We start from the raw sequence: 288,358 nt of genomic DNA on the forward strand, positions 1-288,358 counted from the left end.
TAAGCCATTCCCCCATCTCTCCCCCTCCCAGAATTTCCCTCCCTGGGCTATTCTGAGAGATACTGATTCACCCTCTTAAATCACCATACAGAGAAGCATCTCCCTTCCCTCTCACAAAGAGGCAAACAGATTCAAGGAAAACAGAGAGAGATTCTATCTCTCCCTCCTCCCATCTCCCCCACCAGTCCTGGTGAGTTATCTCAATCCCCTGGGATAAAACAAGGGAAACAAGAAAAAAATCAATCAGGTTCTCTAAAAAGAAATCTTTTAATAAAAGAAAGAAAAAGTTAAGAATTATCTCTGTAACTTCAAGATGTAAATATACAGGGTCCTATAGCTTACAGACACCAGAAAGAGACTTTCCCCCCACTACCAATACAAATCAAAATATTTCCAGCAACTACACATATAAAAGTTATCCAGCGAGATCCACAATTGCAAATAGAGTAAAACAATTAAAAAGCCTAAACCGCCTGGTTTTTACCTTCTATTTGAAAAGAAACTTAGAGAGCCTGTAGTAATGTCTGGTCTCTCTCAGACCCGCCGAGAGAAGAACAAAGAACAAAGAAGTCACACCCAAACTTCCCTCCACCCGAATTTAAAAGTATCTTGTCTTCTGATTGGTCTTCTGGTCAGGTGTCCAGTTTCCTGCTTGTAACCCTTTACAGGTATAAGAGACATTAACCCTTAACACTCTGTTTATGACAAGGGGTCCCTGCCGCAGGTTTCCGGGGCACTTTGGCTGCGGTTCCCAGAACGGAAGGGCCCCCTCACCACCAAATTACTGCCAAAAACTCGGCAGCTGGTCCCGCTTTGGCAGTAATTTGCCAAGGGGCGGTCCTTCCGCCCTCTCCCCCAGCCGGCGAAGACTGGGAGTGGAGGAAGCTCCAGTCCTGGACCCCGCAAGAGTTTTCCAGGGACCCCGGAGCGAGTGAAGGACCTGGCCTTAGGGGCCCCGAAAAACTCTCATGGGGGCCCCTGCGGGGCCCGGGGCCTGGGGCAAATTGCCCCTCTTGACCCCCCCGGGCGGCGCTGGCAGGCCATTCCACCACTCGTATCTGGGACTGCAACCGGGTCCCTTTGGACAAGCTCCCGAGTTTTCGCACTTGCTGTCTGGTTACGCTAGCTCAGAGATTCTTAAACTTCATTGCACTGCGACCGCCTTCTGACAACAAAAATGACTACACAATCTCAGGAGGGGGGACTGAAGCCTGAGCTCATCTGAGCTCCGCCCCCTGGGTGGGGCGTTGCAAAGCCAAAGCCCGAGCCCCACTGCCCCAGGTGAGAAGGCCAAAGCTGAAGCCCAAGGGCTTCAGCCCCAGGCGCCAGGGGCTGGGGGAGGAGATGAGGGAAAGTCTGTAACCTGAGGCCTCCCTCTCTGGCTTTGGCTTCAGCCCAGGATGGTTGGGCTCAGGCTTTGGCTCCAGCCCTGGATCCCAGCAAGTCTAACGCCAGCCCTGGTGACCCTATTAAAATGGGGTCCTGACCCACTTTGGGTTCCCCACCCACAGTTTGAGAACCAATGCCCTACTGCTCTGGGCAGAGGTGCAGGATAATGTGCCTTTTCAGCAGGGGCTCCTCCTCCAGATCTGCCATAGCATCCTCTTCAGTTGTTCCCCCACGTCCTGGCCTTTATCGGCCTCCCACCAGAGGACAAGGCTGGTGGGGATGAGGCTGGTGGGGATGCATCACCTCAGGCTCTGTCCTGGAACCTGTGTAGAGCATCCAGTGCAGCTCCTTGAAGAATGGGCATGTTGGAGAACCATCCTGGAGCAACTGTTACAGTCTTTTGTCCTTTGGTATCAGAGCCTCGGGTGCCTTGTCTGATCCCAGCACTGGGCCAGAGAGCGGTGAATGCCCGCCTGCACCAGCCACTCCGAAACTTCCTGGTCCAGAGATAAGTTCCTGGAGCTGCAGGAGAAGTCACGGAGGACGGCAAACTCTGACCACACATAGGACCGGAGTGGGCTCGGCTGACCAGGTGGCTGCTCTCACAGCATGTTCCATGTTCATGTCTACTGGTGAGCAGAGTGCAGCCAGGGCTGGCTCCAGGCACCAGCACAGCAAGCTGGTGCTTGGGGCGGCCCATGGAAGGGGGTGGTGCTCCGGGTCTTCGGTGGCAATTCAGCAGCGGGACTGGCCACTGAAGAATGAAGCGGCACGGGAGAGCAGCCCCCGAAGTGCCACCGATCGCGGCTTTTTTTTCTTCTCTTCGCCGCTTCGGGCGGCAAAAAAGCTGGAGCCGGCCCTTGGTGCGGCAGCAAACTGTGGTGAAGTGGTGAGTGCTGCTCACTCCGACGAGTGAAAACGCACAGGCAGGAAAGGGTTCGGGGCATTGTGGAATGGGGCTGGAGGGCTATTGAACTATGGACATGGTACACATGCCTTAACCCTGTCTACACTACAAACTCACATGGGGCCATGCCGGCCTGAGGCGAGATCATACCCACAGCCTTCAGGCATGCTAGCATTCTTGTCCCATACACTCCTTGAAACCCATGTTCCTGGGGTTTAGATGCAGAGAGTAGGGTAGTTCTGGCACAACCATGCATTTGGGCCTGTATCCAGTTGCAGTGAAGACGTGGCCTGAAATGTGGAATCTGTGCTGGGGAAGAGGGGTCAGCCCAAGGTCCATGCACTACCTAAGTCCCACTTCTGTCCTATTTTGAGGGCATAAGGTGTAGATTCCAAACAAGGAAGAATCTGAGAAACAGAATGGGAGACTGGCAGGATTCCACATCCCAAAGCCTCTCACACAGTCCTCCGCCAGCTAAAAGACATTGACGAGTCAAGGTGACGGAATGGACACAAGCTTTTCATAACCCCCCCACTTCCCCCCAATGAATAATGCAAAATGCATGAAGATGAGATGAAGGGAGAGTTAATTTTGTTGCAAGAATGAAAAGTAGGCACAGCTTTCCTTGTAATAACATTCCCCAGGTGCTTGCTGCATGATAGGAGAGAATTAATGATTAATCAGATTCTCATTTAAATGAAGTTTTTCCACAGTCATTTATCTGAGCACCTCAAACTGTGGCCTGGTGAGTGTGGAATTTTGTAATTTGATTCTTTTTTTTTTTCCTGGAAAAGGCACATTTTATAATTAAATAGAATAAAAAATGGCTCCCTTGGAAAGATCATATCCCACGTCCTCTTTGGTGATTACAAATTAAACTGATCTCCCCTTATGAGTTATTAATACTAACACCTAGCTCTTCCGATGTGCTTGTCATCAGAAGATCTCAGAGTGCTTTAGAAAGTGTTTTTTACAGATGGGGAAACTGAGGCACAGAGAGGGAAAGTGACTTGTCCAAGGTCACCCAGCAGGCCCATGGCAGAGCTGGGAATAAAACCAAGTCTCCCAAGGCCATGCATTGCTCTAGCCACTAGATCACATTGACCATTAGAAGTGGCTGGTTGTGCAGTTAACCCCAGGGATGGTAATTTCCTTCACATTTAAAATAAAGGTCTCGTATTTGACAGGTGACTTCACTTTCACAATAATGTAGGCATTTAACTGATCCATTATTCCTCAGCCAGGTACAGTTTCACTTGTTTGTATTAATTCTTTAAAATCCCATTCACCCGCTCACTTCAAGCAAGTACGGTAACTCTTCTTTGAATGGCTGAGTGAGATATTGTTATTTTTCCCCCAACTATGGCTGCCCGTGGAAATTTCCACTACATGCATCCGACGAAGTGGGTATTCACCCACGAAAGCTCATGCTCCAAAACGTCTGTTAGTCTATAAGGAGCCACAGGATTCTTCGCTGCTTTTACAGATCCAAACTAACATGGCTACCCCTCTGATACCCAACTGTAGTTGTTACCATGGTAAGAGATTGATTTGTTTATTTTTTAACATCTGGCTTGGTAAATTGTTCATGCTTCATAGGATTGATTTATTTATAGGATGGAGGTGACCAATGTGTGCTCAGAATGGTACAAGCAAGCGGGATGATGCCATGGGGCAGCAACTCAGCTTATATAAATGGTTGTTGCTCAGTTGACTTCAATGGCCATTACATTAACTGGCTCATGGTATCAGGTTTATAAAGGGCTGTGATCTTGGCCAACGCACTGGGGCGTTGAACCAGGGAACTCCAGTGCTAAAAGGCACTATACAAGGGGCACAGAAGGGGGACTTGTAACGCCCACTCCTCAGTGGTTCACACATGTATTATAAAAAATAGCTGGATTGATTCTCCTTTCACTGACACCAGTTTTATGTATGCATCATTCCAGGGATTTCAACAAAGTTACTCCGGGTCTACATGAGTGTGAACCAGGTGAGAAGCTACCTTACCAAGAGCATTGTCATCAGTAATAGTGGTATAGTAGTTATCAGTGGTTCACAATCAAGCTGGAAGGGCCAGGATTGGCCTTAGGGGAGGGCAACATGAGTGATCGCCCAGGGCACTGTGGTCGAGGGGGTGCCACAGTGTTTAATTTGTAATGAAAGTGGTGGAATTAAGCAGTGGCAGGGTGGCTGAAGAATGGTGGCTGCTGACTGGGAGCCCAGCTCTAAACGCAGCGTGGAAGCAGAAGGAAGCATGGAATGATGTGGTATTATCACCCTTCTGTGCTGCTGCTGGTGGCAGTGCTGCCTTCAGAGCTGGGTGGCTGGAGAACGGCGGATGCTGGCCGGGAGCCCAGAAGTGCCAGGGCTTCACAAATTAAGTACTGGGGCACCGTGGTCAAGAGGCAAGGACCGGGGACAGGTCTGGAGACTGAAGCTGCAGAAGGGAGCTTGGGGAAATGGCAAGAGGAGGCAGCGTTGACCAGGTGGGATGGGTGGAGAGGTGGCAGGGACTGGGAAGAGTGGGTGGGGAGCCCAGGGAGGCAGTGGGGGTCAGAAGTGATGGTTGAGGAGGCAGCAGGGTCAGGGGAACCAAAATACAAATTCCTTTTCCTTAAGGCTGGCCCTGGAAGGGCATATCAAGTGGGGTCCTGCAAGGATCATCCTGCATCCGGTTCTGTTCAATATCTTCATCAATGATTTAGAAAATGGCATAGAGAGGACATTTATAAAGTTTGTGGATGATACCAAGATGAGAGGAGTAGCAAATGCTTTGGAGGATAGGGCTAAAATTCAAAATGATCTGGACAAACTGGAGAAATGGTCTGAAGAAAATCGGATGAAATTCAATATGGACAAATGCAAAGTACTCCACTTTGGAAGGAACAATCAGTTGCACACATACAAAATGGGAAATGACTGCCTAGGAAGGAGTCCTGCAGAAAGGGCTCTGGGGGTCATAGAGGATCACAAGCTAAATATGAGTCAACAGTGTAACACTGTTGCAGAAAAAGCAAACATCATTCTGGGCTGTATTAGCAGGAGTGTTGTAAGCAAGATATGAGAAGTAATTCTTCTGCTCTACCCTGTGCTGATAAGACCTCAACCGGAGTGTTGTGTCCTGGTCTGGGCCCCACGTTTCAGAAAAGATGTGGACAAATTGGAGAAAGTCCAGAGAAGAGCAACAGAAATGTTTAAAGGTCTAGAAAACATGACCTATGAAGAAAGATTGAAAGAATTGGGTTTATTTAGTCTGGAGAAGAGAAGACTGAGGGGGGACATGATAGAAGTTTTCAAGTTTAAAAGATTGTTACAAGGAGGAAGGTGAAAAATTGTTCTCATTAACCTCTGAGAATAGGACAAGAAGTAATGGGCTTAAATTGCAGCAAGGGCAGTTTAGGTTAGGTCCTAACTGTCAGGGTAGTTAAGCAGTGGAATTAATTGCCTAGGGAGGTTGTGGGATCTCCATCACTGGCAGTTTTTAAGAACCGGTTAGACGGTGATCTAGTTATTACTTAGTCCTGCCTTGAGTGCAGGGGACTGGACTCAATGACCCTCCAGTCCTACTCATCTATGATTCTGTGACTGTAGGTCAGATCCTCTCCAGGGGAGCGCCACTGAAATCATTGGATATGGAGGCCTGGAGCATATAGCCACACAGAAAAAGCTATACCTGGGCTAGCTTGACTCCACCTAGCACAAGTAACAGTGTAAATCTGCCTTGGGCACATACACAGTTTGTCAGCCCGTGTGGCATTGCCGTAACTACTATTGTTACCCGCATGCTAACCTGTGTGCAGCTTTGGCTATATAGACATACCCAGAGTCTCTTCGCACTTACGCTGATGTAAATCGGGAGGTACCTGTGTGGATTGGGCCCATTCTGTTTTCTAGCAATAAAACAAGATGCAATTCAGCCCCTTTGCAAAGGGCTCAACACAAGGGTCTGAAGAGGTGCAGGGGAGGGGATGCTTTCTGTGGTTAAGGTGTTAGGCGGGGACTTGGGAGAGGTGAGTTCAATTCTCAGCTATGCTCTCTGCCCCTTTGGGCACATTGCTTAGGCCTGAATGCCCAAAAGGAGGTAGGTGTTGTGATGCTTTCAGGCCCCTGGGAACACCCTTGTGATACACAAAGCTCGAGTCGCGTGCCGAGGCTCCTGTACAGTGCATAGGGGGAGAGAGAGCGGGGCCTTAGGCTGCAGGCCACAAAGGTCAGTGTGCCCGAGGGAGCTGCACGAGCTAGCCAAGGGGAGGGGCTTACTGGAGGGGTGCTAAGCCCCACCCCTCCCAGGCTGATCAATGCCTGTATCTACTTGGCAATCACAGCCAGGAGCCTTCTCTGGAGTGAGGTGCCTGGTGGAGCTGTAGCGAGCAGGCGAGAGGCTCTGTAGCTGGGTGCTTAGAGCACTCCCCCGGTTATTGAGTTACCGAGCCGCAGTGCACCCATTTCCATAGGAGAGACTGAGGGCTTCCCTGCATCAGAATATCCTCTAGCCCAAAAGTGTGAGCACTCAGCTGAGAGGTGGCACATCCCAGTTCAAATCCCTTCTTGCCCTCAGGTGGAGGAGAGGACTTGAACTAAGGGTCTCTGACATCCCCACTGAGCACCCTAACCACAGGGCTAAAAGTTATGAGCGAGATCTACCCTCCCCACCTCTTGTGTGATATTTCAGGAGGGGCCCAATTCCATGGGCGGTCTCTGAGCACACCTACCAGATCCAGTCCCTCAGGCAAGCGAGGTGACCAAATGCCCATTGTTTGTGAATCACTCTGCGGCTCGGGCGGAAGACAGGCAGCCAGACACACACTATCTGGCTGCTCAGAGGCAGCATGGGGAACTTTTACTGCGAAAATGTAGGTGCTGAATGAGGTTTGGCGCCTACAGGGTTCCAGTAGGAGTTTTGGTCATCACTGTGTTCCCAAAACTGGGATTGAGGCACCTAAAACAGGGACTTCAGCCCCTTTTGTGCAACCAGGCCTTGGTTTCACAAGAGCACCGTCCTCCCTTGCAGGGCCGTGGCAACGCTAACACATTAAAGATTGTGGGGTGTTCAGGTAGTTTGGTAATCAGAGCCATCTAAGTAACTTATCCCTCTTGCCCCATTAGGAACACAGCTTGGGAGGGAGCTGACCTTGAGGGAGTATTGTAGGCTGCCAAGTCAAGGGACGGAGGCTACTGTGGTCTTTCCTACCCCTCTTCCCTGTCACTTCCCTCTCCACCACAGCAACTGGCTCCTCTACCTCTCTGCACTGCTAGCCCTGCTGGTGTCTTCAGCTGGAGCTGATGTTGCTGGGCCTCATCTCTCAGATAGCGCTGGGAATACGCACCAACTCCGTTGCTGCTCCAGGGCTGGAGCACCCACAGGGAAAAATTAGTGAGTGCTGAGCACCCACTGGCAGCCAAGCTCCTCTCACCTCCTGCCCCTTTCCCTCCTCCTCCTTCCCCCTGCCCTGAGCACACTGCATCCCCGCTCCTCCGCCTAGATCTCAGCGCTTCCCCCCAGCCGCCGCCAAACAGCTGTTTGGCAGCATGCTGGGAGGGAGGGGGAGGAGTGGGAACATGGCATGCTCAGGGGAGGAAGCGGGGAAGAAGCGGGGCTAGGGCAGGTGGGGATGTGGGGAAGGGGTTGGAATAGGGGCAGGGAGGGGGCAGAGTTGAGGCAGAGACTTTGGGGAAGGGGTTGGAATGGGGATGGGGCAAGGGCGGGAAGAGGTGGGACAAGGGCAGGGCCACATGGAAGGGTGGGTGGGGGCGGGGATGGGTGCAGAGAGGGGGGTTGAGCATCCAAAGGAAAGAGGAGAAGTCAGCGCCTATGGCGCAGGGCTTGGAGAAAGGATGTCCCAGTGGTTAGTGCACCAGCTGGGGGCTTCCTGTGGTCCATTTCATACCCATCCACCTTGGGCAAGTCTTTAGGGTTCATCTACACTGCAGTCAGGAGGTGTGAATGCAGTGTCTGGCGGTAGCCTTGAGTTAGCTGGCTAAAAATAGCCATGAAGCTGCAGTGGCCAGGGGCTCCAAGCCCACCCAAGACCCTCAGTACATACTTGGGGGGCTAGTTCTTGCTGACACAGCTTTCCTGCTATTTGGAGCTGGCTAGGTCAAAGCTAGCTGGGGTGTGCCTATCTGTGCAATCTCCTGGTTGTAGTTCCCCAGATGTTCTGTGGGGATAACAGCACTGCCCTGTCTCCGAGGAGAAATACATCAGAGATTGTGGGGCGCTCAGCTATAATGGGGTAGAACATAATATGGGGCTAGGGGCTTATCTTGGGGGTGGGGAAGAACCCTGGGTGGGAATAAAGGTTTATTTCAGAGAAAACGCTGCACATCAAGGCTCCTGGGTCTGGCACAGGCTGAAGTGCATGGAGATAAAGAACTTCCGTTTTATTTTACAGTCAAGGCTGCAGGATAAATATCCTGCCTCGGCCATCTGCGTATGCTGAGTCATCTTCAGTTATGGGCCAAATGGGCACTCGAGGGCACCCAAAATGTAAAGCTACCATCGGTCCTCCTGGAATGTGACTGCTCTGCTGAGTCGGCAGATTCCGCTGACTTCTGCTAGAGGTGAGATCCGCAGAATTAGTTACTTTCCAAGCCGAAGTCTCTACGTCCAGTGCCTCAAAAAAACTACTGTATGAACCTGGAGCTGTTACAGCTCTGGCACCTACCGTCCTCTATCCAGGTCTGATCCCAAGCCCATTGCAATCAACAGGAGACTTTCCAGGTATAACACCGACAGATAAGGTGGGACTGAACCTGGGACCTCAGGATCTTAGCTCATGAGCCTCTACCAAATGAGCTAAAAGCCAATTGGCTGCTAGCTAAGGCTGTAGAGTAAACTCATTAATCTCTCTCTCTGTGATCTCAGTGCCACTAGAGGGGACAGCACACCACACCCAGGAGGTGTGTGGGTTACACACTGACATCGGGGGGCTGTGGATCAGGCTCTTTATCCACACCCCTACCCTGCTCTGCCAACATTCATCAGCTTGAACGCAGAGAGAGCCCATGAGCTCTCTGCCAGGAGAGCTGCCAACATCGGTGCCAGTGTGTCATGTGGATGCCTATGGTCTTACTGTACGTAACCCACCAAATGACGTGTACACTGGGGCTTCGCCGATCAAGGCCAAATTCAAGCCAGCGTCCTGGAGGTGAATAATATTTGTATCCTTTCGGGCCATCAGGTCTCTCACTTATTACTACTTGTGTCACAGGGGCACTAAGATGGCCCAGCTTAGATCAGGGCCCCATGGTGCCAGGGGCTGTATGAGCACACGGTAGGAGACAGTCTGTCCCTGTCCTGAACAATCCCAGCATCCCATCTTCCACCAGGCCGAAATGGAGAAGTGGGGGATGGGGATAAAAACATCTTTCCCTAGTGCCTATTCAGGGATCAGCCTAGGTGAGGATCACAAAAATCCACCTATCTCCAGGCTGGATGGAGGAGATGAACATTCTCCCATGGTGCCCCATCCTTCCCTCCTGTCTCTCATCCTCAGGTGTGCATGTGTGTACAGATACCCTGGCCATGCACACGCCACTTCCCCATCGGCCTGGGAATGTGTATGGGGTGTGGGGGGTGAAGATCCCAGTGTCCCATCCACAGTCAGGCCTGGAAGGGGTGGGGTGAGGGGGGCTTATGTACATGTGCACCTGTCACTATCATAAGGAAGCAAGACAAGCCAATGATTTGCCCTTTGCAGGCTCTCTGGACCATCCTGTTTCTCTTACAAGCCTCTCTTCAGTCAATCTGCAGTGCAGAAACTCCAAAGTCACTTCCAGTGGGAATTAGATATCCTAACTGCCCTTTGTACCTTTGAATGGGATTTATTTGTGCATGGCAGGACGTCTGAAAGAAAAGAGACATTAAGTGAAACTATTTGCAAAATAGAGTGAAGATAAATACATATATATATACATACACATGCACATTTATGCAAAGGGCTGTTTATAAAACTCTTTGGCCATGTAAGGTGTTAGATAAATCCTAAGAATTATTCTGATGCTGCCACACTTTGCTCCGAGGGGACCAACTCTTGGGATCTAGTTGAACGGCTGGATAAATGACAAGTCCCATTGGTCTCAGCCAAGCTAATGAGGTAGATGAAGGATTGTAGGGGTTGTGACATGCATACATTAGTGTATACTGTTTACCAGGAAAGAGGAAATGAATAATTCCCGAACATATAACTTAATCAGGTATGTTTGTTAAAGGAAAATGTCCATCTAATTGTGTTTGATTCAAAGGCTAATGCAATCAAATGCTAATGTGTTTGTCACCTGCTGTAAACTGGTTACCTGATCGGAATCCAAAAAAGCCTTTCACACTACATGGTGACTTTTCTATCTGACAAGGCCTTTTCCTGGGAATGTGTCTCCTGATGGGGAGAAACCTGATTTGTTTAAGACAAATTAATCTTTCACTTCTCAGTAATGCTACAATGTAGAGGTAGTCTAAAGAGACTGGGTCTGATTCTGATCTGAGTCTCACTGGTGTCAATCAGGGGTAACGCTACTGAAGACTATGGAAATGACACGGGCCTTAAATGAGTGGCAGTTCAGAATGGGGTTTGCAGATCATCATCTTTCTTTAGGTCAACAGTCCTTCTTTGAGGCTGCCTGTTGCCAGGCCCTTGCTAGATGGCAATACTTTTTTCTCTCTCTCCTGTGATTTGCCAGAGAATGCCCCCTTTGTTTGAAACCAGTCAAGTTATTGGCATTGTGGAGGCCACTAACTGTCAGTGCTTTCACAGGAAATGGGTCTGACCATTAAGGTGACTGATTGGTGAGTCAGCAGCCCATAGCAGGCCAGGTCTCCTCCTGGAACGGTGCGCCAAGGACTCTAAGATCCCATCATGGGCACAAATGAGGGGTGAGATGTCCCAAGTGGGTACAAACTGCCAGTAGAAGTAACAGGAATATCAATTCTTGCTGCTGGAGGATGTTTATAGGATGATAGCACCAATGCCCCATTTTATGAAGCAGTGAACTTGTTCTTAAATAGATTAACAGTGAGACCAGTGTGACCCTAAGAACTCCTCAGTGCCAACTGGCAAAGGGGGTTGGCTACAGGGGTGTTCAGATCCTGGTATGAACATTCAGGTTCACCAGAGAATATTTTACCAGGTCATGAATGAAAGCCAGGGTCAGGCTGGTTATTAGTTTTGTTGGGAAATGTACGTACAGATCGGATGTACGGAGTTATATGTATATACTGAAAAAAAGGTTCCTAAAGTCTGTATCAAGGCAGAGTTGACAAACAGGTTTTCTGCCAGATAAAAGAGGTTTATCCATTCATCTTTCTCAGCCCGTATGCAAATGAAGCATTGGAAGCCAACATAATGGATGCCATATTTACATATGAAGCCAATGGGAGGAGTGGGGGCTGGATGGGAGTCAACAGATAGGCACATACCGGAGAATAAGCTACAGTGATCATCTTGGCTCTAGGGACAACCAATGAACTCTGGGGGTATAAGGAGAAGGCAAGGAAGATACCCCTGTATCGTGCACCTAGGACGTAAACCAACGGCATGTTTATGTTAACAACAGGATCTCAACCAGGATTAGTGGGAATGCTACGGGGGACATTTAGGGGGAAGTAAACTTGTTCAGGCCAGGTCTACATGACAGACCTAAATTGGTACAACTACGTTGCTCATAAGTGTGAAAAATCTACCCCCTGGAGTGACGTAGTGATACCGACCTAATCCCTGATGTAGACAGCGCTACGTCAGTCGGAGAGCTTCTCCTATCAACATAGCTACGGCCTCCCAGGGAGGTGGATTACCTATGCCACTGGGAGAATCTCTTCCCTCCATGTAGTAGTGTCTTCGCTAGCGTGCTATAGCTGTACCTGAAGACACACCCTTAGGCTCTCGGTTACCCTGGTAAGTTTAGTCTCTACAAAGCATGTTCTAGCTTTGTTTCCATTCTCCGCTCTCACTGTCTCTTACATCTGGATCACTGATAATAAACTTATGATTGTTTTCACTGTAAATATATCTCAGGTTGTGGTTTTAAGCTAGGTGCTGATCCTGAGTTGATTCAAACAAGGGGGTGTGTACACTGTTCCTCTGAGGACAGCAGACCTGGGATTTCTGTGACTGCTCAGTGGATAAGGGGCTGGACGCTACAAGGGAACGCTTCAAAGGGGCTCGGGGACTGGGGTGCACCTGTTGTTAACCTGCAAGGCAAAGACAGGGCTGGCATAGCCCAGAGGAGTGCCCACAGGCTGAAGGCATCAGGGAGCAGAATACAGTTAAGCACAAGCATCTCTCTCTCTCTCTCTGGAGGCAGGGGAACTTGCAATCCCAAGTACCCCAAGAAACATCACAACCAGAGGGCAAAATTATTGCTCAGAAAACAGGACACCTGTCTGTCACTCTGACTTTAACAAGCTCAGGCCTCACAATTGGTGAAATGGTCCTCTTCACAGAAAGCAATCTCAGCCCTTCTGTTTATCAGAGAAACATCAACCCAGACAATATTCCAGGGACATCCGGGGTCATTTTGCACAGCTTAATTAGAACTCAAATTGAAAGAGCAAAAGCTGAACACAACACCCCGTGTTTACTCTTCCCAAAAACAGGTCCACCTCCTTCTGATAAAGTTTGCATAAGGAAGGAGTGAGTCATCATAGCAAGTCAGTGCATTTCCCCAGGGCAGGTCCAACGGGCTAGAAGTTGTTTATTTTGGTTAGCAATTAGCATGAGAACAGGAGATTTCAAACTCTAGGGTTAGCTCCTTCGGCCTTTGATCCAGCTACCTTGTGCTATTTATACCACACAGACTTCTGAGTATGTGGCAGAGAAGGATTTCAACTGATGATAGCTCAGGAAATCAAAGCCAAGATTTTCCAAAGTCACTACTGAGGTTGGTTGCCCTTAAGGGGCTTGTTTTTCAGGAAGTGCTGAGCACCCACCTGCCCTTTGAGAATCAGACTCCGCCGAGGTATCTCAATCTAAGAAGCCAAAATTGACGCACCGAAAATCATTAGTCGCTTTGGGAGAGTTCAGTCTTTCACAAATGACACTGGTGTCCTCGTTGACTCTGGATGTATCCAATCATATCACTCCCTTTTTCCAAAGGTCACTCCCCTATCTAGTCACTGCTGAGCTCTGTCCTTGAGCCCTGCTCCCAAGGGCATGTCAAGGGAAGATCCAAGCATGCACAGCATGGAGTTCTCATACCGTGAGAAGCATTGGGGAAAAACAATTTCCCTGGTTGTTGGGGGTAGTGTTTATTTTTTTGTGCTACAGTTTGAGCTTTATAATCTTCTTTCAGAGTAGGAGAAATGTTCTTGGCATTCGGAGTCGTAATTTCATTTTTGCATCAATCCCCTACAAAATCTGCGCATTGTTTCTTTCATTCCTTTGCCGTCCATGTGATCCTTTTCTGAAGGAAAGTGCAGTTCTGTGCCCAGAGCCCATAGGAAATAAAACCAGAATTCAGCCATCGTACTGGCCTCTCAGTGTTCTAGTCACAGCGTGTAGAGAGGCGGTGGGAGGAACCACACTCTGCTCCTGGGTGGGCGGAGCCAGGTTGAGCTTGCCCCTCCCACCAGAACTTGGGGGTGGGACAAGAAGTACAAAAGATAGAGTCTCCAGCTCAGCTAGAGCTGAGCTGGGGAAGGAGACAGATGTTTCTTGCTCACTGCAGGCCTCTGACTTTGCTGCCGAACCTGGCAGTGTCCTGATTCCGGAGGAGACCAAGTCCATGGAGGAGCTGCTGGGACTGCCACTGGCTGTATCCCCTGGGGGTAGTAGGAAGTAGCTCAGGGACACTAGACGATAATCTGTTTGTGTCCTTGCCTGAGTCCAGGTCAGCTTGTTTCATCCCGATCCCTGCTGACCCAGTGGTAGAACACTCCACCACTATTAGGGCCCTGGGTTGGGACCCAGTGGAGTAGGGTGGGTCCAGGTCCCCCTACCCACTGCTGCCAACCCCACCCCTGGGGCGGCAGCCTCCTCACCATAGACCAAAAGGCCTTTGTTTGTCTGCCATCCACCAGAGCTAAGATGACAGGCTGTTTGGTGCTCTGCTCTGCCTGAGGGCCTGAGCCCATAGACTGTGCATTTGCTCTCCTCTACCTCTGGGTGTGAGCCTATAGGCTGCTCTGCACTGCCCGAGGACCTGAGCCTATAGACAGCTCATTAGCTCTGCCTGGCCCGAGGGCCTGAGCCCTATGTCTGGTGCTCCACCCCACCAAGAGGGTTGGGGCACTACACCTGCTTCACTAATTTCTGTGGCACTAGATAGTGATCCTGGTGAGGCAGCGTGGCCTCCCTCTGACCCAGAGGGGAAGGGACCACTGCCACCGCACTGCACAGCTGTTTATTTACCAGAGGTGCCTTTATATCTCAGAGATCAGTTTAGGAAGCATCTAGATCAATGCTCAGATTCCATAGTTCATGAACTCTAGTAGTTCGCCAAACAGCTTGGGAGCCAGAGTCCAATCCTGAGAAGTGCTGAGTACAGCTGTGTGAAAACCAGATTTTTTTTCAGTTTGCAGGCAATTCAGAAAAATCAGGGGGGAGAAAATGTTTCGGATGGAACCAAAAGTGAAACTTTTTGGTGAATTGAAAGTGAAAAAAACCCCAATTTGAACTGGGTCAAAGTAAACGTTCCCTTTGATCTGAAACACAATGTTTTGTTTTGATTTCATGCATTTTATTTTGTTTTCTAATTGTTTATTAATACAAAAAGAAGGAAAGTTCTAAAGAAAAAGTCATGTCCAAGCAACAAAGCAAAAAGCTTTGGTTTTGAAAATGTCAAAAGGAAACATTTTGATTTTTTCAGATTTTTTAAAAATTTTTTGGCTGAAACAATTCAGCGAAACTGCACACATTTGCAAAATGCACTGGTGTCACAGCACCTGTAGTTTTCACTCCAAAAGAATTTCAGCCAGAAAATTTCTCCCAGGTTTAGTGTTGAGCCCATGCTTTGAGATGGTGAGTGGCCCTACCTGGCAAGATTGAGCCCTTACAGAGTACATGGGCATGGGAATTACAATGCCCAAAGTGAAGTTGGTCCTGTGAAACTAACAAGATAAAATGCAGGTGCCAGAGCCTAAGCTCAAATCCAGAGCTGCACTGATTCACACCTGCTAAGGTTTTGGCCCAATACTTTAAAATAAATCCTTACTTATGTTATTTAGAATATGACATGAGATCATGACATCGGAACTAATGTTAAAAAAAATCTGATTTTCTTCTCACCACTTGTACTGCTTGCATATCACTCAGGGGGGATGATGGAAAAAAGAAAACATCATATTTCAGACACAATTAAGTCATTTTTGCACACAAATGTAATCGCACAATTCCTTGCATGTTTTTGTAGGCTTTCTTGCAAGAACTCCTCCATGTAACTGACCAGGTTTTTGGAACAGCCAAGACTCCAGCATTTACACGAGACATATTTAACGGTACAACAGGAGGGTTGGAGTTTTGGTTGACTCTAGCCGTCAGGCACAACTGGATAAATTCAATAAAGCTGTTAGTCTTTTACTTAATACTGAGTCTCATTGAAAGCTTTCAGTAACCTGGACACACGGCAACCAATGGCATCTTCAGTGGGTCAGTGGTATAATAAAATGCACTATTGGGCTGCAGCTCCACACACCTCAGTGACCTTCACATTCTTAACTCATTCATAAACAGGCTACGGATACACCTTCTTAACAACCAGTTGCCTTAGCTGAACCTCCTGTGGTTGTAGGTTTGAATTCCACTAGGAACAGCTCATCCTTTAAGGTAAGTTGCTCCTGTATGAAGAACTTCTGGACGGGATGTTAACAACGGAGGTCTGCTGTGCTCTGTACGGGCCATGTATCCCTGCCTATAAGCCCGGGGGCTTGTCAACATACCTTTGGGTAAAAAACCATTTTTTTCTTATTACAGCTGCACTAGAAGTCTCAGCTAGGATCAAGGCCCCATTGTGGTAGGTGCTGTACCAAACTGTTGATTTTCCTCATCTGTCTCATTCACGTAGATTGTGTCATTTGTGCTCTTTGTACAACCGGAGAACTGAGGCACAGAGAAATTAAGTGACTTGCTCAGAGTTACACAGGAAATCTGTGGCAGAAGCAAGAAGTGAATCCAGATCATCGAAGGTCAGTCCATCATCTTAACCTCAAGATCATCTCCCAGTCTTGCACAGTGTACAATGCATCAGCTGACATGGTCTACCAAAGAGGGGGCTGCATTTCACTGTTGGGTGTATTCAGTTTGTGGAGCACTTTAAAGTTATCCAGCTGAGTTTACCCCAGCAGCATGTCTCTCCATGACACTACCCTACTGATGACTGTATGCTGCAAAATCCCATATCCCGGGGGCTTGATTGACCCCCCAACACATGCCATATGTCCCAAATCTCAGTTGCACCCCTGATATGCAGTAAAGTGGTTTTTCCTGTTCCGAAGCTCAGTGTTATTTATAGAGGCCATAAAACAACAGCAGCAATAACAATACAGAATAAATACCCTCCAGTGTTACGATCTGACTCCATCAATGTAGTTACTTATCCTAGCTGACTGAAAACTTTTTCAGAGGTTGGAAGTGCATGACAGATGCCCGTAAGGTCTCCTAATGTATAAGCAAACTTCGCAGTCTCAGCTAGACATTGAGATGCCTTATAAAATGGGATTTTACCTGTCACTGGCCAGGTGACACTGAAGAAGAAGGATGGTCTAGTGGTTAAAGGCACTCGCCTAGGAGTTGGGATGGTCAGGTTCAATCTCTGCTCTGCTACAGACTTCATATCTGATCTGGGCATATTCAGTGGTATGTCTAAACTGTGGAGCCTGCCAGCCCCGGTAGACAGACTTTATTAGCTTCGCTTAAGCTAGCATGCTAAAAACAGCAGCAAGGATGTTGTAGCTCGGGATCGCAAGCTCAGTCAACCCCCTTGGCTTGAGAGCCCAAGCTGCAACCACCACTCTCCCGCTGCAGTGTAGATATACCCTTAACTCTTGGTGCCTCAGTTCCCCATCTGTATAATGGGTATTGTGAGGATAAACCCGGGCAAGCTTGTGAGGTGCTCGGATGTGATGGTGGCCATATAAAAGTACCTCACGTACATATAGAAAATATGTTGCTTTTCCTGTGTCTGTAGTCTACATTCTTTGGGCCAGATCCCCAGCTGGTGTAGACTGACATAGCTCAGTTGAAATCAACCTAGCAGTACTGATTCAAACCAGCTCCTGATCCATGGTCAACCCTATTTTACTGTTGCTGCAAAGTTTAATTTGTCTTGTGTGCCTGATCCTAAGAATTGCTGCCTGGCAGCAGTTCCCATTAACTGGTCCTCCTGCTGCATTACATTTAAAATCAGTGGTTTTCTCTGGCTTGCTTTTATTTCTTTTGTCCCCCTGCAGACTCGAGCGGAGAGGCAGGTGCCACTAAGACCAAACGCTAAGTGTAGGGCTCTGTAAGCAGCGGAAGTCCATTTCAAGCCACATCTGCATGACCCATTCCACCTGGCTTGCAACAATACAGGGTAGGGCTGTGGTGGGGAATGGACACATCTGAGCAGACGTGTTCTTGAGTAGCACGTTCCTGAGGTCCTTTTAGGCATACACTCCTTCCTTATCTGGCCAGTAGACCAGATCCTCAAAGCTATTTAGGAGCCCTGCTCCTATTGAAATCAATGGGTGATAGGCACCTAAATATCTTTGCGGGTGTGGGCCAAATAGCTTAGTGGTGTTAGACCCCCAAGTGGGGCCCCAGGGCCAGACTACGGGTGCTCCGGCCTCCACCCCCCAACGGATTTTTCCCCCAGCCCTCAGAACTGCCACTGGTCACGTAGCTGCTCTGAAAGCAGCCTTGTGGTCAGCCAGCCTGGAGAGACACAGTTCCCCTCGCGACGGTTGCTTCCTGGGTAGAGATGTTGGGGCCCGTCTGCCTCCCTTGTATGGGCATTTGCCACTCGCGACCCCCCAATTGGCTTATCACAAACTATGACGACAAATTTACTATATATTGCCGGTCCCCTCCCGGGGACGGGCGGAGAGACCCCGAATTCCTGTCGAAACCGTATCCAGGCCTGATCACCCTGAAGGCTCTCTCGGCTCACGCGTTTCCTGAAGCCTAACCGTTTGCCGGCCGTAATGAAACTTTTGTGGTTTGTATGTGTAAGTATAATTAGCTGTTAAGTATTCTGTACTGATAGATAAGAGGCAAAGACTGATTCCAGCCGCCCCGAGACTCCTGCTAGGGGAAACCCGGTGACCAGGAAATCTCGAAAGCAAGGGGGATCAGTTGAGCCTCACAATTTATTTAGGGAAATTAGTTGCTGCACTTATGATTACTAATAGCACCAATATCACTTCTACTAACCCCTGGAATGATCTAAATAACTATTGGGACTTAGAAAAATACCAGGGCCAGCTTTTATTTGTAATTGCAGTATTTGTATTATTTGCTTTGGTAGTGTGTTGTAAGCCCCAGATGTAACTGATCGTGTTCTCCCTTATCATTATCTGTGATTCATTTAATAAACCCTTATTCTCTTAAACACTAAGAGTGATTGCTTGCGTGCTCTCCGTCGCTACCCGTGGGCACTTGACACCCCCCCCAGGGCATCCAGTGATCGAACCTCCGCCCTACCCCAACGCTCATTACCCGGTAGATAACGGGCACCTGGTGGCCATATCGGTGGAGCAAGGGGCGAGAGTAATCAGTAATCAACATGGCGTCACGAACAGGATGCCTTCGGGAGGGTCAGTGCCCGTGGTGTAGTGGGGACCGTGAACAATCTGAGCTCGAGCAATTTCAACACTTACAATTTCACCAAGTGGCCAGCAGACAGTCTGCGAGGCCCACCCTAGATTGGGTTTGTACTATAGAGTCAGGGTCAGGGTCGAAAAGCTATACTACCTCATTAACCCTGCCTGCCGTAGGATGCCTCCTCCACTGCCATCCCACCTTTAAGTGTCAGCCGGCCGATGGTTCCCTGCAACCCCAGTGCACGGGGGTTGCGGAAACTAGTCGGACTGAGACACCGTCAGGCATGTGGAAGGAGTGTAGCCGTATCCTAAAGAAATCCGGGGCCACCGTTTCTAAACTCATACCCCCGCCCCGGGTACAGCCAGGTGATCCTGCCCACGGGTTGCTAGCCCAGTTACTGCAGGAATTAGAGCAGACCAGGCGGACAAAGAAACTTAGACCAGACGAGTTTAAGTCGGAGGACGTGCCCACGGTCTTGTTCAGTGCACTTAACAAAGCGCTGGACCTCTGTGCGGTCCTTCATGGAAGCACTATGTTTGCTGCTAAACAAGCCGCTGCAAGCGGTACCGACAGTGCAGAAAGTGAGATAAGTGGCAAGGAGCAGGAGGACGGGAGTCAGGCTGGTAAAAGCCCACCCCCCTATGAAGCTCCCGCTTCGATCTACCCTGCTCTCCCCCCTGCTCTCCCCTCAGCCCCACCTGCGCCTGAGCAGGAGAGGCAGATGGAGGCAATGCCCGTTGCTATCACCAAAAGTAAGGTGGATTCTAATACAGGCCAGACGGTTACGACCACCGAATGGCGAACCCACACTAAGGCAGAGTTGAAGGAATTCTTAGCAGATACAAAGCGAAAGGAGGGCGAGGCGCCCCTAGTGTGGCTGGGTCGTCTGGCCCTGGATCACGGGGCAGAGACGGTAGACAGGGACGAAGCCGCTGTTCTGGCTAAAACGTCCAGCTGGGCAGGCGGGTTCACGGGCCACCACCTCTTAAGAAATGGGGTCTGGCCGCTCACCACCCCGGCCGCGGCCGCCATGGCCATGAAAGGCACCCTTAAGGGATTGGTTGTGCCTCCCGGCAGCATAAATACACCCCACGAGATCATCTGGGCTATTGCCGGGGCATCTATCGTACTGTGGGATGCACAAGCGACCCCGTTGAACTTAACCCAGCAACAACAACAGGATCCTGTTCCATTCAATTATGTCGCGGACCCTACCCTGATCCCGGTCACTAGGGACGCAGTGGACTTAGTCATAGATAGCGCACCACCGATTGACACAGGGGGATCCCTATTATTACATGGTTGGGTCGGGGAGCCTCTAATTACCTTATATGAGGCCGTGTCCCGGCTCCGAATGCCACCGACCCCGAAGAATCCCATTTCAGCCCTTCCAGCTGAGAACCCTGTTAATAAGGGTCAGCCTAAACACCCTGAACGAACCAAGGCTGAAAGAGCACTTTTTGGGTTCCTATTACATAAGGGGATCCCCAAGGAGGCACTGCGGAAGATGTCTGATACCCAACAGCAAGATTTGGGAAAGCAGTTGGGATGGAAGGATTGGGATGACTATTTGAGGACAAAAAACGAGTAGAGGCCGGGTGCGCCCCGGCCTCCACAGAGACTTGGGATGACCGACCATACCACACCCTGTTAGTAGCTGGTCCCAAACCCCCTTACACCCCTGTATCCTTTCTGTTGGACACCGGAGCTCAAATCTCCGTTATAAAACCCGATGTGCCCCACGTACCCACAAGTTCTACTATGTTTGTTCAGGGTCTTAACAGTATTGAAGAAAAGCCTGTAGTCAGCTTTACTTTAATTCATAAGGGGTACAAGCGAAAGGTAAAGGCTTTGTTGGGAGGAACAAATTTGTTGGGGGTTGGGGATATAAAACGACTGCGATTACAAAAACAGGTCTGTCAGGCCCTGCCCGTCGCCCTGTCACCCGATGACCCCCCCCCCTTATAGCCCCGAGCTTGTTAACAACAGTTCATGGAAATTTTCCCCTATTCCCACGAAGCCTGAAGGCATCCCCCTCATTAAGCAGCTGCTCGACCAGTTGTTAAAGGAGGGACGGATAGTACAGGCGACCGCGTCCAACTATCTATCTCCCGGCTGGGGAATCCCCAAGCCCGGCAACCCCTCTGAATTTAGATTGGTCATTGATTATAGGCAGGCAAATAGCCGAGTCCGACACCTCCCATTCGCGGGCCCAGCCACCATTCCAGAAATACGGCAGCAGCTAAGTGATGCCGGTGGGAGGTGGGCCTGCACCCTGGATTTAAAGGATATGTTCTATCAAATCCCTTTGGAGGACAAACCCCAAATCTTGAATTTCGCTTTCCAGGGCGCGCAGTACCAGTGGAAGGTGTGCCCTCAGGGGTTCTGTAATTCCCCAGCCTTGGCAACGGCCGCTCTCGCGAAAACCTTAAAAGGGGTAGAAGCCACTGGGGGCACCACCATTTTAGCCTATGTGGACGACATAATCGTAATTGGGCCCAACGAACAAATAGTTCAGCACGTAACTAACGCCGTGGTAGCTGAACTAAAGGCCAATGGGTGGCGAATTAATGAGGCAAAAAGCCACCTTGTGCCCTCTCAAAGCTTTTCCTTCTTAGGCCAACATTATGACCCCTACGACTGTGGCCAACCCACCTCGGGGATTCTAGATCCTTGGGTAACAGACCCACCCGAGAATAAAAAGCAACTGCAAAGACTCTTAGGCCTAATTAATTATCACAGACACTTCATCCCAGATAAACACCTTGTAGACCTGGAGGTGATCCAGGAACCCCTCTCGTCCAAACGGAAACGGGAAATATGGAGTCCTGAAGCCCAAAAAAGCCTGGAACGAATAGCCACTTGGTTTGCCTCTAACCCACGGCTGGCCCGATACAAAAGGGACTCACCTTTTACCATCACCCTTTTCTTTACACAACATCACTATGGGTACTCGGTATCACAGGACGGGCAACCGGTCTATAACTGGGCCCGACGGCTCAAGGGCCCTCAGTATCGATATGGGCCCATAGGACTCATGTTACTAGCCGCAGGTGAGGCACGCATTTGGGCCCCGCTATCTAGTAAGGGAACCCTGATTGGCCCTGAGGTACACCTCATTCCATGGCTCACGCGGTTGCCACCTCCCAGTTTTCATGGAACCAGCCTAACGTGGCAACAGCTGTGTTATGTGGGGGAGATCACGTGGCGGGAATGGACGCTTAAATCGCTGCCAAACGATGTCCGATTCCCAATAGCCTCGGAGCCCCTGTGCATAGAAACAAAATATGACCCCTGGATTGTATCTGATGGGGGCACTTCCCCGACCCCCCGGGCAGGTGTCCTCTGTGCTAAATGCGACCACTTCCAGGTTGACCTCCTTCCCCCGGGTTCATCGGCCCAGCATAGCGAAGTTCATGGGGTCCTTCTCGCTGCCCAGCACGTTACCCGGGCCCATTCCGTTTCTGCTCAGGTCGTGCTAGGCATAGATTCACAATTTTGTCTCAGCATCCTCACGGGAGAGGCTAACCCCACAGCATTTACGCCCCTGTGGGAGACTATTTTTGACCTCATACGTAAGTTCCCACGGCCCTGGTTTGTAACCCATTGCCCGTCACATCGTCCTGACTCTAACCCCCTCCACTCCGAATTGGATCACAGAATGAGGGAAATTCAGGCACCACCCCAAGTGTGCCTGGGGCAGCAGCCCCAGCTTAACACCGACCCATTCCTCCAATGGCTTCATGAGGATTGGGGGCATTTGCCTAGCGGCCGCCTATACAATCAGTTAGCCCTAGGTGCTCAGGGAAAGCCTGAGGTGCGGCGGCAAGACTGCGAAAGAGTCGTGCAGGCCTGCCTTAAGTGTGCACAAATCAAGTCCCAAAACCGCCCGCGCTACGAGCGGTGGGCGTACGCTGCAGAGTACTTCCCTCCTGGCGCGGTGTGGCAAATAGATTTAATGGGACCCCTACCCGGAGCCCGTCGCCACCCTAAGGCTCTGGTAGTGGTAGATTTGGGCTCCCGTCAAACTCACTGCATTCCCCTGAATACCACCACGGCTGCGGCCGTGGCTGGGGCGCTGCAACAGGTAGCTGCAACATGGGGTGTGCCCTCCGAGGTTCAAGCAGATGGAGGACCCCCGTTTACCAGCAAACGTTTCGAGGCATTAGTGCTGGGATGGGGAGCTTCCCTCCATATTCACTTGAAGTATCACCCCGAAAGTAACGGTGTTGTAGAGCGGAAAATCGGGGTTCTGAAAACCATGATACGTTCAGTTAATCCCAACGATGACTATAAGGGCTGGAGTGCGCTATTACCCCAGGTTCTTATCTCCCTCAATGCAAACTATTCTCGTTGGCCGGAAATCAGCCCCAGACCTAGAGGTCCCTGGACTCCCGTATATCACCCTGACCAACTAGTCTGGGTGGCTGAGCCACAGGCCTCAGGTCGCCGGGAACCCTACGCCGCACAAATTGTAAGTGCAGGTAAATATCCCAATACCTATACGGTTGTGGATGCCCAGGGCACCCACACCTTGGTCCACCACAACTGGATAAGCAAACGTTCTGAGTCAGGAGCGAACTAACGGGGGCCAATAAGGCCGCCTTCTGTTCTGTCTTACAGTTTGCCATAGCGGCAGGGAGCCAGAACGACGATCGGAGGGGCCCACCTCTGCTGAACCTGAGACGGTATCCTGTGGGCGAAAATGCCCATCAGCTTCTGTTTGCAGCCTATTGGATCCAGGAAGCCCTGGGAGGAAACATCGACTTATCTTCGCTGACCTCTGATAATTGCCTTGCATGTTCTAACAAGCTGTCTGTAAATAGGCCTTTGTTTGATTTATTACCGTTAGTGTTTAATTTTAGTAGTATTAATGGTCCCCTTAATTGCTCTTCCCCCTCAGCTCAGTGGCTCCCTACCGTGCAGTGGATAGGTTGCACAAATGACCTTTTTAACCCCATTTCCCCTCTTGTTTTCCCTATTTTTAATAGAACTAGAGCACGCTGCAGGGACCCACTCCCCTTGTCACCTGCACAGAGACCCATGGCGTCCCATTGTTGGGCATTTTATGGCAGGGAGGGACATAAAAACCGGTCAGACTCACCTCATTGGGTCGGCACGTATCCGAATTGTTCCCAAACCCTTGTCTATGGCAACGTGTCTCACGGTGACGTTGTTATGGATCGGGACACCCTCTTGCCAATAATCAATGAAACTGTCGTGGAAATAGATGTCTGGGCCCCACCCTTTAGCACCTTTTTTAACCCTCTTAAGCACACCTATTTTTATTCTAATTGGGTTTTAAACAGATTACGACCCGGTCATTTCTGGCTATGTGGCGAGGTTGCCTTTGCGGCACTCCCCCCCAACCCCAAAGGCATATGTACTATTGGCTCTCTCCTGATAAAAGGGGGCGGTGTTTATGTTAAGACCTGGCAGCCCAGTTCAGCCGGGAGGGTTCGACGTTCTTGGGGATGGTGGGAGAGGGCGAAAGGGGCGTTGTCCTCTATGGTTTCTTCAGTAGTCTCGTTCAACCCCGTGGGGTACATGTTATTGCGTGAGCAAGTATTATTCCAATCACTGGCTATTGAAACGCTAGCTAATACTACTGCAAAAGGCTTTACTTTAGTTAATCAGCGGCTAGGTGAATTAGCAGATTATACTTTTCAGAATCGCTTAATGATACAATTTTTGTTACAATCACGGGATTTTTGTGAAACCCTTGTATCTATGTATCCCCAGTTTAAAGATAAGTGCTGTATCTCTCTTTCTTCTATTTCTGGAAACTTAACTGAAGTAATTGATGATCTTAAGGCCTTAGGAACCGCTGTGCGTGAGTCCAGAGAGACCTTCCGCTTCTGGTCATGGCTGGAGTGGTTGGGCCTTGGAGCCTATAAGGCTTATTTTCAATCCCTTTTTGTGTCGCTTGTGGTGGGCCTCTGCCTCCTCTGCCTTGGGTGCGCTTTTGTGAAGGCCTGTGTTCGGCGGATGGTGGGAAGTGCCCTTATTGCCTCGGCTACTGAGAAACGTCCGCTCGTAGGGGCGGATGCTGACTCAGACACTGAGGTTTAGGTACGTGGGGTGTTGTCGGCCGGAGCATGGGGGCATGTTAGACCCCCAAGTGGGGCCCCAGGGCCAGACTACGGGTGCTCCGGCCTCCACCCCCCAACGGATTTTTCCCCCAGCCCTCAGAACTGCCACTGGTCACGTAGCTGCTCTGAAAGCAGCCTTGTGGTCAGCCAGCCTGGAGAGACACAGTTCCCCTCGCGACGGTTGCTTCCTGGGTAGAGATGTTGGGGCCCGTCTGCCTCCCTTGTATGGGCATTTGCCACTCGCGACCCCCCAATTGGCTTATCACAAACTATGACGACAAATTTACTATATATTGCCGGTCCCCTCCCGGGGACGGGCGGAGAGACCCCGAATTCCTGTCGAAACCGTATCCAGGCCTGATCACCCTGAAGGCTCTCTCGGCTCACGCGTTTCCTGAAGCCTAACCGTTTGCCGGCCGTAATGAAACTTTTGTGGTTTGTATGTGTAAGTATAATTAGCTGTTAAGTATTCTGTACTGATAGATAAGAGGCAAAGACTGATTCCAGCCGCCCCGAGACTCCTGCTAGGGGAAACCCGGTGACCAGGAAATCTCGAAAGCAAGGGGGATCAGTTGAGCCTCACAATTTATTTAGGGAAATTAGTTGCTGCACTTATGATTACTAATAGCACCAATATCACTTCTACTAACCCCTGGAATGATCTAAATAACTATTGGGACTTAGAAAAATACCAGGGCCAGCTTTTATTTGTAATTGCAGTATTTGTATTATTTGCTTTGGTAGTGTGTTGTAAGCCCCAGATGTAACTGATCGTGTTCTCCCTTATCATTATCTGTGATTCATTTAATAAACCCTTATTCTCTTAAACACTAAGAGTGATTGCTTGCGTGCTCTCCGTCGCTACCCGTGGGCACTTGACACCCCCCCCAGGGCATCCAGTGATCGAACCTCCGCCCTACCCCAACGCTCATTACCCGGTAGATAACGGGCACCTGGTGGCCATATCGGTGGAGCAAGGGGCGAGAGTAATCAGTAATCAACAAGTGGCTGCTTAGTAGCTCTGTCATTAATGCGGGTCGATATTGCACTTATAGCCTGCAAACCTGCACTCTTGTGTCTTGTCACCTTCTAATACCTGCTTCTCTAGCAGATAACTGCCTAATACCGCTGCCTGCTAATGGATTTACCCTGTTAGCTCTGGTGGCAGGGATCTGGGTGCATTGCTGAAAGACTTGGATTCATGCCGTCAATTAATTTTATTTTGTAAACTGCAAAAATGTTTGCAAAGTGTGTGTTTGAGTGTGTATGTGTGAGTGAGAGTATGTGTGTATGAGTGTGAGAGAGAGAGTGAATGTGTGTGTGTGTCTGAGAGAGAGAGAGAAAGTGAATGTGTGTGAGAGAGTAAATGTGTGTGAGAGAGTAAATGTGTGTGTGTGTGAGAGAGAGAGAATGTGTGTGTGAGAGTATAAGAACATAAGAACGGCCATACCGGGTCAGACCAAAGGTCCATCTAGCCCAGTATCTGTCTACCGACAGTGGCCAATGCCAGGTGCCCCAGAGGGAGTGAAGCTAACAGGCAATGATCAAGTGATCTCTCTCCTGCCATCCATGTCCATCCTCTGATGAACACAGGCTAGGGACACCATTCTTTACCCTTCGTGGCTAATAGCCATTTATGGACTTAGCCACCATAAATTTATCCAGTTCCCTTTTAAACATTGTTATAGTCCCAGCCTTCACAACCTCCTCAGGTAAGGAGTTCCACAAGTTGACTGTGCGCTGTGTGAAGAAGAACTTCCTTGTATTTGTTTTAAACCTGCTACCTATTAATTTCATTTGGTGACCCCTAGTCCTTGTATTATGGGAATAAGTAAATAACTTTTCCTTATCCACTTTCTCCACATCACTCATGATTTTATATACCTCTATCATATCCCCCCTTAGTCTCCTCTTTTCTGGGCTGAAGAGGCCTCGCCTATTTAATCTTTCCTCATATGGGACCCTCTCCAAAACCCTTATCATTTTAATTGTCCTTTTCTGAACCTTTTCTAGTGCTAAAATATCTTTTTTGAGGTGAGGAGACCACATCTGTACACAGTATTCGAGATGTGAGCGTACCATGGATTTCTATAAGGGCAATAATATATTCTCAGTCTTTTTCTCTATCCCTTTTTTAATGATTCCTAACATCCTGTTTGCTTTTTTGACCACCTCTGCACACTGCGTGGACATCTTCAGAGAACTATCCACAATGACGCCAAGATCTTTTTCCGGACTCGTTGTAGCTAAATTAGCCCCCATCATATTGTATGTATGTGTGAGAGAGTGAATGTGTGTGTGTGAGAGAGTGAATGTGTGTGCTGGGGCAGCTGCAGGCATCAGCGCACCAAGTGCGTACCTGGGGCGGCAAGTCAGGGGAAGCGGCCTGCCGGTCACCCTGAGGGTGGTAGTCAGGCTGCCTTCGGTGGTGCACCTGTGGGAGGTCCGCCGGTCTCGTGGTTTTGGCAGCAATTCGGCGGTGGGTACGCTGAAGGTGCGGGACCAGCGGACTTCCTGCAGGCGCGTTGCCGAAAGCCACCTGCCTGCTGTGCTTGGGGCGACAAAATACAGAGAGCCGCCCCTGTGTGTGTGCGTGTTTGAGAGAGTGAATGTGTGTGTGAGAGTGTGTGTGTGAGAGAGTGAATGTGTGTGTGAGAGTGAATGTGTGTGTGAGAGAGTGTGTGTGTGAGTGTTTATGAGTGTGAATGTATGAGTGTGTACATGTGAATGTGTGTGTCTGAGAGAGAGCATGAATGAGTGTGAATGTGAGAGTGAATATGTGTGGGTGTGAGAGAGAGAATATATGTGTGTGTGAGAGAGAGAGAATGTGTGTTTGAGAGAGAATGTGTATGTGAGTGTGTGAAAGAGAGTGAATATGTGTGCGCGAGAGAGAGTGAATGTGTGTGTGTGAGAGAGAGTGAATGTGTGTGTGGCAAAATACCGTCCTCTCCTCAGCAGGCTCAGTCCTTTTTAGCCTTGGAGACACAGGCTTGGGCAAGGCAAATCCTTAATGGCAGCACAGGGTCCGGCTATTCCTTTCCCCAGTCCATCACCTTGTGCTTGTTTTCCTTCCCACCTGGGGGGGAGCACAGCCTGCCTTCCTGGGAGGGTTCAGGGTCTTGCTGCACCCAGCCTACTGGCAGCTTCCCTGCTTCTCTCACCCCCCCCCCTTCCATGCAGCAGAGGGTTTAAAAAGGTCACCAAGCAGATGGAGCCAGCTGAACCTAATTAGTTCCCTATAACCCCTGTTCCAGCTGTACCTTATTTCCCTGTGGTTATCCCTCGGCAGTGGATTAGGAGAGGCCTTTTAACCTCCTGAGACTAATTACTACCCCCTCTTTGTAGCTGTTTATCCTGAGTTTACCACAGTGTGTGAGTGTGTGTGAGAGGGAGAGAATGTGTGTGTGTGTGTGAGATAGAAAGTGAATGTGAGTGTGTGAGAGAGAGTAAGTGTGAATGCGTGTGTAAGTGTGAATGTATGAGTGTGTGTCTGAGAGAGCATGTATGAGTGTACATGTGAGAGAGAATGTGTGTGACAGAGTGAATGTGTGTGTGAGTGTGAATGTGTGTAAGTGTGAATGTATAAGTGTGAGTGTGTGTCAGAGCATGTATGAGTGTGCATGTGAGAGTGAATACGTATGTGTGTGTGAGTGAGTGAATGTCTGAGTGTGTGTATGTGTGTGAGAGAGAATGTGTATGAGAGAAAGTGTGAACGTGTCTGTGTGTGAGTGTGTGTGTGAATGTGTGTATGTGAATGTGTGCCTGAGAGAGAGCATGGATGAGTGTGCATGTAAGACTGAATATGTATGTGTGAGTGAGTGTATATGTGACAGTGAGTGCATGAGTCAAATTTTTCTTTTTCTTCAATATTTGCCAGCCAGCTTTATTCTGTTCATCGCCCCCTGCCCTAAACAGCTTCTTCATGATTCTAAGAATTCCCGTGGCCAGATCCTGGTACACACTGGTACGAATCTGTGCAGCTCCACTGACTTAGGTGGAAATAAATCAGTTTATGCCAGCTGGGGCTCCAGTCCCTAATTCCTAAAGCTAAAACTAGTTTCCAGTGATGCAAGAGCTGAACTATCAAAATGATTTGAAACAAACAGGTTCTCCTTCTGGCCTTCCTTCCTGTGGGAAATGCAATGTGGCTAAGTGCTGATAAGTTTCAGCTCTGTGAGGAGGAGGAAGGCAGGTTGAGGAGTTGCTGGCTGATCAACAAGCCCTTCTGCACTGCAGTTTCTCTACAACTAGGAGCTGATGCACCAGAGGCTCAGCAAGTGTAAACTGGAGACAGTAGAACTGCTTTGTCCTACAGCAGCTGAGGATCAAGTGCCAGATGAGATGCTGCTGGCCTACGGTGACCATATCTTGTTTTAAGGTGAGAACTTGATACACGCCCTGTTTGAAGATCACACAGTGCAATCTGAGCACTGGCTGAATGTCTCCTGCAGTCATCAGGCCTGAGCTGCTCTTCAGTTCAGCTAAGTGGGTCTTTAATCATACATTATTCTTGTCCTGGCCCTCTACATTGGGTGAACCCCACCTGGGGAAGTTTGAACCCAAGATGCAATGCATGAACCCTGTAGCCATTCTGAAAAGGAAATTGTCGGGAGTAAAAAGCTGGGGTGAGGTGCCGTGAGGAGGGGAGGATTGTGCTTCCTTCCTGGACTGCCTGCTTAGACCAGGCTACGGGCCAGATCCTGTGAATTGATGTTGCCCCACTGGCTTTGTTGGAGAAAGATTGACTTACAGCAGTTGAGGATCTGGGCCTAAGTCTTAGGCAGACCCTGGGCTTGGTTCTCCTCTCATGTCATACCAGTGTGAATCAGGAGTAGCTCCACTGCAGTCCACGGAATTACCCTGGGCTAAAGCTGGCAGGGGTGAGAGGCGAGCCAACTTCTCTTGTCAACGATATTACGGAGCAGAGATCTGGCTACGTCCTGCCCCCAGCAATGCCCCTTAGTGCTTCTCGGGGGGTGTGTGCACAGGAACCATAAAGCTCCTCTCAGTAGGCAGCTAAAGATTCTCCTGGCCTGGGGGACTCTCTGTGTGTTGCAGCATAGGGAACATGTCAGGAGCGATTAGAGTGTATGTGGGAGGAACATGACTGGACCTCTACTGCACTCCTGCAATCCCCAAGCCGTGTAACGGCCCCTTTGGGGGTCATTACTATCTGGAAGAAATTAGAACATCTCTCATGGCTTGGGCTTGCTCAAACAGCCCTCTGCAGCCCTGGGAGAACGCTCACAGGGAGATCACTGGAGATCCTAGAACCCTACCTGTCAATAAAGAATCTCCTCCACAGTCATTACAAACTCTTATAATGTGCCTAATAAACCAGCCCCTGGGGCCGAGGGAGCAGGCAAATCGTTAAACAAGGAAACAAGTGGCTGTTCTCGGGTTCTGTTGTGCGTTGTAGGCAACTGTGGGTTCTGCGGAGCTATTGCCAAGTCATATGCGTGTCGCTGGAATAAAAAGACTGTTACTACTCTAAGAAGTTGGAGTACGTCTGACTTACACTACAACATGTGGTGACTAGGTGGGGCTGAACTCGCCAGAATGGGAAAGAAAGAAAGAAAGAAGGCTGGGAAATCATGGGTGAGTAAGGCCTACACACCCGTACAAATATAGGGGGAATGGCTGCAAGACTTGGGACTATTTCACCATTTAATGTATAGCACCAAATTTGGGAAGAATACTGCCAAATATTATCTTATTTTTTTCATTGCTAATGGTATTGCAGATGCAGGTCAGCCGAAAGCTATCATGCTCAGCAGTGTAGCTGACAAGATTTACAGTTTACTGAGAAACCTGGTAACCCCTGAAAAGCCTAGAGATTAAACTTTTGATAAGCCAGTAAATCTTTTAAAAACCCATTTCAACTCACCACCCAGTGAAATAGCAGAATGATTTAAATTTAAGGAAATCCAGGGAGACTATAGAGGAATTTGGGCATAACTGACTCAGCTCTCTCAAGATCGTAATTACAGTGGGACTCGTGACACAAATGCTTAGAGACAGATTAGTTTGTGGCATTAACAATGACAAAATGCACAGGAGATGGCTGTCTGAACCACAATTAACATTTGCAATAGCTCTGAAATGGGCCCAGGCTGGGGAATCTGCAAATAAAAATGTACAGGAGTGACAAACACAGCCAACGGGAGCCCAGGGAGTTGGAAGCAGCATGCAGGAAACACAAGGTACTGCACACCCAATTGCAAGGCAGCCTTGGAATTAGCTAGCAGGGGGTGTTGTCAAATACATGGTCGGCAGATTTTAGAATGAAAAATGTCACATTTGCGGATTGACTGGGCACATTCAAAGAGTGTGTCGAACCAGAACCAGGAAAGCGGACACACACCCACGTGATTAAAAGCAACCTCATAGCCGTGGTACCTTTCATGTACTTGAGGAGGAAAATACTGAAGAAGAAGAGATGGAAGTAGCTTATAGCATAACAGAAACAAATATTCCTCAAGTAGGTCCCATTCATATTGGACTGACTGCACATGGAAAAAATGTACGATTTGAGCTCGACATGGGATGTAGCGTGACCGTTATGAGCCAAGAGGTGTACAAGACCCTGTGGAATGATAATGACCCACCTCCTTTGCAGAAACGTAGGATAAAATTAAAACTATGCACTGGACAAGAAATAAAGATACTGAGAGCCACTGATATGAAGGTTTGGCACTGGAGCCAAGCTGCTACCAGCTAAAGGTTCTGGCCCTAAATTGCTTGGTAGGGGGTGGTTGGCTTTCCCTGGACTGGAAAGGTCACCTGAAATCAGAAGGTGATCTAGTTCTGGAAACTCTTTTAAGTACATAGAAGGAAGTATTTAAAGATGATCTGGATCCTTTCAAAGCTGCTACTATTAACATGTATGTAAACCCAAATGTCACACCTTGTATTTTCAGACCCAGATCTGTATGCTGTGCCATGAAACAAAGAGAGGCAATTGAGTTAAAAAGACTACAGACAACTGGAATTATTGCACCTGTAAAGTTTTCTGAACGGGCTGCCCCAGTAGTACCAGTGTTGAAGTCAGATCGCTCCGCACGCATATGTGGGGACTACAAATGGACTGTAAATAGGGTTTCACAATTAGAACAGTGCCCAGTTCCAAAAACTGAGGATCTGTCTGCAGTTTTAGCAGGGAGCCAATTGTTCACAAAGTTAGACACGAGTTCTGCCCACCAACAAATCATCCAGGAAGAAGATTCCACGCCGTATGTAACCATAAACTCTCGCAAAGGACTGTTAAAATATAATTGGTTGCTGTGTGGTGTGTCCTCAGCACCTGCTGTTTTCCAAAGAACCATGGAGAGGGATTGATTCAGGGAATTCTTCGTGTGGCAGTATATCTGGATGCTGTAGTAATCACAGGTGCCACAGATAGAAGACATCTACAACATTTAGCAGAAGTGTGAAACAAGCCAAAGGAAGCAGGTCTGGGCCTAAAATGGGGTAAGTGTTCCTTCCTGGCTCATAAAGTGATATACTTGGGATATAAAGTGGATTCCCAGGGACTAAAATCAACGAGAGATAAAGTGAAAGCAATTCAGGATGCCCCGGCACCTAGGAAAGTTTCAGAGCTGAAGATTTACTTCAGCTTGCTGAATTCTACCGTAGGTTTTTACCAAATTTATCCACACTTCTACTGCCTCTGGATATGTTACTTAAAAGGGGGATTAAATAGTATCGGAAATCAGCTCAGGAACAGGCATTTCAGGAGTCTAAACTATTGATGCAGTCCTAGTCCAGTATCAAACTGACAAAGAACTGACCTTGACTTGTGATGCATTGCCTTATAGAACTGGAGCTGTTTTAGCTCACTGGATGGAGGATGGGTCAGGGAAAACAACTGGATTTGTATCCTAACCTCTGTCTTCTGCTGAACATAATTTTTCAGTTAGATCCAGAAGGATTAGCTGTTATCTCTGGCGTGCAGAAGTTTCACAGATATAGATATATTTGCATAGGTTTACAATTTGCACCAATCACAAACCCCGATCTCATGGTTTAATGAGATGAAGGCTTTGCCACAAAGGGAATCTCCCAGAATCCAGAGATGGGCAGTGACATTAAGACCCTATGAATATACCATTGTACACAAAGCGGGTAAGAAGCTGGGAAATGCAGATGCTAGATGCTTTAAGTTGTTTGCCTTTACTGGAGACATATGGAAGAGACAAAAGTGAAGATAGTGTATTGCTAATGGACTGTCTTGATACACCTCCAGTGACACCATTACAGGTAAAATCACAAACAGGTAACTTACAAAAGTTAGAAACTTTGTACTGAGGGGATGTTGATCAGGATCTTGCACCTCATTCTATACAACACCGGAAACTTGGTGTGCAAAATGGGTGTGTATTATGGGGAGTACGGGTAATCTTTTCAAAGCAAGGATAGGAAGTAATAATGGATGAACACCTGGAGTTACATGTGCTGGCCAAAGACGGATATGGATATTGAAAGTAAGGTACAATCCTATCCTATCTGCCAAGAGAGTCACAAATCTTGTACCGTGGCTCCACTTCATACTTGGGAGTGGCCAGAGAAACTCTGGAGGAGAGCAGGTACTGATCATGCTGGACCATTCCTGGAAAAATGTTTTTAGTGCTAATGGATGCCCGTTCCAAATGGGTAGAGGTCAATTCCAGGAATACATCCACTAACGAAGCCACCATAAATAAAATAAAGGACCAATTTTAGTAGCCCTGGCTTACCTGAAATGCTTGTGTCAGGTAATGGAAGTTCTTCTACTAGTATGGAATTCCAAAGATTTATGAAGAAAACCAGCAACATGTTACATCCACACCTTACCATTAATCATCAAATGGGTGAGCAGAACGGGCAATTCTGTCATTTAAAGAGGGTACTAAAGAATATCTGGAGGTACCATAGATACTTTCCTACCTTGTTACCTGCTTAATTGTTGGATAACACCACTGTCTACCACAGTCTTGTCCCCTTCATTAATAGGAAGGAAATTAAGGACAAGGTTAGACCTTATGCATCCAAACTTAATGGGAAAAATTCAGTAAGACCAGCAGAAGCAATAGCAATAACATGACAAACATGCAAAGGGACATAGTTTCATTGTTGGAGAAGCTGTTTATACTACACACTTTGGATGCAGCTACCTTACAAGATATGACAGGAGCAGTCTCCTGCATGGAAATTCTGGGAGATGACAGGGTAGTGCAGCGACATGGATCAGCAGAGAAAATGGATTGGCGTTAACACTGTGGAGATGTTAGTGCAGCAACGATGGAATTGTCACCTGAGAATGCCAATTAGAGTCAGCACCGGTTTCCGGAAGTCTGGAGGGGCAGCCGCTGGACACTACATCAACCGTTACCGAGGGACCTTGCGGACAGACTGTTCAAATTCCCACATGGCAGAATGACGGGTTTGAACCAATGGTCGGAATGACCTTTTGAGGTTTTCTATACAGCAAAAATGTCCATCTACATATTTAAAAGATTATAAAGTGTATCAGGGACCGAACGGCCATTTATTCATTATTTTTATGTGCAATTTGAAATGCATAACTAATCATTGTCGGGTTTGTAAGTTGTGTAGTAAATCCTTAAAAAGTGGGAACTGTTGTAATGTGTATAATAAACCAACCACCAGGGGGAGTAGGAGGGTAGTTAAATAAGGAACTGTGTAGCTGTTGTGCATTGTTGGCAGGTGTGAAAGGTGTGGGTCTGTGGCACTATCACAAATCATGAGTGTTACCTGCATAAAAAGACTGTTAATACTCTAAGAAGTTGGAGTACATCTGGTTCACCCTTCAACACAAAGGCCTCCTGTGTTTTCTTTAACACAAGCAAATTTGCAGGGGCTTGGGTGTCTCCTCTCCGCCACACCTGCATGTATAGTTTGACAGTTCACCCAATTATTCCACTCTTACCACTGCAATGAGCTCTCTCCGGCCATCTAGTGATGAACTGGAGAAAAAGACCTCATGAGCAGACCTTATTTGCATAGATACACCTACTTTGCCAAGTAGTGAATTTTGGCCATTTGGGGTTAAGATTCACCTAGGTCTAGGATTCAGAGGTAACGAGATGTTGTTATCTTTATTGTGTGACTAATGGACATCAGAACTGTACTTCATCATCATCATGATGTTCCTATTACGCCTCTGGCATTTAGGGCAGTGACGAAGCTCCTCCACTCCGGTCTGTTTCTGGCAAGTCTTTCAATTGTTCCCCAGCTGTGTCCTGGGTTTTTCAGCTCTTCACCGGGTTGTTTTTGGGTGGCCTCATTTTCGCTTATGTTCAGGTGTCCATCTTATTGCTACTCTGGTGATGGAATCAGTTTCCATCCGAATCACATGACCGATCCATCTCCAACGCCTCCTGGCAATGATGGTGCCCAGATCCTCTTGGCTGCACTGAGTCAATAGATCTTGGTTTGAGATTGTTCTGGGCCAAAAGATACCAAGGATTTTTCTGAGGCAGGTTGTATGGAATGGAGACAGGTTGGACATGTCCTACTTTCTCATTCCCCAGCATTCTGCATTATAAAGTAGTGTTGTAAGTCTGCAGCTTTGATAGATCTTGAGTTTGGTTTTGGTATTGTATTTTGATGATTTCCAGACTGTATTTAAGCTCCCGAAGGTGTTCCTGGCTTTATTGATTTTGTTCCGGATGTCCTGGCTTGTTCCACCATCCTGGCTGCTGCTGCTGCCCAGGTATGTGAATGTTTCCACATTGGTGACAACATAATCCTCTATCCGTGCTGGTGATGGTGGGGCAATATTAAAAGTCCTGATATCTGTTTTATTGTGGTTGATTTTCAGTCCAATTTGCTGGCTGAATGTGTTGAGTCGAGTTGTCCTAACTGAAGGGTCACCATAACTTAACTTACTTAGAAGGGGGCTGGGTACCAGTCCAAAAATGTGCCTTCTTGCTTGGGATTGAACTAGGATTTCCTGTGCTAAAAGCATGAGCTGCTGCAGTTTGAGCTAATGCACCTCAGCTTAGATTGTGACACATTCAGCTCTGCTGTGGATCAGGGACCTGTAATGCATACTGACCAGCGAAATACATAAACACCGCTATGCTGCCTGTTATTCATTTAAATGTAACGTGGAGGGAGGGGGCGCTCTCCCTGGATGTACGGGGGTGGAGACACTGCTCTACTCAAGGCTGATGCTTGCAGTCTCAGAGCCTTGAACGGTCCTCTCCAGGAAGGGAGACCCAGGCGCATCTTTACTGAAGACACTTGAAGGAATTCACTCAAGAAGCAGAAGTTTCAGGACAGCGGAATTACTGGTTTCTCTGGAGGATTTTTAAAACTGCTTCTCGAGAGGGATGTTGATAAACTGGAGAGGGTGCAGAGAAGAGCCATGGGAATGATTAAAAGAGTAGAAAACACGCCTTGTAGTGATAGATTCAGAGAGCTCAACTTACTTAGTTTAACAGAGAGGAGGTTAAGGGGTGACTTGATCACAATCTATTGTCTCTACATGGGGAACAAAAACGTACTGATGGGCTCTTCAGTCTAGCGGAGAAAGGTCTAACACCATCCAGTGGTTGGGAGTTAAAGCTGGACAAATTCAGACTGGAAATAAGGTGTAAATTTTTAATGGTGAAAGTAATTAGCCATTGGAATAATTTACCAAGGGCTGTGGGGATTCTGCATGAATGACAATTTTTAACTCAAGATTGGATGTTTTTTCTAAGAGATCTGCTCTACGAATTATTTTGGGGCAGTTCTCTGGCCTATGTTATACAGAAGACCAGACTCAATGATCACAATGGTCCCTTCTGGCCTTGGGATAGATGAAATCCTGTGTGCAGTAGGTTTTGTTAGATGGAGAAACTGAGGCACAGAGCACTGAGGTAACTTACCTCGAGTCATGCGATGAGTGGATGTCAGAGCAGGGACCAGACCCCAAGTACCTTTGAGCTGCTCAGCTGACAGGCAAGGTATGAAGCGTTGCCAGAGCCATAGCTTTTCAGAACAAGCACAGGTGGATTTCAGGGAAATTCCATCTCCTCCTGGGCTAGGAGGATTCTGGGAGGGGACAGAGCACCAGCAACTTAATTAACTGCAGTGTGAGCTGAGCTGCAGTGCTAAGGGCTTCTTCCTGATCAGTTTGGGGGCTGCTATTCTATCAGGTTTCAAGTGCCAGGGCTCCTTTATGCAGGATTTGCTGGGACAGATGCTTTCCTTGGGGTTGGTCTGTCAGCCCAGGGGGCTAGCAGAGAGGTGTTGGGGGGAATTCCAGAGCAGGAGAAGTGTAATAACAGAATAACTGGCTTTCACAATGATTGAGCCTCATGACTCTGCCAATGAGGCCCTAACACTAGAGAAGGCTCACAGAATATTTAAAGGGATACTACCCCAATTCCTATCCACTACTCAGAGTTGTGCCTATCAGATGCGGGGCCTGATTCTGGGATTAACTCCCCTGAAGCCAATGCTGGACTGGTGTAAGTCTCTGCAGAATGGGCCCCCCTTCACGCTCTACAAGCCCATTGGGTGCAGAGAACTGCCTGTGATCTGTAGCTCACTGTAACCTCTCTGCCCTCTGGGTCAATAATTTTTTCATGCTTGCTATCATTACCAGAGGTGGGAGCTGGCAATGGGAGATGCTGGAAGATGGGAATCATCCTGCTGCCTTTCAGAAGTGTCACAATGTGGGAATTTTCGGTAATATTTTTATGATACCTAGGCCTGCCTCAGTTTCCCTTTGTACATTGCAGTGCTATGGAATAGGTGCAAAAAGTCTAACATGGCCCCTGGAAGAGCACAGGAGGCATGCGTGTGTCACCTTGCTGTCTGGGGGATGAACACCGTCATTAAAGAGCTCAGACAAACCCAAATCAACAGAGCGTCCAGCAGGACAAAGAGATGCTCTGAAGATTGGACAATGAACACCAAACAGCAGGAAACCCTGGCGGGTGGGACTGGGAATGGAGCTGAAGAACAAGGTGTCAGATGACTGGAGAAAGGGGGTGTTTCTGGAGGAACTCAGGAGCCGCAACTGAGGGAGGCCAGAGAGAGAGAGGGAGCTGGAGCTGGAATCATGCACAAGTTGGTTGGGTCACCATGGCACTAGTTTGACCAGGATGGACTATGGCTGTGCTAACCTAAGGACTTCCAGATTGCATAGCCTGCTGATTAATAGATAGGTCCTTTGTTTGGAGAGGCAGCCTGGCGTTGCTATAAATACTGCCTGAGAGCGCTGAGCCCTGAAGGAGGACAGTACAACCTAGCTGCAGGACTCTGGCTGGGCTGGATTCGCAGCAGGGAGCCACGGAGAGAGACAGGGATAGGTGGTGCACGAGGCCCAGTCTAGGAGTCGCGTCATGGAGGCCACAGGCCTTTCCTTGTGGAACTGTGTGGGTCCTTGGGGTCCACTAAAGGGGTCAAGGGACTGGTGACAGGCTGGGGCCTAGACTGGACCCGGTGAGTCCATGACAGGATTGACAAGGGTGCTTTGTTCACTGTGGAATGATGGCAGATATAAGCTAATGAAAGGTCCCAAATGGGTAAACTCCTCATTGTTACAAGGGGTTAAGATCAGGGCCACTTCACTGAGATGGGGATTTTCAAAGGCATAAAGGCCAGTTAGGTGCCCAACTCTCACTGAAAAATGAATGTGATTTGGCCACCAGATCCTCAATGGTATTTAAACACCTAACTCCCCTAGGCATCCTAAACCCCTTTGTGGGCCTGGGCCTTAACTCCTATATGCAGGGGGTCAGGGCTTGGCTATCTTCAAAAAGATCTCACAAAACTAAGTGATTGGGCAACAAAATGGCAAATGAAATTTAATGTGGATAAATGTAAAGTAATACACATTGGGAAAAATAACCCCAATAAAGCCTCAGTCTGTTTGTCCCACTTCCCCATCCTAGGTGCTGAGAGGAGCAGGAACCTCAGCCACTGTTGAGGGCCTGGCATGTGGAGCAGGATGACTTACGAGGAGAGGTCGAGGGAATGGGGCTTATTTAGTCTGGAGAAGAGAAGAGGGGGGGATTTGATAGCTGCCTTCAACTACCTTGTCATAAACAGATAGCTAAGGGTTAATGTCTCTTTCACCTGGAAAGAAGTAACCTGAAACACCTGACCAGAGGACCAATCAGGAAACAAGACTTTTTTAAATCTGGCTGGAGGGAAGTTTGTGTGTAAGTCCTTTGTTCTGGTCTTGTGCCTGTCTCTCTCTCGGCTATGAGAGGATTTCTGTCTCTTGCTTTTCTTCTGTTTCCAAGTTGTAAGTTACTAGACTTTAGTAAGGCATTTGATACAGTCTCGCATGATATTCTTATAGATAAGCTAGGAAAGTACAATTTAAATGGGGCTACTATAAGGTGGGTGCATAACTGGCTGGATAACCGTACTCAGAGAGTAGTTGTTAATGGCTCCCAATCCTGCTGGAAAGGTATAACAAGTGGGGTTCCGCAGGGGTCTGTTTTGGGACCGGTTCTGTTCAATATCTTCATCAACGATTTAGATGTTGGCATAGAAAGTACGCTTATTAAGTTTGCGGACGATACCAAACTGGGAGGGATTGCAACTGCTTTGGAGGACAGGGTCAAAATTCAAAATGATCTGGACAAGTTGGAGAAATGGTCTGAGGTAAACAGGATGAAGTTCAATAAAGATAAATGCAAAGTGCTCCACCTAGGAAGGAATAATCAGTTTCACACATACAGAATGGGAAGAGACTGTCTAGGAAGGAGTATGGCAGAAAGAGATCTAGGGGTCATAGTGGACCACAAGCTTAATATGAGTCAACAGTGTGATACTGTTGCAAAAAAAGCAAATGTGATTCTGGGATGCATTAACAGGTGTGTTGTAAACAAGACACGAGAAGTCATGCTTCCGCTTTACTCTGCGCTGGTTAGGCCTCAACTGGAGTATTGTGTCCAGTTCTGGGCACCACATTTCAAGAAAGATGTGGAGAAATTGGAGAGGGTCCAGAGAAGAGCAACAAAAATGATTAAAGGTCTTGAGAACATGACCTATGAAGGAAGGCTGAAGGAATTGGGTTTGTTTAGTTTGGAAAAGAGAAGACTGAGAGGGGACATGATAACAGTTTTCAGGTATCTAAAAGGGTGTCATCAGGAGGAGGGAGAAAACTTGTTCACCTTAGCCTCCAATGATAGAACAATAAGCAATGGGCTTAAACTGCAGCAAGGGATATTTAGGTTGGACATTAGGAAAAAGTTCCTAACTGTCAGGGTAGTTAAACACTGGAATAGATTGCCTAGGGAAGTTGTGGAATCTCCATCTCTGGAGATATTTAAGAGTAGGTTAGATAAATGTCTATCAGGGATGGTCTAGACAGTATTTGGTCCTGCCATGAGGGCAGGGGACTGGACTCGATGACCTCTCGAGGTCCCTTCCAGTCCTAGAGTCTATGAGTCTATGAGTCTAAGTACAAATATAGTAAGGCAGTAAGGTTTATATTGTTTTCTTTTGTATTTACATGTGTGTAGTTGCTGGAGTGTTTTGAATTGTATTCTTTTTGAATAAGGCTGTTTATTCATATTTCTTTTAAGCAATTGACCCTGTATTTGTCACCTTAATACAGAGAGACCATTTTTAGGTATTTTTCTTTCTTTTTACATAAAGCTTTCTTTTTAAGACCTGTTGGAGTTTTTCTTTAGTGGGGAACTCCAGGGAACTGAGTCTGTGCTCACCAGGGAATTGGTGGGAGGAAGAAGTCAGGGGGAAATCTGTGTGTGTTAGATTTACTAGCCTGACTTTGCATTCCCTCTGGGTGAAGGAGGGGGGTGGGGGAGAGATTGGCTCTCTCTCCTTGTGTTTCCAGAGCTGGAAATAGAGAGGGTGGAGTCCCTCTGTTTAGATTCACGGAACTTGCTTCTGTGTATCTCTCCAGGAACCCAGGGAGGGAACACCTGGAAGGGAGAAGGGAAGGGAAATGGTTTATTCCCCTTTGTTGTGAGACTCAAGGAATTTGGGTCTTGGGGTCCCCAGGGAAGGTTTTTGGGGGAACCAGAGTGCCCCAAAACACTCTAATTTTTTGGGTGGTGGCAGCTTTACCAGGTCCAAGCTGGTAACTAAGCTTGGAGGTTTTCATGCTAACCCCCATATTTTGGACGCTAAGGTCCAAATCTGGGAATAGGTTATGACATACCTGAAGGGGGGTTCCAAAGAGGGTGGATCTAGACTGTTCTCAGTGGTGGCAGATGACAGAACAAGGAGTAATGGTCTCAAGTTGCAGTGTGGGAGGTCTAGGTTGGATATTAGGAAACACTATTTCACTGGGAGGGTGGTGAAGCACTGGAATGGGTTACCTAGGGGGGTGGTGGAATCTCCTTCCTTAGAGGTTTTTAAGGCCCAGCTTGACAAAGCCCTGGCTGGGATGATTTAGTTGGGGATTGGTCCTGCTTTGAGCAGGGGGTGGGACTAGATGACCTCCTGAGTTCCCTTCCAACCCTGATATTCTATGATTCTGTGAGTTCATTATTTGTCTTACATTAGTGTCTAAATGGATTGAGGCCTCACTGTGCTAGATGCTGTACCTACACATGACAACAGACTGTCTTTAACCCAACGAACCTGCAATCTAAACAGTCAGGACAGGCAAAGTATAGGAGGGGAAACTGAGGTACAGAGAAAGGGTGTGACTAATGTTCTGATGACTTACCTAAGATTGTACAGTTGGTTATAGGAATAGAACCTAGCTATCTTGAGTCCCAGTTCAGTATCTTATCCACTAGATCAGGGATGGCCAGACTTACTGACCCTCAGAACCCACATATGATAATCTTCAGAAGTTCGAGAGCTGCAAAACACTCACAACCTGCTCTGTGGGGCGGCGCCTGCCTGGGCTTGGGGCTTCATCCGCGAGGGTCAGCACCTGCCAGGGTTCGGGGGAAGCCTTCTGGAGGCGTATACCTGGCTGAAGCCCCGAGCCCTGGTACCTCCCTGCCCCCTGGGGGGCTAAAGCCCCAAGATCCCCATTCCTGCAGTGCAGAAGCCCCTAGCCTCCCCATCCTGTTGGAGGGCAGAAGCCCTGAGCTCCCTTCCCCAGTCTGGTAGACAGAGAATGGGGGCTGAGTTCAGGAGGCTCCGTGAGCTTCACTTTATAAAAGAGCCACTAGGAAAGTGGATCGACAGGAATAAACCCCCCAAAGCATTTGGCTGCAGCCTGACATCCCTATAAAGTTACCGGTGTATTATTCCAGTGGTGGAGTCCCTCTAATCCTATTACCAGCATGTAAATCACGCTTACAGCTGCATCGGCTTCATCTGCGGTGCCCAAGGGCAAAGGGCAGCCTGCTTGGCATTCGTGCCTCCCGTAACAGTCAAGCTCAGAGTTACAGAGGCACATTCAGCTCTCAGGCAAGGGATTCCCCAAGTAAAGAGCAATGGCTAAAAATACGCAGAGCGGTAACATGATTTCAACATGCTGCCCACGAGCAGGCTGGGGCCTTGTGCTGCTGTGAATAACTCAGCTTGGGAGAATTTGATGATTGGTTTGTTATGATTTTGACGTATGATATCGAGGATTATCCTTGAGCATATTTTTCTATTTAAATGTTCACAGTTATGGAAAATTACAGAGGGAGGTTATCAGGCAATGGAGGTGGATCAGACAGTGGCTATTTCATGCCAGTAAATGTTGATTTCAAAAAGCGAAAGCTTTCTTACTGTTAAACGCACATGGGCTGCCTCGCAGGTCAAACCAGACAAAGTAAACAGCCTTCAGTCCAACTCTAATCAGTTCTCAAGCAGCATTTCCTTTTCTTTGCCTAACTTAAATTTCAAGGATCATGAGGGAAATGTTTATTGGGCAGTCTGTGGGCGAATGGTGAAATTGACATTATCTGACATTTACCGATAGAAAGCGAATCCTTCCAACCCTACTAATAAATTACTCACCGGACTTGGATTGTTTGATCCCGGAGGGTGGATTTAGTTTTCTCGTGGGAAGTTATTGCTTCTTATACTCTCCCCGCTTTTGTACAGTGCTTCCTGCAGTGGCCAGTAACCACAACAGGGCAATTCATTAGTCTTCCGCTCAGATACCAGGGTGATGGGGAGCCCTCTAGATGTCTAGCTCGCTGGCTAGATAGGCTCCTCCAACTCCACCTTTATATTCATCTGGCATTTACTGACCCAAGGGGGTGACCCCTTTACACCACCATCCACCCCTTTTGGGGGAGCAGCCCTATAGCCCCCTCCTGATCCTCATCTGTGGGGCCTCAGAGATGGAACAGCCTGCCAAGCTCCCACCCTTCTTTCAGCAGCAGTGTGTGTGTGAGGGGGAGGCGGGGGGCGAGGAGTCTTCCTTCTCTGCTAATGCCTTCCTTGTACACGGCTGTGATCAAGAGCCCTGATGTGCCATTGAGCTGCACTTCGCTTCATTGCTTATAGCTGGGCATGGGGTTGGCCTTAGGGAAAATGGCACCCTGGGCAAATGGTGGGGAGGGGAGCTCCCTGTACAGAGGCCACTTCTCCGTAGCTTGGGAGCGATGGGGGCAGGATGTGGTGGGGGGGATGGAACATCCTGCAGCCGGGGGAGGTTCCCAGAGGAGGTCTCCCCCGGCCCCAGGAGTGGCCCCTGCAGGGGAAGAGGAAGCCCTGTCCCTTCCCAGCCCAGCCGGGACTAGCAGATGGAGCCTGGCATATGGCAGGTGCCCCTAGCACTGCCCCATCTCGGCTCCGGGCTCAGCGCTTAGGAGTTAAAGGGGCCTTGGGCTGTGTAGGGGGGAGAGGGGGTTGACCACAGTGCCCTGGGCAGTCGCCCATTCATGAGGCAAGCACCAAGTGGCTGTAAAACACTCCCTTGGTGCGACCGGACCACTCTGATCGGGTAGCATTTTGCAGTGGTGTGAATGACAGCACAAGGTGCCGGTTAGCCGGGGGCGGAGGGGCGTTAGGGGTGGGGGAATCAGGCCTGCTTTGTTCATGGGCTTTGCTGGCTGAACTCTCTTGAAATCAGCAAAGAATCCTGTGGCACCTTATAGACTAACAAACGTTTTGGAGCATGAGCTTTCGTGGGTGAATACCCACTTCCTCAGATGCATGTCCAGACTAACACGGCTACCCTCTGATACCTGTCTCTTGAAATCAATGGCCTGCACATGCCGGGGCCAGCGGCGCTACTGGGGCTTCTAGTCCCAACGTTTCCAAAAGCGGCTCCTGAATTGGCGCGTCTGACCTGAGACGCCTTCGGCCACAGAGCTGCTGCAAATGGGAATATGCGCCTGCGAGGCCATGGGCCTGACCAGCCATATCCCTCTAGTGCCGCCCTTTCCACTTGTGTCTGGTGAGTACATGGTGGCTTTAAAAGTCTTCCCCATCACTTGGTATGGGTTTTTGCACCCACTTTGCCAGTCTTTAAACCATGATTTGAGGGTTTCAGTCGCTCAGACATAGGTCAGGGGGTTGATACAGGAGTGGGTGGGTGAGATTCTGTGGCCTGTGTTGTGCAGGAGCTCAGACTAGACAATCATAATGGTCCCTCCTGACCTTAAAGTCTGTGATTCTGTGGTGAAAATCCATGACACAAGGTGCAGCACGATGAAGAATCAATCCCTGGGTGTGTACATCACTGTGTGTGATTGAGTGGCACGATGTGCGAGCCCGCGTGGGGGCCTGTGGGTCCGGCTCCGCACGTGGGGATCTGTGCGGAGCCGTGTGTTTCACACCACGTGTCCAGGTCAGCGTGTGCCTGGGTTTGCGGGATGCTAGCAGGGCGTGAGTGCGGCACAGAGTGCCTGAGTACCTGCACGTAGCTGTGCTGACCGAGCCCAGCGTCTCTTCGGCTCTGCTGGGACAGTTGGCTACACGTCCCTGAGCCACCGGGGAGGATTCAGTCTGGGAAACCACAGCTTGTAAAATAAACGTCTGCATTTTACAACACAGCCAGAGTCAACCGAGAAAACAAGTTTGGGGACTAGGGCGTGCAGAGCTTGTCCTTTGGGTTATTTTATTTCCTTGGGTTCCTGCAGAGAGGTGGGTTCTCCAGCCTCCGCTGCCTGTTTACAACACATAATTTGAATTCATCTGCTCTTCCCAAAGCCTCAAGCCTATCCTCAGCTTCAACCCTAACCAGCCGAAGGCCTGGGAGAGAAAGGAACTATTGAGAACGGAGACCTGCAAGAGGCATATGCGATCAATTTGGGTTTGTTTGGCCGAGCTGCAAACACATCACTGGCTTTCAATGGCACAGACACCCCCCCACCCCGATATCTAAGATAATGTGTGACAGCTGCAGAAAACCCTCAGCAGTGGCCCCTTATCCCCAGCAATTTGGGAGGAGGATGGAGAAAAGGGCTGCTGGGCTCAGGGAAGATAGGGATGCAAATTGTGAACCTCGGTTGGCTGGTTTTGTTACAATTGTTATGACTGCCAGGAAGATGCTGGCAGGATCTTATTGGATTTGACCGCACTGTCCCTTTAAGGCTGGTGTGGCGTGGGAGGAGTTAAAGTGGAGGCCGTTTTGCTTGCCCCATCTTCATGTGCAGATGCTGGGTGGTATCACTGAGAGCGAAGAGGAGGGACGGGGAAGCGTGGGAAGGACCTAGCAGCATTAGGAGCACTGCCTGGAAGGAACATAGAATTTGTCCTGTGTGGATTAGTCCATTGAATCTGGCACCATGCTTCCAGCAATAGCCCTCTCCATCATGCATGTGGCAATTCTGTACAGGACGCTGGCAAGTTTCTTCTAACTCTCAAGGCCGTCAAGCTAATATGATGGGCCACCATCTTGGCCAACACCAGAGACTGAGCTCCATCTGTTTCGTTTGCCCAAGGTCTGATTGTAACGATCTTGGGGCTCATTAAATATAAACTAGTGAGTGAGAAAGGAGCAAAGCTTTACTAAAACAAACTGGAGAGCGTCTCTAGTGACCTGCTGCACACAGCCAGGCAGTGTTCCCAACCCCCACCTCCAGGCCATCTCCAAATTCCCACCCTCACAACACAGTCCCTGATGTGGGAACATCTCCAAATCACAGTCTTTCATAAATACATCTCGACAATGATTACGAGGTGATTTGATCACAATCAGCAAGTACCGACACGAGGAGGAGATTTCGGATAGCAGGTGGCCCTATAGTCTAGCAGAAAAAGGCATGACCAGATCCAAAGATTGGAAGCTGAAGCTGAACACATTCGTACAGAACTAATGTGCATATTTTTAACAGTTAAAGTAACTAACTAGGGGAAAAGTGTACAGTACCTAGAAATGTGGTGGAGTCTCCATTGCTTGCAGATTTTAAAGCAAGATCCCAGAGGTATGTGGATTTATCCATTTTCCCTTGCCATGAAATATCCATGACTGACCAACTCCACACACTCTATGACAGTGGTCTCACGGGGGCAGGGTAACACGTTACACAATCTCTAGTACAATGAGGAGGGGACCGACTTGATCCCTGACTCAGATCTTTAGGTGCTATCACAGGGGTCGGCAACCTTTCAGAAGTGCTGTGCCAAGTCTTCATTTGTTCACTCTAATTTAAGGTTTCGCGTGCCAGTAATACATTGTAACGTTTTTAGAAGGTCTCTTTCTCTAAGTCTGTAATATCTAACTAAACTATTGTTGTATGTAAAGTAAATAAGGTTTTTAAAATGTTTAAGAAGCTTCATTTAAAATTAAATTAAAATGCAGAGCCCTCCGGACCGGTGGCCAGGACCAGGGCAGTGCGAGTGCCACTGAAAATCAGCTCGTGTGCCGCCTTCGGCACACGTGCCATACATTGCCTACCCCTGTGCTATCATAATAACAACAACAGACACCTTTGTCAGCAGCACCACCAGAGAAGCCAAAGTCTGAATAGGTCATGGAGACTAAACTCCTGTCTCATCCTTAGGGGTGCACCTCAGGTCAGGATTGTGCTCTAGCAGGTAGCAGCCTAGCCTACCTCCATGGCCTTGTGGCTATAGTCCTGGCTGTCTACCCAGGAGACCTGCATTCGAGTCTGAGCTTAGCTGCTGGATGAGCCTGGGCAATCCACTTCCATCTATAACGGCCAGAGAAAGGTACTGGCTTTGTTTGTAAAGAGCTTTGGGTTCGAAAGATGAGACGTGCTAGGTATTACTAAGTATCGGGGGTAGCCGTGTTAGTCTGTATCCACAAAAACAACGAGGAGTCCGGTGGCACCTTCAAGACTATCAGATTTATTTGGGCCTAAGCTTTCCTGGGTAGAAAACCCACTTCTTCAGATGCATCTAAGAGTACTAAGTGATCAAGTGGGGAAGTCCAAAGATGGCCCGGCCAAGCAACAAGGTCTCAAGGAATTACGGGCTCAGGAAACTTTGGATCCATCTATGCTAGGAAAGGGACCCCTTGCTGACAGACATTGTCAGCAATGTGGTCTCCTTTGCTCATCCTTGGTGGGTGTTGGAAAGGGTGTAGTTGTGACCATGGATACCACAAAACTATTTCCAGCCCCACTGAAGCACGGTAGAGCCCATATCTGTAATGGTGTAACAACGCCGCGTGATGGTGGCAAAAGACACAACTGTTATGCAGTTCTCTCATACACCACCCTCCTCCGAGGACCCAGGGCCCTTGCCCCTAACGCTGTCACGTGCTCCACTTGGTTTCCTTCCCCTGCTCAAACCAACAATTCCCCCTCATATCACTAATTCCTTCTCCACGCTCCTGGACTGTTTTCAAATAGGAGCACCAAAGATGTCCTCTAGAGTCCAGAGGCCGTCAGCTTTACAGAGAGGTAGATAACATGTTGCTTGCATGCAAAGGATAACAAGAACTTGTCTTTAACAATTAAACTCTCTTTGCTCAAATATCACATGACCCAGTGCCCAGAGTCTGCTGCAGTCTGCATTTCCCTGATCTACCTCTGCAATCCAGAGCCCCAACTACCTAAACGGAGGATGTTATGGGTCCCTGGAGACACACGCGGGTAGTATCCTGGAAGCACAGGTTGATGAAACCTTGGAAGTCCGAAGAGCGCTTGTTTGGTGTTGCCAGCCCCAAGGGTTCAAAAATCACAAGTCAGCCCTAACTGCCTAAAACTATGAGATTCAAATAATAATAATAATAATAATAATAATTAATAATAATAAATACATTTGGGGATCTTTATATTTCCCATCAGGTTTGATGTGGACACCACAAGCTGGGAGGAGCAACCCACCAACCAACCCCAATGGCGCCACATCCTCCATCAGGCAGTGGTCCGCTTCGAGGAGCAGCATCTTGCCCTCGAAGTGAAAAGAGAAAGAAAAGGAAGGAAAAAGAAAGAACTTTCTCCCAGCAGCAGCTGACCCATCAAGAAACGTCTGTACCTCCAGCAGGCGGCTCTGTGGTTCCTGCTTTGGACTTCTGAGTCATCTCAGGACCTATATGTAAATCTGTGGGAGAGATCATCCTCGAATCCAGAGCTCGCCGATGATGATTATGTAGGTCACTTTTTCCAGCTTTTCTCTGCAGCCCTGAGGGTTAGACATATACTATTGGTTTTTAATGACGGCTGGGATTTGCTCACAATCACAACATTGCAGGAATCGAGGTCTTGAGAAAAAAAGCCAGATATTGTGAGGCTCCCACGAAATGCGTGGGAGCTGGGAACACTGGGTGTTTAAGGACAGCAAGAGATACTCCAGGGGGCGCCCTCCAGTTAGATCTGCAACGCAAGAACATCGCTGCAGACCTAGTCCTGGGAGATGCAGCCAATTTAATGTTGATTTAGTTACTTTTTATTTATTCATTTGGGTGGGGGGGGTGAAGTTCTATCTCATGGCAGGAAGCCAGGCAATCCTAATCTGCATAGTTGGGAAAACATGTTTTCATTGCATTCTAAGTCTTTTCCCTTGACAAAAGAGTCCAGGATCTTTGGCAAAGAGGGCTCAGGTTTCTGCAAAAACTCCTCTACGCATCTGGAATGTTTCAAACAGGTTTATGAAAACAAAGCCTTCCCTGGGTCCCCCACCCCACTGGAGCAATGGTTGGAGGTTTCACCTTCCTTTGGATTTGGTTCAGATGCATCTGCATGCTCCTTTCCCCTCATCCTGAGTTTCGCTCTGAGGTGTTGGGTTCACATGAACCTCCACGGGTAGCAGAAGCCACCAAAATTCACCTGGACAGCCATGACTCATGCCAAGATCCCTTCAAGCTGGGCCCAAGTTTGCTCACACGTTGCTAGTGAACAAGACTGGCAATGGAGCATTGAGGTTTCTCTGGAATCCTCTCACCTATGGTCAGTGACATCCTATCCACGCTTGATTTACATTCTCTGGATTAGTGTAAAATAGCCCTGCCTGGGTAGCACTGACTAAACTCCCAGGGTCCTGTCCCAGGATGCACTGGGCTCAGTGTAAAACCAGTGTTTGGTTTCTTCCATCATTCCGGAGCCTGATTCTCTGTAGCTTGAGTAACAACTGGCTCCCCCATATGGGTCATTGGCAGGGTTTGAACCTGGGACCTTCAACAATGCAGCACAGATCAAGTGCGCTAAAAGAATGACCCCACTATTCCACAGCAGCAGTAGGTTGTTATCCCCTGGTGCCAGGGTGGCATGTTACACTGGCACATTGCACTGTCATGTACCCCTGTGCAAGTGGGTGTAAAGGGTGACCAGCTCAGAATGGCACCAACTGCTCCGCAGAAGTGTAGCAACAACACAGGACACAAGTCTGTGGAGGAGCAGGCCCTCAGGTAAGAATCTAGAGGGGAGTTTCCAGGACATCATAGTCTCACTCCTTGGGAAGCACAGGGGCTTTTCAGTGAGGATGCTGCTGACTAGAGCAGAACAGGAGGAAGACGCCAGACTGAGGGGGCCTCTAAGCTACCAATGATATTGATCTGGCCCCTGTCATCCCAGTTTCTGAACACTTCCCATCCTTATCCTCACTGAGGCTGGGCAGTGCTATGGTCCCCATGCTACGGGTGGGGATCTGAGACATGGAGGGGCTAAGGGACTAGCCCAGGGTCACACAGGATGTTGGTGGCAGAGCAGGAATGGAATCTGGGTCTCCCATAGTGCAGGCTAACGCTCTAACCACTGGGCCATCCTTCCTCTCAGCTGCAAGCCAGGAGATGGGTGGGCAGTGAACAGGGTCTTCCCCACTTTCTCACTTTGTAGCATTTAAGGGCTATTGCCAGATGCCAGCAAAGCTTTAAACGCTGTCACAGACAACTAGGATGTTCTTTCTCTGCCTTCTCCCTTCCCCCATGATGGCTAATGTCTATGACACACCCATACGAACCAGATCCTCAGCTAGTGTAAATGGGAGCAATTCCATTGAAACGGTGGAGCAGAACCCCTTTTACGCCAGCCGAAGATCTGTCCTAGCTCCTTAATAAATCAACTGTGTCCCCAGGCTTGATACACTTGGCTCTTTGGCTCCAGTGCCCCAGCTGGCATAAATCAGCTGCATCCATTGCACAGGCACTATGCTGATTTACACTGCTGAGGCTCTGGCCCCATTGCGTTTGATTTAAACGGTTGGTTGGCCGACCGAGCCTTACGTTAATAGATGACGCCTCATGTTCCCGATGACACATTTCTTAGGCTGAGTTATTCCATCCTGTGCCCCGCTGGGGTGTTCTCTCCCTTCTCTGATCTCAGCTCCATTGAGTAAACATTTCCAGGCCTCTTCTGGGCTGGAGATGTCCCGTGTGATGTAACGCCTGCTCTCCCTTATCTCCGTCCCCAGCTGCGCTTTCCACTACCCATTTTTTCCTTACTTCTTGCTGTGTTTATTGCCAAGTGGCTGCTGAAATGTCAGGAAAGGCTGGGTGGTGGCTTGGACTATGTGCCCATACGGGCCTCCCCATACACCTCCAAACTGGCTAACCCTACCTTGTGGTTGGACTATTTGATCTCCAGCAAGGAGGGAGGGCCTCTGAAGGAGTCCGCCCATTGATTCGTGATTGGTCAGTCCCTCAGGAGAGAGGAGGGGCCAGCTAAATATAAAGGGCGAGGGGTGGGGAAAGGTTGTTGGGTCCGGGTGCACAGGAGTAAGTGGAGTTACTTAATTACTTCCTCCCAGTACAGGTGGGCAGGGCATGGGCGGGGCCTTGGCTTCTCCTCCACTCATTGGACAAAGTGTCTGAGCCTGTCCAATGGGATACTGTTATTTGTGGCTGATATCGGCTAGTGGGAAATTACCCCCACCCTGTGGGAACCAGGAGGAAGTAGGAGAAGAAGTGTGTGTGAGTGAATGAGTCTCACAGCAGCTACCACCAACGCTTGTGCAGGGCAGTGTCTTACGACACAATGTAGCCCTCAGTCAACATGTTAATAGACCCTCTTGCATGACTAGTTTCCGTCTTTTCCTTACCTTAGGTAAAGCCAGTGGTCTACTTAGAAGGCCATCTTCCCAGCAGAGCATCTCACAACCTTATCCTCACAATGCCTAGCCAGGGAGTGAGTGTGGTTATGGCCATTTTCTAAATGGGCAAACTGAGGCATGGGGCAGGGAAGTGACAGTCTCACCACTAGTAAGTCAAAAGCTTTGTCTTCTGAAGCTCCGGCTTTCTGAAAACTAGCCTGCCAGTATTCTGCTGGCTTCCTGCCTTTTTCCATAGCTCAAAGAAGCACTTGTAAGTTTGTTACTAGACTCTTCAGAGCTGTTTGTTCTGTGATTTGCAGGAAAGAGATAGGCTGGACAAACAACCTGTCAGGGATGGTCAAGGTTTAATTCATCTTGCCTCCATGCAGCATGACTTCTCGAGGTCCCTTCCAGCCCAATATTTCTATGACATTCACCGTACCAAAAATGTAAGTGTTTCGGTAACTTTTTTGTAATTAGATGTTTACTTGCAGTACATTATTAAGCCACTAGGTGTCTCTGTGTAGTGTATGGAGCTCTGAGCCTGGCATGTTCCATGGTAAACAAGACAGAGGTGGTTGGCACACAAGCTGTGTGGAAACCCGTTTGTGGCTGCAGTTGCCGCCTGTGTAAAGAGGTCACTGTGATTCCATGTATCGTGTATCTAGATATCACAGGTACTTATATTGCTCCCATGCCCATATTACCTGAACACCTCAGAAGATTTAGTGTGTTTAGCCTCACAATCCTTCTGTGAGATAGGAAAGTACTATATCCCCATTTTGCAGAAGCACGCAGAGGCCAAGCCAGGTCTCCACAAGGAGCACTTTGCTGGTTTATTGTTCTGGCAAAGCACTCGCTGGGTTGTGTCAGTGTAGCTTTATTTCAGCACCCCTGAGTGAAATAAGCACTAGTGGTATAGCCATGCCTACACTAGGGCCTTTTGCCTTAATCACAGCCCGGACTGATGTAGCTTTATAGAGCAGACCTCAAGCATACAGGGCATCCGTCTCAAAAGAGGGAATTGACACATGTCCTAGCTGGCACCCTACCATGGGATCCACTCTTCTCCCATCGATAATACTTGCTTGCTGTCTGCCATTGGGTTGCATTTCATTGGTTAGCCTGGAGTAATGATTGGTTCTTTCCCAACTGCTGTGGATATCTCCTTCCAGACAATCTGTGAAATCCTGGCTGTCATTAGACTAGCCGGCCATACTCTGCCTTGCAAGCCAATATTTATTTGTTTTTGGCATGTAGCGAAGCGTTTATGAAACAATCCCTTCCTTGCTTTCTGCCTATCACTGTGTAAGCCAGTTTAGTTGAAGAAGTTGGTTGCAGTTGCACTAGGGAAGTTAGCCTTCATACTTTCTAAAATGATCCCTTAAGAGGAAGGATGATTCAGTGCGTGACGCTACACTCCATAATGCTTTATAGAAATATGCTTATGAGTGTAAATATGACATAAATGGAATATGTTTTATGCTAGATATGCCACATAACATATCTTTGCAAAGGTTATGATCTACTGAATATAGCCATCCTATTTGTGTGCATGTATCATTTTTTATATTTAAAGTTATGAATATTGGCTGTGTATTTGTATCTTAATGTGTTTAATTCTAAGTAGCACCAGGGAAGCGTTTGGCCAGCTTATTGTGAAGGGACTCCTCAGATTAAATGCCAAATCAAGAAAAGCTTAACTGACAGTGGACCTGGGGAGACTTCAATCTACATATGAGGAGCCTTCCTGGGAACGTCCAAGATTGCATGTGAGCAATGGTGCTCTACCTGTAAAAAGCGGAATCATTCATGGACATGTCACTTTCCCAGGTGGCTACCAGGGCCGGCTCCAGGCCCCAGCATGCCAAGCATGTGCTTGAGGCGGCATGCCACGAGGGGCGCTCTGCCGGTTGCTGGGAGGGTGGCAGGCGGCTCTGGTTGACCTCCCGCAGGTGTGCCTGCGGAGGGTCCACTGGTCCTTCGGCTCCGGAGGAGCATCCGCAGGCACACCTGCGGGAGGTCCACCGGGCTGCAGGACCGGCGAGCTGCAGAGAGCCCCACGCGGCGTGCCACCATGCTTGGGGCGGCGAAATGGCTAGAGCCGGCGCTGGTGGCTACAAACTCCATCTTGTTGCTGTGATTTTTGCACAGAAGAACAAGGGGGTTTCCACTCACAAGAGAGAAAATATAAAAGGCCCTGGAAACCCCTCCATTTTGTCTTCAGCTAGCTCAAGAGATGGCCTCTTCACCCCAAAGAGATGCCTGAAGAAACTGGAACAAAGGACAGTAACTACAGGAGTGTGAGTAGTTGCTGGACCCAGGCCATAAACTACAACGCTGATCTGAAAAGGATTGGGCCTCGACTAGGAAGGAGTCCAGTCTGTGAAAGAAGCTTACTGGACCATCTCTGAGGGTGAGATTTCATCTGTAATCAGTTTCTTAATGTATTAGGCTTAGACTTGTGTGTTTCATTTTATTTGGCTTGGTAACTTGCTTTGTTCTGTCTGTTATTACTTGGAACCACTTAAATCCTACTTTTTATACTTAATAACATCACTTTTGTTTATTAATTAACCCAGAGTAAGTAATTAATACCTGGGGGAGCAAACAGCTGTGCATATCTCTCTATCAGTGTTACAGAGGGTGGACAATTTATGAGTTTACCCTGTATAAGCTTTGGGGTTTAGGCTCCCAGAAAGACTGAATACTGGGTGCTGGGAAAGTCCGTGTTAACTAAGAAGCCCCTGGGCTAAGTGAATCTTAATTTCTGTGAACTGCCGGGGGGCGTGGCCCAACCGCTTGGTCTGTGCTGGAGCTGACTGGTGTGTCTAGCTCAGCAAGACAGGAGTGGAGGGAAGCCTTTTCTGGCAGGAGGGTTTGTTCTCAGTGGTATCCCAGCACATCTAGAGACAGTCCTGAGGGAGTTTCTATGACCCAGCCTGTCACACAGTGGTTGGGGCACTAGCGTAGAACTTCTGAGAACCGGGGTTGACTCTGCTCTGCTACAGGCTTCACGTGTGACCCAGGCACCTCACTTAAGGTATGTCTACACTTCAATAAAAGAACCCCCCTGTGATGCTGAGTCTCAGAGCCCAGCTTGGTTGACTGGGACTCGGGCTGTGGGGCTAAAAATTGCAGCGCAGACATTTGCGCTCAGGCAAGAGCCTGGGCTCTGAGGACGCCCCCACTCCACCCTCAAGGTTTTATAGTCCAGTTGTAAACATCTACGCTGTACGTTTTAGTCCTGTCGCCCGAGTCAGCTGACCCAGGCAAGCCATGGCCATGCTGTGGGTCTTTTATACACCCACTGAGGTCCAGATCCTCAAAGGAATACTCCTGTTGGAGTTAGGCACCTGAATGCCTTTGGGGATCTGGGCCTCACTTTCTCTGTGCCTCTGTTCCCCATATATAAACTAGGGGTGACAGCATTTCCCTATCTCATAAATACATTCCTGAGTGTAAGATGCTCAGACACAGTGGTGATGGGGCCCATATAAATGCCTAAAATAGATGTGTTGAATAGCATTATTGGCGGAGAATTACTGTCATGTTCCACTCCATAGGTAGCTGCATTTTAGAAGCTGATGAATGATCCATTACATGCCATTCGTAAAATAATTTGGGATACACCTGCTGCTTCAGATAAATAACCCATCATTGCTCCATCCAGGGCTTCTCCTACAAAGAATTTATATGGTAGTAGATATAAAAGACAGCTGTTTGCACTTGGCAAGCACAACCCCATCTACTTTTCCAAGGGATAGCGTTTCCAAACAGACATAGTTTGGGGTTTATTTTTTTTAATTTCACAAAGGTTGGCTGGCTACAGCCCAGCTCAATTTTCCACGACAGACGATGGTACTTTGGGAGCTAATGTTACGTGTTAATCTCTTTGGTGTCCAGGCAAACGGAGCGCATAGAAATGGAAAAACTCACCACAGAGCATTTTTACGGAGAGTGAAAACACAAATGTTCTGGAACCTTCAGTCACTAGGCAGGTGGTGAGCTGAGATCACTGTTTATTGTGCAAAAAAGAAAGGCTTGTTTTTACTGCTCCCCAATAACTTTCTTGCATGTCCATTTTGTGCACCTAGTGTGGTTTGACACAACCCAAGATTGTGAGCTCTGTGGCCCAGGGAGTGTCTTGTTAATCACCGTTCTGTAGAGCACTAACACAATAGGGCCCGATACTGGATTTAGGCCACTATAAACGATCCACCAAAAAAAAGTCATCAACAGGACAAAATGGGAGTCATGACTTCAAAGGAGTGTAAGGAATTGGCAAGTGTTTACATGTGCACTGCCCTCTATTGGATAGAATCAGAACTGTTCAATTGTGGGTCATAGGCCTATACTGCTAATAGCTGAAGGAGAGTCTCCTTGAACCCAAGTAATAGGTGCAGTTAGGGGAATGCTCTACAAGAGCGGTGTATATAGCATGTACACACACATGGTTAATATGACGTGTGCCACCTATTGTCATGTGTTTATGTAGCGTTGTTCCCAAGTTAGCAGGCTTAGTAGAGTTATTGTGATTCACAGTAACCGGCTTGCTGAGTCCAGCTCTTCTGCGAGGCCTGTGCATTTGGTGCAGGAGAACCTGGGTTCTAGCACTGCCCGTGTTTAAGGAGTGGGGTGGCTGCAGACCCAGAAAAAGGAATAAAATGAGCATAGAGCTAGGTTGCTGAGGGGCTGTCATAAACAGATAGCTAAGGGTTAATGTTCTTTTATCTGTAAAGGGTTAACACAGGGAACCAAACACCAGACCAGAGGACCAATCAGGAAACAAGACTTTTTCAAATCTGGGTGGAGGGAAGTTTTGGGTGTGAGTTCTTTGTTCTTTGTCTTGTGTCTGTGCCCTCTCGGCTCTGAGAGTGATTTTTCTATCTCCAGGCTTTCTAATCTTCTGTTTCCAAGTTGTAAGTACAAGGATAGTAAGACAATAGGTTTATATATTTTTTTGTATTTACATGTGTGTAGTTGCTGGAATGTGTTAAATTGTATTCTTTTTGGATAAGGCTGTTTATTCATTTTTTTTTCCTTTAAGCAATTGACCCTGTATATTGTCACCTTAATACAGAGATATTTTACATCCAGTGTTTAAACTCTGGAACAGATTGCCTAGGGAAGTTGTGGAATCTCCATCTCTGGAGATATTTAAGAGTAGGTTAGATAAATGTCTATTAGGGATGGTCTAGACAGTATTTGGTCCTGCGATGAGGGCAGGGGACTGGACTCGATGACCTCTCGAGGTCCCTTCCAGTCCTAGAGTCTATGAGTCTATGAGTCCTTTTTCTTTCTTTTTATATAAAGCTTTCTTTTTAAGACCTGTTGGAGTTTTTTCTTTAGTGGGGACTCCAGGGAACTGAGTCTGCAGCTCACCAGGGAATTGATGGAAGGAAGAAGTCAGGGGGAAAATCTCTTTGTGTTAGATTTACTAAGCCTGACTTTGCATACCCTCAGGGTGAGGGGGAAGAGAGATTAGCTCTCTCGGTACTTGTGTTTCCAGGACTGGAAGCAGGGAATCTCCTAGGGAGTGGAGCTTGGGAGGAAGTAACAAGGGAACAAGGGGGGGGGTTATTTCCCTTTGTTGTAAGACTCAAGGCATCTGAGTCTGGGGGTCCCCCAGGGAAGGTTTTGGGGAGACCACAGTGAGCTAGGCACTGTATAATTCCTAGCTGGTGGCAGCAATTACCAGGTCCAAGCTGGTAACTAAGCTTGGAGGTTTTCATGCTAACACCCATATTTTGGACGCTAAGGTCCAGATCTGGGAAAAAATGTTATGACAGGGGCCCACTTTAAGCAAATAGATTTCTAGATTCCAAGGCCAGATGGGACCAGTGTGAGCATATAATCTGATCTGCTGTGCAACACAGGCCAGAGAACTGCCCTGCAATAATTCCTAGGGCAGAGCTTTTAGAAAAACATCCACGCACGGTTTAAAAATTGTCAGTGATGGAGAATCCACTCCCCACCCTCAGCAACATCTTCCGATAGTTAATTACTCACCGTTAAAAATGTGTGCATTATTTCATCTGAATGTATCCAATTTAAAATTCCAGCCCTTGAACTGTTCCAGCTCCGTGTTACCAAAGCCACCCACCCCACATATACCCTTTCTTCAGACCACTTTGAGATCTACTGTGGTCATCGTGAAGGTCCAAGTGGCCGCAGTGAAGACAGAGGAGGCCACAGGCTTGCTGGAGCTGACCCTGGATGTGACAGAATGGGTTGCAAGTCTGGTACTATTTGGTGTTTTTCTTCAAGTCCCAGTTCCTGGAGTCATGCTGTTATGGAAGGATGAGTTCTCATTTAAAACAATATTAAGCCCTCACAGTTGCACAGACACAGCCCCCCCAAGGTGAGACGTGAGCGGCAAAGAAACCTATCTTGTTTTAAGACTGAGCTTGTTACATTTATGAGAAGACACCCTACAATGGCCTATGCAAATATTAGCCAATATCCCCAACGGCTGGTGATGGGACACTAGATGGGGAGGGCTCTGAGTAACTTCAGAGAATTCTTTCCCAGGGGTCTGGCGGGTGGGCCTTGCCCATGTGCTCAGGGTCTAACTGATCCCCAGGACGGAATTCTCCCCCATGTCCGATTGGCAGAGATCTCAGCGGGGGGGAGGGAGCAGGTTTCTCCTTCCTCTGCAGTACGGGGCACAGGGCACTTGCTGGTTTGATCTAGAGTAAATGGTGGAGTCTCTGTAACTTGAAGACTGTAAACAGTAGCTCAGCCAGAGATTATGGGTCTACTCCAGACTGGGTGAGTGAGGTTCTGTGGTCACATGATCAGGAGGACCCCCTTCTGCCATTAAATGTAGGCATCTCTCAGAAAAGCTTGAAAATGTGACCCCTATAGGCTCAAAAACTGGACGCCACAAAGCACCCAACAGTTCTTATTTTTTAAATCTCATGATTGCTCAGGGCCTGCCTCCTGGTGTTTGAACAACTGGGGCTGGCAATACGCAGCGGGGTTTGAACTTTGAGCTAGCTAGGCAGCCTGATCGAACCAGCCCATTTTTATTAAGCCACCTCTTGTTTCTAAAAGAGACAGTCTCTGCTGTAGCCTCTGACTGGGCCTGGAGTGGAGCCTTGGTGTTTGTTTAACCCCCTTGCACTCATCCTATCTGACTAAGCAGAGAGCCAGGTTCAGGTAGAATCAGTCTCCATCTCCCATTTTCTCAGGGGGTAGCACCACTTCCCTCCCTGTCCCAGAGTCCTCCCTGCCAGCTCCAAAACATACCAGCTCCCCTGCCCAGGAGAGGGTGCAGATTACCCTTTTTGATGCTGTCGTGCCTCAGTTTCCCTCTGAGTGGGCTGGGGTTTCTCCAGCCTGAGAGGCCAGGTTGGAAGCTTTGGTCCTCTGGCCAAGGGCAGAGTCTAACTAAACGGGTCTCCCAGCCATCTGTGCTCAGTCACCTCATCCTCAGTCCTGTAACCCTTCCCAGGCTGCTTCCATCATGAAACCTGGGCACAAGGTGCGCTTCGGCCCGTGCTGCTCTTAAAGGCCCGGCTCATTTTGTAACACTCCTGGACATACCAGCAAAGGGGTAATATGCCCTCTTCATGCCTGCTGCCCAGGCTCATCATTCAGGCGCTATAGGCTCTGTGCCCTTTCCAGTGTCCATTGCCTGCCCCTGCCTGTTCCCAGCCTGAGGTACAGGGAGTGGCCAGTTCCGGGCTTGCCACCTCCCAGATTCAAGGAAAAACCTGCCACTGCCCATCCCTAGCCTGACTCTCTTCTTTCAAGCATCCCCTCACCAGCATGACCACCCCCCATCCATAAGCCCCTAACCCATTCCCTCCCAAGAGCCTCAGTCCTGGATGGAGCCCCCGCCTGTCTCCCCCAGGAGTCCCTGCCTTCCCCATTCCCCGTTTCTGCTCCCTACATGTCCCCGTTGGAAAGCCTCCGTCTGTCTGTCCCACTTCCCTGTCCTAGGTGCTGAGAGGAGCAGGAACCTCAGCCACTGTTGAGGGCCTGGCATGTGGAGCGGGGTGACTTATAAGGAGAGGCTGAGGGCATGGGGCTTGTTTAGTCTGCAGAAGAGAAGAATGAGGGGGGATTTGATAGCTGCTTTCAACTACCTGAAGGGGGGTTCCAAAGAGGATGGATCTAGACTGTTCTCAGTGGTGGCTGATGACAGAACAAGAAGTAATGGTCTCAAGTTGCAGTGGGGGAGGTCTAGGTTGGATATTAGGAAACATTATTTCCCTAGGAGGGCAATGAAGCACTGGAATGAGTTACCTAGGGAGGTGGTGGAATCTCCTTCCTTAGAGATTTTTAAGGCCTGCTGGAATGATTTAGTTGGTGTTGGTCCTGCTTTGAGCAGGGGGTTGGATTAGATACCTCCTGAGGTCCCTTCCAACCCTGAGAGTCTCTGATTCTATGATGCTTCCAGCAGCCATGTGACTTGCCTGCCTCTTGCAAGTTGCTTGTAAGTTACAAGTGGAAAAAAAACAAAAAACCAACCTGGCACATTGCAACCAGTAACTGATAAGCCAGTAGAAAATCTGGCCAGGCGGCAACTTAGCCAAATGTTAAAGAGTTCAACAATTTAGAATTGGCCAGTAGTCTAATGATTAAAAAAAAGACATATCTGTGGGGCTGACTAGCAGGCCACCCTCCTTTGCCACCCCCGATGTGTTAGTGGAGGCTGAATTACTCCTCTATGCTGGGCATGGGTTGAGCATCTCCCGTTCCTGCACTCCATGTTTAGGGAGTAAGGGTTCTCATGTGGGTAACATGATAGGAACAGCAGGGTTTGAACAGGGAACCCCTAGAGGCAAATACATGCACTAGTACAGTTTATGCTAATACACTTGGGGTGTAGAGTGTTGTAACAGCCTCACAGCCTCTGTGGAGCAGGCACAGAGAGGCCCTGTAATTAGGGTGACCAGACAGCAAGTGTAAAAAAATCGAGACGGGGTGGCGGTTATATGAGCCTATATAAGAAAAAGCCCCCAAAATCGAGACTGTCCCTATAAAATTGGGACATCTGGTCACCCTACCTGTAATGCACACTGAACTGTGGGTTTCACTAGCTCCCCTCCGGGCTGGCACCTCGTACTGCACCTACTGTTTAAAGCCTTTTTTGCTGTTGTGGCCTTCAAGGCAGCTGCTGCTCCGGCCTCCTAGACAATAGGCGATGCTGTGCCGCAGGAAAGCAGCCGAGTTAAGTGGCCGGAGCGATGCATCAGGCTGGATTGTGGTGCAGGGTCAGATGCTTTAAAGGAACAGAGGTGAAAAAGACAAGGGGGAAAACGCTTACCCGCACCATTTGCTGTTGCCTATTGGCTGGCTGTTACCTAGCGCGCTCCCCGCTCAGAGATGTGGCAGGATCCGGAAGGTCTGCCCTATGCTTGTGCATAATCGCTAGAGCCTCACCTAACGCTCATGGACGCCAGTGGGAGTAAGAAGACACCTAAATCTCTTTGGGGCTCGGAGCCTAGGTGTGTCTGGCTGTGCTGGGTGTGGGGGGGCATGGTTGTTTTCCTTAAGGCTACAAGCTTGCCATGAAAAAAGGGGATATGCTTGGGGCCCAGCTATGCAAAGGCTGTGTTTGTGTCTGGGCTCAGCTTGGGGTACGCAAGGTGGAGCGAGCCACCTCCTCCAAATTCCCACGGCAGGGCCTCAGCAGAATGCAGTCCGTTCCCTTGGAACCAGCTGCAGGTTAGTGAGCCTTATGCAGCATTAGGACACCTGCGTGTGATTTCCACAGCACTCAACGAATGGTACCCATTGGGAGCCTGAGAGGCAGATCTTGGGTCATCTTCCTGTGCCCCATACCTCTCAGCATAACAAACCTGCGTAAGCAACCCTTTCAGACCCCTTTGGAGTCTAGGGCTGCCAACTTTGTAAGTGCTGGACCCTCCCCTTCCCTGCCCCTTCCTCCTGAGACCCCGTCTTGCCCCTCCTCTTCCCTGCAGGCCTCACCCCTACCCCACCTCTTCTCTCAAGGCCCTGCTCCTGCCCTTTCCCCCTGAGGCCCTGCCCCCATTTGCTCCTCTTTCCCCTTCCCCCCATGACTGGCTGCTCTTTCCCTCTCTCCCCCATCTCTGCCCAGGTTGGGAGGGGCTCACCTGATGAGCTGGGGCTGGGAGCTGCAGCCACCTGATGCAGGTAGGAGGCGGCCCCGGCTAAGTAAGGGCGGGTGCAGTTGATGACTCGGTGCCTCTCCACTTCCCCTGCTCACAGTAACCGGACTTCAGGTGCCTGGTCAGTAGATATGATCGGACACAGTCAGATCCCCTTTTCGACCGGACTTTATGGTAAAAAACCGGGCACTTGGCCACCCTATCCCGTTTGGAGGAGAGCCTCTGCTGGCTGATGCAGGAGCACAAGCCGGTGCAGAACGTCATTGCCACTGGCTTCCTCTAGTGCGATTTCATCTCAACTCAGTTCAGGGGTGGGGTGGGGGTGGTGGAAAGCCTCTTTATTTAGATTGTCAGGTCTCCGGGGTAGAGAGACTTTTACTGTGCACCTTGCACAATGGGGCCCTGATTTCAGCTGGGATCTCTGGGAATTTGCATAATACAAAGATGATCATTTGATGCCAGACTTGCATAACAGTTAACTCTAGATAAGCAGGAAGGAAGGCACAACATTTTGAGTCCCGAACGGATGCCTCTTGTCGATCAGGAATTCCAGCGAATTGGGACAAAGGCCTGCGAAGCAGGGCACCCCCCCATCAATTGGATGCTACTGTGTTTGCGTGTATTACTCATGTAGAAAAGCATTCTCTCATCTCGAGCTAGGTCTTTTACACTAAGCTTTTGGAGCATTCCAGAGAAGCCACTCTGCATTGTTCGCTCCCAGCTTACTGAAGGCCTGGCATAATTCTGAATGGAAAGAAAAGCCTATAGGATATTGAGAACATAAGAATATCAGCTGGTCTGAGTGCTTCTTTCAAAATAGCCACTGCAGCCACAATCAGGAGAATAATAGAAGCAAGAGGCAAGAAGGGAAGACAAGGCAGGATTTCCTTGTTTCAGCCTATTACTGCAACTTCACTTCTTCGCCTTGGTTTTGTTCATTTCCAACAACCATTTCCTTAGCCAGGGGGGATTCAGAGCCTGGATCCTGAGAGACGCTGGGCATCCCTCAGCTCCAACTATGTCAATGGGAATTGCTTGGGTCCAAATCCCCAAAGGCACTTACACTCCTAACTTCCATTCTGGACCCTGCAGCCCAGCCCCGGAGCAGGCTGTGAGGGTGAGTCATGGATTGTTCTGCTGCTCAGCATGCCGAGTTGGGTAGTGTTGTGGAGTCTTCCACTGAGCACTGTCAGGGTGGTTTTCTCATGGAAATACAGACAAGCTAGGTCTTCCAGTGGGACTCCAAAGGTCCTTGCAAGCATGGAAGCCTGCTGTCCAAAGGCAGGTCTTCTCTGCGGACCTCTGTATTATGTTATCTCATTCTTATATTGAAGTTGCCATATTGAATCAGACGACTGGTCTATATAGTATCCAGCCTTCTTTTGGCAAGGACCAGAACCCAGCACTTCAGAAAATTCATCCCTCATGCACCTCACCAACTGTGTGTGGGGGGGTCCTGTCTCTGCTTGGTGTAAACACTGGAAAGTCTGGGGAGCTTTGCATAGAAACAAGGATTTGTCCAAGTGTCCTTGGTCAAACCTGTCCCCATTCCCCACTGTTAGGAGCTGCAGGAACTAAGCAGTTTTGAAAATCAAGCCAACCACTCCGTGTATATCCAACTATATTCATTGCCTGATTTTCAGAAAAGCCAAGCACCCAGAGCTCCCAATGAGGTCAATGGCAGTTTAGCTTGACTAAAGACTTCTGGAGTTTTGTTGATATATTAGCATAGCAACTGCCAGCCTGAAAGCATCACTGAAATACAGCCACTTCTGGGGTGGAGCGTCACAGCCAACCAGCGCACACGGCACACTGTTAAACAGTGGCGTTAAGGGAACATTTTTGTCCAACAACACTTGTTCCTACACAAAAGTCAATGGTGCATCATATGGACTGTCCTGGCACATGCAGGGGCAGATTCTTAGCTGGTGTAAATGGCATTGCTGTGTTGAAGTCAACAGAGCTACACTGATTTGCACCAGCAGGAGAATCTGGACTGTAGTTTCTTGTTTTGCATGCACATTTAGGCAGATGGAATATGTAGCACTGGTCCAACCAACAGGGTTCAAAAAAGAACTAGATAAATTCATGGAAGATAGGGCCATCAGTGGCTATTAGCCAGGATGGGCAGGGATGGTGTCGCTAGCCTCTGTTTGCAGAAGCTGGGAATGTGCGACAGGGGATGGATCACTTGATGATTCCTTGTTCTGTTCATTCCCTCTGGGGCACTGGCACTGGCCACCTTCAGCAGACCAGGATACTGGGCTAGATGGAACCAGTGTGGCCGTTCTTATGTCTTATGGACTGGCAGGCTCGAAACTACAGTGTCTTCAGGGTTTATAGAGAGAGAGAGGCACACAAAGAAAGATCTTTAAACGTTCACAAAATCAATAAAGATTTCTTTTTATTTTAATTCCCTTTTTTTTTTTTACATACACCTGTGGTTTTTTTTCATTTTCCTTTCATTATTTTGGTCCATACAGAAAAGTAAAGGTGGAGGAATGTAAACCATATGCATTACTGAAGACATCACAATGCAGTGTCTCAATAGTACATAGAAATAAATCACAGTTTTGTCCTTTATATTTTTTTCCCCCCTCTGACATGAATGTGATCTAAAAAGCAACGCACAATGCAAGAGCTCCTTGATCAATGCCTGTCCCTTTCCCTCCTGCTCCAATCAGAGAAAGGTGCCAGCATTTGGAGAGCAGGACACTGAAGGCTTATGAGAGTCAGGATCCTCTCTAGTGTCCATATCAGGTCGCCGGTGGCTTAGCATGGAGTTGCTGAGAAGAAGCAATGGGTTTTAGCAGCAGGCAAATCACCTCCCGTCCATTTTGCCTCACTCACCAGAAAGACAAGCAAGTGACCTGGTGCTTCTGCAGGCTGAGGCCAGCGCAATCTGCCCCAGCATCTGCATTCCTTCTGTAACTTCTCATGTTCCTTCTGAACTTCTCATGTTGTGCACATGTAGATGGGCCCAAATCCTCAGCTGGAATAGACTGGCAAGCCCCTAGTCAGTAGGGCCAGGCTGATTTATACCAGTTGCAGATTTGGCCTATTGGTGCTATTCTTTCCTTTTATTAGGACCCTCACTGGGGGAACTAAGCCACCGAATGACTTGTATCTTACCAGTCCACACACCCCGGACCTGAAACACTGCTCGTTTAGTACGGATGGCACTGTTCTGCTTCATTCAGAGGAGGTGGCCCACTTCTACATGAGACCAATGGACAGGAACAAACCATTTATTCAACCCACCTTTCTTCCCAAACACTCTCCCATCTGGGTGGCCCCATATCCAGAATCACCTGTCTACTAACTGCCCTGATGGCCGCAGCTAGAGATCTGACCTCTCCGAAGCTTCTGTCTCTGAAACCCCATTTCAGACAACGACGCTATGCTACAGACATGACTCTGCTTTCTGGGCTACTTCAAAGCTTATGTTAATTATTATTCCAAAGCAGGGGAGCCTTATACCGCTGCAAAAACAAAAGTGTGACATCCTGCCTCATTGACGTCAGTGGGAGCTTCACCATTGAATTCAGTGAGGCCAGGAGTTCATTTGAAATTGACTTCAGTGGAACTATGCAAAGAGCCACCAATTGAGAATCTGTCCCTAAATCATTGACCGTCACACAGTCCCAGAGAGGTGGAGGGGTAAGTGGACACCAGAGCTCAGAGGGGGGTTAAATATGAGAACAACCACCCCTAATTCCTGGATTTCTCTCTTTGTGCTCAGACCTCTGCAAGGGACATCTTTCTTATCTGCACTGGAGGACAGAAGGGAAGGTTGAAAAAAGTGATCTCTGCCTGTGTGGGGGAAGGGAGAGAGAAAGCAGAACAGATATTGTCAAAGAAGCCGTTTGATCTCCCAGTGAGGCCTCTATTCAGAACAGAAGTCACTCATGTGCTAACATCCATCTCTATTCAGAACAGCATTTAAACATATGCTCAGAATTAGGCACTTGCAGAAGTGTTGTGTAGGGATGTTCCCCAGAACTGGTGCCAGAATTATATTTGATGCTTTTCATTGAAGTGGACTCTTATTTAAATTTTATTCGTTGCAGCATTTTCACTTGCTCATGTTTCCCCAAGCTAGAACCAGATTCGGAGCTGATGTCTAACCTCATGCAACCTCATTAAACAGGATTGCATGGTTAATTGGGGCTAAATTTGTTCTGCTATGTGCTTAGAAGCACTGGCTTTGGCTCCAATACAAATGCAAGAGCTTAATCTACAGAGGCCCGCACTGTTTTCTTCTTCTTAAAAAAAAAACCCACCCCAAACATCAGCTGATCCAGTTATCATAGAGCAAGGGTCCACCTATAGCTGTGGTAACTAGAGAATCTTAAAGCGGCTAGGCCAATCCCCTAGTATTTGCAGAGAATTTTCATAGGTAAGAATAGAGGCACTGGATTAGCAGCATGAAACAGAATTCTCTATGAGCATCCGGCAGAAGGCTTGACTCTGATCTCTTTTACATGGCATTTTACTGGTATAATTCAATGACGTCAGTGGAGTTACTCCTGGCGTACAGCAGTGGCTGGGAGATCAGAGTCAGGCCCTTTTTCTAACTGTCTGGCCCTGGCGACCAATTATGAATGGCCACTTGTCTCAATTTATTACTTCTATTCCATCCACTGTTGAGAACTCCCTTCTGCTCGAGAAAGCCAGGCATCATGCAGCAATCACAATAATAATGACACTGAAAATAACCCGGTGAAATAAATACATAATTACTTATCAGCCTGGCTCAGTTAAAATAAGAGTTTAATTACTATCTGTTCCTGAAAACAGTATTTGTCTAAAAAATCCACCCTTCCAAAAATGAGGGACCAATTTGGCACTGCACCGCTTCTGTTTTTCACTGATGTAACGCCACAGAGCTCATTGGGAAACTGGAATACTGCCGTGCTGAATTAAGCCCATTATGTCTCCTTTCAGATACTCTGAATTGGCTTTGTATTAAAGCTGGAGAACGGGCTACTGGCCAAAGCATGAATCTGAGTCCAGATAAACAAATATTACTGCATGAAAAACTAACCTCTCAAATTCTCAGCCAGATGAACCTCTAGCCAGAGAAGAGTTTTAGTTAGTTAGTGAAGATATTTAGCAGTATTTTCTAAACAGGCCACCTGATCAGGAGACCCCTTTGATATCACTGACTTTTAAAAGATAGTTGTAAAGTTAATTAATTTGGTGGGGGAGGGGTCAATTGCAACCCATTACCAGTGTCTGTGACTCAGACTTTTGTCTCGAGGTTGTTGTTTCTAATCAAATTGAGACAGAAATTCTATGAGTTGCTTTGAGCCCAGAAGTTGCTTCTGTGAAATGGAGTTGGGTGGGTCTTAGTCAAATTCTTAATGGACAAGTGTCTCCATCCAAACTAGCCTTTTTGGCATTTCCAAAGGAGACACCAAGGATCGATTGGGACATAAAGACCAGTCTTGCCTCTCAGAACATTTAGGCAAACGTCCATTAAGGGAAAAGATAAGGCAACCCTAAGCTACTTCTCTCTTGTCAATGAAGCCCAAGTCAAGCCAGGCTGTGTGTTCTTTCACCAGGATTTATGAATTGATGCAGATGAGCTACATCAGCCAAAGCTCTCTAGCCTGCTAACCAAATCTCTAGTTTTGATGTTGAGGGATGTCAGAAAATGGTTTGCATGGCATGATGATGGGCCAGTGAACTTTTATAAAGATGGCAGGAGTTGCTGTGTTGGAAACAGGATGTTCTTTTGGGCCAACCATATTTGCTGTCCAATAGGTCCAACCTTTTAATTTCACAACAGTACAAAAGCTGCCACACAATCCAGATCGCTGAATAGGGATGGACGTGTTCTTTCCTTTTATTCATGCAGTTTACGAACCATCGTGTTTTCCAGGTAAACCAAAACGCCATGGCCATTCCTACAGGACATTATTTAGAAGATCTTTTGCAGATTCAGTTCCTTGGCAATTTACTACATTTGTCATTTCAAGACACAGTAGAGGAATAGGCTACAAACCCCACTCTGTGTGGAGAGAGGTCATAAAGCTTTACAGGCTCAGTACTGGAAGGGATTTTGTGTATGTCCTTCACAAAATCGACAACATGGCGACCCCTCAGAAGTAACAGCAAAATTAAAAAGTCACATGGCAAGACAGTTTAAGCACAAGTCTCATCTAGGAATGTCTAGTCTCCAAGACACGCCATTGGGCGCAATACAGTCTCTCACCCAGCAGGTGCAGTTGGATAGAGCTGGCATGGTGAAGACCGAAGCCAACATCCTACTAAAATGTTTTATCCTACTGCAAGTTGCAGATGGCAGCAAGGTACCCCCGCTTACAGAGGATTAGAAATCCAAGAGACGGACACTGAAGCCTTCTGGCTCTCCATAGACTGGTTTAAATTGGAAGAGACTGCTCCGATTGTCTTTCACTTCCATCAGCGCTCAAATGGCCCAAGACTCAGAACGGGAGGTGGGGAAGAGATGGTTTTGGCTCTGTGTTCGCTTAGAGAATCAGCAGTTCAGTGAAGATAATCATTAATCATTTTAATTTTGCTTAATCCCTCTTGGCTTTATTCCCTCTGCTGAGGAGGACATCCCCCTCAGTTGTCAGAGTTATGTACTTCTGAGGCCTCATTCTCATTTACACTGAGCACTGGTATCAAAGATGACACAAAGTACAGGGCAATGGGGACTCAGGCACCAAATAATTTATGTACTCTGATCCTGGCATCTACTTTCAGTTCACTGGGCACCATCAGCCCACCCTGAAAGACTTGCCAAGTGAATGGAAACATGCTCTTCACATAATGCACTAAAGAAAGCAACTCGATGGAGGGAAAAACCTTCATTTATCCAGATGGACAAAAAGAGGTGGCACAGAGCTAAGTTCACTGCGCTGTGCAAGAACTGCCAGACTCCATGACCACAACATACATGAAACACCTAGATCATGAGCTAAACTGTAGTGTTGGGCATACACCTCACATGCCTTTGTTCCAAAGCATGGGCTTCTGCTCAACAAGCTACAGGCACAACCAGATGTGAACTCACGAACACTACAGCCAGTAGAGGGAAGAGCTGTGCACAGGATGGCTTCACATATTATTCCAACATACCCTCTAAGGGCTGACTCATACAATGCTTGTTCTGTTATCACACAGTGCTTTCTCAGGAGAAACTTCCATTGTTCCGAAGGGGAGTTTTGGCTGAGTAAGGGCCAGACTGACCCATTTACTCTCGTTGAGTAGTATTGGTTGAAGCCACTGACTGATTCTTGGTGTAACTGAATATGAGTAAAGGTATCAGAAGTTACAGCTAGTTAAAAGAAGCCACAAAGACATTTTTCCCCTTAATTTTTGAAATTTCCAAATTTTAAATTATTTCAGTCATCTCTCATCAAAAAACAAGAAAATGCATTTTTACAAACATTTCATCCCATTTTTTCCCAATATTTTTTTAAATCAAAAATTGTTGCTAAAATTTTGAAATTCTAATTTCCATCAGTGCTATCAAAAACTGCCCCAACAATGGACTGTGTGAGGATTACAAGATCTGGCTCTAAAAATGTAAGAACTCCAGAAGACGAGATGGGACAAAGTGGAGGAACAGTGAAAAAAGACACCATCTCTCAGGAACAAAGATGAAACAAGTTTATAGGGGGTCTACAAACACATGCACACAGATCAGAGACGATAGGGGATTACCCACATAGAACGCACCTTCTGCCTTTCAAGAATCACAAGGAAGGGAAGAGCAACATCTCTGTGTATTTCAGAGAGGAGGTAGATTAAACAGTGAAGAGCTCAGATTGCATGGCTGTTGATGGGAAGGAAGGGAGCAGGGAGCCAGCTGGAAACAAGAGCAAAACTTTTGGACATGAGATTGAAGAGAAACCTGAATGGTCTCAATGCTGCAGATCATTTTTCAACATGGCTAAGCCGACAAATAAGACATCACAGAACAAACATCAGGGAGGAGTGCAAGCTGGCACAGATAAAAAGGAGGACAACTGTCCTCCCTTGGGACCGTCCTAGAATTGAACTCTAGACAAGCTTATTTTGATTTTCATGGTTCTGAAGCCCTTAGGTATTTTCCCCCCTGGTATCCAGTATCTGACCCAAACTGGACATGGTGACAGAGCAAGGAAGGATAGTCTTGCAGTGCTAGCAGTGGCCACCAGAAATGCCAGAGAAGAACGAGCCTTTTCACCAGATTATTACTCCAATTTGTACAGGCTCAAATTCAGCCCCTTGTTGCAGTTGTGCACCAAAGATGAATTTGGCCCATAATCCAGCTGCGATATCTCCAAAATTGATCACAATGCTCAATTTTGGAGGCTCCTTCTCCTCTTCCCCTTTGCAAGATAACATAGGCTCAATCCAAAGCACACCTTCCACCGACTTCATTTGTTATTGTATCAGGCCCTACAGACTCCACCATCAGTTCTCTGCAACTCTTGCTTTCAGCACAGGTAGGATTTGAATAGGATTCAACAACAATACAGTATGATTCGCTTTAAAACCAGACAAATTCCATTTTTTATGTTCTTAATTCTTACATGCAATTCTGTTCATGCATATGAACACTCAAAGGAAAAAAAAATTACTTATCATTACATACTATTTGTGCTGGAAATGATCAAGAATAGATTTCCCTCCCCATCTCCATGTAATTTTTGGTCCCCATGTTTAGCAACTGACAGCAGGTACTGGTAATTAAATCCAGTGACAAATTTACATTTATTTATTGTATACCTTGTCTTTACAAATAAATTAATTTCATAGCTCTCACTAATTACTTGAACTTTGCTAAATGATTTCCAAACACGTTATTAACCTCGAGCTGTCTTCAGCAAACACGAGTAAATAATGAATCACCAGTAAGGAAACGTTGCTAAGTAATTTCTTTCTTTGAGAGATACAGTCACAAGAGTCGAGCATCCACTTGGTAGGTTTTACGCACAACACATGTCCATTGGGGATTGGAGGGGGGCAGATTGAAAGGGTCCATGCAAGGGTTGGAAAGCCAGAGCCAGCATACTTAATGCATCTCTCTCTTGAATTGGGATTACATATCGGCAGCTCGGCTGAATGGGATGCTAAATAACTCAAGTGTTTAGCTGACGGCTGACTGGCAATAACTTCCGCTTCCTCCAATTCCCTCCAGAGGCTATGCCAGCATCTATGGCTAAGATGCAAGCAGTGAGTGCTTCAGACTGACCCAGATTTCTGCAATGTTGGCTTGCTCTCAGCACCAGAATTTCACTCAATCCATCCGTTTTTCCTTGCAAGATTACTTAATTTCTGCATAGTATTTATTAAAAAAAAACAAACCCACAACCAAACTGATTCACCCTTTGGAGACCTGACATTTCAATAGCTGCCATTCGGTGGTAAATTGCTAAGAACATTTGGACTTATTCTAACCACACAAAACAAAAACAAACATCAAAAATAAATATTGTCACCTTCCAACATTTGCCTCATTTATACCTGAAATGGGGAGTACAGTTCCTTCAGAGCCCTGGGGTGGCGCCCTCTTGGTCACCACAGTCCCCATCCCAGGTTCTGATCTGAAGCCCAGCAAAGTCAATGGATCAGGCTTTGGATCAGGTGTTTACATGTGAGGTGGTGCAAAGACAAGTACAGGACACTTGAGGTGGAGTCAAGATACCAGCTGCTCTTCTCAGGGTCCCCCCACCAGGCTCCACCAGGCTAGGAGCTTTGGGAATGAAGATCTTAAGCCCTGAGAGGAGCAGCGGATTCAGTAGTCCATCTCTGGTGGCATGGATATGTCTCTGAAGTCAGCAGGCTTCACTAGCTCAGCTGTGAAAGAGCAGGACAGAGAATTGATTATCTGATAGGCGCATCCCTGAATCCCCACAGGATCATTGCACCTGGCCACACCACCTCTTTCTGACTATGTTTTGACTGCAGCCAGATGATTCCTATATGGGGCCAACATGATTCACGTACCGGAAGCAGTTCCAAAATGTACTATTATGGGCTGGATCGAGACTTGAGAAACCACAGCTCGCCTTGGGGCACTGGGAGCCCAAGAAGGAATTTAGCTTGCCTCAGCCAGATTTCCCTCTGAGAGGCTCTGAGGAATCTCACATTGGAATGGCAGCTCTGTCATTATCACCTCGTGGCTCTAAATCATGGCATCTACAGAGACACAAAGCAATACGCTCAGCTGGTGTGAAATGGCTTGAAGGCAGCTATGCCAATTTTCAGCAGCCAAAGGTCTAGCCCCTGGATTTTACCACTTGACTGCTGCTTAGCAGGCAAGTCAGATAAAAGTACCACGTGTGGTGGAACATCATCACCACGTACTTCCATGGTGACAGCAGGACATCAACAGAATCCACCAGGAAGAGAAATGATAGATTGTGAAAATATATCCCTGATCCCTTTTCCTGCCATTCACACAGACTCTATCTTACAGGTTTCCCTTTTTGGCCCATCACTGTGATGTCCGCATACTCGTTCTCAATAGGTTGTTTCCGTGACCTCAGTGGAGCTGCAACCATACAACTATTTCCACCAGCTGAGGATATGGCTCACCCTACGTGCGTGTGTGTGTTCTTGATAGTCAAACCACAAAAAGTTTGGCAAGTTTGACAGTGCACCCAGAAGTCTGGAATTCCGAAGTATCCAAATAGTAATGTAATAATTGGAGATATACCAATCTCCTAGAACTGGAAAGGACCTTGAAAGGTCATTGAGTCCAGCCCCCTGCCTTCACTAGCAGGACCAAGTACTGATTTTTGCCCCAGATCCCTAAGTGGCCCCCTCAAGGATTGAACTGACAACCCTGGGTTTAGCAGGCCAATGCTCAATGCCTCGGCTATGCAAAACTGGCCTGCACGTCTCATGAGAACAGGTTATCTCATCCAGCTCCTGCTCCTTCCTGCTCCCAGCTGAGATGGGAATACTGCAAAAACAGTCCCTCAGGATAGTTTGGCCTGCCCAGACCCAACAGGAAGCAGGAAATGCAGAAGTGAGAATGAAAAATAATTTAAAGATTTTTTTTTAAAAAAGTTAATTTTCCTGAAATTCCAAAAAGAAAAGAAAGAAAAGGTTTGAGTTGGCTTTATGGACGCACACACACACACACACACACACACACACACACACACACACACACACACACACACACACACACCCCCCAAGGCAGCTGCAAACTTTCCTTTCCATCTCGACCCACTTAGAAGCAGACAAAATGGGCTGCTTTCTAAGAGTGGACAAGTTAATGCATTACATTCCGATACTTGCATTTTAATCCTAGGATTGTACTGGCGTCTCTTGTCGCTTGGGCTCTGGGTAGGAGAACGGGAAGCCCATTCGGCACGCGCATCCAGTAGCTGGAGTCATTTATCACAAAAGCATGCTGCATCATCAAGGAATCAGAATTAAGGCCCCTCCGGCAGGGAACTTGCACACAATGACCCCAGGGGGTTGGGTTTTATAATGAAGGGGCAAAACCATGAAACACCAGAGCTGTCCGTGCTGTGTTCTTGAACTGGCAGACATGGCCAGTGGGACTCAGCCAGACTGGTGTGGGTGATTGTAGGGCGGCTAGGCTTCTTTAAAACGAAGGAGAAAACCAAACCCAACCAAGCAGTGATGGCAACACCCCGGGGCAGCTTGCACCACTGAAAGAAAATGCCGTGTCACATTCCTCACCAGACTGTCTCGTTTCGCTTGGTTGAATTCCCTGCATCTTTGTGCCATGGACACTCTCCGAGAGGTGAAACTACAGAGTATCATTTGTATGTCCCCTTGTAAACTCTGAATATCCCCGTTGTTCAACAGGTCACAAGGACCATGGGTCTGGAGAAGACTGCCTTCATTCACACCTTGGAGACTAGACCACTACATAAATGTGTGTGATCAACAGCTGGCCACATCTGTGGTCCACTTTTCCCAGATAACTTGACCTCTTGTTCCACAGAACAGAGAAACTGTATGAAAAGCCTTGGCATCTGATTTGTGGCCTGGCATTCTTTTGCCCACTAAATGCTCTCTGGGAAATATCTTCTTCTTCTTCTTTCTTTACATCACTGTCTCTCTTTCTTCTTCAACAAGTACCATGGGTCTGTCTCCGTCATAAAGTCCAGAGCCATTCAGGTACTCCTCTTCTTTGTTGTACTGCTCTGGCCCAGAAGAAGGCATGGAGTTTTCAGAAATTGAGCCATTTTTGACATAGCCTGGCAAATTTCGGTGCCCGTTGAGGGCACCCGGTACAAGTCTCGTATTGAGATGTAGGGCTAGGGCCCCTCTGGTGGTTACATTAGTGATGCTGGTATGGGAGACCATGGGTCCATAGCTATAGGTTGTGCTCCCACTTCGTGCTTTTCTTTTAAAGTCAAGGGCTAAAGTCCACCTGCTCCATGACTTCTTTATTTCGGCTTGAACCTGAAGAGATGGAGAGAAAAGAGAGGGAAGATCGTGAGTGAGGAATGAAGGGAAGAATGGTGCAGGATGACGCTGGTGACTGGGCTACAGAAGGAGGTAGTGTTGATAGAGATACCTGGCTGGGGGATTAATAGGAGTAAAGGGATTCAAATGGGGACAAAGGGAAAGTTATGCTGGATATCATGGACCACCCCTTAGTGGCAGGATAAATGAGAGTGTGGAATGGTCTGCTGAGGACAATGGCGGAAGTCCTACTGCTTGCACCATTTACCATTTGACTGGGCCAAATGGCAGCCTGGGATGGACTAGAAGGCCTGTTAGGTCTTTCTCATCTCTCAGCTGGTATAAATGGGCACAGCTACCCTGACTTCAATGGACTCTGGATTGACTTCAGTGGACACAGACTCACTTACACCACCTAAGGATCTGGCCCCATTATGTGTCCCTAACTGATTGGCGCTTTCTCTCCTTCACTTGATCTCTTTTTCCTTGTGGAAGACGCATGACCTTCCCCTCCAGATTTCCTTTCCCAGCTGCCTATTTGGAGTCCTCCCTGAGCCATAAGCGACCAAACCACTGCCTGCTAGGTAAAACTCTGAAAGGCTCGGTTCCAAAGGAAGACACCTTGCCTTACTGCAAACTCTTTAAAAAAGTATAGCAAACTTCTGGTGTATTGGGATCATTCAAACCGTTTGTTCTCCATATGCAGCCTGTCCCCCGCAAAAAACCCTGGCTAATCAACCAACCAGCCAACACCACCCAGCCCATAATTTAGAGCCAGTGTCGGTAACACACAGTGCAGTAATCAGTGGTCCTGTCTGACCTTAGAATTTCTTAATCTTGAGTGAATGTTTTTACCATGCCACAAGGCAATTGCTCTCAGGCCATGATGAATGTTTTTTCATTAGGTTTTCTTAGCTAGTCCGCTAGTTTTAGTCTTTGCCTCGTGTGCCATTGCAGCATTAGTATTTAAATCAAACACTTGGTCTGGACTAATATGGAGATTTAGGATGGCAGAAAGTCATTATTCAGATTGGAACGTGGCCAGGACGCCTGGGTTAATACCTCTACTCTCCAGAAAAAAATGCCCTTGGATTCTGAATGGCTACAAGTTGGCAAGGCCTGGGTTTTATACCCTCTCCAAAGAGCAGCAATGCCAACAGCAAAACTGGAGTGAAGATCTACAGGAAGAATGAGTGATCTGCAAAATATGCCTTATTGCGAGAGATTGCGGGAGCTCAGTCTATAGGTAGAGTATCAAAGAGAATGTGAAGAGGCAAGTTAATCATGGTCTGTTAAGTAGTGACAAAGGGAGAAGGTATTGAATAGCAGAAGGCTGTTTAATCTAGCAAAACAAGATCTAATGGCTGGAAGGTGAAGTCAGCAACGTTCAAACTGGAAACAATATGCCCATTTTTGACGCAGACAGTAATTAACCGTTGGAATAGCTCACCAAGGGAAGGGCTGGATTCTCATCATTTGGAGTTTTTCCATCGAGACTGGATGTCTTTCTAAATGATTGCACTCTATTTCCAACACAAACTACTGGGCTTGATGTAAGAATCACTGGGTAAAGTTCACTGGCCTGTGTTATGCTGCAGATGATCATAGTGGTTTGTTCTGGCCTTAATCCCTATGCATGTTACCAGAGGGTAGAATGGTAGCCTGGTGAATCAACTCCCCCGAGCTCTCCCTGCTGCTCCAAGAAGAACTACAAACAACAATCCCCCAGAATGTGCATTGCTGATGACGCAGGAAAAGAGTGTGAGTGACCAGAAGGTTTAGAGGCTGGTGAAGTAACTCAACATTAATAAGTAGTGAGCTACGTTTCACAGGCAAGATAATAATGGAACTTACATAGCCCTGTGTAGGGACGGAAAAGCTTCTCCCAGAAGAAGCTGTGGGAAGACTGGACCCAGGCAGACATCTCACCTTGTCCACGAAGGACAAGAAGCAATGGGTTTAAACTGCAGCAAGGGCGGTTTAGGTTGGACGTTAGGAAAAACTACCTGACTGTCAGGGTAGTTAAGCACTAGAACAAATTGCCTAGGGAGTTTGTGGAATCTTTGTCACTGCAGAGTTTTTAAAAACAGGTTAGACAAACGCCTGTCAGGGATGGTCTAGTTATTATGCAGTCCTGCCTTGAGTGCAGTGGACTGGACTAGAAGACCTCTCAAGGTCCCTTTCAGTCCTAAATGTCTATGATTCTAAGAGTGCCCTCTTCGCTCCAGCCATTCAGATGGACCCAACTGCTCATCCCAATGTACCACCCCACTGTGCTGAAAGAGTGGGGCCTTGTCCTCCCTGCCTCCAAGAATCCGCAAGCTGGGAGGAAGCGAGCAGATCTGGAGTTCCCCAGAGCACAGGAGTTGCTGCTGTGGGATGCTCTTCCATATGTGCTGCTAATGGTCTTCCCCTAAATGACTCAGATGGTATGGGCCTGATTCTCCATCATCTTGTCCCTCGTGCTCTCATTTACCCTGGTGGAGAGGGGGGTGCAAAACGTTACTGGACCCAATTTGAACCGATTCTCATTTGGTAGCATTTTAGATCCACGTCACCCAGGGGAAAACGACTAAGAAAGGGGCAAAGCAGTGGAGACATTTCTATACCAAGGGTCTAACTCTTTGCTTGCCTAACTCCAGTGACCTCAGTAGAGTTAACCCCAGTGAGACTAGCTGACTGTAGATATTTGGACTCTATTTATAATGAAAGAGGATCATTAGGAACCAAAGACACTCACCTCTCCATTGCAAAAACAGTATATGATGGCAACAAAAAATCCCTGGAAAGAAGATGAAACAATACATTAGCATTTATCCTGCTGCAGCTCAATGTCAATTCACTAAAACCATGGCCCAAATCCACATAGTTTCACTAATGGCAATGGAACAACACTGGTTTACCCCAGCTAAAAACCAGCGCCAACTAGGAAAACTGTTGTCTAGCAGCCTACAAGAAATGGGTGACACTGACTGTCCTCCAGGCTATTGGCTAACCAGTGTTTAAAGCATCCTGTGTGCACTGGCTGGCTGGCACATCTGTCCTGGGCTGCGGTAGAAAATGCACATTTGTTTCCTGTTGCAGATGTCCTGTAAAGGCTTTGGAAGAGCAGCTGCTTACTACTGTCTCAGGTCATTTTCCTGCCCTGGGAAAATTTTCAAGCTTTCAGAAATGTGCCCCTTTTGCATCCGGACAAACCCGAGACCTTTAGAACTTTTTGGCAGAAAACCCCAGAGCTCTCAGAAGATCCCATAGCTCATGTGATGAGGGCACTTAGCAGGCAGGTAGAAGTCCCACGTTCGAGCCCTTACTCTGGACGAGGCAGAGCAGGGACTTGCACCCCAGTCTGCTATGTTCCAGGTGAGTGGCCTAATTGCTGCATCTATGGAGTACTCTGGGGTGGGGCTTTCTCACACTCGTTTGTTGGCGATGTTCCACTTTGTATCAATAAATATTTGGGGGGAAGTGGAGAGAGACTGACTGTATAGCCCAGTGTCAGGGCAGTCATAGAAACATAGAATATCAGGGTTGGAAGGGACCTCAGGAGGTCATCTAGTCCAACCCCCTACTCAAAGCAGGACCAACACCAACTAAATCATCCCAGCGAGGGCTTTGTCAAGCCTGACCTTAAAAACCTCTAAGGAAGGCGATTCCACCACCTCCCTAGGGAACCCATTCCAGTGCTTCACCACCCTCCTAGTGAAAAAGTTTTTCCTAATATCCAACCTAAACCTCCCCCACTGCAACTTGAGACCATTGCTCCTTGTTCTGTCGTTTGCTACCACTGATAACAGTCTAGATCCATCCTCTTTGGAACCCCCTTTCAGGTAGTTGAAAGCAGCTATCAAATCCCCCCTCATTCTTCTCTTCTGCAGACTAAACAATCCCAGTTCCCTCAGCCTCTCCTCATAAGTCATGTGCTCCAGCCCCCTAATTATTTTTCTTGCCCTCTGCTAGACTCTTTCCAATTTTTCCACATCCTTCTTGTAGTGTGGGGCCCAAAACTGGACAGTCAGTTGGGACGTGGGAAATCCAGGATCAGATGAGATGAGAAGCCAGTTTTGGGACTGAATCATGCATTCCCTTTGCACCCAAATGGGAGTTCTAGGTGTGCAAAGAATGCAGGGCCAGGTCCTCCCATGTCAGCTCCAGTCTGAATCTGCACCTCCCCGCACTTTGGATCCAGAGTTTGTCTGAACTCGGCTCTAATTTCCCAGCTTCATGTCAGCCACGCCAGTCGGTCACTTAAGATTTTAAACCTTTGGTCAATAGGTTGTCCTGAAGGGAGGGCTGTGCAGTGTGCATGCAACACAATTTTCATCAGATGGCTGCACTCATTTTGGCTAAAAGATCCCAATCCTGCACTCAGATCTGCATTATACCCTTGCTTATCATCGACTTCAGTGGGGTGCTGTGGTTCATGTCAGCGGATCCGTTTATAGGACTAGGACAAGCTACTTGGAGGACAGCTGGCTTAAATCCATGCAGCTCTCTTGACTTATCCCCGCTGAGGATCTATCCTGGATCTCAAGGGATTTTGGTGGACAAATGGTCATAAAATGATTAAATTTTTTGCCTGACACATTGTCCCAAATACGGTTTGCAAATACAAATACATAATACAGCCAGCACCAAAGTACAGCCATTAAATCTTGGGAGTGTAACTTGGCACTGCTTAAAAATCCTTTCCCCCAAAGCAGAACACATTTGATGCCCACCTTCTGTCCCACCAAACACCACTACTTTGTCTTTAAAATGCCCAGAAAACTTAACAGGGTACAGTACCTGGAAAGAGTTGAACAGCATTTCATAGTGCATTTGAACTTGCCAAAGAATCCCTGATACCTCTGTATATGGCAAAGCCATGAAAACTATATAGTGAACTCCAAACAGAGGCATAAGGACAAGGGTAGATTTCAGCAGCTTCCTGTAGGAACAGGAGAAGGAGAGAAACACATGGAGAAAGTCATGAGTCTGAATTATCCTCTGGGTCTCCTTAGGGTCTGGATTGAGGCAAGGTGGTGAAATGGTGCTGGGGCTGTGGGGAGGGAGGAGGAGGGAAGCTTGCAGTGCTGCTGCCCAAGATGTGCCCGATTGCAGATATCTACTCTCCAGGCCCATCAAGCCAGTATCTTCCATCAGCAGTAAAAATCCCTGTAAACGAAGGATAGTGCTGCTCCATATCTCGGGCCAGCCTGCCTATGCTCAGACGGGACAAGGAGGGAGACTTCCAAGACCGTGCCACGCTTGCATCCCCTGGGCACTGGCATGCTTGGTGGGGGATGGAATGGAGGAGATCAGCAGAGCTGGAGGGATGCTGACCTGGCTGGGAGGCATCAGGGCTAGCTGGGGGCACTGGAGAGAGAATGCCAGGCTATCCTATGGGACGGGGCAGCTTGTCTGCTATCACCTTGTGTTTCCCTGGGGTGTAATGTGCGCTGGAGGTCCCCTAGATGGAGGTACAACTCCACCTCAGCAGAAGCCCTTGCACCTTAGCTACAACCCAGACCCTAACATTTGGCAGGGTTCATCCCTCGAATCCCTAAGGGAACAGACACTGCCTGGAAATGATGCCGATCCAGGGATCAAAACCCCTGCCAATGGTGACAGCAATTGCCAAATGCAGGCAATTAGCAAGGGGCAGCATTGCCAGGAGGCCCGGTGCTTTTGCTATCCGATGACTGACAATCTCTGCAGGGATTAAAAAATAAAAAGAGCTGAGCCCGTCCAAGCCATAATTAATAGCAAGCCTCTCCGAGCGAGAAATAAACAAACAGATCAGTCACGGCTGTGACATGGCAGCAAAACAAACCTTTGCATTTTGAAGCCAAATTCCAGCCCCTCTTCCAATGAAACATAGAATTGTAGGACTGGAAGGGACCTCGAGAGCTCATCAAGTCCAGTCCCCTGCACTCATGGTGGGACTAAGTATTATCTCACTTTTGGAGACTATTCTGGGAGCAAGCTGGTAGAGGCGACCTGGGAATCCTGCTTTTCAGTGATACCAAACTGAATTATTTTGCTCTCTCTCCTCTGGATGTTGTGTGCTGAATCATTTGAACTTGAGCCTACAAACACCCTGGGAGTTCTCTAGCTGCGGAGGTCTCTCAGCTATTTACTTTCACAGTCAAACTTTGACTACGTTGCAAATATGCTTCATTGTCAAGGGAAAAGGAACAAACCCAAACAGAATGAAGAAAACCCAAGACGAAACTCCAAACTTCCTGTGAATAGTTAGGAATCTTTCTTCACTTGAGCAATTGCAGGTCAAGGTTTCGAAAACAAGGGAGGGCAGAAGTAGAAAACGGAAGGATGGGATTTTACGGTACAGCCAGGGACCTTTGCTTTTTGCCATTGGTTCAAAGTCAACCTAGTGCAATAGTTATCGAAAATCATTAGTATTAATTATTTGGGTCCCGGTAAAGCATGGAGGCACTACGGTAGTGAGATTGGGACCCTATTCTGCTAGGCTCTGTACAAACACAACATAACAGACAGCCCCTGAAATCTAAATAGACAAGGCAGACAAAGAACGGAACCTCCCCAGCATCACACGCTAGAGCCAAGACCAGAGCTGGGGTTTCCTGAGTAGCAGCCCAAGGCCCTAGCCACTGAACCAGACACTCCTACTACCCAACAGCTGTTGGTGGTCTCCTCAAGAGATGGTGTACGTGGCCACCTCACAAATACCACTGTCATCGTTAGCCCTTGATGGCCATGCCAGCAGAGAGGCCATGAGCCAAACTGACCTTGGAGGCTGAACTCCCCTCAGCCTATCAGCTGGTCCCTCCAGGCTAGGATCTACCCTCCTTAAGAGAGCACTGAGAGGGGGCTTGCAATGCCCTGGTACGCCATGTGCTGCTGCTCCACCGGAACTCTGCTGGCTCGGTGGAAAGCATAGCAGTGACTGAGGCTGCACGTGCGTTGTCCCTGCTCTGCAGGTGATTAGGAGGCTTTGATCTCCCAGGCCGTCAAGCCCATCCTGTGTTTCTCACTGTCTCGTGCCAGAAGGGAAAGGGGACTCACCTGTACTGTTGTCTCGTATCGCACCTCCCTGCGTTTGTCTCCCGTAACTTGGTTGCTAGGACTCGGATAATATTGATAAAAAGAATAAAATTTACCTGGAAAAGAGAAAGATATTTTTTTAAATCACAAAACCAAAACCTGCAGCGCTACTGGATTGAGATGGCACCATTCCCCAGGGCCCTGTCCTCCCAGATGTTTCCAGAGAGCATCCTCAGCTCCTACTGGAGGAGGTGAAGGTATGCAGCTCCTTCACCAGGGCCGGCTCAAGGCCCCAGCGCGCCAAGTGCGTGCTTGGGGTGGCATGCCGCGGGGGGCACTCTGCTGGTTGCCCGGAGGGCAGCAGGCGGCTCTGGTGGAGCTCCCGCAGGCGTACCTGTGGAGGGTCCACTGGTCCCACGGCTCCGGTGAAGCATCCGCAGGCACTCCTGTGGGAGGTCCACGACAGCCGCGGGACCACCGGACCCCCCGCAGGGAAGCCTGCGGGAGGTCCACTGGAGCCACGGGACCAGTGAGTGGCAGAGCACCCCCCCGCAGCATGCCGCCGTGCTTGGGGCAGTGAAATTGCTAGAGCTGGCCCTGTCCTTCACAACCAGTTCAGCAATTTAGCAAGCTCAGGCCAACTGTGTCTAAGCTGAGTGCTCTCTGCTTGATCTTGAGTCACGGAGATAAGGATGGGCCACCCCTTTTATTCTGGTCCCCAGCAGACCTCATCACATTCAGCCTTGTTATTGTCTCATGGTGGTAACAGGCATATGTGACAAGATCTATCTAGGCACTTAAGGTAAAATTCACTCCGGAGCAAGGCACCCAAGCAACGGCCATGGCTCTATTTAAAAACCACATGACTAGCGGGAATTTTTCAATGGAAAATGCTGATTCGTCCAAACCAAAACTTTTCCTGGAAATGTATCGGTTTCAATGAAGGTTTCCCAGCTGCAGGATGGAACTTTTGGTCAAAACCAGGAAGAAAGCCAAAACCATATCCCAGAATAGCCAATAGCTAGCCCCTCCCTGGGAGATGGAAGACCTAGGTTCAAGCCCCTACTCCACACTGGGATGAGCATGGAGGCAAAACCCCATCCCACTCCAGTGTCCTGAGCATGATGCTATAGTGTCAATTACTCTCTTTGTCTTGGTGAACATGGGAGAACAGCTCCAACAGGAGAGATTGAAAGAAAGCCTGACTCCAGAGCCCAGCAGGGTAGGGCACTTGCCTGGGGTATGGAAGACCCACGTTTTGGAAGTTCTTTTCTTCACCCCAATGCGAAACGACAACAGATTTCAAAAGCTGGGAATTGTTCACAAAGTGGAATTTTTGTTTTCCGGCCAGCCCTACTTCAGTGAGATTTGATGGCGCATTGAAGTGAATTTTGTCTTTCCATCATGCTCATCACTAGGGCCCTACCAAATTCTTGGTCTACTTTGGTCAATTTCATGGTCAGAGGATTTTTGAAATCATAAATTTAATGATTTCAACTATTTAGATAGGAAATTTCATGGTGTTGTAATTGTAGGCGTCCTGACCCAAAAAGGAGTTGTGGGGGGGGAGGGGGGTGTCACAAGGTTATTGTAGGAGAGTTGCGGTACTGCTACCCTTACTTCTGCACTGCTGCTCGCGGTGGCGCTGCCTTCCAAGCTGGGCAGCTGGAGAGTAGCAGCTGCTGGCTGAGGGCCCAGCTCTGAAGGCAGAGCCAATGCCAGCAGCAGTGCAGAAGTAAGGACAGCAGGGTATGGTATCGCTACCCTTACTTCTGCACTGCTGCCTTCAGAGCTGGGCCCTCGGTCAGCAGCTGCCGCTCTCCAGCTGCTCAACTCTGAGGCAGCAGCGCAGAAGTCAGAGTGGCAATACTGTGACACCCATAAAATAACCTTGTGACCCCCCTGCAACTCCCTTTTGGGTCAGGACCCCCAATTTGAGAAACACTGGTCTCCCCCGTGAAATCTGCACTGTATCGGGTAAAAGCACCCAAAGACCAGATTTCACAGTGGGAGACCAGATTTCATGGTCCGTGACACATTTTTCATGGCCATGAATTTGGTAGGGCCCTACTCATCACTGAGCATCTGAGTGCCTCAAAATGGCTGAAAGAACGGAACCTTTCGAACAGGTGATTGAAATTCAGCTGGAAGTCTAAATGACTCTTCCCCTCCCCCCCGCACCAGTCAGGTGCCTCTAAATCAGGATCGAGGCCTGTTGGCAGGACAAAGTGGGATGGGGGCAGCTTGCACGGCCTCTGCCCTTGTTGGACAATATCTTCATGGGCTAGAGCTCTGTGCGAAACTGGTCTACATTTTTCTGCAGAGTTGATTACTTGGGCCTAGAGGCCTCAGCGGAGATCAGGGCCCCCTTGTGCTAGGGGCTGTACAAAGCACAGACTAAGAGGTGGTCTCTGCCCTGAAGAATGTGAAATCTAAAGAGACATGACAGACTACAGAGAGAGGAACGGGAGTCTTATTACTGCCATTTTAAAGATGGATACATGAGGCGCAAGGAGGTAACTGGCAAATCTTGGCCCCGTAGAAATCAATGAGAGTTTTGTCATTGACTTCAATGGAGCCAGGATTTCACTCTTAAGTGACGGACTCAAGGTCGCACAGAAAGTCTGGGCAGAGGCAGGAATTTCACTCAGATATTGTGACTCCTAGCTTTGCCACAAGGCCATCCTTTCTCTCCAGCTACCAATGGCCAAGCCATTAGACCGTCTACGACCTGTGTTTGCTTCTTTGCAGTCCTTCATCAGGCCTTGTATTTCATGATCGCTACTGTATTGCCATGATCCCAATCTGAAGGAAACAAGGAAGGAAATTCCTCTTGTTTTTCCTGAAACACCAGTAGAGCTTTGAAGGAAATGCAAACAACTGAATAACTTCTAAGTTACCAGTGCAGTGGAGGGACTTCAAGCTCTTTAGACCCATAACTGTCTGAGATCTCATCCAGAAAATGCAAAACTTTTTCCGGAAACAGATGACAAGCCAGTGCAGGGATTGAAAAAGCAGCCAAGTGTGCAATAGGAACCCACAGAGACTAAACGGAAACAACCCACAGAATATGTTTGCACAGTAAATAGTTGCATTTGTAAATAGCCCTGTAGAACCTCATGAAGAAGCATTCTCTTTACAAGGACAAACATCTATTCAGCTCTTTGTCGTCTACTAATTGGCCTTTAAATTAAATGCAATGGGGTTGCTGGCAATCAACCCCTTGAACTATCTGAACTGTCTTCCATCCTGCAGTTTTATTTCAAATGATCATTGTGTGGTCTTGGCACTTTGCTCTTTCCAATGCACAGAAGGAACCACCAGAGCCAGTTGGAGAATTTCTGTCAACACCAAATTTTAACAAGGGAAGAAAATAAAAAATAATTTCCCAGATCAGCTCTATTAATTACATGTATTAGCCCACTTACTTCAGAAGGTTCCAAATGCAGAAGGCCTGATTCTCCTCTCACTCAGACTGCTCTACCAAGTGATTCGTAAGTCAGAAGAATCAAGGCCATTCAGCTTTCTGAAGTCAGTGGAAAGACTCTTGAATTCAATATGCTGGAAACACCTTGATTCTTAGAGGACAGGTGCTCAGCACTGTCTGAAAATCAGGCCCCTTTACGATGTGTCAAGTCAGACCCCCCAAAGTTGAGCCCCCACCCCAAAATCACTGGTCACTTGTAAATCCTGACCTATGTGTTTATTTTATTTAAAAGTTTGGGATAACAGGCTGGGTTTCTTTCTTCCAGCAGCCTACTTTTGGCTCCTGTCCCCCTCACCACCCCAAATCAAATCTGGTACTCACCACAATAGCTACCAGGAGGGGCACCTGAAATATCCATTGTAAATTGCTGGCACTCAAGTCCCAACACCTAGGAAGAGATTGGCAACACATCAGTAAAACCTCATCTGCCCAGGCAAATAGCCCCAATGTCTGAAACGGGAACCCTTCAATGCCCTATGCATGTGCAGAACCAACCCAACCCCAACCCAAGCCATCACTTCCCCATCTCATCAGCAATGATCGGCATCAAAACATTTGCTTTTAAAAGCCAATTTTAAATGTATTTTAAATCTTAGGCCCAGATCCTCAAAGGTATTTAGTGCTTAAGATGCACTGAAAGCTGTGGAAATTGGGCATTACTCTTGGCAGATTCCAGGGACTTGTTCTTCTAGCATTTTCAGGCTTGTGTCCAATCCTCTTTGAACTGGAATTCTGCACCCCAGTCTGTAATGGCCAGGGTGCAGCAAGCCGTACTGGGATTCGCTTCATTAGGCCTGGCCAACACACAGAAGTTGCACCGAACTAACTAAAGGCGGGATTTTAAACCAGTACAAAGCCCTGTGTGGACATACTTAAACTGGTTTAAAACTGGTTCCATCAGTTTAGCTTGTGCTTTCAAATTTACCAACACTAGTCATTAATTACACAAGCTTAAATTAAAGTTAAGAGTGTCCACAGAGGTTGTTAACTCAACTGGTTTTAAAAATCATACCTATAGTTAATGGTTTGTGTGTAGACGAGGCTAAAGTGAATGCTGCAGTGGTAGAAGTTGTTGCCCTGGCTTACCCTGCAGGATGAAGCTCTCTGTTGAGAACAGCTGTGTGTATCTCCTCATTCTGTTCTGCCAACGAGTCTCAACCCTACTCTGCAGGAGGGTCAATCTCCTGGCCTAGCCCATCCTTGGCTTCTCTGCTTTGGCTGCCCATAAGGGGAGGGGGCATTGATTGAGGTGGTGGGTTTTCTGATGTGGTCACATCTCCGCTGGGAACTCGACAGAAGCCTCCAAAGATATTTTATATAGGCCCCTGAGTGAGCCCGTCCGATAGTAATCATCGCCGCTGCTGTGGACTGGATGTGCTCCAGCAATCAAGAAATGAAAGGGTCTGTAGCCCTCTGCTGGCACCACACCACAGCAGTGGTTTTCACGTCCGGGGCCAGCGTCTGTTCCGTGCGGATGTTTGAGGAGAGCAAATAAAAGGGGTGACGACAGGAGCGGAAGGTTTTTACACAGACAAGTGTTTGCAAATGCCCCGCGTCAAGGTGACGAGGGATATGTTGTCCTCTAATGAGCTGAGTCACATGTAGCAGGGCGTGCAGTTAGGTTAACCTTTGCTCTTAGGATAGGAACGTACTTGTAGCATGGTTTCAGATATGGATGTATATCGTGCATGCAAACTACGCTGCACAGCACGATATCAGGTTCGGTTCCATTTTAAAACCAGGAGCTACTGGGTGGAGGGGGGGATGGAGCTACAGCCACCCCCCACCCAGTGCCCGGAGAGGCTTTGACTGAAAAGGTGGAAAATTTCAGAAGTTAGCGTTAAGTATGTTCAGCTTATGCTGAAATTGGCAGTGGGTTTGGGGGTGAGCATAGAGTAGCTGCCTTGTGCTATTTCAATTGGCTAGCGTGTTAGACCAACACCTGTCTGGGATAATCTAGGTATGCCTAATCCCCACCAATGGGGGAATGGGTAAAATGACCTCTCAAGGTCCTTTTCAGCCCTACATTTCTATGTCTCTATGTGCAGTTCTGATCTCAAAAGGTTTCAATGTCTGTAGAGCAGTAGTGGGCAACCTACAGCCCGCAGGCCGTCAGGGTAATCCGCTGGCGAGCCGCCAGTTTGTTTACATTTGCATGGCTGCCCACAGCTCCCAGTGGTCACGGTTCACCATACCTGGCCAATCGGAGCTGCGGAAAGTGGCATGGGCCACAAGGATGTGCTGGCCGCCACTTCCCACAGCTCCCGTTGGCCGGAAACGGTGAATCATGGCCACTGGGAGCTGCGGGAAGCCATGCAAATGTAAACAAATTGGCAGCCCACCAGCGGATTATCCTGATGGCCTGCTGGTTGCCCACCGCTGCTGTAGAGGAAGGAGAAAAAGTACTAAATATGATGAAGAATGGTAAAGCAACTGGTGAAGATAAGGGCTGATATGTTCAATGAAGCTGGAGTTATTGGAATCAAGTGGCTTCACAGGTTACTATGTGTTTGCTGAGATCAACCTAGGTTATCCGATGAGTGGAGAACAAGATTGACTGTGCCTCTTCGGAGGGGTAAAGGTGACCCAAATACCTATCGGGGCATCACCCTGTTAAGACAGCCTCTTAAAGTCCTTGAGAGAGTTTTGGAGGTCAGGTTGAGGTGCAAGGTGGAGGAAAACATAGAAGAGGAGCAGCATGGCTTTGGGAAGGGAAGGAGTACTATAGACATAGTATTTGCATTGAGATGTAAGTTTGACAATGTGATCAATGAAGGGCATAACTGCTATGTAGCATTTATTGAGCATGAGAAAGCATCCAACAAACAAGAGGAAGTACTTTTTCACACTCTGCACAACTAATCTGTGGAACTCCTTGCTATGAGATGTTGTGAGGGCCAAAAATATAACTGGGTTCAAAAAAGAACTAGATAAATTCATAAAAGATAGGTCCATCAATGGCTATCAGTCAAGATGGCCAGGAACACAACCCCATGCTCAGAGTGACCCTAAACCTCTGATTACCAGAAGCTTGGAGGTGAAGGTGAGGTGGATCACTCCATAATTGCTCTGTTCTGTACACTTCCCCTGAAGCTCTGATATGGGCCACTGTAGGAGACAGGATATTGGGCAAGGTGGACCATGGTGTGACCTGATATGGCGTCTCTTATGACTCGGTTCTTCGGGGGTTGGTGTTTGGAGTATTGAGATGGGTGGGCAGGGGCGACTCCAGGCCCCAGCGCATGATTGGGGTGGCATGCCGCGGGGGGCACTCTCCCGGTCGCCGGGAGGGTGGTAGGCAAGCCGCCTTTAGTGGCATGCCTGCCGAGGGTCTGCTGGTCCCGCGGCTCCAGTGGACCTCCCGCAGGTGTGCCTGCGGAGGGTCCACTGGTCCCACGGCTTCAGTGGAGCCACGGGACCAGCGGACCCTCCGCAGATATGCCTGCGGGAGGTCCACCGGAGCCGCGGGACCGGCGACTGGCAGAGCGCCCCCTATGGCATGATGCCGTGCTTGGGGCGGTGAAATATCTAGAGCCACCCCTGTGGGTGGGAGGGGTACTTCAAGAAGTGGAGATGATAGAGGAACTGTACTGAGGGTCAAGAGCTAAGTGGGTAACAAATATGGAATTTCAGAGATTTTTGAGGTGACAGGGGGATTGAGACAAAGTAGTGTGCAGAGTCCACTTCTCTTCATCCTAATTATGGAGTTAATTAGTCAGAGAACCAAGCCTGTGGAGACACAGAGAAAACTAATGTACGCTGATCTGACCCATTTGGCTGACAGCAAAGAGGAAGTGGTAAATATGGTATCAGAATGGGTTGAAGCCCCACCCAAATCTGTGGTTGAAGACCACGGTTGAAGGTAAACACATAGAAAACGGAAGTTGTGCAAATAAGGAAAGTGGAAGAAGATCTGTTGATTTAAGTTCACGAAGAGCATCTTAATCAGAAGAAAGAAATTGTATGCTTGGGAAATACATATAGTGCTATTGGAGAGAGAAAGATCCAGGGAACTGAACAGAAGAGCTCAGTGTGCATGGGCGGCAGTGAAAAAGATGGCAGGAGTATTGTGGACTGGCAATTAAGTAACAAACTGAAAGGAAAAGCGTGTGCTGCCTGTGTTTGTCCCTGCCTGTTCTATGCTTTGGAAACTGTGAGTCTTATGAAGATGGAAGAAAGGAAGAGACAGGTGGTAGAAAGTAATATGCTGAAGAGAACAGCGAGCAAGCGGAGGGTAGAGAGTGTTCATGGAAGAAATTAGGGAGAAAGTATATTTGGGACTCTCAGTGAGATAGGCTGGAGAGCATACATTTGATGAGGGCTGGATGTCTGATAGGAAAGTGAGGCAAACAACTAGCAAAGAAAGCATGGGAGGAATGGGACAGTCCGAAAGGACCTGGAAGAACAAGGATATGATGGAAAGACTGTCAAGAGAAGTTTGAAAATGAAAAGATTGTAACTTCAAGACCTACGAACCCATGCCATGGACTGGAATGAGTGGTGAAGAATCATGGGTGCCTCCAACCACGTGTAAATGGAAAAAGCAAGTGAAGTGCAGTACTGACCTCTTCTGGATGGGATTGGAACTACTCAGATGTGTGTCATAAGCCCTGTAATGTACAAGTGAATGGGTGATTCTCTTTTAGCTCAAGTGGTAGAGGTGCCATTTGTGAAGTGCAATACCAACTGTTGGGGGGAGGAATCAAACCTGGGAACCTCTGGAGCTAAATGCATGAGCCTCAAGCCCCATGGCAATTAGCTAAGGCTGTAGCAAATATATTAATTTCTAAGTGGTCTTGGTGCCATTAGAAGGGACAGAACACCCAGGAGGTGTGTGGGTTACACAAGAATCACAGTTCTATCCCTGAGCTTAATGCAAACTTCCAAGTGGTCCCAATGTGTCAGCTGTGAAGTTGTAGGTAACCACAAATTGGTTAAATGATTTAAAACTAAAGATGAGCCAGGAGAATTACAACAGAACTACAGAATTTCATCCCCTGCTTGGTACATTTCCTGCCTTCATTTTAAGATTGCTTCAGATCTGCAGCCTTATCTAGCTTCCTCCCCCCGGGGTCTGTAATTCATCCACAAACCTCTCAGTTCCAAAAACACAGCAAAGACATAACACAACAACAGGAGAAAAACAACACAGAATCCAACCAAGACTTACTCTGTGTCTGCTAGATTGGCCCTCACACTGGCCCACACTGTGACAATTACAGCAGGGAGTCCTGAAAACAAGAAAGTACTCATCAGTAAATACAATGTATAGCAAACTCAGTCCATGGCAAGCCAACTGCAGAAAGCTAGAGCTGGCCGGAGGGAAACTATTTAGAAGAGTCCCCCATGGTTCCAGTATAGTTTGGAGCCTAAGGGCTCAATCCTGGTTTCACCGCCAATGTCAGGGAACCACAGGTCTGGAATCAGACATAGATCCATATTCCATGTCTTGGTTCTATCCAGAACACCAAATAGGATACCTCAGAGTTCTGGGGAAATTTGGATCCAGAAACACAAATGACTCAGGACTATTATTATTTATGTTACAATAGCAATGATCTTACTAGAGGTCTTAACTGAGTTGTGATTCCATTGTGCTGGGCACTGTACATACCTATATGAAGAAACTGCCCCTGCCCCAGAGAACTCACAAACTAACTTGGCAAGAAGGAGAAACGGCAGGAGACGAGTGACTTTGCCAAGGATCATACAGCAGGACAGAGATGGGACCAGAACTCTGGATTTTCAACCCACTGGACCACACTACCTCTCTGGATAGAAAGCATCCTAACCTTTACATATCCATCACACACATATCCAAGATGGTTGCTGGCAATCCCCTCAGACAGTGACAACCTCTCTACCTTCCACTGCTTCTGAGGCTCTGGAGACCTTCTCAAAAGTTTAGGAAGCCAGTAAGTTTCCAAGTAGGGCAGATCAGTTTGTATATTCATTTTTGTTTATAACCCTGTGGCACCAGAGTCAGATGGGAATGCAGCTTGGAGTTGGGGAGAGCACTTGTGCTGCCGTTTTGGGTTACAGGTCATCTGGAGGCACTAGGCTCTGTGTGGCTATACAGTTCACATAGCCCTCTCACTGTTGCCTGTTGAAACTGGATTCAGCAGAAATCCTATGGGAGAGACCATCTTTGTGATCGTTCCAGGCTGATCTCCAACCCCAGGAGAGATGTAGAGATAGCTGAAAAATTTCCACTGGAACATTTCAAGTTGGAACATGCTGATTTGACAAAAAATAAAATGTATTGCAGGAACATACTGAAGTGATCAAAACTTATTTCCACATTAGTGTTTTGACTTTTATATTCCTATAATACACAATCAAAATGATAAAGTCAAAACAAAATATTTTTGGAATATTTCATTTTGCAAAAGTGCTGAGATTTTTACTTTTTGTCCTGATTCAGAACAAATCTCAAAATCTCAGCATTTCCTGTGGGACAGAAATTCCCAATTTTGACTAGTTCTAGAGATAAGTATTAGCTATGGAAATTAGGAGGCTAGGAGATTTTGCTGGACAAGTCATTCAGATTGCCAGGGTTCCTTCCTCTAATTTGATGCATCTTGACATTTTCCCCATGGCAATTTGATCAAAGAAAGAGCTTTTTCTCAACTGGGATGGAGAAGAAGTTTCTTCCATCTGCCTCATGAATTAACGAAAGCTAAGACAACCCTGGGAAAATATGTTTAAAGCATAATGGCCAAATTCACCTCTGGTCTAACCATGCTTATTTCAGTGGATTTACACCTGGCATTACTTTTTCCCTGTAAGATCTAAGACAATACTGAATAGTGGAATATACTATTTTTTGAGTCCAATTCTAATTTCTTTATGCACTCAAATCCCCCATGAACTTCCCTGAAAACCCAGGATTGGGCCTATAAGAGTTTCCACAAATGGTAGTAAAAGAGCCCCTTTCATAGGGGATCAGGGTTGGAAGGGACCTCAGGAGGTCATCTAGTCCAACCCCCTGCTCAAAGCAGGACCAGGCCCTAGATCCCTAAGTGGCCCCCTCAAGAATTGAGCTCACAATCCTATGTTTAGTAAGGCAATGCGCAAACCACTGAGCTATCCCTCCCTGCGAAAACAATAAGGCTGGTTATTAATAATTATAAACTCTGTGTAGCGTTTATGCTCTGTGGGACCCAATTCAGGAAAGTCCTTATGTATGTGTGTAACTTTAAGCCCATTTCAGCTCCACTGAAATCTACAGGATGTTAAATATGTGCTTAAGTAAGTGCTAAGTACTTTCCTGAATGGGGTGTGGGGCAGAGATGACTCACTATGACCTTGTTTACATTTGCCTATGCTCGCGGCAGCATGTAGGGTCCATGTAGCTACAAGCTTCCGGGAAAGGCAGGCGGTGTCCACACGCACTGGGGTGTGTAGCTACAGGCAGTGGGGAAAGGCTCCGGCAGCGGGACACTACAGTGTTAGACCTAGCAATGCAGACATGGGAGGCAGTGCTTGGGTGTGTAGAGAGATGTGTAGGGTACTGGGGGTTCAGGCATGTAGGGCACCCTACTCTACTCAGCTGTTCATCACTGTCCATACTACTGCTTACACCAGTGCTAGATGGGTGTGTAGTGTTTGTACTCTACACGCTGCCCTATATGTATGTACAGAGCCTTATGCAATGGGGCCCCGATCTTGGTCGGTGCCTCTAAATGCTACTGTGATACAATCATACATAATAAAACACTGGGCCGCGTTCCACTCTGGTGGAACTCCTCTGGCTACAATGGCATTGCAAGAGGGATGCACTTAGACCATGCTCTACAGTTACATACGGTAGTTAACATTAAAAAAAAAAGAAATATTTAACTTATAGCCCTAATAATGTGTGACCCTATTGCATTCTACGTATAGGAAAGTTGGAGACTTTTTATAAGGTCAACTAAATACTTCCTTTTCAGGGTAAACCACTATCTATGGAAGATATGGGCAGGGAAACCTCAATTTTACAAACCATGGGCCATATCCTCAACTATTGTAAAGTGGTGTCACTCCATTGCGGTTATTGGAGCTATGCCTATTTACGGTGCTGGAAGTCTGGCCCCATTTTGAGTGTGTCTACCTGGCAGCTGGGAGTGAGCCTCTGAGATTGGGGAGACAGCCTCACGTTACCACACTAACAATAGCCATGTGGATGTTCTGGCAGAAATTCGGGTGCTCACCTGACCTCCTCGGCTTGAGAGACTGAGAATATCTCGCAACCCAAAGCAGAATGTTCCCCCCTTAGCTTTTGTGGCTCTGTCACCCAAGCCCTGACCCAGTGAAGTTGTAGGTGAGAATCTGCTGCTCAAGCTGCAACACCGACACAAATATTTTTAGTATATCAGCGTGAGCACTGCTAGAGTGGGTTTGTCTACCTGGACTGAGAAGCTCTCCCCTGCAGTCAGGGGCAGCTCTGGGCACCAGTGCACCAAGCATGTGCCTGGGGCAGCAAGCCGAGGAGGGCGGCCTGCCGGTCGCCGTGAGGGCGGCAGTTAGGCTGCCTTCGGCGGCATACCTGCGGGAGGTCCGCCAGTCCCGCGGTTTCAGTGGCAATTTGGCAATGGGTACGCTGAAGGCGCGGGACCGGCAGACCTCCTGCAGGCATGCTGCCAAATCCGCGTTACCAGCGGACCTCCTGCAGGTGTGCCACCAAATAGGCGTTACCAGCGGACTTCCCGCAGGCATGCCGCCGAATCCGCATTACCAGCGGACCTCCCGCAGGCGTGCCACCGAAGCCTGCCTCACTGCCATGCTTGGGGTGAGAAATACATAGAGCCGCCCCTGCCTGCAGTGTAGACACACCTTGTGAAACTTGATTCAAAACCCATTGAAGTCAATGGGTTCCCCAAACGTTAATGGGGTTTGGATCAGGCACACAGAGTTTTATAAATATGAATAAACAATATTAAGACCTAGCTCTTATATAGCTCTGTTCTGCAGTGGATCTCAAAACACTTTACAAATGAGGTAAATACCATTATCCCCATATTACAGATGGGGAAACCTGAGGCATGGAACAGGGAAATGACTTGACCAAGGCTATTCCACAGGCTAATGGCAGAGCCAAGAATAGACCCAAAGTCTCCTGAATTCTATCTCAATGCTTTATCCCTGAGGCCATACTAAATAAATACAGACACAGGCTCTGTGGGCCAAATTCTACTTTCAGCTGCCCCAGTGTAAGCTTGGAGTAACTCCGCTATCTTCAGTGAAGTTACTCTGGCTTTACTCTACAGCTGGTTGGCATTTTTCAAACACAATATTTTTAAACAATAGGATTTTAAATTACTTGTCCTTTTCTTCTCTTCTTCCCCATTCTTTGTCAATGGCAAAATGGAAAAAAGGAGGGGGGAGAGGAGAGAAAAATGGGGGGAAAAAGAAAATTGTGGGATTGGGGGGAAAGGAAAATGAAAAATTTAAAAAGCAAATAAGTTTGAAAACAAATATTTTCAAAATAGAAAAAAAATTGATACAAAATGGGACACAGTTTGAAAGGAGTCCCCTTTGAATGTGTAAAATGAAAATTACTTTAACAACATTTTGCATAATCCCCCCCCCCCCCTTTTTTGACCATCTCGATTTTACATCGGTGTAACAGAGACAGAATTTGGACTTGCAGGTTCTTCCCAAAGGCCATGGCTATTTGTTCAAATCATTTAAAAGAAAAAAAGAAACCTATGTTATAAATCGTAAGAACCTTGATCCTTTAACTCCACTTTCTGCTGGGTCTCAGTTGGCCTCTCCTACCAGCAGTTATTATGGTCATCACGTGGACGCCCAATCTGAGATCCCTGGGGACTGATTTTAAGTGGTGCCAAGCTCCCACAGCTTCCAGGAACATTGGTGGGAGCAGTGGGCGCTCAGCCTACTCTAAAAACCAGGCACAATGTCAGGATCCAGAATTAGAAGACACGCTCAAAAACTTGGCCGTATGTGTCAGCTGGCAGGTGGCACTGGCAGTGAAAGCCACAGAGGATGAACTGTTCTTGCAGCTGGCGAACCAGCCAAGAAGGGCAAACCTCACAAAAACAATTTGGTCTCCCTTGTGCACATGTCCACTCACACCCCAGCCCTGCATGTGTAGCCAGCATTCCACAGGTAGAGTCCCACAGGGTGGCGATGCTGTCATTGACATCTACAGTATCCACATTGTATGCGCTGTGCATGCCCAATCAATACACACAGTGTGTACAATGCAGGTTCTATAAAGTCAGGTGTCTCCCCTTGAGCTGGAAAAAGTGCAAACATCTCAGGCTAGGCAAAATCCTCCCCACCCAGCCCCATTCCAACAAAGAGACGCCCCTGGATGAACAAAATGACTCCACACACACACACACCCCTGAGTCCTGCATGATGAAGAGCTAAGGATCCTGACTCTACCTGCAGTTCAGAAAGAGAGATGGCATTGGAGTGCCAGGATGAAATGTATCTGTTCACAGGCCTAGAGAGGCATCTCTAGTCCATGCTATTGTGCTATCTTCTGAGTGATCTGTAACACCAAACCACTCATGGTCAGTAAAGGGCAGATTATACACCCATCACGCTTGTATAATGTCAACAGACCCAGGCTGTCTGCAGCCAGAATTGAACCTGCAACCTCAATGAATGAGCATCTACTGCTAGAGAGCAAACCCCTCTCTCTTGCTCTGTCCCCTGCCATGGGACAGAACACCACACCCAGGAGGTGTGTGGGTTACACTTGCTCATGCAAAGAGCCCGTTAGGAGGAAGTGCTCGTAAGGGTTGCCCTAAAGATCTTGTGTCTCTGCTAGTTGGAGTGTTAACCGTAGTGTTCTGGGCTATAATAGTAATAATTGCATTCAACGTATGGAGAAGAGCCTCTCTTCCCTGTCCTCTGGTCCAGTAGCAGGCGTAGCTATTCTTCATTTCCCCGCCTACAAGCAATTGAGTAACATCACTGGCATTGAAGAGATCCTCAAGGCTGCTCTAAGCTGGGCCAGACCTTTCTGCATTTCGCTTGCAATCACTTTGGGGGCAGGGATAGTCTCTCGCTGGGATTCTGGTCCTGGTTGGTGCCTCCCTGTGCTCCTCCAACAGCAATAACTCTCAGTCTATTTTAGGTTTTCCTATTGCACTCACCCTCATTGTGTCTAAGTGCCATGAGGTCCAGGTACCTGGGACAATTAAAACGTTGTGAATAAAATACAACCAAAATAGTCTGATTTTCTACAGTTATTGGTCATGCTCCTTGGACTTCCTTTAAATAGCAGCTGCAGAGAACCCAAAGCTTGTTGGTGAATTTATTGACACGAGTAAAATCTTTTTTTTCCCCTAGATGTCTGCAAGAAACAAGTTCCTTCCTTTGTATCCTCTTTACTACAAGAAGGGACAGATCTTTCTACTGACCAGAGCTCAGCGAAATTTTTCAGCAGAAATGTTTTTTTCAGTGAAAAATGGGGATTTGGGTTAACAAAACTTTTTGCATATTCATGTTGAATTCATCCGATTGTTTCGGACGAAAAAAAATGACAAACTCCTCCACAAATTTATCCATTTAAATATTTTTTTTTATTTGACACCACTTTCCGTTTTGAAATTTCCTTCAGTTGAATTTTAAAACAGCAAAAAATAAATTAAAAAAGGAAGCTTAAAATCAAAAGAAAACATCTGATTTCAGGCTGAATGAAACATTCTGTGTGACCCCCAAAATGAATTTTTTTTTAATTTTTTTAGTTTGCTGAAAATTTTCCAAAAAAAAATCTCATTTTTGGGTCAACCCCAAACAATTTTTTTTTTACTCGGTTTTTTATAACTGCTGCTGACCTGAAAACCCAACTATTCCAAGTCCACTATTGACAAAAACTTATGCCAGCTGAGGATCTGGACTGTAAAATCTCCTTCGGATAAGTCTTGGATCTAACATCAGACAGCAAATTGGTGTTTTGGTTCCTTCAGCATAAATTTATTTATGGTGAACAGTTTGGATTTTCCTAGAAATCTCCATGGTATTACAAATCCTCAGATGTTTGTTGTTATATAAGCAAAGGATCTCAGATCTTGGGGCAAACTTCTCCCTTATGTACCTATGTGAACATCGCAGTTATTTATCGCTGGTTCTACATTGCTCTTCACTGTGGTATGGGCAGGATCCAGTGCCTGCTGTATTGAATTGGAGTCTTTCCACTGACTTCAGAGGGCACTGGACTGGGGCCCCCTTCTGAATGCCCAAAAGTTATCAACGCCATGTGTATGTGTATTTTTTTTATCATGCTAATCCAAATAATGCAAAACCAAATGCAACTGGAGAAAATCATCTGTTCTCATTCCAGAGGAATTTAATTAAACAGCCACAAATGTTTGGAGTCAAATGGATAATTGGTGTTGTGATAGGTGTGCCTTTAGCATTGTGAGCTGCTCAATAAGTTGATTATACTTCTGCAGCGATCGGAAGTGTTAATGAAAGGATCCGATGCCCTTTGACTGGGTTTTTTTGGCTACTTTGGCATGATTAGCAATGTTGCTTTGTGCTAAACGTGTGGCATTATTTCTACTGAATCACCCCTATTGCTAGGATTTGCACTAGGAAATGATTTCGCAGGCCTGCTCTGTACCAAGCATTTCAGTTTAATAGTAAGCGGCAGCATAAATTTGGTTCAATTCCCTCAGAAGTAAAATAGACATAAGACTAAATTAGTAAGGTGCCTCTGCTACTCCAGTACTTTGAAGAGTTTTTAAATATGTGAATCCAAAGAATTCTCAGTTGAATAGCAGTTGGAAGAGGAATTGTCCTATAGAGGATGTTTGGAAATCCCACTAGCCAATGCATCATTTCTTCAACTTCCACGAGAGAAATCCAGGCTTTCATAGCCTTTGCAATGCTGACACCCCTTGAGACACCCCTGGATCTCAACACAAACCACTACAGCCTGGGCTCACAGGCCAAGCTCAGTAGCAAAGCTGTAGCAGGCTTATCAACTGCTGTGTGGCTTAGCCACCACTAGAGGGGGACAGAGTTCCACACCACGTGGGAGTGACATACACGTTACGCCTTGAATGTTGACTATCTGGCTGGTTGGAAGATCCAATGGTATAGAAACCACAGGTGGAAATGGCCAAGGGCATACAGTGTCCAGGCAAGACTGTGGCCTGCAGTATATTCTCCAGGGCTTAGTCCAGTGCATTTTTGTAAAACAAGGTCTCTGCTGTTTCGCGTGAGAAACTCGAATAGATATCATTCTCGAGAAGCTTTCCCTGCTGGATGTTTCTTTGCTCATGTACTGCACCCCATTATGTCTCGTTATACCTGTGAGCGCCGTCTTAAACATTTCCTCTTCTCCCTCGATGTTTCCACCCATCAGACGCTTGCAGGCAGTTATTGCACTGCTCTCAAATGATCTGCACCTCATTAGTCCCTGCCTGTCTCACCAAGCCAGCGGCAGTGCCAGAGGGGAACAAAAGCACATTCTCTTCTTAAACACTTGTGTGTAAACAGCCTTCCACTAATGGCTTGCCAGCACCTTTCCCCTCCCTCCCTGCTCCAAGAAAAGATCCAGGCATTAAAAAAAAAAAAAAAAAAAAAAAAAAAAAAAGCTTCCCCACAAATTGCAGGTTTCCATTTGCGTGCTCGGACACTCGAGAAATCCGGTGGCAGGAGAGTCTGAGGCCAGAGGAAGGAAATCAGAGTGTCGGACTCCCCCCATGAGCCAACATCCTGAGCCCTGGCTGCACGTTCCATTTATACAACCATTTCCCCAGATGCTGACAGTCTCAAGGGAATCTGGCCCAGCTGGTGTCACACCCATGCCAACTTACACTGGCTGAGAATCTGGCCCCTGTATCTCTAAGGGCAGAGAATTATTTAAGAGTGAAATCAGCTGTAACACTCCATTCCAGGAACACCCCTGGTCAGCTCTGCATGGGATCAATCTGTGATCGAAACATCCAATTAAATATTACATGCAGGGACTCGGTCCTGCCACATGCCTGGGATAGGATTTGGGGAACTCATGTAGGAGAAGTGCAACCTTTGTATGCTGCAGATTGCACTTTCGGGTGATTCCCTGTTCATTACTACACAGCGGGAATTCAGGGGACGGGGCAAGTCAGAGGACGGATTGGTGGATCAGCTAGTATATGGATCCAGCTGCCCTCATGTAGTGAGGCAGACTGGAGGATTGTCCATGGAGCATCTCCACTGCTCCTTTGTGTCCTGATGAGGACTCCAATGCATGTTGGGGAGATAGTTTGTGACAAGGGCAGATAATAAGGCTTTCAAGGCTGATGTTTCAATCAACACCTCCCAGCCCTTTAACTCCGTCTCCATTTGCTCTTCGACCTGCACAGACACACACCCACTAATACACAGTCAGCTTAGAAAACCCCGAGAGCAGCGGCGACTCACCCCAGCCAAACAGCGTGAAGCCCCAAAGATACTTCTTCTCAGAGAAAAAGGCCATGAAGATGAGGCTGTGGAGATAGAGCCCTTCCACCAGGATCCAGTAGTAATTGGTCGCCAGGAAGTACAGGAAGAAGGTGACGATGACCTTACAGCCCATCTGGAATGAGGGCAGAGGGAGAAAGGGAGATTAAAAATGCGGTGTGAACCTGAAGCAGTGATAGTTATGGGCTAGTGAGAGCTTGAAAACAAGCTGGAGAAGAAAAAAGTTGCCATGAAAGTTGGAGAAGGTTCTGCAGAGGGTGTTCTATAGGCAGTAGCTTGGGTTTGTTGTGGCTAGGACCCTGGACTGGGAGCAAGGGGTCTAGTCCCACCTCTACCACTCACTTTGCCTCCACCTTAGACAGTAAGCTCTTCAGTTGAGACACCAATGCTACCTGCTTGTACGGGACCTAGATCACGTGACTGCAGTTGAGACCTCTAGGCACTATTCCAATACAAAGAATAATAAGGAGGAATATCTTACAGGGCTTGATGCTCAGATGGTGTAACTGCATTAACCTGAGGGGAGCTATGCTGATTTACACCAGCCGAGGATCTGGCCCATAAGGTTTATTGTGGGAAGGAAGTCAGCTCATGAAATCTGATATCAGATGAACTCTCTATGGAAGAGCCAAGGGGTATTTGACATGGTTGGGTAGTTAGTCCCATTGGGTTGTCCTGAGCAAGGTCTCATTTTAAGATAGTGGGTTGGATCTGGCATCAATGGAGCTACTACAGATTCATCCCAGTGTAACGGGAGATCTGACCTAGTGTTCAGCTCCTGACTGTTCAGGAGAACATGGGTGAGAAGAGAAACACGTGCCCCCACTTCGGGCTGCAATGCACTTGCTGGAGGAGAGAGGTCCTGAAATCTACCCCATGGAATTTACCATTCACCTTTGCACCTCACCAAGAGGACACAAAGCCCTGGGTTAGGGCTACTCAGGATTTTCGAGTGTCAGCCCATTGCTTTTACAGACAATTCTTTCTTCTATGCCAGTGACACATCAAAATGGAAACTAGGTCAGATTACAAAGGATGAATATAGGCAAACAACACAGGAATGCAGGGGCAAGATTAGAAAGGCAAAGGCACAAAATGAGCTCAAACTAGCTATGGGAATAAAGGGAAACAAGAAGACTTTTTATCACTACATTAGAAGCAAGAGGAAGACCAAGGAAAGGGTAGGCCTATTGCTCAGTGAGGAGGGAGAAACAGTAACAGGAAACTTGGAAATGGCAGAGATGCTTAACGACTTCTTTGTTTCGGTCTTCACTGAGAAGTCTGAAGGAATGTAACATAGTGAATGCTTATGGGAAGGGGGTAGGTTTAGAAGATAAAATGAAAAAAGAGCAAGTTAAAAATCACTTAGAAAAGTTAGATGCCTGCAAGTCACCAGGGCCTGATGAAATGCATCCTAGAATACTCAAGGAGTTAATAGAGGAGGTATCTGAGCCTCTAGCTATTGTCTTTGGAAAATCATGGGAGATGGGAGAGATTCCAGAAGACTGGAAAAGAGCAAATATAGTGCCCATCTCTAAAAAAGGAAATAAAAACAACCCAGGAAACTAATGGATCAAGTAATTAAAGAAATCATCTGCAAACACTTGGAAGGTGGTAAGGTGATAGGGAATAGCCAGCATGGATTTGAAAAGAACAAATCGTGTCAATCCAATCTGATAGCTTTCTTTGATAGGATAACGAGTCTTGTGGATGAGGGAGAAGCGGTGGATGTGGTATACTTAGACTGTAGTAAGGCATTTGATAAGGTCTCACATGATATCCTTATCGATAAACTAGGCAAATACAATTTAGATGGGGCTACTGTAAGATGGGTGCATAAGTGGCTGGATAACCATACTCAGAGAGTAGTTATTAATGGCTCCCAATCCTGCTGGAAAGATATAACAAGTGGGGTTCTGCAGGGGTCTGTTTTGGGACCGGCTCTGTTCAATATCTTCATCAATGACTTAGATGTTGGCATAGAAAGTACGCTTATTACGTTTGCAGATGATACCAAACTGGGAGGAATTGCAACTGCTTTGGAGGACAGGGTCAAAATTCAAAATGATCTGGACAAATTGGAGAAATGGTCTGAGGTAAACCAGATGAAGTTCAATAAAGACAAATGCAAAGTGCTCCACTTAGGAAGGAACAATCACTTTCACACATATAGAATGGGAAGAGACTGTCTAGGAAGGAGTATGGCAGAAAGAGATCTAGGGGTCATGGTGGACCACAAGCTAAATATGAGTGAACAGTATGATATTGTTGCAAAAAAAGCAAATGTGATTCTGGGATGCATTAACAGGTGTGTTGTAAACAAGACACGAGAAGTCATTCTTCCACTCTACTCTGCACTGGTTAGGCCTCAACTGGAGTATTGCATCCAGTTCTGGGCACTGCATTTCAAGAAAGATGTGGAGAAATTGGACAGGGTCCAGAGAAGAAAAACAAGAATGATTAAAGGTCTTGAGAACATGACCTATGAAGGAAGGCTGAAAGAATTGGGTTTATTTAGTTTGGAAAAGAGAAGACTGAGAGGGGACATGATAGCAGTTTTCAGGTATCTAAAAGGATGTCATCAGGAGGAGGGAGAAAACTTGTTCACCTTAGCCTCTAATGATAGAACAAGAAGCAATGGGCTTAAACTGCAGCAAGGGAGATTTAGGTTGGACATTAGGAAAAAGTTCCTAACTGTCAGGGTAGTTAAACACTGGAATAAATTACCTAGGGAGGTTGTGGAATCCCCATCTCTGGAGATATTTAAGAGTAGGTTAGATAAATGTCTATCAGGGATGGTCTAGACAGTATTTGGTCCTGCCATGAGGGCAGGGGACTGGACTCGATGACCTCTCGAGGTCCCTTCCAGTCCTGGAGTCTATGAATCTATGAACTCACAACCCTGAGTTTAGCAGGCCAATCCTCAAACCACTGAGCTATCCCTCCCCTTTGCACATTATGGGTTCTACCAGAAACATATCAATACTTAATAGTAATAAACTACAATGGGGACAGCCAATTATGGTGAAAGTCAACATGTAGAGGTGACAATGGAATCTGTCTCCAAGTCTCTGCCACAGGAGTGTGAGATGGCCTAGAAATGGCCGCTGAGTGATGTCTGCATTGTTTATTTTGAGACGAGTTGCCGAGCGGAAAATCATTTAGTGATATACTCTGGTGGGAGAACGACATGTTGGGAAACTTATGTGCTGACATATCTGGTGGAATGGAGGCAGAGATATTGTTGAAAAAGGGAGTCTCTCCCCAGCCGCTAAGAGTATATTAACTCATCCTGTGGCAGCTCACGGCAGCAAGCCTCTAAGCCCAGGTCGATAGACCTGGGCAGGTGCTACGGTGCTAGACAGCACTTTTAAGTTGCAGCTCGGACTGGAGTTCAGCCTCTGAAACCCACCCTCTGCTGAGGCTGCAGAGCCCTGAGTGGTAGCCAGAGCTGCAACATCTCTATGGCTTAGTAGCATTAGCCCTACAAACCCAAGTCTGTCCACCTGGGCTCTCAGGCTCGCTTCCGTGGGCTGTGTAAACGTACCCTTTGTACAACGGGGCCCTGACGTTGTTCTTTAAAGAGGAGGTGCCCATCTTTCCACATAAGGGTGCTGGGAATGGCCCCAAACCCTAGCTCTGCTGTTACCTGGGATGACTGGGGGTGAAGAACTTGCACTGGTCAGGCAGATCAGATGGTTCTTTTGGGTCATTGCATATAGACCGTGGGCTGGGTTCAAGGGAAGGTGTAAGAGCGGATGAGGAAGACGTTGTGGTTTACTAGGTGGGGACGAGGGGTCAGATGTCTCAGTCTCCCACTGGGGAAAAGGCAGGAAGTGGATAAGGCCCCAGATCACCAGCGTACCCAGAGTGAGCCACACAAGAGGGAGAGGTAAGACGTAACCGGCCATACAGCAGTACTCACAAACTGCGACTTATCTGCTGTGGGGACCTCGGTAACGGACATGAAGTCTTCTTCAGGCAGATGCTCCATCTCCTCTAGTGCTGACCCGGAGTACAGGACCGCGTCCTTCACAAAGATGCTGACTGCTCTCAGCATGAAGGAGACAAACAGGTGCATGTGGATGTAGTTCCTTGTGCAGTGCAAACGCCTGGAAGTGGGGAGGGGAGACACAGGATTGGAAGTCGAACTGGGCCTATTCAAGCTCAGCTGTGCTTCCTACTCGCATCATGGGGACAGCGCTGATACCCCATCACACCTCTTCTCTCAGGAATGCTGTGCCCCTACAGTGACCCAAAGCTAAGCCACAGTCCCATTCCAGTGCAAATTCACCCCTTGCGTAACCCTGGCGATTGGTCAGAGGCTGAACAAAAGTCACAGAGGCAACTGACCTTGCAATCGGGTGGGCTAAGGTGCCCCCGCAAGACTAAAGTATGGGGGATGGGTTTAAAGGTCCCTGAGATGTCACACTCAATTATACACCCTGCAGGTAAGATGTAAAATTAGGCCCAAGAGAATTGTGGTCATTTGTGGCACAGGGTTGTTTGTCCCTGTGTAAATAATTACATCTTATCTGGCTAGATTCCCTCTTCAGCTTCAATGAGATACAATATTCTACTTCCCTTCCTGTTGTGTAGTGTTGCTGGGCATGGTTAAACTGCTGCTGAGCTCCACACCAGAGGTGGCTGCATTGCAGTGACAGTGATCTCTGAATACAGATTGTAAAGCACTTTGGGATCCATTACACTGTAGAAGTGTAAGAAGTGATCTTGCTTGTGTAGCTAGCGCTGAGAGCGCCTCTGAGTTTATATCCTTTGAAATCCCCAGCTCCAGTGAAATGAAAGAATCTAAGTTTGTTTTTAAGATTATGGGTTTTAATGGGGGCAAGGGCGCCTTGAGACAATAGCAATTACTATTCCTTGGTATTTTCCTCTATTTAAAGCCTCTAGGCCCACCATGATACACAGACTGCTAAATGGATTTGTACAGGTCTGAGTAAAAGCAGGATTTGTTCCTGAGACTGAAATTTAATTAATGAATCTCTGGATGATATGTGAGCCAGAATAGAATCCAGCGCACTCCTGTGGCATGGTGTAGGCTCTCCAGGGCAAAGAGATATCAATAGGAGAGCTGGTTGGAAAATGGACTTTCTGCCCAGTGAAAAAACCTGAGATTTTGAAAACAAAAAAATCATCCCCCATTAGGACAAAATGCCAAAATTTCAACAACTATAATTGCTAAATCAAACTATGAAACATAGTTCTGGGACAATCAACCATTTTATTTTTATCCTTTTGAAATGATTGAAAAATACTAATTTTAACACCAAACGGAGTAAATTTTGAAACCCAAAGTGGTGCTTTTTTCAATTTTTTTGTTCTGGATACGTCAAAGTGGGAGGTCTGATGTTTTCAAATGGTTTTTCCCCCTGAATTTTTTTTCAAAAGGAAATGTCGAAATCGATACAATTTTGCGAGAAAATTTGGTTTCATCGAAACAGCATTTTCCAGCAGAAATCTTGTTTCAGCCCAAACAGTCTGATCAGCTCTAAGAAATAGTAGGAAAAAAGTGTATTTTTGCTCCCTATAACAAGTCAACCTATCTCTGGGTGACTAGAGAGAACATTTCTACTGAGCAAGAAGAAGCTACCTTAACACGGTCACTTCTCTGAGCACAACCGCTCTACCAACGATCAACAGAAGGAAGGAGCATGAGCGAGCGCAAGACCTGAGCTTAATCAGAATTTCCATTCAATGGGCCAAAGTTACAGCATTAAATGTTTTAACAAGCTCTCCAGGTCTCCAGTAAGAAACAGGAGATTCATGGCCATGCAGAGGCTGCACTCTGCATCTCCGAATAGCTCATGTTAACTTCACCACCGTCTCAAAGCAATGTGAGCTTGTCGCGTCACACTGGCCTGTGTGCATGTCTGCGCTACGCATATGGGGCTCCCTTTGTTGTCTAGGCTAATAAAACGGCCCCCCCTTTAGTTTCCCAGAGAGTGGACTCTGTGTTTTTAGAGTCAAAGGTCGCATATGCAATTCCCAGTACTGCACAGCCGTGGTTTAGCACAGGCTAGTTCTGTGCTGCCTGGGAGAGTGTCTGCAGCCACATCATTGCTGTTGGCCTGGAGAGGTTACTCCCACTGCTGCTGCCTGACACTGCCTGTCATGATCACAGCCCACTAAGTCATCAGTGACAGCCCAAGGGGTGGCCCAGAATCAGAACTCAGGATTTCTGGGTTCCCTGCCCAGCACCAGCTCTGGGTGCAGGTTACAGCAGTCTGTTGGCGGCTCTAAATTACACCAGCTGGCTGTGGTCCTCAAAGGTTGAGGATGGTACAGTTTCCTTGCCCAGGTGAGGTTGCAGGAAGATGGACCAATTTCAGGGGCAGGTAAGGCTAGTGGCCACTTCTAAGGAGTGCCGGATTGCTGTGCCACTCAGCTTGATTTAATTATTAGTTTTTGCTCTGCTGTGATTGGTCAATTTTGGTCCGATAATTAGCCAGCCACTTTGTTTCGCTCCACCTCATGAGTATCGAAAACATTTTCCATTCTGGCCAGCAAAATGGCTATGGCCTCTCCTGGCAGGGACAAGGTGTAGGATCCAGCTCTGGTGGCTCTATGCCCCCCATGCTGAGAGAATCCCCACCTTGGCGCTTAGAGTCTATTTCTGCTTCCTGTGCACCACAAGGGGACCAGAGAATCAGTGCCGTTGCATCTATGTGCTCCATTCAGCTAGTATCCCTTTCACAGACAGAGGCATTAGGTTTCGAGCTCTGTCTGCCTGCTGTGATTACATCAGGATTTTGAGGGAAGGGGGGGTTCTAACCAGCCCCAAGAGATTTGTTTGAATGGCACCACACACAATCCAACCAGCAAATATTAAAACAGCCTCTGTGTCTGATAGATGAAACACACACAAAAAAGGAGGAACTTTGCTATTGACAAAAACCTAAGTCTCCTCCAGTCCACTCCGGACGACCTGTGTGATTAAACTGATGCCCCCCAAAAAGGAAAAACAGAGCCGCCTACCTGAAGTATCCCAGGATAAGGACAGCAACTGTCAGGGATCCCAGAGAGATGGAGTATCCAACAGTATAAATCAAATAGAGGCGATAAAAGACCTCCTGCAGCACAAATAGTGAAGGGGAAAAATAGTACTAAATTAGAATGAATTCTGCTTTATTGTAACCCAACCGTGCTAGCAGGCTAGTAGCATAAAGACTCAGGCTCTTGTGTCTGCTGAGAACAGAAACACAAAGGTCAAAGAAGCAATGGGTGCTTTATGGGAATAGGATATCAGGTGGTCTTCTGAGTACATGGACAGCGTGCAAAGTGCTACACCTATTTCCTAAAGTTAGTGTGAATTTTGCAGGAGAGTCATGATTTATGTGGGTGTGTCAAATTGGACTTATGCAGCATCTTTCATCCCCAAAGATCCCAAAGTGGATTGAAAACTGTTGGCCAAATCCTGACGTCCTTTGCTGGCCCTTACTCAGGCAAAACTCTCATTGATTTCATTACGATTTTTGCCTGACTAAGGACGTGTAGGATTTAGCACAGGATATGCAGCACCAGTGATATGCAACCAGCTCTGGGGTGGTGGGCATCAGCACATAACACAAAGATGCATGGAGGAGAAATTTGGCGAAGAGAAAGCACCTGTTCTTTCGGAAGTGCCTAAGGATCATTATTGTCCATGCAAGACTTTGGTTTGCAAAGTCTCATCAGAAAGGCCTCCCTGCTTTAAACTGCATGGATCTCTAGAGATCAATCTTGTATGAAGGGTACAGACTAGATATTTAAGAGGTCTTTTTCACCTCCAATGTCTAAGTCACAGCTTCAAGGAAACTTCTCTTGCAGGGAGTCAGCCGGGGGCCTATCTCCATTCTCCCAAGAAAGGAACATATCTGTCGCAGGTTTGAATATCAGCTTTAGCAAGGTTAAAACATCTACCAACATGAGAGATCATCATTTCGTCTTCTGAACAGAGAAATAAACTCAGGAAGAAACCAACCAATTCAGCATTTTTCTTCCTCCTCCCTCCCCCAGCCCCAGAGTTTCATTAACATTAGTAATGCTGGGCTCAGAATGACAGTTCTGATTTTGATCTGGGGCTAGAAATGCCACACTAGAATGCTAACCTCAAGCCCTATTACATCAGAATACCCAGCCCTGGGAATATGTCCTTGTGGTTTCCTCTGGCGGAGCACCAGGCTTACCACTGTTCTTTTTTTGTTTTTCAAGCAGTGGCTGCAGGAGGCAAACGATACAAACAGACTGCACATTTTGAAAGAGAAGGCTCCATAAGGGGTCTAACTTGCTTCTTCCCCAATGAAGCTGGGTATCCTGGCTGTGCTGAAACATGTGTTTGCATCCACCACAAAGGCTTGTGCTCCAAAACGGGATCATGGTGGTGAAGAATTACTACGCCAAGCAGGCGGATCAAAATCCTTTCTCCTTCCCCATTCAGAATTTTAAGTGGAAACACCCACGTCCCCATCAAACAATGGCTGCATTGTAGCAGCGCTGACTATGCTTCCAAAAGGGACCTTCTGATGGGCCAGTAGACATTCTAAAGCACATGGTTAATGTTTCTGTTTAAGCACGTTGGGCCCTCCTTTGAAATGATGGTGACACAAAGGTGCCGAACACACATGCACGCATGTGTGCGCGCACACACACACATACAATCACACACACACATACGTGCATGCATAAACATGTGCACACACTTGCAAGCATAGGAAAAAAAATGAAGTTCAGGTAACACAGAGGCATCATGGGAAAACAGATTGCTAGGCTCACAGACATGTAGGAAGAGACCTGTTGGATCATGGGAACTGTTCCCTTGCCAGCAGAATACAGTCCCCTGACTGAGTGCTGAACCGTGGCGGTGGGAGGCAGGGATACACTGCCCCAGAGACAGTTCTCAGAACCACCCTCATTGATTTAAACCAGACGGTCCCAGGACACTGCTCAGAGCGATCTATGAAAGGGCACAGTGCACTTGGGGAGAGGCTGGTGCGTCCCCATCCTTTGCTCCGCCCCATCCCATCACTAGCTTGCCGCAGTCCTTGTGTTCAGGGAGTGCAAGGACTGGTGTTCCTGTAATGGGGACAGATTTTGAGGCCCCCTGCACTTTCCTATTCACAGCCTAGCCCAAGTCCCAGTTCAGTTTGCTACCCACTAGGCCATCCTTCCCCTCTGTACAATACACCAGGCTCTTTCCCTGGTGCTCGCTCTATCTGACTCTGAACACATCGTTAAAAGATCAGCTTAGCATCGCTAACCCCAGCCACCTGACACTCACGAGTCGTGTCCCTCTAAATCACGAGACTGGTTTAAAAGAATCACCAGGGTTTTAAAAATAATAAACGTGAGGTTCTGTTTGGTTGCCTCTTGGTTTGCACCTCTGTGTTTTCAAGCTCTTCTCCACAATCATCACGGCTACAAACTTAGCCTTTTTCCAAAATAAAAGCCAAGAGTCTCACCTAATCACCTGACTCCAGGAGCTGGAGCTTTCAGAAAAGCCCCAGATATTGCGATCAAACAGCAATGGTCTGGGAAAGGTCAGCTCTCAAGGATGGTAGATCACAGCCCAGAGCTCAAGAAGCAGTGGCTCGCATTGCGGCATTTGTTCTGGGATTTATTTGGCCACGAAAACAGTTTCACATTCATGGTTATGTTCTTGCACCCCAGGCCGTGCCATGTTTGTCTTCAAAAAACAGACATTGCTCTCCTCTCTCACCTAAGAGCTGGGTGGTGATGGGGGGATGGAAATTGAGTGGGAAACATCATGTCCCCCCGGGCCACACTAGTGCGCTTGTTTCAAATGAAACTCTGCCTTGGCCACACCTAATTAGCACACTGCTGTGGGCATGGCCAAAGCAAGCCTGCCTCAGCCAGGGCCTCATGGAGAGGCGATTGGGTACCTTGGCATCACCCGGACGACTGTTTTCCAAGGCGGAGTAGCAAATTCTGGAGGGCATTTGGACGTGTATTCAAATGGGGCAGATTCCAGGCTGCTGGCTCTGATGGGCTCCTGTCCACTTCCCCCAGCAGCAATGCATCCTGCTGTGTGTTATCCCAGGAGGGGGCGATGTGGAATTGTGGTATGCCCTGGTCCCATCTCTATCTGCATCCCTGTTACTGCCTCCACTGGCTTCTGCCAATGCCTGATCTTCTTTCCAGCAAGCGAGCCCTAATGTAGCCTTGTACCTGGGCTCTGTCTTCTGGCAAGAGAGGATGGGCATGGTTCTACCCATGAGACCTTCCCTTCACTTAGCTGTGCGAGGCATGGCTGTATCTCTGGGACATCCTCCCAGGAGGAAGTCAGGGCTCTTTCCCTGGTGCCAGCTGACACTGCTCCTCCTTGAGCCAGCAGAAAGGCTTCCAGTCTGGGCCCTGCCTCTCCTGCCCAGCCTGGGAGCCATTCCTTCTGCAGCAGTCTCCTACCACCCAGCGCCAAGCCACACTGGTGCAGCCAGTGCCAAAGCCACAGGCACGTCTCTTCTCTTGCAGGAGGTAACCTACATGAGCCCAACGCCTGGGCAGTGCACGGGGAGAGGTGGATCAAGGCTCTGCCCACCTGGAGTAGCTGCTTTGCCAAGGCCGCTTTCCCTACCGCCCCATGACCCGCCATATGGGAGTCTGAGGATGTCTCACATTGCTTTACGCTCCTGTACAGTGCATAACACATGTCACAACGAAGAGACACCAAGCCACTAAACATCACCACCTATTGTGCCCTGTCTTCCAATGGAACACCAAGAGTAGGATATGGAGCATCTGGTGCGGGATAGACAGGAGGACATTTTCAGACATGACTAGTGATCCAGGAGGTCTCCATTTTTAGGATGCCCAACTGCAGTTGCTGTGGAGAGGCCTGATTCTCAAAGACCAGGTGCTCAGTGCTTTCTGAAGCAGGCCCCTTCGAGGTGCCTCAGTCCACGGCCCTACAATCACAGGTTGCTGGTGTGAATTTAGGCCAGGATCATCATATATCTGCATGTGAGATATTCAGCTCTAGGAGCCCAGAGGCTGAGGAATGATTCCACTTGGCCATGCCCTTAGATAGCTCTGCAAGGGATCGGTCAAGAAGACGAAATGGATCCAACCCTCTTTAAGGAGTTGTGTAAGACGGGATGGTTATTATAAAGGGTGAGTTCAATAAGGGTTTCCTGGCCCATATATCTACAGACTCCGTTAAAGTTGCTGATTCAGATGTCGTCAATTACATGCTTAAAACTAGTTGAGGACAGCATTTGACTGCCACAAATGCCACCCATGCCACTGAAATGCTCCTAGCCATTTTTTTAATATTAAAAAAAAAAGACACTTAATTTGCCCTGGGGGACATTTTCAAACAGCAGCTAATTGCCCAATTCCCACAGGAACTGCCTCTCTCCCGCACAGTCCTGAGACCCCTCATGCCCCATAGATTTGGATAGGAGCTGTGCATACTTGGCACCTCCCAGATCAGACCGTCTGTTACATAGGGATTTAGGAACCAGTCCCTCAGTTTGGTATAAAGTAGCGTAACTCCACTGCTTTCCATGAAGCTAAATTGATTGACATTAGTTAGGGATCTGGTCCCTCAAGTGTCTGGTTTTAGGTACCTAAGTTTGAACATTTTGGCCCTTTGCGTGTGAGTCCCCAGATCGGTCAAAGGGGGAGACAGTCCCTCTTTGCAGGGGTAAGGCTTAATTCACTAGCACTCGTTAAGTACTTCGAGATGCTTAGATGAAATTTTAGTATACAAATAGCAATGATTAAATCAGTCACATGGGCTATTAAGGTTCCATTTATACATGATTAATAAATAATAATAGTGCATAAGAACGGCTCTACTGGGTCAGATCAATGGACCACCTAGCCCAGTCAGGACCGGTGCTAGAGTTTTGAGTGCCCTAGGCGGACGGCAATTTCGCCGCCCTGTGCGCTGGTCCTGCGGCTCCGGTGGAGCTGCAGCAGTCGTGTCTGCGGGAGGTCCACCAGAGCCGCGCGAGCAGCCGACCGTCAGCAGGCACGACTGCGGCAGCTTCACGGGAGCTGCCTGCCACCCCCTCTGGACACCCTGGACTGCTGGCTGCCACAGCAGCGCCCTGACCCAGGGTCAGTGCGCCTCTGCAGCAGCCGGCAGCCCGGGGTTTCCCTGGGCCAGGGGACCCCCGCCCTGGGCTGCCGGCTGCTGGGGCGGCGCACTGACCCAGGGGACACCCTGGGCTGCGGGCTGCCATGGAGGCGCCCTGACCCAGGGGACACCCTGGGCTGCCGGCTGCCGCGGAGGCGCCCTGACCCGGGGGACACCCTGGGCTGCGGGCTGCCGCAGAGGCGCCCTGACTCAGGGGACACCCTGGACAGCGGGCTGCCGTGGAGGCACCCTGACCCAGTGTACACCCTGGACTACCAGCTGCCACGGCGGCGCCCTGACCCGGGGGCACCCTGGGTTGCCAGCTGCCGCGGCGGTGCCCTGACCCGGGGGACACCCTGGGCTGCTGGCTGCTGCGGAGGCGCCCTGACCCGGGGGACACCCTGGGCTGCCAGCTGCCTCGGCGGCGTGCTGACCCGGGGGACACCCTGGGCTGCCGGCTACCGCCGGCAGCTCAGACTCCCTCTCTGTCCCAGCAGCAGCAGCTGCTCAACCATTTAAAAAAAATTTTGGGGCGCTTTTTGGTGCCCTCAAATCTCGGCGCCCTAGGCAACTGCCTAGTCCGCCTAAATGGTTGCACCGGCCCTGAGCCCAGTATCCTGTCTTCTGACAGTGGCCAGTGTCAGATGCTTCAGAGGCAATTTATTGAGTGATCCTCTGTGATCCAGTCCCAGCATCTGGCAGTGGGACACCCAAAGCATGGGGCTGTGTCCCTGACCATCTTGGCTAATAGCCATAGATGGACCTGTCCTCCATTAACTTATCTAATTCTTTTTTGAACTCAGTTATACTTTTAGCCTTCACAGCATCCCCATACAGCTCTTACACAGCGCTTTCCCTCCATAGATTGCAAAGCACTTTGCAAAGACAGTCAGTATCATCATCCCCATTTTACAGTTGAGCAAACTGAGGCCTGGAGCGAGGAAGTGACTTGTCCAGGGTCACCCAGCAGGCCAGTGACAGAACTGGGAATAGAACCCAGGTCTCCTGAGTCCCACTCTCTATCCACTGGGCCACACTGCCTCTCCTATGACCAACAGATGTTCTCAGCATGTTCTAGACACAAGAGGCATGTGTTATAGACCATCAGCACTACAGTAGAAGGCACTATGGTGGCCATAGACATGTTTTGAGCTGTTGGACTGAATTGATTAACCATTTATTAAAACATCTATTCATCATGTATTAACCGTATACAACCAGCACTGGAATATAAAGTGCGGCTGTGAAATCTGTAACACCTATTTATTAGTACCTCGAATTCAGCCACTTTGTAGGCCATACAAATCATGCCATTGTTGAGAAGATACCAAGGAGCTCCAAAGCTCCAGGCTGGAAAACAACTTTGTTTTAAACAATGCTGTTTGGATAAAGCAGCACTGGCACACTCTCTGCTTTTCCCATCGTGCCTGGCATGGGACTCCAATTTCCTTGGGAGCAGAGAAGCCACCACGTTATAAACAAGCGGCCATGGATGAAGACAGGGTTGGCTGGGTTATGGTTATGCCCTCTGATGGGCCATGTTGCTGGGATGATGTTTCCAGGCAGAACTGAACCTATGATGTTGGTCCGCACTGTTTCCCTTCCCCACGGCTTTTTTTTAGGGAGGGTTTGCCTCAGTCTTTAATAAGGCTAATGAGGAGCTTAGGGGTAATGGAAGGATGACAAATGGGAATGAGGATATGGAGGTGGATATTACCACATCTGAGGTAGAAGCCAAACTTGAACAGCTTAATGGGACAAAATTGGAGGGCCCGGGCAATCTTCATCTGAGAATATTAAAGGAACTGGCGCATGAAATTGCAAGCCCGTTAGCGAGAATTTTTAATGAATCGGTAAACTCAGGGGTTGTACCCTATGACTGGAGAATTGCTAACATAGTTCCTATCTTTAAGAAAGGGAGAAAGAGTGATCCAAGTAACTATAGGCCTGTTAGTTTGACATCTGTAGTATGTAAGGTCCTGGAAAAAATTTTGAAGGAGAAAGTAGTTAAGGACATTGAGATCAATGGTAATTGGGACAAATTACAACATGGTTTTACTAAAGGTAGATCATGCCAAACCAACCTGATCTCCTTCTTTGAGAAGGTGACAGATTATTTAGACAAAGGAAATGCAGTAGACCTGATTTACCTCGATTTCAGTAAGGCATTTGACACGGTTCCACATGCGGAATTATTAGTCAAATTGGAAAAGATGGGGATCAATATGAAAATTGAAAGGTGGATAAGGAACTGGTTAAAGGGGAGACTACAACGGGTCATACTGAAGGGTGAACTGTCAGGCTGGAAGGAGGTTACTAATGGAGTTCCTCAAAGATCGGTTTTGGGACCAATCTTATTTAACCTTTTTATTACTGACCTTGGCACAAAAAGCAGGAATGTGCTAATAAAGTTTGCGGATGACACAAATCTGGGGGGTATTGCTAACACAGAGAAGGACCGGGATATCATACAGGAAGATCTGGATGACCTTGTAAACTGGAGTAATAGTAATAGGATGAAATTTAATAGTGAAAAGTGCAAGGTCATGCACTTAGGGATTAATAATAAGAATTTTAGTTATAGATTGGGGACACATCAGTTGGAAGCAACAGAGGAGGAGAAGGACCTTGGGGTATTGGTTGATCACAGGATGACTATGAGCCACCAATGTGATATGGCCGTTAAAAAAGCTAATGCGGTTTTAGGATGCATCAGGCGAGGTATTTCCAGCAAAGATAAGGAGGTGTTAGTACCACTATATAAGGCACTGGTCAGACCCCACCTGGAATACTGTGTGCAGTTCTGGTCTCCCATGTTTAAGAAGGATGAATTCAAACTGGAACAGGTTCAGAGACGGGCTACTAGGATGATCAGAGGAATGGAAAACCTGTCATATGAAAGGAGACTCAAAGAGCTTGGCTTGTTTAGTCTAGCCAGAAGAAGGCTGAGGGGGGATATGCTTGCTCTTTATAAATATATCAGAGGGATTAATATTAGGGAGGGAGAGGAATTATTTAAGCTTAGTACCAATGTAGACACAAGAACAAATGGGTATAAACTGGACACTGGGAAGTTTAGACTTGAAATTAGATGAAGGTTTCTAACCATTAGAGGAGTGAAGTTCTGGAACAGCCTTCCAAGGGGAGTAGTGGGGGCAAAAGACATATCTGGTTTTAAGACTAAGCTTGATAAGTTTATGGAAGGGATGGTATGATGGGATAGCTTAATTTTGGCAATTGATCTTTGATTATCAGCAGATAAGTATGCCCAGTGGTCGGTGATGAGATGTTGGATGGGATGGGATCTGAGTTACTGCAGAGAATTCTTTCCTGAGTGCTGGCTGGTGAGTCTTGCCCAAATGCTCAGGGTTTAGCTGATCGCCATATTTGGGGTCGGGAAGGAATTTTCCTCCAGGGCAGATTTTTTTCGCCTTCCTCTGCAGCGTGGGGCATGGGTCACTTGCTGGTGGATTCTCTGCAGCTTGAGGTCTTCAAACCACAATTTGAAGACTTCAATAACTCAGACATAGGTTAGGGGTTTGTTATAGAAGTGGATGGGTAGGGTTCTGTGGCCTGCTTTGTGCAGGGGGTAGGACTAGATGATCACATTGGTCCCTTCTGACCCTGGAGTCTATGAGTCTATGAGTCATTCCTAAACAAATCGGGCCTGGGATTAACAGCGTTTGCAGAGGAAGGAATCTGTCGGGACACAAGGCTTGTTTGTGTTTGGTTACTGGGTGGAAGATCCTTGCGTTGCTGTCAACAGGCCCACATTTGAAAGTGATCATGTGCCAGGCGCCATCGCTACCCATCCAGGCGAAACTGAAAGTGCTCATGTGCTACCTACTGCTGCCACCCCACTGGGCGAAAGTGAATGTGCCTGTCTCCAAGGCGATACTGATATGCACCAGGGTGAACACATCAGTGCTGGACTTGCTAGCGTGAAAGGGAAAGTGCCCATATCCAAGGTGCTATGGACGGGCACCAGCGTGGAAGTGAGAGTGCCCCAGGTAAGACCAGCACCCAGGGTCAAGTGAAAGCATCCGACGTGCTAGCCACGCACTTCCTGACACGAGGTCGTGGGACCTCAGAGATGGGTCTGTCTCGCCATTAACAATGAAACAAGCAAATTGCACCAGACAGAGCCTAGGTTCTTTGACCACACTGGGTGCCTCGAGGGACTGGCGCCAGCTGGGCTATGAATCTGACTCCCCAAGTTCCTTGAAACACTAGATGGAAAGTAAACAAAATGGAGCCGAATCGCCCAGGTGCTCGGGCTGGAAGTCAGAGATCTCTCAGCCCGCCGTGCTGGAGTGAGCAGGCTGCCTGTGACTAGAGACACACAGATCTTGTGTTCAGCTCCTGTGTGGCTCCTTTATGGCCACCAGCTGGATGATAGGCAGGGTTATCTCAGCTCTTAAAAACAGGCCATGAGCATAAAGAGATACAAGTTCACTGAGCCGGGGCAGCTCTCAGCACAGCTCCAGAGGGCTCCCTGAAATCCCTTTAGACCTCCATGATCATGCCACTAGGACACCTCTTTAAGAAGCTCCCTCCTCTCACTTGCCAAACTCCCGAGAACATCTTCCCGGAGCCAACTCAAAGGGGAAAGACAGCAACACATTCTTACTTCGGGGCGGTCTGTGTCGCCATTTTCTAGGAGTCCTTCTGGCAGGGTAGCTGACTTGGGCTCACTCTGGGAGTTGGCTGCACTTCTTGTAGGGTTGGGGATCTCCTGGATGGGAGTCCTCCCTGCGGCTGCAGGAGTCATTCCAGCTGTTTCCTGCCCGAGGTGATCTCTCTCCCCACAGCTCTCTGCAGTGTCCTCCTTTTTAAAGGTCTCCTCCCTACCATACGGCATTGACAGGACTGGAGATGTGGGGCAAGCCCAGCACACAAGGCCTCTCTGGTACCTTCTGCAGCGGCATGGGGTCTACATACTCCGTCACGGATCTGCCCTCTCCCAAGAGATCTGTCCTCATCCTGAGTTAGCCGCTTCCATCACATTAGTGGGGCATGCAGGGAAACTTTATCTGCAGACAGTGGCAGCCCACTACCTGATCTGCAGCTAAACAGAAGGCATCAGTCTCCGGGCTGTCAATCCAGCGCCTTTCACCAGCACTCAGATTCCCCTTTGAAACAACGCTGAAGCAATTGCTTCACTGGGCAGTTAGGAGCTGTTAATCCTCCTGGCATTGATTGTTTTAGCACGCTTTGCTAATTTCAAAAAAATCAGGTCCTTCGCTGCTCTAAGTGAAATAATCCTATTTGTAACACCCAGGGCAAGGGAAAGAGATGCAAACCTTGTCCACCCCCCCTCTGTATGCCGCTTTTGTCTCCCATATAATTACCCCGCGGTAGCTAAAATGAGAACACAGAGAACCTAAACAAATACCTATCTATAGAGAGAGAGAGACAGGGAGGTTTTTCCAACACTTTCTAGTGTTCGGTTCCCATTGGCTCTGTCTGTCCATCTGTCTCTCTCTAAATCTCCCAACAACCTCGGCGGATGATTGCTGGTTAAGTGCAGCTGTTACCGATGACACAAAAATGCTCTTCTCCCAGTGGGAAAAAAATAATAGTAGAAAACACGACTCTCTTTGTAGAGATGATGAGTCTGTCTTGGCAGAATCCATCTGCCTGACCTCTATATTTAGAGAACCAGTCGAAGGAGGCTTTGCTATTACCAGTTCCGCAGACTCAATGGAGGGTGTGAAAGACTGGAGGGCTATATTGCCATTGTGACATTCTGTACCTTGGGGGAGCACCCTGTAACCCCCATGTTTCTCATTTATATATAATTGTGATCTTGCATATAAAGTAGGCCATGTAAGGTATCAGGGGAAAGGTTATGATCTGCGGAAAGTCATTTCTCTATCCATATATGTGTATCATTAATGTATATGAAGTTATGATAATCGTGTTGTATGGCTGTCACTAAAACATGCTGTAAGATGGGAGAATCAGCCAGACATTAGCTCCCCAGAGGGAACAGCAAGGACAGTAACCAACACCAGGGTGGGGTGTCAAACAACCCATCGACAGCCATTGTCCAGCAAGGGAGCTACAATGTGATGACTCCCCTGCATGAGGCCACACCAGGGGAATTGCCCAACCTTACCTGGAAACTCAGCAATGCCCCCCAGACATGCCTGGATGTGTATTCCCCAAGCACATGGGATTGAGGGTATAAAACAGAACACAGGGGCCCCATGCTTGGCCTTTTGCCTGACCCCAACCAGGCCACAAGCAACAAGGACACTGAGAAGACTTAAGCAGAGGAGACTGGCCCAGATTTCAAGGGTGAAATTGTGTACTATGATCTCCATTATCCAGTGGAATGAGAAAAACTGCTTAATCTAGATGCTTTCCAGTCTAATAGGGTTGAGAGTTTAGACTGCGTGCTTATATTTTCTTTTCTTTTGGTAACTAACTCTGACTTTTTGCCTATCACTTGTAATCACTTAAAATCTATCTTTTGTACTCAATAAATTGAACTGTTTATCTTTACCAGTGAGTTTGCCTGAAGTGTTTGGTAATCTGCTAGGGTCTGCAAAGGCTGGTGTATGTCCACTTTCCACTGATGACGTGGCGAACCAATTAATAAATTTGCACTGATCATCTTAAGCAGTGCAAGACGGTATATTCCTGTGGTACAAGGCTGGGAACTGGGGGGATTTGGCTCCAGTTCCTTTCCCTGTGCGATTCATGAGAGGCTCTGGGAGCATTCATGCAATCGAGCTGAGTGTGGGGCTCCATATGTGGTTGTGCTGAGCAATCACAGTGCCTGGAGGGGTTTGCTGCTGGTCAATAGCAAGGCATTGTGAGAGACAGCCCCGTCTGGAGAGAGTTCAGGGGCACAGAGGTCCCACAGTCCCAGGCTGCACACTGGGGATCCTGTCACAGCAGCTTTATAATCGCCACCCTCCACCAGCAGAGGAAAAGAATAATAATATAATTTTTTGTTTGTAGTGTTGTTGTAGGCATGCTGGTCCCAGGATACGAGAGAGACCAGGTGGATGAGGTAATAGCTTTTACTGGACCAACTTCTGTCGGTGAAAGAGGCCAGCTTTCGAGCTACTCAGAGAAGTGATCTGAAGAAGAGCTCTGTGTAAGCTTGAGAATTCATCTCTACCACCCTACATGGAACCCATACAGGGTATCATTAAACAGTAACAACCCATACTCAATGGGGACCACATCCTGAAAGAGATCTTCCCCAATCCCCCTCTTCTGGCCTTCAAACAGTCTCCCAACCTCATCATCAGAAGCAAGCTCCCCACAGACCAGAACTCACCAACTCAAAGCAGCACCAGATCCTGCCAGAACAACAGATGCAAAAGCTGCAGCCATACTTCCACGATCAATAGCCCCTAAACAGACCTTTAAAAATGCCTGGGTGTTACACATGCTTATCACAACATGTGCTGTACTTCAGCCTGTAGGCTAAATGCCCCAATAACAACCGCGTGGGTGAAACCAGACCATCATTACACTCTCAAATGAACTCACACAGAAAAATGATCAAAGGCAAAAACTGTCTCACCTGTGGGCAAACACTTTTCACAAAACAATCCGTCCACATATGAACACTCTCCTTCCTCGTCCTCAAAGAAAACCTGCACAGCACCTTCGAAAGATGAGCCTGGGAGCTTAACTTCAAGCCTTTGTTAGACACTAAAAATCATGGTCTTAAAAAAGACACTGGATTTATGGCTTATTAGAACAGTTTGTAACTCACTAGCCCCCCCCCCCGTTTTTTGTCCTCTGACTGCAGAGGGGTTTGAACACGTTACCTACTTATGCTAAACAATCTGTTCCACCTTGCGTGAGACTCTGCCCTGCAGAAGAGCTCTGCGTAGCTCACAAGCTGGTCTCTTTCCACCAACAGAAGCTGGGCTATTAAAAGTTATTACCTCACCCTTGTTTCTCTGCAAGAGGCAGACTTTGAAATGATAGACCCAGCTAGCCAGGCGATCCTGAACTGTCCCTTTCTTCTGATCCGTGCAGAGTGACCAGCTTTGCTCCTCGTTAGGCAGAGCCACATTACACCCAGGTCAAGCCCACCTCCATATGCTCAGGATGTGAAATCAATAGGAAGACAAAGCTGGGTTGTATACATAGACTGGGCCATTTGGGTCCTAAAGCTTGTCCGAGGCCTTTCTCATTATCCTCTGATACTTTGGCATTAAAAGCTACCAGTGCAATAAGAGACAATTTACAAAATACACAGCTGAACTTCACCCAAGGGAAGCACCACATGGCAGAGGCCACTGCCTGGAAACTGTTCATGCATATGGATGGTAAAGGGTGTGATGACCACTTCCCCATATCTGCTCACAGTGTGCCCGTTCTAAGCTGCGTACTCAAAGCCCTGACTCTGTGGGGAGGAAAGGGAAGTGGCATTACTAGTGAGAGGAAGGGGGGCATAATATCTATACTCTGGGCCTCTTGCCAAGGCCATGCTAACAGAGGGGAAGGCTGGCCCTGTGGTTAGCATGGTCACATAGGCATTAGCCGATACAAGTTCAATTCTCTGCCCTGCTACTAACTTGCTGTGTGATTTTGGACTGATTTCTTGGTGCCTCAGTTCCCACCCCCACAAAACAGGGAGAACGGCACCTGCCTACCTTATAGGAGTAGCATGAGGTACATTAAAGATTGCGAGGTGTTCAAATACTATGGGAACCAGGGGTGGGCCCACCATACATGCCTTAATTAGATGATCCAGTTTTCTCTTTATTCTGGTGAGGTCTATTTCCCTGCCAGCGCAGGATTGTTCCCTAAAACATATTACATCCTCCTGCCTAGTTATGAATACACAGGAGAGGGGAGAAGCCACTCCTAATACCAGTGATAGCAAGCACTCGGGAGAGAAAAGGGAGGAGGCTACATAAATCTTGCAGATTTCTTCTGCATAACATCTCTAACATTTCGCTTGCACAAAGCGATCACTCCATATCTGACCTGTCAGTCCCAGTCCTCAAAGGAAACCTGCACAACACTTTCCAAAGACCAGCCTGGGAGCTTAAATTGGTCACTTTGCTAGACACTAAAAATCCTGGAAGAACTGAGACACTGGATTTCTGGCTTATTACAAGGATCTGTAACCCACTGCCCACCTCTTTTTGGCGTATGACCACAGAAGTGTAAACAGGTCACTCTACCTCGAATGGTCCCTTACAATACATGCTAACTACTAATGACACCTTGCATTTTGCTGTGATGCTGGGAGATCCTTTCCCAGACCTGCAGAGCTCTGTGGCTCAAAAGCTCGGAAGCTGATTGCTGCAACATCCTTCTCTCTGGTCATGACAAACACCCTGCTCACATCCAATCAGAATCCTGCTACAAAGATCATTCTGGTAGTCCATGGCTTTGACCAAGTCAGCCTTCTCTTGGCATCCATCCACTGCCTCCCCTTCTCAATAGCATCAACTGCCTGTCTTCAGACCCCTTGAATCCAGTCTGAACCAAGCTATGCAATTCGCTCCAGGGTGGAGTACTTCTCTGGAGCTGCTAACCTGTCCAGGGACCTGCTGTAATTACCCCCCACTGATTTTAGTTTCTGGGGAAAGCTGTTAACCCTCCTCTGATTTCAGAGCAATTTACCAATTTGTCCAGGTCGTTTTGACTTCTAATTCTGTCCTCCCGAGTGCCTGCAACCTCTCCCAGCCGGGTGTCACCTGCAAATTTTATAAGCGTACTCTCCACTTCATTATCCAAGTCATTCATGAAACCTTTGAGCAGTATCCAGCACTGATCCCTGTAAGGGGATCCCTGACAATAGCTGGTGATGGTCTCCACTAGCATGGAATGAACGCCCCCCCCCCCGAAAAAAATTGTGGTTATCAGTTCTTAACTTCTTAAGAAATTCCACATAATGCCCTCCAGATTCCCGCACCCTGGCTCTCTGTGAAAATGGATCAGGCCACTTTGAGGAGTTCATGACAAATATCTGACTGTCTTGAAGAACACGCCACCTCCGCCCCCTTGGGGTGAAGCAATTTTCCACTGAAACAAATGGGAAAGATTTGATTGGGACCTGCAAACATTGGGAATCTTTCCAGCATCAGGAAGCAACCTGCAGGGCGCTGCTTGTTTAAGAACAGAAGGCTCTGTTGGCTAGTTCTGATCAGATCCCCCCGTTCCCAGTCTGCATACAAGCATGGCATACCATCTCCCTGGTTTCATTGGTGAGGAACTTGGCACATTCGCTGTAATTTGCCCAGGTGCGGTTGTTGCCTGGCACCAGCTCCCAGCTCCCATTCACGTCACACCGCCGATAGGCATGGCCTAACGAAAGGAAAGAGAAAACAGACGACATGACTCTTAGCGGATTGCAGTCCTGGAAGAACAGAAGAAGTATCTTTCCCCATGCTTTAACCACAGATTCACACTTGTTCTTATAACTCAGTTACCCATAATCAGCCTGCCCTTATCTGTTCTCTCTGCTGCTTGTCATGGAGCCGCGGAGGGGACAGGGCGTTGTTTCAGATCAGTTTAGTGCAGGGGATCTCCCCCCACAACTGAACGTCAAAAACCAGCCATTTGTTCTACACAGAAACTCTCAAATTTAAAGAAGTAACCATCAAACAGTGTAGGTCAAAATACGGGGTTTAAAAAAAGAAAGACAGAAAAATGATTTTCAAAATCCAATAGCATGGAAACATTTGCATGATTGTTAAAAAAAATCATTGAAAACCAGTGGGTTTGTTCAAGTGGATCTTTCTACATCTCTAGCCCTTATCACTGTACAATCTCAGAGCCTTCCAATTAGGAATAGATTTTTTTTCTATGTCGCACCCCTGCTACCAAGAGGGAAGACAGATACAGTGCAGAGTAAGTGATTTACCCAAGGTCAGCCAGAGTGCCTATGGAAAATACAGAAATACAACCCAGTGCCCCAGTCCAGTGCTCCATCCACTAGACCATCCTTCTTCCCTTTCCACATATCACAAGCGGGCCTTTAAGTGGATGTGCAGAAAAACCTCGCTGGCAGCTGCAGTTCTGGCATAAGGATTCTACACTGGCCCAGCTCCCAGTCTCGCCCACAGTGGGCCTGTGGGAGGGTTGTGGATGTAGTCTACTACACGGTGGCTAGTCTCTGCTTCCTGGGAGCCCTGGAAAGCATGCATAAGTTAGAGCAGCCTTGAGGCTGCTCTTATTCACACCAGGGACCAAACAGACTCCTGCACAGCCCAGAATGGGGGGAGCATAAAAATGGTTTTACCCATCAACTCTGGTCCTGTGCTCAGCTCAAGTACAGAGCAACTGAGAAACAGGCCCAAGGATTTTTTGTTTTTTAAAAAAATTAGACACCGTATAGCCAAACTGTGGTCTCGGCTCCACCAGTGTGGTAGCTTTGTAATGTGGAATGAGACCGGTGCAGCCACACCAATGTCACAGGGTCACTGACCTCAGGGGCCAGAGTGGAGCCGTCATTGGTGACAACAGTTGGAATTTTCTGTAATACTTTTACGCTCCATCTGTAGGATCCCGCACCCATCCGCGTTGCATCACTACTTTTGGGGATGGGGTGAGAATTAATTCTGTCCTTGCAACAGCGGCGATCAAGGCAAAGTGTCTGAGCCACTAAGGCTGATGGGGCTGGAATCAACACAGGCCCTACCCTGTCAAGAGGAATCTTAATAACTGAAGATCAACTCCTAGAGCCAGTTGCTTCTCCCCACTTCCCTGCCTGGAAGCAGAATAAAAAGCCCCGAGCTGGAGAACAAGGATTTGAAGGTGTCAGGTGCCTGTGACAAGAACAGGTTCTCTCAACACAGGGGCTCTCACTCCGGACTCAGAGACAAAGGGACACGGAGCCGAGATGGATTCTGCAGCAGTTTGGCTTGGCAGAGCTCTGGCTTCAGACTCCGCCTTCACCTGTGCTTCTCGATGCTCACCTAAGTGCTTCCAGATGCTGTAGTCCAGGGGGCTGTGAAATTCTGCAAACACTGACGTGCATTGGTCCCCGAAAGGGGTAGAAAGTCCCTAACTGGGAGTCTGCTCTGATGCTGAGACACCAGAATTTCTGGACCCCGAAGGCCTAGTCTAGGAGGTGTTGAGGCCATCTGGCCTATCCTTATGGCAAAACGGGACCCCCTGGGGGGCTGGGTCACTAAAGGGTGACTCCCAGGATACTGTTTAAGGGCCAGGGGGTAAACCCAGGACACCGTTCAAGAAGGGAAAGGTTCCCCAGGCCAAGGCCCGGCTCTCTAGTCCTCGGCTACATCCCTCCCCGCTGCAGGCCAAAAGGTTCCCGTGGTGTTTGGAAAGAAGCTTTATTACCTTTGTGGTTGAAGTCATAGATGTACTCAGGACACGGCATGGCCACCACTTTGCCCGGCATGCCTTCAGGCCAGCAGCCAATGCCGTCCCACTCGGGCAGACAGAAACCATCTGCGGGAGAGAAGCAAAAACAAGAGAAGTCACTGAGCCTGCAGCATTCTGCGGCTTGCACCGACATAGCATCCTCAGAACTGTAGTGTGCCAGCTGCCTCCTGGATATACACTGCCTGGAGAGGGCCTTCTCCCAGCTAGAATTAACTTCAGGGCACAAATCAGTGCTTTTGGCCCAACCTGGCATTAGGGGAACATGCTGCGTGCAGGTAGTTAATAAAGAGAGCGCCTTCTACTGGCAGATAAGAATAAGCAGCCTGGTCAAGAACAGCAGTTCTCAACCTGTGGCCCAATTAGCACTCAGCTGTGGCCCAGCTGTGTGCTAAAACAATTCAAAATTTGCTGCTCCAGTCTGGCAGGGAGCAGGGGTGATTGAGGGGGAGACGGCATCTTGCAGCCTGCATAAGTGCTCCTGCCAGCAGGGGTCTGGTGAGTGACGCAGGGAGTGGGAGAGTGGGTAGGTTTTTCGCGGCGGGCTCTGGGCAGTGAGGAAGTGGGGGCGCTGGGAGCTGGAGTTTTGCCGGGGTGCTGCAGCATCCCCAGGTTATAGGTAGGGCTCTGCTCCTAGGGTCAGGTTCAGCTGCTGGCTGCCCAGCCCTGTGCAAGGTCGGGGGGTCCTGCAGTCTGGCTGCCTGGCCCCGCAGGGGGGAGGGAGGAGGAGTCCTGCTGCCCAGCCCCTCACAGCAGGGTTTGGGGTCCAGAGTCTGGCCCTGCTGCGGTTCCTGGTCCAGCTGCCCAGTCCCACACGGTGGGTCTGGGTCCCACCTGCCCGGCCCAGTGTCAAGGGCTCTGCTCCTGGCCCTGCTCTGAGCAGGGGCGCTGGGCATAGTGGACTCTGGGGAAGCTTAGGAGGGGGGCGCTGTGGTTCTCAACCTGCGGCCCACAATGATAAACAGGTTGAGAACCACTAGTCAAGAAGTTAGTAGGTTCGATTAAACTGCTGTTGTTATGCTCAGCAATTGGCTTCTAGTATGAAGCTCCTGACATCTGCCAGCGGCGGTGGAGTAGATACAACCCATCCTGCTTTTGATTCTTTTCAAAGGGACATGGTCCGGATAAAAGGGCTGTTGTCCAGGTGTTCTTGTGGGGATTCCCATGACTTTGGAAGCCACTTCCCATGTTGGTCTGAAATAGTCCTTCAGGGCATGGTGGGCAGCTCGCCTTGTCACCCAGGCATTTGAAAATGGGACAGGAGAAAGAGATTGTAAAGGGTGGGGAATTTAGCAGTGAGAAAGGGGGACCTGAACCGCTCAGATGCTGCGTTTAGACACAGTAACTCCAAATAGCTCCAATACACCAGCCGCTGGTGGGAAGTTACACTGAGGTATAACGCTGCCCCATAAATATGTATGAGCATTAATTTGGTTGTAACATTCAGGGCAACTAGAGCATATAGAGAGTTCTAGCAGTCATAGCAATCCAGAGAAATAGTATTTATACTAAAAATGCTTTGGGGAGTTGCTTACAACTGTCTGCTGGTATCAGTTTCCCCAGATTTTCTAAAAAGAGGTGGCTGGATTAGTGTTCCTTTCAGCCAGCCCCACTCCTAGTTAAGTCAGCAGGAGTTTGATATTAATGAGGAAAGATCGGGTCCAATTTTTGGAAGAAACTAAATTTCATCTCCCTCACACTCTCTAATCTACAGTTGAAGTCTGTCATTCTGCAGCCAGCATAAAGGGTTCAGAGGCCATCTATACAGATGGAGTAGGGGTAGTTAAAAATAGGGGGACGAAGTAACACTCTTCCCTCCACTCCCTTTCTTGTTGGAATTTATTTTGAAAACTCAATTCTGAATATTCATCTCAATGTTCAGCTTATTTTTTTTATTTTGAAATTTATCAAAACTTGAAACAATCTGACCCACTCTAAGGGTGAGAAGACAAGGAGGACCTGTGGCACCTTAGAGACTAACATTTATTATCCAGAGCTTCATTAGCAAGGGCTGGAAAAGAACAGCACGACACAACTCCCTCCACAGCTCTGGAAGGGCTCTGGGCCCAGATCTTCAAAGGTATTTCAGTGCCTCGATACCTTTGAGGATATGGACCACAAATCCTCATGCTCCAGGGCAGAAGCCAAACTATAGGCTAACGGGGGTCAGGAAACAACTTTGCTTGGTGGCAGGTGATCACAGAACTGCTTACTGCTGAGTTCTTACACCTTCCTCCAAAGCAGCTGGAACGGACCACTGCCAGAGACAGGACACATGACTAGGTGGACAGCTGGTCAGCTCTGGTTTAGTATTGTCTATGTTCTTTTGTTTCTAATCACCTGTTGGTACAAGCAACACCTGATGAAGCCAACTGCTGTCCATGCTCAGAACTGCCCAGCCTATCCTCTGATGAGTAGGACGGCCATGGTAATTGACCTAGGCTACAGCTATACTGCAGAGCTTGCAACAATGCATCTGCACTGCTGTGGTGATGCTAGTGCAGATGCCCGAAGCTGATGGGAGAGTGCTTTCTCATCAACCTACTTACTCCAGCCCTCAAGAGTGGCAGTAACTTTGTCGGCAGGGGAAGGTCTCCCCTGACCTCGCACTGTCCACACCAGCACTTAGGTCGGTGTAATTTACATCACTCGGGGGGTGACTTATTTTCACCCCTAAGTGACATCACTTGTGCTGCCTTAAGATGAAGTGTATACACAGCTCTGGTTTTCAGCATTCCCTTGAAAGTAAGGGTGAAAACCCTTCAGAATCTCCTAGTCTATCCACAACTGGCTTGCAGCGATATATGGGATGTAAGGACTCAGTCCTGCAAAGTGCTGAGCTCTCCGCGCCAGTCCAACAAAGTGCTTAAATACGTGCTTAATTTGAAGTACCTGAGTAGTCCCATTCACTTCCGTGGGATTACGTTCATGCTTAGAACTAAGCATTTGCTTAAATACTTTGCTGGGTTGGACCAGCTGGGCCAGACTGCTCAGAATCTTTCAGGATCATGCCCCAAGAACCCATCTGAAAGGAAAACAAATGCAGACAGACGCACACAGACGGGCCCCACTCTGTTTTAATTTCAGAGTTGCAGGAGGCAGCTTTCCCCTCTTTAGCAATTACTGCACTGCAGACTGATACTCCCAGCAGAGCTAGATTCTCAGTGTCTGGTCTAAAGGCACTCTACAGCGATAAAAACAGAATGGAATACAGCACGTTCTTCTCATCTGTGATAGCATTCCATTATTAAAGACACAACAAATGTTCCACGCTCACAGAGATGATGTTCTTCCATTAACATCAAAGCTAGGCCATCAACAGTCTTTCAGTCATTCAAGTAATTTATTCTTTCTAATGCATATGCTTTCATATGATTAAAGACAAACTCAGGATTCCTAAAAAAAGTATCCTAGATAATTTTCTCTCCTTTGGGTTTAGGGATGACAGCGCATGATTCAATATGCGGGTAATTTAGGGCATACAATGACACCCAATTTAACTATTGATTTCTTATCTTTAATTTAGTGCTGATGAAAGATGGCAGATTGGCAGCAATAGGAAACTGAAATCCCAGTATAGAGTGAGCAGGTGTCTCCAGCACTGGCATGACATGCAGAAAGCAGAGATCTACATTCCACTGGGCCAAGTTAAAGAAAGAACGGGTGTATATACCCAATTTCCATTAGTCTACCTAGGCTTGGCAGAATTAGTTTTTTATCAATACATGTTGATTTCACTGTACACACACAAATCAACCAATTTTTTTCCCCCATCACTAATAATTGAAATGTACAGATAGGCAAAGTAAGAAAAAACCTGCTCATTGATGTTTGGTGGAAGGAGATTTACTTTGCATATTTTGACATGTGATATTGACCATTTGTGCTGTACCGGTTATAAAGTGTTCACGTTTTTGACTCTCAACATCTGCAGTCATTAAATAATGATTGTGTCTGATCCCCTTTAATATCCCAAAACTGTGAAAATTGAAATGGATAAAAAGAGGAAAAAATAGCTGAAAATACCGTCTGTGAAAATTGAAATTTAGAAGAGTTTTAAAATGCTTTGCAATAAACATAGAAATTATTCACTGAAATGATAAAAAAAAAATCAAATTCTAACAAGCCTCGTTGTACTGCACTTTCTCTTCTAACATTGGTCTTCAGTGGTAGCCCCTCACTTTGTGCATGGAAGGGAAATTGATGGTTCTGAACTAGCGAGGTATGCAATTATTTCCTAGCTAGTGTGTTCAACAGAAATGCTGGAGACTGACGAGGCAAACGCACAACGATTAGACTATCAAACTGGGAGTCAGGACTCCTAGGTTCTGTTGCCTCTGACCTGCTGCAATTTTTAATTAAGTCATTGAGAGACCAAGGCCCAGATGCAACAAAAGGCATTTAGGCTCCGAATGCCCATTGGCTCCAGTGGACATTAGGGGTCTAAATACCTGTGCGGATCTGGGCCCAAACGAGCAGCCACTGAAATCAATTAAAAGATTCCTGCTGACTTTCATGGAAGTTGGATCACACCCTAACTAGTTCCATGCCTCAGTTTGTCCATCTGTAACATGGATACAATAATACTTCGGTCCCACACTGAGGTTTGGTGTTTATAAAGCTGTGTTTCTGAAGGGATTTGAGACTTTTGAACAAACAGTACTAAATAGTGCAAAGTATTTTCATCATCTTTAGAAGCATCTGTCAAAACTAATGAAAAGTTGAATTAAATTATTCTTCTACCCTTATTGACAACAGGAAGTGCCTGAATACACCCAGGAAATGTTTTTTAAAACAGAAACATCAAACATGCCTGACCTGAGTAACTGCATGATGTTATTATAGGACCCTTTGCCTTACCTGTCCCCATTAGACTTTTGTTAGTTTAATACCCACGTCTGTCTCAGGTGACATTTAGGAGCAGTTTCTGACCCTCACTAAAACGTTTGTTTTATTTTGGTTTTGTTGTGCAGATGAAACTTGCTATGTAAGAGCCAGGTATTATTAATTATTATAGTTGTTGTTGTTTTGTAAAGCAATTCACACAAGAGCTGGTTAAAAAAATTCACAAAATGTTTCAAAAGTTGTTTTCATTTTGCAGGGCCCAAAAGAGACCATTTCTTTTGTTTGTTTTTGTTTTTTTCCACCTTCTCTCCCCCCAGCATTTGTTTTGTTTATCATTTTAATTTTTTTTGTTTTCCCTCCCCCTTCTTCCTTCCTCTTTTACCAGTCATTTAAAAAAAAGATAAAAAAAAACAGAAAAGAGAGAGAATAAATTGAAAAATGATAAATAACAAACATTGAAAAACATGAAAAATCGTAAGTTTTTTCATGACAAGTTTTTTAAAAGACCATTTCTCAGCTGGAGAATTTTTCATTAAAAAGTTTCAACTACCTGCTTTCGGACATTGCAAAAACTAAATGCTAGTTTTCCTAAAACATCTCAATTTTCTGATCCACTGCAGAATACTGAATACAGATAACCAGAGGGGATCAGCTTTATTGTAACTGACCAGGTAAAAGCTTATGAGGATTTTTCTTTTCAACAAAGAGAATGCACATTTAGGACTGAAACAAACTGCTTGCATCACTCTGAGCAGCAGTGTAGACAGGGGTAAGAATATATTTGAGTACATATATGTGCATGCATGTTATGTTAGTGTCAGAGGTCCTAAAAGAAGCTTTTCCCGGAATAAACAGGACGCAATTAAAATGTAACTCACAACAAACAGTATAACCTCCAGAGAAAACAGGAATAAATACGCAAGGGTATATACGTTATATATGTAACCCACACACCTCCTGGGTGTGGTGCTCTGTCCCATGTAGTGGCACCGAGACTGATCGACACTGGGTGGAGGGGGGGGGATCGACTTAAGATACGCAACTTCAGCTACGAGAATAGCGTAGCTGAAGTTGACGTATCTTAGTTTGACTTACCTCGCGTCCTCACGGCGCGGGATCGATTGCTGCGGAGTTCAGCAGTCGATGGAAGAGCGATCAGAGATTGATTTATCGCATCTACGCTACACGCGATAAATCGATCCCCGATAGATTGATTGCTACCCACCGATGCGGCGGGTAGTGTAGACCTACTCTTAGAGATTAATGAATCAACTACAGCCTTAGCTAGCTGCCAGATGGCTCATGCAGTAGCAGCTCATGCCCTACGCTCCCAAATGCCCCGGTTCAATCTTGCCTGCTGACCATCAGAGGCTGGTGGTGTTTTTTATATATATATATAGGCAGGTACATAGACCCACACACGTGTATATAATATATACATACACTGAATGTTGGTCATGTCAGCTAGTGAAAATCAGTACAGCTCTATTAACTCCAATAGATCTATGCCAATTTGCGCCTGCTGTGGGTTGTTTTAATGAGGGAGGTAGGGGATTTGGTTAAAAATTCACGCGGTAAAATGGTGTGTCAGACCATTTCTCTGCTGAAAAAAAAAAATCTTTGCTGAGCCTTTCCCCCAGCCACTTGGAAGTCAGGCAGGGAGACAACTCCAGGGGACGTGCAGGAACTGTTGGCTTGGAGCTTTACACACACACTATAAAAATTATAAACAAACAGCCTGGGTAAACACTAAGCCCCAACGCCTGCTTTTCCACAGGGTGTGGGCTGAGCGGTTCTGACGGCTTTACAGATGTTTTCCATTCTGGATGCTAGACCGGGGGTGGGAGGATGCAGATGTGTGAGGATGCTGCGCTATCTTTGGGGACGTTTGTTCCTTCTCATACCTGACCCTGGTGTCTGGCTCTTTCCCTGCTTCAGCTGAGCAAGGGCTCGGGTGAGCATACTAGCAGCACTTATCTTGGGTACATGTGGATCAGTGATCTCTGCTGGATCGCACGGCAAACACATTTGCATGTGTGCAACCACATTCCCCTCTAGGGGCTGCTACAGCTAATTCGCTAAAAGGATAGGGACCTGAGTTCCAGGAGTAAGAAATCCCAGGCTCTATCCTGCCTAAATTCTTGGGAGCTCATCAGTAACCTCTCTGGCCAATTCAGCTGTATAGCTGATCCAGCCAGAGCTCCCAAGAAGGATACCAAATACATAGAATCAGACCAGTGGTCCAGATGTGGCCAGGACTGATGCTTCAGAGAAGGTGCAAAAGAACTCAACTGTGAACAGATGTGGAACAATCTGCCCCCCATGGCAGGCAGAGCTGGCTTTAGGACGATTCCCCTGATTTCCGGAAATCAGGCCCCGCGCCTAAGAGGTGCCCACTGCATCCGGAAGAGGGGCTGCACCCGCCGACGAAGAGCTGCTGGACACAGTGGCAACTGATTGAGCTGCCACTGAATTGCAGCCATCTTCAGCGGCATTTCATCAGCAGCTCTTTCCAACTGGGCGCCGCCCGTCCTAAAGCTGGCCCTGACGGCAGGCCTCATCCTCGTTTCTAACAACCAGAGAGTGGCTGAAGTTCACATAGGGAGACAAGAATTGAACTCGGGCCTCCCCCGTCCAGTTCCTTAACCAAAGCCCTAACTGCTACTCCTAGAACAAGGCTTTGCCAATCTGCAGGCCTCCTTCCAGTTATGTGAGGCAACAACAGCCCATTGGACTGGCTCATGAGCTGTCCTGCCAATGCACAAGTGACTCGATGGAAGGAGAAATGCCAGCGACGGCCTCTGACAACTCAGACTGTTTTCCCGAGGGAGTCGTGCAGCTTCCAAGATGCCACCTTTTGCCTACAGAAAGGTTCCTGTGTCTCCCCCAATTCCCTCCTGTCCTACGAGCAGAGCATTACGTTGTTTTCAGTCCTCTCTTCCCTCTGGAAGGCTCGTTCCAGCACTGCCAGTGTCAACGCCACCCTCCTCCAGCTCTCCTGGCTTCCCAGCCAACTTCTCCAGCCCACAGCAGCACCTTGTCCATTGCCCCTGCTGCAATATCAAGTCAAAGCAGGCACTCAATAAAGAGACACCCAGCAGGGAGAGGTAGATGTGGGGCTCCAGAGACTCGGCTTTTTGTCTGCCTGGCCTGCGTTTGGGTGCATTTCAGAGGTGCTTCAGCCCTGAATATTTCCTTCAGAGTCACCTTAGATCTTATTAACAGGAGTCCCGAAGAGGAGGGGCTGAGGACAGGCTTTGCATGAATTTTTTACACCCCCGTTAGCCCCAGCGTGCTTAATTCTTACCTGACCAGTTCCGCTCTATTCCAGTTCCGGACCAAACATTGCTGTGCCAGGGCACCTCAACTCCGACCCGCCAGCATCCTTGGGCCTTGCTCAGCACTGGCAGTCCCAACCTGCTCTCTGCTCTCCTTGCCTGCACATGCCTTGGCCAGTGCACCTACAAACATCCTTCCCTGAACCCTTCAGCAGAGCCGCTCCCTGCCCACTGGTCTGCCTCAGTTTCTCTTCTGCTCAGTACTCTCCCTCTGGCTAAGATAGTCTGACCCTCTGGCTAAGAAGTAAGCAGAGACAAACCAGACCCAAACTAGCCCTTCACTCCTGAGGTGCAGAGATCCATATACAGTCTTTGCTCTTCCCAAGCCACAGATCCTTCTCTAGGCCCAGGCAACCTTCATCCCTTGGTCCCATGAATTCACAACAGTCCCTTCACCCCAGGGACATCAGCTCAGTGCCTCAAGGGAGTTCAGCAGAGGCATTGAGCTGAAACTCAGGCCCTTTCTCTACCACAGGCTCTAGCCCTGAACCCCTAAATGGTGAAGTAGCCACCTCCTCCAGCCGCATATATTCCACTTGATATTTCCTGCTCTCTTTGGGCTGCTTCCTTCTGTGGCTGTCCTGCCTTCCAGCCCTTCCTGGCTCCTTGTCCTTGGAAGCCCCTTTCCCATCAGATGCTACCCAGATCCCCTAAATACACACACACACAATTTTGAAAAGAGAAGGTGCTTGGGGATTTGAAAAGGCACAACCTATCTGCGAGAGGTTAGCAGGGCCTGACTAAAGTGTGCTGCATGCATGGGTGAGAGGCAGCGGGGGTAGTAATAGAGCAGGAGTTAAGACCTCTGGGTTTTATTCTAGCATCTGCTTTGTGACGTTGGTCAAGTCGCTGCACCCTGGTCACCCTTTGTCTGTCTTGGGTACTTAGACTGTTGCCTCTTTGGGGCAGGGCCTGTCTCTTCTACCTTGAATGGTCCCTTAAAAATGGACTAACTAATGCTCAACAATAGGGTTGTCGCCTTTCTAATTTATAGTATCTGGACCCCCCCAAGACTCCACCTGGGCCCCACTTCTTCCCCACAAGGCCCTGCCCCTGCTTCGCCTCTTCCCTTGAAGCCCCACCCCTTCTCTTCTTTTCCCTCCAGGCCAGGGCCACCCGGGGGGGAGGGAAGTGGGGCAATTTGCCCCAGGCCCTGGGCCCCACAAGGGCCCCCACAAGAGTTTTTCAGGGCCCCTGGAGCGGGGTCCTTCACTCGATCTGGGGGCCCCAGAAAACTCTCATGGGGCTCGGGCCCCTGGAGCATCTTCTGTGGCAATTCAGTGGCAGAGGGTCCATCTGCTCTGGGACCCGCCGCCGAAGTGCCCTGAAGACCCACGGCAGGGGGGGTCCTTCCGCCCCCTGCCGCCGAAGACCCCAGGCCCCCTGAATCCTCTGGGTGGCCCTGCCCCAGGCTCCGCACCTTCTCTGCCTCTCCCCCCAAGGCTCTGCCCTTGCTCCTTCTCTTCCCCCAAGGCCCCGCCCCTGTCATTCTCTCCTCTCCTCTTCTCTACCCCTCCGTCACTGGATCCTCTCCATCTCCCTCCTCACCCCCAGCTGGGCTCCCTCTGTGCCAGGGCTAGGATGAGACCTGCTGCAGCCTGACAAGGAGCTTGCCAGCGGGTAAGAGGCAGCCCCGGCTGAGCAGGGGCTGGCATGGGTTAATGACCTGGTGCCTCTTCCCTGTCCTGCGGTGACCTGGCTTTTGCATTTTGCTATGATGCCCCGAAGAAGAGCTCTGTGTAGCTTGAAAGCTTGTCTCTCTCACCACCAGAAGCTGGTCCAGTGAAAGCTATTACCTCCCTCACCTCATCTCTCCAATCTCCTGGGACTGACACAGCCACAACTATACTGCACGCAATCAAAGAAATACCTCTTCTGAGGCCGTGGCTGCAAAACCTTTCGTAAACACCCCACTAAAGCTAAGAGCCTTCTGGAGAAAGGGCATCACAGGACGCCACTCTTGCTGGTGCTGATGAACCCAGAAGGCTTGGCACTGTGGGACGGGGGGCCCTGCTGAACCCAGACCAGCCAGGGAGGAAGGAGGTCTTTGCAGAAACACCCTCAGAAAGCTGACTGCAGAGAGACAATTGCACCCTGAAGCCTTCGTGTTTCCGCTGCTCAGGGTGCATCCACCGAGGGATGGGCTCACTTGCCTTCTAGATTTCCTACCCCACCCCCGTCCGTTCTTCGTGCAAGCGTCGCATACATGTGGAGAACACATTGAAACCATCTGCGCGGCCGCTTGGCAGTGTGTTTATATAGGGGTATGGAATATAAATCAGCCCGAGTTATTCTGGCACTGTGCTAGGCACCAGGGAGACCGCATCTAGAATACGGTGTCCAATTGTGGTCACTCTATTACGGGAAGGACATTCAGCGGATTGGAAACAGGCAGGGAGGAGCAACCCAAAAAAATGACCTGGGCCTTAGGGAGGGGGGTCTTGGTGGGATGTGCGTCTGTACGGGGGTGTTTGTTTGGGCCTGCAGCTGCATTGCCAGCTGTGTGTGTCTGGGAATAGGTGTCGGTGTGAAGGGTGTGCGTGTGTGCGGATGAGTGTATTTGGGCACATGTCTGGGCTGGCTCTGTGTTTGTGCTGAGTGCTAGGGGATGGGGGTCCATTTGGGTGAGTGTGTGTGACTGTATATCTGGGCGAGCGTGCGTGTGAGCGCGCTCACACCTGTGTCTCTGGACATGTGCCAGTCTCTGCCTGTATTTGCATCTTTTTGCATGCTGCAGAGCCCAGCACGCTGGGAAAAAAGCCTCGCCCGTGTTGTTCAGTCTGGCAACTTTATGCTTTCTAGTGAATTGCATGCATCACAGGAGAGCACAGATCACATAAAACATCCTAATCAGTCTATGCATCCGATGAAATGGGCTGTAGCCCATGAAAGCTTATACTCAAATAAGCCTCTCCCCCTTCCAGTGTCTCTTTAAAACAAAGTTCACCTGGGAGGTGTAAACCTTGGAGAGCTGCTAGCTGATCAGCAAAATGATTGTTGTTAATAATCACAACACAGCCTACGGTTAAAGATCAGGGCTCATCTATGAGCTATCGCTGTGCCCTACCTCTCGTCTATCTGGTGCCCATTAAGGGCTACTCTGGCAGTTAAGGATTTGCAGAATTGGGCTTTTAAGCCCTGATCCTGCAGCTTGCAGTGGGTGGGCCCCCGCCCATTACAGCCTGCATCATCAGGGCCTCGGGTGGTAAATGCTTTTGAGAAGGGACCTTGCATTCACATTTTCATTATGCCGCCATGCACACGCGTGCTGCTGTACCTTAAATAAATAATGTACTGCTAAACATCACTGCTCATTCATCTGGCCCCAGCACCTCACCCCCTTTAATACATTCATTCTCATATTCCTGGGAGGCAGGGCTGTGCTATGATCCCCATTTTTAGAAGAGGGAAACTGAGGCACAGAGCGAGCAAGGGAGTCTGGGTAGGGAACTGACTCCATAGCTTATAAATCTCAGGTTAAAAATCCTTAACATCAGGCTATCCTTCCAGCTGCTCGTAACTCCTATATACGGACCCCTGGTGTGTTCTGCTCCTGGCAATTCCTTTTTCTTATGTCTTATTTTCACCTGTGTTTAATTTCTTCATTATTATTAGCATTACTACAGTAGCATATAGGACGAGTCCTGGATCAGGACCCCCTGGTACTAGGCACTGTACAAGCACAGAACAAAGAGATGGCCCCGGGCCCCAAAGCATTTGTGACCTGTGTATAGATGAGCAATACCAGGTGAATACAACAAACAGATCCTTAACCAAGCTGTCCCCTACCTAGAATAACCTGAGTATGTCAATGTGCCTTTGTTGTTCTGCTGGGGGAAGTTAACATTGTGATGCTTCCCTTACTACTTATGAATGTCCTGATCCAGAAGAAGGTCTTTGCACTGACTTCCAGCAGTCTTTGGATCAAGGCCTTCACATACTAAGATCATGGAGGATGCAAAGCATGGCTGGGATAAACACAGCCAAGAGGACGGTTAAATAAAAGCTGGCAGGACATTTAGATCTGTGGTTCTTAGGCCCTATCGTGAGCGGTGCTGGGAGTCTGCGTCTCCATTTACTTCAAGGGGAGTTGAGGGCACTCAGCATCTCCTAGGAGGTGCCCTGCAGCCGACAGGATTGAGCACGCTTGGTAGGAAAGCCACAGCTCTGTGTTGTTTCAATGCTAAGAAAACCTGGGCATGGGGAGGGGGCCCTTAGGGACAAAAGACCCGTAATTCAGGCAGCCAACACACATACCTTGGATAAACAGTCATAGTTTCTTGACTAAAAATAACCCCATCTCACTAGCAAATAAGAGGCTTATTTATTAAAAAAACAAGCCATTGCAATGCAAACTGCAACACTAAGAACTCCAGGATCACCACTGGCCTCGACTAATTAGAGGCTTGTGTAAAAATCTCTCTCCTGCTGCAAAATGTCCCTTCTGGTTTTCCAATGCAGGGCAAGACAGGCTTTTAATTCATGGGGGTGGGAAATGTTTGATGACTCGTAGCTGGGGATTTCGCTTCATCCTCTTCCAGGTTTGCCTTTGGGGTGGCATCGGCTTAGCCACCGTTGCAGAAATATAATATTTATGTACATATAAAAGAAATTTTAAGGGTTTCCTGTTCCGACTGAATGGCTTTCATGTGAAGGCTAAATTAAAAAAAAATTGAAACTGAAAAAGAAAGCAAGCTGCATACTTGTGGGGATGGTTGTATGGGTTTTTTTCTTTCTGGTTGTTTGTTGGGTCTTCCTCCCTTGATGCCCAAGCCAAGAACTGCACAGAAGAAATATACACGCAGAGAAGAGCTGCATGAAAACAGACTGGGAATAATCCCACACCTCTGCTTAGACCCTGTCCATATTTAGCATCACCCCAATTCAACATGACACTGGTTTATAAACAGATGCAACCATGAGTGGCAGATGAATCCCCCCATTCGGGGAGGCTAGCTTGCTGACCTCACTCCTTCTGCCTGAGGCCTGCCCCCCTGACGCCCTCCTCCCCACTGCAGACAGAGCGGCCGCAGCTGTGCTAGCCTGAGCCACCCTGGCAGGCCCGACCCGTGCTGGCTGATCGGTGTCATAGTGGTGGGCCCGATCCCTGGGCTGGCCTGAGCTGCCTTTGGCCACCGCAGCCCCTGTCCGAGCCCTGAGCAATAGGCTGCAGCTTGAGCTGGGCCCCCGCCGGCTTCAGGGTGGAAGAGGGACACAGAGTGTGGGCGTGGCCACAGTTTGGGCGAGGGAAGAAGCCTTCCCTGGCCTATGAAGCCTGCTGCCCCTGAATGCAACCCCTAGCCTCAGTGAGGACACTCTGACTTTGATTTAAACCTGGTTTATATCAGTTTAGTGTATGTCACTTTCTTAGATCTTGGGCAGAATTTTCAAAAGGATGTGTCTCCACTCGATAAAAGGTTTGTTCTTATCTCAAGCTAGCTGACACGTGGTAACGAATACAAGGTAAAATCCTAGTGGAGGCAAGGTAGTTTGTAGGTTTAACATGGTGAGCAGGTCAAGTCAAGCAGGAGGCAAGGGATTACCTTGATCTGCTGACTTGTGTGAAAACTGCAAACTGGCTTGTCTTCACTAGGATTCTGCTTTGCGTCAGTCATCAGGTGTTAACTCACTCGAGTTGAGTACACACTTTTTTCCCCTAGCAAACACAAGGCCTTAGCAACTTAGAAGCCTAAAGGTATGTCTGTGCTGTAATAGCACGTGTGATTGTAGCAAAAAAATTTACACCCCCAAGAGACATAGTAAAGTTGACCTAAGCTCTGGTTTAGACACTGCTTGGCGTAGGTACTCCATGTCCTCGAGAGGGGATAGCTAGGTCAGCAGCAGAATTCTTCCATCAGTCTCCTGCAGTCTACACAGGGGTTAAGTCGGCATAACTCTGTCTCTCAGGGGGGTGGATTACCGCTGAGGGCTTGTCTACACTACCCGCCGGATTGGTGGGCAGCGATCGATCCAGCGGGGTCGATTTATCGCGTCTAGACTAGACGCGATAAATTAACCGCTGAGCGCTCTCCTGTAGACTCCGGTACTTCATCAGAACGAGAAACGCAAGCGGAGTCGATGGGAGAGCATCAGCCATTGACTTACCGCCGTGAAGACACCACGGAAAAAAAGATCTAAGTACGTCGATTTCAGCTACGCTATTCACGTAGCTGAAGTTGCGTATCTTAGATCGACCTCGCGTGGTAGTGTAGACACGCCCGCAGAGACGTCACTATGCCAGTGTAAATTCCCGTGTGCACCAGCCCTTCGGCACTTATGAGAGTAAGGCCTGGTTTACCCTTAAAAATGAGCTTGATCTAGCAATGTCACTCAGGACTGTGAAAAATGTTGCACGCTGTGACATAGATCAGTCAACCTAACCTCCAGTGTAGACATGACTGGGTCGATGGAAGGGTGGGGCCAGACCTGCGCTAGAAACATACATCGGCATAACTGCGTTGCTCAAGGGCATGAAAAATGCACCCCCCTGAGCGACACACTCATACTGACCTAGCCCTTGATGTAGACAGCGCTGTGCTGACAGAAGAGCGTCTCCTGTCGACATAGCTACTGCCTCTCTTGGAGAGGGATTTACTACCATCGCCATAGTAACATCTTCACTAATGCACCACTGCAGCACTGTGCATGTAGACAAGCCCCTAGCTACTGCCTCTTGGAGAGATGAATTAAGGACATGAATGGAAAAACCGTTTCTGTCGATATAGGCCGCATCTACACTAGGTCACTACAGCAGCACAGCTGCAGCACTGTAACTGTGTGGGTGGAGCCACTAGAGTGTAGACATGGCCACAATTTCATTGAAAGTCAATGGGAATTAGGCTCCCAAGTCACCAGGTGTCTTCGAAAATGTTTCCCCTGGCATACACAGAGAGGTGCACTCGTTTAATTGAGGCCTTGTCTATGGGGATGTTGCCTCACTTTAAATTAAACTGAATTAAATAAATTTTAAACTGAATTAAACTTGTCCAAAAGGCTGTGCGGATGCTTCTATACCAGTTCAAGACTGATTTATCTTAAACCTGTTTCCAATGGACATACGCTAAACTGAAATAAGCCACTTTAAAGCATCTCCACTGAGGCTGGCACTGGTTTCACTAAATCGGTTTAAAAATCCACCTTCAGTTAAACCGGTGCAACTTTCCGGTGCAGATAAGGCCTAAAGATGTCATGTTAAACCAGTTTAGCTAAGACAGTGCCACTTTGGGCTTGTCTACACTTGAAGTGCTCTAGTATAGATACTACATGTAGCAATGGAGGAGAAGTTCTCCTGTTGGCATAAGTAATCCAGCTCTCCATGGGATGGTAGCTAGGTCGATGGCGAATTAAATCAGTTTAACTACATGGCTCAGGGGTGGGGATTTTTCACACCACTGAGTGACATCGCTGGGTCGACCTAATGTTTCAGTGTAGACCAGGCCTTTCTATGTAGACACTCTTAGGCCTGGTCTCCACTGAAAAGTTACATCAGCATAACTATGGTCGAAAGAAACCACACCCCTGACTGACACTGTGAGTGGGGTGTTCACCCCACACTTGCTCTGAAGGGGTTAATATAGGCTAAGTAGGGGGCCAATTAACCAGACAGGCCCCGTCTGAGGGGAATCAAGCGGCTATGTAATCTCCTGATTGAATGGGGGAGCCCCCCTAAGGAGGAACTAGGTGGGCTAGGTTTATAAAGGCAGGAAGCTGATAGCAGAGGCGGCAGGGAAGTAGGCTGCAGTTACTCCTGGGAGGAAGGAGTTGTGAGGCTGACCAACCCAGAGATTTGGGGAGAACCAGGGAAAAGGCAGCAAGGCTCAGGAGGGTGCAGACCTTGGCTACTGAGTAGAGGGTCCCCGAGCTGGAACCCAGAGTAGAGGACAGGACCCAGTGTCCCCTGTCAGCCACTGGCGAGGTGGCCCAGGCTGGGCAGGGAATGGGAAGACTGCCTGAGCCTGTTTTTTAGAAGAGCCTTTGATACCCCGGAAGGGAGAAACACACAAAGTGACCTGGCTGGAAGGCCAAGTCCTGAAGAAGGAGAAGAAGGCAGCCCCTGACCTGGAAGGAACTAATCCCCAGAGCAGCCCTGGAGGAGGGCCCCTAGCAGTGAGTGGACCCTGTAACACATATATGCCAACCTAACCCCCATTGTGGATGCAATGATGGCGACAGAATAATGCTTTCCTGGACTATCAGTAGGTTCATGCGGGAAGGTGGTGTTCTGACAGGGAGCGAGAACGCCCTTCAGTTGACGTAGGCTGTGTCTACACTAGCGGGCTGTGCTGCTATATTCTCTGTAGTGCAGACATACTCTGATACTAGTTTACACCTGGTTTACCTGTAAGCCGGGCTACAGGTTTAAGGTTTAAATGGATTTACATCTGTCCACAAGGGCTCAACTAAATCGATTTAAACTGGTGTGCATTTCTGTGTAGACAAGGTAGCACCATTACACATGAGGAGTGTAAGCGTAGCTGTCCTGCACACTCCCTCCAGGTTCCCCCGAGGCGCTGTGTCTCAGAGACAGAATGTCTTCAGCGGCAGGCTGTCCTTCTGTACCTGTCCTCCGACTGCAGTCATAGCTCATGCAGGGCCCAGGGCCCACCGGTAACAAAGCAACCATCGCAGAATGTGTCTAATGCACCAAAGCAAACAGAAAGGACTTGACATAGCAGGGATGCCGAGATCCAGTGTGCAGGGAGTCACAAATGGAATTGCACCTTTCTGCCCTCTGTGATGCTTTCTCCATGGCATTCATCAGCATCTCCTTTGAACCTCTCTTGAGCTTTCCCCTTCTAATAAGGATGGGAACCCTCTGGCCTTACAGTCTATGAGTCTATGTTCTTCCCTGGACCTGATTTAAGGTGATGGTGATGTGGCCTTTTTCCTAGATCACTGAATCCTAATTTCAGGGGCACTAATCAATTTTCCAGGGCCACCATTCGGGGCTAAGACCACACAAAAGTCCTCCCTGGCACGGGAAGGAAGCCAACCATGGTAAAGCATGGAAGGAGTTGAGAGATACGTAGCCACATGCCCTATATCCTTTTGCCTCCACTAGCATACACACATGCTGCCCGCCTGCCTTTGCCCACCGCAGAGAAGGGATGAGAAACACAGAGCAAGTTCTTCAAGAGGAGCTGCCCTGAAACCTGTTGCTTTTTGGCTTCGTCCTGTGTTGCAAAGCACATTTGCACATGTGCCTAGTCACGCAGGCTAGAGAGGAACACTGATGTGGATTTAATGGAGACAAGTCAACAAAACCAGAACAGGGAAGGAGAAAATGCCAAATGGAACAGACCAAAGAATGAGCCGCTCCAGCTTTCAGAGGGTCATGCTTGAGAAGCGCAGATCTCAATTCAAGATACTTATCTCTCCCAGGGAAGGGCTAATGAAATCCATGCGTAGACGGGATCACACTTTCCAATCAGAGAGCCAGTTCTCCGCTGTGTCATGTCTCTGGGACTGTGCTGTGTAAGTGTTTGCGGAAGCCCGCCACTCCAAACCTTGCTCTCAGTCATTTCTTTTCAGGGCAATTGCTAAGCAGCTGTGCAGAATTAACAGCTACCTCCAGCTTCTTTTTTCCCCTTGATGATTTCAAGTTAGGGATAAAAGGGAAAAAGCATTAACACTATGCTAAGTCTACACTACAGAGCCAATGCCGGCATAACTCCCTAGTGTAGACACAGCGTATACTGACAGTTTTCCTGCCCGCATAGGAAAGCCACCTCTCCAAACAACATCTGCACCCTTCTGTTCGCATAGCTGGGTCTATGCTGGGGGATTTGCTGCCATAGCTACATTGGCGAGGGGGTGTAGTTTTTTCACTCCCCAACTGACATAGCTACACTAGTTTAGGTATTAAGTGTAGACCGAGCATAAGTGTCTGGAAGATAATGGGGCAGACATCAGTGATAAGACCCAGTCAAAATCTGAGGCCAAACAAAACCTTCCATGACCAAACTACAGGGAACTTGGGCTGAGGATCAGGACTGTGATGCTTGTCTCTGCTTTGGCAATGGCCAGACCAAACCCCGATTTCTCAACACCTTCAAACTTCCCAAGGGTTCGTAGCTTCCAGCTGAACTGCTTAGCTCAGGTCCATCTCTCACCAATATTTACATTTGCCTATGTGAGCCAAGGAAGGAACAGGCCAATGAGTTATAGAGCAAGAGCGAGGTGGTGTCCATCGAGGTACTTCCGCCAGAGACAACAGAGCTACGCTGATATACACCAGTGGAGATCTGGCCCATAAAGTAGGCTTGACGAATAGGGGAGAGGAGGCATTTTAGAAGTTTGCAGGACATTATAATGCAGGGGTATCAGATCTGTCTTACCAGCTTCAGAATCAGATTGGTTTCTTGAATCTCATGATACTGACAGCAGGGGTATCAGATCTGTCTTACCAGCTTCAGAATCAGATTGGTTTCTTGAATCTCATGATACTGATAGCCTGAGGTTTCAGTTCACAAGGGCATGTACAAACTTTTCGTCCAGTTCCGTCCACCTGAACTGGGGTCCCTGGAGGGTCACCTTGAATTCCAAGAGAACCGGAAGCATGGGTGTGTGGTTAGGGCACTAGACTGAGACTCAGGTGATGAGAATTCAGTTCTCGGCTCTGCTGCTGACTCTCCTTTGTGTCCTTGAGTGGGTATTGAATCATTCCGTGTCTTGGGTCTTTTTCTGGTAAAGGGGGAGAGCACTGGTGCCCAGACTCATGATATTTGATGTTTTCACCCTAACATCACAAACCCCAAAATCATTAGGGCCTTCCAAACAATTAGGCTACTGACTATGTGCAGTGGTGTAAGATCAGAACCCAGAGGAAATGAACAGGCAGTCACACATGGCCAAAGGCAAAATGAAAGTGCCTAGGCCAGATTACGTTTGACACTCCCAATCCTTAACTCCACCCCGTTCCAAGCAATTTAACACTGAACATCACTGTGGACAATCACTTCCTCCTGGTGCTGTCATGGGCCTCCCTTGATGACAGACAGAGCAAGAGGAGGACAGAGGGAGGGGAAAAGAAAGCAAGGGGAAGAAAGAAGTGCTGCTCAAAAAGTGGGACGACATTTTCACAAAATGTTCTTCCTTTTTATTGTCATCAAAATTCCAAGTTCCAGTGAAAAATTCTGTCGCTGCTTCAAAACCTGCAAATATTTGACCAGCTCGAGAGGAGAGTTTAGTTATGAGCCCCTTAGGTACGACAGTAACAAACTCTCTAGGAGAATCTAGTTAGATAGATAGATAGTTAGATAGATAGATAGATAGATAGATAGATAGATAGATAGAGGAAATGAGCCTTAGGCCAGGTCTACACTAAAAGGTTATGTTGACACAGCTATGTCACACAGGAGTGTGGAAAGTCCACTCCCCTTTGCAACATAGATAAGCCTATCTAACCCCCGGTGTAGACAGCACTAAGTCGATGGAGGAATTATTCCGCTGACCTAGCTACTGCCTTTTGGGGAGGTGGATTAACTACAGCGAGAGGAGAACCCCTCTCATCGGCACAGGTAAGGTCTACACTGAAGCGCTCCAGAGGCGCAGTGGCTGTATGCTGGAGTGTTTCACATGTAGACAAGCCCCTAGGCCAGGGGTGGACAAACTTTTTGACCCGAGGACCACATCGGGGTTGCAAAACTGTATGGAGGGCCAAGTAGGGAAGTCTGTGCCTCCCCAAACAGTCTGGTCCCTGCCCCCTCCCAAGTCCCTCCCCCTGACTGCCCCCCTCAGAACCTCCAACCTGTCCAAACCCCCGCTCCTTGTCCCCTGACCGCCTCTCCCGGGACCATCACCCCTAATCTCCCCAGCCAACCCCCCCGCTTCCTGATTGTCCTGCCCCCATCCACTCTGTTGCCCATCCAACCCCCTGGCCCCATTCTCCATCCCCTGACTGTCCCCCAGAACCTTCACTCCATCCAACCACCCCCTCCTCCCCATCCTCTGACTGCCCCCTGGGATCTCCCGCTCCCTGTCCCCTTACCATGCTGGAGCCAGCTACCCAGCCGCACTGCCTGGCAGGAGCAGCGGGCCAGAGCACTGGTGGTGCGATGCGCTGAGTCTGCGGGGGAGGAGAGGCAGCAGGGGAGGGGCTGGGGGCTAGCTTCCCAGGCTGGGAGCTCAGGGGCCAGGCAGGACGGTCCGACGGGCTGGATGTGGCCTGCGGGCCCGTAGTTTGCCCACCTCTGCTCTAGGCTCATTAGATATTTAGGTGCTTTTGAACAAACGTCCCACCGTCCCCAAATGGAAACCCGCCCCAGCAATTCCTTTCTCTCCCTCTGCCTGAGGCCTGGAGCCAGCAGTCCCTCATGAAGGTGCTTTCGCACTCATGGAGCACAGAGGCTCTTAAGCTGAGCACAAGCCACAGTAAAAGCAGCGAAACGAACATTATCACCTGCTAAAGGCAAGTGAAGTGAGTCCGTTTGAGGGCATATTTGAGTCAGCGGCCAGGCCAGGCTGTTGGGAGGGGCAGCGCTTCTCCTGCAGCCAGAGCAGATTGGGGAATGACTCAGTTTCTTGTTGCCTCTTAAAGGGAGATTATATAAAGGCCTCTGCAAAGGAGCATTGTCCTCTCAAAGCTATTTTTTGCCAGTGAGATTCAATAGCATCCTTGTTTGCAGCTCTGCTGGGTCACCTATCCCCGAGTCTGCTGCCCACATGCCCCCCTCAGACATCACAGTCATTCCACGGGCAAACGGGAGGACAAAATAGCCAATGAGGGGATGGTCAATCACAAGATCCGGGAGGCCTGGCACTAAGGGATTCGTAGAGAACAAATGGCAGGGCCCCATGTTCAGCATCCCTGTCTCAGCACGGCTCCATTGTACACACCCGGCCCCACCAGCCCCTGCGCTGTCAGCGTCCCCATCTCAGCACAGCCCCACTGCACACACCCTGCCCCACCACCGCCTGCGCTGTCAGCCTCCCCATCTCAGCACGGCCCCACTGCACACACCCAGCCCCACCAGCCCCTGCGCTGTCAGTGTCCCTGTCTCAGCACGGCCACGCTGCGCACACCCTGCCCCACCACCCCGTGTGCTGTCAGTGTCCCCGTCTCAGCAGAGCCCCACTGCACACACCCGGCCTCACCACCCCCTGCGCTGTCAGCCTCCCCGTCTCAGCAGAGCCCCACTGCACACACCCAGCCTCACCAGCCCCTGCGCTGTCAGTGTCCCTGTCTCAGCACGGCCCCACTGCGCACACCTGGCCCCACCCATGCCAGCAGCAAAGACAATGTCTCCTGTCTCCCAGGTCTACTTTCTCTCAGTTTAGTTCGCTCTCCACTGGATCATGCTGCCTTTCAAACTTATGGGAAACTTTTGACTACCCAAAGACTGGATTATGTCCTTTCCGGATTGACTGGGTTGTTGCCTTGCACACAACTGTTTGCCAGATGCTGGGAATGGGCGACAGGGGCTGGATCACTTGATGATTACTTGTTCTGTTCATTCCCTCTGGGCACCTGGCACTGGCCACTGTCGGAAGACAGGACACTGGGCTAGATGGACCTTTGGTCTGACCCAGTAGGGCCGTTCTTACGTTCTTAAGGGCAGTTGATTGAAAAAACAACAGTGCTAAGTACAAATGAGGCTGCAGGTCGGGCCCCACCCCTCGTTAACCAACCCACTGCTTGGCTGCATGTTTCAGGGGGCCTTTGACAAATAAGATTCCAGTGCATCGCTCTGACACAGAGAACTGCGCGCTGCTCGTGCGCTGAGCCTCTAGTGAGGTAGTGGGTCAATGACTGAGTGCCTCGATGCACCCTAGGCAGCATTGCTGCAAACTGGACACAGACACGGGAGTCCCTTACAATAAAGAAGAGAAGGAGCAGACAAACCTGCTGAAATCAAAGTCTGCGTCTGCAGAGCTCTGCTTCCGCAGCCGCGGCCAAGCAGTTCCTTTCCCTCAGGCTAATGGAATGGAGGCTCCAGCCTTTCACTCCATGGTTCCCAATAGACAGGGCCTAAACCCCATTCAGCTGATCAGACCCTCCTCGAGCTTACAAAGGGAGCTCTCGATGGTCACATCTGCTCTCGATGGCTGGAACACTTTTCTAGATTGGCAGATGTTTTCCAGTAAAGGCTTCTGTAGACTGTAAAGCCTGTACATTGTAAACTCGTCTAGACTTCTGGAGGGAGAGGCTCTCTTATGTATTCTTTATTCATTGTTATTACTATCGCACCAAGGAGCCCTAGTCAACAAAGACAGGCCCAGCCCCAAAGAGCTGACAATCTATGACAAGAGGCAACAGGTGGCTGCAGACAGGTGGGAGACTACTGGGAAACACTGAGACATGTGAGGCTGCGGGGTCTGCACACCAGCAGTTTGATGGGGGTTAGATAGCAAGTGTTGGGTAATGGGAGGTCCATGCACCGGGCAGTGGTCTCATGGTAGGAGGTTGAAAGTCTGCTGCAATAATCTTCAAATAGCAATGCCCTGTGTTAAGATTCCACCAAATGCTGTGGTCTCCTGGGGCGGGAGCACCAGGGTAAAGCAGGTGTGCTGTTTAACGAGGTGTTAATTGGGCAATGGGGGAACAGAACGAGGAGATACAGAGAATGGGGGTTGAGGATTTTGCTGATGGAAAGGTGGAGGCCTGAAATAAAGAGAGAGCTGGATTTGTATGTCTCCGTGAGGCAGGCTTTGCCACAGAGGGATGCATAGAAGGCCAGATGTCTGGATGCATCTGCCTCTGAATCACTCCTTGCTCTCAGGTGGTGAAGGCTTCTGCCAGCAGGTGTTCTCGGGGTTGTAGGCCTGCAGCACTGCAAGGTGTGTGTATGTGTGAGATATGTTGGGGGGGGCTAGTTCCTCCATACTCCATGTGTGGCTGGAGCTCAATGGGAGGCCAGGAAGTGTGTGCAGCGCTAGCTGGGTGGGACGCTGCCTCAGCATGCAGTCCCTGCTCTAATAATTCCTAGCTGTGAACTCCAGGCTGGCCAGAGATGTAGTCACTCACATGAGAGCGTTTTCTCCCCGCCTCCTCCTGCCATCTGGCAGCGGTTAGCAGCCTGACATAGAAAGCGAGTGGAAAAGAGGCGCTGACCCCAGCCAGGCCTGTTCACCAGGGACAGCCCGCGTGCGATGTGCCTGCGCTGGGCTCCCACGCCGAGCCGCCGCCACGGACACTTACCTTGCACCTTGACTTTCAGGTGGCGCTCACACTTGGACTTGGCTTTTATCAGCAGGAAAATCTGCTCCTCTTTGGTGATGACATCGTCAGCATCCACCTGCAGAGAGAGAGAGAGGCACACGGTACATCAGTGGCCAGAGACAGAGCACTGAGCTCGAACAGGCTGCCCGGGAACTGACGCTCTGCGCATCCCCTGTGTCCCTTACTGGAGCCTCCTGCTCTCAGAGCCCTGGCTACGTTCCCCTCACTGCTCTGATTGTGAGTCAGGCTGCTGTGGAGAGAGCAGAGGCTTCTCCCTGCTGTGAGCAAGGGCTCGGAGTCCTATGTCCTTGCCCCCATCTTCTCCAGCTGGCTGGACACGTGGGGGGGGGTGAGCTGCTCCACCAAAAGAAGTGGAGTAATTTACTTCCTTCCTGGAACAAGACTGTAAGGCCAGAAGGGACCATCAGGGTGATGTGGCCTGACCTCCTGCAATAACGCACTCTGTGGCATTTCACCCCTAACTTTGGTGTGAGCGACAGTGTCTCATTCAGAGAGGCAGCCAGTCCGGCCGGCAAGTCAGGGCCAATCCATTATTTCCCCCCGAGGGGCGAGCGGGGGAGAAGCCAAACTCCTTCTCTGCTCTGCTCCTGAGCCGCTATGCATCCTTCTTTAGTCAGGGCAGCTTGGAAAGTTAGGGTGATTTGTCTACACTGCAGCCTGTGTAGACAGACCCGAGGTACCTTTGATCTAGTTCGCTCCGGTACAATAGCAGTAGTACACTGCCTCAGCCCTAGTGGAAATTCTAGTAGTGACCAGAGATGGCCAATGTTAGCTAATATTGGGGCAGTATCTGTGCGCGGGACTGAGAGGAAGGAGCAAAGAACCCCTCTTGAGCTTCACTTAAGGAGGAGTCCACCATGGATCTGCACAGATGAAAGACATGGAACCACAGAAACGTAGAGCTGGAGGGGACCTTGAGAGGTCTTGTACTCTATCTCCCTGTGCTGAGGCAGGACCAAGGAAACCTAGACCTTCCCTGAGCCATCGTCTCCAGCCTGTTCTTAAAACCCTCAAGTGACAGGGATTCCACAACCTCCTAGGTGACCCATTCCAGCACCAAGCATCTTAGCTCCGCAGTGGGCCTCTCCTTCCAACAGGTCTAGCACATGTGCCAAAGCCTGCAACTTTGTGCCTGCTGGACTGTCTCCAGAGGTTAAGCTGACATGATACAATTCTGTCCATCTCATTTCACCTCAGCTAATGTCCACAGGATAAGCTTGACAAACGCTTCTCCCTCCCAGCCCAGGGGCTTGTAGGCAGTGGTATTTACATGTACTGGGCTAAATTTATTTTTCATAGGACATCAGGGTGAATTTGCCTAACTGAGCTTAAATGCTTGCCAGTCGGGGCGATGGAGTCTTTGCAATACTGGGGGGCGAGGGGGGCACAAGGCCCTGTCCCCTCCATGGCCCTGCCCCTGCCCCTTCTCTTCCTTCCGAAGCCTCACCGCTGGCCAAGCCAGAAGCTAAAGCTGGGGATCCTGGGCCCCTCCACCTGCCTGGGGGAGAGGGAGGGCAAGAGCAGTTCCCAGCCTGTATCCCCGTGCTCCCCTCGCCCCGGCCTCCTGCCCAGGGCAGGCAAAGGATCCGTGGCTCCCCACAGGGCCCGTGTGGGTCTTACCCCGACCCAGCTCCAGCTTCCAGCCTGGCCTGGGGGAGGAGCCGACGAGAAACATCTGGGCCATGGTAAGAATCACAACTGGGCAGCTGTGGGGAGCTACAGACCCTCCACCTGCCCTGGGTAGGTGGCTTGGGGGTTAGGGACATGGGCTAGGGACCACTTTTTCCCCCACCCCTCAGCAGGTGGAGGGTCCGCAGCTCCCCACAGCTGCCTGGGCTCCCTGGGCCACTCATACCCCGGCTGGGCTCCAGCTTCTGGGGGTGGGGCCTTGAGGGGAAGAGGTGCAGCAAAGGGCTGGGCCTGTGGCAAAAAGTGGGAGGGGCCATGGCCTGTTGCCGGCCCCCCCCACCCCCCGTTTCAACGCCCCTGTTGCCAGTGCTTCTATATCCTGGGAAATTTCCTCAAATCTGGGCATTTTGGAGTAAAATGTTTCAACTTGGGAATTTGGGAATTTTCATTCAAAACGTAAATAATCCTGGGAAAATTTCATAAAAAGTAAAAGATTTTCCAAATCTCAAAAATCCTGGGAAGTTTTCATAAAAAGTAAAATATTTGCACTTCTTTTAAATTTCCCTCAAAATGCGTTCTTCAATTGGTGAATATTTGTCACATGATTTTCATAATCGGGCTGTGCTGCTCTCCTATTGGTGGTGCTTCAACATACTATACCATGACAGCACAAGTGAAGTGAGAAGTGCGCACATGCACTCACAACAAACCAACCTCAGCAACAGCTGGCTGGCGGGCAATGAGGAGATGGTCGTCAAATGTATCTTCTAGGTAAGGTTTCTTCCAGTAATTCCATCTATTGCAATACTTACTGATCATGCTTAGTTTCTTGATCTGTCATTAAATCTCTAAAATTTTGTATTTCGTGCTTGCAGTTGCACAGAGAATGTGGACCAGAGCGTTCGGCTGGTCATACATTTGTAACAGCACCTTCCTCCAGACAAATATAAAATATCTTCGCATACTGTGTTAGGGAATAATATATAATATGTTTGATTTAAATATAAATTGAAATATACATTACACTAATAATCGCATTCTATTATTTCAGAGATCTCGTTCCATTTTTTATCTAACGAAAAAAACAAATGAAGAGACCGGTAAGGCTGGTGAGAAGAGGAAGAGGACGGCAGGAGGAGACAAAAATCCATCTGTGTCGAAACGAAAACAACGGGAGAGCACCCCCGACACAGTATTGAAGACTCGGGGTGAACTTCCACCAAAAGAGAAGCCATCTACTTTTAAAAAAGCCTGTCAAGACTCGTGGCTTCAAGAAGATAAATACCAAGACTGGCTGCAGAAAGTAGAAAACAATCGTTTTTTTAGCTTATTGCAAATGTTGTGACGTAAAAATCCAGGCAGGTACTAGTGAGTTAGATAAACAGGCTAATGGTAAAAAACAGAAACAAAAGGTTGCGACAGTATCTAATGTTAATAAACAAGATTGTGAAATTAAAAAAGCACAAAAATTTGAAGAGATTAATTTTAATCTCTACATTAAAAATGCAGAGATTAGAATGGCCTGTTCCTTTGCTGAACACGTCAGTACTCACTTGACTGAAGTAGTTAAAAAATGTTTCCCTCATTCCAAAATTGCTGAGGCTGTAACAAATCAAAGCTTATTCAGGTCAATTCATATTTGCAAATATATCTGAACTGGCTAAAAAGGTTTTCACATGACCGCATTCAAATGCAGCATGTGAAAGAATCTTTTCCATGGTAACTGACCATAAAAACCAAAGAAAGAAACTGTATGACAACCAAAACACTCCATTCTAGTGTACTTACATGGTCCGCTTTGAAAGCAAAGCCAGAGAAGTGTTCTAATTTTGTAATTACTGTTAAGCACTTGTATTTACATTGTAAAAATATATACAGTAAAAATGACAGTGATAAAACTAGTAAAAATATTAATGACGGTAATGATGTTCCTAGTGACGACTCAGACCATGAGTCAGAAAATGGATAAAACTCAGAGATTGTAAGGAAAGTTATATAAAAGAGTGTTATTTGTTCTTTCTGTTTGCTTTTTTATCTTATTTTATAATCATATGTTTACTTTTTATTTTTTCAAAGTAACTTCGATGTACAGGGCAGGGCACATGCTGTGCTTATTAATACTTCTTGTTTTTAAAAAAGTGAAATTTGTGTAAAATACATTGTTTTCTATCATTTCAATCCTACTCCTCATGTGTTAAATATGCTATTTACTGTATAAGTAGCATATGTTTAAAATTGAAAATCATGTCTATACATATAAAAATTATAATGTGAAATATCTCCAACGAATAAGAATATTTTGGATATAATATATATTATATCATTATTAAAATACACATATTACGTTCTTTGAGATTTTGAAATAAACTTTATCTGGGAATTTTTCACCAGATTTGGGAAATTTTTAGCGCTAGGTTGGGAAAAGTTGGCATCACGATATAGAAGCACTGTGCCAGTCCATTCCCTTTCCCTGGTTTAAAGACTTCAAGGTGCAGAGAATCCTCCGGCAAGTGACCGGTGTCCCACGCTGCAGAGGAAGGCGAAAATGTTGGTGAAGCATGCGAGGATTCAACGGCCAGAGGATCTGCATTCACCCGCACATCGCACAGCATGCAAAGCAAGGGGCTGCCATTGCATCCTGTCCAGGGATGGGGACGGGGTAGTGGGAGGATCAGTGAATTAGAGACAAATCAGCTAAGGAGAGATTTTGAAAGGTGCTGATGATGCCCCTTTGTGTTTAAGAGGCTGGTCCAGTAGGCAGGACATTGGCTTAGGACTTGGGAGGTCTGGGTCAGAGCCCTCCCCTGCCACAGATTACCTGTAAGACGTTGGGCAAGTCACTTAGCCTCTCTATGCCTCAGTTTCCCATCTGTACAATGGGGAGAATAACATAGCCCTGCCTCACATAGGAACTGTGAGTGTAAGTACATTAAAGTTTGTGAGATGCTGAGATCCTGCAGTAACAGGGGCTGTGTAAGTGCCTTGGATAGACTAGGCTGCTTTGAAAATCCCATCTTAAACAGTATGGGGGCAGAGGACACAGTTGAGCAATTCTGCATCCATCCAGCAGAGGAACACCAGAGCATCCACCATGCCTGCTCTACAGTCTATTAGACTGTTATCCCAGCCACCTGCGGCTTCCTCGCCAGTCCCTAGATGTATTTATTCTTGCTCCATAATTAGAATCCCCATTGATCCATTCTGAGATGCCACATGCAACTGTCTCGAGATCATGCAGAGAGACCAAAGAGAGCTAGACACACACACACAGAAAGGGAGGGATTTCTAGGGCAGGACACCAAAGTCCGCAGCATGGAGGGACGAAGCTATTAAAAAAAAATCCCATTGAGTAATACTTAAATACAGGAACACAGATAAATATAACACCAGGGAACAGCTGAGCTGAGATTCCAGCCTTCCAACCCCTCCCCCTCCCATGCTTCAAAATACCAAAGGAGTTAAAAATATGGAGGACTCCTGCCCCTTTAAATCCCACAACCTGCCTCCATTCATGCTGTGCTATTTCAGCTTCCTCTGGCAGGCCCTGGGCCATATGGCACCTGCCTCAATCAACATCCCATCCAAAATCCAAGAACAAACTTTGACAGCCGGGCTGCCAGCCCCTGCCCCCGAAGTCCGGAGGGCTCAGGAAACTGAGCCTGTAAACTTTGCACCAGGGAGGCTGGGTTCCTCCTGCGTTTGCCCACTGCCAAGCCTGACCCAGCCTGCAGCACCCCGGAGGCCAGCGTATTCTCCGTCCACCCGAGGTGTCGCGTGCATGCCCCAGAAGGGCCATCCCTTGGTGGACACAGCACAGAAGCCTTCCCACTTGGGTTGAGGTGGGTGAACAAGCACCATGAGAACTGCAGGGGGCAGGAGAGGTGCAGGGCCTGGAGGGGCACAAGCAGGCAGTAGATCAGGACGGGGCTGTGTAAATGCACAGCAAGCCACAGCCCGGGCTCCAAAAGCTTCGTCTGCACAGCAGGTGGGAGGGGTGATTCCCGGTCTGGACAGACGTAGCACTAGCTTGAGCAGAGTTGGCACCTAAAAACAGCAGGGTCACGGCAGCAGCATGGGGGGTCTGCTTGGGCTAGCTGCCTGAGTATGTTTGGCCTTAGGTGAGTCCCTTTCTCTCTATGTAGGGCCAGTCGGGAATTTTTCAGTGAACTGTTTTCCCAAGGAAAAATAGCGATTCATCAAAACCAAAACCATGAATGGGAAAGGGTCAGTTTTGAGTAATGTCATGACTTGAAAACGCGTGGTGGGGCGGGGGAGTTCTGCCACTGTCAAAACATCTCATTTCACCACCTTCTAAATGAAAAATCCCCGTTTCCCCGTCTGAAATGGCTTTTCGTTTAGAGGTTTGAGCTAATGATAGAAAGACATCTTTTTTTTTTTTTATAAGGGTTGAAATAAAAATGAATTGCTTTGAAATGACCAAATGAAACATTTTGCCTGATCCGAACCAGAAAAAAAAATCCATTTGGTGGCTCATGAACATTTTTGAGATTTTGACATTTTGTCCTGATTAGGGATGGGAAAAGCTTTCAAAATCTCAGATATTTTCCCAAGATGAGAAAACCATTTCCTGCACAGCTCTACCTCTTTGTCTATTCAGAGAAGCAGGGAATGTCTCTAGTTATATGTTTGTGCAACACCAAGCACAATGGAGTCCTGATCTCAGCTGCGGTAACTAGGTGGTACAGCAACATAAATAGTAAAACATGCCCGGGATTAATACACATTGGTTTTAAGCTGGGAGTGATCCACAGTCTGGCCATACATAATGTATGATGCAGAATCTTCCCTTTCAATAGAGCATTTCCATCAGATTCAGCATGATGGAGGATGGTGGGGAGAATAAACATAAATAAATAAATAGACGTTTAGCCCATATGCAAGGAAGAGGGAAAAGCAGAAAGCTTCCATGAACCACCGGGGGCCTCAACATGTAGATCAAATGTACCTGTGTAGTTCTTAAATTCTACAGTGATGGATGTGATAGAGAACCCTTGGACAGAAAAACAGGGCAAGATAGACCAGATTAGAGAGGATAACATCCACAAGAAAATCCTTCCTCATAAGTGGCAGATGCTATGAAAACAGCCTTGAAGTGAATGCAAAGTAAAGGAGTCTCTTTCCAGGTGGTTGGCTAGTCTGCATTTAAAGCATCATTACCTGAGAAACATAAGAGTCCTGGGTCAGTTACACCTGTGTAAACCCAAAGTGACTCCAGCGAAACGGCTGGCGTTACAGCAGAATCTGGCCCTGAATGTTTAAAATTCTCTGCATCTGTTCCTAGTGCCACTTTAGATGATGATTTAAATCGGGTGGGAGATGCACAAATCTAATTTGCTTCTCACTGCTTAAGAGGGTTGCTTATTTATTTCTTTTCTTCTCTCTGGTTAGCATTATTTGTTGTATTGAGCCTCTTAGAGGCCCCAGTCGAGATCAGCACCCTGCTGTCCTAAGCACCGCATGTATCATAGCGAGACACAGTCCCTGCCCAGAAGAACTCACAGTCTAAATAGACAAGACATAAACATGAAACTCTATTATCCCCCTTTTGCAGAAGGGGAACTAAGGCACGGCACAGTTAAGTGACTTGCCCATAGTCCCACAGGAAGCCTGTGGCAGAATTGGGAACTGAATGCAGATTTTCTTCATCCCAGTCCCAGTGTTGCCAACCCCAAGCTTTTGAAAATCCCAAAAATCATGAGATTGCTTCAAAAGTTGAGAGTAAAAACAAAACAAAAAAGACATTGGGCATTAATTTGACATGCCTTTGGGGGCTGATCCCATAGGGTGCATCCAAGGTCACATTTTTCAGCTTTTCTCCACTACCACAAAGGCTAGAAACTTCCTTTTTTCCCGCAGAATGATAGCTGAGATTCTCAGGGAATCACATGACTCCAGAAGCTGGGGCTTTAAGGCAAACACCAACTATTGGGAAACACCTGATAAAATCACAAGCATTGGCAACACCGCAATCCAGTGCCTCACCACAAAACCATCCATGCCTTCCATTTGGATCGTGAAACTAAATTGCTGACTTTCTCCTGCTACTTGCTTGTCACTTTCACTTCCTGCTTCTCTTGCACTTAGACAACATGCTTCCAGCATGACAGTAGAAGATTGAAATAAAGAACCAGACCTGTTCTCATTGCAATCCGATCAAATCTATGGCAACATACGTATGTGGTCACAGCGGGTTTGGTGAGACTTCTTTTTTGATGAGCATTCCTAAATTCTGGTCCAGAAATATTTGAGAATGACCCCGCTAGAGAGATTAGCAGTCAGTAGGCCAAAATTTTCAAATCAGAGTGCCCCTAAAGTTAGCCACCTACATAAAATTAATAGATTATATAGGTGCATTGACGATAAAGCCAGAAGGAACCATAGTGATCACCTAGTCAGACTTCTGGTATAGCAAAGGTCTTAAGCCTTCCCCAAATTAATTCCTGTTTGAATTGAAGCAGATATTTTTGATCCAATCTTGATTTAAAAATTGGCAGTGGTGGAGATTCTCCATGACCCTGGGCAAAGTGTCCCAGTGGTTAATGACCTTCACTGTTAAAGACAAATGGCTTTATTTTCAGAAGTGCTGCAGTTTGGGCTATAAGGATTCCTACTAAAGTCTGCAAAGTGGCCTCCATTCTGGCTGCCCAATTTGAACCCCTGAGGCCTGATTTTCAGAGGGGCTGAGCAATCCCAGCCTGCACCTGCAGTCGATGGGAGCTGCAGGGGTTCGGCCTCAGCACCTCCAAGCAACAGGCCCAAGGAGTGTCAAGCTGGGCGCCCAAAACTGTTGGGCGTTGGGCGCCCCATGAGAAAAGCCTGCTGGCATGCTCTGTGACTCAGTTCCCCATCTATAAAACAGGAGGTGGGGGATTCTGAAATGGTTCTGCCCCAGCAAAGACCTACAGCTAGAGAGAAGCACAATCATTACACAAATGCAACAAGCTAGACCAGCCGTAAGCCAGTGCAGTCACTGGAGATACATGGTCTTCTCCCCATCTCTTGGCCTCTCGGAAGAGGTACAAGGGCTTTGAGTTTAACTGCAGACTAAGAGCCAGTCATACACACGGGGCCTTTCCTGTGGGTAGCACTGACCCAAATGCAGAGTCATATTCCATCACAAACACGCTGCTGTTGCCACAGCTCCATATTGGCCCATGCTAGGATCAAACTGGGCACCTCTGGAGCACAAAGTCTTCCACGCTGAGTGCAGTTTGTGACAAACTCTCATCCTCTGTGGAACGGGCACAGACAGAGAGGCCTAACACACGAAGGCGTCAGATACACTGGGACACCCACATACAGGTACCTAGTTCTTTTCATCAGCAGATTTTAACATTATTTTGCAACCAAGATCAGCATCACGATCTTCTTTTTACAACAGGGAAACTGAGGCACAGAGCAGGTCCAGGATTACCCACCAGGTCAGAGCTAGGCATAGAACCCAAGTTTCCTGAGTCACAAGTTAGTGTACGACCTGCTAGGCCACACTGCCTCCTGCTGCAAGGGCTACAATCATCTGATCATAGACAACCCTCCTTTTCATGCACCTGCATCTAGATCAGGGATGGGCAAACTACAGCCCGGGGGCCACCTAGCCCCCAGGCATTTTAATCCAGCCCTCAAGCTTCCGCCAGAGAGCCAGGTCTGGGGCTTGCCCTGCTCCATGAGGCTTCCAGAAGCAGCAGCATCTCCCCGCTCTGGTTCCTATGCATAGGGGCAGTCAGGGGGCTCCACACGCTGCCTCCACCCCAAGCGCCGCCCCTGCAGCTCCCATTGGCAGGGAACCACGGCCAGTGGGAGCTGCAGGGGTGGCACCTGTGGACAGGGCAGCGCGCAGAGCCACAGGCTGCACCTCTGCATAGGAGCCGGAAAGGGGGACATGGCGCTGCTTCTGAGAGCTGCTTGAGGTAAGCACCCCCCAGATCCTGCACCCTGACTCCCTCCCATGTCCGAGCCCCCTGCCCCAGTGCTGATTCTCTTCCCGCCCTCCGAACGCCTCAGTCCCAACCCTCGCCCCCTTTGCACCCCAACCCCCAATTTCGAGAGCGTTCATGGCCCGCCACACAATTTCCATAACCAGATGTGGCCCCTGAGCCAAAAAGTTTGCCCACCTCTGACCTAGATTCTGCTCTTCAGCACTCGCTACTTTGCACCTACAGTTGTGCCTCAGGGCTTCAAAGGAAAGAAGGGGGCTATGGATCAGCATTCACATTGCACACCACTCCAGTACCCAGCCCGAGCCGGGGAAGCTAATGATTCAACCAGGGAACCAAATTTGGGGTTGAGTCCTGGTCAGCTGCCACCCAAGGCACGTTGAGCATATGCTAAGAAGAAGAAAGGAAAGACCGCAAACCCTTCACCTTGTCTATACTGCAGAACTGCACCAATCACAGCCAGTTAGTGATCATTCTACTGCCACAGCTGCCCCAGTGCAATCCCGGAGGAGCGACGGGATAAACCGGGATAAGCCATGATTCGCACCAGCAGGTCTTAACCCATTTCCCACCAGCCAAAAGCTTGCGTGGCGCCAGACGATTGCCAGTGGTGGACATCCACTGAGTAGCCTTAAGAAGTTATCCAGAGATCCAGCCGGGTGGCGGATGATCTGCAAGGGCGCTATGCCTTTTGGGAGTCAGCTTCTGGCAGGTGTAAGCCGCCTGGCTGCAAAGAGCAGCGTCACCGGCCTACGCAAGGGATGCACACCAAGGGCAACTGCACTGAAAGGCTTGTGGCTTGCATGCAAGTGGAGGTTTGCAGAACCTGGAGCTGGAGTGGTGCTAAGAGCTAAGAGTCCAGCTGTAGCCCTGCAGACCTCAGGAGCTTGGCTGCAGGTAAGGCCACCTCAGGGGACAATATGGGCCGACAGTTAACCAGGCGAATGTAGGGACACTTCACTGCCCCCGCAAAAACATCCTCAGTCCCCTGCCCAAGCGCAGACCTTCCTGTACTCAGGATGAGCACAGAGCCAAGCCTGATGGCGAGGAGGAATAGTTCAGTGGTTTGAGCATTGGCTTGCTAAACCCAAGGTTGTGAGTTCAATCCCTGAGGAGGCCATTTAGGGAACTGGGGTAAAAATCTGTCTGGGGTTTGGCCCTGCTTTGAGCAGGGGGGTGGATTAGGTAGTCTCTTCCAACCCTGAGATTCTATGATTCCAATGTGAAAAATCAGTGTGGGGGGTAATAGAAGCCTACATACAAAAAAAAATCCAGAAATCATCAGGACTGTCTGTATAAACTCAGGATATCTGGTCACCCTACACAGGGTAGTGTAGGAGGGAATAGGCCTGGGCAGCTGGCACAACTCCTAACACTTTGCAGTTAAGAAGACATCTGCTGGCATCTTTTCCCCTTGTCAATGGTTTTCACCTCTTGGCTTCACATCACCCCCTTTTGCCAAAAAGCTGCTTGCAGGGAAGGCTCGAGGCATCGTTTCGGTGTTAGCAAAATGCAGAAAGGCACAGTAGGAAAAAGGCTAGGCGGAGGAGGGCTAGGTAGTGATTCTAGCCAGGGCCTGTAAAATAAAAAGGTTTTCCTTGCCCCCAGAGGAGGCCACGGGGTAATTATGATAATGTTTTCTGGTATTTCCATTTCATTGGCCGATCTCCCAGCCACTAAAGTAAACCCCAAGTCTCAGCGGAGAGGTCATATTCATCCTTGTTTATGGGACTCATTTTCAGAAATAACAGTATCCTTTTTGTGAAACTGCCCTGGCAGCGGGTCAGAAAAAGAGCCAAAAGCAAATAGATTCCTGGTTACGGTTAAAACTTTGCGACGGCTTACGGTACCGATACAAGGGGCTGTGGGGGACGTGCTGTCCGGACCACGACGAATTGTTTTCCTGGAGCAGAGGGGGAAATTAAACAATTTGTGCTCATAATTGCAAAAAACAAACCCAGAGGTGGATCCGAGCAGAGTGAGAACACGGCAGGCTAGGCAATGAGGTGGAGCCCAGGGGTGAAGTCACCCCGGGTCAGGTTCTAAGCACCTGATCAAAAGCTCACTGAGGCCAATGACAGCTTTTCCAGTGACTTCAGATCAGGTGCTATCCCCTCGCCAGGTTCAAAGGCCGCTTTCTTTTGCGTTGAATGCAGGTCCAGGCCAGTTTCTGCGGCCCAGAGACCTGGCTGGCTCCAGCGAAGCCAGAGGTCGTGTGCTATCCGGAGCGGAGGAGCCTGAAAAGGTCTGTCGCTGGGATGGCAGGGCGTGGCGGGAGAGTCATCAGCAAACCAGGCCCGGTGAGGTTCTAGCTCAGCCCTTCGGAGCAGCTAGGCAGAGGATGCAACAGAGAAGGAGAATTGGAACATCAGCTCAGGGCAGGTGTCTCCTGTTGGTGCAGATGCTGCCCAGAGCTCTACAGCAGCAGAGATCACCGTCCGGGTATCAGGAGCTCCTCCATTGCCACAGGCTAAGGTCAGTGGCGCTGGAGAGGTTCACTGTCCCCAAGCTCCTTTGTGTTTGCGTTTAGATCTGGGGCCAGCAGCACTAGCTGCTATAAAGCAGCATAACTTCCGGGGTGTTAATTGGCCAAGGTGGATTGACACCAGCTGAGGATCTGGGCCCTGCTTGGTAAAGAGGGAATTGAGTGAAGCATGCGGCATGTGGACATGGGCTGATTATACCGTCCCTGCATGTCTGCGTCTCCCACTGAAGCTGATGGAAGCGCTCTCCTGGCGCCCTTGTACACTGGACTTGTCGTTCGTTGTCTCATGCCCTGTCCACTTTTGCAGGCACATGGCTGTCCCGTGCAACCTATTCTCTGCATCCCTTAGGATTAAACATGACCGTATTCTCCAGTGATACAAAGCATCTTATGTACCCAGCTGGGGCAGGGGGACTGAAGGAGGGTGGCTTTGTGTTAAAGGCACCGGATGACATCTTGGGAACTGGTTCAAAGCCTAGCTCTGTCGCAGATGATTGGCTGGGCCAACTCCATCAATCAATTCCATCTTTGACTTCAGGTGAGGGTTACCTTCCCCCAGCCCCAGCCCATCCAATCAGTAAAGACATGCCGGGACTCCAAGTCTTGTTATACTCTTAACAAATGATTGTAGAAATGAACATGGATTCACTCAGCAGCAGAACTAGCCAGAAATCCCTGTCTCCCGTCCCCATGAAAAATATTAGATACTTTCTGTGTGGGCAGTGGGGGGAAGTGAAGAATTTTGGGTTCAGGGGAAAATGTTTTCAACAAACCATTTAGGAAAAATGCACATTTCCTGCAGAAGTTTCCCCCAGAATTGAGTTGGATATTTTTTGACCACCCCTAACTCAGCAGGTCTGCTTCCGGTGGGTACTCAATCACAACTGCCAATACGAGTCATGAAGAGGGGCTTGTACTTGTGTGAGCCCTGCGGAGCTAAGGGAGAGGGAACCTATCAAGGAGCACTTCGAAGTCCCAACCAAGATCGGGGTCCCATTGGCCTAGACACGATCCACACTCATTGTGGGAGACGGAGGCTATATCTGCACCACAGCTTATGTCGGCATTACTTGTGTTGCTCAGGGATGTGAATAACCCACTTAGCTGTGTGACATAAGTCACACCAACATAAGCACCAATGTGGACAGTGCTCTGTCGGAGACAAGAAGAGAACATCTCCTGCTGACATAGCTACCGCCGCTCGTGGAGGTGGTTTTATTATGCCAACGGGAGAGATCTCTCCCGCCAGCATAAGGCGTCTTGGTGCCACCGCAGCGCTGTATGTGCTAACAAGCCCTGATTCCCTGCACCAAAGATCTTACACTTACATAGAAAAGAAAGCGGCAGTGAAATGTCTTGTCTGAGGTCCCCCAATAGATCAGCAGTAGAGTCAGAACTAGAACCCACTTCTCCTGACTCATAGCCCAGTGCTCTAGTCACTAGAGCAGGCCCCTTTTCTTGCTGCCAGTCACAGATGGTATACTAAGCTCCAAAACGAACCCACTGATGTTTGGAAACAATGGGGGAGCACTGAGGACAAATTTACCCTTGGCAACCTTTATTACTAGGGATGCTGCACCTGAAGGAAAGAACCCAGCTTGACTCTCAGCTCCCAGATTGAGGCTGCGGGGTAGGAGGTTCTTAAAACATAACCCTCCTTTTGCTTGTAAGCTGAACTCACTGGACATGTAGAAAAAAAATAAACATGGTGCTTCCATAGATTCAGCCCAGAAGGGACCACTGTGGTAATACAGTCTGAGCTCCATCACACAGGCCATAGGACCTCCCTGTGTTAATTCCTGCTTCAAGTGCAAGTGCTCTGCTTGACTAGAGCAGATCTGTTAGAAAACACTCCATCATGATTTAACAATGCCCAGTGATGGAGTATCCTCTACAGCACAACCCTCGATAGGACTTACATATCAGAGTGCAAATTGCTAGACTGAATCAGACAGTGGCTCATCCTGTTTCAGAGAGGGACGAGTACCCAATGCTTCAGGAGAAGCAAATAATAATAAATCTGGGGTCCTTTTTATGTGCCTGGTGACTTTTGAACCTTTAAAGTTTTTGTCACTTTTCTTCTGCATGGGTGGGGCTAGAAAGTGATTTTTGTTTTTAAATGCAAGCTGAAAATCTTGCTTAATCATCTGACTCCAGAAGCTGGGGCTTCACGAAAAATAGATCCCAAGAAGTGCAGTAAAATCACAGGAGCTGTCAACACCGTGTTGGAAATTTTAGCTGCTGCGAGGGGTGGTAACCCCTACCCTCACCCCCACCACTCTCTCGTTCTTTCTCCACCCAAGTCTCCGCAAGAAAAACCCAAGCAAAATAACAAACCTGGTAGCATTTGTTGCAAACACAAACCGATCGGCAGGCGGGTGGGGTGGGATCAGCTAGTCCACCTTGTGTGATTGTGTTTTCAATGTACGGGCGTTATTGCCATCATAAAGAATGCGGACTGAGATTGATTTCCTGTCAGGTTCACGCTGGAAAGAATTTAAAATAAATAAAGGCGGCGTGCTAGTTGGCCCTGCTGGAGTTGCAGTAGCTAAGCAGCTACCCCACTGCCAGGAGTGAAGGACAAGGGGGTCTAGGAGCTGAGCGGTGTCCCACGCATGGTTCCGGGCCAGGGAGGAGTGGGGGACAAAGTCAAGAGAGCAACAGGGAAAAATCCTGGCCTCAGACTCTGCCCTTGTCAATGGGAGAGGTCAAGGGGCCGGAGAAGGCCCCTGTGGCATAGCCGAATTGTCCACACTGAGCACATCAGCATGGAAATGATCCCTGATAATTACGCCCTGCGCTTCCTCCGCACGCTTTTGGAGCCATGGATGCTTTTTTTGATCCGGGTCTGTGCCCACGGGGGTCCAGCACTGGGATCGGGGCTGTGGAAATACAAATCAATAACAGGGATGATCTCTCCATGGCTGAGAGGCAGCTCTGCCCCTTCCAGCACTGCATGGTGGGCGGAAGGGGGGCTAAGGCAGGACATATGAACCCATGACTCTCTGTCCTTGCACATGCATATTTTTCTCCCCTCTATGCCACTGGTGGAGGGGCTGGGAGGGGAGTCATTACAAGAGGAAGAGGGGGAGAATGGTGTTTAAAGACTAGGGATGTAAAGGATGGGATAAGTCAGGGAGAAGAAGAAACGAGGGGGATGAAGGAGGAGGGGAATGAATTGGAAAGGAAAGGAAGGGTGAGGTGGTTGGTGGCAAGGAAGAGGGGAATGCTGGGGGTGCGCAGTGACAGTGCACTCACCTCCCAGCCCTGCTCACCCACCCCCCCAGCGGAAAAGCATATGAGAATTTGGTGGCTTAATCCCACTCTGTAGACCACATCCTCAATCCCTCACCTGATCCAGCACAGCTGGCTTCCTCTGCTCCAACAAGAGGACTCAGGGGGCTGCACTCTGACACAGGGGCTGCAGGTGGCAGAACATACAAGGTAGCTCCTCGGAGACATCACAGCCAAGGCAGAAAATCCTGCCCTGACTTGGTATCGCACGACATTTTGATTAAAAAAACTAGAATGATCAAAACATGGCACATGATAAATGGACTAAAAACTGTCTAACTGATAGGTCTCAAAATGGGGAAACATCATGGAGCAGGTGTGCTTCCAGTGAGGGCCCCACAGAGATCTGTTCTTGGCCCTAGGCCATTTAATATATTTAATCACTTACCTGGATGAAAACATAAAATCATCACTGATAAAGCTTGCAGATAGCATAAACGTTGGGGGAATGGTAAATAATGAAGAGTTCAGGGTATTGGTTCTGAGAGATCTGGATCGCTTGGTAAACTTGGCACAAGCAAACAATAAGCATGTTAATATGGCTAAATGTAAATGTTTAGCTCTAGGAACTAAGAATGAGGGCCGTCTTTACAAGATGAAGGACTCTATCCTGAGAAGCAGGGTCTCTAAATATGAGGGGGGGTCATGGTGTATAATCAGCTGAACATGAGCTCCCAGTGTGACCTGATGGCCAAAAGAGCATAATCAGGGGAATCTTGAGTATGAGTAGAGAGGTTATTTTACCTCCGTATATGGCATTGGTGTGACCGCTGCTGTAACCTGCATCCAGTTCTTGTGCCCGCAATTCAAGAAGGAGGTTGATAAATTGGAGAAGGTTCAGAGAAGAGCCACAAGAATGATAAAGGATTAGAAAACCCGCCTGACAGTGATGGACTCAAATAGCTCAATCTATTCAGCTTGAGAAAAAGAAGGCTAAGGGGTGTCATGATTGCAGCCTGTAGGTATCTACATGGGGAACACGTATGTAATAATGGAGTCATCAGTCTTGCAGGGAAAGATATTCCACAATCTAATGGCTTGAAGTTGAAGCTGGACAAATTCAGACTGGAAGTAAAGCTTCAATGATTTACAGTGATGGTAATTAGCCACTGGGACAATTTACCAAGAGTCATTGACAATTCTGAAGTCAAGACTGGATGTTTTTCTAACAAACTGTTCTGGGAATTATTTTGGGGACGTTCTCTGGCTTGTGTTATATGGGAGGTCAGACGAGATGATCACAAAGGTCCCTGCTGGCCTTGAACTCTATGAATCTCTACCCTACTTGGGGTTTTGTTGTGTTGTAAAAAGGATCTGCTGGGTTTTATTTGCCAGATTCTGCTCCACCTGCCACACGACTGTTGACATTGACTCAGGCCTGGTCTCCTTGGAGAGCTGATGCAGTAACAAGAGAGCAGTTGTGTTCATGCAGGAGGACACCTGGCAAGCTCCTCAATCTCAGGCACCTGGATACGATCCTCATCGATGCAACCCAGTTGATCAGTCTTCTTGCCACGCTAGTGCCTTCAAATCTTGGTGATGCTGAGCTTTGTGTCTGGCAAACATTGTTTATCAAAGCGCGTAAACGTTTTACAGCCTTCATTGCGCATTGCTTGGCGTGGACTCAGGACAAGCTGCATCGGAACATCTGCTCAACCTGCCTAGGGATGATGCACTCAGAGAAATTGCCTGCATTTTGATTACATCCCAGGAGTGACTTAGTGGGTGCTAAGCTATGCAATGAGTAGCTTGCAGCTGACAAAAACTCAACACAGCTTCTCACTGGCCCTACCAAAGCAGACAGTTTTTCTCTGCATTTACAAGATAGACTTGTTGCATAGAGACCATGCAGTCACAACTTTGGGTGTCAGCTTTAGTAACATTCAGGACTCATGTATAACCCCCTGGCAAAGGGCATGACACATCTTCCCATTGTGGCAGACTGGCTAGAGGATAACAGCCTACTGCTGCCACCTGTGGAGGGAGAAAAGTCTTTAGCTCAAGCACTATAAGTCTGCACCATGTGTCCGAAAGGTCCAAGCCTGGAGACTGAAATCCCTAGGCTAAAGTAATTCCAGTCTAGATCACGATGCAGTTAGTAACATCTGTTTGAACAGCCCGGATGTTTCCACAAGCACTTGACTTTTGACATTGACAAGAGTAGGAAACTTGACCAAGACTGCTGGATGACCTTTAGTTGTTGAGATTCCCTGGTTGGTTCTGAAGTCTGAATGTTTTTCACAGGCTAATCCATCAGGAGCACCATAAAAGGAGGTGAAGGTTGGTCTGACACTGCAGATTTGTATTTGTCTTGGCTGATGCAGCTATTTCTCTCTTATCTTCGAAAGACGATATAAGTGAGTACCGCAAGAGACTCTGTGTTGGGCCCCATTCCTAGAACACACGCTCCATGCTTGGTTACGATATTCTTTTTCTTTTAAAGCAGATGTTCCTCAGCTTTATTGGCCTCGTAAACTCCTGTCTCTGGAGACAGTTTTGGAGCTATCAGGGTTATGAGGGAATGGATTCTATTTATTTTATTTTTACTTTTTATTGCTCTTTTGCAGGAACCAGACGGGAGGTGGAGCTTACCAGGCTCCGGAGAGGAGTCACAGGAGGGAACACGCAGCTTCCGCCCCTTCCAAACACTGGGAAGATGAACACTTTGAAACTCCAGTATGCAAACTTGGACTTTTCAGACCTCATTTTGACTTGTCGCTCCCAATAGGTTTGCAATCTTTGAAGAAATGTCTGATTGCTCTTATACTTGGGGGGTGGTTTATCAAAGAGGAGGATACAAGCACATTCCCCAATGGATTTTAATGACTCAATCACCCTTTCTCTGAAAATGAGTCCTCCTCCGATGTGTCTTCCCCACTGCTGCAATGCTTTAGGCACCGGCTCACTGCCTCCCTTGCCTAGATCCCCCTCTCTGCACCAGGCAACCCTTTCAGTTATGGCATCTGGAGGTGCTGTCATGTAAGACACCTGACTGTGTTCTGCTTTGTAAACTGAGCCATCTAAACAAACACAGCCTGCATTTGCAGGAGCCCCAGGTGTCCTCCTGCTACAGGAGGAGCAAGAGAAACCAGCGCTCTGTGAAATCAATGGACTAGATCCTTGGAAAGAGAAGCAACATTTCCCCATGTCTGTAGTTAAGAGGCTGGGGTGAGGGATTTAAAAGCACAATATGCCCTGTGGGTGTCCTGTTGAAATGAAAAGTTGAACAGCCTTTAGTTGGCTACTGGGACTGGCCAGGAGGGAAACGCATCTATTTCACAGCTCACCACTCCTGCAGGCTAGAAACCACATCAATTTCATATTAAAGATTCTGAACAGGGTGTCTAATTGAAAGCTATTAAAGAAAACAGTTCCAAAAATACTTCTTATTAAAGTCATGATTTCTGAGGAGTAATAACATGAGGCCAAATTTTGATAGTTTTAATCATGCTAAGGTGAACCCCAGCACCATAGTGTGTTACTATCCCCATTCAATAGATGGAGAACCGAGGCACAGAGAATCTCAGTGACTCACGCACTGTCACGCAGAAAGTTTGTGGCACAGGATGGTGTTGAACCCAACCTCTAAGAACACAGACTTGCGTCCTAACCACTTGACCCTCTTGTCATAAACAGATAGCTAAGGGTTAATGTCTCTTTCACCTATAAAGGGTTAACAAACAGTGACCTGCAAACACCTGACCAGAGGACCAATCAGGAGACAAAATACTTTCAAATCTCTTGGAGGGAAGCCTTTGTTTGTGGATTTTGGGTTTGGCTTTGTTCTCTCTGGGTCCTGGACGGGACTAGAGGTGCAACCAGGTTTCTGCCAAGCTCCCTGCTACAGTCTCTTATCTATTCAGAATTGTAAGTAAGAAAAGGCAGTCATAGTCTTTTAATTTGGTTTTTTTTCATTTGCATATGTGTACTTGCTGGAAGTAGCTTGAATTGTGTTTCTGCTGGAGAAAGTTTCTTTCTATTGTTTATAGTTAAAAGACCCTGTAACTTTTTACCATCTAAAGTGCAAAGATAAACCTTTTACTTTTTTCCTTCTTTTTTATTAAAAGTTTTGCATTTAAGACCTGTCTGGTTTTTTTCTCCTAGTTAAGGTTCAAGGGAATTGGTGGGGAGAAGGGAAGGATAAATTTTCTCTTTGTGTTAGATTCACGCAGCTTGAATCTGTACGGCCTCTGGGTGAGGGGGAAGGTAACACTCCTCTCGGTGTGGTGATTCAAGAAGTTGAATCAGGCGATCTCCTAGTGTTCCCAGGGCGGGAAGGAGCTGGGAGGAAGAAGGGAGGGGGAAGGGAATGGTTTATTTTCCTTTGTTGTGAGACTCAAGGAATTTGAGTCTTAGAACCCCCAGGGAAGGTGTTTGGGGGAGACCAGAGTATATCAGGCGCTCTACTCTAAGTCCTAATTGGTGGCAGCCTATCAGATCTAAGCTGGTAATTAAGCTTAGGGGAATTCATGCTAGTACCCATATTTTGGATGCTAAGGTCCAGAATTGGGAATTATACTTGACACATCCTGCCTCTCTTCCCTACAGACACCCGTCTTTCCCGTTACCTCCTTCTCAAGGTTCACCTGGCCCGCTGATCAAGTCTTTGACCCAGTGTTGGAGTTCATTCTCTGATTGCGGTGAGGTTACCAGAAGTGCTTGCTTTGGCATATGGTGGAGCTTCAGGAACGGCAGCAGGATCACAGAATGCCCCTGCAGCCCCTGTATAACCACCCTCCCCCCTCACCATGTTCCTTAGCCTCCTCACCCACCAGATGAGTAAGAAATCGTGGGGGTAGGCTCCGTGCACCCGCCCACTCCACCCCAGTGGACAGCCCAACCATAAGGCTGTCATTATTATGAAATATTTTTAGTGGCCTTTTCCTTCCCTACTATTCTCCTCCCAAACCCCACCTGGGCTACCTTGTCAGTTCTTTCCCTCTTTTTATAATTAAATAATAAAGAATACATGATTTTTAAACGAGAGTGACTTTATTTCCTTAGAAAGCAAGCTGTAATCTAAGGTGGGAGGGTGGCTTACAGGGAATGAGTCAATCAAGGGGGGAGTTTTCATCAAGGAGAAACAAACACAACAGTCACACTGTACCCTGGCCAGTGATGAAACTGGTTTTCAAAGCTTCTCTGATGCGCACCTCTTCCTGGTGTGCTCTTCTAATCGCCCTAGTGTCTGGCTGTGCGTAATCAGCGGCCAGGTGATTTGCCTCAGCCTCCCACCCCGCCATAAAGGTCTCCCCCTTACTCTCACAGAGATTGTGGAGCACACAGCAAGCAGCAATAACAATGGGGACATTGGTTTGGCTGAGGTCTGAGCGAGTCAGTAATGTGCGCCAGCGCGCCTTTAAACGGCCAAATGCACATTCTACCACCATTCTGCACTTGCTCAGCCTGTAATTGAACAGCTCCTGACCACTGTCCAGGATGCCTGTGTATGGCTTCATGAGCCATGGCATCAAGGGGTAGGCTGGGTCCCCCAGGACAACGACAGCCATTTCAACATCCCCAACTGTTATTTTCTGGTCTGGGAAGTAAGTCCCTTGCTGCAGCCGTTTAAACAGAGTAGTGTTCCTGAAGACGCGAGAGTCATGAACCCTTCCTGGCCATCCCACGTGGATGTTGGTGAAATATCCCTTGTGATCCACCAGTGCTTGCAGCATCATGGAAAAGTACCCTTTGCGGTTTATGTAGTGGGTGCCCTGGTGCTCCGGTGCCAAGATAGGGATATGGGTTCCATCTATCACCCCACCACAGTTAGGGAATCCCATTGCAGCAAAGCCATCCACTATGACCTGCACATTTCCCAGAGTCACAACCTTTCGTAGCAGCAGCTCAGTGATTGCTTTGGCTACTTGCCTCACAGCTGCCCCCACAGTAGATTTGCCCACCCCAAATTGATTCCCGACTGACCAGTAGCTGTTTGGCGTTGCAAGCTTCCAGAGGGCTATCGCCACTCGCTTCTCAACTGTGAGGGCTGTTCTCATCTTGGTAGTCTGGCGCTTCAGGGCAGGGGAAAGCAAGTCATAAAGTTCCATGAAAGTGCCCTTACACATGAGAAAGTTTCGCAACCACTGCGAATGGTCCAAAACCTGCGAAACTATGCAGTCTCACCAGTCTGTGCTTGTTTCCCGGGCCCAAAATCAGCACTGAATGGCTAGAACCTTCCCCATTACCAGCAGGATCTCCAAAGCGCAGGGGGTCGCGGTTTGAGAGAATTTTGTGTCCATATCCTCATCACTCTCGTCGCCGCGCTGCCATAGCCGCCTCCTCCTTGCCTGGCTTTGCAGGTCCCGGTTCAGCATTGACTGCACGAGAATGCACGAGGTCTTTAAAACGTCCATGATTGCTGTCTTGAGCTCAGTAAGGTCCATGCTTGCTGTGCTATGGCATTTGCATAATTCACCCAGGAAAAAAGGAGCGAAACGGTTGGCTGCTGCTGCTTTCACGGAGGGAGGGGTGAGGCTGTACCCAGAAGCACCAGCGGCGATGTTTTTTGCCCCATCAGGCACTGGGATCTTAACCCAGCATTCCAATGGGCAGGGGAGATTGCAGGAACTATGGGATAGCTATGGGATAGCTACCCACGGTGCAACGCTCCGGAAATCGACGCTAGCCTCAGTACATGGACACACACCACTGAATTAATGTGCTTAGTGTTGTCACGTGCACTCAACTTTATACAATCTGTTTAAAAAACGGTTTGTGTAAAATCGGAATAATCCCGTAGTGTAGATATACCCTCAGAAGCAGCACTCCGATACAATGCAAAAGTCTTGTCCCCCCCCATATAAAGAATATCATCCCCTCATTACCTCTGAGACGTTCTCCCACAGTCCAGTCCCCAAATCTAGCATTTCACAGGCCACTTTGGTCTCCAGTTTCCTTAGACATCTCCACACCTGGCCAAGGGATTGACTTTTGATTGATGCATCTATTGTTCTGGGCCATAGGAGTGAGATTTTATCCTCTCGCTGGGGGCGTCTCTATCACAGCTGATCACAGAGGTACGTGGATTTATCCATTTTTCCGTGCCATGAAATATCCATGACTGACAGACCCCAGACCCTCCATTACAGTGATCTCACGGGGGCAGGGTAACGCATTGCACAATCTCTAGTACAATTGGGGGGGGGGAGTTTGATCCCTGACTCAGATCTTTAGGTGTTATCATAATAACAACAGACATCATTGTCTGCAGCACCAGCAGAGAAGCCAAAGACTGAATAGGTCATGGGGACTGAACTCCTGTCTCATCCTGAGGGGTGCACCTCAGGTCAGGATTGTGCTCTAGCAGGTAGCAGCCTAGCCTACCTCCATGGCAGTCTAGCCTTGTGGCTATAGCCCTGGCTATCTACTCAGGAGACCTGCATTCGAGTCTGAGGTTGGCTGCTGGATGAGCCTGGGCAATCCATTTCCATCTATAACGCCCAGAGAATGGTACTGACCTTGTTTGTAAAGTGCTTTGGGATCAAAAGATGAGACGTGCTAGGTATTACTAAGTATCAAGGGGTAGCCGTGTTAGTCTGTATCCACAAAAACAATGAGGAGTCCGGTGGTGCCTTAAAGACTAACAGACTTATTTGGGCCTAAGCTTTCATGGGTAAAAAAACCACTTCTTCAGATGCACGGAGTGAACATTACAGATACAGGCATGAATATATATTGGCACATGAACAGAAGGTAGTTACTTTACAAGTGGAGAACCAATGTTGAAGGCCAATTCAGTCAGGGTGGATGTGGTCCACTCCTAATAACTGAGGAGGAAGTGTCAATACCAAGAGAGGGGAAATTGCTTTTGTAGTGAGCCAGCTGCTCCCAGTCCCATTTACCCATGAAAGCTTATGCCCAAATAAACCCGGACTCCTTGTTGTTTTTCAGTATTACTATTATGAATAGAGCATCGTGGGCGTAGCTTGCAGAGATGCTGCACATATTCTCAGGGTAACAGGTGTACCTCTGTGCCCGGGGCTGCTGCCTTTCACTTGCAATTGGCTGACATTAGAAAGAAACAAAGGTAACAAAGGCACTTGCATTGGTCCATGAAACCTGCCGGAGCACAGAGACATTTTCAGAGATACCAAGGCTGGTAGGGCCCACAATGATCATCTACTCTGAGCTCCAAAGCAAGGCAGGCCAGGGAATTGCCCCAGAGAATTCCCGTGTGAACTAGAGCATGTCTTTGGGGGAAATGCCAATCTTGATTTAAAATGGCCACCGATGGTCAATCCACCATGCTTCTTGGTATATTGGCCTAATGGCCGCATAACCTCACTGTTAAAAATATACGACTTATTTCTAGTCTCAATTTGTCTAGTCTCAGCTTCCAGCCACTGGACCTCGTTAGATCTTTGCCTGCTACCCAAATCAAATTCCTGTCCCCCAGGAAGTTTCCACTTTGCCCCCCGCCATTTCATATTTCAGTTATCTACGCAAGGCGGCAATGGGTTTGAGATCAAGGGTATGTGCAGGAATAAAAATGTGACCCCATTTGGGGGGGCACTTTCTGTGCCCCCGCCCTGGCCCTGGGGCAGGCGGAGCTTGCTTCCCTCTCCCCATGACCCTAGGGCCAGAGCAGCTGTCAGCTCCCACCACAACCCTGGGGGCAGGGGGAAATTCTGTGCCCCCATTGATTATTGGGGGAGCTGTGCCCTTCCTTGCCCCCATGGTTTGAGATGGAAGGCCTCTCGCTCCCCTGCCTGATTTCTTCACCGCGATATCGGGGTAGCAAAGTGCTGATATTCTTCCCATCGTGCAGTGACTCACCACAAGAAGTGGGCTTTTCTTTCTTTCTTTTTTTTCCTTTAATTTGTTTTCCTTGGAGGCAGGCAGCCAAGCAGATTGAATTTCAGCAACACCATGTTCTGAAACACTCGACGCAGGCAAACATGCAAAGCTCTGAGGTGCTGGCACGGCCCCACTGAGAAGAATGCAAGGCTCTATCCAGCTGAGCGGCTGGTCCAGAGGGGGCTTGGGGAGGGACATGCACAAACTCCGGGCAGGAGCTGGATGCATGGCCCCAGCACCGCTAGACAGCACACACCTTATCTGGGTGGGGATCTGTGCCAGCATCACCAACAAAAAACACTCAGAGGCTTAGCGGGGCTCGGAAAACTCAGACATCAGCGGTTGCATCATCTCTGGCTGGGAGCTTGTCACCGCTCCTTTGATGAGCAGGGTTGGGGCCAGATACTTAGCAGGTGTCGCCCCATTGACTTCAATAGGGCTAGGCTGGGTTACACCCGCTGTAGAAGTGGTCGAAGTTTGGAATGATTAAAGAGAGGTGAAATGCAAGCGCTCGCACTCTGGTGGAGGGAATTCCACGCTGCTTCCTGAAATTTCCCTGTGGCTTCAAATGGAACTGGCCTTGTTCTAGATTTCTTGTCTCAAACCATGGCAGGGTGTTGCACGGTGCTGTTATAACAGCGGCTGTCACCCCAGAGCTGACTGCATTTCAGTGTCGTGTGAAGTAGAGCAGCAAGCCATATGTATGCGTAACCGGGCCTGTGCATGGTGCTATGTACATTCAGAGAGGAGTCCCGGGAAAAAAAAATGATGGCTAGGAAGGACTTTTGCACTTTTCAGCAGTGACTGCCCCTCTCTGCTCTGCTTTTTACATCACTATTGGGACACCTGCCCTTATTTTTTTCCTTGATTTCCCCCCTGCTCCGATACCAGCACCGTGCATTACAGCTATTTGTTGCAACCACCAGGACGCAGATTTTCACACAGACTGGTAACACCAATACAGGCAGTGAATCTGAACATGTGCCCCTTATTATCTCTGCACACATGGCTGACATTAACCAGTTTCCCAGGTGCCTGCTACGTGTCTGGCTATACCGCTCCCATAGGCAGAACACTGTTTGCTAACTCAAGCAGCCTTCTTCACCCATGCGGGCAAAACAAACATTTCTCACCTCTGGCTCAAATAAATGCCCCAGATACTACATACAAAATAGATATGACGGGCTAGATCCACCAAGTGTAACTCTGCTGAAGCCAATGGAGTTATACCAGGAATAAATTTAGTTCAACATGTATCAAATTGGCTGGGCTAAATGTCACAGGCAATTTACTGTAAGAATTAAGACTTCGTGGTTGTGATCTTGCTGCACACCTGTTAGAAATTGATTCTAGCAGCAAAGTTAGAACTCTGATCCTAAGCTCCGAAGGCACAGAACCCTACCACCCAAATGACAGAAGAATCGCTCCTGGCAGTACAGGGTGTATGACACACAGTTGACCAGTTCTGATTCCCTTCAGTAGAAGGCAGTCCTACACAGACACTCGCCAGTGTGTCAGCATAGAGTGAAATGCAAATCCATAGATTAACTACTTTAATACCAGCATGTTGCTTATGTTTAAGGCCAACTAAACTACAGAATGTAATTACAAGTGCATCCTCCCCGAATAACTACTACAAATAAAACACAATAAAACTTTCCTAGGTAAGGTTGCTACATACATAACAGGCCTGATACAAAACCATAAAAAGCAAGGAACTGAGAACTCAAGCCAGTAAATGGCGTATGCCTTCTACTCTTTCCCCCAAAGCACACATCGACCTAGCATTCATCCGAGTTACTGTACACCACGGATCACGCTCCACAACCTTAACTCTGCCCCCCAGGGATGCCAGCTTTTCCAAACTACCTGCCCTGAACAACCAAGAGTGGCCCTTCTGCACACTACTGCCTTTGCCACACTACCTCTGCCAAAGTTAAGAATTGGTGTCAATGGTGGGTGAAGGGATCTTGCAGAATGTTGGCATCTCTTTGGCTTCATCAAGTGTCCCTTTGCTCTTGTGAAAAACAACAAGGAGTCCAATGGCACCTTAAAGACTAACAGATTTATATGGGCATAAGCTTTCGTGGGTAAAAAACCCACTTCTTCAGATGCATGGAGTGAAAAGTACAGATACAAGCATAAATATGTTCCTGTGTCCAGGTCCGGTGCAAGGATGTTTGGCGCTCTAGGCAAAACTTCTACCTTGAACCTCCCCCCTTGCCCCCGACCTGAGGCGACCTCCCCTGCGGCAGCTCCCCACCCCCCACCCTTCGCCCTGAGGCACACCCCCCCCCGCCCCAGCTCACCCCTGCTCCGTGCACAAGCACCGCAAGCCTGGGAGGCAGGAGAAGTGAAGCAGCCACGGCATGCTCAGGGAGGAGGCGGGGCAGGGGTGAGCTGCCGCGTGTGAGCTGCATGCCGCCCCCCCCTTACTTGCTGCAGGTGGCCCTCCCCGCGCTTCCCTGTCCCAGCTCCCTCCGCCTAAGTACCGGCGGTGACCAGGGCGGTCGAAGATCCAGCAGCCGTAGTTGCTGCCGAAGAAAATGGCGCTCCCCAAATCCTAGCACCGGTCGCCTAAATGGTTGCACTGGCCCTGCCTGTGTCATGTGTTAGCCTATGGGTGGGCATTCATGATGAACAATTTGATTTAGCTCCCACTGCAGATGAAATAATCCTCATCTGTGTACATTTTTGTTTAGAGATGGGTGGGAACTTCTGGATGAAACTTGTTTTTGTAAAAAAAAATTCCGATCCGTTGAAAACGGTCATAGAATCATAGAATCTCAGGGTTGGAAGGGACCTTAGGAGGTCACCTAGTCCAACCCCCTGCTCAAAGCAGGGCCAATTCCCAACAATTCATGAAACAAGCTCCGGTTTCAGAGACTCTCCCGCCTTGAACATTTTTGAAGGGGAAAAAACAATGCTCAAAGTTGCTGAATGGTCTCAGTTTGACATTTTCTAAATAAAAGTTTACAGGGTTTTTTTTCTGCAAAATGACTCTTTCTTTAGAAATTTAACTCCGTTTGTATTGAAAACAAAAGTTTTAAGAAAGAAAAAAAGATTTCAGTGGGAATGAAGTATTTCAAAATGAGCTAAATGAAACATGTTGCTTGATTGACTGAGGGTTTTTTAGGTTTCTTGGTTCAGGATCATTTTTGAGCTTTTGACTCTTTGTTTCATTTTGGGATTTTTGTTTGTTTGTTTGTTTTTGAAATCTAGAAGATTCTTGCAGGACAGGAAAACAGCTTTGTGCCCAGCCCTATATTTACCGACAGCAGACCGGCAAAGCAAAAATGTTTCAGCACTCCTGTGCTTGTTAGCATCTTTTCCTAATTCATTGTGAGTAGCCCCGTTGAAATCAATACTCTGTGGAATAAGGCTCTACTCAGGTCCATGAGAACAAGTGGAGGAACATAACCTGCAACAGGCGGAAATAAACGTCCTTGTTCGTTCAGTGGAGAGCACAAAGGCCAGATTCTGATCCCCTTCCTCACACCAAGTAGTCTCTTACTCTGAGAACTCTTCTGTTTTTTTCAGTGGGGTGACTCATGGCATAAAGGCACTGAACAGCGTGAGGAAGCATATCAGATTAAACAGAGGCCTCTGAAGACCTTCTGCAGCCTTAGGCAAAACTTCAGCGTGCTGCTCACTCCCCCCACCACACCATTCAAATTTGGCCCTGCCTCCCCTCTGTCATGACAGAAGGGAGGCTGGGTCAAATCTGAGTGAGTGGCATTGTGTCCTGGTGCATGGGGCTGCCACACCACTCGAATTTGTCTTTGCCACCATGCTGTCATGACAGAGGGACAGTTAGACCAGATCTGCTACCCTAGCTGCCTAGTTTGCCTATAGCTAGAGCAACCCCCTGCGATTGACAGCTTTTCAGGGGCAGGGACAGTCATTTATGATGCGTTTGTACAGTGCCTAGCGCAATGCAGGCCCTTTAGGGGCTGCTGCAATATAACCAGTGATAGTGACAACACACCTTTCTATTGATGGTACTTATCTAACCCCCATCACTGCAGTGTCTGAGAGCCTTACAGCTTCAATGAACATCTCCTCCCCACCTCCCTGTGAAGGAGGGGAGAGGTCCTATCTCCATTGTACAAATGGGGGAGCACAGGTGGAGGGAGGGACTTGTCCCACTTTACAGGGGATTGTCTGTGGTGGAGCAAGAACTGAACTTGGGTTTCCCCACAGACCAGTGCTCTAACCAGTCACCCCTCCTCCTCTCAACCTGATTGTGTGCGCCAAAGACCCACAATAAGATGGGGACAAAAATGATTTGTACTGGAACCCGTGGGCTTCGTTCCTTTGATGTGCGGGACTCTGTCACCTCAGCGCCAGGATTCGAGATGCCAGTTCAATCCCCTGTCACGGCAGGGGTATCATGTATCGGTGACACCTCGGTCACTCCCGCTCTCAGCCTGTAGCACACAACAGTTGAGTCTCCTGAGGCCTGCAGTGCTTTGGTCTAACGACAATCTTTTAACTAAATTTTAACTAGAACAAAATGTTTGAATTTTTGTATGTTCTGCAAAAAAATAAGGGGGGAAAGATAAAAGTAGAATGTAGTTTATTACATGGGTGGATTCCCGCATCTTCTGCCTTGGGCTGCCGCGAATGTTAATTAATTCGGTCTTTTGTTAGAGGAAAAGTCAGTTTTCTGATCAAACTTTTTGACTGTGTTTAAAGTGGGTTCTAAGGGCTTATCTACATGAGGAATTATTCCAGAATAGCTATTCCTGATTAACTTCATGTGTGGACGCTCCAGTTCAGGAATAAGAGTGCCTTATTCCAAGTTATCTGAATCCACATGGCTAATTCAGAATAAAGCATTCTTATTCCAGAATAAGTACAGCTACATGTGGAGTTAATCAGGGATAGTTAATCTGCTTTATATTCACACCCTACTTTATTCTGGATTAATTTTCATGGGTAGACAAGGTCTAAATGACTAACAGCTCCTACAGAAGAGTAACATGTTTCCTTCATTACTATCTTGATCTAGAACTGAACTGGTGACTTGAGTTGAAAGATACAGATAGATAGTCCATTACCTGCTGCCTCGACCAACCCTCACCCCCCAGGATCCTCTTAATAACAGATGAGTGCCCCCAGGGCAGGCTAAATTCTCTGTTTCCTTTTTGGCATGTCTGATACTAATCCTCTAGCTATTCTGGCAGTGAGGTCAGATCCCTGGTGGAAAGAAATCGCTGACAATGCAAAGACCTTTTTGAATTCATGAATCAAACGAAAGTCTCAAGGCTAGACATGGGAGGCACGGCTGCTTCTGTACCTCCCAATGCAGCCCGCAGGTGGATGTCAGTCCAGCACCGGAGTGTCAGACTGTCTCAATCGTTTATTATCTCCCAGACACAGAATACAATAATACTGAACTGTAGCCTCATTGTCTTCTCTCCTACACACCAGCTGGAGGCACCAGCTCTCAGCCAGTCCTTCTCAGGATTGCTGTAACTCTGGACTAACTCCATTGGAATCAATTGATTTCCATCAAAGTGACTCAGAGCTGAATTTGACTCGTGTGATTTGATTCTGACTTCAACCAGGGCTGGATTATTGCACAGGCCTTGGGTTCCAGTTCCTGGAGCCACATGACAGCATCAGAAACTCCACCTTTGCTTCAGTACAGAATAATGTTTCTAGCTCTCACGGTTGCAAAGAAAATGTTTGAAAACCCGACCCGAGTGCAGCCATTTCGGCAGGGTGTGCCTGAGTCTGCAGAGAGCCTGAAACAGTAACTACAAGAGAGAAGTGAAATGCCCCATTCATGTTACTGGATTGTTAACCCTGAAGTCTGCAGCTTTGGGGATCCCTCAGGACAACTTCCCAAGAGATGCATAGTGGGAAGTCCATATAGCTCTGCTGGGGAGTTGTTGGGGGCTGTGGGGACCCGACTCACAAATGGGTACCTGAGGGCTGAATCCTTCCTCCTTTGGAACAGACTCCAGCCCACCCAGAGCCAGGAAATGGCACGCTGAGGAAGCTGGGTCTGGTAGAGGGCCCCTCAACAGAGAGTTCTTGTGTAGGTGGCCCGTGCCACTGTCCCCCCAAGAAAATGTGGGACCAAGGGGCAGGAGAAGCAAAGCCATGGTGAATGGACATGGTCATGGCTTGGAGGTGGGGCTGTTGGGTGTGCGTAACGGCCCTGGATTGCCTTAATCCAGCTCCAGGCCATACTCCGAATTGCCATCAGTGCAAGCAAAAGCTGAACCAGGCACCTTGTCCACAAGCAGCTCCGCCTGGGAAGGGTGTGCCAAAGGACTTGGGGAGACGGAGGGGGGCTGGTAGAGGGAGACTGTCCCAAGCACGAAGGGAGGCGTAAAGAGGAGAGCAAAGCCAAGCGTGGGGGAAAGGGAGAGGGCACAGAGGAGTGACAGCGAGGGAAGGTCTGGCTAACGAAACCAGCGACGTTATCTCAGGCAGCACCCCCAAGCCAAAGGCTCTCTTTCTTCCCAGTTGGTTTCAGATTTCATGAAGATTTGTAGCTATGGTCCAAACTGGTCAGATATTAGAACGTTAACACCAAGTCCATCCAAGCCAGGCCTTGTTCCAGAGCAAGTCGGTTTACATCTAGGTGCCAGTAGAGGTAAGAACTATGCCTCCCCCTCTGCACGCTCACTCCTTCACACAGAGCTATGTGGTGTGATGGAGAAAGGCTGTGTCAGTGGAGACTTGGGTGAGGAGGTGGTTAGCTTCGTGTTCCCACAGGAGAATAGCCTACTACTGCTGCTCAGTAAAGAAGCTATTCCTTTAGCCCAACTAGTAGAGGCCTGCACTTTGGCACAGATATGATGTCAGATTCAGTCTCTGCTTCGAAGCCCATTACATTTCCAGAGCTGTGATTAGCGCTGGGGTCTGTGTAGCTCATAGGTAAGGCGCCTCCCCACCAGGAGCGGCTCTAGGTATTTTGCTGCCCCAAGCACGGCAGGCAGGCTGCCTTCGGGGGCTTGCCTGCGGGAGGTCCCTGGTCCTGCGGATTCGATGGCACGCCTGCGGGAGGTCTGCTGAAGCTGTGGGACCAGTGAACCCTCCACAGGCATGCCGCTGAAGGCAACCTGCCTGCCGTCCTGGTGGTGACCAGCAGAGCGCCCCCCGTGGCTTGCCGCCCCAGGCACACGCTTGGCGTGCTAGTGCCTGGAGCCGCCCTAGCTCCCCACTGACAGTTGAGCTGGTCTTTCCCCATTTGGAAGTCACGCTTTGCACATGGTGCCTTCTCCATCACTTGGAGCCTTTAAAACAAGATTTGGATACCTTTCTAAAAGTTACGCTCTAGCTCAACCATAAGCTATGGGCTTCCCACAGGAATCAATGGGTTAAATTCTATAGCCTGTGTTGTGCATGTCAGAAAAACCCACAGGCCAGGCTGCGTGAAATCCACTTTCTTTAAACTCTAGTGGGATGAGGCCTGTCAAGGGCTCACTTGAGCCCAGCACACCTCTGAGCAAGTTTACTTCAAGTTTTACAGAAATCTAGTTAATGCTGAACTCAAAATAGCCATATGGGCTTTACAATCCATAACAGAAACCATAGTCCTTCGTGTGGACCAAGGCAAATACTGCCTAGGTTAGGATGCTGACTAGGCCAAGTTTCTTGGGTTAGGGTAGGGACAGCAAGCCATGCCTGTCATGGCTTCACCCAGAACTGGCCCCTAGTAGAAGTGGTCAGCCTTTTTATCTGGCCTGATGGGCCCTGATTGGCCTCTGCCAGCTCCCAGCCCTTCTAGGTGCTGGAGGACCAACTCTCACTGGTTCTGTTTGCAGCTGATCATGGGAGGCCTCTGTAGGCAACCCCTGGAGGTCTTAACTCACTGCTCTTCCCTTCCAGCAGGACACTTCTTAAGACTGGGTGTGCCAAGGTGGGAAGGCCTCCACTAGTGGTCAGCAAACGCCTAGTACACCCCGTCACAGGGCCACACTGCTCTGCTCAGTATAAAAAAACACAAGCCAGTCTTCAGGTGTGGGGAAAGTGTCTTAATGCCACGCAGACCCTTTTAAACTGCCACGATCTCTTCCAAACCCCAGGCCAGAAATCAGGGCTAGCTCCTTCATCTCTATCTGGAGCAGGCTGGAGATTTGGGGCCTGATGGGAACTCCAGGTAGATGGTGAGCAATAGCCTCAGAGCAGGAGCCAGGCAGCACAATGGACGTATTCTCTGCAGATCTGGAGCGCACAGCATCATTAATAGCAAACGAGGAGCTGACTCGCTGCCAGCGTTCCTAGCCAGTGCCAGGAAAGCAGCTCTGAGTACACAGTGAGCTGGCTCTTCTCCTGTCATTACATTAAATGCGCTTTCCAGCTCGCTCGGACAAAGCTCTGGAGCAATAACCTCATCGTCCCCATTGTCCAAGCAAGGGCTTTCTGACCGTGCAAGAATCGGGGCCAAGAGCGATACAATATCCTCTGTGGGTGATCGGCCACCAGCCAGGGGCTTCTACTCCAGCAGAGTCCTCATGCAAAGACCAGTCTTTCCTTTTCAGCTGCTTCTGGGGGAACATTTGGCCAGTCATAAGCTGGAGGGATCAGGAGGTGACTTCTCTGCATAGGGAAGCAGTCTGACCTAGTGGATAGGACCCTGGCTGGGGCTTCAAGAGATTTGGGTTTGGTTCTTGGCTCTGCTGTGTGACCTGGGGCAAATCCCTTCTCATCTCTGCTCCCCTGCATAAAATGTTCCCCAGTCTTTCAGATCTGCTAGATAAAAGCTAAGTATTAGTGAGGGTTTTACACAGTGCTTAAGGTAACATAGGTTAGGGTCAAGTCAAGGGAGCACTGCTTAAGATCTTAGCTCCCCTCAGCAACCCCTGGGGCAAGGACACAAGACGGGGGACAGAAGGTGTGGGAACAACAAAAGAGAAAGCAGCTACTCCCGACAACGGTCTGCGGTGTCACCTCTGCATGCCCCTGCTATACAACTGATACCAGCAAAGGGGGAAAGGAACAGATAGTTCATTTAGGATGCAAAGGAAGTCTCGTTACGCGGCTCTGCTGAAATTCAGGAACCCTAGATTGTCTTCATGCTCGTCGCAGATACGACTGGACCAGTGGCTTCCTCCATTGCGGCTTCTGAGCTAAAATGCCTCTCCTGTTTATTTGGTTAAGCTGGTGGAGCGCAGAGGCCACAGCCTGTCATTCTGACCTATACTGTCTCCTTGTACTCCCCCATCTGTTTATAGCCACCTTTTTTCTCTTGTCTAATACTTGCAATGTAAGTGTTCCGGGGCAAAGACCGACTTTCTGTTCTGGCTTTGTACAGAGCCTAGCGCCAGGGGTCCGGTTCATAACTGGTGCTCTTAAGTGTGACCACAATACAAATAAGTGACTACATCATCATCATCATCATTTTTTAAAACTTCAGAACTCATGCAGTGCCTGAGCTTTATCATTATCAGACCCTCTTGGCCCTTAAGAGCAGGAGGGAAAAACATCCAGGCCCCCCAGTTCTTTGCTCACCTGGATATATAGGAACATGGCCAGTGTCACAAATTCTGGGTTCCATTCCCAGCTCTGCCAAGGACTTCTTGGGTGGCCTGGGGCAAGACCCTTAAACTGCTCTTTGCCTCAGTTTCCCGGTCAGTGGGAATAACAACACATCGCAGGGGTGTAGGAGGGTGATATTATGAAGGTGACTGGCATCCATAGATGAAAAGCGCTAGAGAAGGGCAAAGACTGGCCCAGAAGGATGGGTAAAGCACTGAATGGGACTTTGGAGCCCTGGGTTGAATGCCACAGACTGCCTGTGTGGTATCGGTGCTGCACCTGGTCGGACGGGGCTCTGATCCTGACTGAGGCCCTTGGGTGCTATCATGAGGCAAACACCAACACTCTGACCTGAGTGCCCGTGTCAGAAAAATGACTTCCACTTGGGCAGCAGCCAGGAGAGGTTTGGTTTAGGTTTGGGGAGGCCGGCGGTGGGGAGGAGGTGGGGAAGAAGTGGTTTTCTGTTAATCAGACTGGTTAGCTCAGGCCTAGCGGTAACGACCAACTGACGCCACTTTGCGAGTGTTTCTGAAAGAGGCTACTGGGGGTCTTTCCATGCCTACCAGTGAGGCTGGCCATCTGGGCGGGTGAGATTTGGCTAGCCCTTTGCCTCTGAAGGTAGCAGGAGGTCACAGCTTCCATTAGCTTACGAATAAATAGACTAGCGCATGGAGCGGGGGAGGTAAAACGTGGCTTTGCTGATCTGGGAGTAGAGATTCAGGGCCTGATTCAAACACTGGGAGTCGGCATTTGGCTTTCAGGACTTCTAAGGGGCTACACAATTCTGAACGACAAGGTCTGAATAGTGGGCCGGGAACGGGAAGTCCCTTCCAATCCCATGTCCTGTAAACAGGAAACAAGCAGGAATCCCTTAACAATTTCAGGTATATAAGGGAGCATCTACCGTGGAAACCATTGATTTACTGACTACTGTATATTGACAGGGAGTCTCTCTTCACCATGCTTGAGTCGGCCCAAGGGAGACACTGGGATACAGCTCCACAACACAGTCCCTTCCTCTTGGGTGAGATGAGAAATGACACCTGATAGCGGCTATTCCTGGAAAGCAGTGCCCGGTGCCCAGTAACACGACAGCTGTCCGTGAAAGCCAGACAGCTCTCAAATGCATTAATCCAGTTCTCTCCAGACTCTAAACTGCTCAAGTGCTTTTTTTTAGGTAGGGAAAATTGCCAGGGCTCTGGGAGAGGAAGCAGCGATCAACAGAGCCCGGCACAGCGCATGGCATAAACAACCCTCACGCCAACCCAGTCGAGATGGAGCATCTTCTCCTTTTCTCCCCCAGCTCTGTAGACCTTTGGCAAAGACTTACATTGGTGGTGTCGGCTTTTCCAGCCAGCGTTCCGCAGTAGCAGTAACAACAAAGAATCCTCCCCATAATTTAGAAGCATGATGGCACCGCCAAATGTAGATGATCACGTGTCTACTACCAGTGACTGTCAAAACTTGCTTCTCAACAGCTAATGACGTTATTCTTTGAGTTCTGGTGACTAGAGCTTGTTTTGAGGGGGTACTGAAGGTGCTGGATTCTACCCCCACCAGCCTCCAAAGTGTCTTGACCTCAAGCATATTACACACAGATAGCACCACCCGGAGAAGACAACAGGAAAAAAGTCATCTAAGCAAGCTGCAGCAGCTGCTCACAGCACAGGCGTTGCACACAGCCTACAGATCCAAACTCAGATTAAATAGCCTGTCCTCTGCGCGACACCAGACACATCCACCTGCTCGGAACACAGCAGAGTCTCATGCTGATGCTCATCCCATGTGATACACTGCAGAAATCAATGAATCTTGCTGTAACTAAACACTGGTCCCATATCAGAAATCAGCTGTTTCATGTGCTTTCTGGTGAACCCAGGTTTCTACACTGACCTGGACATTTTTACCCCGGCTCTTAAGGGCCACGAGGGTCTGACAATGATAAAGCTCAGACACTACATGAGTTTTAAAATTTTAGAAAATTATGATGATTTATTTACTTATTTGTATTGTGGTTGTACTTAGGAGCATCAGTCATGGACCAGACCCCCCTGGGGCTAGGAGCTGTACAAATCCAGAACAGAAAGACCATCTTTGCCCCCAAACACTTTATATTGTAAGTATTAGACAAGAGACAAGGTGGATACAAACAGATGGTGGAGTTCAAGGAGACAGCAGTGGTCAGAATCACAGGCAGTGGCCTCTTCACCCCACCAAGCTATTTGCAGGCAACACAGCACAGGAGAGTTTTAAGGAGGGATCTGCAGGACACCAATGAGGTGGCAAACAAATTTCAGCCAGCGGCGTTTTTAAATGCTATTCACTTCTGATTTTCCTTTGAGTATTTGCTAGGGGGTGTGTGACCGGTCATTTAAGTCACATGCCTGGATGCTGCCCCATGATTGGACGACGGAAACATTTTAAGCAAGGGAATGATGATGAATTACAAATTTCTTTTTGTGTTGCTTGCCCAGCCCAAGCTATGAACACTTGGGTTCATAACCCCTCCTGCATGTCGTCCGTGGCTATATTCCAGCTCAGATGAACGCACTCAGGCTGCCTACACTTTCTGTAGTTACCATTGGGTAACGGGTATAGCCGTAGCTTTCAGTCTTTCCAGACTACTACCCCCCTTTCAGGTATCTGATTTGTTTTGCGTACACCCAAGTTTCACCGCACTTAAAAACGACTTGCTCACAAAATCAGACATAAACATTCAAAAGTGTCCCAGCCACGCTATTACAGAAAAATTGCTGACTTTCTCATTTTTACCATATACACCTCTACCTTGATATAATGCGACCCGATACAACACAAATTTGGATATAACGCGGTAAAGCAGCACTCCGGGAGGGCGGGGCTGTGCACTCCGGTGGATCAAAGCAAGTTCGATATAATGCGGTTTCACCTATAATGCAGTAAGATTTTTTGGTGCCCAAGGACAGCGTTATATTGGGGTGGAAGTGTAATTATCAAATAAATCAATTGGAATATAACTATTGTATTTACATTTCAGTGTGTAGTATATAGAGCAGTATAAACAAGTGATTGTATGAAATGTTAGCTTGCACTGACTTTGCTCATGCTTTTTATGTAGCCTGTAGTAAAACTAGGCAAATACCTACATGAGTTGATGTACCCCCTGGAAGACCTCTGTGTGCACCCAGGGTTACATGTACCCCTAGTTGAGATACAACCGGGGTAGAGTATTTTTATGTTCTTGCAGGGGCATGAGCTGGGCCAGGCACTGATGTCACGGGGGGCGGGGGGCACATTTTACTAGTGGAAGGCGTGACTCCCCATATATGCAGTTTATAAATTAGTGTGTCAGATGCTTCGGGAGCTGTAGGAAGGTGAAGTCCACATCCTGCTCCTTTCTCAGCACACCCACAAAGGATATTATCCAAACTCACCCTGTCTACTTGCCTTTCCTCTAGCCTGCACTCGCAAACATAAACCTCACCATCCAAGTTCCTTCCTGCTGGTTAGGATCCCTTCTCATGAGATCTCCTGTCCTTCCTGCTCGCTTTCTTGGGGTTAAAAGGTTCCCTAGAAATGCAAGAAAGGTGGCCTAGACTTGCAATTCTAGCTTGCAGACCTCTAATCCTGCCCAGATTCTCTCACCCTGTGCCTCTGAGCCCAGGTGCAGAGCTCAGGCACTGCTGCCTCTCTGAGACATTCCTGAAGGGTTTAACACCTTCTCACCTGACTGCCAACAGCCTGGGCTTTCCGACTTGTGAATCAGGTGTAAACCGTGCAACTGTGATGGGGAGGAGGGGGGGCGTCGGCGCCGAGCCGCTGTAGGCCCGCAGCCATCCAGCCTATTTTTGTTGAACAGAGTCCTAAATCAGTGACCAAGCAACGCCGCGGGCTGTGTAACTGTCTTTATTGGGCTAGAATGCGGCCCTGTTTATTTGGCAGTAATAATTTGTGACTGTCAGGCAGTTGGCTGGCTCGCTGCCCTGTGGGAAGAGAGCCTCTCCTCTCACTGTTATGGGGCCGAAAATCATTTTGGCAGCTTGTCAGATGAATTAAAGATGGCTGCCAAGATGGGGTGGCCCAGGGGACTGGGTGAGGTGAGATGAGCCACCCCTCTCCAGGCCATTGCTTCACACTCGACTGCGGTTACAAAGAGCCATTACCTCTTCGGGGTTGTTCACTGCCCCATCAGAGATGAGGAACACAGGCATTGCTGGAATGGATCGGACCTGAGCTCCACCTAGTACTGTGGTTCATCTCCCACAGTAGCTAGTACCAGCTGCTCCAGAGGAAGGTGAAAGAAACCCTGTTGGGGGACAATCTGTTTCCAGGACAGGTCTGCTAATCTTTAATAATTAGCGGTTGGTTTACGCACAGAAGCATGATGCTTTATAGCCCCCTCACAAACTCAATTTTTCCTTTAGTATTCATTTCTAACTCTGGATAGTCCTGCTGTTCATATAAATGTCCAGTCCCTCTCTGAATCTTGCTATGTTCATGGCTTTAACAACCTCCTGTGGTAATGAGTTCCACAAGCGAATTATGCACAAGGTAGAAAACGTATTTTCTTTTATTCCTTTGGAATTTGCCTACTTTCAGGTTCATGGCCTCGCTAGGAATGTAGGTCAGAGCCTTGGCTGGACTGATCAAGGGGCTCAGACCTGGCTGCCAATCCCCTGGGCAAGCTTTACAGTGGAGACTCACCCCAGGTGACTCTGAGCACCCTTTCCTAGCCTCAGATTTAATTATATTCAGAAATGGAGACAAGGAGATGATGTGTGTGTGTGTGTGGGGGGGGGCTCTTGCTAATGGCCCCTAGATCCGAATGGCAGGAGGCAGTAGTTTTAGAAATCGATCCCCCCTCAGAAATCCCAGTCCAGAGCGTAGGGTGCTGCTGTACCTGCTCTTGCAGAAACAGGCATTGGAACAAGCGATTCACTAGCGGTGACCTCATTCATAAAGAGAAACAGCTGGAGGCAGTGAGGTCAAGGGCTAAACATACAGGGCTCGGAGCCAGCCCCCCTAGGCTCTCCACCCAGTGCTGACAATGACTTTCTGCCATACCTTAGGTTCACAGTCTAAGGCCAGAAGCCCCCCTGTGATCTAGTCTGAACCCCTCCACCGTCACCCTGATATTTTCTGGGTTTTCACTGCAATCCCCCCACCCTAAATTTTCTAAACCTTTTTTCATGCACGTCTGTTGCATCAAAAGCCACTTCTTATTGGCAAAAAAAAATTACCCCAGAGATTTTCTGACCAGATCTGACAGTGTGTCTCACTCCCTCCGAGGGGTGCTGCAAAGATTAAATATGGGTTTGTACAGCAAGGCACAGTGAGAGTCACATGAAAAATGCTGCTGATAATTATTCACACCCAGTTGCCTCTTAGATCCTAGATTTCCTTCTGACACCTTGGCGTCCCACTGCTCAGTCTCCCGAGATCGGCAAACCTGCTAATCCCTGACTGAAGAGGGGTTTTGGTCATCATAGTTCAAATGCATTAGGTGAACTAGTTCCATGTGCGAAGTTGGGATCAACTGGATAATTAGCAGATTGTTTTTTCATGTACAAATGCTGTACACGAGAACATCAGAAATGATTAGGGATGGGGCAGAGAAAATGTCATATCAGAAGGCAGGGGTGGCATAGGGGATTCGGGGAAGAAATTTCATTCTTTTAACAAACATCTGCACAAATATAGCAAATAATTCCCAGAATCCTTTGTGGCCTTAAAGAAATACAGTCAAGTAAATACGTGTATTTTTGCCCTGTAACTGGTTAAAGGCCCAACCTTGCACGGTGATAGGCGCACTTAATTCTCATCAGAGTCAAGATCAGGCCCTAAGTTATTGTGCTTTAAACTAGATTAACGCATGCACCCAGGTTCATCACAGAGCAGCGTGGGAATGAGTCTGTAGCAAGGAAGGAGCTTTCCCCCACCCTTGCCATCCGACTGAACCCTCTAATCAATAGGGCCCGCACTCACCACTGGGTGGCACTTAGCCCATACACTCCCTGTCCTCTTTCCTCATCAAACCAGCTTCTCTGACAACACCCGTCATTGTGGTTCCGAGGCGGCCATCCCAGCACTGAGGTTGGACAACCAAGGATCTCAGAGGCACTCAGAGAGACGTTGGAGCTGCTTCCCCTAGCACAGAGTACATGTCACCGAGACATCAGGAGGTTTCTAAGCTCTGGGCTGGGCTGAAGTCCAGCTCTCGGAAGAAGAAAGTCCCTCTGGCTTTACCAGCATTCATACAAGCCATGCAAGGGCTGAAATAGAATTGCCCTAATTGAATCAGACTGTTTCCCATTTCTCTACAGTTGGGGACATTCACCTTTTACCTATACTAATGCTCTTGCCTCCTAATGGATTTGCCATTTTGCTTTTTTAATGATGGTTTCCCACTGGTTTTCCTCCCTGGATTCCTAGATCCAAACTCCACTGCTGCGTGTGCACAAAGCAACCCACCCAAGTGCATTCGACTCACCCGGGGAAAAAAATTATACTATCCACAAAGCCGCCACCCCATCACAGTGCTTAATATGGTGGCAGAATGACAAGAGAAAGGAACATGTGTAGGTGTTTTCTTGACCTTGAATGAGGCAACAGAAAGAATAAGCCAAGTGGAAAGAGCTGAGTAGCACACAATTGCACACAATGGCACACAGTTGGCCATATTATCTGTCATGTTAGTGACTTTCATCAGAGATAGATTCATATTTTCTCCCGAGTGATCTGAACCAAGGTTTGCAGTAGAGTAATTGACCTAGATGTGCAGCCTCTGGCCTGTCATATCAGGTGAGGGGTCACATTCATCACTGGGGTAACCCTCGTGACACTGCAAGGGTAGCTCTGTTTTTACACTCATTCGATCCTTGCCTTCTCTGCTGCCACTGCTAATGGTTTCCTGTTTGGGGGAGGGATTTTATTGCTCGAGTCTTCTCCACTGAGAAGGGGATCGAGATCATGGACCCACTGAAATTCACCCCAAACAATAGGCACGTGAGAACACATGGGCCAGGCTCAGAACAGTAACGCCAGGGAAAAAATGGGCCACATCCTCAGCTGGTGTACATGAACAGATTCTAAAGCCAGAAGGGACCATTGTGATCATTGGGTCTGACTCCCTGCATAACACAGGCCAGAGAAGTGTCCCAAAATAATCCCTAGAGCAGAGCTTTTAGAAAAACCTCCCACCTTGATTGAAAAATGGTCAGTGATGGAGAATCCACCATAGCCCTTGGTAAATTGTTCCCGGGGTTAATTACCCTCACTATTATGATTTGCACCTTCTTTCTAGGTGTAAATTAGTGACACTTTGACTTCAGCGGAGCTATGCTGATTTGGCCCAGCTGAGGCTCTAGCCTAGGAAGCCATCAACCCTTACACCTCTCAGCCCAGGGTAGAGTGCTGGAGTAGGACTTAGGATACTTGGGTTCTATTCCTGACTGTGCTGCTGGCTGGCCTTGGGCAAGTCACATTGCCTTTCTGTGCCTCAGTTCCACCAACTATAAAAGGGGGCTCAGGACAGTGACTTCCTTTGTCAAGTACCTTGAGATCTACTGATGAAAAGTGCTGTATAAGTTCAAGGTAGTGCTCCTAATAATATATGGAGATATACCTATCTCATAGAGCTGGAAAGGACATCCAGCCTCCTGCTTTCATGGGCAGGGCCAAATACTGTTTTTGCCCCAGGGCCTAACTGACCCCTTCAAGGAGTGAACTCACAGACCTGGATTTATCAAACCAATGCTCAAACCACTGAGCTACAGCCCCTCTCTCTACCACCTTTCACTGTGTGTAGATATTTACACAGCAGCATCTTGCCTCCACTTTGCCTAGGTGTGAGGAACTAATCCAACTCCCACTGGCTTCCAAAGGCTTTGGATCAGGCCCTAAAGGAGGACGCAAGGTGGAGGAGAATCAGGCCCAGTGCCTGGGCACCCTCTCCACCTGCCCATCTCTTTGCAGTAGAGTCACAGGCATTTCAGGGCTGTCAGCATAGGCCAGTCTGACCAAGTGGGAATATTCTTAATGTTTTCTCTGAATACTGTGTGCTTGCCTCAGTTTCCCCTATGCATGTCTTAAGTATCTAGGTTGTGGGATAAGAGTGTGTGATTGTTGCAGAGACCTAGAGGGCAGGGGTGTGCAGGGGTCTGCATAGAGAATGGCCGACACTCTGTCTCCTGGCAACTGATGGCCTGAGCCCCTCCCCTAAATAGGTGCCAAATGAAGGTGTTGGAGAACAAAGACATCAGGTGGCCTCCTGGCCTGGGAAAGAGAGAAAGGCCAGAGGAGGGGCTGGAGAGTTTCAGTTTGGAGCGGCCTGGGAAAATGGAGGGGGGGCCAGATGGAGCTCTGGCCCCAAGATGGACCTGACTCAGGGATCCTGTTTCCTGTACCTACAAGTTCTGTTTTGGACCATGTTCCTGTCGTCTAATAAACCTTCTGTTTTACTGGCTGGCTAAAAGTCACATCTGACTGCAGAATTGGGATGTGGGGCCCCCTGGCTTCCCCAGGAACCCCGCCTGTGCAGACTCGCTGTGGGAAGCACACGGTGTGAGAAGGGGATGCTGAATGCTCTGAGATCAGACCCAGGAAGGTCGAAGCTGTGTGAGCTTTGTGCCCTGGAGACAGTCTGCTCACAGAGAGGAGGCGGCTCCCCCAGAGTCCTGACTGGCTTTATATGGAGTAGTTCCAGAGCATCGCTGGGGCTCTGTGACAGCCAGCCACACAATGAACGTGGGACTTGCTGCCAGAAGGAAGTGCTCATTAAAATGAACGGGGTGAAGGTGGGTTTTCATGGATTCCATGGTGGAATCAGACTGTGGGCAAGTCACTTCATCTCTGTGCCTCCGTTCCCCAGTTACCTGGGGATAATGATGCTTCCCCACCTCACAGGTGTGCTGTGAAGGTAGAGCCACAGATACCTGGGAGGTGCTCAGATACTAAGGTGGGCCAAGGGCAGGAAGGATGGTCCTGAGGTAAGAGTGCTCGACTGGGATCATGGAGATCTGGGGCCAATATCCAGCATGGCTACAGCTTCCCTATGTGACTGAGAGCAAATCACTTCACGTCTCTGTGTATCAGTTCCCCACCTGCAAAAGAGAGACTAATGCTTTCTAGGTACGTCTATAGTGCAATCACGGGGTGTGACTGCACCTTGTGTAGCCACATGGACGCTAGCTTTGATCTCAGTATTGAAGCAGTGAAACCACATAAGCATTTGCCCAGGGCTCTGGAGGGGCTTGGATAGCCCGGGCAGAAATGTGCACTTCCCCAGATGCACTACAGCACTATTCCAGCTAGTGATTAGTCCTTCACCCCGATTCCCGGGTCAGATGACCGATTTGCACATCAGGACCGCTATGGACCTGCACCAGAGTTTCCTCTGGCTTCCATTAATCAATCACCCTCTGTGTGACTGGGCCAACTTACCGGGGGTTGGGATGGATTCTCCAGCACTGGCCATTTTTATATCAAGAGTGAATGTTTTTCTAAAAGCTTTCCCCTAGGAATTATTTTGGGACTGTTCTGTGGCCTGCGTTCTACAGGAGGTCAGACTAGAGGATCACAATGGACCCTTCTGGCCTTGGAATCTATGACTCTCTGGTTCTTCTAGGGATTGTCTCTAACGATGCATTTTTTTGCAGGGTCTAGCAGTGTGGGGCCCTGATCTTTGCCAGGGCCTCTAGCAATATCAAATGATAAGCTAGGGAGAGATCTAACTGAAATCCCAGGGGACATGGGAGGGAGATGGAACACAACGAGCCAATTGACTCTAGGGAGAGAACCTTGGCACCAAAATGCTGTGAGGTCTTTCAAGACAACTGCTCATGACCTTGGTATATACGCTGTGTGTCTGGTGGTGTTACAGGTATTCTGAAGACAAGAGAAAAGGGAAAATTGGCCATTAAAAACTTCAACATTTAGGTCTTGGTGGCTTTGTAATAAATTCCATTTCTTCTGTTTAGAACATTATTCATGGCCTTTTTTAACCTCTGTCAGGAGCCCTTGGATTCAATATTAATCAAGAGAGGACATTGCTTTTCTTAATGCAAATGTAATAAATGTAACTTGTCACCACCATCCCTAATGGCTTTTTTTCCCCCTGCCCTTGCCGTGATGAATAAATACCTGCGTTCAACCGGTTGAAAATGTTCTTAGTCTGGGGAGCACTGGGCATTCCATTTCCCACACATTTTGTGTTCGGGGAAACATAGTATTATATTGTGTGGCAGAAGCATTCCTTGGAACGACTGTGCCTCACAAGGAGATACATTCGAGGGCTTCTGCTACCCCCCAAGAGCTCCTGCCACATGACAACTGGATGTACAGAAGGATTTGAGATCTTAACTCAGACCCTATAACCCCGGGGTGTCCTTAATCAGGATGCAAGCTGCGTATGTTAGTGCCCTGGTCTCAGCTCTCAGTTTTCTCAGCACCCTGGTTACAAGTGAAAAATCAATGCTGGGTGAGGCTGAAAAGCTCTGGAAGTTCAGTTCAGAGAGGCAGGTCTCCCCTGAGCTGCAGCTGTCAGTCAGCAAAACCTCAACAGATGTTGCACACAATCTTAAAAGGACTAGCAGCTGAAGCACTGGCTGGCTCAGGAGTTTGCTGAAGGCAGCTGGTTAGAGCTGTCTGAAGGGAAACAGCCCAGATATACCCCTGCCCTGGGCAGGCCGTGGCAGAGAGCCAGCTCTGTTTACCCTACACCACCTGGAGACTCAAGCAACCTTGAGGAAATTCTTTACGGGCTGCATTAGGGCTCTGGGTGGAGTCGAATGGGGAACCCATAAGAACTGCATCCAAAAGTTTTACCTCTCAACCAGAGTCCTCTTGCGCATGGAGGCTTTCGTTCTCCAAGCCAGGCCCAGCGGACGAGATCACACTGCACAGAAGCTCTGCTGAAGCACCAACCTCTGTTCTACAAACCGCTCTCATGCAGGCCCTGCTAGAAAAAGCTACATCACCACATCAGTGTAACAGCTTCTTTGTGGGGCATCACCAGGGCTTGAACCTGAGACCTTCAGTACAGACGTCTGCCATTTGAGCTAAAGTAGTAACACTAGTAGTCTGTAAAAGCAGCAAAGAATCCTGTGGCACCTTATAGACTAACATGTCGTGCATCTGACGAAGTGGGTATTCACCCACGAAAGCTCATGCTCCAAAACGTCTGTTAGTCTATAAGGTGCCACAGGATTCTTTGCTGCTTTTACAGATCCAGACTAACACGGCTACCCCTCTGATACTAGTAGTCTGCAGTTCTATGAGGCTCTTAATGGCCATATGACCCAGCCTCTACAGGGGGACAAGACCAACATGGGCTCATGTTACACTTCCAGACCCCAGTGCTGAACTAACCGAACACTGCCATGTCTTGGGCCACGCTCCAGCTCGTGACAGCTTTTGCACACACCTATTCTCCATCATCAGTACAGTACTTATTCTGGGAGAGTCAGCAGTGTAAATAACCCAGGCATCCTTTGCAGTCTATTGCAAATCCCCCAGCACAGTGGCACAACTTGGCCCGCTGTTGTCAGCCTCTGTTGACAGGCCGAGAGACGTCATAAGGATACAGGACCAGATCCCCAGCTTGTATAAATCCACGTAGTCCTGCTGAAGTTGGTGGAGTTACATGGGTGTGCACCAGCTGCGGATCTGGCGCTGAGGGATTCATTCGATAGATGCGTGTTGTCATAATTACAAAATGCTATTGCATCCATTTACTAAGCCCTGGTCTACACTATGAGCTTAGGTCAAATTTAGCAGCTGTGACAGACCCAGGCCAGTGAGGTACAGGAGTCTGGGAGAGAGCAAATATACTGGTCACTGGATGAGTAGTTTTCTGCTCTCTGAGTGACTAGAGCAGGGGCTGCACTGGAGTAATCAGGAAACTGTTAGAACCAATTAAGGCAGACAGGCTGATTAGAACACCTGCAGCCAATCAAGGCAGGCTAATCAGGGCACCTGGGTTTTAAAAGCACTCCAGCCAGGCGGGGAGGAGCTAGAGGAGAGGAAGTGCGTGTGAGGAGCTGGGAGCAAGAGGCACAAGGAGCTGAGAGTGAGAAGCTGTGCTGCTGGAGGACTGAGGAGTACAAGCGTTATCAGACACCAGAAGGAAGGTCCTGTGGTGAGGATAAAGAAGGTGTTTGGAGGAGGCCTTGGGGAAGTAGCCCAGGGAGGTGTAGCTGTCATGCAGCTGTTACAAGAGGCACTATAGACAGCTGCAATCCACAGGGCCCTGGGCTGGAACCCGGAGTAGAGGGCGGGCCTGGGTTCCCCCCAAACCTCCCAACTCCTGATCAGACACAGGAGCTGATCCAGACTGTGGCGAAGATCACTGAGGTGAGCAAATCTGCCAGTAAGCGCAGGACCCACCAAGGTAGAGGAGGAACTTTGTCACACAGCGTTAGATGGATTTAACCCTGCACCCATCCACACAACGAAGCCATTTTTGTTGACTTAAAGAGCTCTTAAAATCGATTTCTGTACTCCTCCCGGACGAGGGGATTAGCACTGAAATCAACATCACTGGGTCGAATATGGGGTAGTGTGGGTGCAATTCGATGGTATTGGCCTCCAGGAGCTATCTCAGAGTGTTCCATCGTGACCGCTCTGGACAGCACTTTGAACTCAGATGCACTAGCCAGGTACACAGGAAAAGCCCCGCGAACTCAGCAGTACTCAACAGCACAGATGACCATGCAGTCCCCCCAGAACATTTCTACGCTCCCCCTATCATCTCCGTCCTTGAGGTTATCGCAATTAGAAGGCGGAAGAAATGCACTTGCGATGACATATTTTCTGAGCTCATGCAGTCCTCCTGCACTGATAGGTCACAGTGTAATGCATGGAGGCATTCAGCGGCAGAGGCCAGGAAAGAATTGCTGTGTTTGCTGAACGGCAAAAGTATCATGCCTCACTAGCCATCCTGCCCGAGCCAGGTCGCTGTGTCACATGCACTCTGCGCTGTGTCAGCCTTGGGCAGGGGCATGACCGCTTTGTGAGCAGGAAGGCCATAGATATAGACATTGCATTAGGTAGCTTCTGTAGCTAGAGAAAACATTCCTGTGCATTCAGCAAAGTCTGTGGCAAAAGAAGAGAAACCCCGAAACGTAGTGGTTATCACATTCACCTAACGTATGAAAGCCCTGTAGTGTAGCGATTATCACATTCACCTAACATGCAAAACATCCCTGGTTCAAAACTGGGTGGAAAGAGCTCCCTGTTCTTTTTTTCTGACTCTCCTCCTGCATTTTTAGCCTTAGAACAGACCGCGCTGTGAAATTTTACTTTGAATTATATCAATTATGAGTTAAATACTATGGAAGCTCTCTCAGTTACAGCGCCGAGTTCCTTACCCTTTCAGCTGCTCTGATAAAATAACGTTTTTGTTAGGGGCAGGGGGAAATTTTTATGAAGCCTTTTGTAGCGACTAAATGCTATCTAGGACCCTGAAATAACCTTAAGGTGGCCCATAGCGTGCAAGCCTTCATTCTGGATTTGTCATTCCGCAAGTTGAACTGCTCCTTACTACTGTGCAGGCTTCATGACCCATGGGAGCAAGGGGCAGGCTGGGGTAGGCGCGACTGCACGGTGCTGCCGGCTGGGAGGGCAGCCTGAGGCAGAAGCCTCCAGCTCACATGATATTCCAGGCAGGACTGAATCTCCGTGAGACGAAACTTAAAGAAGAGAATGGTCTGGAGTCACTTGCATTCGGTGCTCTAAGAGGAGGATCGTCATGTCTGTCCAGGCACCCCGATCGACCTCACTGACGTCTGCCAGCTGAGCAGGGCTGAGTGGGATCCCAGCTGGCAGGAGCCCTCAGACAGAGTCCCAGACCAGAAGTGGGCTGAACTGAGTCTCGGGCTCCATCCGCCGGCCCCGCTCACCCCGTTGCTGGTCTGGGGCTCCATCCACTGGCCCTGCTCAGCCCATTGCCTGCCTGGGGCTCTGATCATCCAGGCAGGCAGTGGGCTGAGTGGGTCCGGCAGACAGGACCCCCCCAAAAAAGGCGCAAAATGATTGTCTGCTGTTGCTTTCACAGAAGGAGGAAACGTGGGGGGGGGCTGATGACATGTACCCAAAATCACCCGCGACAAAGTTTTTGCCCCATCAGGCATTGGAAGCTTAACCCAGAATTCCAATGGGCAGTGGAGACTGCGGGAACTGTGGGATAGCTATCCACAGTGCACTGCTCTGTAAGTCAATGCTAGCCACGGTAGTGAGGACGCACTTCCAGGGCCGGCTTTAGGCCTATTCCACCAATCCCCCCGAATTGGGCCCCGTGCCTAAGAGGGCCCCGCGCTCAGTGAGAATCCCTCCCCTCCGGGTCTTCGGCAGCACTTCGGCATTGGGCCCTTTACTTGTTCTGAGTCCTCAGCGGCACTTTGGCGGCAGGTCCTTCAGTGCCGCCGAAGACCTGGAGTGACTGAAGGACCCGCTGCCGAAGTGCCGCCGAAGACTCAGAGCACCACCCAGTGAGTACAAGCCCCAAATGTTTTTTTACATGTGTTTTTTTTTTTTTTTAGTCATCCATGCTGGGGCCCCATCGAAACTGTTCAAATTGGGCCCTGCACTTCCTAAAGCCGGCCCTGCGCACTCCTCCGACTTAATGCACTTAGTGTGGACATTCGCAATAGACTGTATAAAATCGCTTCCTAAAAAATCGACTTCTATAAACTCCACCTAATTTCGCAGTGTAGACATACCCTGAGATTCAAAGACGGATTGGACATTCATACGGACGACAAGAAGACTCATCATCAGGGGCTTGTTGGTGGACAGATCTGAACATGGCTGATTGTGTGCTCTGTCAGCAGAAGTGTTTAAATCAAGACTGGATGGCTCAACCCTAAAATGTGGGTTTCTTGCAGGAATTATTGTGTGCAGTTCCCTGGTGTGATGCGAGAGGTCAGCCCAGATTATCACAAGGGTCCTTTCTGCCTATCTGTGAATAGTTAATGCTAACCTAAAAGATCATTTGGAAGGGATATAAGACCTCGTGCATAAGGGTTTAAACTAACCTCTAACTATTAGGGATTAGAATGAGACCATCATGGGAGGGAAGAGGGGAGGATTTACCCACACCTGCCTATGGTGAGGTTTCTTGCACCTTCCTCCGAAGCAGGTGGCATTGGCCATTATTGGAGACAAAGATGCTAGACCAGATAAACCACAGTGGCCACCTATGTTCTTACTCTAATAATTGTATCAGGTGAGACATGACCTCTTACGAGTCCTGCACTGAGGCATTCAGTGCTGTTATCATGATCTCATGACTCGCAATCAGCTCCTCAATGGATATCAATGCCTAATTACCCAGTAACGAGAGGGGGAATGGCCTTTGGAAAGACAGTCCAGACATGCAACCTCTCTGCATAGAAGACGCCATCTGTGAAGCCAGTCGCTGTCTCTAAAGAGGCCACACAATGGGACAAGGCCGGCAGCCAAAGACAGAAGCCAAATGTCTTTAGCAAATAAACAAGGTCAACCGCAGAAGGACAGGCACATGGAGGAGACCAGGGGAATAAAAACACTAAACTGCTTCCAGGTTTCCTTAACAATGACATTTCGTGAGGTTTTATCAGAGGTTTTATCAGTGGTTTGCCTAACATTTACCCAGGAACTGGCTCGTTGCGTTTAAAACCTGAGTGGAGATACTGCCATGCTTTCTGTTTTGCCCATGTAGTTAGAGAACAACTTGTGTTTCCCAGTGGGAAGGGAGAGTGGAAACCAATCATCAACCCACCTTGCTTCATTCAGCCCAGGCAGATGTCCAAAGGCACTGAGATTTGGGCTTGTCTCAAAGACCGAAGGGAAAGTTGCGTTAATTGGTCTGTGTTCTCAGCAGACTGTTCCAGCTGATGTCCCTGGTACATCTGGTTGGTAAGTACCATGTTAGCCAGTAGTGAAGACAAGGGTAAACACGGCTAAAGGGAATTCACCCAAGTGACTGGAAGATCTCCTGCTGTGTTGGATGCATTTCAGCGAAGTCGCTAATTACTGTGGTTTAAAAATGAGTCTTAGGGTAAAACACTGCTCCGAGCACATGCTCACAGCTCCTGTATGCATCATGCAAAGCCAGGATACAAGAGTGGCCCCTTAATCAAAGCAAGAGAGGGGCTGATTTTACTAAGGCTTTTCACACAGTCCCACATGACATTCTCATAATCAAACTAGGAAAATGTGGTGCACATTTCTCTAAGGTAGGTGCAAAAGTGGTTGAAAGACTTTTGTTGTCAAACCGGAAGGTTGTGTCTAGTGGGGTTTCACAGGGGTCAGTCCTGGGTCTGGTACAGTTCAACACTTTCATTAATGACTTGGACAAGGGAGTGGAGAGGATGCTTATAAAATTTGCAGATGACACCAAGCTGGGAGAGGTTCCGAGCACTTTGGAGGGCAGGATTCAAATTCAAAATGACCATGACAAATTGAAGAATTGGTCTGAAATCAACAAAATGAAATTCAATACAGATAAGTGCAAAGTATTATGATGAGGAAGGAAAAATCAAATGCACAACTACATAATGAGGGATAATCAGTAAAGTGCTAGCACTGCTGAAAAGAATCTGGGGGTTATAGTGGATCACAGATTGAATGAGACTCAGCAATGTGATACAGCTGTGAAAAAGACTAATATCATTCTGGGGTATATTAACAGAAAGTCCAGAGGAGAGGAACAAAAATGATCAAAGGTTTAGAAAACGTGAACTATGAGGAAAGGTTCTGAGCGTGTTTAGTCTTGAGAACAGAAGACTGAGAGGGGGGGACCTGATAGTCTTCAAATATTGTTATAAAGAAGACTGTGATCAATAGTTCCCCATTTCCCCTGAAGGTAGGACAAGAAATAATGGGCTTAATCTGCAGCAAGGGAAATTTAGGTTAGACATTAGGAAAATCTTTTTAATTGCAACAATAGTTAAGCACTGGGACAGGTTATCATGGGAGACTGTGGAATCTCTGTCACTGGAAATTGTTAAGAACAGGCTGGACAAATAGCTGTCAGGTTTACTTGGTCCTGCCTTAGGGTGTGGGTTGGCCTAGGTGACCTCTCGAGGTCCGTTCCACCACACATTTCTATGATTCGACAAGACCATGCAGTCGTGGCTTCTGACTGAGACAGGGAGGGGGTGGAGTCTATTTTGGGAAGGGGAGACAGCATTTCCAACTGTCTGAGTCCTAACCAGACCAAGAATAACACACAGAAGTGTTCAAAAATAAAAGGCAGTTCAACCCATCTTGCAGCACCATCCAGGGGCATAGGTAGCCTCTCCAGAAAGTGGAAGAGATTGCTTAATTAGTGTCACTGTAGAAGGAAGTGAGAGGGGGGAGGGACAGGGCAACAGGGGAAAGAGGAGGAGGAGAAAAGAGAAGAGGGTCTGGGTATGGGGACAGAAAAGAGATGGGAGAAATGAAGAGAGAGTAAGAGGGCAGGGGCAGTGTGGTCCAGCGGGTAATGCAGAAGAGCTGGGTTCTAATGACCATTAAGCAAGTCCCTTCCTCCTCTCCAGGTCTGTATTCCCACCCTTTGTCCGACTTGCCTTTTCGGGTACATCTACACTGGAGCTGGAGGCATGATTTCTGGAGGGAGATCTGACTGAGCTGACACACTAAAAATAGCAGTGTGGCCGCAGCGGCTCAGGCTAGCTGCCCAGAGTGCAACCCCATCTGAGAGCCTATGTATGTACCCGAGGCAGCTAGCCCGAGTGGCCACCAAGGCCACGCTTCTACTTCAGAACAGCAGCTCAAGCAGAGCTCGTGTGGGGACGTCCGCCTGAGCTGGGAATAACCCCTCCAGCTCCAGTGTACATTGATTGTAAGCGCTCTGGAGCAGAGACGGGCTGGACAGTACCTGGCACAATGGAAGCCTTATCGTTAATAATAATAAGATGCGGAGGATGAGGGGGAGTGGATGAAACAGGGAGGAAAGAGACAAGAGGGGATGGTTGTATGCAGTGTTGTTGGAGCCATGTCGATCCCAGGATGTTAGAGAGACAAGGTGGAGGAGGTAACAGCTTTTAGTGGACCGGCAATCTGTAGGGGAGAGAGACCAGCTTTTGGGCTTACGCAGAGCTGTTCAGGTCTCTCACCAACAGCTGTCAGTCCAATAAAAGGCATTGCCTCCCCCACCTCCTCTTTCCAGTGGGCATGCTGGCAGATGAAGTATTTTTGCCAACATGCCCGGAGTATGGAGTGCTCCCGCGTCCTTCGAAACTGAAGAGGGAGCCTGGATTTGTCAGAGCTCTGCCCTTTCTGATTTCATTTAGGTGTGTGTGTGTGTGTGTGTGTGTGTGTGTGTGTGTGTGTGTGTGTGTGTGTGTGTGTGTGTGTGTAAAGAGGGGCGTGGCTGCCGATTGTCCTTAACCCTCTATTTGTCTCAATTGAAAACAAATGGAAACTCTCCGTTTTCCATTCACTGGTTTTATGGCAGTTTGAAATTAGACCAGGGATGTGCTTCCTCACCAACACCATCTATCTCGGGCTAATTACACAGGCAGCACTAATTGCAGGAGCTGCCATATAGATGAACCACAGCATTCCTTTGCCATGTTTCAAGGGAAACGTACGGGGATACGCTTTCTCGCTGGGACATTATCCTCCCTAAACGATAATTAGAGGCTTGCAAAGGAACAGGAGCTGGCAAGGAGGCCGCGTTCCAGCCTCTGGAGAGGAGCTGGGTCAGTAGTGTGGCTGGAAAAGTACAAAACAAAAGCCAAGCTCGAGTTGAGAGGGAGACAAAAATAAGCCGGCGAATTTGGAGCTAGGTAAGGGCGGAGGGCAGGGCTGGGAAGTGACAGGTCTTTCGAGCCACCCATTCCTTGGCAGGGAAGTTATCAGGAAGGAACCTGCCTGTTGACCTCTCTTGTGTAACTCGCAGCTAATGAAAACAATTGGCAAAGGAATGACACCATTGCAATGTGGCGATCCAGAACACTGGACCATTCCTGGCTCTGCCCCGACCTACTGCATGACCCTGGGCAAGTCCCTCCACCTCCTAAGCCATGTCGACACTACAAAATAATGTCGATCACACAGTCAACCACAGTTACTAAAACACTTGCGTGTGTGCACACTTGGCTCCTGGTGTCGCCGGTGTGCATCCTCACCAAGAGCACTTGTATCGACACGAGAAGTGATTCTTCCATTCGACGTCATGCTGATTAGGCCTCAACTGGAATATTGTGTCCAGTTCTGGGCGTCACATTTCAGGAAAGATGTGGACAAATTGGAGAAAGTCCAGAGAAGAGCAACAAAAATGACTAAAGGTCTAGAAAACATGAGCTATGAGGGAAGATTGAAAAAAATGGGTTTGGTCTGGAAAAGAGAAGACTGAGAGGGGACATGATGATAGTTTTCAAATACATAAAAGGTTCTTACAAGGAGGAGCAGGGAAATGTTCTTGTTAACCTCTGAGGATAGGACAAGAAGCAATGGGCTTAAACTGAAGCAAGGGCCGTTTAGGTTGGACATTAGGAAAAACTGGAATAAATTGCCCAGGGAGGCTGTGGAATCTCCATCATTGGAGATTCGTAAGAGCAGGTTAGACAAACACCTGTCAGGGATGCTCTAGATAATACTTAGTCCTGTCATGAGTGCAGGGGACTAGACTAGATGACTTCTCGAGGTCCCTTCCAGTCCTATGATTCTATGACTCTATGATTGTCCTGTCAATATGGGACATTTTGGGAAAGCCCCGGAAAGCTAGTAACAGTTGATGTAAGCAATGTGGTGTCTACACTGACACCTGTGTCGACCTAGCTATCTCGACAGTCACTCTATGCCACTCGGGGAGGTGGAGAGAGATGCAGCGGGAATCAAATTGAAGTGACAACACTTCCGCACCTGGGTCGACGCAAAGCCCGTGATGTCAGCCTCCATAACCTGTTTGTTTTACTTCCAAACAAGCCCCTTTGGGCTTTCTCCCCATGCTGCCCCTCATGCTGGGAGGCACTCTGCGTGAACATCTGCAAAACTAACATACTGTCCTCTTTGCAATCCCTCCTCAACATTCTCCACTGGCATGTCCCCTGCAAAACACTTGATAGCGGCCAGGTGGCTGGTGTGCAGAGATCATTGTGCTTCCCCATCTGTCTGTATCAGCTGTTGTCTCTTGTCCTATACTCAAATTGGAAGCTCTTTGTGTTTCTACAGCACCTAGCACAATGGAGTTTTGACAGGTTCGGACACAGAGATCCTCTTGGGACTGTCACCTGATGTGCTGAAATTACCTCTGAGCCCATTTTCCCTGCCAGCTTGGGACTTCAGAACCCTGCCTTGTTGAGCCAGACACGCTAGCCTGCTGCAACACAGACTCAGAGTCTGGACCACGCCCCCAAAGCTGCAAACTTTAACCAAAAACTGCTCAGCAGGTTACCTATCTCCAGCACCCAGACACCCAGCTCCGATGGGATCCAAACCCCAAATAAATCTATTTTACCCTGTATATAGCTTATACAGGAAAACTCATGAATTGTCCACCTTCTATAACACTGATAGTGAGGTATGCACAGCTGTTTTCTCCCCCAGATATTAATCATTTACTCTGGGTTTGTTAATAAACCCAAATGATTTTATTAAGTATAAAAAGTAGGATTTAAGTGGTTCCAAGTAATAACAGACAGAACAAAGTAAGTCACCCAGCCAAATAAAACAAAACACGCAAGTCTAAGCCTAATACATTAAGAAACCAAATACAAGTAATATCTCACCCTCAGAGATGTTCCAATAAGCTTCTTTCACAGACTGGACTCCTTCCTAGTCTGGTCCCAATCCTTTCCCCTAGTACAGTCCTTGCTAGTTTCAGCAGACATCTTAGGTGCTAAGCAGAGGCTTTCTCATGTCTGGGATCACTTTGTCTGGCTCCAGTCCCTTTTATACCTTTGGCACAAGGTGGGAATATTTTGTCTCTGCTTGACCCCCACCTCTCCTTCTAAGTGGAAAAGTACAAGATTTAAGATGGATTTCAGTATCGGGCGACATGGTCACATGTCCTTGTGAGATCTCATTCTTCATTACCTATGGACTGGCCGACGTGCACATAGGCAGGCTTGCAGGTAAATGAACCTATTCACAGTTCATTGATTCTGAAGCCCCCTTAATGGCTTCCACTTAATATGTTTACATCAGTAATACAAGTTTATATCTTATTTTTCTAACTCCAGACATAGAAATAACATATGCAAACAAATCGGATGAACACACTCAGTAGATTACAAGTTGTCTAATGACACCATACAAGGGGTATTTAGTGTAGAGCATATTCCAGTTGTGTCATATTTATAAGCATATTTCCATAAAGCATATGGAGTGCAAGGCCACAGGGTCTGGGTCCATGACTTGGGCTCGTAGGTGATACTATACCACAAACAATAAATAATAATAATATAGGATCTGCAGCCATCAAAGCGGGATAATAACACCAAACCCATCCCAGAAAATCCTTTAGGATGGAAAGTTATAGGTTTTGTCCTCCTCTCCCTATATGCAGACTCAACAGGGCCATCTAATCTTTGGCCAAGCAAGGGCTTCCTGCCAGGAGCTGCAGTTCACCTTATCTGTGTTTAACAGAGTGCCTGCCCTCCCTAAAACCCTCTGGAGAATAACCCTGTCCTGGACCTGACAGGCTTAGTCCAACTCTGTTTTCTGTGGTCGTACCAAAAGTGCAGGACTCAAGGAGACCACACCTCCCAACATGCCCTGCTGCTCAGTTCAAGACAGAGGATTCTGGGCCATGAGCAGCACCACTGTATCACCGATAGGAACATAGGATGTAGGACGGTAATTGAAAACAGGAAATTGTCATCAAGTGGATGTGTTTCCAGTGGGGTTTTGCGGGGACCAGTCCTTGGCCCTAGGCCAAGCCTCTGTTTGCTAGAAGCTGGTAATGAGTGACGGGAGATGGATCATCTAATGATTCCCTGTTCTGGGGCACCTGGCATTGGCCACTGTTGGAAGACAGAATGCTGGGCTAGGTGGACCTTGGTCTGACACAGTAGGGCCGTTCTTATGTTATGTTCTTATGTTAGGCTCTTCAATGTTTTTTTTATCACTGACCTGAGAAGAAGACACATTCCTCACTGATCAAGTTTGCCAATGACACATGAATTGGGGGCGTGGTAAATAATGAAGAGGACAGGTCACTGACTCAGCGCAGTCTGGATCACTTAGTAAACTGGATGCAAGCAAACAATCTGAATTTTAATATGGCTAAATATAAATGTGTACATCTGGGAACAAAGAAGGCAGGCCATCCTTACGAGACGGGAGACTCTACCCTGGGAAGCAGTGTCTCTAAAAACAATTTGGGGGTCCTAGTGGATAACCCGCTGAACATGAGCTCCCAGTGTGACACTGTGGTCAGAAGAGCTAATGAGATCCTGGGATGCATAAACTGGGGACTCTCAAGTAGGAATAGAGAGGTTATTTTACCTCTATATTTGGCACTGGTATGACCACTGCTGGAATCCTGTGTTCAGTTCTGGTGTGTACAAGCCAAGAAGGAGGTTGATAAATTGATAAATTGGCCAGAGTTCAGAGAAGAAACAAGAGAATGATTAAAATGCCTGATCGTGATACACTCAAGGAGCTCCATCTGTTTAGCTTAAGAAAGAGAAAGTTAAGGGGTGACTTGATTACTGTCTAAAAGTATCTACTTGGGGAACAAATATTTAATTATGGGCTCTTCAGTCTAGCAGAGAAAGGTTTCACACGATACCATGACTGGAGATTGAAGCTAGACACATTCAGACTAGAAATAAGGTGTACATTTTTAACAGTAAGGGTAATTAACCGTTGGAGCAATTTCCCAAGGGTCGAGGTGGGTTCTCCATCACGGACAATTTTTCTATCAAGATTGGAAGTTTCTCTAAAAGATCTGCTCTAGGAATTATTCTGGGGCAGTTCCCTGGCCAGCATTACACAGGAGGTCAAACTAGATGATCACAATAGTCCCTTCTGGCCTTGGGAATCTATGACTCTATGGAGGGATCGCTTGGGTCATCTAGTCCAGTCCCCTGCTGTCTTGGGCATATAATCCCATTCATTGCTTTATCAAGCTCCATTTTGAGCCTCATTAGGTTGTTTGCCCACCCCTACTCCTACTGGGACGCTGCTCCAGAGCACAGCAAAGCACCTCTGCACAGCAATTGGATCAAAGAGGAGTTCCCCCTTCCGCACCTCTAGTCACACCACCACTCCCGTGTCTGACAGGCCCACAGTGGGGTGGCTCTAGCTGTTTGCTGCCACTTATGGCCAAGACATCGTAATTCAGGGAGCAGCTAGAAGCAGGGGACAGGGCCTGATTTGGATCTCATTCGCCTCTGCGTGAGTGTAGAGGGAGGCCGGCGAGGGGAGAATCAGTCCCAGGGGTGCCGAATTTGAACGGAGACCAAAGGACCTTCTCCATAAAGCAGCCAAAGGAGGAAGCCGGTTCTGCCTCCATGGCTCGGCTGCTGGATGGAGTTAAACACATGCAGCTTTGCCCAGGGACTTGTTTCAGAGGGACGGAGATTCTGCAACCCGGCTCTCTCGGTGGGAGGGGGGCACCGTTAATCTCTCCCAAATGCTAAGAGCAGGAGTAATGTGCAGTGAAAGCCTGGCTTTGGACACGCAAGACAAACACCCCTCTCGATGGAAGAGCCCCTCAGACAAAATCTCTCCCAGCTGTTTCGCTGCCAGGGGCGTCTCTCTCTCGCTCTCTCGCTCGCTGTCCAGAGCCAATGAGGGCCTGGGAGTTCAGAACAAACTGCAGCTTCACATCAACCATTTTGCGAGCACTGCATTGAGTTTCCACCCTGGCAATAAGAAGTTGCTCCTCCTTTCATTGCAGGATCTTGACAAAGGAGGCTCAGTCTCATAACACCCATTTTGCAGCCTGAGAAACTGAGGCACGGGGAGGGGAAGCGATGTACAGAAGGGAGGTGGCCGAGCTAGGAAGCATGTCACTCTGGGGAGTTCATTGCTGGAAGGCTGGGCTGGGACCCTCAGTGTGTCTAGTCCACATCAGGGGATTAAGGGGAAAGGGTCTGTTTGCAGCACAGGAGACTCGCAGAGGTACGAAGTGGCCACTGATCTCTCTGGGCTGTTCTCTGGTGAATGAGAACAGAGCTGAACATATCATGAAACAATTACTTAGAGGGGTGTGAACTGCCCCACTCATTGCAATTTCAGCATTTTATGGGCGCGTGCTCTGCCATCAGCATAGAGCGGCGATACGGAGGGCCTTACAGCAGAGCCCCTGTGCGGTCTCTGGTACAGAGGGTACGGCTAGACTGCAAAGAAGGCTGTGTAGCTAACCCACCACAGCTAACTCAGGAGGAAATGGCAGAAACACGGGTTAGCCCCTCAAGTTCAATCCTGGCTCCACGATAGGCTTTCCCTCAGGCTGGCTTGGCTTTGCTGCTATTTTCACCTGAGGTAGCTAACCTAGATTTTTTTTTTTTTGACCTGTAGCAATACCCGCTGTGACTTGTCCATGGTCAGGCAGGAAACCACACCACCGGCCCATCCATCTTCTGCAAGTGAGCACATCAAAAGAACAGGCGCTGATTCCAGGGGTGTTCCAGAAGCTTTCTAAAAGTGTCGGGGGACCCACTGGATCCCGGACCGTGGTGTCACCCCCTGCTCTGCCCCGCGGCCCCATTCCGACTCGGCTTCCTCTGCCCAAGGCCCCACCCACGCGCCAGCCACACTCCGCTCTGAGGCCCCACTCCACCTATTCCTGCCCCTGTTCCACCTCTTCCCCCAAGGCTCCCTCCCCCGAGATGCCCCCCTGCCCACTCCTCTCCACCCCCTCTCCCAAGGCCCCCTGTCCTCTGCTTGCTGCTCTCCGCCCCCATCATGAGGCCTTCACACTTGCTAAGATACCAGTGATGGACACAAGTTCAATAACTAGAATATGAAAGACGTATAAATATGCTGAAAATAGCCTTCCCCCAAAACCAGCAGAGCCCCAACTCCCCCACCTTCAAAAGCACCCACCGGCAAAAACAAAAATCATCAAGGACTAGGTACCGGAGAATCACATTGCTTCTGCATCCCATCCCATCAACCCACTTTGAAAAGGTTAGAGACACTCCGTAGTATATGTCGCCCGGCACAGAACATGGTACACCTCTACCTCGATATAACACGGTCCTTGGGAGCCAAAAAATCTTACCGCATTATAGGTGAAACCGTATTATATCCAAAGTGCTTTGATCCACTAGAGCGCGCAGCCCTGCCACCCCAGAGCGCTGCTTTATCGCATTATATCCGAATTCCTGTTATATCAGGTTGCATTATCTCAGGCTAGAGGTGTATATCAAATGCAGAAAACATCATGCCTAGGGCTGACCACAAAATAAAAATGCCATTTTGTGGCAAATTTCAAGGTTTCGATACCGCGGTGTTCTGCATCAGAACAAAACCTTTGGAAATTTTCCACCAAAAACATGAGATTGGGTGAGAGAGTGAAATCCACCCCAGATTAGCCAGTAACCCAGTGGTTACAGTCCTCGCCATAGATATCAGAAACCTAATTCAAGTTGTTCATTTGGCAGAGGCCATCTTTCTCTCTCATACGCTGGACCTGATAAATCATCCCGATTAAAATTTGATCAAAACGGAGACATTTTTGCAAAGATTTTGTTTTGATGAATCAGCATTTCCCATGAAAAAACAGCTGTAACCACAAATGTCATATCAGTAGGGTGACCAGATGCCCTGATTTTATAGGGACAGTACTGATTTTGGGGTCTTTTTCTTATATAGGGTCCTATTATCCCCCAGCCCTGTCCCGATTTTTCACACTTGCTGTCTGGTCACCCTACATGTCAGACCTGGTGACCTGAAACCACTTGGCTATTTACGTCAGGTGAAGAAGAACTGTAACAGTGTGTGATCTTTAATCGACACAGATGGTAAATTGGAAAAAAAATAATCCTTCCTGTTTAATACAAAACTGAGAAAGGACTAAAGTCTCTCTACTTCATCCTGGCAGTGTAAAAGACAGGGGCCGGGTAAGGGGGCCTGGATGCACAGCCACTTCAAAGTCCCTTTGCCTTGCCAGCATGGCAATGTTTATTTTGAGCTGCAGACAGTGCAAGACGCTGAGCCGGGAGGCAAAAGTGACCGTATGTCCCAACCCACGAGGCTCCTGGGGGCCTGTGAATCCCCTTTAGAGCAGCCTCAGGGTTTTTCAAACTTACACACATTGGTACTGATGCAAAAGAGGACATTGTAAGCAAGGAGCCACTGGAAAGCAACAGTGATTTTGCCAGGCCCCCTTCACGTCCCCTACACTGGGATAGAGGGAGAATCTTCTACACTTTGGGAATCCTTGACTGCCCTGTTATAGCAGCTTCACGGCTCCGACTAGTCCAACTTTCCAGCCATGGCCTCAAGGCAGGAATTTCAAAGAGCAAATGAACAGGGAAGTCACACCCCAAAAGCCCAGATCGATGCAGATTGGGTAGCATGACCTTGCTAAACACTATGACCAGGGCCAGCCCTAGACCAAATGGCACCCCAGATGAGGGGTATCTTTGGCGATCTTCCCTCCATTTGTTAAACTTCTGAATATCTTATTTTTATTGCATTTGTAGCCCATTTCACGACTTTGATACACGATATGCATGCATGATTTTTCCCTGTCATATAAGACGATACACGTGCACACAAGGATCTGTATTTATTCATGCTGTAGATAGGCAAATTTGAATAAATCGTTTCCTCTAAGCTTATAGAAACTTTTAAATGTTAAGGGTTTTTTCATTTTAAGAGATCAGTGAAAAATGAATCCACAGACGGAATACCTGCAACATGTTACTTCAAACATTCGATTTTCCCTTTCGTCGCTAACAACAAAAACAGCTCCCCAAGCCCGGTGCCCCCACCCTCCGCAGAGGGAGGGATAGCTCAGTGGTTTGACCATTGGCCTGCTAAACCCAGAGTTGTGATTCAATTCTTGAGGGGCCACTTAGGGATCTGGGGCAAAAATCAGTACTTGGTCCTGCTAGTGAAGGCAGGGGGCTGGACTCAATGACCTTTCAAGGTCCCTTCCAGTTCTAGGAGATAGGTATGTCTCCAATTATATATATATATAGATGGTTGCCTGCCTCTAAACTCAGGCCTGAATCTGATGGAAGGCCACGGGAAGTGCTCAGACAGGGAGATGAACAATGAGCGCTGCTTTGCATTTCCATGGCACTTTCCATCTGAGGAAATGAAAGCACTTTATCGGCTATGCAATAAATTAAAACATCACACAACAAGAGCATGTATCCTGTATCTGCTCTTCTGCTGCCCAGACATAACAGCCTGTAGCTAAGCACAAGAATACTGAAAATGCCTATCTCCCTGAAGGGGGCAGACTTCACTATTAGTACCAATCCCGCTGCTGGTCTGACAAATAGGAAAGTAACTTAAAATCTGTGCTTGTACAGCACCTAGCACATATAAATAATGTGCTCCGTCATACAACTAATTAATGAAATGAAAAGGCTATGCTGAAAACATTTCCTTTACCAGCAAAGGGTGCAGGGCGTCCAGTGTGGATGCATGCAGTAGGGTGACTAGACAACAAGTGTGAAAAAATCGGGACAGGGAGTGGGGGATAATAGGAGCCTATATAAGAAAAAGACTCAAAAATCAGGACTGTTCCTATAAAATTGGGACATCTGGTCACCCTATTGTGCAGTGTGGCTGTGTATTGTATGCACACATGCGATGTGTACACTCGTGTAGGCATAGCATGGAGCCCATGCATGAGTTTGTGGTGGGCGTATTTTGCAATGGGTGTGGATTGTGGGTGTGTATTTTCTAGCATGTGCAGTCTGTGCAGGCATAGACAACGTGTGGTTAGTGTCTGCACGTGTGTAGAGAGCGCCGGGTGGGCACTGAATGTGTGTGTTTAGCGGGGGCATAGGGGCAGGGTATATTTGCCTGAAACCAGAATTTGCAATATCAAAAAGAATGCAGGAAACGGGTTGCCTGCTGAGAACAGGGCCGGCTCTAGGCACCAGCATTCCAAGCACGTGTTTGGGGGGGCACTTCTCAAGGGGTGGCACTCCGGCTCTTTGGGGCCGGCTCTTTTCAAGGGACGGCACCCCAGTTTTTGTTGGGATTTTTTTTTTTTGCTTGGGGCAGCAGAAAACCTGGAGCTGGCCCTGTCTGAGAGAAAACAAGGTTGCGTAACCTTATTTTGTGTAGCCCCGGTGCTCCTTTGCTCTCTGGCCTCTTCCTCTGACATCAGAGCTTCTTGCAGGCCACATCTAACGTACGTCACCATTCTGCAATTGGCCGATCTCAGCACAGGGGCCAGGATCCTGCTGCTGGATCAGCTCTTTGGGGCAGAGGCTGTCTTTAAGATTTCTCTACAGCTCTGGGGTGGCGCTGTTGTACAGCACCTGTGGCTGTGTGTTTGTACAGCACCTAGCACAAAGGGGGGGTATGATCATCCAAATAATATGTAATAACGACACATGGAAGGAGTTAAAGCCGGCTAGGGAGAGAAGGCAAGCGAAGAGTTAAATGTAAGGAGTCTTTCAGGAGTTAAAGCAGGGAGTACTATTTTTAAAGGATTAAAACCATTTAAGGGCCTTTTTCCTTCTAAATTTCAATTCCACATTGGAATCCCTTCCCGAATTTCCTCCTACCTTCCCCTGGTACAGCACTCGGCCGCAGGGGTGAACAATTTGGCTCAGCCACCATCCCTCCGATGTGTGGTTGAGCGCTCTCTCTCCTCACCTCAGCCCAGCCGTACCATGAAGCCAGTAAAATGGCCTAACGCAGCAGGAATGCTTTTGTGCTTCCAGAGCTGTTTATAGATACAGCTTGCTGCAACTCCCAGATAAACTTTTTGCGCTCACCCGTGATCCAAAGCTATAAACAAACTGCCGTCACCCTCCGATGTGGCTAGGGCTGCTTGCGTCTCGTCCAGAGATGCCAACAGGCCACAGTTGGCCAGGATCAGCCTGGAGCTTGGAAATCCATCCTAGATTATTTAGGAGACCCTCTCCTTGCTGTTCATCTGTGCTTTGCAGTCCCCTCTTTTCCTGTACCTGCTGTCTCTGAGGGCTTAACTGTACTGGAGATAATGCCCCAATTCCTGCCACCAGTGTAACTGTGACCAGGTCCGGATTAATACATAGGCCTGTGCCCAGGGCCCCCTTGCCTCCTGGGGTCATGTCAGCATCTCTGCTTTCGATTTCAAACAAACTCATATTTCTAGCTCCGATGGTTAGGAAGTAAAGCATGACCCAAGTGGAAAAGTAATGTCAAGTGACATCTGCCTGAGTCTGCAGAGAGCCTGAAACAATAGGAATGAGCGGTGATTCAGCCCAGTCATTTCAGTGGGGTGTTAACTCCAAGACCCACTGCTCTGGGGGACCCTGCTAACCCCACCAACAGAGGGCTCTGTCCATGTCAAAGGATTAGGGGGCAATGGGCAAAGTCCATCTACCCATCCACCCAAGCAGATACACCCCATCTGCTGGAGTAAGTCCAAGGACTTGCCCCATCTTTCGCAAAGTCCAGCTCACTGTTTATCGTGGTGGATTTTGCAAAGGTTTTTCAAAACAGTCCCCAAAGATAACAATGCAGGTAGCTTCTCACACAGAAGCAGCCCTACAAAAACAAATAAGTGTGGACAGCCCAACGCTTACCAGCAACCCTACAATAACAAAGCAGCCCAGACAGCCCAGCGCTTACCAGCAACCCTACAATAACAAAGCAGCTCAGACAGCCCAGCACTTACAGCAATCCTACAATAATAAAGCAGCCCAGACAGCCCAGTGCTTACCAGCCACCCTACAATAATAAAGTAGCCCAGACAGCCCAGCGCTTACCAGTAACCCTACAATAACAAAGCAGCCCAGACAGCTCAGCGCTTACCAGCAACCCTACAATAATAAAGTAGCACAGACAGCGCAGCGCTTACCAGCAACCCTACAATAACAAAGCAGCACAGACAGCTCAGCATTCCCAAGCAGCCCTACAATAACAAAGCAGCGTGTGGTTGTTTCCCCCTGAGGAAAGGGGAAGGGAAAGAGAATGTTACTTAAGGGAATAGATTCAGGGCTTCCCAGGTGCTATTGCACAATGCCTGCCAAATAAATATTTTCACCGTGTCCCTTTAACGAAGCTAAGGGACTTGGCCTTATTAAGCATTTGTTACCCCACAGGCAGCAGCACTGGCAGAGACTAGAGACATGAAATGAGCAAACACCTCGACTGATTGGTTGTGTTCTCTCTGCCTGCCCCATACCCATTCTCTCTCTCTCTCTCTCTCTCTCTCTCTCTCTCTCTCTCTCTCTCACACACACACACACACACACACACACACACACACACACACACACACACACACACACACACACACACACACACACCCGCTAGAGGTGCCACGGCACATACTATGCTCCTGAGCACAGCAGGGGCAATGAGGTGGAGCGATCGAGCCTGATATTAACTGGCCTGAGGTAGAAGTAAAACCAGTGGGTCCATGCCCTGGGATAAGTGCAGTGGTGCATGGTGCACCGTGGTATGGCACACAGTATATGTAGTGAGTGTTTACTGGAGCAGGAGGTGGCGAACCTGGCGGATGGACCCTTGTGTACTAGGTGTGATGACTTTGAGAGACATAGGTCCCGCAGGGAGAGGCTCAGGCTGGATGCTCCAAGAGGAAGGATAGCCCAGTGGTTAGGGTGCAAAGAGAAGGCTTGAGTGCAGTTCCCTGCTCTGACACAGACTTCCCGTGGGACCTTGGGCAAGTCACTTAGGGCCAGACTTTTAAAGGTATTTAGGTGCCTAACTCTCACCTGGGCCTTAGTTTCTCAGTGCCTCAGTTTCCCATCTGTACAGTGGGGATAATAGCACTGCCCTGCCTGTTGTGAGAATTGCCAGGCACTCAGAGACTAAGGTGATAGGGCCCATATAAGGACCTGGGGTAGATCAATAGAAGCCGTGCCACTGTGTTCATGAGCACTTGTCTGGAAGTGGAGTTGGTGAGCCAGTAGGGGGCACTCTTCTCTCTGATGCCGTGCTGAGCTTCCTGCCCTGGCAGGGTGTCGGGGAGGCCTGCGCTTGCAGAGGTGCTGTCTGTCAGAGGAGTCATGTGCAACCCATAAAACTCCCTGTGGCTGGATTCTCGTTTATGCTCAGGCTCAGATCATCTCTGTATGTCTGGTGAAGGGCATGTCGCACGTGCCCAGGAATGCACATGCCATGCCCACATCTATGCACGTAGGAATGCGGGCTTGCTACTGAGCGTGTCCGCCTCTCCGTGGAATATGTGTTCCTATATCTGCCCATCTGTGCCAGTGCAGGTACGTGTGTGTGTGCCTCTCCACAGGGTGTGCACATTTGTATGAGCGCATGCTCACCTGTGTGCATTCTTTTGGGTCCAAGAGTGCACACACCTGTCTGTGCAAACATGCTTGTGAACGTATGTGTGAGTGCACACACCTGTCTGTGCAAGTACATGCAAGTGCACATACTTGTCTGTGCAAACATGTCTATGCAAGTATATGTGAGTTCATATACCCATCTGTGCAAATATGTCTGTGCAAGTAAGTGTGAGTGCATATACCTGTCTGAGCAAACATTTCTGTTTAAGTACATGTGAGTGCATATACCTGTCTGTGCAAACATGTCTGTGCATACATGTGTGAGTGCATATACTTGTGCAAACACGTCTGTGCAAGTATGTGAGTGCACATGCCTGTCTGTGCAAACATCTGTGCAAATATGTGTGACTGCACACCTCTGTCTGTGAAAACATGACTGTGAAAACATGTCTGTGCAAGTATGTGTGAGTGCAAATACCTGTCTGTGCAAATACCTGAGAGTGCAAATACCTGTCTATGCAAATACATGTGAGTGCACATATCTGTCTGTGTGAACGTCTGTGCAAGTATGTGCACATCCCAGTCTATGCCAATACATGTGAGTGCACATACCTGTCTGTGCAAGTGCGTGTGAATGCACATCTCTGTCTGTGCGAGCATATGTTAGCGTGCAGGCCTGTCGGTGCAAGCGTGTGCTCCCCGATGCCTGTTCTAGTGTTCTCCTGCCATGTGGTCTGCGAGCGTGTGTGCTTGTCTCTCTCTCCTTATACCCCCGCCTCTCCCCACCATAGTCAATAGAAAGCTTTTCCAGTGTAGACGGCCACCACAAATGGCCCAGGAATTCTCAATGCAGCTGTTTGTTCTGGCACCGTTGCAGCCAGGTCTTGAAGGCTTTAAGTCAGTTGAACCACATAAACTTTCCTTTCGGGGTCAGATTTCAGAGGTATGCGACTGGGGATGCCCCCACCAAATGTTTCCAGAGCCCGCCCCCGCCCCTTTCCAAAGATCGCCATCATTCCTGAGCAAGCGAGAGGGGAAACCTAAGACGCCATCGCAGGAGGGAAAGCTCCGCGGCCATAAAAGTGATTTACGACACTGAGAGATCCCATTACGCGGCCACGGCTGTCTGTAACAATGCTCTCATTGTCACACCGGTGACGGTCACAGTACCGAACCACTGGGCCAGGCCCTGAGGGCTTTACTCCCAGCATGTTCTCCTGGACCTAGGAGATAGGCTGATTTCTGCCTGCCGAGGAATAACACACCACCAGGATGCTGAATGGCCGCTGGCCATGTTTACCGACGCCCGGCGCCCTGTTTCCCATCTGGAAAATGAGGAAGATGATCAAGCCCTTTGAGATTTGTGGCTGAAACGTGCCAGATAAGAGCTGGGGATTCTTATCGTCACACCCGCAAAGCAGAGCAAACAGGATCCAGCACATTGTTATTAATCACGGCAGTGCCTAGAGACCCCATGTGAGACGGAGGCCCCACCGCACCAGGCGTTGTACCGACACATGGTGCAAAACAAGCTGTAATCAGGACAAAGCGCCCCGCTTTCCAGGGTGCAGGATTTGGCTTTAACAATCCCGCGTCCCCCAAGCCGCTCCAAGCCTTCTCCCTCCGCTTCATTCTTTACACATATAATTCAAACCAGCAGAAACCATCTGTTTAATATTAGCCTTTACGGTGCTATCGCAGCAGTGCCTAACGGGCTCCGGTGAGAGCAGGGCCCCATCGTGCTGGGCGCTGCACAGACCCACAGTGAGAGACAGCCCCTGCCCCACAAAAAGATTTACAACCCCCTCATTGAGGGAAGATCCCCTGTTTGGCACAGCAGCTCAGCACATATTCAACAGCAGGTCTGTGCATAAGTGCAGGGACAGACCTATGCACATGTCTAAGTATTTTCCAGAATCAGGACCTTGGCTGCAAAAGGGAGTATTAACATCCCCATTTTACAGGAGGGAAACTGAGGCACGGGGTGATCAGGTGACTTGCCTGAAGTCGCAGGAAGAGCAGGGACTTGAATTCCGATCTCCTGAGCCTCAGACATGAAGGGAGACAAAAATGCCCATGTTATTTCACATTGTCACAGAGACAAGCCTGGAGCATCTCCGAAGGCTCTGACGGGTAGTCCCTATGAGGCTGCCCCCCCACAGTGGGCGGTACTGAAATGCATGCTTATTTCATGAAATGCTGGGTGCACAGTGAATCTGGCCTCTGGACTGAGGAGCTTCTGCTTGATTTGTTAGGTCTGCTCAGAGTCAGCAACCCACGGGCGCTGACTTTCCTGTCTGCAAGAAAGCATTGTCGGGGGGATACTGACTTTGTGTTCAATTTAGAAACCATAATGGGCCCTCCAATCAATGAGAATCCTTTTAAAACCTCCTTTCCCCTCATGCTGCCTTTCCATTACGGGCCTCCGAGGCTCTGAGAGCCTGGATCAATCCTGCATCAGGAATGTTTTCCCGAGTCCCTAAATACGCAACAAAGAGACTCTTGTGACTGGATCAGACTCCTGTTGCTGGATAACAATGCCCCGCTGTCAGAGATGCCCAAACAAAGCCCCCGAGACGCTGGAAAAGCAGGAGACGACGTTTCTGCAGCAGGGACTGGATGTCTATTTATTGTATGGAGCCACGGAGCGTAGGAAGCTGGAGTGGCTCTGCAGGCCTGCAGAGGGACAATGGCTCACGACGGACCCAATCCAACTCCCAGACTTTAAGGCCAGAAGGCGCTGTTGTGAGCTAGTCTGCCTTCCAGCAGAATACAAGCCAGGGAACCTCACCCAGCGATCCCTGCATCTAATCCACAACTTCCACTGAATCCAGAGATGCTTTGGATCGGGTCCTACGTGGAACCCTCACCAGCTTCTTCCATCGTAACAGGCTGAGAAAACCAGCCTGCTGCCGTTATTCAGGGTGCAATCTCTCTACTGGGAGGTTATCTATTAACTGCATGCGCCTCTTGTCACAGACCTTGTCACACCGCTGAGCGGGAATTTCATGACAGAACAGTCTTTGTTTGGAAAACATTGACACCGAAACTTTTCATGGGTACATACCGTTTCAATTAAATGCTTTTCGGGAAAGGTTTCTCTAGTCCAGGTTGGAATTTTGGGTCAAAACTGGAGGGAGAGAGGCCCACATCTCTGAACAGCCAATAGTTCCCTCAAGTAACCATTATGTGAGGTCTCAGTGGGGAGTCCAGCAGAGAAGGAACTGGAACCTGGATCTCCCACATCGCAATGTAAGTGCCCTTATTGGCTCAGCTGGAGTACGGGCAGGGCCATGTCTCTCTCTCGCTTCAATCTTTCTTCCTCCCACCACCCCACGAAAAACTTTGAATGGTCCCAGTGTCCTCAGGATGCAGAACAGGAGGAAACCATAACCCACCCAGATCTCCTAATGCTATTCCTCCGCTCAGGAGTGATTTTCAGATTCTCAGCCCAGAAGGGACCATTGCAATTATTTGGTCTCATCTCCTGGATAACACTGGCTGGAAAACTGCCCCAAAATAATTCCTAGGGCAGATATTTTAGAAAAACCTCCACTCTTGATTGAAAAATTGCCACTGATGGAGAATCCACCCTGACTCTTGGCAAATTGTGCCAATGGATAATTACACTCACCATTAAAAATTGATGCCTTATTTCCGGTCTGAATTTGTCTGGCACAAATTGCCCCTTAGATCCTAGTGAATAGCAAGCTAAACACTTAACATGGCTTGTAACAAATTCCACTTGAGTAAGGTCCCTTCTCATTGGATGGAGAATTCCGAGCTTTGGACTATTTTTTTCTCCCTGGGCAGTCCATGGGAGGGCCAGTAGTTGCAAAGCTGTCGAGAGGCTGGATTTTAAAGGGCCCGGATTATGGAAAGCCCTTGTCCCTGGGCTGCTTCAAACAGTCCTGAGACCTGGCAGTTGCACCTCTCCTGCAGGGTGATTTCCACTGAGCAACACTGTAACAAAACAAGGCACTTCCTTCCTGCAAGCAAGGTGGGATGATAAGGCACCAGGGTCATGCGGATTCATTCCCTGCCGGCTGTTAAGGAAGCCAGCAGCGTCGCTAGAGGTTGTCCTATTCAAATACTTTGTTTCTTTCAGGAGGTTTAAAATGTACAAGTAAATATAAAAAGAAGGAAGGATTTGATCCAACCTGCCACTTGGGAGCACGTCCTTCCAAGCTGAGCAAAATGATCCCAAGGTAAAGCAGCCAAGTTTTGTTAGTGGATAATAACAGGAGTAACAAACAAGTAACGCAAAACCATTAAAATGACAGTTTAGAATGGAAGCGTTCGTGGTGGGAGGGGGAGACGATAGCAGTAGTATAAAAACACATGCATGGCCTATCTGTGCATTTTGATTCCAGACAGACAGACAGACAGACAGACAGAGTCATCACACACATTGAAACTATTGCCCCATGTTAAGTATCCTCACACCAAGGGGTGGTTCTAGGTTTTTTGCCGCCTCAAGCATGGCAGTCAGGCAGCCTTGGGCAGCTTGCCTGTGGGAGGTCCGCTGGTAACGCAGATTCAGCAGCTTGCCTGCGGGAGGTCCCTGGTCCCGTGGATTTGGCTGCTTGCCTGCAGGAGGTCCCCGGTCCCGTGGATTCGGCGACTTACCTGCGGGAGATCCCCAGTCCTGCGGATTCGGCGGCTTACCTGCGGGAGGTCCCCGGTCCCACGGATTCGGCGGCTTGCCTGCAGGAGGTCCGCCAGTCCTGCAGATTCAGCGTACCTGCCGCTGAATTGCCGTCAAATCCGCTGGACTGGCGGACCTCCTGCAGGTGCGCCGCCGAAGGCTGCCTGACTGCCGCCCTCGCAGGGACCAGCAGGGCGCCCCCTGCGGCTTGCCACCCCAGTCACTCTTGGGAGATCTGGTGCCTGGAGCCGCTGCTGCTCACACCGTCTTGTCAAATTGTCTGTAATGGGCTATCTTGATTATCACCAAAAAAGTTTTTGTTTTCTCTTAATTAATTAGCTTCTTGGAGTTGGTATGGCAACTCCCACCTTTTCATGTTCTCTGTATATGTATATATATCTCTTACTATATTCTCTATTCTATGTATCCGATGAAGTGGGCTGTAGCCCACGGAAGTGTATATTCAAATAAATTTGTTAGTCTCTAAGGTGCCACAAGTACCCCTGTTCTTTTACTCAAAATCATAATGGCCTCATTTTTAAAAAATGACTCACGATTTGGGGGCTTAACCAAAATCACCTTGAAAGGGCCTGATTCTCAAAGAACGTGTGCGCCACACTTTCGAAAATCGGGGTCCTTGATGTGCAGCGAGCTGAATCCCCAAATCATTAGTCACTTAAAAAGATTTAAGCCAATATGGTCTAACTGCCTGAGCTAGTCCAATTTTCCTGGGCCAGGTCTGTAGAAGAATTGTATATGCAGCTATGAAAAGTAGAATACACAGTATGTCTATAAAAGCACACTGTGAAACAGTACAAATAAAAGCGAACACAATTAAGATCCTAGGGACAGATTCCCTGGCGTTTTCTAGTTGCTTTGCACTGCTCCAGTGATGCAAAGCAGCTGTCAATTTGATTGAATCCGCTTAACAACTGTCTTGCATCATCCAATTGGCGCAAAACAGCCGGAGCATACTGGGGGGGATCGGCCCCACAGATTGCACCCAGGACACTGAAGGAATGTCTCCAAGATATAGACACGCTGTACAATGGCTACAAGCTGTGAATAAAAAATGCGCTGAACTGAGGCCAGCTGCGGAGAATGTAATTACACAGCTAAACGCGGAGGCCACTGACAGTTTCATAACAAATGGAAAGCGATATTGCTGGAGGCAAATTACTTTTGTTCTGCTTGAGAAAGGAAGGTTCCTTGACAGCTCAGATGTCTTCTTTTAGAGAGAAGCACTCAGGAGACAGGAGCATCAATTGGGTAAATAACAACAACTTACTGTCTGTTTATATAGCTCTTTCCATCCTAAAGGGATTCCCACATTATATAGGAATGTAAGAATTGCCAGACTGGATCAGACCACTAGGCCAGCTAGTCTAATATTCTGCTCTGACAGTGGCCAATAGCCTCTGCTTCAGAGGAATGTGCAAAAAACCCTGCGATATGCAGTTATGGAATATTCTTCTACCAAGGAAAGTTTCTTCCTGACTGCTACAAATCAAAGGTTGGCTTAGGCAATGAAGCATGAAGGTATTTTTCCCTTTCAAAACTATTTTTAAAAAATCATTACTACTATAAAGCTGGATAATCTCATTATCCATATCAGCATCCAAATCATTTCTGAATTGTAAGTTCTTGGTGTCAATGAAACCTTGTAGCAATTAATTCCACAGGCTAAATATATGTTGCATGGAGTCACTTCACTGAAATGCATCCACCTCTGGGGTGTGGTGCAGCAGTCACATTCACTGCCAAATAGCATGTGAAGGGGATATTTCGGACAAAGAATAACCTAGAAAATACATATTGCTGTAAAAGTTTCATGAACTTTTTAATGGAAACTCAGAGAAGGCAGGAAGGAACCAACACAGTAACATTGCGTGAGCTCCACCAAGCTCCCTGGAAAGGCTGGAAGCCCAAGTCAATGCTAACAGGACTCAAGATCTAGGTATTTCATACTCAATGCTACACCTCCAGTTTGCAATGCTCCCTGTCTAGAGATCTTCCAGTCCAACAAGAACCATTCTGTTCACACCTGATTTCCAGAGAGGGAGTGTGGATGGGGAAAGCTCCCCCCATGGAGGTGAGATACACTGGGCTAGATTTTCATTTACACAAAGGCACCTTTACTCTACTCTGTTGGCATAAAGGAGCCTTAAAGGGGCGGTAAATGGGGCCTGTCAATGAGAATCAGGCACATTTGTATTCAGTGGATATTTACCACCCATCTTGTTTCCTTCATGAATGGAAATGAAGCACCTCCCGTAGAATGTCTCCTGCAGAAATGTGTTCACGCCTAGGTTTTGGGGAAGGGGGGGTTCTAATCTGGGTCCCAATCTGGCACCAGGATCCTTTCATACCCAGTGGATCTCACTGAAGTCAACGGAGCGCCACACAGATCCTATTGCAGGATCAGGGCCTTCAACGTAATTGGTTATTTGTATCACACTGAGAGGCAATCTGGATGCTACCGTGCTAGGCTCTGTACAAACACATGGGGAGACACAGACCCTGTCTCAAGATCTTCCCGCCTGAGGGTACCTCCACACAGCGAATGAAAGCATGATCTTAATGTGGGTAGAGCTGCCCAGGTTAGCTTTAACCTAGCTAGCGAGGGAAACAGGAACTGAGCTGCCCAATCAAAATAAGTAGCGTGAGAATGGAACATCATCACCGAACATGTGGACAGGGCACTGGGCTGGTAACCACAAGATGTGGGTGCATGTCCCAGCTTGGTCGCTGAGTGATCTTGGGGTAAGTTGCTTCCTCCTCTCTGAACCAGGACAGCCCCTGAACATTTAAAGCCACAGCTCAGAATTTGAGTACATTTTCCAGTACAGGCAAACAGACTGGACCACGAACCCCTTACCCACGCTGCTGAGTAGTTATAGAGCAACGCAGGTAAGCAGTGAGTAAGGGACTCACAGTGCAAGCTCTTTGGAGCAGGAGCTTTGCTTTGTATCTCTAAAGCAACCTCTATAGGGAGCTAATCTCAGAGTATTGCTGCCGGGGGGCGGGGGCGGTGGAGAAAGGAGAGGGTCACAGCATATGGACCATGCAGTAGTTTAGTCCAGAGTTACAGCAAGCCCAGCCTTTGTCATTCGCCTGCATGGCATTTTCGGGCACCAGTGGGATCTGACGGCTAATAATTAATCATTGTACAGCCCCCACCCTTCCCCCCGGCCACACCTATTTGAAGCTAAAAACCTCCTCACCTTGAAATTCAATTGTTCTTCTTTACACACACACCCCAGTTTTTGCTAGATCACTCAACAATGACGGCAATAATATCCAGATCTTATCCAGTACTTTTCATGAGCAGATCCGAAGCGCTCTAAAAAGGAGGCTGGTGTCATCATCCCCATTTTACAGATGGGAAAACCGAGGCACGGAGTCAACCAGTGACTTGCCTGCAGTCACCCGGCAGCAGCACTTTCTGGTCTGGATTTGCCCACTTTCAAGGGCAGGAGTAGCCAGCCACTCAACAGCATTGCCAGTTCTCATGATTTTGTTTTCCTTAAAGCCCCAGTTCCTGCGACATTAGCTGTGAGACTCTCAGCTTCCATTCAAATAAAACTGGCAATGTCTAGCCCTCATGGCTGTGGAGAAAAGCTTTTAATTGGGAGCCCGACAGCCTCAGCAACCAGCAAGTACAGAGAAAGAATCTTCCTTTCATTCCTTTTCAAAACCTCATGACTTTGAAGCCAAGCTTGGGATTTTTGACTCATGATTTATCAATGCATGCATCTGGTGAGACTGACTCAGTCTGGTTTGCTGGGTGACGCCCAGGCAAGTCACTGGTTGACCTTGTGCCTTGGTTTCCCCATCTGTAAAATGGGGATAATGATACCAATCTCCTTTGAAGCAGGTCTTTGCTACACTGCTGGCAGGAGAAGAAAAGGTCAGAATGGGAAATATACGTAACTCTGCGGCGTCCGTAATTTGTGTGACTTCACAGGGGTTAAGTTCGGGCCTCTTGCCTTGGGCTGCACTGCTGCCTCCGGTATTTTTCCCAGTGTTCCAGCCAGTCCCCTGGGACATCTCTTCCCAGTCTAACAGGTCAGGTCAGCACAAGTTTTCTTTTGCCCTTCTTCTTCCATTCCACATATCTCTATCCCCTCAGCTCCATCCTGTAACATTTTTCCATCCCCCAAGAGAAACTAGATCATACAACCTGAGTCACTGCCCCTTTAAATCAAGCCAACCCAACGAACATGCAAGAAGGGAGGAAAGCAAAAGCGCTGGGAAGAGAGCGCAGGGGGGCGTCTCTCCTGAGCCGGCCTGCGCTGGACTCCCGGCAGAAACCGCTGCCTCTATCTCTGCAGACAGCAGAGTCCTTATGGGGCAGTGCATGGGGGGGAAAAACTCTCCAAAAGGCCTAACGATTGCACAGACAAATACATCACAGGCTACATCTCGCCCGAATCTGCCCCAAGAACCAAAGAAAAAAATGAAAAGGGTTGGGGAGTTAAAGAGGAAATTAGGTGCCCAACACCTACTAAAAGCCAATGGGATTTGGGTTCCTAACTCCCTTGGGTGTCTTTGAAAAACAGAGGCAGATGTTTGCAGGGATCTCCAGAAACACAGGAGGTGGAGCCTCACGAATCACAGGGAGGCAGAACAAGTCGGATGGGCCTGCTTCATTCTTTTTCCCAGTGCGATAGGATTTCAAGCGATTCTCCTCCCCAACCCCGTGCCTTTCCCGCCCCAACTTCTCCTCCCCCTTTACTATCACATCCAGCGCTCCTTTGCCAGCTATTTTGGGAAGCAAGCAGTCCTGGGCAGCTCCCTGTGGCTGAGGCGCGAGAAAGGAGAGCGGAAAAGCAGCAAGTGGGGTTAGGATCCCCCCTCGCATCCCACACAGGCAGCTGGGAAATATACTGAGATTTTTTTTTACTGCTGCTGGAGCCGGCATCTAACCCCTTCACCTGTCCCTCCTCCCCTGCTCCCTGGCCCCCCTGCAAAGAGGCAGATGGGAGCTTTAATGAGCCCTCTGCGGTACCGTGTCTCTGGAGATATTTAACTCTGCCGGCATGCAACAAACCACAGGTATCTGACCCCGTCCCGAGCCCCGGAACGTTGATTGATGGCCTGATTCACAGGCCGCGTTCTGTAAACATGGCGGACAGGACAGCCCAATTTCGGCAACAGCCTCAGATGTGGCCAATACAGCCCCCCCCAGTCCCCTCCGGCTCTCCCTTCCTCCCTACCCCCCTTCCCCTCTTTGAGAGGATCTGTTCCAAAAAATCTGGCCTGAGCCCAGCATGGGGAAGAGAGCGCCGGGCTCTGCTTGCCGAGCTGCAGCTGCAACAAGGCGACCACTGTGCGGATGGCTCATTAAACCCTCAGTGTGCGGCGGAGAGTCGGGAGATGACGTCGTCCCAGTGCGGCCAGTCAGCGCCGTCATCCGCGCTGCTCCAGTGAGGGGACTCGGTAAACATGAGGCTGGGAGATGCCGGACAGCTGGACAGGCTAAGGGCCGGCGGAGCTCAGAGCCAGACGGGCAGGGGAAGGGATTGAAGTGGGCCAGGCCCAGGGAAAGGACGCAGCACCCCGTCCTGTGCATCAGACAGGGCGTGGAGTGTTGTCTACCAGCTGAGGCACAGGCCTGGGAGCCAGGAGTTGTCAGTTTCAATCTGGGCTCCGCCACAGATTTGCAGCTGGACCATGTGCAAATCTCTGCACCGCTGTCTGTAAAATGGGGGGATGGGAGGTTGAAATAAAGATGGAGTAATTGTGGGGGGTGGGGCGCAACTTCGCCTTTCTATTAAAAGGAGCAGCTCCTTCTAATCTCCCTGGTGTGACTGAGCAGCTCCCTGTCCTGGTTGAGCAATGCTGCCCCACAGCTCCTCCTCCCCTCCTCTTTCAGTCTATTGGGAATAACACCATTCCCTGTCCCAAAGCCGTTGCCCCTCCCAATTCAGACCCGTTTCAGAATCGAGTACTGACCACACACTGGGAATGAAAATGACACTGGCCCAAGGTCCTGCACCAGTAGCCCTAATAGCGAATGCCAGTGAGAGACTGAAAGCCTGGTATCTTATGGAGCGTTTTTGCTAGCATGCTCCTTACACCCTGGAACACCAAGGAAGATGATTTAGTTGGGGACTGGTCCTGCTTTGAGCAGGGGGTTGGAGTAGATACCTCCTGAGTCCCCTCCAACCCTGATATTCTATGATTCCATTAAGTTACCTTTCCTGTGGTTTCAGCATTTGTTTTTAGTCCTGATGATTTATACAAGGGATGGGACCGTAAAGGCACACCATGCCAGTTGCTGCCTTGCTTTGCCTCTCCCCTTTAAAGTCAGACATGATTATAGTGACTGAGAATCACTAGAAAAAGATACAGTCGTTCGAGGTGTCAAACTAGTCCCCATTCATGGGCTAGATCTCTCCCATTTGACAGATTGATATGCCTCACACAACATACGCAGATTGTGCAGCATCTCAGCGTTCGTTTAAAAGACACAGTATGATTCTTGCTCACGTGATGTTGGGATTTCTCTGAAGACCTTAACCTCTCAATTCCCAAGAACTCAGCCCAACTCTGGATTCATCACTCAAATTTCTTTACTGGCTACACAGAGCTGATCAGACTCACATCCAGGGGGTGAATCCAGGGCATACCACAAATCCAGTATGAATTACTTTAGATACTAGTTCACCCCTGCACTGATGCATGTGTCTTTCATTCTGTGTTATATCCTGCACTTTCTGATTGGTCAGCTCACTTTCGGGGCCAATCCCTGTACATATCATGCTTTGTTCCCATGCCACACTCAGACACCATATTTTAATTTTGTTAATTTAATTTGTTAATATTTGAATATGTTAATTTTCTCCCTGTATTTTGTTCATTTCCTCTTTGTCTGCTTATCCTCCTTCCACACATTCTTAGCCACTACTGCTGCCAATATTATTTCTTGCACCTGGTTTTATACCACTTCTCTCTTTCTCTCTTTGGCTACTGGGTCCACTACCAAAGTTACATCGATAGCTTATCTTTTCTCTTGTCCTGGATTACTGGGGCTCATTCATACCAAGTTTGACCTACACATGGCTATGAAGGAAGCCTTGCAAAATGTGAACCACAGTGCAGACTGATGAAGCACATTGTGCCTGAATCTGCAGACTGCCTGAGACAATAGCTCGGAGAGGAGTGAACTCCTTCACTCTGTCACTCATTCATCTCAATGTAGTGTTAACTCTGAACTCTAACAATGCCACTGAAGTGTCTGTCCTGACTCCTAGTTCATTATGGATAGAATGGAGAAGGTTGTAGAAGGGAAGCCCAAAGGGAGATGGAATTGGGAGCTGCTGCAGAGGAATGAACAGAGGAAGCCTACAAAAACAGGGAAGCAGAGGAAGAAGAAAGAGAAGCAAAGAGGGAAAATAGCAGTGATCCTACAAGGGAGTGGATTTCCTCAGCGCAGGATGCTGAATGGCATTGAACAAACACTAAATAATGAAGTCTGGGGGGTCCAAAGGCTCCTAAGGGTGTTAGGTGCCATGATGCCATGGGAGATGGTTACTTAACTCCTTTAGGCCCTTTGGACAATCCCACTGTGATGGGGCGTCTGCCCCACAGTGGCAGAAAAGGGGTTAAAAGCAGCCCTAGGGAGGCTGAGTGGGAGGCAGCCAATCAGCAAAGGGCTGAGGGGAGCAACCAATTAGGGCAAAGCAGGCCCATATAAAAAGGCAGAGGAGGGCAGTTCTCTTTTGGCAGCCAAGGGAGGAAGAACTGGGTCCCTGAAGGGCTGAGAGAACTGCCAGCACCCTGGACAGAGCAGTGCTGCCAACAGGGGCCAAGGGAGCAAGAGACAGCTCCTGGCTGGCTGTTGGGGGTTGCAAGGGCAAGGAGGATGCTGGAGCCACCTGGGAAGTGGTTCGACCACGGACTGCAATCTGCCACTGAAGGCAGTGGCCGGACAGTACATTGCAGGTTCCCCCAGAAGGACGGAGAACAGAGTGCGGCACAGCCAGAGGGTAGTGTCATGAAGAGGATTCCATGGTCCTGGGAGTGACATGGGTCCAGGAACAGAGCTGGCAGTGGATGAGACACCACCAGCAGAGGGCGCAGCACTAAGCCCTCGGACAGCCTGTAGGAGGCGCCGCAGTGCTGAGTCGCACCCCGTCACACCCACCCTAAAGGTTCTATATAAAGGCCATCGTCCACCCTTCGCAAACCTGTCCACGACATTGATGGATTGAAGGGGAGTTCCGAATCCTAACTTTATATTGCTGCCCATGGGTGGGGATTTCAACTAGAATTCGTCCCCGTGCACAGAATGAGTGTGACACCGCTGCAGCAGGTGGATCCCTGAGGACAGCTGAGTTCTCACCTGGCACGAAGCATTATGCTCTAATGCAGGTGGCTGGTGAGCTACCATCTCCCAGTGCCATGCTGGAAGTGACGTGTGTGAAAGAAAATGTATAATCAGAAGGTTGTGACTTTAAGATCCAATATCTCACCCAGTGTCAGGGCTGGAAGCACCATATGCCAGGCTCTCCAGGACTCTCTGGCTGCTTTGCCTCACTTCTGCAACACAAAGCAGCCAGGAGCCCAGTTTTAGTGGTAGTGGGTTAAGGGTTGCATTGCTGGAGCTTGCCGGCGAATCTGCCCTGTGATGGGATCGATACATTTGTTTGAAGGAGAAGCAAGCGCATCTACATGTCGGTCCTGCACCAGGCCTAGAGGGGGAAACCTCTGATGCCAATGGCTGTACGGACAGCTTCACTTCTCTCTACAAACCCACGCACGGGCTGGCTGTTCGTGGTTTGGCCCAAGTCTTCACCCAGCCATATCTTAGGCAACGATTGTCATAAACAGATAGCTAAGGGTTAATGTTCTTTTACCTGTAAAGGGTTAACACAGAAAACCAAACACCTGAACGATTCATGCTACAAATGGTGTGAATAAGAAGGAGGCGCTCACGTGGGATGAGATCATCCTGTGTGTTCGTGCCCAGGCACCCAGGCCACGGAGCAGCACCCCCAGTGTGCTAGGTGCTGTACAAACACAGACCAAAAAGGCAGACCGTGCCCCAAAGAGTTGGCAATCTAAGTATAATGCATGGGCTTTGATAGCAGCCTTCAACTCCCTGAAGGGGGTTCCATAGAGGATGGAGCTTGGCTGGTTTCAGTGGTGGCAGATGACAGAACAAGGAGTAATGGTCTCAAGTTGCAGTGGGGGAGGTTTAGATTGGATATTAGGAAACACTATTTCACTAGGAGGGTGGTGAAGCACTGGAATGGGTTCCCTAGGGAGGTGGTGGAATCTCCTTCCTTAGAGGTTTTTAAGGCCCGGCTTGACAAAGCCCTGGCTGGGATGATTTAGTTGGTGTTGGTCCTGCTTTGAGCAGGGGGTTGGACTAGATGACCTCCTGAGATCCCTTCCAACCCTGAGATTCTATGATTCTATGAAGTCCTACTGGACTTGGTGGGCCTATTCATGCAGAAAGGCACCGCTGAGCGTGGAAGGATCACAATCTGACCTTCTGTCATTAAACACCCTGACACAAAGAAGATCCATTAGGCTGTGAAGTGATGTCCCAAGGAAAACACTGGCCCGCTCCTTGTGACTATTAGCCCTAGGCTGGCCAGGCCGCTTTGGAGAGTGTTTCAGGGGAGTGAGACGTGTCGGCCAGGAGATGGACTGGAGAATTTGATGGTCTCCTTCTGCTCTGTCCCATGCAATCTGGTTGCAACATGACAACGGTAATGCTGCCCTGGGCCCAGAGACGAAACAGAAGTGTTTCGACGTCCTGCAGGGCCCTTGCTTGCAGGTCCTGTCCGAAACAGAACAGATAGCAGCACCCTGGAGTTACGCATTCTCATTCTGCATGCACCCACCCTGCCGTGCCCACTCCCCCCTTAGCTACAGAAATTCAGAAGAATAACAGGCGGAAGAGCAGATCTACTGGGGCGGCTGGGCCTAAAGATCTTGTGCAGTCCAGTTACCCGCTGCTGTGCACGATGGATGTGCAGAACTCCCTAGGCACGTTCTCTAACGTCAGGGCCAGCATTGCGCTGGGAGAATACGTGGGGCTAGGAATGAGAGGGATGCGGGGAGTGAGGGAAGGAGCCAGCCCAACAAAGCCACAAGCAGGCTAGGTAGCACCGGAGCAAGGAGAGACAGTTGCAGTGTACCCAGAGAAGCTGACAGGATTAGCCTGTCCTGACCCAGGGCCTGTCTTGACACAAGTCTATTTATGTCACATGGCTAGCTGGAAGCCAAATGTTTGTTTGTTCCTTCATTTGGCCAGAGATCTGCTTATTCAACTGTTCTTAGGACCCTTATCTTCCTGACCCCGGAGACATGCTGACTCAGTTCCACCAGCCAAACCAGAAAACTTGCCCGCATTGACCCCTATGTGGAACTCTGCTGTGCATGCAGACCTGTTAATAAATAGGCTGATTGGGAGGCTAGATCCTCAGCTGCTGTAAACTGGCGGGGTTCTATCAGCTTCATTTACATCAGCTGAGGAGCTGGGTCCAAGATCCTGATTCATGCTAACCACAGGGTAAATCAGGAGCAATTCCCGTGAAGTCCATGGGCCCAATTGTTTATGGTTTTCACAGATGCTTGTGCAAAATGGGTGTGAAATGCCATCTGCTGAGAATGGCAGCATTTTACACACACTCTGCGGAGAGGACACAAGACACAATGCCCAGTGGAGAATCGGAGTGTAAAACCACCAGGGGAAAATTGGTGTCGGCAAGCTGAGAAGCAGGTCGTACATTTCAGAACCCGGTGCCATATTCAGTGATCACCTAGTGCTTAAGGTGCTGCAAGAGATCTGGTTTAGCTTGTGTCTGATTCCAGCTGGCTCCATAACGACAACAAGAACTTCACCGCTCTCAGCATCTCTTAGGACAAGATGCTGTCTGTATAGGACTGCCTGACTTCTAAGCAGGGGGTGGAGACTGGCGTAATTAAGAGTTGATCTGAATCTGCAACTGAGCCTTCACCTTTTCCAAAGTCTGAAAACCTCCTTTGTGTCTGCAGGCCCCATTCTCACCATCAGGCCTCCATCTAGGTCAGAAAAAGGCGTGGCCAAAATGCCACAAAGAAGGCGGTTCTCAGCTGAGTGCATGCAAGAAGTACTGTATTTCCTAAGTAGGGCAGCCCAAAGAAGCCAGCCAGCCAACCAACCACAAGAAAGCTAACCCAAGCACAGCAGAGTGGAGTTCAGATAAGCATCTGAATGTTTAGGATGTTTATCTGACCTGGATCTCCAACCCTTCCTACAGTCATCATCCCCTCGGTGCAAGGCAGACCAAGGAGCTCAGGAACAATTTTGCAAAGTGGAGCAATGCTGATTTACTCTAGCTGGGGATCTGGACTCACTGAGAGCTGAGGATCTGGCCCCGGGAACTTGGTGGTTTCTATCATGAGGTTATGGCAAATCAGAGAGAGAATATGATCTCAGGAATGAAAAAAACAAACACACAATTATGGTGTGTGGCACAAGGCAGATGATGAAACACAGTCATGACTGGAAATGAAGCGACAATGAAGCTGATGCCCTGCCATGGAATCCTACAATGAGACTCTTATAGCTTAATTGAGCAAAGCTAAAGCATGACTCAGGGTAGTAGGAATACACAAGTCCTGCTGGGTCTAATCCTGAAATCCTTCTCCAGCTGAGTGAAAATGAGGAAAGACCACAAGCCCCGCCTGGTACAGTTGGGATGTGGCAAATCCCTGACTGGAGCATGATTCAGACCCAAATCCGATGAGAGACCTAGTGGCTGGAATGGCTTGGGCACACGGGAAGGGAATGTGACACGGACATGGCTGCCTTGATGAGTTCAGCGCTGGATGTGCTTCTCTGGGTCATACGCTAACGTAACTCCATCTGCTGTACTCCCAATCCGCACCGATGGGAGAATCCGGCTCTTGTCTTCTCCAAAGCAGCCCATGAGGCAGGGACACTTTGCTTTGAACCAAGGGCACCAGAACATGGAGACCAGGGGCCGTGGCCCCATCACTTTTTACCAGCTGTAAGGGAAAGTGACGGGGAGAGGAGGCAGAGAGGAGAAAGTGGAGGGCAGGTTCTTGAGGGAAGAGGTTGTTTGGGGGCAGAGCCATGGGGGAAGGGGCGATGTGAGGGCTGGGCCTCCGAAGAAGGGGTGATGCGGGAGACAAGGCCACAGCTCAGGTGCTGGTGGTTCCCTCTGCTTTCAGGGAGCTTCCTTGCTCCTGCTTTGAACAAAGGACTGGAAGAACCTCCTGGATCTCTGAGTCCATCCCCTGCTGTCACAGACACCCCCTGCGATAATCTCTTTTGTAAATACATCAAGTTCCAACTTCCAGCTACTTAGGTTGTTTGCCCTCCCCCCCCCCGAGTATTCCCATGGGGAGGCTGTTCCCGAAACCTCCCTCCTCTGACAGTGAGAAACCCTGTTCTCCTTTCCAGCCTCAATTTATTCTTGGCCAGGTTATTGCCATTTGTTCTTGTGCCAGAACTGGCTTTTCGCTTCAGTACCTCTTCTCTCATCCTCTTGATTACAAGTGCAGACGTATTTAGATGCTTTGAAACATTTAGATGCAGAGTTACTGCCCGGTAAGCCGGAGCGTGAATCGACAGTGCACCCGTTTGCTGCACGCTAAGGACGAGTACTCCACTCCACAGTCAGATTGACGTAAGGCAGCTTAGGTCGACCTGATTTCATCAGTGTACACAGTGCAGCCTCGTCCCACCACTGTAAGCGCCCTATGACGCTGACAGAAGAACTCCACCTTCGCAAGAGGCACAGGGCTTATGTTGCTCTAGTTAGGGCAACACAGTCTCTGCACTGCTTACATCCGACTGTTGGCTGTCTTGTCACTTTCACGGCTCCCTGTTGGAGCCATGAAATTGACTGGAAATCTGGACTGCTAGAGCCTGGCTGCCCCCAGCTCCCCGCCGGGCTACGACCCAGAGGTTCCCCGCTCAGGGAGGCGAGACGCCCAGGGAGCTGGCCCCCCGCTCGTGGCTGAGGAGCCAAGCTCAGCTGAGAGCCCTGGCTCTCAATCCCCTCCCTCCTACTGCCTCTCTTCAGTGAGGACGCGCACCCCCGATAGAAAGCGGGGAGTGTGGACATCAGCCATTGCAGTGATCGCCGCAGGGGCTGTAAATTGGCCTAAGACAGGTCGACTTCGGGCTGTAGTACAATCACCCCCAGCTCACCATAGGGACACTGCTAGAGCGTGGGGAAAGCGCCAGAGTGCAGTGTAGCATACTGCCACTAGCAAACACGCAAACTCTCCATGTAGACAAGCCCTAGGACAAGGGATTTGATTGGCACAAGGGCGGACAACTTGACCCCTGCCATGGGTAAGCAAGCGGAAACCAGGCATTCGGAGGCAGGCCAAGCTAACCAGAAAAGGTTCCCAGAGAGCTCCAGGGAGGGTAATAATAACTGCCTTTTTGAAACCCTTTCCAGCTGAGGATCTCCAAGCACCCTGTGAACATTAATTGACGTAAGCCTCACAACACCCCGTGTTCTGTCTATTAATAGGGCCCTACCAAATACTTGGCCATGGAAAACATGTCGCAGACCACGAAATCTGGGCTCCCTTGAGAAATCTGGTCTTTTGTGGTTCTCAACTGGAACGCAGAGATCTTCCAGGGGGTACATCAACTCATCTAGATATTTGCTTAGTTTTACAACAGGCTAACCAAGTCAGTACACACTAAAATTTCATACAATGACTTGTTTCTACTGCTCTCTATACTGAAACATAAGTACAATATTTATATGCCAATTGATTTATTTTATAATTATATGTTAAAAATGAGAAAGTCAGCAATTTTTCAGTAATCGTGCACGGTGAAACTTTATTTTTATGTCTGATGGTGTTAGCAAGTAGCTTTTAAGTGAGGTGACAGTGGCAGCTGCTGGCTGAGGGCCCAGCTCTCATGGCAGCTACACAGACATAAGGGTGGCAATACCATACCGTGCCATTCTGATTTCTACATTGCCACTGGTGGCGGCTCTGCCTTCAGAGTTCGGCTCCCGGCCAGCAGCCACTGCTCTCCAGCTGCTCAATTCTGTAGGCAGCACCGCCGCCAGCAGCAAGTGCAGAAGTAAGGGTAGTAAAACCACCCCCCAAACAATAAACTTGCAAACCTCCCCCCCCACCAACTCCCTTTCGGGTCAGGACTGCTACACCGTGAAATTTCAGATTTAAATATCTGAAATCATGAAATTTACTATATTTAAAATGTTACGACCGTGAAATTGACCAAAATGGACTGTGAATTAATAACCCCATGTGACACATGCGAACACAGTGTGGCGTTTTGTTTCCCTCTAGGGGTTAGATCACAGATACCAATTTATGAGTCAAATATGGACTCAGTAATTTATCTCAAGCTAAAGCAGAGGCTCTGTCCCTGGACCCAGAGGCCCTGGCTTCATTCCTCACAAATGATCCAGCCCCAGGCATCCTTGCACTCACTTTACACTCAGAGAGGTTTAAGTGACTTGTCCAAAGAAACGCCCCCCACCCGCCAGGAAAGCAGCCTTCTAATCTAACCATCCTGCCGCAGAGCAGCCATTTTAGAACCGGCGAGCCAAATGAGCACAGCCTGGAGAACGATGGCGAAATGTGCAGCTCGAAGGAAGCCTTGGAAAAGTCACTCCAGAGGCAAACAGGCCTGGTAATCTGAGAGCTCTTGATAAGCAGGCAACATCGATTGCCCTGATTGTGTCCTCTGAGTGTCTCTCAGACCGCCCAGCTTTTATCGTTCCCCTCTACTGAGCTGAGCAGCCTTTTCAATTGCTAACCATGAAATAGATCCGCTGGGCAATGTTGTTCTATTGATCCCACTCTTAAAGCCCTGCTAGGACAAACAAGACATTCATTTTCATTGTAGAGGTGCAGGCGTCTGGCCATAGGCACCAGCTCCCTCATTTCCCCAGGGATGCTCGACCCCTGCTCCACCCCAGGCCCTGCCCCCAATCCACCCCTTCCGCCAAAGCCACACCCTCACCCCACCGCTTCCCACCCTTGCCCTGTAGGGTTGCCAAGCCTCCAGGATTGTCCTGGAGTCTTCAGAATTAAAGCTCAATCTTTAATTAAAAATTATGTCATATGATGAAACCTCCAGGAATATGTCCAACCAAAATTGGCAACCCTATCATCCCACCTCTTCCCGCCCCCTTCGGTCCCCTCCCCCTAATGCGCCCTCTCCTCCCCAACACCTCCTGCACATTACTGAACAGATGATCTGCGGCGGGCGAGAGGTTCTGGGCAGGAGGGGAAGGAGCTGATTGGTGAGACCCACCAGCAGGCAGGAGGCACTGGTGGTGGGGAGGGAAAGGAGCTGATCCGTGGGGCTGCTGGTGGATGCTGAGCACAATCGGGCCCAGAGGATGAGGCAGGTAAGAAGTCACTGATGCATTCCAGTGGCTTTGGGTAGGAATCAGCAGTGTGGTGTGCTCACGAACGGGGAAGATAGGTAATTACATGGAAGACAGCACTGTGCTATGTGGAGTGGATGTGCATGCATGCACCAGGAGATCCCAAAAAGTTTTGCACTGGCTCAGAAGGCTGATGTGGCCGATGGTTTTGAAAGTACTTTGAAACTAGCTGTCCTGGGTTTCCTTAGGAGACATGGGCCAAGCTGGAATCTGGATTCAGTTTCTGAACCCCAAAACTTGCAACTAGGAATGCTGGGTGTTTGGATTAGGCCTATCTCCAATCAAGCTATCTATCTGAGCATTTATACCGTAGGCCTCCCTGTCATAGCTCCATGACTTAATGCGCAGAGATGGGAATGAGATTGTGATCATGGGCCGGAGCATCCTGATTGCTGTAACTCAAGGTGTTTTCCATTCTCTTCCTCCTAACTCCGTGTAACTGATGCATTAGAATCGTCATGCTTTGCACATACAGGGTGCCATTCATTAGAGGATCCCATGGCCCTTTTGGAATGTCTATTAATTAAGCCTCAGTGTGAAGACCTGTCGGAACGAGATTGTCATGCCCATTTGACAGATGGAGATGTTGAGGCAGAGAGATAGAAGTTCATTGACTCTCCTGAGGTCATAAAGCAAGTCACCAGCAGAGTCAGAAATAGATTCCCTGCTTCCCGGTTCCCCGCTCTCACCCATCGGCCTTGGTTAGCTAAACTGAACTATCATCCATTTGTGCCTCACTGTTCTCCCAAGATATTGAGTTCTTGCACCCATTGCCTGGGGCTGTTCCTTACAAATACCCCTTCATCTGGGCTGGATTGTGTGTGTACCTACCCAGTCTATCCCCACATACAGATATTTAGGCTCTAATCCAGAGGCCAGTGAAGGCGACAGAAGATTTTCTGTTGACTCCAATGAACTCTGGAACAGGCTCTTAAACGGATGCTGTTTAGTTTGTTTTCATCCCTCAAACCTACAATTAAAAACATAGATAGACAGAGTGTATGGAGAAAGAGAGAATTTAAATAAATGATTTGTAGCAGATGTGCAGAGGAGTGCAAGGAACCCTGATAAGTTACAATACCAGGTCATCCAGGGGAAAAGCCAAGATACTGCTTTGCGCTGACTTCGCAATTTACATCTTTAATCTTTTTCACAAACACTGACTCATCTATGGGTTATTTTCAGATACAAATTGAGTATTAAAGAGTTGGCCTTACCTGGTATGCCGCTGACACCAGAGAGCATTACAATGGAAAGCATTTAAACAAGCAAATGCAGCTGGGCATTATCTGCTATTTGGTTCTGCATTTCAATCAGCTCAGAAGATGCAACTAGACAGGTCAGTTTATGATCAATTTCTCTCAGTTAGGGGTGTGTGTGTGTAAGTGTAAGTGCGTGCCCACACACGGAACAAACACACTGCACAGGCCCCACCGTCAGTGTGGATTTTCAGGACCAGAAGCCAGTGGATCAAGTGCTGGACTGGGAGCCTTGAAAAACAGGTTCTGTTCCCAGCTGTGACCTTCAACAAGTCACTTCGCCACCCTGTGACTCTGGGTACGTCCCACAACAGCTGGGGTGTAATTCCCAGCTTGGGCAGACATACATGGGCTAGCTCTGCTCAAGCTAGCACCTAAAAATAGCATTGGCACAGTGGCTCAGTCTAACCCGGGGGATTGGTGGGATTGTACTCAGGCGGTTAGCCTGAGTTGCTATTCGCAGGGCCGCGGCCACACTGCTATTGGCTTATGATTAGCTCTTTGAGATCTCCTGAGGCAAGCTGCCCATTGTTCTCTGCTGGCCCCGTGCATGGGAATGAGGGAACCAGAGACTTTTCTTACACAAGCGGCGGCCCCAGTTTGAGAAACACTGCCCTACATGGACAACCTTATATCTCTTTCGACCTCCTTTCTGTCTAGTTAGCATAAGTCAGTGGCGTTTGTCTGCAGGTGAGAGTGTCCGTATCTGCGTGAGAGGGTATAAGCGTGAAGGCCAATGAGTGTGTGTGTATGTTGGGCCAGATCCTCAGCAGAGTGCTATCAAACTCCAACAGAGCTTTGCTGATTTACATGTGCTGAGGATCTCACCTAGTGGTTGTGGACGAGAGGGAAGCAAAGTGTTTGAAAGAGGAGCAACCCAGATGCATTATGGGAGGCATCAATACAAAGAAATCCGTAGAGAAATAAACTCGGCGATGCTGCGGTCAGGCAATCTAAAGAAGGAATGAACCGATGTAGGTTTCCAATAGGGAAATCTCAAAAGGGCTTTCTCCTTATATTTTCTGATAGAAGAACAAAGGTGGGCTGGCTCCAGGACCATTACTAGCATGCTCTACCCCCTGCTGCGCAAGAAACATAGGGTTGAATCTCTGACCTACCACCTGGCTGTCCCAGGAGTGCAGAGGGACGCTGCTTGGAATGTATAAGTTAGCTGTAAAACGACATGCTTCAGCCTTAAGCTAGATGTAGCTAGTATTTATTATTTGTATTGTGGTTGCACCAATCACTAACCAGGGTCCCATTGTGCTGAGTATTGTGTAAATACAGAACAAAGACAGCCTCTGCCCTGAGGAGTTTAGCTTAATTTATTCTCTTACCAATAGCCCACTGATTCTGAAGTTCTTTAGCAATGTTTTAAGGCCTGAACTTTCAAAAGGGGCTAGTGGTTTTGGATGCCCCATCGGAGAAACTTTGAGAGGATCCCGATCTTCAGAAAACTCACCTCCTGGAAATCAGGCCCTTTAAGAAATCTCGAGGGGGTACCCGGAAATCAAAGCACCCCAAAACCAAAATACGCCAAGGCCTACCCCTTTAGTAAATATAGGGCCTGATGCAAAGTCTGTTTAAGTTAAGTGGAGTCTTTCCAATGGCTTGAAAAGAAAGGGCTCAGATTAAGTGTATGCAGGATAAATACGAATTCTTATTCCCCAGAAGAGCAATTTAGAGGCTGAGTTAAATTCTGCCTTTAGTTACACGTGTGTCCTCAAAGATAGCAATGGTGACGACAAGTGTGTCTGAGAGCAAAATGTGGGACATTGCTGTCATCCGTTGCCAGCCCCACATATTATTCTGTCCAAATTGTATTCCATTAATTCCATTCTGCTATCTAAACACTTCTTGCAGTCTCAGCTGGATACAAGATTCATCTTCGCTTGCTGACTTTTAGAAGTTGTTACTGTGCATTGCTCAAGAACTGCCGCGTTCCACCCCAGAGGCGGTTGCTCTTCAGCAGAGGATTCATTCATTTGCTGCTTGGTGTCTTTGATGGAAGTTGCTACATAAAAGAAAGTATTTATTATAATAGCTCTCAAGAGCCGGATCAGGGTCTTGAATATTGTAGCCTGAAGCATCCAAATTGCTGAATATGAGTTGTGTTCCAGTAAACAAGATGGTATTAAACGTTACAGGAGGGAATTCCTTCTTCCCTGCTCTGAACATTTTTTAATAAGGTTTTGATAGATCCTGGTGAATTGTTTCCTTAATACTTCACTTGCCCTAATGAACCTGTTTGGGTTTTTTGATTATTATTCCTTCTATTTATTATTTGCATCGCAGTTGCACCAAGGTACCCAGTCTCACCTCTGTCAGGATTTGAGAGGATACAGAAACCTTTTCACCTATGCAGAGAAGCCGCCTGCCCAAAATAAAGATCTCTGGGTTTTTCTCTTTTTGATGGCGTCCGTTTCAGAGGGTGAGTGCCGGGCAGAGGGATCAGTGTTCAAAAGGCTTCCCAGTACTAGTGGGGATGAAGAAACAACATCGTCTAGGGAGTAGATAAATACTCTGCGGGAGGGGTTCGCCCATCACTGTAGTTAATCCACCTCCCCGAGAGGTGACAGAATTCTTCCCTCCAACTACCACTGTCTACACAAGGATTTAGGTCGGCTTAACTACGTAGCTCATGGGGGGGGGGATTTTTCACCCCCACCCCAAGCGATGTATCTGGGTCAATCTAATGTAGACCAGCCCTATGTGAGAGGAGAATCAGGCCTGGTCTACACTTATATTTTATACTAACATAGCTAAATGGGTCAGGAGTGTGAAAAAAATCCCACCCGTTAGTGACAGAGCTATGCCAGTAAACCCCCCAGTGTGAACATAACTACGCTGCTACTGTCTCTGTAATGCAGATGTGGCTTCTTAATAAGGACACATGGGGCAGCTTTAAATTTGCCTCTGTTGGAGACATAAAATCGGAGACTCTTAGGACTGGAAGGGACCTCGAGAGGTCTCTAGTCCAGTCCCCTGCACTCAAGGAAGGACTAAGTATTGTCTAAAATCAGACCGTACGATTCATTACTAACACTCCCAAGCTCCTGTGTTAATTCACAGGGTCAAATCCTGATTCCGTTGAAGTCAGAAGTTGCTTTGCCACTGACTTCAAAGGGACTAGGATTTTGTGCATAGCTTTGGAAGCCAGAAGGTACCATTACGACCATCTTCTGACCTCTGCATAACCCAGGTCACAGTGCAGTGCATTAGCGTAGTACTTTTATCCAGTGTTGCCAACTCGGAGGGTCTAAAACTCACAAGTCAGGCCCCCTACCACGGGAGAGCAGCTTAAAAATCATGAGATTTTGAAGGATTAGACATCTGGGGTTCTTTTATTTTCCTTCTTGGGTTTATGCCTTTAGGGGTTGGGAATTCCAGCTTTTCTCCTCAACCACCAGGGTCAGAAACTTTTTTTTTTTTAAATGAAAGCGGAAAGTCAGGACTCCAGGAGCCAGGCATTTAAGAAAAACATCAACTATCACAAGGCTGGCGACAGAGTTGGGAGAACTAGCATCTCTGGGCAGCGGCTGGCTTTGTTTTGGTTGTGTGTGCACCACTTAGCACACTGGAGGTCCTAAGCTTTGGTCAGGGCCTCTTGAAACACCCACAGCATAACTAACAAGGTTGATCCCTCAAAACACGTTGCCACCGGATGCTATTGCTGTACGGAGTCAAAAACCAACAACAAAGCCCTGATCTGTCAGCTGGGGAGGTGTAGATGCGAAATGTGCAGCTCAAGCAGATCTCTGTGTCACAGCTCACCCCCAGCACTCGTTTGCAGCTTGACATCCTCCTCACACAGTCATTTACCCCTCGTACTCTTCTCCCTTTAAGGGCAGCAACACCTAGGCCGAATGTAACTCGTTCAGGTCAGATCTGCCATGGGAACTCGGAACTTCTTGGCTTGTAAGTCATGCCCTGTGCAACATTCTAGTGCCGAAGCTTGTTTGCTTTGTATTTTGTGGTTTAATATTTATAGTTCAGGGAGATCTGTTAATCCCAAAGTACAATAACAAAATTTTTATCTTTCATAAATATACTGTGGTTGGATCAGCAGCCTCCCAAAGTGTGAAAAAAAAAGAAGAACATTACACACATTGTTTTACGCACTTCAGGGCAGGCTTTTAAAGGCAGTTGAACAGCTGAGAATTACAGCTTCTCTAGATGTGATTTTTTTGAAAGTGTTTCGGGACAGAGTATGATGACCCATTCCTTCTAGCTATAAATTATTTAAGGAAGAAGGCAATCAGTCAACTCTATGATTATTATTTGTATTACCATAGGACCTGGGCTCCACAGTCTTAGACTAGGAATCCATTACGCTAGGCCCTGTACAAACTCAGAACAAAGCGACAATCCTTGCCCAGAGAGCTTGTAATTTAAGTAATGTAACACTTCCCGTTGCCAAATTCCATGAAGACGTGGCTCTAATCAGAAAAGCAAAGAGGTAAAAACAGCACCACCGTAAATCCGTCTTCCCTAGATACTCTGAGTCCAAGCTGATTTGTGCACAAACGGCCAGATTCCCCGCTGGTGTCTATCGCCTGGTCCAGAAACCCCTGCACATCATGAAGCACCTAAAAAAAAAAAAAACTATGGCAAGGCAAGAGTCTGTCCTACCTGGCACATCAGCTAAATTGGCAGCTTTTACTTCTGATTTCTTAGCAGTGCTGACAATACGAGTGGCACAAAGAGCATGACGAGATTTTCAGATCTTAGGGACCCTAGTGCTGACAGTTACAAAAATGACTGGCCTGGCTCCTCAGCCGACAGATATCGGCGTCGACTTCAGCTGGAGCGATGCTGCTTTACGCCAGCTGAGGATGTGGCCCGGTCTCTTTGGACGTGAAACTGAGCTGCTCTGCCATGAAGCCAGGCGAGAGATTATACATGTGGAATGCAGAACAGTGGCTTGTTGACAGAGCATCTGTTCTGATGATAAATGCACTTAAAGGCAGCACCCAGGTTAAAAGAGAGAGAAGGGGAAACAGTTGGAAAAAATCCCCAGGCTTTTTTTATTGTGGTGGTTTTTGGGGGAAGTCTTTTTGCTGGGATGTTTAAAACTCGCCTTTAGGATTAAGATGAGGTGCCTGCGGTCTCCCCCGGCCTATGCTCCAGTGACACCCCTCACACAGAGTTTCTGATGCATGCAACATTTCTGTTACAAACCCCTTATTTTCAGGACTATGCAGCTCAGACCAAACCGTCTCCCTCCATGTGACTGCCCCGCAAAGTTCATAAACTCTTTGCCTCCACCACACAGACTGCAGGCACAAACACACCAGCCTGTATGAACCCAGCACTTACGGCCAACTCCAGTTCTTATTTGCACTGGCGTAAATCAGGAATAACTCCACTGAAATCAGTGCAATTTCTCCAGGTTTATGCTGAGAGCACAATTCCACCCTAAAAACCTTATTTTGCACAGACAGCAAAAGATTAGAATCCAGACCTCCTACGGCCCCACCAATCTTATTGAAGTCAACAGGCCTGAGTCTGATATCACCTGCATCAGTTTTACACTGCTGCAACTGCATTGCGGGGTTACTCCTGATAGACACTGATGCCAACAAGTGGAAAATCAGGCTCAATGGAATTGCAACAATATAATGAGAGAGGAGTATATAACCCTGAGAGCCCTGTCTCTTACCTTACACTGCACACTAGATTTCATGCCATTGTCTTGCAATTGAGGCTGAAAGATCCTATCGGTATGAAACGTTCAAGCTAATTGAAAAGTGGTTCAGACAGACAAGATGTTGCCTGTCACATGTAGCTGCTGAAGAACACACTGCATAGCACTTTACACCCCTAATTTCGATCTCCCCTGCATTCACTCTTTAACAGGTCTAACTCAATGGCTCTCAAACTTCATTCCACTGTGACCCCTTTCTGGTAACAAAAATGACTACACGATCCCAGGAGGGGGGACTGAAACCTGAGCCCACCCGAGCCCCTTCACCCCGGGTGGAGGAGACACCAAAGCCAAAGCCCAAGAGCTTCAGTGGGGCTCTGGCTTCGGCCCTAGGTCTCGGGAAATCTAACACCAGCCCTGACGACCCCATTAAAATGGGATCACAGTCCACTTTGGGGTCCCGGCCCACAGTTTGAGAAGTGCTGGTCTAACTCAAAGTTGCAGGGGATGGGTTAGCAATCTAAGCCTCTGGTTTAAAATACCTGGGCCACGCACTGATCTCAGCTTTGGCGGGATAAATCCCGGTGAAGTCAAAGTGATCAGAACCTAGTCCCTGGCTTCCCCAGATCCACGGCTTCAAATCCCGGAGGTTCCATGTGGCCCCTCATCCTTTGGAAATTGATAAACCGAGTTCGCTGGCTGGAAGTCTGTTAACCAAGGTCCTGTCTGCTGGGCATGGACATTAAAGGTCACATACCACGTTTAGCAGAGATCTGCCCCAGAGTCGGTGGCCAAAGTATCTCCTACCCCAAATCCGTTACTGTTATGCCTTGTGTTCACTGCCAGACACCCCAGCGGTGATTGCGTTTCAGTGATTGCTGTCTGAGAATAGTCTATTAAACACATTGGGATCCTTTAGCTTCTATCTAGCTACATATATGGCCCGTGTCACTGTAGTATTGAAGCAATGAAAGACGCTCTATCAATGCAAATACCGCACAGCATTGTTCACGTTCATTTTCAGAGTAGGTTAAAAATCAGGTCCCCGACACAGATAAAGTTCTGCTCTGTATTACAGGTTGCAGGTCAGCAACATGACTTGCTTTTAACATTCAGGATCATAAGCCCTGTGTTCCTCCGAAGTAGGAGGTGAGAGGAATACAGTAAAGAATTTCTTCCCAGTCCATGGATCATAAGGGCGGTTTTGCAGTCTCTCAGACAACTTTCTTAGCTGTCTTCGCTGAAGTGTTTTAAGAGCGACCGAGGTGTTTTGGACCTGCAGCTCCGTGGGCGCCTGATTGAAATGAATGGAATTACGTTGGAGTGACACTGGAGTAACACAGCTATGAATCTGGCCCTCTGCATGCAAATAGAGTGAACGGTGACAATGCAAAGAGCAGAGAGAGTGCAGCTCCCCCTGAAAGGACAGCTAATCTGATGTCTCTTGCACTTACGCAAGTGTCTCTGTTCACTTCAGTGGACTTACTCTTGATTTACACCAGCACGCGAGCAGAATCAAGCTTTGAGTACCGGCGCAATCAACAACAGCCTTATGCCAGAATCTCGGTCTCCTGTCAATGCTGCAGAGTTAATCCCAGAGTTTCAGATCTGAAGTTGTCTGTTTGCTGGGATTTCTCTCTACCTCTGATCTCTGTCAATGAATAATTCACTGGTAAAATATCCATTAACAATCCACAAGACCTGAGACTGTCTATTTGCTCGTTAACCCAGTGATCACAAGGCTTTTGGGTAGCAGAATCAGTATGTGTCTATGTGGTGGGGAGCAGGGAAGGCTTTAGATGGACAGCACAGCATATCCTCCTGCCCATGCTCACTCGTAGCGTTTGTGGCAACACAGATTTAGCAGATTCAAGTGACCATATTCCATCAGCACCAGCCGGGGGCCCCGATCGAAGTCAATGGGAGTTTTGCTGTTGACTTCAACTGCAGCAGGTCTGAGAAATGTGTTGTTAGCAGGTGGCACATACTTTACTATAGTAGCATAACCCCAAGTGGGCTGGAAGTCACTGACAATGTCGGCTTTTGGTCTGTTCAACATCAGACCCAGGAAGAGGTGCTGGAACAATTTTTATAGTGGGGGTGCCACTGTAAAGCCTGTATATAATGAAAACCACTTTGAGTCAGGAGGTGCAATAGCACCCCTAGTTCTAGCACCTATGAACCCTGGGAGAAGAAACATGATCAGACACCAACTGTTTCAACCCCCGCGCAGTCTATAGCCACCGGTCCCTGAACGGCACATCTCTGCAGTGTCCACTGATTTTCTTCCAAGTGCAGCTAAGTTCCTATTCCTCCCCGAAACAGAGAGGGGTGAGTCTAGAGATTATGTGAACATATGTGACACATGTGACACATATGATATGTGACACTAGTTGTTTTTTCTTGTTTCACTAAGAGCCATTGCACGGGCAACACAACAACAAAACAACAACACAACACAACAATGGAATATAACACTAGAACCTTTTGCCACATCCCCAAGCAATGGGCCGGAGTCCTTAACACAGGCAAAACTCCCAAATGAATTTCAATGGGAACTTTGTTTGAGTGAGGGCCGGGGACCGAATCCCATTCTAAGCACTTTTCATTTTCTACATCTAAAAGCGGACAGGATCACAGGCAGTGACCCTAGACCTTCTTACCCATTTTCTCAGCATCAAACATGCTTAGTAATAACAACGCCAGAGCGAGGAAGACGTATATAATAGTCTTGTAAACTAATGGCTGACAGAGCACATAGTGTGTTTTCTGATGTACAAAAACTGATGCCTTATGACATTTCGCTTCATCCATAAAGATGAGCAGAGCAAGTCGCCTTTGGTCGTTCCACCCTGCGATGTAAACCTCTTTTTGTTCCACTCAGGAAGATAATTGTCTTAATAGAGATTAGCTCCTCGTATAATAGCAGTTTCACCATATAAAATCACTCTATATGATATGTGTACACACACACAGATGGAAAACACTCTTAGATGATATAGGGTTAATACTACTTTCATTCCCCTGAGTATAAACCATATGCCTTCCATGCGCTTGACGTTTTGGACTGCAAGGCAGACCCAGTATGCTACCGTACAGAGTCACTCGCAGAGCTGAGAGCAATTGTTTGCTGAAATTAAGCTTTACCATGATTAAATTAAGACTAACATTGTCATCCGGAACAGCGGACAAACATTTTGTCCTGATTAATAGGATGCCTTTCGGTAGGGAGTGGAGTGGGGCTGATCCTAGGATTATTTCTAATAGCTGGCTCAAATCAGTGTAAAAGTAATTTGGAAATGGGTAATGAAAATTCTTCCGAAAGTACAGTCATTTTAATTTCATCTGGCGTAGCCACTTTCAGACTAACAGCAGCAAGGACTCAGCGCAAAGATCTGCCAGCAAAATCAAACATTGGTCTAAAAAGCCAGCGCTTTGCTGTTTCTAAATCCTGGTACCGTAAATTACTCATCAAGGAAACAGCCTCAGCTAAAGGAAACAATTGCTCAGAATGTGCAGGAGAAAGATTTAGCAACTTACCAGAGCATAAACAGAACTCAACACCGAGCAGCAGAGGATCAAACCCAGGCTGTGATAAACCAAATATGATCCCATATCCAAGAGACTTATTGCAGCATCCACGATCTCTAAGGGAAATAGAAGGACGAAGGATCTTCCAGGGATCCAGCTGTAGATGATTTTTTTTCTTTTATTTTTCTTCCTTCTCAGCTTTTTTTTTTATTTGCTTGTTTGTTTCCACAGTTTTAGCCAGAGAGGCACATGACAAGAAACCCCAGTCCTTTGCTTCGCTTTCTCATGGCTGGAAATCTATGCAGTTTCAGAAATGTAGGGAAAGAGTCCATGTGAAGGGAGCACCAACACCCAGTTCAGTCAGAGCAGCAGTTCCTGGTGCTGTTTGTTTTGTGTGTGCATCTGTCTCAGAGCAGAAAAATCACATCCATATGTCAAAACTGCTATTCTGCTTCCTTTTTATGAGGCAGAGGGAAGTTCAAATAATTTCTTTGTCAAACGCAAACACACAGTAAGAGAGAGAGAAGTGGGAAGGGATGGGGGGAGTTTTTAACCACTGCTTTATTTTTAGATCTAGTAATTTTATCTTTTAGGCGGGGGTGGGGGGAGTTTGGAAAAAAAGCTTTTTTAAGCAAGCAAACAAATCAGAAAGTTACAAATTAAAAAAAAGTTGGAAATATTTTCACTTAGCAGTTACGTTTATGCAAACAGGAGTGCTGCTGGGTATTTTTGCTTGTATATTTCAGTACTGCTCAGCGCCACAAGAGGTTTATTTTGTCAACCTTCCCTGGATGCAATGTGTTTTAGTTACAAATACGGATTTTTTTTCTTCGCTCTCTCTCTCCCTTGCTGTCTGTCTCAAAGGATCTGCAGTTTCAAAAAGCCAATTGAGTATGGGGTGAAAGCGTGGGGCTGAAGAGCTGCTCTCTCTCTTTTTATTTTAGTAGTTTATTTTAGATGTGGCAGTAAAAACTTCTCACTTACTCCATGAAATTTTCCAAAATCTACGCTTTTCCATTTGCACCAACGAACACACAAGCTTCTTGTCCTGCCCTCAACCAAGAATCAAATCACCGCAGCCCAGTAAAGGAAAAGTTGCTGCTTTTCTCTCTCCCTCTTGCTGCTGCTGTTGCTTTAGACTCATTTACGGAATGAACATGATGACAATCCGTTTACTTCCACATAGACAAGAGGGGATTACAAAAGAAGAGAGAGAGAGGGAAAATCTACCAGCTTCCCAGGATATACTCAGTTTGTATTGTTGCCTTCAAAACACATCGACCCTGCCGCTTCAACCAACACACACACACACAAAAGACAAGACAATCTGGAGACTAGAACGTCCTTTTTTTCTGTACTAAAATCCCAGCCCCAACCAACACCCGCCGATGAAATTTACCAGTTTGTTAGTTTCACGGCAGGAACGTTACTCCGAGCTCTCTGTCCGTTTCATTCATAAAGCTGCAAGAAAAGGCACCGTCTCTCCCCGAGCAAAGGTTTTAGTTTTATTTAGGGCGGAGCAGCAGCCCTTCTTTTATACTGGTTTTTTGGGGGGTGAGTTAAATACGAAATAATGCCCCCCCCATTTAATTTTATTGCTGGCGATTGATTTATTTTTTGTAACTTGGAGAATCAAATCGTTTGATGGATTTTATTTTCTTTTTGCAGAAGCAGCAGGTTTCTGCCAGGGGTTGTGATTACTTTTAAAGGGGGGGGGCTGCGAACCGTTGCGAGAAAATATCGATCTAGATCTTTGGAGGGCAGGCGGTCAAAGCATCAGATTTTCACAGAGTGGAGCTGTGTGCGTTTCTCTTTTATTTTTTGGAGAGAAGGAAAAAAACAGTCTCTACGGTTGCTTTGCGCTTTCTGGAGAGAGCGAGCGAGCGAGCGAGCTGCCCTCCGCTGTGAATGGGTGCCTTCAGCTAGCTTTATGAAAAGGGGTCTCTTTCCCTGCAAAGGTAGCGTGTGTGTGAGAGAGAGACATAATCCTGCTCTTGATGCAAACTCTTCCTCTGGGCTCCCGCTCTGTGCCAGCCTGAGCAGATCTCGGGGAATGTGTGTGGTTTGGGAGCAAGGAGGCAGGTATACGAGGCAGCATGGGCAGGACCCCATTGGCTGCTGGTAGCCGCCATGTGACCACCAGACAGTGAACCACAGGGCTAGTTGTCCACACCCCCCACCCCACCCCAGCCCCGTCCGCAGCCAGTGCTCCCTGCCAGCCTCAGCTCACGCCTGGTCGGGGCTTCTCCGCTGCCCGAGGCTCTTTCAGGGGCTGCACAGGGACCCCATGGCCCCGCAGATAAAATGCACAGGACTTAAATCCCTGTGGGGCGGAGTGGGGGCTTGGCATGGCTGGAGGCACCCTCAGAGCAGAAACAGATCGTCTAGGGTAACAACCCCCTTCCCTTCCGCCCCTGGGAGATGAGTGAGAGTTTGCAAAATTTGGAGGCGAGCAAAGGGGTGGGCTCGGATTTGGAAACCGGCTCCTTTGAAAGGGGGGAGCAGGAGATTTTTAAGTGGGCTGCTTTTTATTATTATTCCAGTTCTGAACTTCGTGCCTGGGGAGGGAGGGGAGATATTGACCTGGCCGAGAATCGGTATATTGAAGCGGGGGGGCTGAGGAAGAGAGGGACCCACCTGGCCAGCCCCCTTTCTGTGCCCCCCCCGCCCCCAGAAGGAAGGAAGCGGCGGCTCCTTGCCCAGCGCTTTCCAGCAGCTCCATGCCTGGGTCTTTTTACTCGCTGAAGCTATGCAGGGAAACAACAAACACAGGCCATCAGCCAGCGGTTTGCTTACCTAGGGCCTCTCTGTGCTAGGTCAGTACTTCCCCCGGGGGTGGGCTGGGGGATTGAACCGTCAAAGAGAGAGCCCACTGCCCGGCCAGAGCTGCCCATACCCCTTGGGCCCGCTAGGAAGCGCTTCAGGGCTGTGAAGGGAGGGAGGGATCGCCACAGGGCCGCTCCAGTCTGCTGATGGCTGGCACTTTTCTCCAGGCTCTGTACATTTGCAAAAGTCCTGCTGCTGCTGGGTCATTTGCCTCCGGGAGCATTGCAGTCCCCGGGTCTGCTTTGCTGCTGCGTGCAGCCTGGCTCTGGGGGTGGATGTCCTGCTAGGACACGTCCCTCCCCAGGGATTCTCCATGGTGGTTGCTGTGGGTCATTTGTTAAGGGCCCCTGGTGGGGGGGGGGGTCGTCGGAGACAAACAAGTAAAGACTCTCCCACTCAGACACTGGCAGGAAGGGGCCACAGGTCTGGAAGCAGGGGCGGCTCCGGGCACTGGCACAGCAAGTGCGTGCCTGGGGCGGCAAGCCGCAGGGGGCAGCCTGCCGGTCACCGTGAGGGCGGCAGTCAGGCTGCCTTTGGCGGTGCGCCCAGGGCGGGTGCAAGGATGTTTCGCGCCCTAGGCGAAACTTCCACCTTGCACTCCCCCTCCCCGAGCCCTGTGGTAGTTCTCCGTGCCCCCCCGTGGCAGATCCCCACCCCCCTGCCCTGAGAAGCCCCCTGCGACAGCTCCCCCCCTCCGCCCTGAGGCACCCCCCCACGCTAGCTCCCCCCCCCGGCCCGGGGAGCCATGCAACAGCTCCCCGTCCCACCTCATCTCTGCTCCGCCTCCTCCCCGAGCACGCTGTTGCCGCTCCACTTCTCCCACCTCCCAGGCTTGTGGCGCCAATCAGCTCTTTGTCAGCACAAGCCTGGGAGGGAGAGAAGCAGAGTGGGGTGACGTGCTGAAGGGAGGAGGTGGAGCAGAGGTGAGCTGGGGCAGGGAGCGGTTCCCCTGTGTGCCGCGCCCACCCTTACTTGCTGCAGGTGGCCCTCCCCGTGCCCCCCTGCCCCAGGTCCCTCCGCCTAAATGCTGACGACGACTGGGGCGGCCAAAGATCCAGCCGCTGCGGTCGCCACAGAAGGACCCGAAATGCCCCCCCAAATGCTAGTGCCGTGGGTGACTGCCTAGGTCGCCTAATGGATTGCACCGGCCCTGGGTGCGCCTGCGGGAGATCCGCTGGTCCTGCAGCTTTGGCGGCAATTCGGCGGTGGATACACTGAAGGCACAGGACCGGCGGACCTCCCGCAGGCAAGCCGCCGAATCTGCGTTACCAGCGGACCTCCCGCAGATGCGCTGCTGAAAGCCACCTGACTGCCGTGCTTGGGGTGTCAAAATACATAGAGCCGCCCTTGTCTGGAAGGCACGGATCCTCAGAGGTGCTGAACTTCCAAATGGCCCGAGGTGCCTGTCTCCCTGGGAGGATCTGGCCTATGCTTATGGGGCCAGGACTAGGTTTTCATTGCGTGCGTGTGCGGCCGAAACCCAATGGAGCCCTGATCCTCAGACAGATAATAAGTCCATACACAGGGTCTTATACAAAGCCTACCCAAGTCAGGGAGAGGCTTTGGCTCAGGGCCGCAGAAGGGCCTCGAGTCACGGTTATCCTGCCCCCTGTCATTTGTCCCTGTGCAAAGTGCATATGAAAGGCAGAGCGATCAGAAGAGACCAAGGCAACAGGGAAGTAGGTCCATTGGATTTGCCAGATCAGATGCCGGGTGTGCACATGGGACTATCTGTCTTACCTACTTACACGGCCTCCCTCCGGGCAGTGTCTGAACATCTCACTGTGTTTGCTGTGTCATCACCGTGCCGCTATGAGGTACTGCAGGCCTGTTAGCCCCTTATTACAGATGAGGAACAGTTCCACAAAAGTCTTTAGGCTCCTAAATCCCTTTGAAATCCATGGGAGCCTAAGTACCTTTGAAGATCTGGGCCTAAGTGATTTCCCCCAGGTTACACAGGAAGAGCAGCAAATTGAACCTGGATCTCTGTAGTCTCCAGCTAACACCCTAACTCCAGGACCAACCTTCCCATCCTGTGCCTGTGCAAGTGTGGGTCCAACTCGGCCGTATGTGCTGGGGTGACTGTGTCTGTCAGCGTGTCAGGTTTTGATTTGCTCCACTGAGGGGATTTACCCCTCTGGTGTCAATGGGGAAACAAGCGAGCTCTGAGTGTGTGTGTACATGTATGTGCCCCACCAAGGAAGGTCCTGCAAGACGAAAAGCAATCCCTGCCCTATTACTGTTCTGAACAGGCCTCTGGGATTTGGACTAAGTGCTGAATTTCTTTGGCATAAAAAACCCACCCAAACAAACAACAGGAATATAGGAGAAGACCCCCAGCTGGTGTCAATTGCTGCCATCAATGGAGTGATGCCAATTGACAGCAGCTACGGATCTGGCCCAAATACGTCTCGCATCAATAGGCCTCCTGACCTGCTTTCCTTTTCTTGGGCCGACATTCACAGAAGCTTTGAAAAATAAAACAATCTCTAGTCCTCCAGTTTCTTCCTCACACGTGGATGGTGGTTTCTTTTTTCACTGAAGTGAAGGCTCCATCTTAGAAAAAGTTCCTTCTGCCATTCCTCTGCCCGGCTTCGCTGTGATGGCATTTGAATTGTACCCACATCTCCCATGCACATTGCTTAATGCAGCCCCAGGCTTTACTGATCTGCTGGGGAAGTCACTGGTAGCCACTGGCCTGACATAAAGAAGCTTGTCAATTGCGCTGTAAACCAGAAGTGTTGCAAGACTTATTCCCAGAAACAGAGTCAAATAACAAAACCTCAATGAGCTAAGAGGGAGAGTTGGACTATTTTGCTTTGTTTTCACTTGGCTATTGATAGTTGTGGTTTTATGTGTAAAGCCGGGGCCAAAATACACAGGGTGGGCCTTGGCTTTGCCAAACTTTACCACCAGGAACAAACAGAAAAGTAGCTGAGCCTTGTAACTGTATTCTTCAGTCTTGCATATAAAGTCAGGGAGTCCTCGGGGGCTGGTGTTTTAATACAGAGAATGACAGTGTTCCTAATGGGAGAAAGGGGGGAAGAACCCTCGTATTGAGGGCCCGATCCTGTTCACAAATGTCCCGTAGACTTCAATGGCCGCTGGCCCGGGCCCTTCTTGAGGATAGTGTGTAGATCTGTTTCTTTACTGCATATCGCACATAAAACCTACAACTGAGGGAAATTTTCACATGCCAAGCTATGGAGCCGGTAAGACCATTTCCCAGGTGTGAATGACAATGCAAGATAAAGAAAAAAGAGAGAATGAAGCAGCTGCTTTCACCAATGTATCTGAAGGGACTCCACTGGTTTCATTAGTTACTTCAGGTTTATACTGGTGTAACTAAAGGGAGAATTTGATTCTGGGGGCCTGAGACATTTATATGGCCCCCACCCCACACTGCACGGAGCATCTCACACCCTTCAGTGGGTTTGTTTTGTAACACCCCTGTGAAGTGCAACAAGCCACATTGTACAGCTGGGAAAAGAGAAGCATAGACACAGTAAGGCCCAGAGCCTTGAGGTATCTGAAACCAGGGGGAGGATCAGAGCTTAAATGACTTGCCCAGGGCGTGCAGGAAGCCTGTGGCAGGATCAGTGATTGAATCTGGGTTCCCAAGCTAGCACCCTAACTAGCATTCACCTCTCTCTACTCTGCTACACCAGTGTGATACCATTAAAGCCAATAGAGTGAGGCTGGTTGAGACCACATGGAGCTCTGGCTCTTTGACATCAATGGAGTCACACTGGTGTGATGGAGCAGAGAATAAGTGCTCTACTCTGTAGCGTGTTAGATACATAATCTCCAGATCTGGTGAAGGCTGTGACTAATAACACAGTGGCGCTGCAGCAGAGGAGCTGGTCTAGCTAGCCTTAGGGTGACCAGAGAGCAAATGTGAAAAATCGGGATGGGGATGGGGGGCTAATAGGAGCCTATATAAGAAAATGACCCCAAAATCAGAACTGTCCCTATAAAATCGGGACATCTGGTCACCCTAGATGGTCTGGGAGAGACCCAGCCACACACCGTCTTCTTGTGCAGTAGAATCTTCTTAACTGAAGCCCACGCTGGTGGGAAGGGAAACAGAGCACAGAAGTGGTCGGCTAGAATATCAGAGGCTTAGCCGGGCCCATCGTGCTGGAAGCTGCTCACTTTTATGGCCCAGGCTGCTTGAAAAATAGAAAGAGCCATAAAGCTTTGAGATATTGATGACGTTGTGTTCAAGAGCAGCTGCTCGCAGCCGAGGGACGTTGTCAAAGAGGGGTGGCATATTTTATTCTCTCGCAGCAGCTTCCAGATCAAATGGACTCCATTCACAAATCTAAACGGGATTCTTCTAATTGCCCGGGCTGCAAACTCAGCCTGCAGGCCTGAAACCCAGGCTGGGCTCTCATCTGCCTCTCTCATGAACATCAGCCAGAAAAATTCTGCAGGAGGACCTGAGAGGTGAGTTTTTTCAGTGATGCTCCGGAAGCAAGAAATGCATCTGGATCTCTGTGACATTCATATCAAGACCTGAAGGGACCATTAGATCATCCAGTCTGAACTACTATTGTACAGTAATACAGGACACCAAATTTCAGCTAGTTATTGCTGCTTTGAGCCCAGTGACTTGTGTTTGGCTAAAGCACAACTTCTGGAAAAGCCATTTGATTTGAAGACATCAAGAGACAGAGAATCCATCAATTCCCTGGGGTGTCTGTTCCTTAAGAATGTCCCTACGGGGGCAGACCAAATGGTCCATCTAGTCCAGTATCCTGTCTTCTGAAAGTGCCAGATGCTTCAGAAGAAATAAACAAAACAGGACAATGTATCAAGTGACCCATCCCTTGTTGTCCAGTCCCAGCTTCTAATAGTGAGATTTCAATGGTCGATCACCCTCACTGTTAAAAAATTGTGCCTTATTTCTCATTTGAGTTTGTTTGGCTTTAATTTCCAGCCATTGGGTCTTGTTATACCTTTCTCTGCTAGATTTAGTATCTGATATTTTCTCTCTGTGAAGGTAGTTAGACCCTATAATCAAATCATCTCTCAGTCTTCTCTCTGACAGGCAAGAGAGGTTGAACTCTTTAAATCTCTCACTGCAAAGGCATTTATTTTCCACAGCGCTCAAATTATTTTTGTGGTTTTTCTCTGCACCTTCTCCAATTTTTCAATATCCTTTTAAAATTGTGAACACCAGAACTGGGCATAAGACTCCAATGTCGGTCTTTTTCTGGTTGTGATTGATAGGAGGAGGGGGGATACCACTGGATCTGCTGGCCGAAAAATGCAGATGGTTGTTGCATGAGAAATTGAGGGGAGATGAAGAGAGTCTTTTGCCAAAAGCATTTCCTGAAAAAACGGTTTCAGTTGTTGGTTGTTTTTTTTTGTGATGGTTTCTGATTCTTCAAAACAACAGGAGATTTCAAGCATAATGAAAATTTTTGGTCATTTTTCATTGGAAAAATGTTTTGCCAAAAAAAAGGATCAACCAGCTGTTCTCTGCAGTGATTATTTCATCTCCAGCCAGGTGCCCCTGACCTGGGCTGGGGCTGTGCTCACGGGATCACAAACACCCTTACAGAGGAGCTTGACTCATTTAGCAGCCACCTCTTAGCATGACGCAGGACCAAAAGCTGCAGGGCCAGGAATGTAGGGAAGCAAACACCTGTGAGTACCGTGGGTTAACATCGAGTTAAATACAGGCCTGGGATCTGACAGCTCCACCTGCGCTGCTGTGGAGAATGCATTCCACTGAGCCGCTGTAGAAAGATACCCACTCCGTGCAGGAGACGGGGAATTGTAAGGCTCCTGCAGGATAATTCAGAGGCTAGGAGCGCGATCCTCCACTGGTGTAAATTGGTGTTGCTCTGCAGAATGCAATGGAGTAATGCCAGTTTACAGCAGCTGAGGATCTGACCCTAGGTGGGCCATTTCTCCCTTTGCTGAAAGCCCTGGTTTGTACTGAATGGCAGAGGTGACCTATCGCTGCAGAGGAGGCCAGGTGCCACTGCTGGAATGCGCCTTTGTTCCTCCTCTTTCAACAGAAGCTGCTGAAGCCCTGTGCCAGACTGTCCCAAGGAAACTTCCGGTCCGGCCACCTCAAACCTTCCGCCAGCCCTGCATTGACAGCTGGGGAGAGAAAGAGCAGAGGTGTCTCCTGGATGGATCCCATTGTTTGCTTCCACAAAGCGAGGGACTAAACACAGGCACTTATCTCGATCTCCTTCCTCCTTATGTACCTTCTATAGACTCAGTGGCAGGAGATCAACATACAAAGGGGGACCTGGGAACTTCAGGGCATATCAAAAAACCTGTGACTGACATTTTTTATTCCCAAATTTTAGTGCTTTTAATTAGGTACTTTCTTGATGTCCATTCTGCATGAGGGAGAGTGCATGGAAGTCTCTGCGGGGAACTGTGACTCTCCGCCACCATGAGGCAGGCTGGGCATCTCATTATCCTTTGCTGTCAAGTCCCTCCTCCCCCTCCCTCACCAGGCTGTGAGCTTGGGCTGCCATCCGGCATAGGGGCACCGGTTTAATAATACTGCGTAGGGCCCCATAAATCCTAAGGACGGCCCTGACCAGCCACAGGGAGTGGAGGGGACTGGGGCATTGGCCTGCAGGTGAACAAAATCCTCATGTTGCCATTTTTCTATATGAACTATATTTAGCTTGTTCTTTACCTTCATTAGCACCGGCAGCGTATGTGGCCAAGGGTCATTGGGACACAGGCGTGCGTTCCACTCTTGTGAACTGATGGACTTTGTTTCCATCCAGTTGCATTTTCATAAACTTCAGTGACCAGGGGCACCTATGTAGGTGTTTCCCAATCTTTCATTTAATTGGCAACCTGGAAAATGCCAGGTTTGACTAACCAACATCTCAACACAATGCCTCAGCAGATACACTTTGCTAAACACCCAGGTCTGAACCCTGAACTCAGCGATGCTGGTGATAATCCAGAGTGACTCTGCAGAGCCACTGGAGTCACTCTGGATTTACAGCCATGTAACTGAGATCAGAATCCAGCCCGAGTAGGATCTGTCAATCACCAGACTAGCCCTGCTGTCTCCCTGATACAAGATGGCAGGACGCACAAACCATTAAAATCCTCAGGAGCTTTAAGTCACCTCATCACTGCCCTGGTCCCCAGGGGAGCCAGTTTGGCCCCTCAGGTAACGTAGAGCAGGCTGAAGGTTGCTCTAAGTTACACTGGCTTGCGATGATAGTCTGAGGGCCGTGACGCTGGCCAGAGATCACCAGAATATGGCATGCTCAGACTACACCTCCTGGGCAGGGGAGACCAAAAAGGGGCAGCACAGGGCGGGCAAAGCAGTATCTATACTACCTGAGGATTTTCCCATGCCAGGGGACCCTGTAGCATGGCCCAGGTTCTGTCCCACAATTGTTTTCTAGCCATGCAGAGGCAGGGCAGAAGGGTATGTTGGGTTTAGGTTGTTCGCTTTTCCTCCCACCTCCGAGGGTCATTCTTGATTTATTAACTCCAGTCTTTAAAGCTAGATTCCAAGTGAAGAGATGTTTTCTCCCTCCCCCTCCCCGCTTCCCACCCTGCTGTTAATCATAGGTCAGCTGTGTTTAATGATTCACGTGCATACAGTGCATTACCAAATAGCCAGGGAGCCCTCATAGGGTCACGCTAAGAGGCGATGAGATGCAGATGGGGTACGTCACAAAAAATGCATCCTCTCCTCCACCTCCCCCCACGCACTGAGAGATATTCGTTCTGACCTTCCTTGGACATTTCAGACTGCACCCACAATTCTCTCTGACAGGCTGAAGGTCTCTGCTGGCTCAGCGGGGTTTACATCTCTGGTAGCTCAGATCTTGAGGTAGAGAGAGGATCAGTGGTAAGCAAAAGGTCACAGACAAGTCAGAAAAATAACCACCAGGTTTAACAAATGCTGAAAAGAACTGGAGGAGCTGGAGAAAGTTCTGAGTTTCTGCAGAACTCCAGCCTTCCCAGGACAGCGCGTTCCTTCACTGAAGCAGCAAATTCAAATCATGCCTTCCGCAGAGCCAGCTCTCCTTGGCAGATTGTCCCCTGAGAATCAGTGGTGTTCCCACCACCTGCCTGTTCCAAATTAACTCCTTCATAGCAGCCAGCTGCAGAACTGCAATGTTCCTGTAACTCCTTGGCTTTGATCTGCCACTCAAGCCAATTGATACAGCTTCAGTGGAGCTCTGCTAATTTACAGCTGCTGGAGATCTGGTAAAATAGTACAGGCCCAATTCTGCCCTCACCATAGACGCTGACTCTGTGGTGCGGGAGCACCCATGGAAAAAATATAGTGGGTGCTCAACACCCACCAGTGGGACCTGCCGATCAGATCCTCCCGCTCCCCTCGCCCATTGCTGATCAGCTGTTCAGCGGCAGGCAGGAGGCGTTGGCAGGGAGGCGGAGGAGTGGAAGCAGGAAGAGTCAGAATGAGGGTGGGATATGCTTGGGGAGGGGGTGGAATGGGGCGGGAAGAGGCAGAGAGGGGGCGGGAAGAGGCAGGGCGAGGCTCTGGGGGAAGGGTTGGAGTGGGTCAGGGCCTGGAGTGAAGCAGGGGGTCGAGCACCCCCGGAGAAATCAGAAAGTCGGTGCCTGTACCCCTCACATGCGTGTGAATAGAGAGCACTCCAACCAGAGATCCATGGCTCACCTTGCCTAAGCATTGCAGCCCTTAGATGCTTCTCTGACCCCATCCCAACTGCAAATGACATCACAGCTCGGCCTACAGTGACAACTTCCCCACTGCACTAGACAAGCTTCGTACGTTACAGCAGTTCTTGGTCACAAACACGTTCTTGTGTGACGGAACTCAGAACTAGCAAACTCCATGACTTGTGTTCTCGGAGCTGATTTAACCGTGTGCAGTAGCCTGGCTTTTTAATTTGAATCCATGCAAGGAGGATGGGTAGGTGGCGACAGGAGATACATGATCTTATTGCTGCTGAGTCATTCGGGGAGCAAGGAGGGCTATTTTTACAGCTGCTGAGCATATAACTCAATCCCTGCTATCATAAACAGCCATAGAGCGCCTGTCCTTGCAAAGCGCTATCTATCTCCGATGAACTTGTTATACCGGGTGCATGGAGTGCACGTGAGGGGTGTACTTGAGTCTGCCATGCAGTCTCCGAACGATAACATCTCGCCCTGGGTGAGGCTCCTAGGCAGTTCACAGTTCAGTTCCGATTAGTGCTCAAAGGTGACAGTTTGATTCTGCAGAATGTCGCTGGCAATCTTAAAAGGCATAGATTGCGTGAGATAGTTCCAGCAATCTGCCTGGGCTGGAAATAATGCAAAAGCAGCCCCTCCCATGGTGAAGCACCTCACACGATCACACTGATGCGCAGGGGCATTGGGCTTTACACTGAAAGCAGCAGAAGTAGTTTTGACAGTACATTTTCCCGCATGTAATGGGCTATTTTAACTGCTGATAAATGGCGAATTCAGTGGGATGGCAGGGGTGGAAAGCAGGGTTCAGTTTGGCCTTGATCTATGAACTCCTAGTTTATCTCTTTTAATATTTTCATGATTTGAGCATCTAGCACAAACTGGGCCAGAACCCAGCTCTAAACATTGGCAGAACCCAGATTCTGACCTGGCCCTTCACTCTATGGGCCCAGGCAAAGCCCTGTTCTCAAGCACCCCTGAACTCTAGGAAAACTCTGAACCTTTGGATACAATGGGAGCTTGTCTCAGCCCGATGGGAATTTGACCATGAACATCAGTGGTCTCAAGCCCTTGCAAATCAAGCCCATCTGCAATCTCTAGGCTACTGCATTGAATCCAGCTTCGGTTTGGCATCACAGAGAGAGTGGGAAAGAGGTCAAGATTTGAGACCTATCTGCTGGCTTGTGCATATAAAAAAGTCAGTTTTTATCATGAGTACTCTCAGATTAATACCCTTGAAATTTGCAAAATATCCTTACAAAGCAATGGCTTTTTAAAGCCACCCTTTCCTCGGTGCAACTAGAATTCATGGTGCCAAAGTCGTTTTGTTTTCAGTTGTCGGCTAATTCTGTGGATTATTTGATTATTTCAGGTAACGTGTGATTACAGGCAATTTTCTCACTGTCTTCCTACGTGCACCATGGAGATAAAGGATTCTGTAGCAGAATGGCATAAAGAAATAAAAGCACCATCATTCAGAGACTAGAACAGAGACTGTCAAATCCCAGCGGATTCAACAATTTCAGGGGTAAACTCCTGCCTTCCTTCTGATCTCTCAGTCTTATCTGCATATTTCCTTTAAATTTAATTCATTAAGTTTCATAGAGTTTAAGGTCAGAAAGAAGCATTAGATCATCTAGTCTGATCCCCTGCATCACAAAGGCCATTAAATTTCACCTGGAAACTATTATATACCTTTGATTTAGTAATGCTTTTGATACAGTCCCACATGACATTCTCATAAGAAAATGAGGGGAATGTGGTCTAGATGAAATTATTCTAAATTAGGTGCACAACTGTACTCCAAGTGTGGTTATCAGCGGTTCACTGTCAAAATGGGAGGATCTATCTAATGGGGTCCCGCAGGGGTCAGTCCTGGGTCCGGTACCATTCAGCATTTTATTGATGACTTGGATCATGCAGTGGAGAGGATGCTTATAAAACTTGCCAATGACACTAAGCTGGGAGGACTAAACAGGGTTCAAAAAAGAACTAGGTAAGTTCATGGAGGATAGGTCCATCGATGGCTATTAGCCAGGATGGGCAGGGATGGTGTCTTTAGCCTCTGTTTGCCAGAAGCTGGGAATGGGCAACAGGGGATGGATCACTTGATGATTCCTCATTCTGTTCATTCCCTCTCGGACACCTGGCATTGGCCACTGTTGGAAGACAGGATACTGGGCTAGATGGACCTTTGGTCTGACCCAGCGTGGCCATTCTTATGTTCTTATTATTGGAATTCAAAATAATCTTCTTAAATGGGAGAAGTGGTCTGAGGGCAACAAACTGAAATTCAATAAAGACAAGTGCAAAGTGTTCCATGTAGGAAGGAAAAATCAAATGCAAAACTATAAAATGGGTAGTAATTGGTTAGGGGGTAGCATGCTGAAAAGGATCTGCGGGTTGAGCCAACAACACGATGCAGTTGTGAAAGGGGCTTATTCTGGGGTGTATTAACAGAAGTGTTGTCTGTAAGAAACAGGGTGTAACCGTCCCACTCTACTCAGCGCTCGTGAGACCTCACCAGTGTCCAGTTTTGGGTGCCACACTTTCAGATGTGGACAAATAGGAGAGACCAGAGGAGAGCAACAAAACCACTACAAGATTTCGAACACCCTAACCTATGAGGAAAGGTTAAAAACCAGGGTATGTTTGGTCTTGAGCAAGGAAGACTGAGGGGAGGACCTGATAACAGTCTTCAAATATGTTAAGGGCCGTTATAAAGAGATCTGTGATCAACAGTTCTTCATGGTCACTGAAGGTAGGACAATAGCATTTGGCTTAATCAGCAGCAAGGGAAATTTAGATTAGCTATGTGGAAAATCTTTCTAAATATAGGGATAATTAAGCACTGGAACAAGTTATCAAGGGAAGTTGTGAAATCCCTGTCATTGGAGGTTTCAGGACAGGTTGGACAAACGTTTAGGTGTCACGTTTAGGTGTACTTGGCCCTGCCTCAGCACAGCAGGATGAACGAGGTGACCTCTCGAGGTCCCTTCCAGCCCTGCATTTCTATGATTCTATATTAAGTCCAGAGATTTTTAGACTAAACCACGTCAGTCCTCAGGAGACCAAAAGGTGTGTCAGAGGGAGACACCAAGGTGCATAGGTGACTGGTGAAAATATTCTTGGGGGGCTGATTAAAGCTGTCAGCCTTGCCCCCCTTCCCCGGCATGTGTAGGCAGGGAGGGGGGCAGGGGAATTGCTGTCTCTCTCTTGGCTTGGTGTGGAGAGGAGACTCCCTCTGGGGGTGAGCGCAAGCCTGCCCCACTCTCATCACACAATGGTGGCTCCTGTCCCATGAGGATGGGCCCAGGTCCCCACTCTGGCCCATTGGCTGTTGCCATGCACAGATCTGGTGGGCTCCTCTGAAGGGGGGGGACTACCCATCTGACCCCTGCCCCAAGAAGACATGGAGAGGTGGGGAGAAAGGTCACCAGCCCCATGTAACACTCTAACGTGAAGATGAGAGGCTGATGCCGGGGCTAACACGGTGAGGGGCCCAGTGGGCGAGTCACAGGGGACTAGAGCAATTGAAGAGAGACGGGTTGATGCAGCCAGGAGTTGGGGGTGTTTGCGCTGATCTGTAGGGTAGATGGACATGGGTGTTGGGGGCAGCAGAAGGGCCTGGGGGACGGGAAGAGGTGGTGGAGTAGCAGGGGACAGAGGGTGGTGGGGAGAATGTATTTTGGGGCTAGGGAGGTTTTAAGAGGTGATTTTATTGGGGGAAAGGGGTTTAGGCCAGTGGGGAACAGGGGCAAGGAAGGGGCTGGGCAGCATGAGGTTTTATGAAGGTGTGTTAAATTAATGGGCAGCAGGTTTAAAACAAATAAAAGGAAGTTCTTCTTCACACAGCACACAGTCAACCTGTGGAACCCCTTGCCTGAGGAGGTTGTGAAGGCTAGGACTGTAACAGGGGGTTTAAAAGAGAACTGGATAAATTCATGGAGGTTAATTCCATTAATGGCTATTAGCCAGGATGGGTAGGGAAGGGTGTCCCTAGCCTCTATTTGTCAGAGGGTGGAGATGGATGGCAGGGGGGAGATCACTTGATCATTGCCTGTTAGGTTCACTTCCTCTGGGGCACCTGGCATTGGTCACTGTCGGCAGACAGGATACTGGGCTGGATGGACCTTTGGTCTGACCCAGTGTGGCCGTTCTTATGTTCTTATGTGCATTGGGGAGGGAAGTTGTGTGATAGGGGTGGGGTTTACTGGGGGTATGGGCTGGAGGAGAATGTTTGGGGAGTGTTTATTTGGCAGCAGGGGATTGGATGGGTGGAAACAGGAGCTGGGGGGCATGGATGGGGGTGGATGGGGAGGGGAGTGGGACAGAGAGCTGTGGAGTGGCACCAGTGGACACAGCTGGCTGTGGCTGGCAGACTCCTTCCCCCATAGCCCCTTCCCCCGTCTCGCTCCCTCCCTTGCTGGCACCAGCCCCAGCTATGCTTGCATTGGGGAGGGTGGGTCTGGCCACCCTTGCCCTGAGACCATGACCTCAGTCTTGCCTTGCTGTCTGGCTCCAGGGACTCTCTCTGCTCATCCTGCTGCTGGGCAGCTGGCCCTGTCGCTGCTGAAGATGCCTGAGTGATCCCCTCATATAGCCCTAGCTACCTGTCACGTATGGTGAGTGCCTTGGTCACCGAGGCCCCTGCAATGGCAGGGAACAGATGAGGTGAGATCTACTCAGGTGAGCTCCGCCCCATGCTGCAGGGGAAGGCAAAAAACCTCCAGCGTCCCTGCTAACCTGCCCTGGGACCAAATTCCATCCTGACCACCATCAGTTTGACCCTGAACATGGGAGCAAGACACACCAGGCAGACACCTAGACAGCAGGTTCTCTGCACCACCTCAGAACACTGATATACCCCATCCAGTGTCCCAACTCCAGCAAAAGCCATTCTCTTCTTCAAAGAAAAGCAACCCCCCTTCCCTTCCCGAACACATCGAGCCACTTGTGTATGGGGGGAGGGATCCCTTCCTGACCCCTGCAGGTGACCAGCTGAAGCCCTGAAGCATGAGGTTGAAGGATAGTCATGATCTTACTGCAGAGCTGCATGTGTTAAAAGCCATGTATATTATGGAAGGAAATGCAACCAGCCATGGGAGCTAAATTTTGAAACCCAATTTGCATCAGAAGCTTGCTGCAACCATCACTGACCACATCCTGATGCTTGCTTCATTCTGCTGCAAGAAAGGGAGTGAAAGATAAGGTCTCATCTCCCCAGTTAGAGGAGGGGCTGGTGATGAGGGCTGCTTGCCAGCTCCAGAGCTAGGGAGAGGCGAAAATAGGCAGAGTTCCCTGCGCTCTGGCTATCCACAGCTGGCAGACAGCTCCTTGGGAAGCCATTGGCAACAGGTGGATGCTGCTGTAAATGTTGCCAGGGCGAGAGTAAAACCAGTCTGCAGCTCTGACCCCAGTGCGCAGAAAAGATTGATACAGTTTCGTGGATTCACACAGTGCAAGAGGCAGTTGGACCAAACTAGCACATTGAAAATAACTCCAGGAGCCTGTTTAAAAAACACTCCAGGCCCAGTGGCTCAGGCCCTCAAAGACCTAGCTTCAGCTCCTAGCCCTGATTACCACCCTAGGCTGAGGGAGGGGGAGATGGACTGTTCAGCAGCCCCCTCTTCCCTCCCTTTTCTGGCTGTTGAGGGGCCCTGGAGAGATCACTCATAAAGTCACCTGCTGGGGGTCAGATTTAAATGTTGGCTGGGTGGGAATCCTTGGGGGGATGGAGGATTCTGGAGAATTCTCTGCAGCTTGAGGTCTTCAAACCACGATTTGAGGAATTCAGTAGACATAGGTTAGGGGTTTGTTACAGGGGTGGGTTGGTGATATTCTGTGGCCTGCATTGTGCAGGAGGTCAGGCTAGATGATCATAATGGTCCCTCCTGACCTTAAAGTCTATGAGTCTATAAAATGATGGGACGAAGCAAGACAAGTGACAGATCAATTTCCAACGTGAATGATCCTGGCTCGCAGGCAGCTGGATGGCTCTGGAGAGTGATGGTGGGCTTAGTGCCCCCTGTAGCTGATTCAAAGCTGGCCCAGACTCGTAGCGCCTGTCTGGTAGCCTCTGTGACATAAGCTGGTGGATTTGAGCCAGGTCTTTTTGGGCAGCTGACTGCAAGGAAAACTAGCAGCACTGTTGTTGCGCCCTTAACAAAGACGGGCCAGCACTGAGGTGGTCGTCTGCTGCTGAAGCAGCACCACCCTGACATTAGCCACAAACCACCAGCAAAGAGAAGATTTACTTCTCCTGTGTTGTTATTCCAGGCCCTTTTCCCGGCCTTAAATCCGCTTAACACAAGAAATCCCCAGTGGCTCTGTTGCCACAGGACCAGGTTGCTGCGGGTCACCAGTGGCTCAGTTGCTTCGTTATCTCTGGTGCTTTCAGGCTTCAGTGACTTTCTTATCAGACAGTCTTTATTTTCTCTGGGATCTCAGCCCAGGATAACCCTTTAGTATGTGCTGGGCCTGGGAGGCGGAGGGGGGCAGTTCTGAAATCTTCATATCAGACGCAGCCTGCACCTGGCAGGGAAAAGTCCATTCCCACCTCCTTCCCAGTCCACAGCCCATCGCCATCCGCCTCTGCTCCTACTCACTCCTCATTAACACACAATTGTTTTCCATTTTGAAATCCAGTTTATTCACAAATCAGAGTCTGGAGCAGCCCTGGAAGCGATGCCTTAAAACCCACTGTCCATTGTAGTTGAGTGGCTGCCTCTGTTGCTAGAAGTTGATTCTTGTGGAGCCCTAAATCAGCTGGGATAGGTTTATGTACATGGATTTAAGGTCAGCGTTTGCATTTCACTATATCATTCAGCCCCATTCAGTGATAGAAGCTGGGGCTTGATTTACACAAGGAAGGAGTGTTGCCTGGAATAGCAGGGGAAATAGACTTGATGAGCCTGGAAGTTCTTTCCACTCTTGTGTTCCTACGGAACTTGTGGCAGGATGTTATAATTTTGAGAGGCTTTTCGGCATAAGATTCTCTGGTTTTTATTTTACCAGCCAGCAAACGGGAATCAGTGAAGGCTGCTTGTAGGGAGCTGGATAGTTCAATTTTAGAGCTGATTAAAAAAAAAACAAACAAAAAACACCTTTGCTAAAACTTTTGAAGTTGTTTCCCTTGTGCAGGGCTCAAAACCAAAGAACCTCACCCCACCCAGTATTTCTTTGAAACCCTGCTTCCCCATGCCCCGGCACACCCTTCCCACCACTAACAGCAATAAAATGAGGTCTATGCATGCGTGTAGGTGTGTGCATGTTTTTTAATTTTTTTCCTTTCTGCCACTGAGGAACCTTGTCACAGTTGAGGAGGTTTCAAAAAGCAGGAGTGGGAAAAGGACACAGTGGAAGACTTCTGACTCCTTTGCCATCATTCACTGCATTGCAGCCCCTGGGGAAATGGGGGGAGGCTAAAGGAAGAAAGGGGTAAGAAAACCCAACCCCCCAACATTCAAAAGCTCAACGTTGACAATTCTTGGTTTTGACAATGAACCCAAAAGCTGCCTCCCCCATTTAAGTTGTTGGTTTAGAAAGGACGCCATTTCCCCCTCCAGTTTGAATGAAACAATATCACCCCCTTCCACTCAGGAGACTGGCAGAGGGACATGACCCCGGCACAGGGAGGGGGCTAGCTTATATTCAGCTGGGAGTGGAGTAGTAGGTGAAAGGGAAGGTGTCCTGAGACAGTGCATGGTTTTGCCTTTTAAGGCAGTGAGACTTGCCAGATCTGGGTTCGAGCCCTAGCTCTGCCACTGACTTCCTGTCTGACCTGAGGCAAGTCATTTAGACCCAGATCCTCACTGGGATGTAAAAACAGGCATAATACTTTGTTTAAATTGTACCTCTTTTGACAGGGACTATGCATCTGAACAGTGAGGAACCAAATAGGACTGGGATCTTGCTTAGGGCATCTGGGTGCTACTCAACAATAGATGCTACTCGAGTATCAATAAGAACCCGCTGGCTGTTCAGTGGCTGTCTCGTCTCAATCCGGTGCCTGGTACATACATTTCAATACAGTGGCTTAGGCTATGGGCCTCATGGGTATTTAGCGGCCTGGTTTCAGTGGGAGTTAAGCACCAAGATCTCTGTGGATCTAGACCTTAGCCTTAGGCCATAGTGTTCAACACAATAAAGAGTATGTCTGCACTGCAGAAACAATACACCCCACAGCCGTGGGTCTCAGAGCCTGGGTCCATGGACTCGGGCTTGCAGGGCTTCGCTATATCACTACAAATAAACATGTCACCCTTCTGCCAGGTGGAGCCAACAGCAACCAGGGCCAGGTTCAATATCTAGGGGCTCCTCTCCATCAATAAAACAAAGAACCGGCTCAACCCCTACACCCAGTAACCTGGGAAAATGTACACCCCACCCCTGGGCGCCTCGGAGAGGCAATACTTCCCCAGTCGCAAGCACAGAGTCTGAGTGTAGAAAAGAAACATTTAATAAAAGGAAGGAAGTAACTCAGCGTTAATTTGGGAAAACACCACAAACAGGGTTCATAAACATAAATCCTGTGTAAAAGACCCACCCCCAAGTATGTTGGGCAGTGTCCTTCTCCCCTCAGGTTCTTAAATCCAGCAACCCAGATGTCCCTTTCACATGTCCGACCCTTCTCTGCACCCCACTCACAGTTGCTGTCCTTGGTCAGTGCAGCCCCAGAATTCAGAGGTGCATCTGCAGAGTTCACCTCCCACCCTGGTGGGGGGTGGGGTAGGGAAAGAGGCATCTTACTTGCTTTGTTGGCTGCTCACTGGCCACCTGCTCACCGCTCCTGCCACGCCCCTCCACCAGCCACCCACCTGGCTGCTTATCGCACCTCTCCACCGCCGCCCTGCTGACCGCTTATTCGCCAGCTGACTGTCAGTCACCTTCTGCCGTGACCTCTGCACACCAATCTCGCAGTGATTCTCAGCTCTTCTGCAGGCTGGGCAGAAACACTGGTCCATCTCAAGTGATTTCAGTTCTCAGTGATATTAGCTCTTAGCAGGCGGGGCAGAAACACAATCCTACAACACCTGGTTTCAGCTCTCATTGAGCAATTAAACTAACAAAAGAGGTTCCTAATGAAGCCTATTTAGCTCAATTCTTTGAACAGTGGGGAAGAACAGATTAAGCCAATCTAGGGAAGACTCCTGGGATGAGGGTTATACACCCTCTTAACGAAGACACTTGTTCCCAGTCTTCTTACTTTCATAGGGCAATGTCCTCTCTGCTAAGGGTGACCCTCCCATTTGGAACAGGTTAAGCACAGTCCTGCTTCCTTGTATTCCCACAATAATTACAACATTGGTAACCATATTTCACTACCCCTGCATTTAATACTAAGGTGATTTGTGACCCAACACCAGCCAAGATGATTACAATGAGCAAAACACCACTCCATCTGCTGAATATCTAAGCAAATCTAAGCAAAGCAGGAGCAAACTGTATTTACATAACCACACCCAGAGTCTCTCCCCCTCCCAGCTATGAGTGTCGGGGAAGCATTCGTTCAGATATGTAGATATTCCTGCTCAGGCTCTGAAACCCAGGAAGGGGGTGGGTTTCAGAGCTCAGACTCCAGCCCAAATGGGAATATCTAATGTGGCTTTTTTAGTGCCATAGCATGAGCCCAAGTCTGTAGACCTGGGCTCTGAGACGTGCTACCACACTTGCTTTTATTTTTTTGCAGTGTAGATGTCCCTGCTTGTAAGAACAGTAGATGTTTTAAAATCAGCACAGCTCAGTATAGTGAACACAAAAATGGTAAAAAATACAAAAGTTACACATGAAAAAAGCAGCCATCCCTCCGGGATCAACATTAAAGTCACAACCCCTGCAACAACAGGCAGAAAGTAAAATAGAAGCTAGAGATGCATCACCCAACAGGTAGTTGAGCGTAGTTCCCTGGAACATTACTAAATATGTTCCAAGGAAAGATCTGGTAGTAGCAGACACTCTGTCATGGAGCCCAGCATTACGCTCAACTACCTGTGAGCTGGAAGATGACAAAGGTGCATGGGGATGCAGTGTAGACACACAGACCAGTGTCAGAAAAGAGACTGCATCAGCTGCAAAAAGCAACCTCGACAGACATGCAAGTTTAAGGGTTTTAATTTATATCAGGACTGGCTGGCCTGAGTATCTAAGGGATACTAAGGAAGGGATGAGAGACTACTTTGTGGTCTGTGGACAATTATGCGAGTCAAATGGACTCCTGATTAAAGGTGATTGCATCAGAGTCCCAAAACCAAACGAGAAGAGAAATCCTAAGCCTCATTCACGAAGGACATCAAGGATTAACAATATGAAGTGAAGGAGACATCCACTCAGTGTGGTGGCCAGCCATCAGCCAGGGCATAACAATCCAAAGCAACACAACACCCCTACCAAACAGACCTTGGGAAAGAATAGCTGCAGATGTACAGGAATTCAGAGGACATCATTACCTGGATGTAGCGGAGTATTTTTCCGGGTCTATAAAAATAATGCGTTTGAAAGACATAACATGCTGCAGTGTTATTAAGAACCCACAGTTCCCTTTTGTTCACTTCATTATTCCAGAACAACCAGTGATGGACCATGGACCACAATTTCGTGCAGCAGAATTTAAGTCGTTCCAAACGAAATATTATTTTGATCATATTTCCAGCGGCCCACATTCCCCACAAGTGAATGGAGAGCTAAGAGAGCTGTAGAGACAGCCAGGAAAGTCTTACAGCAGGAAGATCCATTCCTTGTTCTTCTGAGTTACAGATCAACACTACTAGCAGCTACAGGATGTAGTCCAGTACATCTCCTGATGGGAAGACAACTCAGAGCTATTGTTCCACCTTTGGAAAAGAACCTATCACCAAAGTGGCTAGATAGGAAGAGAGTTGGCCAATCGGATAAAAAGGCAAAAAGACCCTACGAACACTTTGACAATAGACATCACTCAGAGAACTGCCGGATCTAGAACCTGGTGACTGTGTTCATATCAAATTGGATGAAGAAAAAGGATGGACAACGCCAGCTGTCGCAAAGAAACGGGATTCAAAGATCTAGACTGACAGTGGAGAGTTTAACAGAAACCATCAATATCTGAAATTTGTTCCTCAGAAAGAACTAGCAGAGCCAATTCTACCAGTGGCAGCTGCAGAACAAGGTGGTGGTGACTCAGAGATCCCAAACCGACCGTAGCCAGTCATTGCAACTAATGGACAGCCAGATGACCACGTTGTGTGCATTCAAGTGGTGTAATTAGAAAAGCAGCATGATTCAGAGATACTTAGACTGATATGCACTGACCTTCAAAGATCGCGTGGCAGTGTATAATTGTAAATGAAATGGTAGGAATGTAGAACTTAAAAGAGGAGATGTAGGAGAATGTTAAACTCGATTATGCTGTTTGGACACTAGGTGGTGCTGTGTGAGAAATACTTTATTTAAAATAACCTTAGCCATACCTGGTACTGCATTGAGGACGTTAGGAGAAACACATCTGGTGTGTATCTTGTTCAGAAGCAAGTTCTGTAGCAAGTCTATATTTGATACAGAAGCCTAATCTGCTAGAATCTACCACGTACAAGGAGTCCATGACACATTATTTCATTTACGTCAGAAGCAGCCTCTTGGACATACTTTTGTCTTGTTTTTGCAGCTGTATGGCCACCACATTTTTACTTCATAGCAAGTATTCAACTTTGTGCAGCTCCTAATAGAGGGTTTTCCTCCTGAAGAAAACAAAACACCACTACAGTTAGTACATGTAGGTGGTGCCAGGGAGAGTCCTGAAGGAAGACTGAAACGTGCTATGCTGGAGATCAAGCAGAAGAGACTTCCCAAGGTTCTGTTCCTTGTGACAGTCCTCCACATTCTGCCTATTCAAAAACTCTATTCCAGGGCAAACAGCAGGTCCAAGCCCACTGTTCTCAGGCACTGCAATGGGCAGCCAGCCATCACTCCCCCAATAATACTTTGCACTTCTGCAACGCCTTCCGCTTCACCACCCCAAAGCAATTAGCAGATGTTGATGAGTTGATCCTCACAACTCAGCTGTCATTATTTCCACATTACAGAAAGAGAACCTGAGGCACAGCAAGATGAATTAACCCAGCGTCTCTCAAAGTGGAACCCAGGACTCCCAACTCCCAGGTCTCTCCCCTGCTCTAACCATTAGTCTATCATGAGAGGTGGTGAGGCTGAGTATCGATTTTAAAAGCAAAACTTAGCTAGCCACCGGATGCCACTGTTGCCCCAAAGAAGTGGCTGGAAAAGAAGTGGACTGATCACCTGGGCTTGTGTGTGTGTGACTTCATGACTATAAACCATTGGAGGATATTGACTTTCCTTCCAACATTCTGAAAGAGGTCAGGTCTATGCACAGTGGCCCAAAGGTCCCACCCCTGCTCCTTTCCAATAATTCTGTTTCCCCCAGGGGTACACAGGAAGCATTGGTGTCTAAATCTGGTTGGGCATTTGGAGCCTAAAGGCAGTGGGCCGTCATCCTACCACAAGATTGCTCCTTGTTCAGTCATCTGTGGGGAAAACAGATCCACAAGCTGAAGTAATTCCTCGTGCAATCACTGCTTCTACAGTATAATGAATGAGTCTTTCAGTCATATTGGGGTGGGGAAAAAAGCAGCAGTATTTGGTCATAGAGAAAGAAAATTGCATGATATGTTCCCAAAATTTCAGGAGCTCTTCTGATCTGGAAGACTCGCACAAATCTCCAGTCCAGCTGTGAAATCTGGAGTTGGTTCTCGATCCAAGTGATCAAAATTCAAGAATGTTCAGATGCAACAAGGCAGATCCTTGGCTGGTGTAAACTGGTGTCACTACATTGATTTTGGCAGAGCTTCTCTGATGGACACCTGCTGAAGTTCTGGTCATCATGGTTTGATTCAGGCAGTCTCCAGTTGTGATGTTACTTCTGCCCTGTAGTTCACTTCCTGCTACCAGTGTCCTCAGAACTGATCAGATCAAACCAAATAAAATAAGCCAGCTACTCCCTCTGCTGGGATAAATCAGGGGAGCTACGTTGGTTTAAATGGATCGCCACCAATACGCAGCTGCAGAGGAATCTGACCTTTAAAATCTAAATACCCAGAGACAACCTGCTCACAAGACCCTCTCTGTTCTGCCACATGTACAAAGTATGTCACAAGACTTTCCTACGAACAAAAGCCCCAGTGAATTGAGTATTGGATTGACAGTTGGGGAGATTGGGGACCCATACACACTGACTCTGGAAAACCTCCCATCCATGTCCACTGGCTTGGAGTCTTTCCCTGTCCTCTCCTCTGGGCAGGGGAAAGAATATTCTGAGAAGTCTGGCTTACATTCTGTTCTGACTAGGTTGACCTCGAATAGCATTCAAGTAGAGAGGGGCTTATCCATCAGCTCTGGGCAGCTGAGGAGAAACTGAAAAGATTGGGACCATTTCTCTATGGAGGGTTTGATAAGAGAGGACATGCTAGAGGGAATCTTGAGTAGGAGCGAAGAACTTATTTTACCCCTGTATTTGCAATGATTACAGCTGCAGCTGGAATACTGTGTCCGGTTCCGGTGTCCACAGTTCAGAAGGATGTTGATAAACAGGAGATAGTTCAGAGAAGAGCCACAAGAACGGTTCAAAGGGTTAGAAAACAAGTTTTATAGTGATAGACTCAAGGAGCTCAATGTACTTAGCTTAAAACAAGAGAAGGTTAAGGGGTGACTTGATCACAGTTTATAAGGGAAGAAATATTCCTCAGTTGTTGGATGCCCATCTTGAGGTGCTCAGAATCACTGGCCGTAGTTGCTTTTGGACATCTTAGCCATTGGCCCCAGTCATGTCTCAAAACGGATCTAATTTTACTCCAGGATTTGTTAGCTGTTTCCAAATGAATCACTCTCCAGTTCTTCCAAGCAGCACTCCAGGTACTCCTCCCATTTTGCATCTCTAAGCTACACTTTCCCAGTGGAATTCAGATTCATGTTCCTCTGAATGGCCTTGCCAGCATGACACTGTGTCCCCTGCAGTTCCACCACTCCACTTAACAGGCCACCAGGCTCTCTCTGCCCTCCTGGAGAGGCTGTTTCTGCAGCTTGCTAAGGAAATCCTGTTTTCAAGCATGCAAAAGAGATCAGCATTCGCTCTGGGTGCACCCTGATCTCTTTCAGCAGCGAGAATGGTTAAGGTGCTAACTTGGGATTTTAGGCCACTGGGTTCAATTCTCTTTTCTGCCACAGGCCACAGGCTTTCTGCCACAGGCTTTCAGTGTGACTTCGGGCAAGCCATTTAATCTTGGTGCCTCTGTTCTCAATGTGTAGAATAGGGATAAGGAAGCTTCCGTACCTCCCACTGGCATTGTGAGGATGATTATGTAGAAGACTGGCTGATGCTCAAGTGCTAGAATAATGGGGGGCATCTAAGTACCCAAGACAGATAGAGGGGATCATTCCAGCACTCAGCAGGGCTGCCCGGGGGGAGGGCAAGTGGGGCAATTTGCCCCAGGCCCCGGGCCCTGCAGGGGCACCCAAGAGCGTTTTTCAGGGCCCCTGGAGTGGGGTCCTTCACTTGCTCTGGGGGCCCTGGAAAACTCTTGTGGGGCCCGGGCTCCCGGAGCTTGTTCTGCTCTGGGTCATCGTCGGCAATTCGGCGGCGGGGGGTCCTTCCTCTCCGGGACTCACCGCCGAAGTGCCCCAAAGACCCGCGGCGGGGGGGTCCTTCTGCCCCAGGACCTGTCGCCGAAGAGCTGGGTGTTTGGCAGTAATTCGGCGATGGGGGCCCTCCGCTGCAGGTCTTTGGGGCACTTCGGTGGTGGGTCCGGAGCGGAAGGACCCCCCGTCACCGAATTACCACCGAAGCGGGGGCCCCCCGCCGCCGAGGCCCCCAGGCCCCCTGAATCCTCTGGGTGGCCCTGGCACTCAGTTTCTGATTGACATGTGCTCCCCGCCCCCCAGGACTACAGCACGCACCCCAACAGAAATCAGGGTTATTTTGTGTATTACAGTAGGGTCTACAAGGTCCAAGTAAGATTAGGGCTCGCCCAGGATAGGACACCCCCCCCAGTAAGAGAGTCCCTGCTCCAAAGAGCTTAAATTCTAAACAGGGAAGCCATGGAGAGTAAAGGGAGGTTCAATTAAGTGTAAACTCAAGGTCATACTGCACATCCTAGCAAAGCTGGGAAGAGATTTCAGCTCTCCTGACTTCCAGGTCAGTGCCCTAACTACTGGATGGCATTGCTTCTCATAGGCCTTGTCTTCACTAAGGAAAATACTGTACGGAATACATCTTTGCTAGCTCATGTAAAAATCCTACTGGACCTGGGAATTTATATTCAGATCAGTTAGGTGATGTGTTAAACCTGCACACTTTCCTCTCATCACAACTGTCTCGGACGTTGAGTCTAATTCTGGGGAAGGAGACTGTGCAAATATGTTCCCTGAACAGACAGATGTCAGCCATCACTGTGGGTTTGCCAGGAAACCCAAGTCATGGGGTACATCTTGTCATAAACAGATAGCTAAGGGTTAATGTTCTTTTACCTGTAAAGGGTTAACACAGGGAACCTGAAACACCTGACCTGGTCAGGAAACAAGACTTTTTCAAATCTGGGTGGAGGGAAGTTTTGGGTGTGAGTTCTTTGTTCTTTGTCTTGGGTCTGATCCTCTCGGCTCTGAGAATGATTTTTCTATCTCCTGGCTTTCTAATCTTCTGTTTCCAAGTTGTAAGTACAAGGATAGTAAGACAATAGGTTTATATTGTTTTCTTTTGTATTTACATGTGTGTAGTTGCTGGAATGTGTTAAATTGTATTCTTTTGGAATAAGGCTGTTTATTCACTTTTTTTTCTTAAGCAATTGACCCTGTATATTGTCACCTTATTACAGAGACTATTTTTAATGTCTTTTTCATTCTTTTTATATAAAGCTTTCTTTTTAAGACCTATTGGAGTTTTTCTTTAGTGGGGACTCCAGGGAATTGAGTCTGCAGCTTACCAGGGAATTGGTGGGAGGAAGAAGTCAGGGGGAAAATCTCTTTGTGTTAGATTTACTAAGCCTGACTTTGAATACCCTCTGGGTGAGGGGGGAAGAGAGATTAGATCTCTCGGTACTTGTGTTTCCAGGACTGGAAGCAGGGAATCTCCTAGGGTCGTCCAGGGAGGGGAGCCTGGGAGGAAGTAACAAGGAAACAAGGGGAGGGGGTTATTTCCCTTTGTTGTAAGACTCAAGGCATCTGAGTCTGGGGGTCCCCCGGGAAGGTTTTGGGGAGACCACAGTGAGCTAGGCACTGTATAATTCCTAGCTGGTGGCAGCATTACCAGGTCCAAGCTGGTAACTAAGCTTGTAGGTTTTCATGCTAACACCCATATTTTGGATGCTAAGGTCCAGATCTGGGAAAAAATGTTATGACACGTCTACACTACAGGATAAATTCGAATTAGCTTAAACTGATTTTATAAAACAGATATTATAAAGTCGATTGTGCGCGTCCACACTAGGCACATTAATTCGATGGTGTGCGTCCATCGTCAGAGGCTAGCGTCGATTTCTGGAGCAGTGCACTCTGGGTAGCTACTGTAAAAGAATGAGGCCAATAATGTCGATTTGCGTCCACACTAACCCTAAATTGATATAGTAATATCGATTTTAGCGTTACTCCTCTCGTTTTGTAGGAGTACAGAAATCAATTTAAAGAGCCCTTTAAATCGATATAAAGAGCAGTGTAGTGTGGACGGGTGCAGCGTTAAATCGATTTAATGCTGTTAAAATCAGGTTTAACAGCGTAGTGTGGACCAGGCCATGGTGAGAGTCTCTGGCTCAGATGCCCCATTACGGGAACAAAAGAGGCGCTATCAGAAGGAAGCACTTTGGATGAGATCCTAGTCTATTCACTGAACAGGGACAGCTCGGACATTGGTAGCGTGGGCTTGTCTACATTACCCACTCAATCGACGGGCAGCGATCGATCCAGTGGGGGTCGATTTATCGCGTCTAGTCTGGAGCGAGAGGAGCAGGTGGAGTCAATGGGGGGATGTCTGCTGTTGATTTACCACAGTGAAGACACTGTGGTGGATAGATCTAAGTACGTCGACTTCAGCTCTGTTATTCACGCAGTTGAAGTTGTGTAACTTAGATCGATTCCCCATCCCCAGTGTAGACCAGGTGAGCGAGCGGCGCGTGCACGCACACACACACACACACACACACACACACACACACACACAGTGCCTTGGTTGTGTGATCCACCCTAGACCAGTGAAATCCAGTGGTGTCCACCCCTATTATTTCTAAAGGGGGTGGCCCACACTAGATACTTTAATTATTCTTCTTATAGAAACCTAGGCCAAAAAACAGTTTTTCTTGCCACCTTAATGTGACGTCAAGAGAGGTGTGTCTCTCCTGACTATTCATTGCCTCTGAGGCGTTGCCTAGCACACCAGGTTGGCTAAATTTCTCTGCATGAGGTGTTCCTTACTATTCTCCTCCCGACCCTCCATGGGGATCGGGTTTGTGACAGGGTGATCTACTCAATGCAGGTGGTGCCCCCTCCTGGACGTTCTTTCCCATGGTTGCACTCCATCTCGTTCTCCCTCTGCAGCCCCTTTGGGAACTGCAGCCTCTGCTTCGTACCTCGGCTGTCTGGCCAGGTCACTGTGTGCTTTCCCTTTCCGGGGATGCGTATCAAAGTCCCTGCTCACCAGCCCTCTCAGGCAGTCCTCCCATTCCCTGCCTCAGGTGCTGCTCCCTCAGTGACTGGTAGGGGAACCTGCACCCGCCCTCTACTCTGGGTTCCAACTCAGGGACCCTCTAAGCAGCAGCCAAGGTGTGATTCCTTCCTGCGTCTCACCGCCTTTCCCTGAGCTTCTTCCTTTCCTCCGGGCCCTCCCGACTCCTCTGGGTTTGCCAGCCTCTCAACTCCCTCCTTCCAGGGAGTAACCAGGAGCTATAACCTCTCCCAGGCACTGACAGCAGACACGTCCCTGCAGCCCCCTCTGCTTCCAAGTTCTTGTCTATAAGCCCCGCCTATTCCCACACAGTTGAGCTTCCTCTAATTAGGGCTTTCCTCCCAGGCCTAATTCTCCCAGACTGGAGCTTAACTGGCTGATTGGGCCCACTTGGCCCAATTCAGCTCTTGCGGGGAGTCCACCCAGTCACAAAGTTCATAGTTGAAAACCACCACAGGCCACAGCTCAGGGAGCTCCAGCTGGCAATCAATCCCCCTCCCCGCCCCCCCAGAACAAAAGCGACATTAAGACTGAGCACATATTAGGCATTTAGGCTCCAATAATATTTACACCACCCCGTGTGATGTAATTATCTCATAGGAATGAGAACTAACTCTCTATTTCTGAGCAAGGCATTTTAGTGCCTGTCGTTCCAGATTAGATAAAGCTGGCTTGTAAAAGGGCACCATGTTCGTTTTCCTTTCGCCTCTCATGGTGCTGCCAGAGCTGAGGGACGTTTTTAACCACCAAGGCAAAGAAAATGGCGTGATTTGCCTCGGGCTTGCAGAGCAAAGCTAGACATTGGCCTCAGCTGGCCTGAGACCCAGGCCATTGTTGAAACCATAAGATAGTCTTCTCTCTCACCCCTGTACAACTCAACTGTCTTCAGTTTATGCCCTCATGACACCACACAACCATCAAATGATTTGCACGGTGTGGATTTGATTAGGATTTAGTGGACAATTCTGATTGTATATTAGGGGATAGATCTAGCTCATTCCCTCACTGCATTGACCTAACTGGGCTAATAGAGCGAAAACGTCTTAGTTCTTTTGCTGCTAACGCCCTCAGTGATGGGTCTGAACACACACAAGAAGTGGATCTGTTGAGGCAAGTGCCATCTTTGCAGTCACTTTCCGGGTAGAACTATTCTTCAGTGTAAGCCACTATCTTAGTTACAGTTTAGTGACCTCTGCAACACGCTGAGTGGATGTTTGCATTGAGGTGTCCAGAGTGGAGAGCAGGTCTCTGTAGAGCCCAGCAGCCTGGGTGGCAGTAGTTGAGATTGTACCATCTAAATGGTTTGAGGAAGGATGGTCTTTTAAAGGTGCTGGACCCAGGAGGTTTGTCATCAATTCCCAGCTCCACCATCCACTTCCTCTGGACATGCAGCAGCTCACTTGATCTCTGTGCCTCAGAGCTTGGTTAAAGCCTCTATGTGCTACTATAACATGTTTCCTGGTGTGTTTTCCAGCTTTGTCAGGTCTTTCTGAAGTTCCTCGCCATCCTCTCTCTAGATTCAACGAGCAAACAATTGCGCATCCTCGGCAAACTCTGCCACATCATGAACTTCCTTTCCCTACTTCCAATCTCCAGTCCAGTTATCATTTACTGTGGTGTAAAAAGCATCTCGAAGGATTCTGAGAAACAACAGGAAGTTAGCATGCATAGAGACTTCCATCCCCACAGCTTATTTGAAACATTGGTCTGAGAATCTTGTGCCATTGGATTTTTCTCAAGAGATTTCTAATACTTGGCCAGAAGTACTCATGACAACTTCTTGATACTTTGGGTCTTGGCTGAAATCACATTGTAGAGGCTGTCAAGTATAATTCCCAATTCTGGACCTTAGCGTCCAAAATATGGGTACTAGCATGAATTTCCCTAAGCTTAATTACCATCTTAGATCTGATAGGCTGCCACCAATCAGGAATTTTTAGGGCCTGATACCCTCTGGTCCCCCCAAAACCTTCCCAGGGGACCCCAAGACCCAGATTCCTTGAGTCTCACAACAAAGGGAATAAGCCATTCCCTCCCCCGTCCCTTCTTCCTCCCAGCTCCTTCCCGCCCTAGGAACACTAGGAGATCGCCTGATTCAACTTCTTGAATCACCACACCGAGAGGAGTGTTACCTTCCCCCTCACCGAGAGGCAATACAAGCTGCGTGAATATAACACAAAGAGAAAATTTATCCTTCCCTTCTCCCCACCAATTCCCTTGAACCTTAACTAGGAGAAAAAAATTAAACAGGTCTTAAAAGCAAAACTTTTAATAAGAAAGAAAGAAAAAGTAAAAGGTTTATCTCTGCACTTTAGATGGTAAACAGTTACAGGGTCTTCCAACTTATAAACAACAGAAAGAAACTTTCTCCAGCAGAAACACAATTTAAGCTACTTCCAGCAAGTACACATATGTAAATGAAAAAAACAAATTAAAAGACTATGACTGCCTTTTCTTACTCACAATTCTGAATAGATAAGAGACGGTAGCAGGGAGATTGGCAGAAACCTGGTTGTACCACTAGTCCCGTCCAGGACCCAGAGAGAACAAAGCCAAACCCAAAACCCACAAACAAAGGCTTCCCTCCCCTGAGATTTGAAAGTATCTTGTCTCCTGATTGGTCCTCTGGTCAGGTGTTCGGGGTCCCTGTTTGTTAACTCTTTACAGGTAAGAGAGACATTAACCCTTAACGATCTGTTTATGACAGAGGCAGGTCATTAAAAGTGAACTGTAGGGTTGAGAGAGGCCAGAATTTTCAAGTGGGTTATTTTATCCCTATTGATTAGCTCATCTCTCGTTTTCTTTTTATAGCCTAGTACCAAACTGGGGTTTGTCCACACACATTCTCAGTAAGCCATACTGCAGCAGCTGACTACAGCTTCCTCTGCTTTCAAAATCAGTTTTATTGAACTTTTGGACAGATGTTAAAAGAAAAAAAAGATCTGCTGCAAAAAGACCAATGATAAATGAGAGCTGGAAAAAAACTGATGAGTGCAATTGAGCAAGGCAGTTACGCTGCACCAGATCCATTTATAGAGGAAATTAAGTAAGACAGAATATGATGTATATATTTCACTGTCTGCATTGGACTCTCTTTTCTAGGTGTCTATATGATGCCCCCGCCCCCATTACTACTGTAGAATTCGGAGCACCTTTCAAGTCCTTAGCGATTACATTTCTATATTGTACCCATTTTGGAGATGGGGAACTGGGACAGAAGCTAAGTGACTTGGCCACATTGTTGGTGGTAAGCCTGGAACTGAATTCAGTTTTCCCAGAAGAGATGACCTTGTGGTTAAAGCACTGATGTGAAACTCAATAAATCAGGGATAACACTGTCGCATTCATTAAAGTACATACAGTGCCAGTGAAGACCGCGAGTGGCAGAAATCTTTTGCTTATCCAAAGAATAGGTTCCGCCAGGCAATTTTCCTCCCACAGAATCTTGCCAGACTATTTCAGCCCTAAACTTGCAGAGTGAACACTGGGATTTGAGAGGAGACACAGAGCAGCATTCAACCACCACGTTCATCTGCAGGGACTCAACCCCGGGCCTCTAGCACCAACAGCCAAAGCACTGGCTTGAGTTAAAGGAATGATTTCATGAGCTGCCAGTAGGTAGCAGAATCTTTTCCAGCCTGGAGTCCACCACTAGTGGGAGATATGATCCCATGAACAAGTGAAAATGGGTGTTCTGCTGAGGATGCCAATAAGGATGCTAAGTGATGGTGGGTTTTATGACCACGGTCCAGACCTACTTGATAGGATGTGTCCAAGTCCCAATTCTTTTCAGAGAAGACTTTGGACTGTTTTCAGATGGCAATGAGTTGCCATCATCACCTGAAGACCAAAAGCTTCCACTTCAAATGCCAAGTGCCAGAGCCATTCTATTGCTTAGAAACAATAGGCCACATAGCCAGGTCAGCTGAAGTCATTAGGGCCTCTGTCATTGCCTTCAGTGGGACGAGGACCCAGCCTGTCTTGCGTTCAATTTTCTGGAATGCTGTTTTTGTTCCAGGAGTAGGATCTAGTCAAGCTCATTTTGCAATGCAGAGATGCTCTGTTACCTTGCCAACACCATGCTGAAAGTTCCTCTGCTAAAATATAAGTTCTGATCCACAAGGGGTGTAAGTCCGTGCTTCTCCACTGATTTCAGCAGAGCTATGTTTACTTATACTAACTGAGACCTGGCCCGTAAATATAGTAACAAGCTGTCTTCATACAGTTCCCAGAGAGGCCCTTTACTTGAGTATTCAAAATGGAAACCTCCAGGTGCTTGCTACTCTGTGAGTAATAATATTAAGCTTATACATAACACTTGTCATCAGTAGATCTGAGTGATCAATTATTTGCCCCTTAGGGATCTTCTTCTGATGAGCATTATAGAAGTACAAAGTATTATGAATACAGAGAAAGAGATCTGGGAGTCATTGTGGATAGCTCTATGAAAACATCCACTCAATGTGCAGCAACAGTCAAAAAAGGGAACAGAATGTTGGGAATCATTAGGAAAGGGATAGATAATAAGACAGAAAATACCATATTGCCTGTATATAAATCCATGGTACGCCCACATCTTGAATACTGCGGGAAGATGTGGTCACCCCATCTCAGAAAAGATATATTGGAATTGAAAAAGGTTCAGAAAAGGACAACAAAAATTATTATGGGCATGAAGCAGCTTCCATATGAGAAGAGATTAATAAGACTGGGACTTTTCAGCTTGGAAAAGAGAAGACTAAAGGGGGATATGATAGAGGTCTATAAAATCATAACTGGTGTGGAGAAAGTGTTATTTACTCCTCTCATAACGTAAGAACTAGGGATCACCAAATGAAATTAATAGACCGCAGGTTTAATACAAACAAAAGGAAGTATTTCTTCCCACGACACATAGTCAATCTGTGGAACTCTTTGCCAGAGGATGTTGTGAAGGCTAAGACTGTAACAGAGTTCAAAAAAGAACTAGATAAGTTCATGGAGGATAGGTCCATCAATGGCTATTAGCCAGGCTGGGCAGGGATGGTGTCCCTAGCCTCTGTTTGCCAGAAGCTGGGAATGGGTGACAGGGATGGATCACTTGATGATTCCCTGTTCTGTTCATTCCTGCTGGGGCACCTGGCATTGGCCACTGTCGGCAGACAGGATACTGGGCTAGATGGTCCTTTGGTCTGACCCCGTATGGCCGTTCTTATGTTCAGAGACATTTTCCATCACATCTCCTCATGCAGAAGTCCTTTAATAGTAGTTAAAAAAATAACAAGACACTTGCTGCTGTGGAATTCATCTGCTTCTTCTGCTTGATTCAGACCTGAAGAAACTATATGCTTTTAACTCCCCAGGAATACCTACTGAGGTCCCAAAGGGAGGATTCTGACTTCAGATGGACTAGAAGCAGCCAGTTCCTGGCTCCCTGTGAATGCCCTGGTGATGGCAGTGATAAGGAAACATAGCGTACTGTCTAGACAGACTGTTCTTGAAACAGAAAGTTTGTCCAGAGTGTTCCATGAGAAGTCAGCAGTTCTTTAAGTGAGCTTGGCCTGCAGATATCCAACCGAGTGGAACAAATCCATTTCCGTTGGGGTAAATCAGTCGGGGAATTGCTGAGCTGCTGACCCGTGCATTGGCTTGGCTGCCAGAGGCATGTGCTTCATTGCCATATAGAGGGTAGAGTCCACACTCAGGAGTGCGGCTGGGGAAGGAGGCACAAGGTCTCGCTTGAGTGGCAGAGCACAGGAAATGAGGCTGCCAAGCTGAAGGCTTGGAAGAAAACAATCAATCCAATAGATCAGGTAGTGGACTGAGACAAAAAGGACCTAGGTTTTGTCCTGGCTCTGACCCTGACTTTCTGAATGACCTGGGGCAAGTCATGTCACCTTTCTCTGCCTCCATTTTCCCATCTGTAAAAAGGGCATAATATTACCTTCCTTTGAAAGGAAAGATGGTTTAGTGCTTAGGGCACATGCTTGGGGCATGAAAGACAGGGGTCCATTGCCCGCTCCTTCACAGACTTCCTGTGATACTTTGGGCAAGTCACTTGCTCTTCCTGCCTCACTCCCTCATTGGGATTGTGAGGATGACTCCATTCTAGATTGGGAGGTGCCCCAGAATTACAGTGATGGGAGCTGTTGAAATACCACCAGTACAATACTGGTGTGACTGGGAGGAGAAAAAGAACAGGAAGAGACCCATACCTTATTTAACCAGAAATGCAGGGAATTCAATTGCAAGAAGACAAAAAGTATCCAGATTAAACTTGGATACTGGCTTGCTCCCTTCTCTGCCTCCCTACTCTTCTTGCAAGAAGTGACATTCAGCTTCTTAATGACCACCCATGGTCACAGCCTCGGTTTGGACACTGAATGTGGACACTGACTGAGGGAAGAGCATCATCAGTTGGATCACTGATTCCCATTTCCTGCGCTACCTGAAGTTAAGTCTCCCATCCAGGTCCTCAACCAGCTTTGACACTGCTTAGCCTATGAAAATTATTGTATGCTTAAACCTACGCCACCAAAAACTTTGACGGTGACCTCAGCAGAGCTGGATCAGGACTGCAGAGCCCAGCCTGGGTGTCACAACTTAACTGCAGGCAGCAGCTACTTTACCAAGTTTGGATGCAAAACCCTAAATAAATTCCGACACTCTGGTTCTTGCACAAGGCATCATGGGGGTTTGTTTTACTTTGTTGCCAGAGTGTCCTCACGGGCCAGCCCTCAAAGCTCTCAAGAGGATTAAACCCTTTAAAAAAGTTACAGTCAAAGAACTGCATTGCTTAATTGGAAAACTGGTGTCTCGCTTCATTAGTGGCCTGAGAGGAGATTCATAGATTTATATATTCCAAGGCCAGAAGGGACCACTGTGATCATCTAGTCTGCCCTCCTGCATTACACAGGCCGTAGATGAATTTCTAATTTCCCCATTTAACTCTGCAAGAGCTAAACAAAAGGGATGAAATCATTATGGAAATTATGCTCTTTGACCTGCAGATGAAAGGATGAAATTACATTGGCTGCCCCTGCATCCGGCACCCAAAGAAGCCAATGAATAAGCAGCTTGACCTTTCCGCCTCAGGCTAGATCCTTTGATGGGGTAAATCAGAATTGCTCCATTGAAGTCAGAGGAGGATTGCTTTACACCAGTTCAGCTCTGACCCCTCTTCTTGATTGCATGGGCCAGTAGGAGACAACAGAGAGACCCCTTTAGTCTTTCTTATGCCTGACCAAGAACATTCAGGAACTGATCGTCCCACCGCAACGTGTGACTCATTCCTCTTACAATTCCAGTATAATAAGAGAACATAGCTGAGCTGATCCTCCCAGATGACTCTGTGGGAATTGAGGGCACTCACCTCCTTGCAGCATAGAACCTCCCAGCTCATGACTTCAAAGCAGAGGAAAGACCAGAAGTGTGATTTGGAAACTGCATTATCAAAGGGAAGTGTCATTAGCCATGCAGTGCTGCTTAGTTGGCTCTATTTATAGCTCGGAGAGAGTCTATAATGAGGAGCTGGAAAATGTTCTTAAACTCAAAATAACTAAAATTTTGGCAATAATAATAATAATAATAATAAGTGTTCTAAAGACTGTTTCCCTCCAGTTCTGCTCCTTTATTCTTATGCTTGGCCAAGTAACATTGTTGAAATGTCCTGAAGCCAACTTCCGCTCTCTCCTCATTCTACAAATAGCCTTTACCGGGTGCAACTGTGCCATTACGAGGTGCAGTTCACCGTTTTTACGGACACAGTGCATGGCAGCAGAACAGGGGTGTGATCATGCCTCCCACTAATGGCCAAGGTAAGCAAGGAGAAGAGCATGCAGCTTACTCACAGTTAGAGCTGGCAGAAAAACAGGAAATGCTCTGAGGAAGATTTCAAACTTGTTTCCATCTCACAGGGTTCAAAACAGACCTATTTTCCACTTCTCATGAAAGTCGGTTATGTTCATGGCACACAAGCAGAAAAGTCAAAGTATTTGTTTTCAGATGTCTGGTAGGTTGCAACATAGTGCGACTTTATTACTTAAAATCCAGAACTCTATCACATAGAACCAAAACCAGAGGGACAAAGCAGGCTGCTCCATAAGGCAGCGAGGCATAACTCTCTCACTTGCTCTAGGCTGTCTCCTTACAGACTGCCTGCTGGAGCAAAGTCACAGATCACATGCTTCCCTGCAGAGCCCTCTCCCCTGCCAACAGGACCAGGAAAAGTCCCTAACCATTTAAAATGAGAGCTTATAATTTTAACATAGTTTTCAACACACCCGTTTTCATGACATTTTTATCTTTTTTTTAATCAAAATCTTGAGCAAAGATGTTTACAGTAAACAAATTTTTCAGTAGCTTGTTAGGATATAGACATTCAGGCCTGTCTGCAAAGGCCTATACTTTAAGAATGTAAGCGTATTCTTATCACTTAGCTAGTTATAGAGGTATAAAAGAATCAAAGATCACTGTCTGTGTAATGGCCTTCTCTTACTGTGACAGGCTAAGGCCTTCAGCTAAGATGTAGTTAGGCAGCCATAAGCTGGGAAGTGTCTGGTCACATCCTCACATTCCAAACTAGTCACATTGAAATAAGGTGCTATTGGGAATATAATCCTGATACTCCTATCGCTTCCAGAGAAAGGATAGAGCCTAGAAGATGTAAAAGGAAACTTAGTTTGCTAGCATCCTGTCTGGCAACAACTCACTGATCAATAGACACAGCTGGAAAACCCTTATGTCTGTATAGATGTGGTTTTGAAATCTTAGCATCCTGTCTGGCAACAACTCACTGATCAATAGACACAGCTGGAAAACCCTTATGTCTGTATAGATGTGGTTTTGAAATCTTCACTTCTGTATTGTTCTGTATGTTTATTTGCATGGTCTCTGTCTGGTTTTGTAATTGTTTCTGTCTGCTGTATAATTAATTTTGTTAGGTGTAAACCAATGAAGGTGGTGGAATATAATTGGTTAAATAACCATGTTAAAATATGTTAGGATTGGTTAGTTAAATTTCAGTAAAATGATTGGTTAAGGAATAGCTAAGCAAAACTCAGGTTTTACTATAGTCTGCAGTCTATCAGGAAGTGGGGTGGAGGGACGGGGAAATGGGAACAGGGGATGGGAACAGGAACAGAGACACAGGCAAGGCTCTGTGGTGGCAGAGCTGGGAAGGGGGATACTGAGGAAGGAAACTGGAATCATGCTTGCTGGAAGTTCACCCCAATAAACATCGAATTGTTTGTGCCTTTGGACTTCGGGTATTGTTACTCTCTGTTCATGTGAGAAGGACCAGGGAAGTGAGAGGGTGAAGGAATGAGCCCCCTAACATAGCTATTTTAAAAAAATATATTTGATTTAAAAAATACTGCAGAAGTCTTTGCAAAAATGGCAAGGTTTCAGGGATGTCAATAACTTTTCATGAACATGTCCGTTTTCCAAAAGGACACTTTTGCTGAAACACACATTTTAGACGGACAGTTTCTACCAGTTCCACTTACAACTACGTTAGTTACCTCATTAAATGAAATGGGCGAGTCACTGGCTTTTGTGCTGGTAGCCCTAGGTTCTATAGCAGTGGGCAGCTTTGGTGACATGTATATTTGCTGACAGACTTGTTTCAGTGGCACAGACTGTCTACTCCCAGGGACTTAGATTGGCAAACATGTTGCAGATCTGTAGGCAGGTCTCCAATTCAGCCAATCGGATGTACCATACTGCTTTTCTCTTTTCCGAAATCTAAACTTTCATTTGCAAATAAGTCTGTTTTTCATTGTTACACTCAGTTAATGTTTTAGAAGTTAATGATTGCTGGGACATTGGCCGGCTTTTCCAAAAGCTGAATCAGTAACTCTGAGAGGTATGTATTCTGCTCCGTCCATCTCAATGAGTACTAACTTCCACAGCCAAAGCTGACAAAAGTATTAACTATCTCGTTGCTCAAAAGCTCAGAGAGAATGATATTAGAATGATCTGCACAATTTACTATGAATAACAGCTGATATTAGCACCGCTAGTGAGTGGGCTTGGGACAGTAAGGCAACTTTTGCCCACTCCACAATCATGGACCCAAACCTAAAGGGTCCAGCGGACCCAGTAGGGCATCTGAGGCCCCCAAAGAGAAGCAAAGCTCAACACGTCCAGTGGGAAAGCCAAACATGATCTGATGGATGGATTTGGAGCCCAAAGAACATGCATGATCATATTTTTTGGACTTTAATTGTGATGAGTGTCTTGTGTGGGTGAAGATTATTTTGTGGGTGGAGCTTGGAAGAGTGCCATAATTTCCTCTATCCCTACCCCTTGCCAACCGCCAATCTGACTCCTGGTTGTAAGATCCATTATTTTGGAGATAGAGTGGCCTGGGGACCAAATTTAGTGAGGTCTTGAGTACCCTCAACCTCCAGTGAAGTCCATGCGAGTTAAGAATACTCAGCTCCTTCCAGATATGGACCTTTACTGCATGAATCTGTCATGTCTGGAGTTCAGATTTAAGAAGTATTACGGCCAGGCATCATCCGCTTGGCAACTTGTCATATGCCACCTGCAGTGTTTAGCACACAACCACTATACAATGTGGTGTAACTGGCAATATTTGCTTAGGCCAAGGATTGGAATAACTGGGTTTGATGCACTAGAAGAGTGGGCTGGGGGGAGGACTGAAATCATAGGAATATAGAATCATAGGACTGGAAGGGACCTTGAGGGGTCATTAAGTCCAGTCCCCTGCACTCATGGCAGAACTGCATAATAGCTAGACTATTCCCGATAGATGCTTGTCTAATCTGTTCTTAAAAACCCCCAACGGTGGAGATTCCACAGCTTCCCTAGGCAATTTATGCCAATGTTTAACCAACCTGACAGTTAGGAAGTTTTTTCTGATGTCCAACCTAAGCTGCCCTGGCTGCAATTTAAGCCCATTGCTTCTTGTCCTATCCTCAGCGCTTAATGAGAATAATTTTTCTCCTTCCTCTTTGTCACAACCTTTTAGGTACTTGAAAACTGCTATCATGTCCCCTCTCAGTCTTCTCTTCTCTGGACTAAACAAGCCCATTTTTTTTCAATCTTCCTTCATTGCTCATGTTTTCTAGACCTTTCATAATTTTTGTTGTGTTTCTCTGGACTTTCCCCAATTTGTCCACATCGTTCCTGAAATGTGGTGCCCAGAACTGGACACCATCCTTCAGCTGAGGCCTAATCAGCACATAAAAACATAAGAATGGCCACACTGGGTCAGACCAAAGGTCCATCCATCCCAGTATCCTGTCTGCCAATAGTGACCAATGCCAGGTGTCCCAGAGGGAGTGAACCTAACCGGTAATTATCAAGTGATCTCTCTCCTGCCATCCATCTCCACCCTCTGATAAACAGAGGCTAGGGACACCATTCCCTACCATCCCTGCTAATAGCCATTAATGGACTTAACCTCCATGAATTTATCTAGTTCTCTTTTAAACCCTGTTATAGTCCTAGCCTTCACAATCTCCTTAGGCAAGGAGTTCCACAGGTTGACTGTGCGCTGTGTGAAGAAGAACTTCCTTTTATTTGTTTTAAACTTGCTGCCCATTAATTTCATTTGGTGGCTCCTAGTTCTTGTATTATGGGAACAAGTAAATAACTTTTCCTTACTGACTTTCTCCACAGCACTCATGAGTAGAGTAGAGCAGAATAAGGCACATTGGCAGAGCAGAGGGAGTTCGGAACAGAAGGAAGTGGGGTCATAGATCATGATTAAGGTGCATAGGCATAGCTGTATGGGGAGCTTGACCAGCCCAGAACTGGCTCAAACCACTCATTCATTCATCTAGCCTGTTTTGGGGGTGAAGATCTTGTGCCCAACTCTGCCCTTACTCATGTGGGTATAATTCCCATTCAGTTACACCCCTGCGAGTGAGGCAGAATTAGGCCCCTTGTATCTACAAATGGCTGCTGCTAAGAGAAGAAGCAGGATCCTGTGGTTAAGGCATTGGACTGGATCAATTCACAGGTCTGCCACGGTCTCTCTGTGTGACCCCGGATAAGTGACACTCTTTGTGCCTTCATGCCTCACCTGTAAGAAGAGGATAATGATTCATCATCAGGCCCATTGAGTTTGGGAGCTGTTTAGGGGAACTGCCACTTGCTATTTGGATGGACAGCACCTAGCACAATGGAGCCCTGATCTCAGCAGAGCCCTCTGCAATAGAAATACACACGCTTGTCTTTAGGGCCAGATTCCGCTGCCAGGAAGTTGTAGGAACTCCCAGCTGAAGTCAGTGGGATCACAATGGTGTAAAGGAGAGTAAAATTTGGCTCTTAAATCTGAGTGCAACAAAAAAGATGAGAAAAATTGTCCTGCCTCAACCTCCTCGTTCAGGTAAAGCAAAGCAATGGAGGAAAACTTCAAGCTTCTACTCAAAACTAAGTGAAACACAAACAACATTGAAAAAGCCTATTCATTCTCTAAATACGATTGTAATTTACCTTCCCTACTTTCCATTCGTTAAGCAAATATCAATGTTCCCCTTATGTCCTGCTTCATCTTCCCAGCATTGTTATGCAGGCCTTGAAATGAGAACTCAACAGAGCAGCATATTGCTGGGAACAAGCACAAATGGCAAAGTTATAAAGGCAACATGAAAATCTGTTCTTTTAAAACTCTTATTAAATTTGAAATGAAAGGATAGGAACAAGTGACAATACACAAAAACCAAATGGACTGAAAACATACCGTATGATGAGTCATGCTAGACAAAGGTTTGCATTAGAGCTAGTCAGAAATTCTCCAGTGGGACTGTTTTTCCCCAGAGACCAGAGTGGTTTTTGGTGATGGTTTGATTTTAATGAAGATGTGATGGAAGCCAGGCAGGAATCCATTAAACACTTGCTTGTTTTCCTGCCAGCCCACCTGGTAAATAGTTTCAAAGTGAAATGCCAAACGAGCCATTCGGATTTGTTCAAAATAAATTTTTTGATTCTGTTTGGTGGAATATGTCTAAATTGTAGGTGTTTGTTCCAAATCAGAATAAAGCCATATTCCAATATCGTCCATGAAACGGAATCACTGTCCTCTCCGCAGTTCTAGGATTAGCCACATTGGAGTAGTTGAAAGAACATAAGGGTTTTTTTTATGACACCTGCAGTCCAGTAAACCTCTGTAACCAATGCTTTTAGTTTATTGTTAATTTATTGTGTGATGTTATGACTAATTAACATGTTATGTCAAATATAACCATTGCATGCTAAATAGAGTTAAACTGTAGGGTTATAGAAGTATAAGATTCATCCGTATGTAGAGGGAATAATCACGTATTAGATATCTAAGTAAGTGGGGTTGAAATGCAAGGCCTACAGGCTGAGGCCTGCAAGATTTTAGCTTAGCCATACTAGGCCATAGAGTTAAGAAATGCTGACATAAGTGAGTGACCAAAGAATAACCTGATGCCCTAAGATTACGGGAAAAGATGTACCAAGGGGTGATATTGTGAAAAATTAACAGTAAAAGCATTTTTTTTGCTTACAAGATACCCCTTAATCACATTTTTCTAACACATGCCCTAACCGCAGAGTGCATGATATGCAGAAATGCTAATGAGATATAGTCAGAATTACATTATAAAAGAGTATCAGAGGGGTAGCCGTGTTAGTCTGGATCTGTTAAAAGAGACAAAGAGTCCTGTGGCACCTTGTAGACTAACAGAGTTATTGGAGCATGAGCTTTCGTGGGTGAATACCCACTTCATCAGATGCATTATAAAAGAGGGTGTCTAGATTAGGAAAATTGAGCAGAAACCATCCCTCTACCAATGATCAATCCATGAGAGATCCATCAGACTATTGTTAAGGATGTGAATATAACTATATTTGTAACTTGGGCATAGATTTGTATCGAATTTCTCTATGCTTGGGTATTCATAACTTGTAGCTTTAATAAAACTTGTAAAACAGACTAGACCTTGTACTTGCAAATGGATATGTGGTCACTACCCTTGGTCTTCACATGTTCCTAGGGACTCTAAATCTGAAGCAGTCAGCAGAGGTGACTTTCACTCTGTTAAGCTTGAAACTGTAGCAACCAGAGCCAAACCCACGGTGGTGTAATACACATTACAAAATTCACTGTAAATATAATAAAAGGCTACATCGCTCTCTTTTGCCCGACCTGGTACCTGGATGTCAAATATTCAGAGAAGGCGAGAAATGATCTAAAATACATGCGGAGCTAAGAGGGAGTTCTGGCTACTTGAGGGCTGGATCAGTGTTGTGGGACAGGTAGCAGAAAGAGGTACCTAGCCTACGAAGGCAGAGCAGACAGAGAGAGCCAGATAGCAAAGCATTGTAAAGGTGGATGATTGGAGCCAGCTCAGTTCTGGCTTAGTAGCAGACAAAGGGTCTAAATGATTTGCCCCTCGCCATCCGGCATGTCAAAAGGAGAGTCAGTGTTGGAACTCAGCAGCTTTTCTACACCCAGTGCAGACGCAAGCCACTGCATCATGTTGCCCCTCTTAATATTAGGTTTGTGTAATTGGAGCTAGTCTCTTATCCGGGTACATCTACACTGGGGTGCTGGGGGGGGGGAACAGCAGCAGTGAGTCTTATCGTCTGGGTCAGCTGACTTGGGGGTTGTGCTACGGGCCTAAAAATGGCAGTGCGGATGGTTGGGCTAGGGCTGTGAAACCCAGCAAGAGGGGATGGGTCTCAGAACCCAGGCTCAAATGTCTACACTGCTTTTATTAACCCCATTGCGGGAGCTTGAGTCAGCTGATTTGAGCTCGAGGACTCGCCGCTGAGGGCCTATTTTTGCAGTGTGGACGTTCCCTGAGCTGCCAACGCAACAGGACTAGTACCAGTTGGGATTCATGTGCTACAATTCTCACTTCACACCTGCACAATAAATACAATTCCATTTAAAGGCAGCCTCTCATCGAAATAAATTTGGGGCAGGATGGTCCAATGGGTAGAGCACTGCATTCAGAGACCAGGGATCTATTCTTGTGTCTGCCACTGGCCGGCTGCACTGCCTAGAGTAAATCACTTCACCTTTGTTTCTGCTTCTCCCCCATCGATTTGGACTACAGGCACTTGAATTGTAATAATAATCATAATTAATAAGCATCAGGGATTCTCTCTCTTACTAGGTTGGATATTAGGAAAAACTTTTTCACGAGGAGGGTGGTGAAGCATTGGAATGGGTTACTTAGGGAGGTGGTGGAATCTTCTTCCTTAGAGGTTTTTAAGGCCTGGCTAGACAATACCCTGGCTGGGATGATTTAGCGGGGAATTGGTCCTGCTTTGAGCAGGGGGTTGGACTAGAAACCTCCTGAGGTCCCTTTCAACCCTGAGATTCTCTGATTCTATGTGCTACATGCTGTACAGACAGAACAAGTATCTCTGTTGGGGTCTCTCAGCATGGCAGTACGGGCTAGTCTAGTCTGAGAGTTGCTCAGGAATAAGGGAAGGGGTGAGTTTAAAGCAGAAAAGCTATTCTGGAAGAATGCCACGAGCGGACAAGCCTTTGAACTATTAATAAACTCACGCAGGTGCAAAGTTTCAAAGTGCACAGCCGTCGCCCTGAAAATCAGATTCAAAATGTATCATAATCACACCAACTGACAAGGCTCAGACCCAGTTTCAAAGCAGACACCGGTTACCTTTGAAGTGAGTTAAATTTAGCATTTGGAAAAAAAAAAAACCCGTCAGGGCTATCAAGAGGGGTGTGTGCAATTACTGATCAACCACGTGATTTTATTACTTGTACCCTGGTCCCTCCGCACCCTATTCCTCTATTGCTTGTAACTCTCACTTAGTGCATAAAGGGGCGTAGGACAAGGGTCACAACAACATGATCAAGGCCACCCATTGACAGCCGATAAAAGGAATTATTGTCCACACAACATGCATTTGGCCAGTGGAACTCATTGCCACGAGTATTCATTGAGGCCAGTAGCTTGGCAGGATTCAAAAAAAGATTGGACCTTTAGAAGTCTAGTGACAAGATTTGAAGTTATAGTAGTTAGGATAAAATCGTGGCAGGTTTTGGAAGGGATATAAAACCTCATGCTTCAGGGCTTAAGACAACCTCTCACCATTGAGGGTCAGGAAGAAACTGCAGGTTATATAAGAAGAACTCTGTAGGGCATTTATTGCACCTCCCTCTGAAGCAATAGGTGCTGATCACTGTCAGAGACAGAATACCGGCTAGAGTACAGGGTCTGTGCCAGTCTAGCAATTCCTATGTAGAAGTTTAGATTGTAAGCTCTTGGGGCAGGTCTCTGTATTCATGCCTGACACACTTCGGGGGGCACTTTATACGTAGCAATAATAACAGGCAGTGGTTTCTTAAGTTTATCTCTTGCTCTTTATTCGGACAAGATTTTCTACACCACACATCCCAAACTATTCCCACGGCTGCCATGTCATTAGGGGATATGCCCAAACTCGAGGGTGGACATCATTCCCTTTTCCAATCACACTGATGTTGATCTGCTCTCTTTCTCAAGTCCTTTTGTTTGGAGCAAGAAGGCCTTGTCCACACACAAGTTGCACCTCTTTAATACCTCCCCGTGAGGTATGGTTGCGGTATAAATATGCTTATACATGGAATGCTTATTCCCACATCAGATGAGGCATAAGCTATGCTGGTTAAAGCACCTTAACACTGATATAACTACATCCCTGCTAGGAAGGGGGAGTTGTACCAGTGTAAGGGTAAATCTCTCTCTAAATGGTGATGCTGGTAGAAAGACTGGCTGTACAGCAAGCCTTTAAGAGTGAGGGTAAACTCCTGGCCTCGCTCAATGTCCCACTCACTGATTGGAAGAGGGGGGTAACAGAGCCCCTGGCATGGAGGGGAAGGTGGACATGAGGAGACAGACAGATCTCCTGCCTTTGGGGAGAAGGAGAATAGGGGACATGGGGAGGCAGTGATTTCCCTACACCCCCTTGAATTTAACCAACACCCCCCCCAGTTTTGTGAACTAGTTACATGCCAAACCTGGTGGCTGAACTTTGAGACTTTGGGCTGGGCTACACTTGAAACTCCAAAGCGCTGCATGGGATCACTCCCGTGGCAGCGCTTTGAAATGCAAGTGTGGTCGTGACAAAGAGCTCTCCC

The 288,358-nt window shown here is 48.1% G+C and overlaps 1 protein-coding gene and 1 long non-coding RNA gene across 3 annotated transcripts; one reads left to right on the top strand and one right to left on the bottom strand.

Moving 5' to 3' along the window:
• Positions 1 to 72,584: 72,584 nt before the first annotated feature.
• Positions 72,585 to 242,627, bottom strand: PTH1R (parathyroid hormone 1 receptor). The gene is made up of 13 exons (XM_030549838.1): positions 242,100 to 242,627; positions 146,566 to 146,662; positions 123,202 to 123,312; positions 121,085 to 121,203; positions 105,804 to 105,898; positions 102,733 to 102,919; positions 98,769 to 98,922; positions 89,563 to 89,623; positions 84,714 to 84,780; positions 80,927 to 81,021; positions 78,686 to 78,827; positions 76,641 to 76,682; positions 72,585 to 73,897 (listed from the first exon to the last, which is right to left on the bottom strand). Exons 1-13 carry the CDS (start codon positions 242,172 to 242,174, stop codon positions 73,535 to 73,537), a joined length of 1,608 nt encoding a protein of 535 aa, XP_030405698.1. The 5' UTR covers positions 242,175 to 242,627; the 3' UTR covers positions 72,585 to 73,534.
• On the top strand, positions 221,048 to 234,959 carry LOC115645338. 2 transcript variants are annotated; one of them, XR_003998715.1, is made up of 3 exons: positions 221,048 to 221,289; positions 232,839 to 232,992; positions 234,776 to 234,959. It is a non-coding gene; the product is annotated as an uncharacterized LOC115645338 (long non-coding RNA). The 2 variants fall into 2 exon arrangements; XR_003998716.1 differs by lacking the exon at positions 221,048 to 221,289 and adding an exon at positions 221,596 to 221,673.
• Positions 242,628 to 288,358: the final 45,731 nt, after the last annotated feature.

Source organism: Gopherus evgoodei, chromosome 2, assembly GCF_007399415.2.
Source record: "Gopherus evgoodei ecotype Sinaloan lineage chromosome 2, rGopEvg1_v1.p, whole genome shotgun sequence".
NCBI classification, from domain to species: Eukaryota; Metazoa; Chordata; order Testudines; family Testudinidae; genus Gopherus; species Gopherus evgoodei.

Bases quoted from the DNA above. Each gene is read 5' to 3' on its own strand.
- PTH1R (XM_030549838.1), bottom strand. From the start codon at position 242,174: ATGGGATCATATTTGGTTTATCACAGCCTGGGTTTGATCCTCTGCTGC. The intron at 123,313-146,565 runs GTAAGTGTCCGT...TCTCTCCCGCAG, and splicing joins CCTGAAAGTCAAGGTGCAAG to ATGGTTTCTGTCTGCCCGAG. The intron at 73,898-76,640 runs GTGAGTGTCTTT...CCATCTCTTCAG, and splicing joins ACTGTTTTTGCAATGGAGAG to GTTCAAGCCGAAATAAAGAA.